Source organism: Rissa tridactyla, chromosome 11 (genome assembly GCF_028500815.1).
Source record: "Rissa tridactyla isolate bRisTri1 chromosome 11, bRisTri1.patW.cur.20221130, whole genome shotgun sequence".
Classification (NCBI taxonomy): domain Eukaryota; kingdom Metazoa; phylum Chordata; class Aves; order Charadriiformes; family Laridae; genus Rissa; species Rissa tridactyla.
Genome location: NC_071476.1, coordinates 4,953,678 through 5,242,035, shown reverse-complemented (window position 1 = coordinate 5,242,035; position 288,358 = coordinate 4,953,678). Strand labels below are relative to the sequence as shown.

Here is a 288,358-nt window from a genome sequence, read left to right as displayed (position 1 = left end):
AAAAAATATTCTATTTACACTTCAACCCTCAGCTGCACATCAGAGAGCCTCTCACAAGGTCTGGGGTGCTCCAGCAACTGCAGTCCATCAAATGCATTTAAGAATGCAAAAAAAAAAAAGATAAGAAAAGCTGTGGATGAGGTGCTGGGCTGGGAATTGGGAGGCTTTAGTGCTGCTCCAGCAGAGCCAGAGACCTGCCAGGTGGGGTGGGGAAGCATTACCCCTGCCCCATGCTTCCCTTCCACTCTTTGCTTCATGTGTTTAAGAGCACAAAGCCCTTGGGAAAGCAGCATGTCTGGGAGGCTGTAGGCAGTACAAAGCACTAAGCGGCTACCCTCTCATCGCGAGCTTTTAGGTACCAGTGAAAAATCCACAAGAATAAATTGGCTTAGACAGCAACCCTCTCCTCCTCTTCATCACCGCTAGCCGTGTAGCAAATGTAACCTCAAATCTCCGCAGCACCTTCCCAGACCCAAAAGTCGCCCCGAGCTGCCCTGAGCCCCACGGGAGTGGGCTCTGGCAGAAGGGCTCTGCAGCTGTGCTGAGAAGGTCAACAAGTTCTGACATTTGTTCAAATAAAGGCTCAAATTCATTTGACTGCTGTGGTCTCTTATGGCTTCCTGAAATGGTGTGGGGGGCGATGTACATGTGTGTGCGTGTGTGTCCATGAAAACATGCTGGTAAAAAGCCATATAACATGCTTGCGTTGGGCAGAAGGGGTATTCAGCATAAGTATGTTTCCTCGAGGGGCTGCTGTACTGCGGCCTGCAGAGAGCAAGGGATTGAGACAGAGGAATTTAGGAATTAGGATACGAAATGAAAGATGAAGACAGGATTATGGCAGATGGAAATAAAAGGTAGGCACGTTGAGTCAGATGCTTTATTCCTAAAATCTTCTCCAATATTTTTAAAACAAAGTTAATGAAAATTTTTCCAGCCATAATTCTCTTCAGATCTGTATTTGCTTCTCCCATGAGTTGTAGTGTGCCCCATGGCAGACCTTGTTATTTTTGAGAAATGTGAAGGCAAAGGGATATATTAGGTAGATTAGGAGCACTAAACCTCAAACCTTTACAGGACTTTTTTGTAGCAGAACCTCAGAACATCTGTTTATTTTATCACGTCCAATTGCCATGGAGATGTGAACACCCTGTGTTATTCACAGGAAGATGACATAGCTATTCTTCTGCAAAACAGAAATTGCTTTTTAAGTATTTCCAATCATAAATCAGGAAAACACCCTAAAATCCCCATTCCACCCAATGCCCATAATACCACACCCTATTCTGTCACTTTAAAATAAATGCCTGTGATAACCTTAAACACAATTTGGACATGGCCTGCACTGAGAACGTCAGCAGGACAGCTTGTTTTCGGACCTCTGTTGCTGACACAGCCTTTCTCGGAGTAATGCAAGGATTTGCATGGGCAGCCCGGCTGCAGGAGCAATGCTCATCCTGGCAGAAAGCATTTCTCTACCTGAAATTCAGGTATTGACTGTTTGCGGTGAATATGCCAGAGTGACCCACCAGACCATGACTCTTCTCGGACAACCTGTCTGGGAGACAATTAATGCATTTTAAGGAAGACCATTATGATTTCTCTCCAAGCAGAAAGCTGCTAATGGAACAAAATACATGCCACAAAACATGAACAAAATATGAGCCACTGTCTAGGCTGTACCCTGCATTAAATCTTTCAAGTCTGTCACCAACTGGTTATTTTAGCAATAATGTCATGTTAAATGCCAGACAGGGATTTCAGCCCTGAAATGCAGTCAGTGAGCAACCCCAGCACAGACCTACACGTGCGCTGCTGTCCTGTGATTTCATTTTCCTTTTCCATCTATCTAACAGCATCTCTCTGCATTTTCCCTCTGCCCTGCTGGCAGGAATACTGGTTCCTCTGACACCTGTACGTGTAGTCACCAACAAGCCTGGAAACCCTGCTGACAGGTGTACTCTGCGTTCTCCACTGGATTTATATGTATAGGAGCATGAGAGGTGAAAGAAAGAAAACTGAGACACCATTAGCAAGTGACAGATAAACCCTCAGATCATAAACTATTGGCTTTGTCCATTTGGGAATGTAGCTCCTTCAAAATACATGGAAATTTGGCTAGAGATTGCAACCTCTTCTTCAGAAACCTCCTTTTTCTGGTTTCCTTTTGTACCTCATTCTCCATTATCTCAGCATGAGTTTTTCCTACTTGCATTATCTAAATAAGTGGATGTCCCATTTTTATTTAAAAGCAACAAAACCATGCATCTCTTAGTATGTCATTAAGGTATGAGATGATGTTGACTGAGGTACCACCAGTGGTGGCTGCACACACAACAGCGTCCCAGGGAACACCGACATACTGCTCTGAAGTGGCTTTGCCAGCTTTAGTGGGGAACGTATCACTGCTGGGTCCCCCGATCTATTTGGATAATTAGAACTCAACTGTATTGGGAATTAATTCAATGCCTCCGGCTTTTGCAACGTTACAAGGACAATTGCCAGGCACAAGGTTTTCCTTTATAAAACGTAGCTTTAGGCTCATAATCCCAGCCTGATATTTCACCCTCCAGCTATTTCCCACATTGTACGATTTAAGTAGGCTTTCAATTAACTTTTATTATGGATCGGATGCCACCTGCAGATACAAATACAAACAGGCAAAATGGAAGGTTGCTCAGAGGCTAGAGAAAAATCTCACATTTTATCACTTGTTTAAATCCTGCCAGCCTGATAGAGGATGGAGGCTGTCGCTGCTGGCTCTGGAGGAGGTGATGTTTAGTTTTCTGTGCATCCACCATTTTGCACATCTTCCAGAAGCACCAGCACTGCTGACTTCTATAGTACTATCGGACACAAAAGGGATCATCCTACAGACGAGTGACTTGTTTAATGGAAGAAGACTACAAGCATGTCTGATTGTTCATTCTAAAGACATTTTAATAAATAACATTGAATCTCTTTCGGATTATTTTTCTGCAGGATCTTAGCAAGCATTGACCTTCTTGTGCTGTGCTCCTTTCCCGTACGTGTTGGTGCGTCAGAGGGAACTCCACTCTCCTACACTTTCACACCATTGGGAGAGCAACTGTTAAAGTCTAAAATGATGGGCTAATATTATCAGCATAAAGCCACACATTGCAGAAATTCCAGCTGATATGACATGAAGTTGACTTATCTCACTGCAGTTTCCACTGGGAAGACTGCAGTGAGATACAGAGGGGGTTGCACAGCATTAGCTCTTCCTCTGGCAGATTCGTCCAGGGGCATTGCCAGCTGAGCTCATTACAGCCTTCAGTGGTGATGCAGAAGAAGAATTGCGTAAGTCCATGAGATAACTTATCTATTCTCCTGGGAGGGAGAGCAGGAAGGTTTTAGAGGCAATGGAGTATTTTCTAGTGGAGTTCAAACAGTGGCTCACAAATTTTTAACACTGTATAGACTATTAAGTGGTTTGGAAGTTGTAAATGTCTGTATTCTCTTTTGCAATCTACATATGCAAAAATTGTATAATTAGGGAATCACTGAGTTAAAAAGCATTGAAGCCCATCTCTCTGTGCCTTAACTGCAGGTTACCACCACAATGCAACAAAAGACGTGGATTTTAGCCCCTGCCTGCAGCTATGCCAAGTAACCCACCGTGAAAAGACGATTGCAGTTAAATGAGGGATCTGTGCATGAGGGAGTGTTTATGGTCAATCCCAATGGGATTCTTAAAGTAGAGAAATACCTTAATTACACCAGAACTACTTGCACACGCAAGGTTTCAAGCTATTTATAACATAGTTGAGCCTTTATGCCTGTTACATTCTGACAGAGACTGCAGGAGAGCATCAAGCAATTTGCCTTCAAGACAAATGTGTGGACAATTTTCATGCCTTGGCTTTGCTTTCCAAGATTCTCAAGAAACAGGAGAAAGAAGATGGGCCCTCAGGGTCAGTGTGAAGGGGCAGCTCAGTCTTCCCAAGCCCTGCACCGCTCTGGCCAGGCTGCTTTTGGTGCAGGAACCAGCCACCCTGGGACATCTCCAGGGCCACCAAGGGTCCTTCACCCATTCATGTCCACAGGGACCTGTATGAGGCTTTGCCTCATACAGAAATGGGTTTGCAGGTGAGAGGGGCTGCCTGACAACCTCTAGTGGCACAGCTGGGTCCCTGCAGAGCTTTGCTCAGTTTATTCGCAAATTTAATCCAGCAAAATTTGTCCTTCTTGGCTCTCAAAGTTTTGTGCACAAGCAGATTTGGTGCCTGGGCATCCCTGCCCCCGCTCCGCGGGTAAGTCAGCATCTTGCAGGGATGCATGCAGCATGGGGCAGGGAGGTGACGGCTGTCAGATAATCCGTTTACCTGTCTTAGGGTCACTTGCATTTGCCGCTGCATGCACGTGTACGGTTTGCTTATAAACAGTGTATTCAGGCCCAGCAGTCACAATTAGGATCAAATCAGGATCCTGCTGTGCTAAGGGGTGTGTTTGTCTGGAGAGCTCCAAATTTATAAATTATGAGAGCCGGGAGGATGGATAGCATATAATAATGTTTTTAAAACATCCAGCATTTATGGGGTGTTTTTTTCCTCAATTAATACTAACTCTCCTTCTTTGGCTTTTTGCTAGACAACCACTAGCTAGTCAGTTAAGCAACACCACAGCAAAAATAAAAATCAGAATAGGATCTGAGGGTAAGGAGTCCTGGTCTTCTGAGCGAAGCCAGGGCAGGGGCTCAAGAGTCAGGAGAGAGGCAGGGGAAGGAGCTGCCACGTTGATGGAAATCGCTTTCAGAGCAGGTACGGTGCAGAGGAGAGGATGGCGACAGAAGAGGGAGGTGCTGGTTTACAAAAGCTCTGGCAGATGGGTACGCAAGTGCATGAATCAAAACACCTCCAAAGATTTATTAAGACCCTAAGGAAAGACTGTTATCTGAAAAGTAGGTATTTACCCCCAAATCATCTTACTTTCAAATGAGACGGAAACAAAGAGTTTAGGAATTACTATTAAGTAATAAAATGCTTGTAACAGGGTCATAAAAGTCACCCAGTTTCCCTACAAAGGCAGCTGTGATAACAGAGTTGCTTTTCCTTTCCATTTCTTATAAGCGACTGAATGACTGTAGAAAATCAAGTGCCCTGTGTAATGCTCCACTCCGTGGCTGGCACAGTCGAGCTGAACTTTTAAAGGAGCGTAATGTCCTCTGTGGGGAAGCTCTGCAGTGCCTCACCGCGAGTGGAGCCAAACCGCAGGGCACGCCAGCCGTCTTCCTGCTGGTGATGGTCATTGGGAACGACTCCAGTATGCTCAGGACACTGCAGGAAATATCACACCTGGCATCTATCCTGTGCCGCTTTGCAACAGTCATAGGCCACCTGATTTCTAAGAGGCAAACAGTGCAAATAGTTTTACATCATTTCTTTTTAAATTGCTTGTTGTCTGATTCAGCTTCTCCACTGTCTTGTAGGTGCTTGGAAGTGAGGTGTAGTCCCTTGGAGTTACTCTAGCTAACTCGAGGAGTGGTGCCAAAGAGACACAGCACGTTACAGTGCCCTTTCTAATATTGTAAAGCACACAAGGACCACCTGTAACAGTGCTATCACCGTTTCAATCAATTGAAATGATGCTATAAGGGCAGCTATCAATTAGAGGGAAGAAACAGGTTTATATGAGCAAAGGCGAAACCAATGACAACTTTGAGCTGGAATTCAGTGCAGGTCTTTGTTCAAACAAGACCACTACCACTCCTGGGAGCACCCAGCCCTCCTGTTTTCTGGGTGCAGTTATGTCTACTGAGGCTCAGATATCTTTATGCCACAGCTGGCAGCTGGACTAGAGCATATGGGCTGATGCAGAAATCTCCTGATGCATTCTGTGGTTTGGGTTACAAAGCAAGCAAAAATGACAATTGCTTAGTTCCCCATAACGTTTTCAAATCAACTTTCTATGTATTACTAAGCTGCATATGAGGCAACCGATAAGTTCTGACTGGGAAAGGCTGGGATTTGTGTGTTCAGCTGTTACTAGTGATGTAGGAAGGAAAACGTCTGCATCAATTCAGTCTCCTCTGTGAGCAACAGCGTAGATCAGACACTCCGGAGCAGGCAAAACTTGTATTAAAAATCTGAGGATTAGGTCATACCTTACACAACCTTTTTTATCTTTTAGTGCATTTAAAAATACGAAGCAATCCTTTCAATCATTAATCTTTCAGGAAAAAAAAAACAAATCCAAAATGAAAAGCAACTCTTTTATATCTGCCTATACTGGTAATCAGTTAGAGCTAAAACCAGAAATGCCTTTTTTTTTAACAACTTGGTTATATGGAACATATATGGAACACCACTTCTCCTGTGCATAGCAGTACGGCAATTGAAAAACAAAGGTCTTTTATGGACAGGCTACGGGCCCTTCAAAATACTGTCAAATATTTCTCCTGCCAAATGAGAACAATTTTACACCACATAATATAGTGTAATACTATATTAATACAAACACACCCTATGACGCATCAAGTAATACTGCGTCATTAACAAAGTTACTGGAATCGATGCTTGAATAATTAATTTCTTTTTAAAATACGCTCTTTTACCCTGCATTATCTGCTTTTTTAATCTGACCTGAAGATGGGGTCTGGTAAATCTCATTTGAATTCAGCCAGCCCAGCACTAAAAAGGACTTTCTTTTTTAGAAGCACTTGAACATTTCCATTAAATCACATTTTTTCTTTCCTAGAGGCCTTTATAACCACAAAAAGCACTCCAACACCTAATTTTAAGTACACAAGCAGTTTCAATGAGATCAATGAAATTATTCACATCCATTGCATAAGCACTGAAATGCTTTGTACGGCCACGACAAGTAGCTACAAAGTAAGTATGAAGCAGACCCTTTGATCTGAACCTACACATCCTCACACTTGGAGAAAGCAAGATTGAGGCTGCAGTCTGGTTTTCAGTGACAACTGACAGAATTCCTGAAATCTCCCATCAAAAAAGGGTATTTTTGCAGCTTGACTCCATTACTGCTGGGGTCTGGAGCAGATCTCCCCTCTGCATTCCTGCATGCTAATTGCCTCCGTTCCCCCTTGACATCTGCAGCCTGAGCTGCCCCTCCTTTGCTTCCAACTCTTTCATGCTGTTGAGCCAGAAGGTTACTTCACCTGCTGCATTATATTATGATTCTCTTCATTCAGTTCTGCAGGGGTGAGATACAGTTTGCAGCAGGGCCAGTTGTGTTCCTTAGTGGCTGTACAAGCCTCCAGAGATGTACAGTAGAAAAATGCACAAAATAAAATCCCCCAAACCATTCTGACCTCCACAAGCACCACCTAAGCATCACACATGATGATGAAAATTTTTTTAAATGAAAGCTATTTAATATGAGAAAAAACACAGACATGGCCTGAATCTGTTCTCTGGCTGAGAAGCTTTTTTTCTAACACAACAAGACTTACAGGATCTGGCCTCTGTAGGGGAACTGGCAACAGAATCCTCTCGGAAAGGAAAACCTTTTCCTTCTGGCTAGACCATATTAACCCCACAAATATATAGTAAAAGCTCTAAATACATTTTCAGTTTGCCCTTGTTCAGATCCACTTGGGAACACAGCAGATTTACCTTAAGTTAAACATTTTTCAGCTGAAACCTGCAGACATCGAAGGTCAGTTGATGGATTCTTATCAGGTTTACTGGAGTTTTCCATGGGAGTCTCCCAGTGAGGTACTGCATCTCCACCATATAGGGTGGAGTTGCTCTGATTACTAAAGTTCTCCTTTACCCCCATCTATATCTAATAGCAGGACACTGTATGTGAAATATTGGCTGCCTTGGCCAACAGCCAGAGACCTGAACCCGGGACATCCCCAGCAAAAAGATGGAGGAGCTGATGTACAACTTTGCTAAGCAAGTGAAGGAGACAACCTTTAACGTGCTCACCCATCAGTAATGATATGATAATGCTCTTTGCCAAAATTATGCGAAGCATCCCTTTAGTCTCTAGGCATGCACACTTTCTCACTTTGGCTAGAAAATAATGTCAAATGGCAGTCAAGGGAGACGGTGAATTATTGCACAATGGGAACCACCAGAGAGAGGAGTCAAATGGCAGAGCTTCCCAAATCAGAGAAAAACATATGAGCTCAGCTGGACTTTCAGACTGATGTGCCTCTGTTCCTGAATGAGGCCCTGTGACTTGTCTCTCAGCAATTTTTTTTAAATTATTTTTAAAAAAGACATAGCTTAGAAACAAAATCATTTACACCACTATGCACAACCAGAAAGATTGTCCCAGTCCCAGCTTCATGCTAGTGCTTATTCACAACCCAGGTTCTTCTGCTGTGAGCCATAAAAGACGCTTTTCAAGGGAAGGGATTTGTTTTGTAGGCCCTGGTCCAGCCCCCAATGCCATCAGCACCAAGCATGAGAAGATGGCGGGGAGATTCAGGATTTAGGTCCTGTTTACAGAGCTGGGCACCATCCTGCACATCCACGTCCCTTCTGCAATTAATACCATGTTCCTTGTTGTACTGAAATTAAATGAGAAAGAGCTGACCAGCCTGTCGGGGACATCTCTATTAGAGTGAGCCATCTGCACTCCTACAATGGGTGGTTCCTCCCACGTCACCACAGTGAAGGTTACTGGCAGGACACCCAGTCTACGTTAGGACTTGTTCCCAGAGCTTTCCTATCATCCTGTCCTGAAGGGAATTTTACTTACAAGCACTGATATTTCTGCAAGCACCACCCTTCAGAAGCAGAATGTTGCAATTACACGTCAGAATCTGGCTAAATTTGACAAGTAACTTCATATCAGGTGCTACTTCTACATTCACTTACTTGAAAACAAATAAGCCCTCACTAGCAACCCCCCTTTCCTCCAGTTAAAATGTCTTTCACAGGATGGCTTACTCGTTAGTCTTTTTTTTTCCTGTAAACTTTACAAAAAATAACTTAGAAACATGCAACCTCATTGAGGAACCATTCCTGCTATTAACATTTACCGTGTGATTTACCAGCTGACCGGGACAGAAAATTAATATCTACTTTTATGGAAAAGTTAGGGTTTGGCTCAACTACAACTCTGGAAAACAGGACGACTGCAGTTATAATTCATCTTCTAGATTATCCAGATGAGAATTAGTGAGGTTTTACTGGTAAAAGTTTAATGAAAGAAAAGGTAATATTACCACATATTGTAATAAGCACCTGCCTGAGACAGGTTTGCACTGAAAAACAGACGACACAGTGACTAGAGAGTAACGAGAACTAATTTAAACTACACAGAACAAACTTCCGGGAAATTTGGAAGTCTGGCCAGTTTCTTGGTGAATTGTTACTTTTTCTACATTTAAGTTGGGAACACGATCCCAGCCTGCTGCTGCAGAAGAAAAGTTCTGGCTTGTCAGAATCAAGACATAGAAACCTCAAACACAATTGAATTACAGTAGGCTCATAGTTCAATCCTGAAAAAATCTAACCAGTTCAGAATAAGCAGAGCTAAGTTGGATCACGTATTCTTGTGACAGCATCCATTTCCTATAGCATAAAATGCTGGCATTTCTGCTCTCCCAACTATAAATAGATACATAAAAATATAATAGATTGGATGTATAATGTTTGTTACATGACCAGCCACACCTGAAAATACATGCCATGTAGGAAGGTTAAGCCTCCTGGTACACGTCAGCTGTGCTCTGGCCCAGGTCTGATGAGGAGAGAACTCAGTCATTATCCCAGTGGTCAAACTGCAGATGTGGTTGTCCAGATGTGGGCGCTTTTAAGGGCAGCCTGAAAGCAATTATAAACCCAGTCAAATGAGAAACCTGAGGTTAGATCACCTTGATTTCATTTAAGACATTTCATTGAAGCTCTGCTTTTCAGGCCAGAGCAGACTGTCATAACATGTAAGTTAATTATGAAAGTCCAGTTACTAAACAAAAAAACCCAAACAAGTTTGCACCTTTATTGGAGCTCACATATGTCCAAAGTGAGCAGTAAACGAAGTGTCCGTACTAAATACATCACGGGATGAATGTATTATAGGCATAGGAATGAACTGGGCTGAATGCTTCAAAACTGCGCCTGCATCTTTGTCCAGTCCCATGCAGACATTCTCACCAGGCCAATACAAAGCACCACCTTATCACAAAACTTACAGGAATATTTGTTCGAAATAATTTGCGTTGCTCCCGTTGATGTACGGCTCGTAGGGAAGAGGGCTCTGTACCTTTTTCCTGCCGGCTGGAGGACAGACTCAACCAAGTGGCCAGCCCCTGTCTGTCTGAAGCACTCCCCTGGCTATCGGCACAGCTCTCGGGGAGGATTTTGGGCTGGAAGAGATGGTTTCCTTCCAGCAGCACTGCTGGCTGAAACCAGTTTAATTTGGTGTTTCCGTGCTGGTACACACACTGTTGGAGCTCGCTGCTTTTCCCAGCCTGGTGTCCTGCTTGCTCAGCACGACCTGCGTGCTTCCACAGCAAAATTATCCCTCACGGAATTACGGAGTCAAGCCAAGACAAGCTCTTTCAGTAACAGGGCAAAGGAGCTCACAGAGAATTGTCTCTAGAAATGTCAGGGTGGAAGGGGAGGGCTTTAGCTTTCGTGGAAAACCAGCACAACTTGGAAGCCAGCCAGGCACTCATCCCCTCTGGAAGCGATCTTCCCGCCCCCTGCCCCTTTTTATAAAATGAGACAAAGCTTTGCAAAGCCTAATTCTTTAAAAAAAATAAAAAATAATGAAATGAACGTGTGCTACCACCTGCTGTCCATTGTTTGGAAGAGCAGCCTCCTCAGCAGGGTCTGGCCTGACGGTCTCCACAGCTGGAGGCCTGGTGTCCGGCTCCACACAGCTCCAGCCTGTGCAGGGACAGCCTCAGGGACAGGGAACCCTCAAGAGAAAGGGGTCGAGATTTTGTTGAATTTGTGAGTATGTTCAATAAAGAGCGACATCCAGGACAGAATTAGGAGACAAGGTTGAAGGGAAGGTCAGAAAGGTGCCCAGGGTGGGGCAGTTTCATGCGAGTGTCAGCTCCATGGACACACGTGGAGGTACCAAGATGGAGAAAGCAGCAAGGGCAGCTCCACAGACCCAGTCCTGGCCTCTCCTGGGGCCTGCCATCACCTACCGGCACTGACGGCCTGCTGCTCTTACAGACAGACATTAGGGCAAACAACAGCCAAAGTTTCACCAAATAAGTATGGGTTTAAATAAACACATTTCTGTACAGGTCACTTCACTTCCACACATCCCCACCAGGTCTTCGACTCCAAACTAGCAACGTGGATCTAACGCAATAAATCACCTCAGGTTGGCAAGAATAACAGCCCAGAGCTCGCAAATACAAAGAATGTATTTAATCTTTTTCCGTTGCTGTGGTGAGCAAACAGAGCGCGCCGGGCACATTAGGCAGCAAAGGTCCGGGCTCTTCTTGTGTTAATGTATTACCCGTAATTATTTGTAAAATAAAATGGAGACGAGTGGAGTGGACTTAACCATTCACTGCAGCCAAAGGACTACCAGAAATCCAGGAATCATTATCCTCCCAAAGTCTTGACAAATACATAAACAAAGGAGAAAAAAAAGATCTGGTTCCAATTGTTGTAACCAGAATCACATATGTCCTGAACCCATAGTTACATGTGAGATCTTCCAGGAGAAAAAGAATGGAAAAAACTCCTGGACGCATCAAAAATCCACCTTTATCCTCCTCAGCCTGTGCGGAGACTTTTGTGTTTGCAAGGGCCCTGGTCGTCAAAGTTACACATCTCAAAGTCTTTACATCTGCTTCTTTTGTAACATGTCACCGGTGCCGCTGGTCCATGGTGCCTCTCATCCAACACCCTCAAAACACCTCTACAAGTAATTAATCAAGGACACGGTTTTACAAAAGTTAAACAAAACTAATCCCTCACATACAAAGTTATATAGCTGAGCAGCAAACTTCAAACAGCAACTCAGTGCAGAACATGTTATGGATTTGTCTCAAACATCCGACGTGCTCATCTGTGCTGGCAGAGATTACATGTTGAATGTTTATGATCAAGAACCTGGGAAGGATGTTACCTTTTCCAAGCACATGTATGAAAATAAAGTGTGGCTAAATTTAATTAATAAATTGATCAGGTGTAATATTTTGATCAACTGCAACAGAAGATCTGATTGCAGCAGAGGTTTCATCGGTAACCTCCCTGGCCTTCCCAGGCCTGTTGCAGTTTGCTCTGAAAGCAAACCGCTAGGTTGGTTTGGAAGTGATCATTTCTATAAACACAATTATCCCAGTTTAATCTGAAACCATTTCTGTTCAGCCAACTGCAGGAGCAGTAACTACCAAGGAATAACAAGGCCAATCCAGCACCAGTGTGAAGTAGAAAGGCAAAAGCTACTCAGAGAAAAAGCAAAAAGGGGAATAAGGTAATGGCAATCCAGGCTTTGCAAATATATTTCAAGGGCTCTTCTCTTACTTTCTTTCTGCTGTAAAGAGAAGAAAGAAACAATCTACAGTGAAATAAAAATGAGCAAAGGAAGAAAATAACGTGTGCTAAAACCATTTTTTTTCAAAACCTCAATGGCGTTTCTCTTCACAGCACTCCACATCTCTCCGTAGGCCTGAGCCAGCGAGTGGATGCTGGGTTACTTCACTCATAGCATGAACTCGTACTCCTTGCTATTCTCAATCTGTCACATTCAACAATCACATGCGAAAATGACTCAAGCTGCCAGTTGTCTGCGTGTTGTGCTCGTTGAGCATTTGCCAGTTCCTCAGGAGCAGGCTTGATATTGAAAGCCACACTTTTGGAAACGTGATTTAGCCTGAGGCTGCTGCATTAGGCTCAAACATTTTTGATTTCTATCCTACAAATTTTTGTCCTTTTTTTAATCTTGCGGCCCAACATTTCTGGACACAGAGGAAACAATGGCAGGTCAGATCAGTGGCTCGTTAAACCTGGCATTTCACCCCAACTGAAGGCATTTGTTCAAAGTGCCTAATATTTTGGAAGGAATGGAAGAACCCTTAATGCACCACACCAATCACCAGCCATAAACGTTGGACAAATTTTCTTTCTGTCACCTGCAGCGATCACCTGAGAAGCAGGCAATGATTTTCATCTTTTTCCGAGCAAACATCCTTTCGTTGTGCAGCCTTTGAGCCAGCATGGCTGAGCCAGCCCCCTCCCCTTTGCAGCAGTGAATACCCTGCGTCCGTTCAGCTCACCGAGTTCTCCCCGTGCTTGGAAACAAACCTCTCCCAGGTTCATACTCTTAGCTCCAGTGCCTGCCTTCAAAAAGAAATTACAGTGCCGAGGATGCATTCTGTAGCCTCTTCTGACTATAGGGGCAGCCTATGGTGAGCAGCTCACAGACATTTACAATATATGTCCATGCTTATTTAGGTTAATCCCACCCCAGGGTGTCCCAGAGCAACAGACTCAGCTCTGCAGCAGGGAAGTGATCTAACATGTAGCTCCAGGAGAAGCTGCTGGGTTTTAGTATTTAATTATTTTGGCTGTGTTGGTGTTTCGCCCAATACTATGTTGTCCCCCCTCCCTCCAAACCTGGTGTCCTAAGGAAAGTATTTTGTTGATTCAGAGAATAGGGAAATTTCCACACTTAACTAATAGCTAAATTTATTCATTCATTTTGTATTTTTTAACTACCAATAAAAAAAGGAATATTAGCACCTATAATAGCCTCATGATTAAAGTGTACTGTATAAATTCAGTGGAGGGTTTTCTTCCTGCGCTAGAGACTGTCCTTAGCCAAAATTCTTCAAATAAATAATGATCTCCTATACAAAACATTCAGCAATGAGGACATTTAATATCTTGGAAATGTATAACAGGTAGCAAAAGGAAGACTATGTACAACTGTAATTGGAAATTGTATGAGGTCATTTACTGTTATGTAAGTACAATTCGTGCCTAAGGTTTGATGCAAGAAATAAGAAAATTACAGAGACTGATTCTAAAAGCTTCATGCAACCATTTTATTGTTATTCAAAGTAATTAAACTGAGTTACTAATTTACAAAAAGTAAACAATAAATCACTCATTCTGGCTCACAAATATCAAAAGTAAGGTCATGGGAATGATAAACAAAGTTTGCAACGTCTTCCAATAACGTAGCAAATGGACTTTACATTCAAGAAGCCTCCATAACTTCCCCCAATTACACAGATAGCTGATAGCTGTCTGAAAGCATACGGTTTGTGTAAAGACTGCATATACCATATGCACATATCACTTCACTTGCCACTGAAACAGTTGTGTCATGGGTGGAATGTGGCAACTCTACCCACACACAGTAATGTGATACAACAGATGAAGATAGTGGAAAGCCGTGAAACTGCATGGAGAAATTTAAGTAGATTGAGTCCATCTCTACTTCAATGGGAATTAGATCAGGCCCCAAATGAGAATTTATGCATGACAGCTGGATTAACATATATACTTCCTCAAAGATAGTACCTTTATAAGCTGAAGAGTTCCATAGTGTCACACTGGAGCATTAGTTCATTTTTTATTAAGAGAGAAACCATCATTTTGTAATTCATGGTAATTTCCTCCAGGACATAGGTCTCCTTAGTTATCTCTTTTGTGTCTTGATCCTACTTCATTTGCAAGGTATGAGACTGCAGCAGGGACAGCTTAGTGTATATTTGAGTTATAGCCCCCGTATATTCTGGTTCATGAGTAGGAAACCGTGCAAGCGTAAGAGACCCAATTAAGTTAAAAGTTCAGCAGTCTTCCATTTCAGTGAACTATCAGGCATCAAATGATTACAGTATTATTGCATTTTTTTACACATGAAAAACTGCACGCTGTGGTTTTTTTTAAAGCCATGCCCAAGCGGCAGTATCCTGCCTGTCTGATCCGCGCTGTGAAATCCTGGCTCTCCTGAAGGCTGGAGCTTCCGAGCCGTCGTACGAACCTACATCAGCCATGCAGTGCCACGGCAGGGGGAAGCTTTACAACGCAGGAGCACAGATGGGATCAGCTTGCAAGTAAATATGTTTCTGTTGCTAGAGAAAAGCGTAGAGAGCAACAATGAATAAAGATGAAAAATAAGACGCTGACAGAAGAACGGAAAAATCCCCCCAAAAGGGTACAAAGAGAAGAGGATACGGTAGAAAGGACCAAAAACCTGGATGGGTAGTTTGGGCAGCTGGCTTTCCACTAATGAGAATCCTTACATCTTACATCAATAATGCCATTATTTGGCATTTAACCTCTCAGTTGTGACTCCATAACTGGGCATTCAAGTATTTCATAGCAATTTTCACTATTCACTCACAGACATAAAAGCTCTTCCCATGAAAGGCAAAGCCTTGAGCTCCTTTTGCGGTGCTTTGAATGCAGCCAGGAGCTCTGCCCGTGTAATGAATGCATGCAGGTCGTACCTTTTACTTTTTCTTCCGTATCATTAACTTAGTTTTAATACGAAAAGAAGGTCATCTTCTTGGAGAAATGTAGCCAAGAGTTGGAGAGGTGATTCTAGAGACAAAAATTTCTAAGAATCAGCCTGCATTTAAAAAATGACAATGAGGAAAACAACATCATGATTCATAATTCCACCTTCTTAACAGTGTTCAGCTTTTAATATTTGATTAGGACAAGTAAGAATTATGGTATTCTTAGATCTATTACTTCACAACTACAGTATAGCACAAATGCACACACTAGAAAATATTAATGATTAAATGCTCCATAGACCTGCAAGCTTGTGGTAGAGAACAAGTTTCAACACACATTTTGAACTGTTACAATCCTGAAAACAGATCAAATATCTAAATAATTACAACAGTCATCTAAACATGGCATACAAGCACCTAAGGTGGTAGCAGCGTTAAGTAGTAGGCAAAAAGGAGTTAAAAATTCTTCTCCCACTATGGCAGTCTTCATACTAAATGCAGGTATTTCTAGGAAGCAAGCTTTTGATAAGCTTTTGAATATTTTGATAATATCCAACTTCAAGTACTTAGACCATTTTTGTATAACAATGCATACTAAAGTAACACTAAGGCTTCAAAGCCCTCACCTACAAATTGTGCCATCCCAGGATTAAAATTCCTTAATTCAGCTCTGTTGTGGATATGCATAAGGGGAGTTTTCAATTATCTTTTTACATACAAGTCTTTTGGAAACTAGTGAACTTCATTCCATGCAGAGGAAAGCAGGAATATTAATTGCCTCAATGCTTTTTGTATGGGGCTTTCACTGTAGTTTTAATGCTCAATAAACATCAAAGATTTATCTTTACTATCCAACTGTGACAGAAGATGCTCTTACATTCACCCAGTAGATGGAGAACAGGCCATAAAACACAAGGCTGAAGTCATTAAGCATGCAATGATTTCAGATGTGCAATATGAGTGCTCCTAGTCCTCATTTTTCAGAGTACCTGTCATTTTAGGAATACCCCATGTTCAGAGCAGTGGTCCCACTGATCTCCATAGCCATGGAAGCTATCCTGCAGTTCGGATCCCTCTCTCTCTACCTGGACAGATTGGAAATGTTGACCATAATTGAACTCTGCCCTCCAGTCTGGGATCCCTCTCCTCCTCCCAGTTACTCCCATCTTTCCTCCTCATTATCTCCCCTGTTTTGCCATAACCCTGCTCTCCTCCCCTGCTTCATTTCTTGCCTCCAGTTGCATTGGGTTTTTTTCACATTTCCTGGGCACAGAAAGCGGGGGAGTGGAGAGCACTGAGCCTTGCCGTGTTCGCCTCTTCTGCAGCCCCAGACATGAGAGCTTTCACAAGCCACGTACCTGCTCTCTCTCCGGATGGGGCGATGTCTCTTCAGCTCACCCATCACATATGAGCCGTGCAGCATGAAGGAGACATCTTTTACGACAAAGAATTTAGAAGTCAAACAAGCCTCTACTGTACAACTCTATATAGATATTTCCAAAGAGCACAGCTTCACCAAATTTGGTGATTTAAACGAAGCAAAAAGCACCACAGCTCAGCCAAAAAGGCAACTCTCTACCACAAGTTTCACATCCCTCTGTCAGTGCATGGAGGCAACAGGACCTCAAACAAGCTGTGAGCGCTGGTGAGATGGACCGAGTCCCCAAGTCCTCCCAGGTGCCCTCCCCAGCTCCGGCCTGGGATGCCGGCATGAAAAGGGGAGAGGGCAGCGGTGCTACGAGTTTCTAAATTACTCACAACAAATACTTCTGGCTCCAGGTATAAGGTCAGGAAGGTTGTTTAGCATTCACCTTCGTTTTGTGGGACACATGGTTGTGTGTCACAAGCAAGGTTTGGCCCAACTGGAGCCTTATTCCACAGCACAAACAGGTATTTCTGTTTTAGGGCTAAGGAATGAAAACTTAAGCTCAGAGTATGGTAAATTTAACATTGTGTTTTAAAAAGTGACTAATTTCTGCTCTAATCTAATTGTCTTTCACGGCAGTACTGTCCCAAACTCAGGACAACGACACTCCGTGCCACATGGCAGCTCCTGAGACGTATGGAAACTGCCATGGGCAGGTAAAAGATTAATGGAAAAGGCTCTTTTTTGATTGATGAATCTGTGACCTTGAGCAACAAGAGCGCTTGCACCAAGTATATCTGCCATGCGAGACAGACAAAATGAGAGAGGCTCATATTACACTCTCAGATCTCATTAAGCACCCAGACCAGAAACACCGATACTGGCACTGGCCATCTGCTCTGCTGTTTGCCTGGTTACAGGTCTGATAACACTTACAGGGAGCAAAAGTTAATCATACGTACAGATGAGCCGCAGCACTTCTGCACAGGAAATTCAGTGGAGCATAACAGTTTCTAAAAAAAACCCACCCACATACCTGTTTTTACTTCGTTCTGTTGTTTCAAACCACACAGGCAAGCTGGCAGTTCAAAGAAAAATTGTTGACATAAAAGGCCATAACATTAGATTCTTCAAATATTGTTGCTGTTTTTATAAATAACCTGCAAAGTTATCAGAAAGTTAATTAACTTGAAACGTGCCAAATTGCTGGGATCTCCTGTAAGTTTATGGAAGGGGCAACAACACAGAATTATTTTTTAATTGCTTTTAAATTATTTCCTCTAATGTTTATCTCAGTTATTTGAGAATCACTAGTATTTTCTGCCATTTGTGCTCCACTTGCAGCGAAGGCCCTCACCAGCAGACCTTTCCAAGTCTACCGTAATATTACCCCAGCACTCATCCCCGAGGAATGAAGTTTCCCTGCAAGCATTTTTCGAGACTTGCGATCAGCTGAATTTTCTTTGCTGAGCAGCAATTTTTGGAAAATCCTGCAACGTATTCAAAGACTTTCCTACTGCTTTTGGAGAATTGGCTCTGAGCGAAATGATATAGTCTATTGAGGCCATATCTGACCTAGAAAGTATTAACTGAAGAATGTGCGGGACAGCTGGTTATCGGAAAGAACAGACCCGCAGCACAGGGGAATGACATGCAGAGCTACTCGAGTTCGTTCTGAATGACTGTCAGCCCTCCAGAGCCAGCCAAGCCTGGGAAGCAGATACAGAGCTTCTGCCAGAGCCGTGCCGCATCCCATATCGGAGCGAGCTCAGATATCTCTAGCACAGGACTGCGCCATGCGGCGAGGAGATAGTTTATCATCCAAGAGCATTTCAGATACGCCATATGACAAGGTTGAACAGAAATCTGAAGTATAGTAGGATTATTTCCAACAAAGTGCCAAAGGGCTCAGCCTTTCAATGGAGGATGTTCTGTGATCGGCTTTGGTACACAGCGTGCCATGTTTTTCAAAGCACTGGTCTTGATGGTCACTGTTGTCGGTGTTCCTCAGAAGCACGACCAGGTACCATCCTGTTTTAAATCATGTTCAGTTACCGTGAGGGTGGTGAGCCCCTGGCCCAGGTTGCCCAGAGAAGCTGTGGCTGCCCCATCCCTGGAGGGGTTCAAGGCCAGGCTGGACGGGGCTTGGAGCAACCTGGGCTGGTGGGAGGTGTCCCTGCCCAGGGCAGGGGGGTGGGACTGGATGATATTTAAGGTCCCTTCCAACTCTAACCATTCTGTGATTCTACAATTCCATGAAAAGAGAATGTCTTGTTGCACAAGGTCAGTGCCATTTATGTCCAGCTACACATCCAGTTATACCTAAAGAGATGAGCCTTCAATTCTTTTTCAGCTTTCCCAGTTCAGGAATCAGGTTGTGTATCTGGGATAACGTCTTTTTCTTTACTATTCCTTTTGATGAAGTGGTACGTACCAAGCACACGTTTGCCGCCACATCACCACTGTTTGAACATTTTAACTCTCCGAAAATCAGAGGAAGTTATTCATTTGGAAGTCATTATTTACAATTTTGGCCAGTAACACACCACGGATGGCACTTCTCCACCATCACCACACCTAGCAACTCTCGTCTTACTGTAAAGTCTTGTTGCACAGGGGCAGTAATAACAACACTTTATAAGATTGTCCCTTATTTTCCCAAATATCTTGGGGATGCGTCCATTAATTGGTTCAAGGGACAAAACAATGTGAACCGTAACCCGAGTTTCACAAAGGTGCTGATGGCCATGCTGGTGGCCATTCCACCGTAAACGCTGTTTGTGCAAATGTCACAGCAAAGGATCCGGGGCACTATTTTGCTATTAAGTACTAAAAGATACCCTCTTCCCTAAAAAAGCGTTCAGCGCACCATCCACATTTCGCCCGAGCGCATCCTCTGCCAGTTTGAGCTCCCGATTCGGAGTTCTGCAGGAGAATTTAAAGTTTTGGTTTGGGTTTTTTTGTGATTTTGTTGTTTTTTTTTTTCAAAAAAGAGTGACTGTTTTAATCAGGCTCACCAGCCACTATTTTAACTAGCCGTCCCGCGCTCCTGCTAGAAACCGGTTCCCCCCCCCCCCCCGCGACGCCCCATTTCCACGGGGGTTTTTTTGCGATGCGGCTGACACCGTCACCCGCTTCTCCGCCTTCCCCCCCGCGATTCCTACGGGGACACCCCAAAACCCAGCTCCAAACGCCATTTACCACCCACACGGCCCCTCTGTTCCCCCCACCCCAGGGTAGCCCTGAGGTCGCCGCGGCCTCCTGCCCAGGCCGCCCGCACTCCGCGCACGCTCCGCGGCCGCGGAGCGTGCGCGGAGTGCGGGCGGCCTGGGCAGGAGGGGCGGAGGGAAAGGAGGAGGAGGAGGAGGAGAAGGAGGAGGAGGAGGGCCGGCCCGCCCGCAGCCGCCGCCGCCGCCAGCGCCGCCATGATGCTTGTTTGCTTTCAATGAGTGTGAGGAGGAGGAGGCGGGGGGGAGCCGCTCTCCCGTCCGGCCCGCGGCAGGAAACAAAGAGCCAGGCAGGCGGCGGAGCGAGGGCGGCGGGGGGACGGGGATGCTGCAGCCACAGGTAGGGGCGGGGGGAGGGGAAATTTGGGGAAGGGGGGGTTTCTCTCATTTTGGGGGGGGGGGTGGTGGGGAGGGAAGCAGTACTTACGCCGGGGGGGGTGTACCGCTGTGTGTGTGTGTGGGAGCTTCCCTCAGAGTTTGGGGGTGTCATGGAGGGGGGGGGACAGGCCGCACCGTGTGGTTTGGGGGTGTCATGGGGGAAGGGGGGACAGGCCCCTCTTGGCGTGAGGTGGCTCCGCGGGGGGGGGGGGGAAGAAGCGCTGGGCCCCGGGCGGTTGTTGCTGCGGGGACGCCCCCGGGAGGAGGCTCCGCGGCCCCGGGGAAGGAGGCGGGGGGGGGGGGGGGGAAATGTCTGGTATGAAGGCGGGGAAAAGGGGGGCTCCGCCGCCGGAGGCCGGTAAACACCCACCCGGTGTGCGGGAGGGAGCCGGGCCGGGCGGCGCCGCGCAAGGAGCCCGGGCGCATTTGCATCGGGAAGGCAATTAAGCGAAATTAGTATAATGGCATCTGGAAGCCTGAAGTTGTTTTTTTTGTTGTTGTTGGTTGGGGGGGTGGGTGGGTGTTGTTTTTTTATTTTTTTTTTTTTTATTCGCTGTGCAGTTGAGTTTAAAATAATTAAACAAAGGCAGAGGGAAATGACATCAATCTGGTAATTGCCCGTCCAGCCTCAGCGCACGGCTTCCCCCCCTCCCAGCGCCGTCGCCTCCCCGGAGGCCGCCGTGCCTGCCGGGGCGCGTACCGAGGGCCGGCAGCGCTGCCTGTCAGCGGAGCGCCCCTCTGGGGCCGCCGGGACCCGCCCGCCCCGCTGCGCTGCGCTCCGCCCCGCCGGCAGCCGCGGCCTCGCCGGGGCCCGGAGCGGCCCTGGCTCGTTCCGGCGGAGGGAAACGGCGAGACCGGAGCGGGGGAGTGATTGGCAGCCCCGGCGGCCAATAGGAGGGCGCGGGGGGGCGGGCCGCGCGCCGGCACGTGAGGCCGGGGGCCAGGCGCATGCAGGGATAAACAGAGGGGAATTGGGGCGGGCGGGCCCCGGGGGGGCAGAGAAACTGCGGTGCGGACAGCAATTACTCTCTAATTGAGCTGATTAGGAAGGGATTTTTTTAGTTGCGCGTGTTGGTCTCGGGCAGGTGTAGAGGGACTGAGCACCTGAGCTGGGTGCAGGACGTGGCCTGGAGGAGAGGGGGGTGGTAGCTCCTGGACAGCACGGTCTGCCATCGTCCCTGCAGGGCAGCTTCCCTCGTTTACAGTTCTATAGAGAATTTTAAACCTGGGATCATCCAAGGCTTTAGAAAAGCACATATCTATACACCTGTCTCTGTCTTGATATGCAAGTATATTGTGAACACGTATTTTATCAGCAGTTTTTCCACAAACATTAAAAATTCATATGAAACCTACTTTGCTTTGTGTAATACAAGATACATCTTCAGAACAAATACAGTAATACTTTGTGTAATGCAAGAAATATATTCAGAACAAATACAGTAAAACAGGGGGTTTGTTGTGTTTTACTTTAATACAGATATCTGTGTTTCCACAAATGCGTAGAAAATTGTATTACTGGAAATATAACTTCACAGGCGGGTATTTGCTTTGTAACCAGAGTTGCAGATCTGCTGGTTTTTTCGTTTGATTTCTGGGGCTTATTTTCTTAATCTAGATTTCACCACAATGGGTAACTAATTCAAAATTCAAGGGATTAAGAAATACCTGTGGTATTTGTCTGGCTTAAATACAAAGATGTGCAAGCGTTGACTGGTAATTGTATTGTATCTCGCATTTTTTTTCATTCTAGAGCAGGTCTCGTAATTGGGAATTTATCAACATTTCCACTGGGGTAATTTTACAGGATTATCCGCCCTCTGTTCTTCCTGTTGGTTCATCTGGACTCTGTGGAGTTTGCTGCTAGCAATGAAGCCTTCTGTGGGGGTTTATTCATGCTATTACTGAAGTGCAGCCCTTCGCATTTGGATTAACTCTTTGTTCACTTTTCACCTGAATCGCTTGGATCAGTCCATTTATAAAAAGGATACTACCATGCATCTCTTTTCTGTTTGCATTTTGAAGTTGAACTCTGAATACAGTCTTGATGTGTTCAGGCTGTTCACTTTGCTTGAATTTTAGAGGAAGAACTGAAATATAAAGATAGATGAGACTGTAATACTGCATGGGCAGGTAAATACTTTTGACATTTTATATATGAAGACTTGAAAACATGCTACGAAGGGTCACAAATTGAATAAGTGTGGTACCTTTCAAGGTAAAAATCTTTAGGGTCAGGCTGTACTAGATATTAGGAAGACGTTCTTCTAAGCAAGTGCAGTGTTCGTGATGGAAAACACTGTTTTTAAGATGGGGTAGAGCACTCCCAAGATTGAGCAAACTAAAAATTGTTTCCCAACTGACAACTATTTTTTAAAGCATGGCAGTGTACATAAAAATGGTCCTGTTAATCAGTCATCAGAAAGCTAAGTATTTTTGTTTCTAGCACAGTATATCTTATTATTTGGGTCACCACTGTGCACAGGCAGCTGGCTGGTGAACCAGAATTCCGCCGTCCAGTTGTGCAGCACCTGCTGCAGAGGCCCTGGTTCTGTTCGTTAACAGAATATTGAGGTTTAAAATTATTCTCTTGTTTTGTCATGCAGTTTTGGCTGTACACATGTATATGTGCAGTCCGTAACATTACATCCCTGGCCCAAGTGGGGCCACGTTAAGTGAGGATTATGCATAGAGTGTATCTTTATCAGTGAAGATGCCTTCGGAATTGACAGAATATACAAGAATGGTCACTTATTTCCATAGGACTTTTTGCTAGGAGAAATGTCTAGTGCTAAAAGGCTTCAGTTGTGTCTGGTGAGCTTGAAAAAATACCACTGACCTTAAAACCCCCCAAGAATAATCTTAACAGACACTACTTCTAGAGTTTAGTCCTACGTGCATGAGATGGAGGTTGACCCTTGCCCTGTTGCATACAATATATCTGGTTTGTTTTTTTTTTTTCTGTTTGTATATTGGGATTTTTGCACGCCTTCTGGTGCCACAATACTTTACTGGTACATTATTGAATCCAGTCTAAATTTAGACTTATTCATGGTGTAATTTTGAAAGCTGTATACATGAATTGCTCAAACTGAGTCACTGCAGGGTTTCATCTGTTTTGTATTCCCTCTTCAGTGTTGGTGCTTCACACTTGGAAGTGTGATTATTGTACAATATCCTGCAAGATTATTAGCATTGTATTAAGTGACATAATTTATGCTCCTGCATTGAAATTGGGTCGTAGAAGTCCACTCAGCAGGGAAGCTTGGCATAAGCTTGGGGACCTGCACTCACAGATTCTACATTGAGCAATTTCTGCAGTTGAAGTCTTTACGAGTTTACAAATGCTTAGGCAGGTCCTGTAGAAAAAGCTGTTTAAATGCTTAACATGTACTTTTGAGCTACTAATTACACTTCCAAGATGGTGCTCATTTGGAAAAAAAAAAAAATTGGCAACAACTCAGATTTTCTCTTTTGTAAGCCTGCAACACGAATCCTTTTGTTAATGCCTCAGAGGGCTTTTTTTAAGTGAAGGAATCAAGGAGGGACTAGGAGCAGAAAATATATACATGGTTGTTTACTTTTGAAGTAAAATACTTGCTGTTAGGCTTCTTATTTATGCTATAATGGAGCTCTGCAGGAATATTTATTTTTTTTTAGCCTGGGAAAGCCATTAGGTGTGTTATTGAGGCTGCCATCAAGATGTTGTGATCAGAGCCCAGGTATTTTGATGGCTCTCTTGAGCGTTTTAGTTCACGTTCCTGATATGCAACATATGAAACCTTTGTTTTGCAAGTTAAGCGGCTTCCTACATTAAGCCTCTCCTAAAGATATTGTACCATTTTACAATACCAGTATCTCCAAGGCCTCCTTCAGCTCTTAGAGCTCCCTACTTTCCTTAGCAAGGCAGCAGTTTCACTCTGAAGACTGGGAGTTTCTAGAACATGCTGAAGAAATCTGCATGATAGTTCATGTCGTTAGGGTACGACATCTTGCCATAGTTAGGAGAAGTAGTAGTATATACCATAATTTGGTATCTGTATATCACAAATAACCTGTGCAGCCTTACTGCCTGAGCTATTTTGGAGTACATTGATGAGTGAGACGTGGATGCTGCAAGTTGATCTGACTTAAATGGTGCTCCACAAAAGTGTCTCTCTGCATACGTAAGTTCACAGAGTGGGAATCTTTAAGCACTGATTGCGCTTCACAGACAGATCCTTTCATGTGCTTTTTGGAACAAAAACCACGTTGAAGTGACACCTACAAAGACAGGACGGCTTGAAACTAAACTAAAACACAGATAAGTTTGAGTGTGGTCTGATGTGTATCACCTGTCAGAACAAGGAGGTGGCATCATAATGGCTAAACAATAAAAAGTATTATGATGTTTTATGCCCAACTTTGACCATTATCACTTCTTAATATTCTTCTGAAGAAGTTTTAGCAGTTGTCCACCCAACTGACAAGCTTTGCCTGACAAAGCAAAGGTCCTGTGGACTCGGATAGAGGAGTTTCAGTGCTGCCTTAATCACAATCGATCTATAAATAGAGAAGTATTTTCAGGGATGAGAGTTCTTAGGAACAAGTTATCTGTGTGAGGAATAATTAAAACTAGAAAGGACTCCTGGCTTTGCTGAGCATGAAAGATCCACCTCTGGAGGTTTGAGAACCATTTTTACAATAATTATTGGTGATGGCATAGGTGCTTTCTGTGTAGGGAGCAGTAGGCTTGATCACCCCGTGGTTTCTTCTGGTGTAGTATGTCAGGACATTTCTCCGGTGGCAGAACTTGGAAAGCTGGTATATTGGTTGCTTATTAACTCCACATAATCTACGTCAGTACAACTGTCTGAATAATGCTGAAAACCAACCAGTGTCGCGGCTGGAGTGGTGGTACTTTTTTTTTTTTTAAACCACCAGCAATAAACCCCAATTTCTTACCTGGGTATCATTGTTGGTTTTCAGCAGTGTCTCACAAACAGCTGCACCAACACGACAGAGGGGGATGATGAAGTGGAATATGAGGACAGGAAAGAAATTTCAAGCTGGCTTTGCTGTGCAAGAGCGTGGCTGTGGAACAACATTCTCAGGCTTGTTGGTTGAATTTGAAGTAAAAACATTCTATGAATAGTCTAGTTGCTTCTATCAGGATGTGGCTAGATGGGTAGAGCGTGAGCTGTGTGAACGAGTTTAGTAACATCCTGAACTTCAGTTAGTTTAGCAACTCTAATATTAACAAGCATTTAAACATCTAGAAATTGGTTTTTCTAGGAAAGCAAAGATTTTTGGATGTGGATACTGACATCTCTTGTCAAGCTCTCCTTCAGCTCTATAGCAGGAATGCTGAAAATGAGCTCATGTCCAGACTTTGTTTAAAATAGCTAGGTTGTCTTTTATGTTCTACTGCAAGGCTAAGAAAGAGAAGAAAGTTTTGTGCGATGACTTTACGTTTTTACCCACAACAACAGAAGAGTGATAATTATTCTGCAGATGCATAAAGGAAGATGTGGTAAGGGACATTGTATGTGGTAGTATTTAGAATAGCTTACCGAGTTAGACAAAGATAAGAAATGATGCAGTAGTTACTGTAAACAAGAATTAGTGTCCCATATATTGTGAAGACTCATAACTAAATTGCCAAATGCGATCATCTGGACACAACCAGTGGAGTAAGAGATGGTATTGTGTTAATATTTTGGAGTGTAAGACCATTCTCATTAGCTTTCTGAAGACGTTTGTAGGTGAAGCTTTTAAGCCTTGATCTTACCGACTATTTGCATTTTTAAAACTTGAAGCTAAATGTTTTAAGATGGAACTCTTCCTTTTAAAGTTGATCTTTTCGGTTCCATCTTATTTGTACAGTATATAATTATGTAATGCAACTAAATTCTTAGAGTAATTAGTGAACCTGACTGATCTTTTAATGTATTGACATTTCAGACTACACTAAAATAGAAAATACAGAAGTCTGCATGTTGTATAGAACTCATTAGGCAGCCAAAGTGTTTCTAGGGATACCAGTTAAAGGTCAGCCTTTGCTTTGCAATTTGGTTCTGCGTTAATGTTTGTTTTGCATACAGCAGCCTTCTACTATAGGCATAATTACATACGATTGCTGATAATTAAGAACTATGCTAATCATCTGGACTACATCTATGCTACACGGAGAACATTTGAATGTAGTATTTCTAATCATTAGATGTTGTGCAGGGTAAAGGGTGTGAATTTGAGTTCTTTATCACGAGCCAGATAAAACAGATCTATCTTTTAGGTCTGTCTAAGAGATGGAGGAGTCCAGGACCTCTGTGCTGAATTGTGCCTCTTGTATTCTGACCATTTTGGAGTTCTCTTTTCAACCCAAACAGGTCTTTATAGCAACTGAACATGGAAGTGAAAATTGCTTCTTTGCCTTAGTGAAACTATGGTAAATAAGTCTTTCAGGCCTTCCAAGGTTTAGAGGGTTACATGTACATTCAACATTAAAGTGTGGGGCTGCAGGTTGCTCATTTGATAGGAAATTGTGATTGTGAGTGGAGGGGCGGCAGGTTGGGCAGGAGGAGGAGTGGAGGTTTGGAAAATGGCAACCTCCCTACCCCCACCACACACCTTGTAACCAGCCCGTTTGTATTTCCAAGAACAAGTAGTTAAGAAGGACAAAGAAACCTTAATTAAATTTTAAATACCTGCAGATCAAAACTTAATAATATGGTTGTCTTAAAAACACAGACTGACTGATTTTTGGACTTAAAATGTGAAGCCTGATCTAGTCCTATGTATAGCTCTGTAGTCTAATCAAGTCTTCCTGATTTGAAATCAGCAAATATATCCTTTAACGTTTGTGGCGCAGTTGATCTGAACCAGGATTCTTTGCTTTTCTTGAGTTTTGGGAGGTTTATGTCTCGTTTTAGTCAGTTTTGGCAAGATTAAGGGTTTTACAGAACTTTTACAGCTTTATAGATTTTTTTTGAAAGAATATTAAAGCATTTGTCATCTTCTGAGTTTCCTGTAGTAGAACTTACATATGCAAAAATCAAATAACTCATCTGAGTTAGTCATATTCCAGATATACTCACATGAACTAATGAGTATTGACTTAATTGGTATCTCATATATATTATTACCTAGTTGTGATGCATGTTCCCATCCCACTGCATTATCTAAGCCTGGAAAAGAGGAAGGGTAACTTGTGGTTTTGTATTGGCAGTCGTGTAAAATTCTAGTTTTAGAAGTCCTCAAAATATGATGAAGCAGCATTACTTCCCTGATGAAGCCGTTAAATCTTAATATGCTAAGAGCCACTAAAATGTGGTCCTACCAAGTGAAAAAGCACTTGGAACGAGCCAGTTGGCTTTGTGTTGACTCAACAGCATTTTTATTTTTTTAATTTAGATTATTCCAACATTATGCTATAAATTGGGTTAAAGGGATCTCGACAGTTTCCCACGTTATGGTTGAGTCCCTTGGGGGTGGGGAGTGTTTCAGGAGCCATTCCTGGGCTGCTCTGGTTCTGCCTGTGCACACAGCTGCTCCGTGCCATCCCTCCCTGCACTAGCTAAAAGGAAATTCTTAATTCACAGCATGTATTCTGAAAAATTCAGGTGTTACCCTTTAGCTTGTTTCCCAATCAGATTTTTCTGAGTCTTATTTTTTCAATACTATATACTTACTGTAAAAAAGAAAATTACTTGAACAGCATTTTTAAAATAAAATGCCAAGAGTGTTTGCACTAGTCAACAAATAATAGGTGTTTACACAACAGACTTGATATTTACCTAAAAGTAGCATACTAGTAGGAAAAAAAAAATCTTCCTTTACTTGCAACGCTGATGTTTTCTTTGTGTATATTTCAATAGGGCAATCTTGTTCACTCCTACAAAGTTAAATGTATGGTTGTATTTCAATAGCTGGGCAAGTCTTCAAACTTCTGTTTATTCAGCATCAAAATATTTGTAGTTTTAGTATGGATTCCTCTAATTTGAGGAAGCTTTAATTCCTTCAAAATTTTTTCTTTCAGGTAGTGGCTTGCGCCTGCATTTCTGAACTTCGATTTATCCACTTGCACAGTTGTGTGTTGTAGCAAAATATAACCAGAAGCTATATTTCATAGCAGGGTGCACGTATCCTTCCATATTATGGTGTATACCTGCTAATACTTGGGAAAACCAGAACTGTGGGTGTATGTTAACATTTATTTTTAAAAAGCCAAAGTTCCAATTTAGTCTATTCCAAATATAACACTGATAGAAATAAGACTGCCATGAAATTTAGAAAGCTTTGTAGGGCCAGCTGGGATGCATTGCGTACTTGCTTCCTTTCCTCATGGCAGTATCTTGCCTATGAATATTTTTTCCATCATTTCTCAGTATTAAGATCACTATCTAGTTTGTTCCCTGTGCGTGGTGTAGGCTGAGGATAAATACAGCCATTGACTCAGTTCGTCAAGTGTGTAAATTCTGCAGGGACTGACCTTTATCATAAGCCTGTTTGAAGCTTCTGGTGCTTTTCTGTGAAAAGACAGATGTTGCACCGTGTCATCCCAGGGACAGTGTCCGTTTATGCAGGGCTGTTGCTTCATTTGCCTGTATTTCAAGCTGAAATGTAATTAAGTTCCCGTAGAAATTTGTAACTTGCTGAATAAAGTGCCACCAGCGACAGGAAGGTGAAAGCAGTAACCTTGATTCATTTTGGAAAAGCATTTGTTTAAAGAATGGGTAGCGAGTCTTTGAAGTGTGAACGCGCAAGTCTAAGTTCTATAGTAAAAACTGAAGTACAACACGATGAAATTAGTATGAAATTACCTTAAAGAATTTTTTCCAAGGCATAGTAATCTTTTAGGTGTATTCCTGTTCCCTTTGAAGAGGGTCACTGTTAGCAATTTCTGTTCATTCTAATAAAGCCTAACAGTAGCCATTAACCCTTTAAATGCAAGTCAGCATTTCTGATTAGCCTATACATTGCTAGAACTGCTACAACTTTAAGTTATCTAAAAGGCAGCGTACTTTGCCTTCAGTTAGGATTTCAGACTTTGCTCAGTGTTACTATTTAACTGATGCATGGGTGAGGGCAGTTGGAAGCAAGATTTTGCTTCCTGCTCTGGGAGGGGAGATTTCAGGTAGATGTGGCTGGAGAGACAATTCTGCTGTTGTCCTGATTCCAGGGCCGTAAACAGCTGTGCTGCAAATCCACACATACATCACTGCTGTACAGGAATAATAATACAGGAAGCTCAGCTTCCTCAAGTTTTTAATTTTTTTTCCTCCTTCCCCTTGGCTTTTGGGCAGTTTAATTCTCCTAACCAGCTCCTTTTGTTACCAGACAGAAGTCAGCACTGGTGCAGGAGCGGAGTGGAAATACACAGTCCTGGGGAGGAAGGAACTGCAGCAGGACCAGCTTCGTTCCGCTTCATGCCTGTAAAACCACAGTGCAAGTGGCTGGGGGCAGGGGGTGGGGGGGAGGCAAGGAGGATCCTAAATTAACTGCGAATTCAAGATGCATCAGTCAATTTGAGAAACACTTCTATTTGTGGGGAAGGTCATTGAAACCCATTTTGAAATGAAACTTTGGATTGCATACAAGAGAGTTTCAAGGGTAAAGGCACAAGGTTACGAATGAATGGTCTGGGATGAGCTTCCAGTATTAGGGTTTGGAGAGAGAAAGAAGTGTCACCTGTATGTGGTATCATTTTCTTAGGAAACCTTTGAGCAACTTAATAGTTTATAATTAATAGGAGATTGTGTTCTATCCTGCTGTCTTTCTGCAGTGCAAGAGTCGTTTATTTGGTAACTAGTACTGTACTGCATCAATAAATTGAAAATTACTTAAACTACCTTGTTACTTTATTATATCTAGATTTGTATAGCTTATTCACTGTTTTTAATTAAAGTAGCAAAAAGTTTGAGTAGTTCTGCACTTGATCAGGTGTGGCACTGCTTTGTTTACCTCCCCCTCCTGGCTGTCTTCTAATCTACATCAGTTTATTTGTGATAAGTAATACCAAGTAAAGCAGGTGAGGAAAAAAAAAAGAGTCAAAAGAAGTCATCAACATGTGTCAAGAAGTTTCAGAAGGGGAGTTGTAATGCTTCAGCAAAGTCACCTTGAGGTATTTCTAAAGGCACTCACATATTTGTAAATGGGATTTGTGGATGCTGCTTAGTAAGTATTGAAATAGTTATTTCAGAATAGATGATTAGTTCAGCTAAAGCTGTATCTGAACATTAACCCACGCTGCTCTCACTTGTTCCTTGTTTTCTATGAAGTTTTAGTATCCATTTTTTCTTTGCCTAATATAAATTTTGATATAGAAGAAGCTGATGCTTCTAGGAGAGTTTTTATAGCAAATCTGATATCTATGTTTATATTAAAGTTAATACTATAAAGGATTGATGGTAAGCTTGGCCTGCAGGAGTTGTCTAATATATTTAGTTTTAAAATAGAGTTAACTTATCTGTGGTATTATAGAAAGCTTCTCAGGAAATGAGGAACTGATGTTTTTTTCTGTTGGTAGGTTTTGTTGGTTTTTGGTTTTTTTTTTTTTTTTTAAAAACAAACCTTAACTGCTTGCTCTCAAGAAAATGGCTCACCTAGCTATTTTGATTAAGTAATTCTCCCCACCATCTTCCAATTTCATAAAAATGGCAGAAGGGAAGGACAGGAAAAAAAAGTCACTGGCTTTCCTGTCCCTCAAAGCAGGTTCCCCACACTGTCATCTCTGCATTTCAGAGGTGTTAGTTATTGGTAGTTTACATAGTCACCTGGAACATTAATTACCTCATAGCCCAGCTTCCACCTTCTAGACACCTATAGCCTAGGGGACTTACCATTTGAAACGTCTTGTTGGGGCAATGGGCCAAACTCTCTTCATTCTTCTCCAGCTGGCAGCGTAGGTAAAGCATGTTGGCCTTCAGGTACCTCCTTTTCTTTTAGGCCACCAGCTCCTCCTGCTATCGTGCCCTGAGTGGTGCTGGGCTATAAGTGCTCCTTGGGAGCGGAGGAGCAGCTGTTTCACAGTGCAGGGCTGCTGGTAATCATGGTGTCCTTTGTCTAGGACAGTTCTCTGGAACATCACCCAGCCTGGGCTCCCCACCTGGCCGCACTCATTGCTTTAACCTGCGGAGACAGGCAGCACTTGGTCCAGGTGCACCTCAACCTGGGAGCATTTGGTGTTGTCTCCAGTGCTCCTGAGTAAAGCCAGAGCCAGTGCTCCATCATCTACCAGCTTTGTCAGCCCTTCTTCTAACAGGTTGCCCTCACTTGACCTTACAACCTTCAGGTTTTTTCTCTTTACGATCCTCACTGTCCTCACCCTGCACCTTTCCCTGAAGGGGCTTGTGTGCCACTGCTCTCTCTTGCCCTGGCCTTTCCCTCAGTGCAAACATGGGCTTCAAACTGTCTCTACGCTGCAGACTCGAGAGCTAATTCCCTGTGTCAGACCCTTTGCGCCCTTGACCTCGTCGGCCTGGTTTAGCCCAGTTTTTTTGGGGTAAGAGGTGTAAATTCTGTATTGGGACCAAGTGCCCCAGGGTGGGAATGGGCAGCCAGGCTCCTCTTGAAATCTCAAGTTCTTCTGTTTTTACAACTATTTAAATAACAATTTTAACAACCTGGTAGTAGTTAAAAATTTCATTTGCATTCAAATGTATTTAAATGCCCTCTTCATTAAATTTATATTGTCTGGGGTGTCTTCTGGGCATCCGTGGTCATATCTTTGTTCATAAAGATTTTTCTCCTTTACCAACTACCTTGCTGCACGTGGTGATGGCCTGATGGTCAGTGGGGCTTTCCACCATCTGTGTTGGTGTAACTGAAAATTACAGGTGGTGTACGCTCGTTTGAAAATGATCGGCATGATAGCTTAAAGCTGCAGTTATTAATGGCTTTAAGGTTATTCAACACCATTTTACGGCTTTTACTTAAAATTGCTTTAGCCTGACAAAACTACATCACTTAATCCGATGTTTGCCTCTGCTGTTATGGTTAACTGTAGCATCTCAGCAGGCTCTAAATTTGGGTTTGGGGAAGTGGAGAAAGGAGGCGAGGCAATGATTTGTAGAAGAGACTGATTTTCTTGAACTACTCCGTTCTGTGAAATTGTGAAATGCGGTTCCAGGTATTGCGCTTGTGTTCTATGATGTCCTGTGAAATACGACCCAAATTTAGCCTTGCCGTCAGCTCCTGGGAAATCTTGAGCTGTGTGTGATGGATAGAGATGGGCTAACGCTTGGTGTGATGGTGTCCTTGGTGTTCTGGTTCGATGTCTGTGATGCTGTCGGTCAGCAGCAGCTCCTTCAGCCAGGAGGCTCAAGAGCGTTTGCTGCTTTTTTTTGCTCCTGTTAATCCTAAACAACAGAGAATCGTCCACTGTGAAATGCAGCAGTGAGAAAGGGAAAAACCATCAGAGGCAAGAACTTTAACAAGAGGGAGAGTAGTGCCATGGATGGACTGGGAGCGCGGGGTCACTGGGATCCGGTTTTAAAACCTCTGATTCTTAAATCTCTAATTGTTTTAACACACATTAACAAAACCCACTGAGAAAAGTGTGTCATCCTCCTCTGGTAGTGAGGAGCGATACGCTGCTGGTACGGGCAAGGCTGTTAATTAGTGCGTGTGATCGAATGTGCTCTGGGGAACGTTCGTGTGTTTGTACTGAATGAAATTTCCATCTCTAGTATACCTGCTTCATTTCTAGAAAAATGGAACATATTTGTTAATTCAGGGAGCCGCAGGAAGAGAAAGCATCAAATGACTGAGGAAGGCAAATGTTTCCTGACAAACTGGAGCGTTCCTACGTGGCATTGGTCTTTGTGAATTATATATAATTACATATAGCACTTTCAGAAGAGATGCTCTATACATCACTTTGCTGTATATTATTGCACTAGTTGCATAGTTATTGTAGGGAGAAGTTATGCTTTTACCTTTCCGGGGGTTATAATCCAGTTTTATCTCCTTTAATTAGCTTAGTTTGAAGAAGAAAGTGTTACACTTGGTGATTCCAGTACCCTGGGCACTCAAGCGCCTTCATTCTTCAAGGAGCTCCACCCAGCTGCTATTTATAATCTCATCCTTTTACCCACAATTCACTTTTTAAAGGGGAATTTCTTTTCACTGCAGAAATCTGTTTTTGGCCAGTAGTGGGAGTGGGAAAGGGAAGGAGGAGTGTGAATTAGTAAAAGAGCTGTTGGCTTAAAGTAAGCGTGTGGTGCCTAAAAGCTTTATTTTAATTAAGATGCATAATTAACTGAAAGTTAAGGGGGGGGGGGAATGTTGTTTTTTTTAACGTGTGGAGTAAATGTTTTCCAGTAAATACAATAAACAGATAATAAGTCTAGTTGAAAGTCTCATTTACTACCAGGGATTCCTTGTTTATTCCCTATATAATTACAACACTTTTCTGATGTATTCACTTTGTCTAGCATAAGAAAAAATTAGAAAGCCTTAAAAGACCTGGTAGGTAGGTATGCTCATGATTTTGACCAGTGTAGCTTCTTCATGGAGTGTTTTTGGCTAATATTATAGTACTGTTGTAATGTATTCCATTTCATAATTGCATAATATTGCTTGTAATCTGTTTGTAAATGTGATTTGAGCCAGCATTGTTTAATTTCTCTGTTTCATATAAATAATTGTATAGATTGTTGTTTGTGCCTTTCTGTATGTGTTTTGGATGTGGCAGCTTAAGATGGCAAAATCTTTGCTATGAAAGCTCTTAGATATATGTAGGGCAATGCAAAACCTTTAATCTTATTTGTGATAAATGCGATTTATATTGGAAGTCCTGTATAGCTTGAAAACATGGGGCTAATTTGTAAATTAATATAGTATTGATTTATTTATTTAAAATCTATGTAAGCTGGTTTTCCTCTTAAACTGACTATAAACCAGGTGTATTTCTCCTGGGGCAGAGGAGAGCTGGCTCATGGTGCAGGGAGGGTTATGGTGGCACCAGAGTATGGAGGCAATGCCTTTTTTTTTTTTTTTTTTCTATCCATTCTCCTCTTTGCAGTGCAACAGAACAAGTACGTTGTGTACAGGAAAGCTGGGAGGAGGGTTTATTTGGAGAGGAAGGCGTTGTTTTGAAGAGGAATTTTTGCCACTTGTCTCTTACGGTCTATGATGGGGTATGGTAAAAAGAGATAAGGAATTAAAAAATGTTATTTGTAAAGTTATCAGGAATGACCTGAAAGAAACTGAGAGAAATGGACTTAAATTTCAGTGTTAAACACCTGGCTGAAGAAAGTGATAGAAATGTCTACCTTGGGTACAATGTTTTCAGATTGAAGAGAGTGGAATGAGGCTTGGATTAAAAGCTGTAGTTTTGCAGCCTTTAAAGAACTGAGGATCTTTTTGAAACCTTAATTCTCCTCTTGGATGCTGAATTGTGTGAAGAGTTGAGAATTGCAGTAAACCTGGAACTGATAGGTAGTCAAGGTTATTAGCAAGTGCTTTCTTTATAGTTTGTACGAGGGAGAATCAGGTGGTGGTGATCATCGCTTTTTGGAGTGTCACTGTTGAAGAACCAAGAGCCTGCAGTAGGATGGATTCATTTGAAGGACACAGTGGCATACCCATGAAAGGCGGCAGGACACAACGTTTGCGTCAGTTTACAGATTTTGTTAAATTATTGGGTGGGGGTTAGGCCATCGTCTGCCATTTTAGGAGCATCAGGCATCTGTGGTGTTCTATTTTATAGCAGTCTTTCCCACTCAGTGAAGTTTGTAAATGGGCACGCATTATCTTAATGTGAAGTTTTGAAAAGTATTTAGAGCAAACATCCAATATGAAATTTAACTGAAATGGAAATTACCTTTTAAAGAATTCTCAGTATATAATATCTTAATTAATTATTTTTCTTTCTTGTCTCAACAGGAATGCCCAAGGAAAAGTACGATCCACCTGATCCACGGAGGATGTACACAATTATGTCCTCAGAGGAAGCAGCCAACGGAAAGAAATCACACTGGGCAGAGTTGGAAATAAGTGGTAAGAAACTGAGGAGTGGTCCTGAGTGATGAACTCTCATTTGTCAAGAGGATGAAGCTGGGGACGACACATAGACACATGCTGTTACTTTAAGTAATGTCACAACAGCGTTGTATTGGTCCATGACAGTACAGTTTCCATCGAAGCAGATGTTTTCAGTTTAAAAGCAGTTTTAAGTCTTTGCTCTGTTCTTGAGATTTTAAAAAAAATTATGAACAAGATGGAAAAAGTTCCTCCAAGAACTGTGCTAGCTTTGAGCTAGCACAGTTTGACTTTTGGATGTTTTCCTGAAAAGAAGATAATACTCAGAATCCATAAACATGAATTCCAGCTGGTGTGGGACACCACTCTCTCTTGATTTGTGGAGTAAATTCTGATTTTCCTACATAAGGTGTGTTTACAAGGAAATTCAAGCAGATATTTTAAGAACTTAAAAATTATTTTGTGATGATGTAAATTTAGGCTGAAATTTTGCTTAAATATGGAGGTTCTTGAAGAGACGGCAAAAATGGCTATGTGGTATTTCTCAATGACTGTCCAGTAGAGAAATGTAGGGAAGGAGGGGTACAAAGAGAGTTCTTTGAATTGTAAAAAGTCTTTCCATCCAGATCATTGAATCTGTGTCTTGCTTCAAGTGCCACGTGCCTTAACGTGTGAATAGCATTCTTTACTTGAAGGTTACAGATGCAGAAACCTAGTGAAATGCTGCTCCAGGAATCGGCGTTATACATCAGCATTAGGCTTGGATGTCCACTTGGACATCTGCTGTCTCGGCATAAGGAGATGCATTAAGTGATGGCTCTTTGCTTTCATGCCTGGTAATCTCGCTACAGGCTGATTCCAGCTGAGACAGGTGCAGGTAGTGGGGAGGATGGATCAGTGATGTTGACTGGAAATCCTTTCAGCTACAAGGGTTTCTTTGATCAGTCACCTGTTTGCATTGTCTGTGGGGAAAGAGGTGTTAATTCAATTTTAAAAATGCAAAGAACTACTGATTTGCCCTTAAAACCTTTCAAAAGATTTCTTAATGAGCACTACAGTAGCATGAATCCTTTAAGAACTGTATGAGTTTGCCTTGCAAAATAAAATGGGACAATATTTTTGTTTTGTTGATGTTCACGCTGTCTTTTCCTTGCAAAATACTCGGTCATCTAATACAGAAAGCCACAAATGTTTGAACTGCTCTCATTTAAATCACTGAGCTTTTCCACTGCGGGCTTTTTTATGCTGCTCACTTTCTTATAGCTCACTGGAAATGAAACCTGTATTAAACCTTTTGTTACCAGGGGCTGAATCCCAGGTACACACGTGTATCAGCGGAGCTTTCCCCAGGCACTAAATATGACTTCTTTTATTTTGAAGAAAATCATTTAAGGAAAGGAATTATAATGTGTATATGTTGGTATAATATTAGACTGTTCTTAATATTGGTGAGTCATGATGGGTTTTCAAAGTCTGTCGCAAGTAACTTTTGGCCTTGGACAAACTGGTGTTGGTGCTCTCCTTCTAACGCTTTTAGAAGTGCAGTGAGGTGACTTCTGTAGATAAAAAAGGAGCTATTCCTGGGGGGGGGGGGGGGGGGGCGAGGAAATATCTTGGCGAGAAGAAATGTTTTGAAACCTCCTGATGATATCTCACATTCCTTGCATGCGGCGATGTAAAAATCTTGATTCTGTCACACAAATCCATGTTTCCACCCTTCAGTTTATACAAAAATCATGCCGTTTTTTTTAAATATCTGGCAATAGTTTATGCAGCTTTTAGTTGAATGCCAGATGGAAATCCATGTTCTCAACTAAGCTTTTTAGTCACCCTAAATATAGTGCTTCTATCTGTTCTTGGCTGGATTAATGCCATAGAATAAAGATTTTTTGGTTTGAAAGATGTTGTACAGAAATAAGGGGCAAACCAAAGAAGCATCTTTCATCTCAAACATAAACTATAATTGAAAAAAAAACTGTTTCTTATAGCTCTGCTAATTATTGAATTAATGGTCAGTTAGTAAATATGTCTTGTTTTTTATGAAACTCGAGGAAGACAGGTGTTTAAACCTGAGGTATGGGTTGGAAAAAAACAACCTAAGCATCCCTGGCAACACCTTACATTCTGTTATGCATTGCTGAATTTTTTTGATCTGTAGAACTGGTGATTAATGGATTTTTCATTGAATAAAATAGTAATAATAAAAAACACAACAAAACCCAAAGCTGTCCCTCAAGTCGTCCCCCCCCACCCCATACATACTTAGAAAATGTATACTTATTACTAAACCTGTATGTTTTAAATGTTCTATTTTCCTTTGTACCTTCCTTCCACAGGGAAAGTGAGAAGCTTGAGTTCGTCATTGTGGACGCTGACCCATTTGACAGCTTTGCATCTCAGTGACAATTCCTTATCCCGTATTCCTTCAGACATTGCCAAGCTTCACAATCTGGTATATCTGGACCTGTCCTCTAATAAAATTCGCAGTTTACCAGCAGAGCTCGGAAACATGGTGTCACTCAGGTACGTAAATTTTAACAGGAGTTTAAATTGTTATCTTATTATCTTTGTAGCAACAGTTTAAATTTCAGCATGATTTTTATGTTCTAGTAAATGAAAAGCATAAATAAATTCCCCTTTCCTCACTTCTTTTTATCCGTCTCCCTGAATACTTGGTATAGTCTGTGCAGCTATAGCCATGCTGGCTTTTCTGTGATCTCCTGTTCTGATGCGTGGCTGTACAGAATGAGCTTCAAAACTGCTTGGTTTGATAGCAGTCACCCACTTTATATTTTTCCAGGTCGGGTTTCCTCTCTTACGCGTGTCTTCCCAGACTCTTACAAATCTTTATGTGGTGTTTTTCTCTAAGAAATACTGATACACAAAAAATTGCTTTTAATACATAGGTAGGGAAAAGGTCATATTAAACATTCATAATCACGCTAACTACAATTTTTTCCTCTTTATTCTTCATAAGAATTATTGCTAAGAATATTACTAATTCTGTTTATTTTGTAACAACTGCAACTTGTCTAGTATCATCTCCTTCCCACCTCTGCTGTCATGTAACTGTATTCCTGTGCAAACTGGGGAGAAAATGTTCTCACACACCTTTTTTTCCCCTCAATTTTACAATGCCAAGATGTGTATGGAATGATACTTCGTTTTGGAAGTGAAACATGGATAGTGATGCCTATTTAGATTATAATTAAGGCTGCAGCATTTCACTTTATAAAAACACTGCCATGTTTATATAAATGATATAAACCATTTATATATTTACAGGCAACGTTCTTTTGCCTTTTACCCAAAGGAAGAGCCTTATCTTGGTTTAATAGACAGTTACCAGTAATTGTCTTCATTGCTTTTAATTTTGAAGACATTTATGGACAGCTTTCTCAAATCCAGAAAACAGTGAGTCTACAAGTGATGAGAGTGCTACTAGAAGTAAAGAAGAAGACAGTAGGGAAACGGACTGCCAGCACAGCTTTAATGAAACTGGAAGCAAAGCAAGTTTGCACATAGAAATATCAGTCATTGCATTTTCTTCTACTTTAGAAAAGTCCATTCTGTTAGGGAGGATTAAACTAGCTGATTAAAATTGGTCCTAAAAGCTCAAATTCCAAAGCAGTTAAGTCTCAACCTTGGAGGCTGAGCAAAGGGACCTTGCTTTTTAGAGCGGAATTGGTAGCTCTGTATTGTAGTGTGTTGTTTTCAGCTGTGGAGTAGTAACACAAAGCTTTCTTTAGAACAGACTATTTGAATTGAAGGCAGTTATTAGTAAGAGGTTTCTTCCCTCCTTTATGCACTCTTCAGGTATTGTGAGTTGGCAATCCTTAATTTACTGGAACATTCTCAAATTCATCTTTGCACTTCATTAATGTCCCTTCATTTTCATCAGTCTCTTTCCTTTTAAAATATTGCTGTAAACTTAATGCTCGTGACATGGAGTTAGCTTAGCACGGTGTAGTCATCATAGTGTCAAAAGATGTTTTACCTTCTTCCCAGCACTTTTCCCAGTTTATTCAGGCTGATCCTATGAAGCTTCAGCTCTTCCAAGTCTGACGTCTCTTCTGAGTAGAGAAGGCTAAATCTTGTGAATGTGAAATGTGTAGGATCACACTAGTTTTCCGTTTGTGACCTGCACATAACGCTTGAGTCCAGATCTCTAGATGTGGAAAGCTAGTGTATTAATCCACTGTACGTTCTCTGTCCCCAGTAATTGCAGCTGATCCCTCATTTCTTTTCACTGGGGTGAAAGTGAAGAAAAACCCGTAAGCGCATCCTACGTGATAGCGCTCCGTAGGTCTCAGCTGCGATGGAGTTTTAGGTTTCAGGCTGGCTGTTGCTGCAGACACTTCTCAGAGCTTTTGGGAAGTTGTTCAAACTAGCGGTAATTCAACACTGGGCATTGGCAATATCCTGAGCCACAGAAATAATTTGTGCTCTCACACGTGAGAATTGGTACGGGGTCAGCCGGCTCCCACATCTGGAGCTCTGGGTTTGGTCTCTATGGCAAAGCTTGCCCGAGGCTCCTTCATCTGTCTTTTTCCTCCAGGTACTTGAAGAAAGAGGTGCCAGAACAGTAAGATTTCTGATCTTTGTGGAAAGAGGAGTAAAAAAATAAACACTGTAATATGTTATCTTGGAAAGCCCAGCTGTAAACCAGATTCTCTTGATATGCTTGAAAGAACTGGTGGGATTTGCCATGATCCCCTTCGCTGTGTAGAGGGGGTGGGTTCCACGGGGGCAAATATCATTAGAGAAAACAATTCTTTCATCCAAGAGAGAAAGTGTAATGATACCTGAAAAGTGTAATGATACCTACGCCACTGTGCCATTCTTTCAGCTCGGTGTTTCTTTTCGAGAAGAATTTTGTATATCTTTTTGTAATTCATACTTAATATGTATTTTGTCTCTGTGTGTGCGTGTGTTTGAGTACAGCAGGTTTCCCTAACTATAGCTGTCGAATCTTTGAGTTCTTCAATATTGTGGTTTGCTAGTATATTGTTTCTCTTTTAGTTAAACTTTTTGTACTATACTGCTGAAGACATGTGTTGGTCTGTTTTCAGTCCTGTATGATTCTTCTCTGTCTACAGGGAACTACATTTAAATAACAACCTGTTACGAGTTTTACCTTTTGAGCTGGGAAAACTGTTCCAGTTACAGACTTTGGGTCTGAAAGGTATTACTACTTTTTATTGATGTCCGTGCTTGTTTAATGATCATCGCTTCAGAGATGCAATGGCTGTAGACTGCTAGTTCATAAAATGTTACTGAGTAGTAATCCCAGATGTAGCTACTTACTCCATGTAAGTAGAGTTTATAAATATTGTTATTTAGAAAAAGAAAACCAGTTTGGCAAAGCTCTTCACATATGAAAAGGTTTGCTTCTCTGTCTGCAGAGTGGAAGCTTTCCATTGCTTGCACAGGGGTTGGATACAATACTGCTTTAAGAAATAGCCTGCAGTTAACTGCAGGTGTCCAACTCCAACCAAAAAGGGAACACACTTTGTACTGCTGTAGGGTGTTGTGCTGTTTATGCAAGCAGCAATATAAATCTTTTTCCAAATTTTTTTTTTAACTGTATAGATTCTAGCTATAAAATCGCTGACCTCGGGGGAACTTGTATGACAGTATCAGGAGCGCTGAGTGATACAGTACCTCTAAACACTGTTAAGTCTCAAAAGTCTGTTTTTCTCCCTCTTAAAGTCAGATATTACAATGTGCATTGTCCTTGAAAACTTTACAGTCTGCTTATGCGTTTGGCAGATGATAGGCTCTGCTCGGGTGTGACTGGCAAATAAACTGATGGTGGATGTTTCACTCGCGTTGAGCAAAGGGAGCAGAGGTGGCTGCTGTGTTTGGCCTCAGCAGCTCTGATGTGTGTTGTACCAGCTCTTCCCTACTGGCGGATCCAAGGACCGCGCTTGGGGTGGTCAATCAGAAAACAGACGCAGGAGGGAACGTAGTTCACTTCACTAGAGCTGTTCACACATCTCGTGTTTTGTGGGATGGAGGACAGGAGATCTGAAACCTCTCAGTAGTTCGTAGTAGGTGCAGTATCTTTTCTCAGAGATGCCAGCGTTAAACACTGAAATGTAAGTTCAGATGGTTCTGTATATTTTATTCGGTATTTCTGTAAATCTGTTTGCAGGAAATCCACTTACACAGGATATTCTGAACCTTTATCAGGAACCAGATGGGACACGAAGGCTACTGAACTATTTGCTTGATAATTTGGCAGGTACTGCAAAAAGAAGTAAGTGATCATTCTTAAAACATATATTTCTGCTGTGTCAAATAAATGTGATTATCACTTGTTGTATCTCTAAAATGTTCCCGCAGTTTCAACAGAACAACCACCTCCAAGATCTTGGATTATGTTGCAAGAACCAGACCGTACAAGACCAACAGGTACTGTAAGACTTTGCCTTTTTTAAAAAAGTTTTTCTCTTAGAAAAGCTGTGTTTCACTATCTGTTTAAAACTTTTTGATGCTTCAATTAACCAGTCATCTGTGCAGTGCCGACCAGCCAGCTGAAATAGTTCTATCTCAATTGGAACACCTGTTCCAGATTTACCCACCTTTTACTATAAAGTAATTTCTTTTTAATTAATGTCCTCCTCACAGGAATTGAAACTGTTGTCCACAATTAGTCAAGTAGTTGAATTATAACAGGCTTAATTGAACATTTCTTGAAGAATAAAAAAATGGAAGAACATGAGCGTAACTTCCCAAAAATGTAGAATTTTTTCCTCTTAAGTAACCAGTGTATCATCTTTGTCTCAGCACTTTTCTTGCTGTTGGGATTCAGGTCATGTTTAATTGTTTACTCATTTTTTCTGCATGAATTGTCTAAAATATAGCCTCTTCTGTTTACCTGCACACCAAAAATCTTAGTGTATTTCTCAATTATTGCAGTGTCTTCTCTTTCAGGACTGATGTTCGTTACTTTCCCCTATTGATTTATTTTTTTAGAGTGGTTGCTTCAGAGATCGTGATGTTACTGCAGCTTGTCTTTTGCTGTCACCTATTTATTTTCAAAACGCTGGACTTTGACCCCGAATCAGCCCAAGATTGTTGCCTCAATTTGCTAAATCTTCAAACAATTGTCATGAGGTTTTTTTTTCCTGAGTTGCACTCCACATTTGAGAGGAGCTCCCAATGAGCCTCCAAGTATTTCATTATTGTACTGTAAATTCCTTAGCGTTGCTTAAACAAAAAAACCACAACAAAACAAACCCCCAATCCATGCTGCCATTACCTGTCACATTGCCCCAAACTGTCTCATTATCACTCCTGTTCCAAAGGTATACAGAGAGTAGAAGTTTCTTGTCTTTACACATGAATTGTAAGCTTTTTAGAGGTGAAAACATTTGGGGTTTTTACTTTGCCTATACTTTTTCATTGTGGGAAGGGATCCTTACCCTGCCTATGGATCTGTTGCAGTTTGTGGTGGTAATAATTGAGGTAGATTTTAAATAATCTATTTGAAGAGTTTGCAAACCTCTGTATAGCTAGCAAATGTTAAGTGTTCAAATACACTGACCGTGTTTTAGGCTTTTCACAGTTGAGCACCAGTTAGTATAAAGTACCTTTGTCTGCTATTTACTGCATTAACTATATAAATCGGGGGGTTGGGGTTTTTTTTCTGGTTAAATGCTAGAAGACAGCTGCCGTAAGTCGTGTAACTTATCTTCTTAGAAGGACTAACAATTATTTTTTTTAGTATAGATGTATGTGCTGTGTTTTGGTTGAAACAAAGGAAGTGTGAATTGATAAATTTGCAGAAGACAGAAATGAAGAACATAATTGTGTATATATATATATATATATATTTCCTGTTAAATATATCAGCGTGTAAGTAAAATTATTGTTCTGCAGCCTTGTTCTCTGTCATGTGTTACAACGTACTCTGTGATAAATACGCTACCCGGCAGCTGTACGGCTACTGTCCATCTTGGGCATTGAACTGGGAATACAGAAAAAAAGCCATTATGCAGGAAATCCTGAGCTGCAACGCTGACATCATAAGTCTTCAGGTAAAATACATACTATTCTTTCTTTTCCTTTTCTATTCCCTTGTGCCAGTTTCTCCAGATTAAATGTATTTACAGTAAACGGTCTGTTTTCAAAACCTTCTGAAAACAAAAGAAAAAAGAAGTGGTGTTTAGAACGTTATTTGCTGCTTGACATCAAAAGAATGCTTTTCAGCCCACACAGTTGGAATGCGAACCAGCAGCTGCTGATCAAAGAAATGTGTGTGGGGGTGTTTTTGTGCCTGCGTGTGCATGTGGGGCTATAATTGACACATTTTCAAATAAAGGGCTTGAGATAATCATAACTCTGGGGATTACAGAAATTCCTTTATATTTTCTTAAAATAGGGATATTGCTCTCAAATTTGCATTCTCTGAGGTACTTAATTCTTACAATTTTTTCCCTTAAATCTAATTTGGAAGTGATTTACACTTCTGAAGAATCTAAATAATATCAATCTTCTATATTTTGCTAATAGTACATTCACGCTGTGCTGTCTCGTAACTTTATAGGAGGTTGAAACGGAACAGTACTACAGTTTTTTCCTGGTAGAACTGAAAGAACGTGGCTACAATGGATTCTTCAGTCCAAAATCTAGAGCTAGGACAATGTCAGAACAGGAAAGAAAACATGTTGATGGTTGTGCAATATTTTTCAAAACAGAAAAGTAAGTGATGTGTTTTGCAAAGCCTTCTATCATCTCTTGCTCTCTTTCACATCGTTTCTCAGGCCAGTCTATACCTCAAATGGTTCGGCATCAGTCGCTCTTTTTGTAGCCGTTCAGTGTTTCTTTTGCAGCGTTCTTACCATTAGAAAAAATGGTCTGTACAACAGAAGTCATTCTGTGTGTAACTAGCAATAGAAAATTTTACCCTAAAGTTTTGTTTAAGTTGAAATTTGCGGTTGGAGCAATGCAGATTAGGAGATCACTCAATTACACTTCAGTTGTTGAGTGTGCGTGTTCCAACCGTTAGGTGTTAATAATGAAAAATGAAGCAATTGTCTTGTTTTCCTGCCTTTTTTTTTTTTTTGAGTAAAGGAATTGATAATCCTCAAAATTGCTGTAATAAGACCTCAGATGACATTGACTTTTTGGTACATTAGCCTTCTGATAAAGCAAAAGACAAGGCACTTATTATCACTGCTTGCCTGTGGAAAAATAACAAAACCAAACATTATTTAAGAGTTGCAGCACTTACTGATTGTGTCACACTGTGCTGTATGGACATAAGGGTGATAATTTCCCTTCCTCCTCTTCCTTCCATTCCTTTGTGTCCATAAGTAAATGTAGGTGCCAGATTTGATACCTTTTGGTTTAGAAAAATTATTTAGTCCCTCTCTCTTAAACCTGCATCTTTGAACTAGAAACTGGTGCAGAATTAGAAAAAAGCACTCCTTTTCTATAGTTTCTGAATCTCTCTTTCTCTGGAAATAAAATCTTTTAATTGAAACTAAGGTAGTATAAAATATATAAAAATTGCTAGGAAAAATGTGTGCTTTGATTTCAGTTTAGGATTTTGTGAAATTATATGATTGGCTGAGTTTTTCACACCATTAATATGTTTGAGCTTTAATTAAAAGGAGAGTTATCCATAACATTTCTTTTTGTATCTGGCTGCTGGAAAAAAAAATACATATGGTGTTTCTCTTTCAGATTTACTTTGGTTCAAAAACATACTGTTGAGTTTAATCAACTAGCTATGGCAAACTCAGAAGGTTCAGAAGCGATGCTGAACAGAGTTATGACAAAAGACAACATTGGAGTTGCTGTATTGTTAGAACTGCGAAAGGAATTGATAGAAATGTCATGTAAGTCCTATTTAGTTGAATTTTTTAATAGAGTGTATTTTGGAAATGAAAAAAAAAAAGACTTGTTATAGTAAGTCAGAGAAACTAGGTTCTGCAGATGAATAGAACTTTGCACATTGTGTGCTCAGACAAATTTATTTTCAAAGAGGATTTGGGGAAAAGTCATATTGCTTAAATGGTGAGGATTTTTTTTTCCCACTTATACCTTTTTGCTTAAAAAATACAAAGACTTCAGTTTGAGTGACTTTTTTTTGTTTTGTTTTTTTGCTTGAAGTTACATGCAGGTATCAAAGAATCAATTAGTGTTAGTTGTGTGTTTCTGGATCATGTATCTGCATGATTTTAGCTTGTTGTTTTCTTCACTGTCGTGCTTATACAACCTGTTTGTTCTGCCCTGTTCATTCTTAATTTAGCAAATGTAAATTGGCTTTATAGGTATTGCAGTGGGTACATACTCAACCTGTGTTATATTTATCCAAATGGTATTTTATTAATTCAGATTCTAACAAACAAGCCTTTTAAGAAGCACTTCTAGCAAGAGAGGTAATTTATTATGTGGATAACTTAAAATTCAGAGCTCATTGTCTGATAAGATATGAGCAGTGCCTGTTTACCATCACAATCTGAGGAAAACTGGTTTAATTTTTTAGAATGACACTATTTGCCTGTAATTAGGATTATCTGTTTTTTATGTTAATTCACAGTATTCTTAGATACATAAGCATTACCTATAACAAGATAGTCTGTCTGTTAATGGTCTTGAATGCAAAACACAATTATTCCTAGTGCTTTATATCAACTGCAACACTTAGGAGATCTAAGAGGAGTTGTATGACCCTCTTAAATTAAATGGTATTAACCTCCTTCAGATTATACTGGTATTTTATTTTATTTTTTCCTCCCACAAAACATCTTGTTTAAAATTCAGTAATAGTGTGTTCTGTTGTTGACCTTGTAAGGTAAATAATTGATTTTGAATTTTAGCTGGAAAGCCACATCTTGGGATGGAAAAGCAGCTAGTTCTTGTAGCTAATGCACATATGCATTGGGACCCAGATTATTCCGATGTGAAGCTGGTTCAGACTATGATGTTCCTGTCCGAGGTAAAGAACATTATTGATAAAGCTTCTCGTAGTCTCAAACCTGGTGTTTCGGGAGAACTTGGAACCATTCCACTTGTACTGTGTGCAGATCTCAATTCTCTACCAGACTCTGGTAAGAGTTCTATTTTTATTTATTTATTTTTTTATTTTAGACTGTTTCAAGTGTGTAACAATTTAAATTTAAAGATCTGACTTTTCTAAAGGAGTTTTCACCTTAAAGAATATGTTGTTTGGTGTCATAAGCTCTAAAAGTACTAAGAAAATAAGAAAAGGAAGAGAGAAAAGGTAGAACTGTTTGTCTTGAGTGACCTCATTGCCTGTTCATTAGGATAGCTATGTCTGGTCTTTCAGAGGCATTTTCATTGTTACCTTACAATGCAGGAATGGAAAGGAAGAAAATGTCTTCCAAAAATAGCTGGAAACTTGGTATGTTGCTGATAATTGGATTTTCTTAATTTTAAGTGTGAGAAGATAGGTTCTTCTCTTTAAGTTGCCACCGTATAATAATTTCCTGGAGCTCAAATGTTTTAGATCTTCTAAAATTCAGTACATCTCCTGCTGGAAAGGGATTCCTCAGACCTCTTTACTAACATACAACTTTTTTTTTTGACTTGGTGGCAACTTTATAAAGTGCAAGAAAAGAACAGATTCGGTGATTGCCTTCTGAGCCTTCCTGGGGTGCCCACCTGAAGTGCTGAACTCAAGAGCCATCCTTCCTTCTTATTGCTAGTTGTTCAATATAATAATCTCCATTCCTGATACCCGTTCCTTCTGGTCTGTGCTGGGGTTGACAGGAGCCGTTGCTGCTCAGCAGTACCGGAAATCTCATTCTTTTTGATCCCAGAAAGACAAGTATTGCTAGTGGTATTGCAATAGCCAGTTCACGTGTCTGATTGTGTCTTCAGAACAACTAATCGCTTCTTCTACCTTCTGGAACCTTAACACAGCTATTCTGAAATGAAGAGGCACGATCATAGTTTTCCAACACACAAATCCTGTCACTTTGGCCTTGCAGCCTCTTTAAAGTTAACTTTATCTGAAGTGGTGTTACAAAAATTGGCTTTTTTTTTTTTTTCCCAACGTTTTAGCTGAAGAACATTGAAAGCCAAGACTTGAGCATAGAGAGGAGGAGAGGAGAGGAGGAAGCTGCCCACCTGGCAGCTATAGAATTTTACTTCCACTTTTTCCTTCTTCCCCCTCTTATTAATCTTCTCATTTTTTCTAATGAAAGCATGTCTCTCTCTTCTAGGTGACTTTGCTCTTGACACAAATATACATTGTCTTGCAATATTTTAAAATAACTACTGCTGACTGTATAGTATGTGTGTGTTAAGGTTTTGCTTATATAAAGCATAAAGTTGCAGGTATGACTCAAAGTACCTGCACGTTCTTATTTGCTGAAGGCTTGTTAATACCTTCTTGTGTGGATGTGTCTCCTAATAGGTGTTGTTGAGTACTTGAGCACTGGTGGAGTGGAAACAAACCACAAAGATTTTAAGGAACTGAGATACAATGAAAGTCTTACTAACTTCAGCTGTAATGGGAAAAATGGAACAACAAATGGAAGAATTACACATGGTTTCAAGTTGAAGAGTGCCTATGAGAATGGTCTAATGCCTTATACAAATTATACATTTGACTTCAAGGTAAGGACTTGGCTGGTAGTTTGGAAAAGTTTCCCATTTTGAAGTTTAACTAATGGGATTTGCTGTACAAAATTGTTTAACAAAGAAGTTAACCTGTTTGGGTAGCTAACAGTGAATTCACCAAGTTTATATTTAAAACATAGTAAACTAGTGTGCACAACACTTCAGTCTCCTAGAAACCAAATTTTCCTTTTCCTTGTTAGTAATATGTAGTAGATTAGTAATATGTAATAGATTTGTGAGAGTTGGGATGCTGTTAACCCTCCCTGTAAATAGGAAGATTCTGTATTTTAATACTCCGAGCTAAATGAAACAGTACAGCAGGGGCACTTAAGCTGTCAGCTGCAAGGAGATAATCCATGTTGCTACTGGAAAACTCTCAGTGCTCTGTTGCCCAGGGAAGCAAAGATGGTTGTCTTCCTCTTCAAAATCAGAGGAACGTGATTTAAAGCTTTATAGGAGGTTGGAAATTACAACCCACAAAAGCAGAGCAGAAGTGATAGTTTTTCTTTTGTTTTCCTAATCTGTATTGAGCTCCCCATGGGGTATGGGAAGCAGAAGTCTCCTGAGTCGGTGATGTTGTGTGGAGAAGGAACGGTAGCCTTTCCCTTACTTGTAATACTGAGCTCAGCTTTTGTTTGGAACAATAACTTGAGTCAAGAACGTAAACTAATAATCGATTTTTCTTTCTCTTCTTATTTTAGGGTATTATTGACTACATCTTCTATTCTAAACCTCAGCTAAACATACTTGGCATTCTTGGACCTTTGGATCATCATTGGTTAATAGAGAACAATATAAGTGGTTGTCCACATCCACTTATCCCTTCTGACCACTTCTCACTTTTTGCACAACTGGAGCTTTTGCTGCCTTTCCTGCCTCCTGTAAATGGAATCCATCTCCCTGGCAGGAGGTAGTCAGTACATTTTAGAGGGCAACCTCAATTTAACTTGTACAATTGTAAAATCTGAATATAGAGGAGTGAGGTATGGCCAACAGGGATTTTTTTCTTAATAATCTTAATCTTAAATCTAATTATTTGCTAAAGACATAGTAAAAGCCAGGTGCTATCAACAGACACAATTCTGAGCCCAATGTACTTTGTATACTGTTCGACAGCGATCGGTGCATTTGCGCCTTTCTTTAATACGTTACAATTAACCTTCCTGTTTCTTTTATCCAACGTGACATTTTCATGCCTTGAAATAGGGAATTGTTATACAGTATATTCTCTTTGCACAGTTATCTGTAGCACTACTTTTTTGAGGCCAGTAGGAACATCCACAGAACATTCTTCCGTACTTCACTCCTTCCTTTTTCAGACTTGTTTGTAAAGTATAGAATTTGAATTTAGCCTTTATTGATTGTATATGAACAACAGAAAACCTGATTTATGAGATTTTGTACTTTAAAAAAAGAAAAATCAGATTTGGAAAATGATTGTATTGTAAACTAAGGCTAAATTTTTATCTGTTTTCATGTGTTATAAAGGCCAGCTTGTAAAAGAGGTTGTCACAGGTTTTCTCTGCTAATGATTTGCACTGTTAGGGTTTCGTTAGCCCTTTTGTACTACTTTTTATGTTCAATTGAGAACGTTGCTTTTTAAATCCAAACCTATAAGATCTTAATATCTGACAGAGATAACTAAATACGTTCTGTCTATTTCTGATTTAAAAAAAAAAAAAAGCATAGAGTTCTCACAGAACAGATAAGCTAAGCAGTGAATATAAGTAGACCTGTATGGATTGAAAGTTATTGCTGATGTGTATACAGTCAGATATTTTTCTCATCTCTAACTTTTGAAGTAAAATTTAGGGTTACTTGTGTACAGCTTCTTCATTTCTGTTTTAAATACTTGTCCTATCTCCACTGTGCCTGCTTAAATTTGTTCTCAACTAGCACTGCCTGTGCATGCAGAGAGATCCTGTGCATCCTCTTTTATTTTTTTAAATAATGTTAACACTTGTGAAAATTTTATGAAGATACTTTTGTATAAGCTGTGGCATCTTTTTTTCCTTTGTGAAGCATTGAATATCACACTTTTTGAACATGTTCAGGTTATGGGTACACAGTTTCTAGCTTCTAATACCCATGCACTGCTTCTTTCAGTGTCATTGCACAGTGCCGTCTTTCCCACTAAGAATTACTATCATGTGAACTCCCTTTCGTTTAAGTGTGTTCCTCAGTTTCAGAAAGTATAATTCCTTGAAGAAAAAAACCCCAACCCTACATTTTCTATTGATGAAGCAGTGTAAAATAAATGCATTTTCAATACAGGTCCCAAAGACAATTCTTCAGATCATTTTTTTTTTTTTTTAAAGTGACCAAGTCTTATTTTAAAGTGTCAAGCAAGGCTAAAGTCGTAGTGTACCCTCAGTGCCATTTGTGTCATGGAGCCAAGTATGTAACAGCTTACAAATTTAACTTGTCTATTTGTATCCTAAAAGGGAGACTTTATCATCTCCTTAAACTAATACAACTTGAATAATCAATGTAAAAAGAAAAACAAAAAATGGAGCTAGAGAGCTTGGTCTTAAACAGCTTTTGTTTCAGCTGCGGGCAGGGAAGCAAAAGGACACTGAGCATTAAGAGAAAACTTTCTAAATATTGTGAATTTTTATATATAAGAGAGTGGATTGGTAATAATGATTCAAAATTTTATTGAAAAGTAGTCAGCACTTGAGTGTGCTCAAACCGTTCTGTTTGTAAGCTGAAAGTCAAAACTGCAAACAGTTTGGTTATGTAAAATGTACATTTTAAAATTTCAATAGGAGGAATTTTGATCTTGAATCCTTGTCTGGGACCTGATCTCTTGGGGTTATTTTGTTTCGGTTTTAGTTGTGAAAACACCAAACATGTCCAGTTTATAATCAGTACATTGAAATGCTGGTAGTATTGCTGTAGTAGACTTAATGCGTAGTGTTATTTTTTTTCTGTTTGTTTTTTTGGGTTTTTTTGTAAAGTGTGAATAAAAGGTGTTTTACTCATGTTTCCTTAATGATGTCTTGGTAATGTACATCATGACAATTTCCAGTGGTGATGAGCCAATTTAGCTTGTCGAACTGAGCAAACTGTTTTTCTTTTCTGATTATCTGGATTGTGTAATGAGTCCAGAAAGCTTTACAGAAGGGGAAGGGAAGCACTTACTCATTTTGTATTTCTTAGAGGGGGATAATTTACTTTAATAGATGCTGGAGCTTGAGTGCACTTGTTAGATTCTAAAGGTTTGAGCTTTATCCAATACGTGTTCTCCTGTATTGCTTAGTCTTACAAAAATATTTGAATTTATGACAGCATGTTAAAATATGGCCCCTTGTGCTTTTGGAGACACAACTGTTCCTGCTTAGTCACCTTACGGTCTAAGGGTCCATTCAAATAACCGTTTCCTCCAGCTTTTATAGTAGTCCATCAGGTCCCAATTGAAAACCCACTGAATACATTGAAGACACTCCTTTGACTTCACTGGGTTTTAACTGGGCTGCAGCTGTGACTCGGGGGCTAAAGGAAGGAGAAATATTTTGAATATAGGGAAAGATCAGATGGCACCGAAACAGAGCTGAGAGAAACTTTGTCACACAATCTTTCAAAGCAAATATATTCCTGTGTCAAACAAATCTAACTCAAAAGTCTCAATTTCCAGCTATAACATAGAATAAGGCAATAAACTGTGTCTTCACAAAATCAAAATGTTTGCTTCATAGTTTTTAACACAAAATGGTTATTTGCAATATTTTTATTCGAGGTGGTTTTGGGTGTTGCCATAACGTACCTTCAGTGTTCTTGTTGTAAAAGCACATATAGCAAAAGTCACAGAACATCCTTGGGGTTGAAAGGATTTATTTAGGTTAGACCAGGCTTTTTTTCCACTTAAAGTACAGTCAGCCATATCTTGTCTAGTTTTATTTACATTCACCAAGAATTCTGGGTGTCAGAGTGTAAACTGAAATACACCTTTAACTGAAAGAATCGATTAGAGTACAAGACTAATACCACAAGTTACTGCTTTTAACATAACACAAGTAGGGGGGGAAGCATATAAATCGGTGCGTGGTGTAATTATTTTGTCCTTTTAGCAGCTTTAAAAAAAAAAAAAAAAAAAAGGTCAATTTGGCTAGCGTTTGACAAAACTCACTTTAAGCACATTGTGTGTATGCGTCTTTGATGTAACTTCAGCAGATCTCTCAAGTTGTTCTTTTAGAGCAGAGTTAGAAAATAGTTTAAGGTTTGCTTTTCCAACCTCACAAAACCTGTGTGAAAGACAAAATAATTACACCACCATTGGGGGAAAAAAACCCAACTAATTACACTGTAAAACTTTAAAAAATTCAGTTAACCGCTTAAGTAGCAAGCCTTTTTCATCCAGCCGGACACAGTATTTTTTAGTATGTTAACTGCTATTCTTTTCTTTTGGTTGCATAAATTTGTAATACTTAAGTGTCTTGGTATGTTTAAGTAGTGTCTAAAATAGAATATCTTAGTCGTTATTCACAGTACTTCTGTATAATGTGTAATGCACTGGACTAACTCTTGTTTACCATTCATGTAACAAAAACCAGCACATTATCTGCACTAAGCTCAAAGAATGTTGCATTTGTCTATAGGCAGCTCTTCAATAAGATAAATGGGAAACTGAATATGGTCTGATGGTAAACAAGGGCTTTTACTGTTCTCTTCAGTGGAACTTTCTTCTTGGTCAAATTTTAACTAGTTAGTATTATATTTATATACAGGGTCTTCTTTTTCTTTACCAATGTATTTTCCTACTCATAGCTGACCAATAAATCCAATATCTGTTTCAAACCTTCTTGAAGTCTAATTCATATTTTAACTTAATTCCTAAAGGTTTTTCCTGGAGAGTGGCACGTGCAGCTGGAGTGAGCGAAGTGTGTTAGGGGTAAAATGGATGGATGTAAGAAACTGGAGAATCCCAGAAAGACTTCCCTGTGCTTATCGTAACTTTCTAGATCTGCAGATTCAAAAGCTACTTGAATCGCTTGGGTTTGGATTGCGAAGTGAAGACCTGGTTAGTAATGCCTCCAGAGTTTTGTGGAACACCTGCTTCCAAACCTACCCGCGTCTCAACCCGACGTCTTCATGTCTGGCCATCTTCTGACCTTCCCAAGGCAGTCAGTCAGATCAGTCGTGCAGGTTCCATGGGTTTTGTCTGTGTCCAGTAGACCTGGCTCGTTCCTTCCTCTTCCCTCCCCACCCCAGAAAGCCCAGAGTAGACTTGGAGTCTGGCAGTGGGAAAGGGATTCAAAGGTTCCATTAATTTACCATAGAAGGGGAGCAAAGTTAAGATTTCTTTTATCTTCTTTTTTTAGGAATGAGATTCTGCTAACTCTTGTCCTTAGTTTATTATAATATCATGTTCTTTCTGGGGGGGTTCTTCTATATCAGAGTGTGTAACAATGCAGACGCTTATATGATGTTCCCATTGCTAGCAGCAGAAAACATAAAACATCTGAGCAGGCTTGCTGTGTAAAGCACTGAAGCACAAGACATCTCACTGGCACCCCCGTGTCTCTTCAGAGCTCGCCTTCAGTGTGTTGGCACCGCTTTGCTTTGAAATAAACGATCTAGTTCAGTGTTTCTGTGAATACCACACACCCCGGAGTGTTCAGCTTGTTTGTAGTTTTAAAATTTGCTGCCTTGAAGCAGCTGTAAGTCCCCAACGGAGTGATGAGTCCATTGCAGGCTTCAGCAATGATTTCTCTGTGGTTCCGTCTCAGGTGTGAGATGTTCATCTCTGCCATCACATCTGCGGTCTTGCCACTAGATGGTGCGTGGAACACAGGCTTCGTGTGCAGCGTTAGACTGAACGTATTTGAGAGTGTCCTCCAGAAAGTGGATCTTGCAGAATTATTCTCAAGAGTATTTGTGGGAATTCAGGCCCAGGAACGAACCTTATCCAGTGGCAGCAGCTGGTTTGGTAATGTCCATGCCAATTAAATATTGGCTTTAGAAATCCAGCTATCGCGATGGGAATAAAATTATCTACTTGGTCCTCAATGGTAAAATCATTCTAGGGCCTTTGCTAGCTGCATTTAATCTACTTAATGTTATGTTTTAAGATGAGTACAGTTGCCACGTGGTTCCAAATTAGGAGGTTTGAGCTCCTAAGTAGTATCTGCTAACATGGTGTGCAAGTATTGAGATATCTGTCTGTAGAGAAACTGTGCCAAAATTCATGGAGAGCCTGGAGTCCTCTCCAGAGAGACTATATGGAAAACAGCGTCTCTTGCTCAAAGACAAAGATGTGAGTTGAGCTTGTGCCCCATGGTCCTAAGCCAGGTAGGATAAAATTTGTCTTTCGTTAACTTGCAGTAAAATAACTACAGCTATTTTAATATAATCAGATACAAAATCGCTCTGGCCAGTTACCGTTACAAGTTACTGTTCCTTCATACCCCTGTGTCCAGTGGCTCTTGGGTGATAGTACGAAGTTGGTTTGTGCCTTAGGGGGTGGGAATGTCCCAAATCGGTGCAGGCGACTTTGGTATTTCTTTTGTGCTGACATGGGTAGAGAAGAGGAGCCTTAAAACATCGGGAATTGAGTCCGAAGAGAGAGAGGGAAGGAGGAGAAACCAAGAAAAAAGGTAAGTGGAAAGGGCAAGATGATGCAAGGTTCATCAGGTGACCTTTGGGGAGAAGCTGTACTTCGTTAAAGGGGAGAATTCTGGTTACTTTCTTGCTTTTCATCTTCCCCTTGTAACCCAGAGGCACTAATTGTTCGCTCTCTAAATGTTCACTCACTCTGTTTGCATGGAAAGCAGTAAAGCTAATTAAGCTACAGGGACCTTTGGTGCATTTGAATATTTTCTTATTCCAAAGTAAGCCTAGTATCCTCACAGATTATCAATTTTTAAAAGATAGGAAGGTGCGTTCTGGTTAAATCTTCCTGGCATGTGAGTGGACAGTATTAATTTATTTTAAAAATGCTAAATGTTTATTGTAAAAAAAATATACATTAGAGAAAATAAAACCATATATACACTCCTGCTGGATTTTAATGACCACAAAGATTTAAGCTTCAGTTTATTGTTCATAGCACACTTTTTTTTTTTTTTCTAGTCAGGTTAGTTTAGTTTTTCTATTTATTTTTTCCTAGTTTTTTCTATTTCAAGGCACAGACTGCTCCCTTTGGGTGCCAGTAGTGAATTAATGGCAGGTTTCCACTGCGGCTAACGGTATTGATAGCTCTTCAGAGGGCGGATTTATTGATTTTATTTTCCTTCTTCCTTTTCAAAAAACAGCATACCAGTTAAAATATTGTCTGCTTTTTGGCCTGAAGACCTGAACCATGCTATGTGCTGGTTTTGCTGACCCTGGCAGCAAGACGCCACCAAGACGGAGATTAGATGGGGGAAAGCCTAGAGATGCTGAAGCAGTTCTTTTAACCACCTCCTCCCCTCCCGTCGCTCCCGGTTACAGCCCTGGGGAGGAGAGCATTGGGAATGGCATGGAGGTTGCTCTCGTGAGGGTGAAGGGAAGCATCCTGCTCTCATCCCACACTCTCCTCAGCGTGGGGTGAAGGGAAGCATCCTGCCTGACGCCGCGTCTGGCACTGTGGCGGTCCCCGGGACGGGGCTGTTTCTTCTAACACGTCAGTCACTTTTCTTGTTTAGCTATTCTCTGCGGTTTTCGGGGCTCTGTGGGGACACGAGCCAGGCTCCAGTGGGACGTGAGAGCGCTTCAGTCAGCGTTGTTGGTGGCGTTGGGGTGCTTCAAACCCAGCTCTTGTTAGACCTGGGGACTCACGCGGGTGGTGGGACACGTGTGCTGCCATCCGTGGAAGAGCTGCTGCTGAAACCTCAGCAATACGAATTACAGGTTACCATGCAAAGGAAGCAAACGGAGATATTAAATATCTGTCTTGGTTCACACCTCTGAAGATTGAGCTTCCTTTGTCTCGGTGTGGTCGTGAGTTTTCCAGTGAACAGTAGCAACTCTATTCAATAAGAAATCAGAAATCTAGGTGCGTTGCCTGGTGGGAGTGGAGTGAGACAAACGTGCTTATCCTTCAACGTGCGTTTTGAGTTTCAGTTTCTCAGTTCATGAGTGTGTTCTTTCCCTTTGCAGTGTTTTTTCAGTGCAGCTGAAGGTTTAGACTTCCTCAGCTGCTCCCTGAGAGGCTGTACCCCTGTATTAGCGTGGGCTACTCCTGCAAGCACTCGCGCACGTTAAACTAGCAGCATTTCTGGTCTACGTTTAGGTAACAGACTACAGGAAGCGCTGGGATCACTCTGGGTAACAATTTCTCCCTTAGGTGGAATCCTTCATCCAGGGAGCAGTGAGGGAGGAGGGAGATGAACAAAAGGTAGAAATTTGGGTCTTGGCCCAAGACGGCCAACAGGAAATTTTCTATTAATTCCACTGGGCTTTCACTGGGAAAAAGTGATATTCCAGGAGTACGAAAGATGAAGTTACCACGTGTGCATGCAGAACAGAGTGGCTTCCCTGGGATCTATCCTAACCCACCGAACCCCCGCAGGCGGGGAGGGCGAGGGTCTGACCTGCAGCACCAAACACAGGGATTCGCGGTCCAGTGAGCTGGGTCCGTCCTGAGTCTTCGGTATGGCTGTACAGTTCAATTAAGCTTTCACATCTGACAGTGTGAAAACTCCGGTTTCATCTAGTTACATCATCTTCAGTAGGGATCCAGCCTTGTCGCTACATTTGTCTTTGTATTACTCATGTCCTGTAGGAACTATTGAAATGAATAAAGAGAGAGAACCCACCCAGCGCTGCAGCACGTGCTCCTCATTTGCCACTGCAATTCTTTGCTGCTATGAAAAATCTGGTTCTATATAATTATCTTTTCTTACAGGCTTGGGTGATCTTACAAATCCTCTGTCTTGCCCCGAGGAAGAATGACTCCCATTCTACAGAATGCAAGAATAACTCCAAAAGCCAGTAACCTGCTGAAGGTCCTGGGTGTCTGGACTGCGCAGCGGATGGTGCCTGCGGTCCCCAGCTCAGGCTCCTCGGCCGTTTCTGCTCCCTCGTGTCCTGCAGGTGACCGTCACCTCCCGGGAGCTGAAGCGTGCGGGGGGAGCATGACGAGGTGCAATTGCTCCACATTCGGGTAGATCGAAGGGTATGAGAAGGGCAGGTGTCCGTGTCCTGCCTGGAGTACCTCTCATGGCAGGTTGAGCAATGTGCCTTCCCTCTGTCAGGTGGGTTGGTCCCTCCTCTGTCCCCAGCGGGAGAAATGTGTGCGGTCTGGCACTTTCATGGTGATTTTAAAAACACTCTAAGATTCAGAAAGTAGTGGCTCTTGAAATATGTCTGCAAAGGCCCTGAGCCGTAACGATCCGTAAGTGCTGTCTGTTGTAAGTACAATGGAGCTGAAATAGCTCGGGAGCTCGTACGGATCGGGATGTAAGTGCTTGTACCAGGAGCAGTAAACTCCTACAGTCCAACTGTTTAATTATGGTCCAAGCAAGAAACGCTTCTCTAGAAAGAGAAAAAAAAAAAAAAAGATACTTGTGAAAAACCACCGTGTAAATGTAGCCCTTGATACTGTTAATGAGAAAGAAAAGGATTCTAATAAATCCTAATTAGAGAGTTCTGTCTGATAGCCGGGCCCTCGCGGCCCTGCCGTGTCTGGGAGTCTGAGAAAGTTGTCACAGATCGCATTAAGCGTTGCTATTCCTGGAAGAGCAGGCAATAAGGGAAACAGAAAATGCAATACCATTTTGCAAACCCAGTTTGAGCTTCAATTTGAAGCGAAATTGCTAGAATCAACCAAACGGCATTGGATGCAACAGAATTTGGTGGGGAGGTTTGAGGAGGGTTTGTTTCCTTGGCAATTTGGGCAGCAGTTGTTTTCATCCTTATTTTCCAATACCAAAATTTCGAAGGCAATGGGCATCCCAAATTTCTGCCAAGCCTGATGGGATGATATTTAAAAGTTGACATGTTTTCCTTTCTATCCCGTATCATTTCCAACGGACTGTAAGAAGAAGGTTTTGTCTTTGGCCGCAGAATCCAAAGATTTCCGCTGCTGGACTGAGATTACCGGTAACATTCTGCTGCCAGTGTTAAGTTTAGCGAGACATTTCTCTCTGAATCCTTTTGTTGAAGACAGGGAAATTTAATCAAGTGAACAGATGAGCCTGGAGTGGGTTTTACTGCCCTTGCTGTCACAGGCGGTGCTCCGTGCCTTCTGGTATATTGAGCCAGGAGCATTTTTACCGTGTCAGAAAAATGTGCAAAGACTACATAGATTTTTGTCAGCGTCTTTCTAATGAAAAAGAAAATTTTGGAAAAGATCTTACTGAGCGCCTCAGCTGCCAGCTACGACCTCCATGGGAACTACCTCCAGGAGCTGCCTCCGTGGAGCAGTTCGTGTGTATTTGCCCACCTGAAGAGCGACGTCCGTGTTTCACTGGGGTTCTTGCTTTGCTTACCCGCGGCAAGACCCAATTTCTTCTCCTCTCTGCAGTGCTAGAATCCACTGCCCCCCGACACTTCCCTGCCATGCTGCCAGTGTTGGCTTTTGGATTCAGCTATCACCCCTGCATGTTTTTCTGGTTGATGCTATCCTATTCTTATATAATTAATTTGGTTAATTATGCTTAGAAAAGGGTTTAAAGGGTGGAGACCCAACGAGCTCTCATGTGCAGCCAGTTTATTGTGCAGCTCATTCTCTTCCTGATAAACGATTTGATCTGAAGCACAGAGGCAGCAGAGAAGTTAAAACGTTCATTTCCTATCTTTAAAATTACAAGAGGAGGGTCTCACCACACGCCGTGGCATGGACCGGCGTGCCATTCCCGCCTGGATGCAGTCCTGAGTAATGTCCTCTGGGCAATCCTGCTTGAGCAGGGGAGTTGGACTAGATGATCTCTAGAGGCCCCTTCCAACTCTGAAATTCTGTGATTCCGTGATCCGTGATTCCGTGACCAGTCTCGGAATTCAATTCTCGGGGACCTCCTAGAGCAGGCGATGCTTTATTTATTGTTCTAAGGAAAGAGAAGAGACTTTGCAATAGACCCTGCTATTTGCTTGTTGCTATAAAAAGATTGGGAAGGGGAGGTTGGGAGGAATGTGTTTTAAATCCAGCTGGTACCAGCTCAGCCCTTCAGGGAAGCACAACACTTAATTTCTCTTGTATTTCTTTGACCCAGTTAGCATTGCACAAACGCTCCTGATCACAGGACTGTCTAATCCTCTCTTGAATCCTGCTAAATTTCATCTTGTTGACATCCTGCAGCAATTAATTCCAGGAGCTGACCCTGCACAGCACGAAGGCCTGATGCTTTCTCCCGGAATCCTCTACTTTTAATTTTCCACCCATGCACCCTTGTCCCAACAAACCGGTTTTGAGCGGAGGCAGCGTTGAGTGTGTGCACAGCAACCGGCGTCCGAGGAGCAGGTTGTGCTGCCGACCCTCGCGGGGGACACCTGCACGTCTGCCGAGCAGCTGGGATGTCGCGGCACCTCGGCCACGCTGCCTGTCCTCTCGTAGCACCTCGCGGAAGCGGGACGGGGGTGTTTCAGGGGGTGCTGGGGCTGAGCTGGGTCTGGGCGCAGCAGCAGAGCCCCAGCTGCAGCTTCTCCAGCTCGGCCCTACCTGCTCTGCCCGCGCAGGAGACGAAACTTGTTTTGCCATCACTGCCAAACTGCTGCTAATTGCAGCGTCAGCTGCTCGGACATCCTTGAACTGGGGTCCTGAGTACGGTCTTTCTGGATTCAAAACTGGGAATGATCAAAGCTGTGCTTGTAGTTGCTTGCCCTAAAGACCGGGAATATTTCTGACTATGAGCGCTGGCTGGGCTCTGCGCGAGGACCACGCTCAGGTTCCTTTGCTCTTCGTGCAGGTCAGCCTTAATCTGAAGGACCCGGCTAATCTCGCTAATGACGTTTGAATGGCTCATAGGCTCAGCAAGTCGGGGACAGCCGCTCTCCGTGCGTCTGTACAGCACCCGGCTGAACAGGACCCGGTGGGCAGTTGGCTTTCCTAACCCATAAAAGCCATCTGCCAGCAAACGTCACAACATTTGCTGTGCAGTTTGGTGCTTCTCTAGCGTGAGCTGAGGGGGAGCGTGACGAGCATCGCGAGCAAAGTTGGTATTTCTCGTGTAATTGCTTTGGAGTCTGGACACTCAAGACGTGGCATCTCCCTTTTCTGAAGCTGAGCCAGGTAAGCTCCAGCCGATGCTCCATCGAGTGTGCTGGAAAGATATAAGTCTTGCAGCCCGGCACCGCTGGTCTCCTGCACAACACCGCTTTCTCTCCTGCACATTTGTGACCAAGGGAAAAATAACGGAACGTTCAGCTAAACTCAACTGACTTTTAGTTGTCATATTCCACCATCAGATGAGATGTGGCAGGCTCCCTGCCGGCTGCTTCTGCTTTCACCTCGCGTGACCGCAGAACCGAGACTTGCTGATGGCGGAGGGGAAAAGTCGCTGCAAGTTGTGTGAAGTGCAGGTGGATAAAACGTGGTTAACACACGGTTTTTGCCAAGCTCCCAGCAGGCTGAGGGGCTTTCAGCTAGATTAATTCAAAAGCAAAGACAAGAAATGGTTGACAAAATGCCAACACACGCACACAAATAAATAAACTAATAATTTGATTTCCCTCATTGGCTGCTATTAGAAATCTGTGCTTTAAATGCAGCAGAAAATTATTCCTGTTACAAGCCCATCCCAAAGCACTTAGAGGTTCCCTTTGATTTTAAATGGCATTTGGTCAAACATTATGTAGCAACTAAATGGTATTCCAAAAATGCCCAGTTTTCCTACAGCTCCTCACAACAGTCCTCGGAATCGTTGCCTCCAGGAGCATTAATTCCAGGAAGGCTGCGATTACCAGGAACATTATCTCTGTATTTACACAACATGTATTTTGCATCAGCTCTAGCTCGTGCCAGGCAAATTAAGTTATGCTTGAGAATCCCAGAGCACGGAAAAAGGCCACGAGCCCAAGATGTGGTGCTTCAGGACTCAGCTCCGCTGTCAACTGTGGCCCACATAAGTGATGCCACCCACAAAAACACATGTGGACTCTGGTGAGCGAGGCAGAGCGCGGTGCTCGAATGATCTGGCTCTTCAAATACAAGCAGAAAAGCTTTCAGCCGTCATTTCAGATTGCTCTTCTGCCTGTGGTTACAGCTGCAAATGCAAAGTACTTTGCCATTAATCACGTTGCTGATGGGACATACGAGGTTTTCATTCAAAGCTGAGGGATTCCTGCTTAGTCACTAAATGCAGTTTAACTTCATTGTGCACCATTTATCATTACTTTCCACCTAGGAAGGCTCAAAGTTAATTAAAATATGCCCTCAACAAGCAATTAGGCCCAATTGCAGGCACTTCAGGGCATGGCAAAAGCCTGATGCACCATCCACGAAGCCTCTGCTTTAAGCCCCTGAGTTCTGCCGGGGGCTTGGGTCTGATCCCCGTAAATTAGGCACCATGTTTTCCCTTGGAGCTTTTAGAGTTGGATTTTTTTTTTGTTAAAACATAAATAGTTGCTTTTATCCTAACTTCAGGCTCACATTTAAAGACCCTTTTTTAGAAACTGGTTTTGCCAACCTCACTCGGCACCTCCTGCATCTCCCAGTTCTTGTGCAGCCCGTCAATCTGCCCCAGCTCCTCTCTGGGCGTTTGTTCCCTCACCGAGAGCGACCCGCTCGTCACCTACCCCTGTCCGTAATCACGCTGCTGGCTCGTATTTTAGCTTCTGCTCAACATCTGTCTTCCCGGCCGTGGGTGCTGGCCCAGAGGCCCCTCCTGCGGTGGGTGGGGGTCTCCATGTGCTGCGGCTGCTGCAGGAGTTTCTCAGCTGCTTCTGCATCGTACAGGTCTAATCATCAGAAACCATTAACGAGGCTCACGGAGCTTTTTCTTCCTCACCTTTGATTTGACCTGATCGGTATCTTTGCTGCTTAAAAGACAAGCATTTGAGGGAAGAGTGGGACAGTTCTGTTTCTACCTCGCCGTCTCTGGTTTGTAAATTCTGGTCGTGATTTTCCGTATCCAACTGCATTTGCTGTTTGCAGCAGTAAAAGGCTGCATGATCATGCAAGCAAAATTGCACGTTAGCCCTTGGATTGCTTGTGAACCGGTTGCGAAGGCTGAGACTGAAAGCTGCGGGTGGGATTTGGATACCAATTCCCCATTCAAATTAATCCAAATCCCTTCGGCAGTTCTGGTGATCTCAATAAATGAGGTTTTTCTGCCAGTGACTTCAAATGCAGAGGCTGCCATGAGATTGGCCATGGAAGCAGCATGGCTTTTATCTCACTCCGTGACCTAAATTCCTAGATAAGGTATTCTTTATTGTCTGGGAGCCCTTCGGAGCAGGCCATGACTTCTGCAGGTTTATCCCAACTGCTGATTTCTCAACCACTCTTTTGTATAGAGGAAAAGAGAGGGAGCGCTTCCCAGTGGCCCCAGGTGTGCATCCATGGGGCAGTACGGACACTAAAGCAGGGAACAGGGAGGAAAGGGCTGTATGTATGTATGTATGTATGTATGTGACATGCCATGTCACCGCGTCCAACGCATCCCGTTTATTTCCCTCTGGTAGGACTGCAGGCTCCCTCGGCAGCTCTCGGTCGCCTTCTGGGGACCCGCGGGGCTGTTGCAGCAGCCGACGCTGGCAGCAGCGGGGCGAGGGGCTGCCCCACACACCGGCTCCTTGCCCAGCCCGCCCAGAGCGTCCGCGGGAGATGGATGGTGTTACACAGCTGCAAAACTGCCTTATCCCGGGAGCTGTTGCAGCAGTTAATTGCCCAGCGACTTCACAGGGGCTGACGTGCTCGTTCCCAACAAAGGTGATGGTGGAGAAGGGGAGGGCTGTGCTTTTCAAGATAGGATTTATCGAGTCTGGGGCCAGACTCTTTTCAGTGGTGCCCAGTGACAGGACAAGGGGCAACAGACACAAACTGGAACACGGGGAATTTCATCCTAACGTGAGGAAAAACTTCTTTACTTTGGGGGTGGCAGAGCCCTGGCACAGGCTGCCCAGAGAGGTGGGGGAGTCTCCGACTCTGGAGACATTCCAAACCCGCCTGGAGGCGTTCCTGTGCCACCTGCTCTGGGTGACCCTGCTCTGGCAGGGGGTTGGACCGGATCATCTCCAGAGCTCCCTTCCGACCCTGGCCATTCTGTGATTCTGTGATTGCCTGGGTCCTGGGCACAGAAGGCCTGACCCTGGCAAGGCAGAAAAGCTTTGCAAGGCATCGGATGTGTGGGGAAAGGGCCTGGGAGCTGGCTCTGTTGGTGGCCTGGTGGGATGAGAAGGTGTTTGGGTGGCAAGTCATAAGCTCATGTGCTGTGGACCAGCCCTGCACTGAGAATAGTCACCTGTGGTTCTGCAGTAACGGAAACAGCAGCTTGATGTAACGGTTTTATTTGTTTTCTCTGTCAAAAGCAGTGATACATGCAGTTGGCACAAGACTTGCTAGGCATTAGTGTCATAAACATTCACACAGAGAGAAACTAAAACGTCAGTAGGGCAATGAGGACAAGCATCATTGAATCCCGGCGTTAACCTGAGAAGGAAGGGAAAGATGCGGAGGCAGAGCAGGCCGGCACCTCCCTGATCCAGCTCTCTCCATCGGCTCTGACAAATGCTGGAGCCGCCTTCACTTTTGTTCTTGCCACGGGGTTAGTTCAAAAACGAAGACGAGAAGCAGTTCAGCTCCACAGCGCTAATGAGTTTCAACAGGAGAAGAAATATTTGAGGTAAGAGATGTGGGAATGAGAAGCTTGAATATGCTCACCTTTTGATCCTCGGGCGTATTTACACTCGTGTTGGTACTGAGCAGAAGTTGCCTTCTGATTTAGTCTGCTTGAGGGTGGTTGAGAAATCGCTTGCAAGCCTTTGTATAATTGCAGCTTTCCGGTGGTATTTCCCACCTTAACTGCGGTTGAACAAACAGCCTGGTCCCTCTGCTCTCCTCTGTGCCAAAAAGATGTATTTCCAGTAGTAGTAGTAATAATCATGCTAGTATTGCTTTGCAGTTTTCTCACCTCCTTCTCTTGTCTGGCTACGGAGAGTGCCGTAGTGCGGTACCAAACGCGGGTGCGCGCGGCCGTCCTGCCTGCAGCAGACGCTTCTCTGGGTGGAGATGTCTCCGCGCAGCAGCGAGGGATGGCCGTGGCCACGTGCTCACCGCACCACGCTGGGACCGCGCAGCAGCGCGGGAATGCTTCTCTTCCTACGGGCACCCCGCGCAGCACTAACATCAGCTGCATTGGCTCATACGTGTGGTGTGCTGGGGGGTTGTAACATGCACGTGTGGGTTTTTCACGTTGCGGTCTCACAGCAGCAGGCGAAGCCCAGACAGCAGCGTTAGCACGGCCAGGTAGGCGAGAACACAGAAGCACAGATATGAAGGGAAACCCAGAAATGATTGTTTTACGTTCGGGTCCCGTGAAGGCCAGCCCGGCGTCCCCAGGCTGTCCCTCAGCCGAAGGTGCTCTCCGCGTGGTGCCGCTGAGCCTGCGGAGCCCCCGCGAGCTCCTGGGGCTCCCACACTCCCGCAGCACACGCTGGGGGTGCCCATGGTGCACGGCCCGGCTGCTGCGGGGGCGTCGGGGCAGAGACCAGCGCGATACTGGGGTTTTTTAGAGGTGGCATCGCAGGTTGTTACAGCTCCAGGAGAGCCGCAGCGCTGGCGCCTGGCTCTCCTCCTGCCAAGGGTGAATCAAGGAGTGACGGTAACAGGGTTGTGCCAGCGTAAGCAAGAGGAAACCCCCCACCTGGAGGAGTTTTGATATTCTCGATGTTGCCCTCTAGCAAATCCTCATAAAAGACGACTTATATTTTTTTAAAGATATTTCTTTGCGGTACTGCACTAACAGGTGACGTACCCAGGGTCATTCTGGTGTTGACGGTGATCTATAGTGGGTCTCCTAGTGAACGTATGTGTCACAGAGAGCACACGCAGGATTGTCCAAGCATCGGTCAAAATGTTCCTTTCAGAATAACTTTACCCAGGTGTGGGCGACGTCTGGCTGTTTGGCATTTGCCGGAAAACACCAGTAGTCTGATGTTCCCGCAGATCTCTTCTCCTCCAGAGCAGATGGGGTTTATATTCTCTGCTTTTCTCCGTGCTCAGGGCAGTTCTGGGCAATAGGTGGGGGGAGATGCTTTATGAGCTGTTGCCTTTCCAGAATGAGAATCAGTTGCTGTTTCCTTAGTGGATGAGACTCTGAATTGTGCCTTTGCCCACTGACGGGGGATATGATGGGTCGCTAAAGTCTGCCCGACTTGCATGCACATTCAAGCCATGTTTTCTGTGTAAGGACTCCAGGGAGAGCTTCTAGTTATTTCTTGTGAATAAAATTATTCTGAGCAGCTACTTCTTCACACTTCAGCAATGGCTGGGAGCAAACAAGCTTTTACCTTTGCTTCTTTCCAGATGCATCTGTGCTCTGAAATCCAGTTATGGATCACGGCTTTTTTAGCTACCTGGAAGCACTCAGAGTATCTCTGCTTAGTGGGGACACCCCCCGTTGCATTTTTGTCACATTGAGGAGTTTCTCTCCCTTCTTTTTCATTGGTGCCTGCTGTATTGAACAAACAACTCTGCTTCCTTACAGAGCAGCACAAGACTGGGTTTCCCAGCAGCTTCCCTCTGGCTGAGCACGGCGAAGGCTCCTCACCAGCGATGAACACGGAGCCGTCTTCTTTCTGACTCGGGTTACTCGCTAAAACTGCTCCCTCCTCTCTTCTGGGACACCTCAGCTCCAAGCAGACCGCTTCTTTCTGCACTGGTCTTGGGGAGGGAAGTCTTGGAAAACTGAACACTCGCGGCGAGTTGGGGTTCCCTGTGGCTTTGTCTTTCATGGTTGGGGGATGAAGTTCACTGTTGGGGGAGGAAGAGCTGCACTGGGAGTAACCAGTGCTGGAGCTTTTACCGTACAAAGAAGCCTTGGAGGAGCAGAGCTTTCCTGCGTGGGTGTAAATCTGTGCCAGGGGGTCCTCTCTGGACCAGAAGTTGGCTTCCGCGGGGGTGACTTTTCTCAGCGGCACCACATTTGAGATGAAATTGGTCAATTTACATTTTGACATTTCCTGCTGTGAAGGGGACCATGACCTGTCATCAAGGGTCTTCGGGGTTTTTCTGTCCTGAACCTTACGGATGCTTTCAGGAAGGCCCGGGAAGGTGGGTCTGGCGAGGTGGCAGATGGATTGAGCGTAGTCATCACTGGAGTACATGTCTGGGCTGGCTGCAGTGCTTCCAGTGCGCTTTGGGTTGCTGGTTGAATCTTCCATCGCTTCCTCATGGGTTTCCCGTATGGTTGGGAGAGGCTTTGAAAGATTCAGTCTTATCCGGGGTGCCATGGCTGCAAAGAACAGACCAGACATGATCAGCATGTGAAAGTCAGGTAAAGAAATTCAGGGCTTGTTTCTGTGGAGTCCGTGCTACCTCAGCCACCTCGTGTTTTCTTCTGGCAAACAGTGGTGTTTAGAGCAACTGCATTTTTAAAGTTTGCTGGCGGTACTTGTATATCCATGGCTTCATACCCATGCATACAAAAGAAGCCAAGTGATTAAGTGCAGTAGAAAATTAAAGGTTCGTTAAAGAGATCAGCAGCGGCGCTCCCTTCTGAAGCAGCGCAGGGGGCCGGCAGCTGCAGCAGCGTGGTGCAGGGACGCTGGCTTGTCTCACTGTCCGGCTGTACCAGCAAGGGACAAACTACTCTCCTTACTCAATACCCCCCCGCGGGTTTGTTCGCTGTAACAGGGCTCTGACTTCACGTAGTGTCCGAACAGGCGAGAGCTGATCTCAGCAGGAGAGGAGCTGACCTGCCCCCATGGGGACCGTCACTGAAATAGTGACGTTACAGCTGATCTCTCCTAGAAGCCGTAGGTGACAGTGTACAAACGTGTTCATTTTTGTCTCTGCCAGTGGTTCACAAACGTAGTTATGGAGTGGTAGAGCCTTCCCTAAATGCTTACATAGAGTCAAAGGGATTTAATTCATGTCCCTTATATTCAAATAGCTATCCTCAGCTCTTTTTAGGATGGATTTCCATCAAATTTCTCCCACTAATCAAGTAAACCTTTTTGTACAAATATTTCCTGTTACTGTGTTTGCAAACTGGACTGATATTTTTTTTTTCCCCTCTCCAAATACTCTCCCCTGTGCTTTGCTTATCTCCCCTTCTGGCAGAAAGGACCACATAGTCTGGATCCATTTTTATTTTTTTTTTACTATCCCCCTCCAATGGAATTTGTACGTGAATAATCTGCTGACACAATATAGCTTTGTTGTGTGACTAAACACGAAAGTGCTTTGCTGGCTATTTTAATGCCTTGCTTGTCATTGCTGGAGATAAATCTGGCTTTGTTGAACCTCCCTGCAAAGCTGCAGCTCCCGTTCGGAGCACCACGAGCAGCTCGCGCCGAGCCCGGGGCAGAGCTCGGGGGTGCCCATCCCTCCGCAGCCACTGCTGGCTTTTACTGGTTTCCATCTCAGGTGCTATCAGTAAAGTCAGCCAAGCTGGGATTTGCTGGGCTGAGAGCAGGACGTGCTTGTTTTAAAGCTTCTGGCCTTTTTATTTCCTTTTTTTTTATCCTGTCTGCTCCTTTCTTCTCATTTTTTTAAGCATTAGGGCTTGCTCCTCCGCCTTCCTTCCCGCCCCTTGCCCAAGCTTGGCTCAGTCACCCGCCTGTCCTGCCCCGGCGTCGAGGGGGCAGCCGGATGCTTCAGATAATGTCGTGTTAACTTATGATAGCGCTAATCGTTAACTAAGTCCTGTTAACGTGCCCTTCCTCCGGAAGGAAATTAAATTACCTATTTACAATAAAACTCTTCCGATGAGGTGGCTCGGTGCCAGCCCGGACGCCATCCCCTTCACCGAGGTCACCTTCCCACCCACCATCCTGCCGGCATGCAGACAGCGGGACCCCCCCAGCCCCGCGGCCTCCCCTCCTGGCCACGCCTGGAGCATCCTGCACCCATCCTGGCTCCTTCCCAGCAATATTTGGGAGGCAGCCCGCCTCCAGACCCCAGCTTTGGCGACGGCCTCCCCTTACCTGCGCTGCTGCCGGGTGCGGAGGGACGGGCGGCCTTCAGCTCCCGCGTCTCTCCCTCTCCCCGTTTTCAGGGCAGAATATGTGCTGTCTAAAACTAACCCGAGCATCAGGCTCCCTGCCTACAGTCAGCTGATTCCGCTGCCTGTTTTGTTGCTGTTGCTAAATATAGCCCGCTGGCTGCCTGCCCTGCCGAGAGCCCGCATCTGGCCAACGCCGCGCGGCATCGGCACAGCGAACGGGCACCGGGGAGGCAGGGCCACCCTGTCCCCAACGGGACGGTCACACCAAATCCCTGCCGCTCCGCTGCCTTCTTGTATTTCCCCCCGTGTGAAAGGTGAGCGCGGTGCCGGGGTCGTGCCGCAGGAGGGGCTGCCGGCACTCTGAGCTGGGGGGGGGTGTGAAAAGATAGGACATAGTACCGTCATATTTCATTGCTGAACGGTGAATCCTTGCATTTTGAGCTGCTTTTGCTCCTTCTCTGCCTCATTTCACAAGCAAAAATCACGCTGCTTTGGCAGGTTTGCCCAAGAGGGCGGGGGGGTGCTTGCAGCATCCTAATCACCGCTCGCCTCCCTCCCCGCTCCCAGTGTTGTGCCGAGCTGTGCACCCAGAGATGTGGTGGCACCGGCAGCCCTGTCCCCCCTCTGGCTCCCGGCTCCAACGCCCCTCTCCCCGCGGCCCCCGGCATCGCCCCGCTGTGTCTCGCTGAGCCGGCGCCCGCCGAGCCAGACCACGGCAGTGCGTGACGGCAAACTGCTTCGCCAGGAGGAGCGGGCGACCTCCCGGGTCTCTGGGCAGCAGGGATTTGTCTTTGTTTTCTGGTTTATTAACACGCTGCAAACTGATTGCAATCCCAGGACAACCCCAGTATCCCTCTCCTGCAGCATCACGTTGGGTGGGGAGGTGAGTTGTTGTTTTGCAGCAGAACCTCCCTTCTGCTTTTATTTCCCAGCTCTGACCTCAGAGGGAGCCCCGATGGCTGCTGTTCGTTAGCGGGGAATAGCCACGCTGCCCAACACCCCTGGGTGACCAGGGACAGGAGCGTGACTGCCCTTCTGAACCTTGCTGCTCCCCATACGACTCTCCTGAGCTGCTTGGAGGGATGGAAAGAAAAGCAGAAATCCTAGATTAAAAATCACCGCTTTTGTTTTAGCACAAATATTCTCAGTGTTGCCAGCGTTCAGGCTGGAATTGGCTCTGGCTGCTGATCTGGTCCCCCAAGCCCACATTCATCATCCAAGCTCTCTCTTTATCTCCAGCGGAAAGAAATAAGCAGCTCAAAAGACTTGTGCATCCCTTCAGGAGACGGTTCAAAGCAGAGATTATTTGCTTTCTGGAGACATCCATTGCTTGGCATTTAAATATAAAAGGTGTGCAAGCTTAAGCTGTTTGTCTGGACTTCTGATGCCAAACAGATGAATGTAGCTCAACCTTCACGCATTGACTTTGCTAACAGCCATGACCAGCTGGGATCACGCAGTAGTAACAACTTACAGCTTAGATTTCTCCTTCTTGCTTGCAGGCACCATAATTACCGTTAAATGGAGGAAAAAAAAACACCTTAGACCCCAGATACTGTAAGCAGCTGCAGTACAAAGCTTGGGAAGCCATTTCATGAGGAAACTCACTGATCTGGCAAAAAAATTCCACATGCGAAGATGTGCATGGATACATTCTCTTTATAAAGCTCTTTGAGGTCGTTCCCTTCTCCTGGAAATTCCCTCCTCCCGGCTGGAGACGTCTCCTCAACAGCCGCATGGTCTGACGGAGCAAGTAGAACCGTGGCCGTGCAAGGTGCCAGGCTGGCCATGGCCACCCCCTCTGCGATGGCAGCGGAATTAGGAAAACATCATCTCCAGGGCAATTTCAGGCCGGGGTTGGGTTATCAGATGTCTAACAAGGTCGGGGCCTCTCCTAAAGCTTTTCCATATCGTCACCCCTCTGCATGGTTTTGGGGGTGTCACGGCAGCCTCCCCTGGGAGGACGGGGCTGCCGAGACCTTGCACCCGCCCGAGAACTTCTGAAGTGATCAAGGTCCTCACCAAATGTGGTCAGGTAAGATGTTTCTTTATGAAACTACACTAAAAATCTGGGTTTGCAATAAAAATCCCTCCTATCTATTGAAATTAGTTTCTTTTAGAAGTTTGGTGTTGCTGTAGGAAAATCACATTTACTCGAATCGCTGTTATTGGAATTACTCAGTAATTACCCAGTATAACTTATTTGTTTTCTATCATCTTTTTTACATTGTTGATGATATGAAGATTAAAATATAAATTTAAAAATACCAGATACAGCTTAAAAAGTAGCTATCATTAACCAAATATAAATTACAGGAATACCTCTTTTTTTTCCTTTATCTCAACCACAGTTCAGTTTCCTCCTTCCTCAAGCGGCTGCTCAAAACACGTTAATTAAAAAAGAAGATGCACCTTTGAGCGCTGGTTTGTCTCTTCACAAAACTGCCGTAGGTTTCTTCCCAGCCCTTCTGAGGATGGCTCTGGTGAAACCATCCCGGTCTCCTGTACTTATACTCCCCCGAGAGCGCGGTGAATCAGCATTCCTGAGTGCGTGAGAACCGTAACCAAATGGGATTAATGGCAAAAGAAAACAGCAGCAGCAGCGCCCGAGCTGCCAAGGAACACACGAGTTATTAATTCTGCAAGGCTTGGTTGATCTAAACACTGCAGAGTTAATTTTTTGTTGCTTTTTTTGTTTGTTTGTTTGTTTGCTAGCTTTTTTTTTCCGTGCTTCCAGTTTTGGGCAAGCCTTGTGTTCAAACGGCTGAGCAGAGTTGCACAAGTGCAACAGGCAGCTCTCCTTTGGGCATTTTTGAAGCTGGTCGATGCTGGGATAAACAAACCAATTAATCTTTGGGAGCCTTAAATGAATACCGCAGTCAACTCCCATTTTGAGTATTCTCAGGAAAAACACTCTTAATGCCAAATGGGGGCTGTGGGACGGCGGCAGCGCTGCTGCCGAAAGCCACCGTCCACCTGATGGGGCACGAGCACCACCAGGGCTGCTTCATAAATAACTTCTGCTTTGGAATATTGCAAGGAATATTTATGTGGGGGGAGTGGGAGGGGAGGGAATCATCTCATGCTTTCCAGAGTAATGAATCTGTACAGGAAAGGTAAAAGAGTAACAGCCCCTCCAGCCCGGTTTGGCAAAGCCATACCCCCGCGGGAGCCGGGGAGCCGCTGGCCCCACTGCCTGGATGGGGTCCGACGCGGTGGCACCGATGTGACAGCTCAGTGATGCCACGCTGCTGCTCTACTTGTGCCTGCGGTGACACAGCCGAGCCCTGGGCACCGGGGCACGGGCATCACTGCCTGGGCTGCAGCAGCAAAGTCCCAGTTTGAAAGAAATCCCAGTTTTGGAGCTCCCGCACTGGGAGGCCGTGCCTGCTGCCAAAACCGGGTCAAAAAGACACTAAACAGAAGGTCCTTTCCCTTCACTTTGTGATTACAAGGTCTCCAAAGGGACATTTAGGGTGCCAATTTCAAGCATTCCCAGTAACCAGTAGAACTGTAAATTCACTTTTTTTATAACTTTCTTTTTCTTTTTATCAAGCAGTTTTTGGCCTGGTTGGAAGTTCTCTGCCTCTGCCCCTCTCTGCCCTCTGCTCCTCCTGGAGCAGCCGCAGCGCCCAAAGGCGCCGGCATCCCAAAGGGACGGCCACCAGCCCACGCACATGGTCCTGCCACACTCCTGCCACCAGAAACAAGGCTTTTTGGGTAAACTAGCAAGTATTGTGACTGGCGCATGATTGGAAAATGCTGCCACATTGTTCCCATGCTGCAACACAGTACCTAAACCCATGTCAGAGCGTGCCAGGAAGGGAGCGGCGTTACTGCCAGGCTTTGCCGTAGCGTCGGCTCTTGCTGGGGACGGATACGGGGTTAGCGTGACCCTGAGCCTCTCCACGCCTCGGTGCAGCGAGCTGCTTCTCTCCAGCATGTTTGTCATTAAAAGTTTGGGAAAGGAAAACAGTTTGACCCAATTTCTGCCAGATTCCAGATGATTGGTGTCGTGTCCTCCAACTACATCCCCCAGCCCGCTAACCTCCAGTGTATTACAGCAAGCAGCCGCTCCGGTACGCAGTGAAGATATTCCCGTGAAACATTAATGAGCTGTTTTCCTATTAACTAGACGGGGCTGGGTTAGAAATGTCGCACCCACAGCTGTTGCCTTGACGGCAGCTCACATGGTAACTGGCTTTCCTGCGAGAGACGTCCCGGTTGCTGTGCAGGCTGCGTTACTGCCGCCCGTCGCCGATTAGCACAAGGCTGGTGTGCAGGAGCTGAGCTCTGCGGCCGGCTGGGAACACTGGTGGAGACCTCCGGGGAGGCTCGGAGTGATTTAGGCACTCAGTTTCCTTGGGATTTCAATTAAGCTTGGAGAATGACTCCAGGGAGCCTTTGCTGGGAGTTTCTAGGCCCTGCTGGTGTCAGGGGTCTGCAGCCTGGCTCTCGTCGTCGCCGGCTCCTGCGGCCGGCAGAGCTTGGTGCTGCGTGGGCTTTATTTTTAAAGTACTTTGGAGTCTCAGAACGTGCAAATGGTGGAGGCTGCTCGCTGGTGACTTCCCGTGGGAATTCAGCCCAGGATATTTATTTGAAATAATATAAATATTTTCATATTTATATATGAATTTATATATGAATTTATATATATATTGATATTTTCATATTTATATTATTACTCTTCTGCACAAAGTTACATTGTACCTTTTTATGCCTGCGTTTTTCCATACATCATTTTAAACTACAGAAATGCACATCCAGACTCCGACCAAACACCTGACCCTCCCAAAGGGCCAGAGCGCTGGTGCAGTTTTTCCCGTGTGGATGCCCCAGGGAGAGGTTGGGAAGCCGAGCGCTGCCCGCTGTGGCGGGGCTGGCTGAGGACACTGTGCTGCCGTTGTTGAGAGCTTTCTCCTGCCCGGGGTCCGTGAAAACCCCCCTCCCGCCGGCAGCCCGGGGTGCTGGGTCACTCTCAGCGCTCCCTGATGCCGGAGCCCGGGAGGGTGGCCCTGGGGACGCTGGCGGTGGCCGGGAAATCTGTACCAAGCGAAGCAGCGAGTCGTGCAAATGCTGTTACCTATTACAAGTAACAACCTCTTTCCTGCCGGCCAGGCCTCGCAGAGGAATTGTACGTCACTTGTGTAGCTCCTTTCCAATCCCCTCTGGCCGTGCTGGCAGGGGGAAGGGGGTTAAACGCGCCGAGATCCTGATCCACCGCTCCTTGTGCTGAAAACAAACCCAGACAGACCATGGTCGGAGCACAAACACGCCGTGCAGAGGAGCGGGTGCCTGCTCAGCTCCCGGGAAAGCCGCGTTTGCTTCCCTCTGCTCTGAAGAGCTCAATTGCACAGAAGTCCGGCTTTCCTTTTTCATGGGATCTCCATCCTTTAAATACAGAGATCGATTTCCTTTTGGAAGCTGTCCCGGTCAGTCCTGGAGACCCCCAGTACAGCTCACAAAGGACACAACAATCCGAATAAACCTGCCGTAAATGACTTCTGTAGCATGGGAGATTGTTTGATCACAAACAACTGCAGAAACATCCCAGTTATTTGCAAACAGAAAAAGGACCCCGTTTTGCTGAATAAATGATTTATTACAAACTGCTCAGCATTTGGCTGCTAATCCGAGCTGCCGGCTCACCCAAGGCAGGCTCATCTTCCCACAGCTGTTGCATTTCTTTAATAAAAGAGCTTTGCCTGATTAAAAAAATTGCAAGACCGGTTTAGGATAACCATCAGTGGAGAACCCTGCAACGTTACTGTCCTCTAAACTCTCTGTTATCAGCTGGGCTGTGTCTAGGACCCCTAAGCGATAGCACACCCAGAAAATAACTTAATTCTTGAGCTGTTTTCTGTGGTTTGGGTGGAGGGGCTGACCATGGCTCTGTTTCTCCACTGCTGCTGTCTGTGTTTCTCTCCCGCAGGCTTCATGCTTGTTCTTCAGCCCCGGGCTGCTGGTAAGGCAGGGACGGCAGTACAACAGCATCTTCCAGCACATCACACTGTGGTGGGGACCGAGCTGAGTGGGTTTTACTCCATCTGGCCCTTCCGGCCGCCCCGGGACGCAGAGAGCCCTCGTCACCAGACGGAGGGATCTTTCCACCCTGGTACCAAAGTCCAGGCTGTTTCATAACCGTACTTCTTGTACCCTGCCACCATCTAGTGGTAACTCAGCTGGAAACTCTGCGTCCGGAGACGCGAAGCAGCCTGAGCAGGTCCTCCATCGCCCGCCTGGCGGGAACCCAAGCTCTGCTCAGGGGTAGCATGGACACGATCTGCAATTTCGTCGTCTAAGGCCGGTGGGAGCACTGCTGATGAAGCATAAAACCCCACAGATTAACTATGATGAGGTTTCTCCCACAGGTGTCATCCTGCCCTGCTGCTGGCTGTAAGGAGTTTTTAGAAGTGCGCTTGCACTTGATGTGGTTCTGTGGCTCCATCACTTGGGTCCCTGCTCGGCTTTGGAAAGCTGCGGAGGAGGGAAGGATTGTGGAAGGGTGGTGGGGTGGGATGGTGGGGGAGCGCAGGAGAGCAATGTGTGCGTACACACACACACACACGCAGAGCTCCAGGCATTCAGCCCCCGGGAGGGCTCTGCACCATTTGTTGCCCCCGTGAGCAAAGCCAAGTGCTGAGCCCGCAGCCCCCGGGCAAGTGGCTGGAAATCACCCTGCGCCCTCCCTGCTGTGCGAAGGGGTGCTCGGATTGGCACGGCACTTTGGAGGAGCTACCTTCTGCCTGGTGTATTTGAAAATAGCCCAAGAAACTACTTTCCTGGCCCACAATTGCTTTTTTTTTTTTTTTTTTTTTGATTTTTCAGAGAGCACTCAGCAGAGCCAACCGTGAGATTCCCCAGCTGTTTGCTCGTTTCTGCACCAGCAAGTTGTGAGTCCTTCTCCCAAGACCTGGATATTTGCTCAGGGAGGCTCTGGTTTACCAGCACAGGATCCTTGCTCGGCCCACGCTACTTCTCACTGGTGTTAGTGGGATTGCAAGCGGATTTGGGCGGGTTCTGCTGGGAAACTCCATCCCTAGCCCGTTCCTCCTGTCTTTGCTGAACCAGCTGCCCCCGGGTAATCCTGCAGCACCGGTGACTGCCCAGGAGCAAGGGATCCCCTTGCACAGGAGGAAGGCGAGTATGCACACACATAAATTAACCCATGCCGTATGTCAAAAAGCTGATCCCCCACAATGCCCAACACCAGCCCCTGGCAGTCTCAGCAGTGCACTGGCCCATTTGATTTCTTCCCAGGGCCAGAGCTGTGGTTCCCATGAAGACAGAGGGGGTCTCCCCTCAACAGCTCTTCCGGATGGGGTCCTCAGGCACAGAAGAATGAGGTTGCAAATGTTGAGACCCCTTTGGCAGCGCGATGCATGCGTTTCGCATTTAGCTTACAGCTTGCTGCCAGCGTATCACATGTGGTGGGTTTGCTTTTGGGAGGGGAAGTGTGGAGCCAGGCACGGCTTCGTGTTCAGGAACAGGCAAAACACCAGCGTTTGGTGTTTGTGGATGCTGCAGAAGTAGGATACTGTACAGACATTGTCTATGCAAACAAGACGGAGCGGTCTCCTTGCAGATTCTGTCTTTTAGGATAATGTTTTCTTTCCTTCCACTGCCAGAGAGCTCCTGCTTTGATGCTCACACTGCACTCCCCTGGGTAAATGAATCCCAGCTAGTGATGTGCTCGGTGGTGTTTAACCTCCTGTGATCCGGCACGCTCTGCAGTGCCAGGCTTCCCAGAAGGAATTTGTTATCTGCAATGAGCCCAGAGCTGGGCCACTCGATTCTGGGGGCACAAACATAATGCCTTCAACTGGATCAGGCCCCTGGAGCAAGCCCTCACAGTGCTGTTCCCAAAGCACAGCTTCCCAGGCTCATCCAGCCCCACGGCAGGTACCTGCTTCCATCTTCAAGCACGCTTGGAGAAAGAGGTGTTAAGCTGTCATGGGCTTTCTGAAGCAGTGACAGTCCTCCAGCAGGCCCCAGGGGATGACCGCAATATTTCCCCTTAGAGATAAGGTAAATTTTTAAGTTAAAAAAATTCTGCCGCGTCCCTTTGCATTTGGCATCACTCCCAGGCCAGGGAAATGGTGCTCAGGAGCTTTGACACCAGGAGCAGCCAGAGCCACCCCGCAGGGCTGTGTGTCTGTCTGCCGTCCCACATGGGCACCAGTCATTGCCCGCGTCTGAAGAATAGAGTGAAAGGGCTAAAAAGCTGATGTAGACCAGGAGGGGAAGAGATGGCTCCTGTAATTGTCATCTTTAGGCATTTCAGACAGAGAGAGGAAGACCAGGGGGCGAGGAGGGATGAGCCCACTGTGGGTGTTTCTCGTGTCTGGGTCTGGATGCGAGACCCCTTCCCACGGCCACTCTAAAAATCTCCAAATCTTTGGGTTGGGAAAGCAAAAGCCAATTCAATATAACCCTCGTCACAGCTGTAAATCAGATACTGCACGAATTGTCACAGTAAATGAAACCCAGGTCTTGGCTGCTCCGCGGTTTTATCAGGGCATTTAAGTAAGTAAATGTCTTTTCCATATTGAAAATGCTGAGGTGGTTCGTTAACTGATTAAAGAACATGTTGGACTTGAATGCACTGCGTGGTGCTAACTGAATAATCAAGCTAAGCGGGGACCTTTCAAATCCTCAAGCAACAAAATTCAATTAGATGGGAGAGATTCAATTATGCTTTAAAGGGAACCTGGCTACAAGCACGCAAGATACGGCAGGAAAATGTATGCAATATAATTTCATGGAAAAGAGCAATTACTTTATCAATAAGACACGCAAAGTGAAATTTGCTCATCAGTCCTGAATAGAAGCCCAAGTAACGGAGCCTTTTAAGGAGACGATACACGGACCAGGATGGATTTCAGCCGAATGTAAAGGCTGAGAGCCTCAGGCAGGTTTAAATGATTTTGATTGATTTCTGTGCAGTTATCAACTGAGGTTTTGGTCCAGTGACTTCATGATATTTGGCCTTGGATAACGGATGTTGTAAGAAGGATATAGGACTTTGGCAGTAAGTGTATCCCAATCCCTCTTCATTAAGATAAAGTTTTAGAAATTCAATTGGTTTTGAGCCTGAAGATGCTGATTCTATCTCCCCCAGCATCTCTGCATAACGTTACGTCAATGAAAAAAGCACAGGGAAAAGTCAAACACTTTGCAAAAGAACACAGACATTTGAATTTAATAAATTATAAAATTAAAGATTCTAATTTGTATATACATTTTTAATATACAAGAAACGGCTATTTATTGCAATTTCTGTTAAGGCATATGTAAGTGAATGGAAGTTGCATATAGATACTCAGATGAACATAGCTAATACTGTGCATTGTAGGTGAGTAAATAAGACATTAAATGCATTACGTAATAAAATAAAACATAAGACCCTTTGAGTACTGGTAAAGCACCATTTCTAGAATTCTCAAAATATCTGAAAGCATTCTATGGAGATGTTGTGAGACTCTAAATATTGAATGGATATATGAATATAAAAAGTGATGCATTCATACTAGATTACAGATTTTTTTAAAGGAATGTTGGTGAAAAAAATGGCAGTAGACTGGAGCCAAAGGAACCGGAATTGGTTTGGGATCTCTTTTTTTTTTTCATGAGGGGCTGTCACTTGGATTTTAAGTTTAGACCAAGAGAAAAAAATGACAATTTAGAAAGCTGTGTACTTGCATGGTTAGATCACAAAATGCATTGCTTAATGGGAGCACATTGCTTTAGCTCTCACATCTCTGAGACGGTCTCTGCAGGAATGTATTTACTTATAAATCTGTTTTCGTTTCTAAGGATTAGGTTACATTAAACTACCACTCTCTGCTCATTATGTCTCAAAATGCAGGACTTGAGCAACAGCAAAATGGTTACAGAAGACACACTACGATGATGCTCTTGCCCACTTACAGCATTGTAGAAAAGAGGAAAGAGTTGTCAGAGTTCAACCAGCCAAAAAATGACCAAAATTTCAACTGCATGACAAGGAACGAATCTCAGCTGAGAGCAAAACCCCATCTATTGCCTTGGGCTGCTTTATCAACAGAGCTCTGCTCTGTGTTTTCCTGTAGAAGTGAGGTACGTGTTCTTAGGAAACCACCATCATGGGGAACTGCTAAAAAAAATACCATCCGAAAAACTCATGCCAGCTTGAAAAGAAGGTACCTTTCCTGAAGAGACTTTTTCTTTTTCCCCTCATACAGCAAGACTGTAAAGAGAAGGCAGGTGGTGGCTCTGCTCCATAAGGAGATGGACCAGTCTCTATCCATCCGTGTCTCACTGTCTTGAGCAACCTAGACTGAAGCTGAAACATTCCAGTGTTCCCCAAATAACAGCTAGAGAAACAGTCAGTAGAAGTAAAACCATCGAGAAATAAATTAAATTAAATCTCCCAAAAGGTGAGACTTAGAAGGGAGCAAGCCCTTCCTAAATGCGGATGCCACTAGGCATCACATCGGGTCCCTAATGAACACCAGACCTAGCGTAGCACCACACCAGCCTTCTGGGAGGCTGCTCCTGCTCCAAAGGGCAGCAGAAGTTTCCACCTTATCTGGAAAAATGCTTTTGGTTTGTTTGATTGCAAACTGACTTACTCTGGAGAAAGAACAAAGTGGTCAAGTTTCTGAACTTTGAAGCAGCTTTCCAAGTTCAGCCAGGGTGTCCATGCCGCGTGTGAGCGAGCGAACCCCTGCGATTGACCTTGCCCGGCCTAAAGCAGCCCTGTCCGCTGGGAGACGCAGCTGGAAACACTCCGCACAGAACTGCCCAGTCCTTTTTAAACATTGAGTCTCCGCACTGGAACAGAACTGTCCTCCTGCTGTTTGCAGAAAGGTCACTTGAAGCTGCATCAAATAAATTCCTGCCCCACCTGCCCGTGGGGCACGACTGAGAAGTTCTTTGGACAGAAGAGGTTATTCGTAAGATGGCATTTGAGCCTTGGGCACTTCCTCCTGTGGCACTTCTTCGCATTCCCTGGTTGACTAAGCCTATTCCGGATGTTAAGGAAGAACAGAAGCTGTTAGATGGGTTATCTCAGGCTTCTGGAGGTCAGAGAAATGGGTCTCCACAGAGTCCCAGAGAGTAAGACTGGTACCATTCAGGTGGCAAACTTCTACCTCCCCACCTGCATAACGTCAAGCTCCAACCCCTCTCCACCCTTGGGTTTGTGAGGGCTTTTCCTAAGTTTACCGTATGCTTGGATGTGCTTTTAGGCTATGAAAAAGCTGGGGGTTGTGGCTTATTTTTATTGTCCACAGAGCTAAAAGCAGGATAGTAACTTGAAGGGGAAAAGATGAGTTTTACACCAACCACATCTGGGTAAAGGAAATGTGGAAGGCAAGAAATACTCACTATGTCTACAGGCTGGGAGCCCGGCTACAGCTTGTGTCTCCCATGGCACAGCAGCCGGAATGATGTTGATTTAGACACGTCTTCCTTGCTTATAAATAGCACGGTGGTTTGCGTTTTTTTTTCCCTTCAGAGCTCACTACTACTTTGTTCTGTCTTTGCTCTGTGACCTGACCCTACGCTGTTACTAAAACTTGTCCTGTATTAGGGCAGCCACAAATCCCTCAGCAAAAGGCTCCTGGGGCCAGCGCCGGGCTCGTCCGTGCATCGTGGCTCTGTAACTGCAGCAGGCCACGGAGCGGGGCTGGGGCAAGTGAAGGCTACCATGCGGGCAACTAAAGCCAAGCAACCTTCGACTGCAGGAAAATGCTCGGTCTCTCACAAGTTAAAGACTGAGGTGAGACTCCTGCCGCTGCCCCAGCCAACTGCTGCTCAGCGTTGCCAAACCATGGAGCTTTGGTTTTACTTTTCAAAACCAGATTACTTTGCTGCTTGCGCTGGCCGCGGCTTTCACATCTGCAGCCACGTCTGCTTGGCCCAGGAGATGTTTCCTTGTGCTCTGGATTTTTACCAGGCCCGTTATGCTGCTCGGTCTTCACAGTCTTCAGTGTAACTCCCACCCCGTACCATCTGAGCTGGTCCTAAACACTCACCCAAGTGTATCACCTTCGTCTTCTGCAAAAAGGGATGCTTGATGCCATGACACCAGCTGAAAACATTCCTCCTCTGCTTTGGCTAGCATCTCCATAAAGTATTTTTCTTAAACCAGGTCTTGTTCTTCCAAGACTTGTGGCCACGGTTCAGGCCAGAACAGTTCAACATCTCAGTGCTCCTGCAGGCTCTCGCCTCCTTTCCAGCAGGACCAGCTTGTTCTGAAGAGGACACCGGGCAGCTCGCTCAGCCATGGTGCTCGAGGGCAGAAGGCAGGGTCGCAGGAAGCCACGTGTGGTTCACCTTGCAATACCTCTGAAGCTCTTTGCCAGCAGCCAGGCCACAAAACAGCTTACACACTGCTGGAAACTCAGCACATTTCCAATAATTAGGTGACTGTACATACAGGCTTATGGCTGGCGCTGCTTCAAACTAAGACCAGCTCAGGCTGGAGGATGAGATCTTATTCTCGGACTGGAAAATCTGAACTAGGAGCCATCAGACCTACCTAGTGGTAAAAGGAGGATTTCAGGGAAGCTCTGGGCTCTGCAGGAGGTTTACCAGCAAAGACGAAACAAATGGAAGAGTCCGAGCCAGGAGACAGGAGAAAAACTGCTCAGATGCCACCCACAGCAGGAACCAGTGCAGGCCGTCTCTGCGGTGTTAGACCCAAGCTGAACTCATCGTCTGATCTCCAACCAGGAACTCAAAATGACCTATGAAAACCATGATGACCCTGAGGGGAAAGGAAGTACTCAAAGGGTTGTCAGGTCACACCTCCTAAACTTTCTAGCAGACCTGGTACTGCGAGTACCCCTGTGTGTGTGTGGATGGAAGGGCAATTGTTCACTTCTGCACCAATAAAGCTGTCCTAAGGAAAGGAAAATCATACAAAATTATTTCCTCTGAAATAACCTCATCTTATGGGAGAAAGAAAAACCCCACGTTTTCTCAACAAAGCACCAAAGAAAAGACAACAAGAATCCAGTCATCTTTAAGTTAAACAGTATGTGGGTAGAAAAAAAATCAGACCAATAAAAAAAGCACCAACCAACAAAGATCACTGAGGCTGTTGTATGACAGGAACTTAAAGGCTATAAAAAATATGGATAATTGTAAACAGAAAGACTAGGATGTTGTCAGTCCAAGTTGGCCGGATCTACCCTACTAAATGTCTTGCATGTATTCAAAAGTTTCGGAGAATCTTTTGAAACTGTTTATGGAAATATGTAAACTACTGTTTGCCTTTTTTTTTTTAATTTACACATAAATATGTGGCTACAGAATTTGCTCTATATTTTCTTACGCAGTCCCGGTTAAGAAAGCTATGAAAGCACATGCCTGGCTGTGACCGCAGGGGCAGCTCTGCTAAAGTCAGCTAAACTTTGTCTGGCACATCCTTAAGTACCTTCCTGAACCGGGGGCTGAGAAAGTGCCCGGCTTTATGCAACGCACACAGAAGCATCACAGGATTGGTGACCGCCTGCTTGTCAGCGTTAAAAGGATTTATTATGTCTTGGGACCTGTTTTCCTCCATCCTAAGTGTAACTCCCATTACTATTCCCAAGCAGTTTTACACAGGCATAGAAGACTTAAAAGAGCCCATAAACAAGAAACCTGCTCACCTGGCCTAGGTATTACGGTTTGACTGGATTCAGTGAAACGCGGTAATGATATTGCACTAATACTCTACCGTACCCTGTAAACCTAGCCCTCAAAGTGTTCAGATTAGCACTTATGAAACAATCTGTCATTTCCATTTATAGTAGGCTTTAGAATTTGGCATCTCTGCCATAGCACCGCTTTGATTTTTCCCCATTTTTAGTCTCTATGACATGGGCAATATTATGATGTTGGTAACATCTCTATAAGAGAAAAACGTTGTTTGTGCCATATTTCCATTTTAGTTTATTTTCCTAAGAGTCTCTTTTTTTCTTTTCTCAGCAATCAGCTCCTGAATTCTTTGATTCCTTGTCCTTTCATAAGGTATCCTCCTCCGTGTAATGATGTTGTGCTGCGATACTTCGTTATCCAGCCCGTCGATTTTATAGGGAACATCCACCGCATTGACTTCTGGGTGCTCCTCAGTTGCATTGGAAGGAGGTGCCCGTGCTTTGGGAACAAGAGGAGGGCTGGTGGCAGACTGCGTGGTGGACACTCCCACGGGAGGGCTGAGGGTTGTCAGGAGCTCCTCCTCAATGACATTATTCTTATTTACGTTAGAACCAGTTACATTGCCGTCCTCTGTTATGTTGCTGTACATATTACAGGACTTGCAACACAGCTTATTGTAACCGGGAATCGAGCAGTAACGGGAGAGAACCTCCATGCGGCAAAACATTGACTTGTCTCCTTGACAATGATCTTCTGAAAGAGAAAAAGGGAACAGATAAATAAAGAGCATCATCACATTAATCAGAAAAAGAAACACAGCTGAAGCTTTGGCAGCGGGCAGAGGGTTTTGGTATTTCAAGTGGGATGGGAAACTGGCAAATGAGCCTTCTATAAGCAGAAGCAGGCTTAATATTAATCCTAAAACTCGACTCACTTCAAGGGATGCAAAAGCTGATCTGAACTCTTTGTACCAGCCCCATCCATGCTATAGACCACAACACTAATTTTTGGCTTCACATTCTGCAAGTACTACCCTGAAGACTGCAGCCACGGCGACGTGCGTTCCTGCCACGCTTCGAGTTCAAAACACACCAATAGTGCCGTCTTGCTGCTAAAGCTACATTAAGCCCCCAGAAAGTCATCAAGGTTTATACTGAGAAACCTTTCCCCCCTCCCCTCACTCCTTTTAATGTTTTTCTGCAATCTAACAGTGACTAACCATGGTCAGGGTAATTTATATTTATCTGAACTGTCTCAAGAAGTCAAGTCTTATTTCTATGTGTACCGTGCAACTCTCAGAATTAATCCAGCTCCCACGGGAGTGATTTTTTTCGCCAGGTACCTCTATTCTGAAAACACCAGCATTGCCTGAGCATGTCCCTTGCTCGAGAGAAAAGTTGTGCATTTAGCACAAGGCTTTTCTCCTCTTCCTAAAAGGAAGCTGATATTTTCAGGACAACAAACTCCAGTGCGATGGAACCAAACCAGTTCACTAACAACTGGGAGACCCAGTAACAAGTCCTGATTTTTGTGTCACTGACTGGAAAACTGTAATAAAAGAGACAGAACACTAACTGATAGGTTTTAAGTTGTCGATAGCTGTTATGACAATCTGCACTATAATACAGGTGTTAGGGCAGATCCTGATCTTGCTGAAATACGGGTGGCAAAATGTAGGCTAAGGGGTTAAAGGGGAGCCGGTCAAACTGTTTTACTGCCTGAGAAACATTAACAGACGTTCAGAGATTACTCAAGCCCTTGTGATTTCTGCCCAGAGGAGGTAGAGGACCGCATGAATTGGCAGCGGATGGATGGTGATGGGCTAGCAAGCTTGGAGAGAGGGCTACCTGTCCTCCGTCCTACAGACACGCTCTACAGCTCCTGTGCCTCCAGGCTGAAGTGATGGAGCCAGGAACTACTGGGAACTGCAGTGAAGGAGAAATCCCAACACGCAGCCCATGCTGAAAGAAAGAGGAGTCAGAGGGCTCGCAGGAGAGGAGAGGGCTGAGGAGAAAGGCAGCCTGGCCAACGCTTGGCATAGTTGTTAACAAAATATTTCCTCTGTGACCAGAGTGCTGAGACAGAGATGAAATCAGTTCTGCCTCTCTCCCTGCTCTTACTACATCTCCACCTACTCTTACGGTAAAGGATGAGTAACTCCAATTACTCGCCTTTATTCAGCGGGTACCCGATGGCAGACAGCGCGCTCCAGTCAGCGTGTTACTGGAGCTCATCCTGCCAGCAACACTGACTTACCCTGTCAGCAACCTCACAGCAAAGTAGAGAACCAGAGCAGAGTCAGAGATATCAAGTGAACGCAGAGAGTGTAGGTGTCGCCTCTTCACTCATCCTCAGTTAACAAAATAGGGCATTATAGGTGTTTAATTGGCAAACATATCAGTCTAAAATAAACTAGTAACCGCTGCTGCTGCTACAAAGTACTAGTGCTGGCTGAGGAAGGTGGGAACACCTTCCTTGCATTGTATTTATGCCCCGATTTGTTGCATTTGCTGCAGAAAAGCAAAATTCTGGTTCCTACTTTCAAATTTGTCAATTCATTTTCATATTTTTCAAATGCTGAACTGAGATGCTGCTGGAAAAACAGAACAACTCCTTCCTCCCTCAGGAACCTAAGAATAGTACCTTGGTTTTGGAGACGTTTTCAAACCAGTCTTAAAGAGCTGGAATTGTTCATACCTGCACGCACAACTCTGTACAAAGAACTGCACGTGCCTGTAGAGCTTTATAGACATTTTACATACCAGGCAGAGTCCCCTCTGAACATTTTGCCTTGTGTTGCATGACCTTAATGCAAACTTCTCCAAACGGCTTGCAAAATAAAAGCCAAAAGATGTAACATTTAAATGTAGTTTAAACAAGGCAGATCTGTTCTTGTCTTTGTAAGAATCACTAAAAGCACCTTTAGAAAAATGCCTTTTTTTCCCCCTATCAAAAATATGTAATGTCAAGCTTAAAAATACATGAAAATAAAACTGCATTATGTAATATGTTTAGTGACATCTGATAAGTTATATAAATAAACTCTCTAACTTACGAATGTCGGAATGAAATTTTTATCCTCTATCCAAACCAAAATATCCAGATTTACTGAACTTTTATTTATTTTTACTTGCAGTATGCATGACAGACTGGAAGTATATCTTCAAAACATCAGTAAGAAAAAAATAAATCAGTTTCACAGTCACTTTGGTACACAGTAGTCTCATAAAAAAATATTGAAAAGCAAACTGAATTGGCACATCTTTAATATTATGTTAAATACATACAAAACACTAATAAAATATCCCTGATAAACCAAAGTGCATATAGACATAGTGCACAATGCCCAGATACCTTATTGCACCATTCTCTATAGCCACCCATCTCTTGAAACATCACTAAACATTGTCTATTTAAAGGTAACAGTCATGAATATATTTATACAGTTAAACACCAATTATTTTACATAACAGTATTCAGTGCCAGATACGTGTCTTTGCTTTTTCACCTTGTCATGTAAATTGTTAACATGTTTCAGGAAATTATCATATTAACAGCAAAATTTAAATATGTGATCACATGATAATGACAAGTTTGAAGTGCTACACTGTTGAAGACCCAAAGATTCAAAAATGCCACTTTTCCAAAGAATATGATCAATGCAATAAGGTAGTAATTTGCTCCAAGACTGCGGTTTTAAAGATGACACACTTCTACTATTGGTACTGACTGTCACAAACTTGTGAACTCCAAATCTCCAACACAAACACCGAAGGTGAAGCAAGAGTGCCAGTCAAATTTCAGTAGGTTAGGTCACAATCCTGTCTTGATGAAGATATGGATATGCACTGTGCAAATTAACCTCGGATTAAATTTACTGCCTTCTAATAGTTATCATTCAAGTAAAAACACTCCATATGAAGAATAACTCAAGGTACCAGTGTACTGTTTATATTTAAAGCTGGATCTGGTAAATTAATGCCATTTACATTTCAACATTAAGGCATTTTTCTAAAATTCTTCTTCTAAGCAAAAAAAAAAGCAATAAAAATTGAGGTAATTCTGTAGTAATTCACACTGTTATGTTTGCCAGTTGACACATCTATAGAGCACACACACACACGCACACATACAACCGTACCAGTCAAGTCAGACATGCACATGGTGAAAAAAGACCAAAGATGTAATGAGTATAAACAGCTCCGTGCTGAGCAGCTGGAGACATCGTAGTCGATGAAAACATCCCATTGCCTCCGCCAGGTTAAGAAAAACACCACCAGGCAACCTTCAACATGGACCTCGCCCGTTCTGCTTCGGTTTTGTTTCTAAAGTCAACGTACGCAAAACTGGCAAAAATTGTGCAACGGGAAAAAGGAATGCAGCTTTTCACAAGTAAAAAAAAAAAATATTTCAAACCACCGCCAGGAGTTTGGCGAGAGCGGATGGCATCGTAGCAGCACGGAAAGTACCAACAGAAATTGAGTTTTCTGCTTCCCGGTGAGCCCTCCACGGGTTGCAAACATAAATGTGAGGGTCAGGAATAAAAAATGAGCAGCAAGGGTGAGTAAAGCAATGGCACCGCAAAGGAAAATGGAACGAAAAAATTCTTTCACTCATCAGACTACCCTGTCAGCGAACTGAAACTAGAGAGTTAATGAGATTTAGGGTTTTCAGATAAAGGAGAACTTTAGCACTACAAGGTGTCATTATTGTGATGTGATCACATTCACAATAAGTTCTCAGTTTTGCTATCAAACTGAACATCATGAACCAGTAAGAGCCTTTTTTCACCATCACCAAGCAACAAGCAAACCCATCCCAGCTCCCGTTCAGAGGACTGCAACATACCATGGAGATCCAACTTCACACACCCAACACTTCAAGACCCCCACCACCAGTGCTACGCAAGCTCCAGAGAAGAAAGACACCGAGCACCAAGTGCCTGGTGCGAAAAAAAGATTCAGCCCAAGATTTAAACTTGGCGAAGTCAAGGGAACTTTCCGCATAGAGAGAAGAAGAGAGCAAAAGGCAAAGTCCACATTCGATGTGGCATGCATTTAAGGGCAAAGGCAGAGTTATAAATGGGTCTTTTACTTGAAGATATTTTCTGGATGGGGTAGTCTGGATCGGGTCTTGACAGCCATTGTATCATGTAGGTTTTCTTTGAAGGATCAGAAACGTTTCCTTGAATAGAGGGAAAAAAAAGATGTAACACCACATACATTAGCAGCGAGTAGTTGACTTGTCAGAAGGTGATAAGCTAAAAGAGTGAGTGGGCTTCGATGGCGAAGGAGCCCAGGAAAGGATTATGACCAGGCTGTGTAGTTTTGGGCAAATTTGTGCCTCGTACTTGACAGCCCACCCTGAAGACAGCCTGAAGGCCAATTTTCCAGCAGTATTTCTCACAGCAGCATTAAGTATCTCCTAAGATACATCCCGTCTAGTTTAGTTATACTGACTCTTTAAAATGTTTGCATTGGAGACCAAAATTGACAGCTTGGTTCTAATTAATTAGGAATCAAAAGCTACCCTGAGAAATACATCAGGAATAAAAGAAACATATGAACTACTGAATAATACGAATATGTAAAATGATCTCACAAGTATCATTTGCAAACAGCTGAAAAGGTAACAAGGATAAAGGCATTAGTGTCCTGGATTAACTAGGGACAAATTTATTATAGCTTAAAAAAATTGCGTTAGATAACCCCTGAAGATAACTTGTGCTTGACAGAACGGAAAAGAAGCCTGGGACTGTCGCTGGAGGTGGGGAAAGCAAATAAGCATCTTCATACACCATGCTCTTCACTAGCCACAACCCACCAGCCTCCTGCCAAGCCCAGCACGTCTCAGGGGCGCACGGCCGGACTCTGGCAGTGCTTTTCACCCAGAGGAGTTGTCATCTGCTGGCCAGATCCAGCCATCGCCGCTCTGCTGAGGTCTGCCCCAGCCTCTCACGCTGTCCTGGGGCAAGTGGTGCTCCCCAGCGCGAGAAGAGAACAACCACGTGCCCAAGAAGCCCACCAGCCACACAACAGCTCTACATTTGGAAAGTCTGCTCAAAACCAGGGCCATGGAGAACTGCCACCCCAGGCAGACGTAGCAGACAAGTATGAATTCAATGACGGCATTTCAAATAAATGCAATCAATATGATTTTTTTTTCAGCAAATAATATATGCTAGAGAAGACGAGCACTTACTTGGACACGGAGGTAGTCTGCAAATCCTTACAGTCTCTGGTTTATTTTCCTTACAAAGGCCAATAGCGTTGTCCCTGGTCCGGCAGAGGACCGGGCGATCCTGCGTGCCGTTGCCACAGCTGACAGAGCACTGAAAGGAGATACACCAGTTAGACCCCCAGTCACTCTTTGGAAAAAATGGATTAGAAATTATTTTTCAAATCTTAAACCACTGCCCTTGATTCAAGCCGACATGGTACCTCATTTGAACCACCACAATACCTACAGTAACTAAGTCAGAGGGAGCACCACTGCTTTTTGTGATATACGAATTGTGAAACACTCCGAGAAAGAGCTTATGATCTGAGCAGTAAAGAAACAATTGCAAATGCGAGGCATTTATTCATAGCGTGCACCGGGGAGGGCGTTGCTCGTGACACCTATTCAACCTATTCAGTCAGGATAAAAACTGGTTGTGCTTATTTGCACGGCACGGTTCCAAAATGAAATGTTGTACCTCCAAATGCAGCCACGTTCTTTTAAACAATTTAACGGAGAAATGCTGGGATGAACTGTAAGGATCCCCTGTATCAAAATTATAAGAACAATTCTATGTTGCAATATTCTACTCACATTTCCTGCCTTTTGATGACTGCAAAGGTTTGCAAAAATGAATACATGGAGCTTCCTACTGCTCTATCAAACACTTTAGCAAGGAGCAGTCTGTGCATGGTGGCAGTGCATTTCTTCTCACACAGCGAGTTAGCCAAAGAGCCAGGGACGGAAAGCACAAAATGCCCAGCCCCCGCCACTTGTTATGGGAGTGACCGAATCCTGCTTTGCCCATAGCAATGGCAAACAAAAAGGGTTCATGAATAGGTGCCCTGTATTTCCATAGTAAACTAGGTGAAAATCTTTGTCCTTTGGCTTACGGAGTGAACCTTAGGAGACTGAGCAACTAAATCTGATGAGGGCTTTTACACGGAAGATGCTCGCACCTTTGAATGTCTGTGAGTGTTGGTGCCTAACTTCCTTAGGTGCCCTTAATCACAATGGCTGAAGACTTTAAAGTCTTCTTTACTTGAAAGAAAAGAAAATAGTGATAAAAGAATTAATTGCCCTTCTCTCAAGCTTAAGTCAACAGGCCGATGATTGTGAGCAGAATAAAGAGCAGGTAGAATTCAGCTTTCCTGATGCTGCCGCCTTAGATGGGTGGCTCACGGGGTGTGGATCATCCGGCATCACTGCGTGATGGCTTTACTGGCTGTTTCACTACCACCATCTCTCCATCGAACTCACTTTCTGTGGCATCAGTAGCAGTGGAAGCAATACACCCTCTGTGTAGTTTATCGTGTCAATGCATTTGAATAGAAAGCACAGAACAAATTTTCTCCCCTGCATTATAAGAAATTAGTTGCTTGAGTTCTCCAGAAAGAGACTGACCTGTGACCAGGGTCCTATTCTCCACTGCGCTGGGCAAAGCTCCCGGTTGCAAGGCCTCCTGCCTTCTGGACGGTCGTTGTTGCAGTACTTGGTATGAACAGACCGATTGGTGTTATCGTGTAGGGGTTGGATACATCGGACAGATCGCACTTGATATCCTGTTTTCCCACAACTTTTGCTGCAAGGTTCCCATTCTCCTGTAACCCATCTGGGGTAGTGAAAAGAGAAAAAGTTGAGTAAAATGTTCTCTCTCCTAAATTAGGTGAGTTCTGACTGTCTGTTGAAGTGTAACTCTTAAACAAAGGTTTAACAGGATGTTAATACTAGTTCTGATACGGAAAATGAAGAAGATATGAAAAAACATAAGCAGTTATTGATGAGGGTTATTTGACCATGTCCCTGAAAAATCAGTAATAAGGCCTATCTCTTTAAAAATGTCTCTTTTTCACTATCTCTGAAATAAGTATTATTCTTACTTTGCTTCATTTGATTTTAAGCTGGTTCTTCAGAGACTGCACATAAAAATACGGTACCTTTTATGTCAAAAGCAGCAACCTAAAGGCAGCTGAGGTTCCCATGTCTTGGCGCATGAGCTGTGCCTTGTCTCATAACGTGGGGAGACCTGAGCATGCACCAGCGATCCCCAGAGCTGGTTCCCACAGGAGTGAATCAAAACCATCTGGGCTAGAAATGCAGCTCCAGTCTGGCCCATATCTGGATACTTTGTGGACCACATGCCTGGCCATGCTAGACGCCATCTGCTGAAGCACCGGGAAACCCAGCTACAGCATCAGCGCTGTCTGTGCTGAGCTCAGGCAAATCGGGGTCCTCAGCATCATAAATGTTTGGTTTTGGGGAAAGCGACACCCCACTGGCAATCAGAAGGTCTGAGTTCATGATGCGTAAATCAGTTTGGCCACTGAAAAATGAAACCTAGGGCTTGCAATGTGGCGTAGTTGAGAACTTCACTGATCATCCAAACTGGCTCAAGAATTACAGCTACAAATTGTAAGGAACTTGTAAGGAGAAGAGCAACGAGGACAGACAGGACCAAAAGAAATTTATGTAGACTGCTGAAAGCTTGGTTATAATCAAGTAAGTGAAGATAGACAGCAGTCTATAAATATTTACAGAATGCACAGATCTGCAAGAAGGAACTATTGTTCAATATAAACAGTATTATGGGATAAACTTTAATAAAAAATATATATAGTCTGAAGAAATATCCTGAGTTTGAAGCAATTGTCCTAAAGTACATACTCATAAAACTCAACAAACTCATAAAATCCTTGGTTTAGAGATAGTCAAGAAATAGCATGGGCACAAGGCAATGCACTAAATGCTCGAGTTAAACAAAAAGTAAAGTGGCAATTTCACCCAACTTTCTCTTTGTAGCCTATTGGAATTACACAGCTGTGGAGGAAGGCGAGTGCTGTGGAGCACAAAGCCATGAATCCCAAGGTGATTTCTGAGACAACGACGATTTTTTTTCCAGCAGTGAAGAAGTAGCATATTAGTGTAGTGGGTGTCACAGAGATTCATAAAATCTCTTAAATAATTGCCTCTCCTCTGTACAAGTGCAAAACGCTCCGACGCCATTCTACGGAAACAGAGGTGACTGAAACATTCAGGAATCCAAGTACAATTTAGGATCCTATTGAGTTTTTGTGGTACCTGGCTCCAATTATATTTGCAGCTGAAAGAAGAATACAGTCCTTTCCAGAGAGCCTGAGATACAGTTAGGTCATTACTTCAGTCTTCCAATAAATAAATGTTAAACCCTGACCCATGCTGAGTTTATGGGGCACAGTTTCTTGGCTTTTCTCTCTTTCAAATCTTTTTTGTAAGGAAGTTAGGAAATATTGTGTGGTATGTTCTACTTATTTGCTGTGCTTCCTGGAATCTAGACTTGGTCCCCAGAGGTAAAAGTTGGGATCAACATACTCCTCCTTGCAGTAGCAACACGAGGAATATATGAGTCCCACATGTGGCAGAAGTAACCTGCTGCCAGTCAAAAAAAGCACCTGTAAAATGTGAATTTAAATATTTATAACATTTGACTGGATAGCAAAGATGAAGGTACAACAGGCATACCATGTGCTACGAGGGCAGCCAGAGAAATCTAACAGGTCAAATATTTTTCCTGGTGTTTAAATGTCCAAAAATTCGCTGTGAACTTTAGGAAGACTTGTATTTGAGAGGCTGTATGACATTGTGCTTATGTAGCACTCTGTAAATTTGTTCTTACACGGTTAATTCACACTGTGTAAAGTCAACTGGTTTAAATTGAATTTATGTCTATTTTTTATTACCTCAAGATGGCCTGAACACAAATGTCTGGATCAAGACAGCGCTACTTTTCTAATCCAACTTATTTCAGAAGTAATAGGAACCAGCAGTTCTAGAAACAGTATTTCCACAAGGAGAATATAGCATCGCATTCCTCACAGTCCTGCATCCCTGTAACGATGCATGGAAGTGAAGCTTAAGTCTCCTTCTTTCAGGTGACCAGTGCTAGGTGGGTGGAACGCCTGCCGCAGCTGCCGCCCAGCAGCGCTGGTGGGAGCGATGCTTACATGGGCTGGGAGCACTCCTGGAGGTTGCACACCCTGCGAATGGGCTTAGGCTTTTGGATCAACTCGCAGTAACTCCGATGAACCATCTTGTGGTCCGTCTTCCTCCGGCAGCCGTATTTTGTGAATTGGTAGCCTGAAGAAAGACACTCCTCTTATTTTCAGTACCGGTAGATCTTACACAGGACTCAGATTTCAAACAAACTGCACATACACTGTCAAAGCCTGCATTTGGAACTACAGGTGAACACGCTACAAATGGAATTGCAACCGAATAAACACTTACTCATGTAGATTTAGCACCCAGAATTGCTCACCCCCTTTATGTTTCACTACAGGCTATCATGAGAAAAACAACATCATCTAGCATTTAAAAAACGTTCCGCAAACCGGCACAGCCACACTCCAGCGCTGCAACCTGACCACCAGCCTGGTGAACAGCACCAGGGTCCACATGTGGGCTGCCGTGGTTTGGGCTGGGGAAGGCCCACATCACAGGATGCCGCGTGGCACCTGGAGGTTTGGGACCCTCGCAGCTTGGAGACCCTCAACCAGATCTTGCACATTTGTACAATTTTTCAGTTTCATAAACATACATCAGAAAGGAGCCACCCCAGATCTGCCCCCCAAACCATTTAAGTCAGATTTTAAACTCTAGTCGCTATTTATTTGTCTAATTCTTAACTTAAATAAAACCCTCCCCTACTCCTGGTCTCCCTAACGTCTTGCGGCAATGAATTCCACACGTGGTGTTCATTCTTTCAGTTTTCTCTTCATCAATTTTGAATGCTCTGGGGTTTTGTTTTTACCTCCTCCACAAGGTTTTGAACATTGGGACCATTTCTTCAAAGCCCATTCATATGACACCGAGTCCTCTTCCAGAACATTATTGTTATCAACATTCAAGGAATCTTCATGGATCATGTACTTGTAAGTCAAAGATATCTTGGCACCACCGTGAGGAATCACCTAGTAAGCAAAACAGATGTAGGGAAGAAAGATATGAAAGACTGATATCAGAAGCTATGTGAGATGACATGAAATAGCAATCATCGTGGCTCAGATATAAAAACATCCCCAGAGGGATTTAAACCTTTTAGTTGCACTCAACACATTTTTTTTTTTCCCCGATGAAAAAGTATCTCTATCCTTATGACACAGACTTTCTAAACTGCATATTAAGAAAGACTGTTGTTGATTTAGACTGATTTTTCTTGCCAGCATTGGACTGACTTCACGATACTAAATTTTTTCCATATCCCATCATAAAGGAAGGAAATGTTGTACTAAAATGAAAATGGATAGTTCCACTGAAAGACAAGGCAAATTCAAATCCACAGATAACTGAAAGCAGTGAAGAAAACTGCTTACATTTCTGATAAAACACAAATACTCTTCTGTGAAGCTTGTTACTTAATCCTGACAGAAATATAAACTATTTAGAAAGAGTTTTTGCTATCACACTGCACTAAGACAAATGTAAGAAAACAAAAGTCAATGTGAATAAAATGCAAAATATTTGTCCTTTGAAAAATAATATTTATTCCTCCTTTGACCTTCAGCTGGTGTAGATCAACACACTACAGCTGCCTTCAGAGGGATTACAAATCAACCTACCTGTACTCGTTGTAGCCTATCGTTTGCTGGTTCACAATGAAAAAATGTAGTGGGGTGGGTTTGGGAAGTGCAGAACTGGCTGCGCCCTGGCAAAGCGAGCCTGGGAACGCAAGAATCCTGCATCTGCCTTTGCGGGATACGTTTTCAAAACGTGGACTGGAGGAGGAGCTATTAGATCTATCTGATACAAACTATTTTGACCTTGTTTTAACTAATGCTCACATGTCAGATATGATAAGTAAGCCGGAGTCTTTACACAGTGGCCATTTGCTTGGCCATCCTCAGGAAACAATGAGGAGAGATGGTTGCTTAACACGTAACCCTGAGTTACAACAACTCTTGCACAGAGCAATGAATTAGGAGAAAGGAATTACAATACATCTTCTATTGTCTTATAATTGAAGCAGATGTCTTCTTGTAACTCACAAGAGGAATCTAAAATATTTTATAGCACATTATGGCTCTGTACCCCTGACATTGTGTTCTGTGGAAAATGGTTTTCATTTGACTTACCAGAATAACTATTCCATTACGCAGTGGCCCCATGGTCTGCACGGTTTCTCTATCATCGTCATTCCGATATTCCCACTCCACACCCATGTCAATAAATACTTTAGAGTCTGGCACATAGTTGTCTTCGCTTAGAATGAATTTCCCCGTTTCACGATTTTTAATTGCTAGGAACAAGACAAGAAAAGTGAATATGAGAGGTTCGCTTCTCATCTCGAGTTTTGTTCTGCTCTTATCCCGGTGGAGGAAGCAGAAAAGGCCAGTGTGCATTTCCCCTCTGCTCCCTCAAAGGTTTGGAAAGACTTTTTTAGGTGTTTCACTGAGCTGCCAGCGCTTTCCTGCTCAGATCCAGAAACATCAATCGCCTTTTTTTTTTTTTCTTTTTCATAGCCTGCCTTGCCAGAGAAATGAGGCCAGCGCGACTGCACCGCGTGCGTCCGTCTGCTGCTCCCGACTAACAACTTCTGAATCCACTGGCCAAATCTGAGCCAATTTGACAGCCAGCGGGGGTCCCATGGCTGCTCAGCTCTTTGACATGTTGTAAGGCAGCTCGGGGGGCTGTTACTGCTCCATGAGAGAAAGGCTACTGGGCTAACCCCCGGCGGGTCCCCGCAGCGAGAGCGAGACGCTAGACACTGTATTAATTCTCCTGCTCAGATCCAGCCCTGACACCGACACAGCCCTGCTTAAGCTCCCGTTGCTTTGCAGGCGCCTGCCATCGCACACAGCGCCTGATTCCTCTGGTTCAGGTATCATCAGTGCCCCGTCCTTCACCTGCAGAGACTTCAGCCACCTTTGTATCAGGACTCTTGGTTTTCTTCCGAGATGGAAAATTTGCTCTCCTCGTTAGAAGAAGCAGGGACAGTTTGTTTTTTACCACCAGATTTTAACTCCCTTCTCTCTCTAGCAACCACCTGAGCATCCTCCTCAGCACTGGCCTCGACAGAGCAAGGTGTTCATGACCCCGTGTATCCCTTACCCCACACCGAAAGAAGAACCTTGTCTGAATGGGCGAGCGATCGCTCTCCTGATCCCCCAGGGCCGGGCTGCGCTGAGCAGCAAGGGAAGCGTTTGCTGGTGAGAAGTTGGGATGACTCACGATACAATTAGCAGGCCATTCGCCATGAATCTACTTCCAATTAATAACAGCCTTCTAGCCACCGCTTCGCATTGATTACAGGGCACTGCGAGGAGCGGATTTCAATTACTTTCTAAGCTGCGGGATCGATCGGGCAGCCTTGCGTCAATAGCGTTAGCAACAGGGCAGAATCCGAAACGGATCTGGATGTAGCTGGGAAATGACTGAGCACGGGAAGCACATTACGAGAGATGCACGTGAAGATAACGCATTGCACCCCATAATGCAATTCAGCTCCTCTTCCAGCAGCTTTCACACGAGCACATGCCAATGCAGGGATCTTCTGGCTGGGACACCGGGGAATACAGCACAGGGAAATCAAATTGCCAAACAAGTTTCCTAATTTAACATACTTAAGGGAGGTACGTGGTGTGGGAGGCTAATGGGTAAACAAATGCATAAACACATTGTCAGGCTCCAGAGACAAAAATAGACGGCAGAAAAAAATATTCCAACTGAAAATTTTCCTACGTGTTACATACTTACCAAGATTATGACTGGTGGCGTCTGTTTCCTGTATAAGTAAATGTCTTGCACCAACAGGAATTTCAAACATCTTAATGTGCCCTTTAGTGTAGTATTTGAAAAGATAGTAAGTGGTTAGTATGCACAAACAGGAACAGCCTGTCTCAGGTTTTTAGATAAATCTTATTTTCTAAAAGCTGGGTGTATTACAGTAAACTGAACCTAATCCAGCATGATTCCCATCCCTATTTCTGTGCCACGCGATGGAAAAGAACAGGACAAAGGGCTTTGGGTCATCAGAAAAATGCCTTAAGTATCATGAACAGACTTTGCTTCAGACTAAAATGGGCTTGGAGTGCCATACGCACCCACGGACCTCCTGTCTGACAGTGAGCGATGGTGACATATTATTGCAGCACTCCAGTGGCTCGGGCAGAGCAGCTGCCTGACACCAGCAGCACAAATAAGCCCACAGCTCTCCAACAAGGAGCACTGAAGTCCTCCTCTAGGCATGCACAGGCCCTGAGATCCGCAAACTTAACTGGCCACTGGACAAAAGCCTTATTTTCAAATTCTAGACACATCTCAAAGTAAAGTCCGGAGAGTTTACTGGAATTAGCAATGCTGTAAATGATTTGTGATTGCTCTGGTACTTTCCATGAAACAGAAGAGATGAAACAAAAATACCCTGAATTCCCCAGAACAAACACTGAAGGCACCGACCTTGTTTCTTCGGTACTCTTGAAAATGTTCCTTTCACCACTTTGCAGTGGGAATTATCTCCTCCACAAACACCACACTTATCTTCCTGCTTCGTGGAACCTATGACCCTGTCGCACCCAACTTTCTGTGGACAAAAGAGAAAAACAGTCATTCTTCTTTATCCACGCTTCAAGTCAAATGAGCCTTCGCCTCAGATATCGAACCCCAGGCTTCTGCTTCAGCAAAGAAGTGAAAAGTGTAGTTTTTTCCTGGAAGATCAACATCTAAGCAGATTTTAATACTTCCAGTTCCGATAATAGCTGTCAATCAGGTGATTATATTTTTATATTATGTTTCACAGTGGTCCTCTTACTGAAGGAGAGCAGCATGGTTAAGGAAAAGCTCTTAAGCCTCAGCTTATCTTAAAGCAGATGCTTAAATTCCAGGAGAATCAAGGCATCTGTGTGAGGATAAGCACCTCCACCAGTGCTTCGCTAAGTCAGAGCCTCTAATTCCATTGAAAGATGACCTGCGGCAGATCCCAACTTAGAGGAACTGTCATTGATTTTTTAAAAATAGCATGATCAAATACAGAGAGAATGCACATCAGCGATATCTTAACACCACTTTCCTTGAAAGCTGCTGCATATTCCTCTTTCATTGTACATTCCACCCCCACTAAACCTCAGCAGGAAAAGCTTTCGTTGAAAGCTAATTGTAATAGTTCATCTTAAAATACCGCATTAAATATTACTTGTGTAGGTAGGCGCTGTTGGAATTGAGTCACATGCAATGTGATGGCAACTGTGAATATCACACATAATATTGTGACAATAATCTTAATGAAATCTCCTTATTGCCCGGAGCGTTATTATGCTTACTTAAATAGTCATTCTTGGAGAGAAACACTCAAGCTACCATTTTAAGTGTTTTCACAATAATAAACTCTGAAACAAGCCACCAAAAGCTTACCAAGCAGTCTCCCCGCACGCAGATGCTGTAAGCATCTTTGTAGGAGCAGCGGGTCCCATCGTGTACCATTCTTTTCATGTACACCACATCCCCCGTTTCCTTTGATTCGCAATACAGGTGGCACCTTTCCTTAGCTGAAAAATAAAATAACCCAAATTGTGCATGTTCAGCTCTAACAGTAGTTGCTGACTTTGTGAACGGGACTTTCAATAGTGTTAGCAATCTCTTCTTCCTTGCATACATCACAGAACACAATACGGTACCCCATAAATCATCGATGCTTATCCCCTTTCAAAGGCTGCGTGATCCTTTGGAAACTGCTGAATCATAAAGCAGCTATGTGTCATCATTAGCAGACAGTCTCAAAAAGAACAGATCATTTACTTTGATGGGAGGGCCTCTATTTAATCCTTTGTCGGATGCTGCAATCTGGCAGAGGTTTCCGCAATCTGCTACACGACTCCCTGGGTGAGAGGCAGGTTTCTGCACCAGGCTCTCCCGCACTGCACTTAAATCTGAACAACGCAGAAGTCTTTCTGACATTAAAAGCAGCTGTTCGACACTCAGTATCCAAAATGCCTTCAGAGACAGCTGGGCCCTACCGTTTCCTCCTAAATATGAAGTTCATTCTCCTTCATTGTTGTACTTGTATTTATGATAGTTTAAATCATTAAACAAGGTGAGATGTCAAAGAGATTCAGAAAAAAATATTTTTTTACTACTAACACAGGCACAAAGAGCCAGACAAGCATAGCTCTTTCTCCTAATCTGTTCCGAAGAGCTAAGAACAAAAAAATAAAACTGAAATGACTAGTCAGTGGCTGAATAAAGTGTATTTCATTTTACCCATATCTCTTGCTGTCCCCAGCCCCATAATAGGATTCACTATGCTTTCCTTGGCAGTGAAGAGCAGATGGCCTTTCTGTTAGACGAAACAAATAAAGATTCCGCTATTTTAACATGATTAAAAGTTGGGACACTTTTCCCACCATTTAAAACAATAACGATCTTTCTATTATTGCAGTTCAATTAAGATAAATCTTCACAGGCCCTCTGCGTTCTTGCCCCGTACAGTTCCATGGCCTCTGCCCTCTTTTAATAAAGTCCTCGTTATTGCTGTTGATGTCCTCATGGCCACTGGGTATTGGTACATCAGAGACCTTTGTTACTGCTCCCGAACAACGCGGGGATGTCATGCTAAAAATGTAAGGTCTAGACTATTAAAACAGGTACTTCACTTTTTCTGTGCGGATTCTTAATAGGGTGCTGTTAAGATCATGGGACTCACAGACCTAATGTATTTGCATATATTAGAAACATTAAACTCTGCACAAGGCATAGACGTGTACACACACACACACACTCCCCGGTACGTACCCACACCCGCCCCGCACATGCCATACATTCACTGCACGCGATTAAATGAGCATATCAGAAGGTCTGACCGAGTGCCAACAACTCTGTACAGGGCTTTATTTTAGAGAGGGTCCTCTTCCCATTGCCCCATGGGAACTGTAAATGTGCAGGCGCCGTTAAATTGGACCCTGTTAATTGCAAAGAATTATTTTCTTTCTATTCACTGCTGTTGGGCACAGTAGAGGTGCAGGAGCGTGGACATGCCCATGTCCGTTCCCTGCTTCCCATGCATTTCCTTCTCATTTAACTGCGGCTGGCAGCTAACAGCCAATGTCACCCTACACTGCCCTGGCAGACGCATGGCACCAGGGTACGTGAGCCCAGCGGCTGGGAGATGGGGTGCCCAGGGGGCTTGGAGCAGGAGAGAGGGGCACGACGTGACACCCAGGTCCTCAAGCACACGCTGGGTGTACCCCAGCTCGGCGGCTTTCCTCTGGCCACGGGATGAGATGCTCCTCCCCGTCGCCGTCGCACACACAGTGTGTCAGACACGTCCAGCTGAGCTGTGCATCAAGTGTATGGATTTGTGTCACTGTGGAGCCGTGACTGCGTTATCGGCACAAACTATGTCACTGATATGCCTTATCTTTACAAAAAGGGGTTTTTACATACATTAGAGTCCAAGCACAAGCCACCCTCTGGCTTTGTTCTCACACAAAAGCTGTTCCCTCTAATAACCCTGCACAGGTTAATGTCGCCCTCACAAAGGGGGCTGCAGTTACACCAGAGTTACACAGGAAAGCGGCGGTGCCCAGCGAGCAGTGCTCAGACATCAGCGAGCTGGTTTCTGACCCAGAAGCCATTGACTCTAATAGAAAAACATCTGATTAGTTTCAGTGGTCTTTGCAGCAGACTGCTCCAAAGGCTAAAACAGAAGCAAGGGTCCTGCGGGCCACAGCGTTTGTCCCCTCTCCCTGTGCCAGCAAAGCTATTTCATGAAATGAAGCCGTGAGGCTGTGTCCGCACCTCTGAAAATCCCAGATTGCACAAGATGACATGAAAAGAATGAGGGAACCCTGAGAACTGTTTGGGAAGAAAGTCAGGCAAATTAATTACACGGAATTTGCTATTAACTTCTGGCAGAGTATCCTCTTGCTGGAATGCAAAACGGGTCACCCAAAGTGACCCTTCCCTCCCAGAGATGGGTGCCTGGCTGAGGACAGCTCGGGTGCCCGGTACCTGCCCCTCGCCGGGCCAACCCTGCCCTGAAGGACTCGTCATTCAAACAAAGTGACCAGGTGTGAAAACGGCAAGCAGCCTGCGCTCCTCGTCAACCAAGTTGAGAATCGATGCGCTCCGCCTTTTTGTTTGTTAAAACCCCTTCTCGGCATGCTTTCATGCAATAGCGCGGCAAGAGCCTTCACGGCCCAAATCAACCACCTGCACTTTCGTTGCCAGTTAAGCAGAGGCGTTAACAGGAAAAGGAACGTTTTTGTCCTAAGAAACGACCTCTGCTGAGATGCTGGGACATCCGACTGACCGTGCTGGTTCAGACCCAGCACCCGTCCAACCCAACACCTGCCTCCGACAGCGCCAGCAGCGTTTGCAGGAAGATGTAAGAACAAACCTGATACTTTTCTCAGAATATTCCTCAAGTTTCTCGTAAACTGCAGCTTGGGGACTTCCTAAGTTATGGATGGAGCTTGGTGTTTAAGAGCTCTTAATGGATCATAGAACTTTCAAGAATTTCTCTAAATCACTTTTAAAACTTTTTGGCATCCACAGCTTCCTGTGGCATTGAATTCCAGTTTAATTATACGCTGTATAGAAAAGTACTTCCTCTTATTTGTTTTAAATCTGCCACCTGATCATTTTATTTGATGTTCCCAGGCTTGTGTTATGAGAAACAGTGAATAATCATTCCATGTTCAGTGTCTTCATCCCACTCACAATTCTGTAACCCTATCTTTTCAATCTAAACCGTCACTTTTTTAGGGTGAAAAGTCCTTGTTTATGTAAACTCTCATTCAGAAATCACTGCTTATGTTTACTTTATTCAAGCCTTTCTGAGTTCAACCGTGGGTTTTTTAGCACTGGGGGCAACAGTGAGATGGGCATAACCTGAGCTACACTGGCGGAGTATTTCAAACACAGAGGCACCACGCAGAGGCAGATCAGCGCTCTCCGTCCCTCTCTTGACAGTCACTGACCTGACGTTTTCCTAAAGCAATCCCCAACTCCCACACCGTTCTCTTCAGAGCCCACCTTCTGTACAGACCCATACACACTTACCATTTTTTATCCCCATATCCGTTATTGGCATTTATCAACATCAAACTTCATTAGCCACATTCAGTCACCTAGTGTCACGAGGTCCTTCTGCAGCTCTCACTGTGGGCCTTCTTATTTTAATCAGACGCAGTAATTTTGTCACCTCGTTCACTCCCTTTGCCAGCTCACTGCCATGCGTGCTCAGCAGCACCCACGTTCCCAGAACCCGTCCTTGTGGGACACACATCCCCATGCAAAACCATTCCCTTTTATCTCACGATAACTCGGTTTAAGAGCAGTTACCAAGGCACAGGGTCCAAAGCTTTTTGAAAATCCAAGTACATTATATGAATTGGATCACTCACACACTGATACCGATCCTTCCAAACAACTCGTAACAGGTTGGTGAGACATCATAGTTTTACCCCTCTTTATATAACTTTTACTAGGATTTGCAACTGATTTTACTTTACATAGGAAAAAGGGTCCTCTCACCATCGACATGTTCATAGGGGAGCCAGTGGTGTTTCGTGTTCTGGTACTCGAAGTACGGATCCCACTGCCGGCACTGCTCCTCTCTGAAATCTTCAAAGTCCTTAGGACAGTCCTGAGTGTTGCACAGCTGGAACTCGTAGCTCGGCCCCACGCACGTGCGGCCTCCGTTGGCGGGACTGCGGGGAGGAGAGAAACCTGGGGTCAGTTTTGCCATTAATGCATGAATCAAGCATTTATCAAATCCTTCATTCCCAGTCACGTCAGTAGGCATTTGACAACACCGGGGATGTATTTCTGGTATGGAAAATATGCATTTCCTTTTAAAACCTGCTGTTATTATTTAGCTCTTAAAAAGCAATTTCTGCAAGTAGAGCCTCAAACCACTTGATAAAGGCAAGAAAAGCCATTTTCTTGGTGCAGGCCAGGAAAGGCAAGCACAAGCAGATGAAGCAGCTCATTCACATTCAACTCCTCCGGCTGCATCCCCCCTCAGATGTCCATCAGCTCACTGTTGGATGCGGCAACACACAGCTCAGGAGCCGTAGCGGGTTTGCACCCTCTTCCAGGAGCACAGAAAACATTTTAAATAGTACATTAGGCCTTTGCGATGTGAAAACAGACTTTACAACTGAAACTGTGCCCACAGCTACAAAGGTCTCTTTCATGTTGCCAGTGTAATAAAGGCTGAAATGAGAACTGGTAAATTTTTTCTTAACAGAACAATTTCCACCAGAAGATGCTGCTTCATAAAACTTGAGGGTTTTTTCTTAATCAATGATAAGATGATTTTTAACACTAGTCAAGTTCAATCACTTCATCAGCAAAAACTGAGAAAGTCAATGTTAAAAATATTCTGTCTGGTAAAATCATTTAATTCTGACAATTGTTTCAGTTCTTGCTGTTAGGATCTTGACATTTTATGATATCGCAATAAGACAGCAATAATTATATCTTTCATATCATTTGTACATACCAACCTATATTAGATATATTATACTCCCAGTGTTACTGAAATTCAGTCATTCTACATTACCTAGACGAGCCATATATAAGTTATCGAAGCAAAGCAATTCAATATTACTAAAATTAACTTTGTGGAAGGTTCTGATCGCTGGAGCTTTGTTCCAACTTGGAATGAAACAGTTGGAAAATATATTAAGACCTTTTTCTTGAAATATCAAAAAAGGATGGATTAAACAAAAAATTTAAAAAGGTATATATGACTTTAAAAAAAATAATCCAGGAAACAATTGCCATTATTTTCATACTCACATATTAAAATAAGATATAAATAGGGCCCTGAACTTTTATTTATGCTTTATGCAACAGTGTAAGAGCACTTTCAAGATCCTTGTAACTGCATAACCAGCTTAACGGATGGATAAACTGAGAAATAAAGATGACTCATGACTTGCTAAGGGCCAACATATACGATGGTCAGATTCAACAAGCACAACTCAATATCTTTTACTGTATTACTGCACTAGTAACATAGCAAGGGTTCCCACCATTCGTTTGCTCCAGAAGAACACATGGGTGTACGTATACTTACTGCGGATTGTCACACTGCCGCGTCCTGTACTTCACCCCGGTGCCACAGGTGCGAGAACAAGAGCCAAACTTACTCCATGCCCCCCAGTGTCCGTCCTGCTTCAGGATGTCTGGTGTCAGCCAGATGCAGTGACCTTTAAAGCAATGCTAAAAGAGAAAAATCAGACGTCAAAACGATTAGATGATTAAATTATATCATATGAGAACCTGTGGTACAACAGATTTCACTTTAGGCAGAGATTCTGGATTTATTTTCACCAGGAGAAAGTAGTGAGATTCACTGTCACATCGTGCCCGTGATCCCAAACTCACTCAAATTTTATGAACTTACATGTTAAATATGCACATAAACGCTCGCGGGATTCAAGCCTACCAAGTTCGTTAAACTGGTCTCAGCATTACGTGCCCTCACCACGTGCCTGCAGCGGTGATTTCAACACAACTAAATCCTGGAAGCTAAAGGCAGAATTCTGCCTCTGCCCCTGCACGGAGCCACTTCAGGCAGCCCTGGCGAGAGCTGCCGCCCCAGCACCGTCCTTCCTGGCAGCTCTGAACTCAGCACACACATTCCTGCAATAAATGTGATCAGTGAAGTGGCACGAAATTAAAGCCAGCTGGCATTTTAGACGTTATTGCTATTAAATGAAGAATTTTTGCAGCCTCCCTGGAAATCTCGTGGTAAAACTGACCAACATACCAGAGAGCAGCCCTGGACAGTCCCACTTCTGCGCAATTAATCACGCCCTACTAGGCTTCCTCTTTTCTTTTTATCTGATTTTTAATATAGTCATTCCACAGAGGTTGAAACACATAATTTGCTACATTCCCCAAACCTATAAGGTATTTACACACTTTTTAAAGGGCCTTCATAGCTTCAGAACTGATAGTCTCTACTGTCTCCCCTCATTAAAGAAACCCGCCAATGCCTTTCCACCAATTTCTTCACTCCCTAATCAAGGCATTTTTTTTCTTAGCTGAAGCCAGGATGAATTTTTCTTAAGGATCACAGGTTCTGTCCCTTCCTGGTACTATTTCTGCTCTCATACAAGCCTACTGATGGAAATGCGGGTGCTGGAAAATATTTCCAGCCCAACAAACGACTTTGCATTAGACTGTCGCAGTTTCTCTGCGGGAATGGTTACTGTCGGGATAAGAGCTCTGGCTCAGGAGTACAGATGGCTGTAACAACAAGTGCAATCAGTCACTCACTTTCCTTAACATTCAAGTCAACAACAACATTTCACACAGCTTAACAAGCCCTGGAACACAGGAATTTGGCAGGCGGCACAAGCCGAGCATATGGCTAACTGCATGCTGCCAGCAAAAACAAAATCAGAAGATATATAACAGGAGAGCGTTCTTAAGCACAGAGCGATTAGTGATCTGGAAGACAAATTTAAAAGTGATGGCTAATCATTAATAATGCTGAATTTAAAGAGAGAATTATTAGTAAAACGGTGACAAGACACAGCTTACTGATTCGCTAATCTGCTCAATGACCGGCTCTTTATTCATGCAATTTATTTTGGTGCTGATTTGGTTGGACAAGGAGTAGAAGACAGAGTAGAAATTAGGTTTCAACTATTCGTTCTTTCTCATGGCTTCAAATATTCACAGTCAAAACCTATGAAATAGATGAGTTACCACAAAGCCAATTATACCAATCCTGCTCCGGAGCTGTAATGGGCAGATTTTTCGTAGCTGTTTGACAGAACAAGAGATAATTCAGCAAAGCATGAAAGAAATGCAAAATGCTAATACGTCCTTTGCTTTCTTTGGTTTTGAAGCTCAGTGCTGTACCCTTCAGGGACTGCTTACTTATGGCTTTGGAGAGGTTTGTTTGAGCGAACAGTTGGAGTCGTGGGGCCCCGTGCGGCAATGGGACCATTCGGAGATGCAGGGGAAGCTGGCAGTGCATCAGCTTGTCAATACAAATTTCATCTGGGCTTGGAAGCAGATGAGATGTGACAGCTCCTGATCTGTTCTTGCTTCAACATCCTTTTATCAGGGTTCTGCATCCCTCAGGTGTCAGTTCCACAGCAATCACTGAATCCGTTTCAAGAGCCACGTAGCGTATGTCCATTATGTGATGATCCAGGATCCAGCGCCTGGACTCCACGGAGGAGAGGGAGAGACAGGTGATGTTGTGTTTTCCAGTCTCTTTTCCCTGCTTTAGCCATGAACAGGGGGACGTGGGTTTGAAACAAAACACTAATAAACCACCTATTTGACACTGTGACTGGTCCCTGAACGGGAAGGCAAACATGGAGAAGTGTTACCGACTTTGCTGCGTAAAGGAAAGAGCAGCACTGATTTTTACTGGAGAGGGTGGTCGTACGCCGATTGTCAGGAAGCTGAGGCAGAGCCATTAGGAGACAAGCATTTGTGTAAAATGAGTCATCCCCAGCTTTGCCTTTTTGTTTGTGGATTAAAAGAAAGGAGCCTACATGAAACAAAATGATTCACAACCGAGTCTTACTCTGCGCAGACCCATGCAAGAAAACCCGTGAGAAGGTAAAACCAGAGATGGAACAATCTCCAGTGTAATAAAGGAAGCTAGAGCCAACCCTTCCTATTGCTACTACATTAACTACATAATGAGGTGGAAAAGAGCCAATTTCAGCCACTATTCGCTTCATGAACAGGGGGTTCCATTTAAAGAGTGAAGCATATTAAAGCTTTTTTTTTTTCCCCCTGTAATGAGAAAAAAAAGCCCTGGGTAAATGCAAATCGTTTTCTTAGTGGAAGACAAGAAGATGCCTTCTTGCAGTCTTGCCTATTCTTCTGGCAAACAGGACAGTCCAAAACAAGTGCAATTTCCAGGAGAGGAAGCCTAAATCTCTTGCAGTAAAACATTCCACTGCTGTTTTCAGCAGTTCTTTGAAACAACTGCTGCGGACGCCAAAAAAAGAGGCAGTGTGTTCCTGTGGGCTTAGCACATCTGCAAGTTAATTTTTCAAGAAAAGATTTGCAGATCTTCCGTGGGTACGATCTCCACCTATTTTATATCAGGCAGCAACTGGCAACTCTGCTATCTCCTCGCTTGACACCCCCGTTATCTGCCAGCAGCCCCTCGCGCTGCACCACGGCTGGTGGCCCCCAGCTCTCCCTGCTCTCCGGAGATCCTACCAGGAGAGGGTTACTTATTTATTTGTATTTCCCATCACACGCAGCCTGGCCCGCTCTGCTCCATCTGTTTGAGAATAATTAGTTGCAAGGGATAAACTGAAAGCTCTAACACAGAAGTCTACCCTGAGCCAGTAAAAGTTTCTTCAGTGGAGAATCAAGCATTCTCCCTGTTTCTGTGGTGACTAACACAGCATACACTTACCCATCTGTCTCCTGTCTCCCAGAGAAGCTGAGGTCAGCTTTCTCAGTGGGAAATTATCTGGATTGCTTTGAGTACACATTAGTGTTTTCAGAAACCTTTTTTCTCAGTCCATTTTCCTTCTCAATAATATCTATTTATTTCAATATTTAATCATTCCCTTCCTTTCCTGACAGACTAAAAGATCATTCCAAGTTTGACTCGGATCATGTCATTAGCACGGTGCAGGCAAAGAGAAGACCTGCTAGGTTTGTGCTGGATCCCCGGCACACAATCCGAACCCAAGAGCAACATCAGCTGGGTTGGCAGGGGCAGGCACCGGGCTCTCACCTCTCTCCAAGAGAAGAAAGAGAGGAGGCTCAGGTGGAGCCAACCTTCGTGTTAGTCACTGCAGCAAGCAGATGGACCCAAGCACGCAACCTCCTTGCGTGAATGACACTGGTTTTATTTCTATCCTGCGGAGAGCAGTTATCTACTTCAGCCAACATAAATGTCTCCCCAGAAGAGTAATAGTTTAAAAAATCGGAACAACAAAACCTGATGATATGTTTCTGAAGGTTGCCCGGCTTCAGAAGCCTGAGGCTGAGGGTGGAGCTGACAGAACTGTACACAAGTAAATAGATTATCAGATGAAAGCACATGCGTTTTTTAACCCACAGAATGTCATCCAGAGTTAAGCTTCACACAGTTGTGCCCCGTCTGCATGGTTTACTACAGCAATTTATGGAGCGTCTTTGACTTCACGTTAAGACTCCGACCCTCCACGTGCTTAACTTTACACGCTGGAGTTATTTCATGCAAGTTAATGTGACCATTCAGACACGGAAGTAATTCCAATCAAAACTGACAGAATCTTCCCTCTTGCTGTTGAAAACTCAATCTAGTTTAAAAAAATCAGGCTGGGAGCAATATAAAATATTCTGTTTCCTTTAGGATTCTATAAAAATAGTAGTTTTCTTCTCTGGCTGGGAAGCTCCAAGAGAATATTTTATTTTTCTATCCCTAAACCCAGCAAATGATTAGTTTGCTGCCAATTAACATAATCGTTGTTCAATGTCTCCATTTACACAAGGAGACTTACTAAAAAGTTTTTGAAATGGCAGAACCTCACTCTTTTGGCAGCTTATTTCAAATAACCACATGCACAGAAGAGCCTACATATATTCACATATATTTACTTAAATATACATCTATGTGTCTACATACATGCATACATACACACATGTAGACAGAACTAGGAAGTCTAACCTTCCTTCCTTTTCTAAGGGCCAGTGCGTAGGTCCAAGACACAACCTGGGCAAGCAGAGACACGGCCCCTACCAGCGTCCTCACTGGAAATGTGCTACGGATCTCGTGTCTCCCATGGGTGTCCTTGCCCCTCGATCGTCAGGTCGGGAGGAGGCAGCTGGAGAGGATTCCCCTCAATCGCATCTGTTCAGTTTGGGAAGGCGAAGAGCCCCGTTATCCGTTACCTGAACACCAGGCTTAGGTGAGAACATCTACGCGCCATACGCCGTGTTAGTCTCCCGAACATCACTTTCATTTCTGGCACTCGGTCCCCTCAGCTGCTGCAAAGCCAGGATGTTTCTTTGACACATCAGCAGTGTTGTGATTGGTTTGAGCTTAAAATAGGCCCTGGGAATTAGTGGTATGAAATCATGAAAACTGCAAGTCTCTAAAGTGGGAAACAAATGGATCTTTTTGAATCAACATCTTTAATTGCTTCTGTTTCTATTCTTTCCTTTTCCGGCGTTATTCCAAAGAAAACAGTGGATCGAGTCTGAAGTTACTTTCCTCTTCCTCATGAGTATCATGGGAGATGTATCTTAAAGGAAGCTGCCACACTGCAACTGCGTCCCAGCTTTGGGCAATATATGCATTTTACAGTCCCCGCCCTTTCAGGTGAGAGTGAAGAGAGCGAACAGGGAAAGGACAAATCAAAGGCAGGGATGAAAAGGAAAGGAACAGATGGAAAAGGACTGATTTAATGTGCCTGTATTAAAAACACCGACAACTAATAAACACACTGGTCAAATGCTGAACTCAGATACACAAAATCAGTTGTATAACCTTCATAACTCGTGCGACTTTTTAAAAAAAAATGTTTAGCTCAGACTGCCGAGCCTTATCTAACGAAATGGTTTTCATTTTATATCATTTTCTCGGGTTCTCCTGGAAGGTTGCAATGAGTTTATTTATCAAAAAACTGGGACAGCTCCTCTGGGAATAAAACAGTCATAGTCCTATCATCTACCGAAGCTTCAGAAAGTGCACATAGTCTCTTGCATCTCTACTGAACTAAAAAACCTGGCTGTCTGCACAGTTCGCTGAAGCCTTGGATCCCAAGTTCCAGTCCAGAGAAAATTTTTACAGCTGAGTTGCATAATATCCTGACAAACTGTTTATAATGGAAGCACTGACAGATGCTTAACTGTATGGTTACAAGTTCTTTTTTTCTTCTCTTCTCATTTCTGTTCAAATACTAATATGAATGAATGGCTTGGGGGAAGAGGGTGATGCAATAAAATGGAATATAACTATATTATTCTAGGGGTTTCATTAATATTTCTAATGCAAAAATCAAGACAGAAAAATGAATCCAAAGAAACTGTCCAAGGTTTTGGATTGTAATTTAAAAATAGATATATTTTTAAACAAGAAACAAAGCTGTTATAACAGGAATAATCTAAAGAAGAGAAAACCAGAAGGGAGTGGTTCATATAGAGCATGACTTGCTAGGGAATTAATTTAACATTACATTATGTTTTTCATAAAAAAGACATTTAAAACCGTAACAGCAGCTGCTAATACGGTTCATTTATCACATAAATGATGTCATCCATTGGGTTTTACAAAACATCTTTCCAAGTAGCGACACCTTCCTCTCCCCCTCAGTCACTGCATCCAAAGCCCAGGGAAGCCAGACTTTTTCAGGAGACTTCAAAGGACCTGGAGTTCAGACCCACTATGAGCACAGCGTGACCTCCACAGAAGGATGACTGAGACCCGGAGCAGGTCCAGCATGGTGGCTGAGGGGTCGGAGCTGTCTGAGCCCTTGCCAGCTCGCACCTTCCCTCTACGGTCCTTCGTGCCTCCCTTGAATCTCATCAAGTCAGCAAATCCACCTCCGCAAATCTGCCCTTCTCTCTGCTGTGATGTTGGCTCTCTCTAGCTGGAACTTGACTCCCACATCCATCCTTTCCCTTGGGGCAGCCACAGCGGCCTTGGCTTGGCTGTCATCTCCAGGACCTCACTGCTCTCTGCACCTCCAGTGCCAGGGAACCCAGTCAGCATCATCAGTACAACGTCACTGATACAAACACAACCCCCCTGCCCTCACACAAGTCACGGGCAAATGGAAATTGCCCCGCTCTGTCACAAAGACTTGCCAAGAAGCACAGGACAATCTGCAGATACTTCCATGACTTGCATAAGTATGGGGTTTGATGGTGACAGAGCTGCCATGGAGGACACCAGCCCTGGCCGCTGCCTCCTCCCCTCACGTTGCTCAGCAGCCTTACTTGCCTTTATGAGTTTGCTCCACATCTTACCGGAATTCAAGTCCTTCAGATAGGTTCTTCTCCTGTTCCCCTTGATTTTAAGGGGAACACCCCCAACTGCACACAAACACACGTGAACACATGTGAGCATGCGCGTACAAGCAGCACCCGCTCTCACCTTTCCCGGTGCACACATGGTCCCGTCCAGCGGAGGCCCTTTCTTTGTTTTGCAGAAGTAGGGGTTCTCAGGGTGGCTACACCACAGCTGCTTGCAGGGATCAAATGTACGGAACTGAAACACACGGGAAAATCAGAATGGACGACGCTTCAAGAGAGCTCCCACTGGAAACTGCAATAGAAGATGCAGCACGGTGGGGTTTTTCCTTTCCTGGCTGTAAAATGCAAGCTGTTATCAACTGATTTCTGAGGAACACCATGGTGTCTGTGGATTGAGCATATCTGAGCTTTCATGCAAAACCATCAGTGACTCTGAAGTGAGATCCCACCTGCATTCGACAGAATAAGGTTGTGTGAAAATAGTTTTACACTAGTGACTAAAGGCAGACTGGGCACAGCTCCTGCGGAGGGTAAGACACACACTGCCTTTTCTTACAGCTTCTCCAAATGGTGCTGCTTAATTTGGCAAACAAACCAAAAAAATCCTTGAGCGTTCATGGGAGAAGGAAAGTTGCTGCTCAGACTGTAGCTCAGCTGTGGCAACCACCTCCTCAGGAGGATGGAAATTTGAACTCAGGACCCTGATCCAATGAACAAATGGGCATTTTACCTACAATGCAAGAGCTTGTACAGGAGAGGATGAGAACCACCCACCACACAATATACTAAAACACGATGCCCGGACATGCTTTTGGATATTCTGAACAAAGAAGACTAGAAAGCCTCTGTCTCCCAGGGTCTGGAGAACAGCTCTGAGAAAAGACCCTCTTTGGCTGGGACATTCTTCTAAGGCAGCATCAGTGGGAATTGCGTCAAGACAATACTACAGCTGATGCTTTAAAGGTTCTCATCCATTATCTAGAGACACCACTCGGCACACATATTCCTGCAGATGGGAATCAAAGCAGAAATGCTATGTGCTAGCAGCTGCCACACCAGCTGAAAACATTTCTTTCCATTTAATATCTTGTCCTACTTGAGGAGCCGGAGGTAGGAGACACAGCCCTGCTGCAGAAGACTCTGCTTTCTGAGGCCAATCCACTGAGAACTGCATGAATCTTGCCTTGCTTTAAATTTAGTCTTTGTCTCTTGTTTTCCTGGTACGAGAATGCCAACCATGTCACCAAGAGTCCTTGCGAGTTGCTCTACTTGCTGTCTCGGTTATTTTCTCATGCTAGGCCTCAAAACACATCACACTTTCCATAAAATTGGATCATAAAAGCACACTGCCCTGTGTTAGCACTACAAGATGTGCCACCAAATTCATCTCCTTCACATCTGGGTGTGAGTTTTGTAGCAAAATAACTAGCTGCCAGCAATAGGAGGCTCAATAATGCAGCAAGCTTGTTTGCTTGAAGTATACAGCTATTTATGAAATTACAGAATAATTACTTCTGTAACTGCAGCTTGAAAAATAAGACAGAGATACTTAAAATAACATATTTGTCAACATTCAGTTGTTATTCCTTGCTTACAGCTAAGTGGCACAACATCTTTCCTTCCTCTACTCTGTCCCTATTAAGGACATTTCAGAGACACTTACAACACTCCTAGATGAGAAATAGCAGAAGCCAAACTTAAGTACTCACAGCTGTGCACATCATGTAGCCCAAACCAAAATCAAAACGGCACTGCTCATTCATGGAGTAGTGAATTCCTGGCAGCTGGGGAAGGGAAGGCCAGTCGTGTTCGAAGGGATCATCACGCAGACAATCATAGGAACTGCAACAGGCAAAAATTACAGTAACAGATGGGGCTGTGAGACTCGCACAGTGTTTGTGGTTTCAGTGCCTTTTTGTTCCAAACAAAACAGAGCCTACGATTTCTCAGACGCTGGTTGTGATAGAGCAGCTAATATTGCAATTATGCTCACACTAACTTTATCACGTTGTATCCACCTTTAATGGATTCTATATATATTTTTTCTGAAGCATTGTAATTTCCATTTGGCTTGCAGGTAAATTCCTATCAGTCTCCAGGCTCCCTATGTGAAAGGAATCAAAGGAAGAATCCACATGAGACGAAGAAGAAAAGAAAGTTTAATTAATTTTCCATTTGTGGAATTTCTTGCTGCCTGCAACTGCCTTTCAAGTGAAGTTTTAGAAGCAGAAGCCAGGGTAACCATCCGAGGTCACCGCTAAGCTTGCCGTTTTCCTGTGTCCTTGCTGAGAAGCAGCAACTCGTTTACGACCACGTGTCCTTATTAAACGCTGAGGTCTGTTCCCTCTGTTTCTCCTGATAGCTCTCAGCTCCATCCATGATTTGTACAAAGTTTCCTTTCCGCGTGATGAACGCGGGAGTTTCCTCTCTTGTCCTAAGTCGTGAGGACAACCTGTAACCCACTCGAATCATGCCTGACTGAGCTGCGTGGAGAACAGGGGAGTGATGCTACCATCACTGAATGGTTAACACGGGATAACCACTGGTTAATTCGCCCGACCAACACGACCAACAGCATCTCTGAAATGTCTCCGAGTTACTTAACAGACATGAGGACACCATACCCGAGTCTATTCTGGCAATCATTCAGGTTGCCTTGAAGATACCAAGAGCTGAAGGCAGAGTTTTGAGGTTAGATTTACTTCAAAGCAAACCATCATTCTGCTTTGTTACGAGATGCTTAAAAATAGCTGTATTTTAAAGAATGTAAAGCAGCCCTCTATGCCAGATGATTTTTATTTAATGGCTAAAGCTCTAAAGCATCTTGCTAATTGAAACAATCGCACTTCCCTCGTGGTATTTTTATTCCTTATTGCCATACCTAAGATACTTAAGATAAGAAAAATATTGACAAAAAGACTGACTCATGTTTACTTCACGTATTTTGTTGCATTTTTTCCTACTTATTTTCAGTTTTTGCTAGGTATTCTAGTAGTTTCCTCATATTTTTCTGCACAACTTGCACATAACAACAAGGGGAAGATTTTTTTTCTAGAAGGAGCAAAACCATGGCCATAAACATCAAAATTTGTCAGGGAACTCCAGCGTGGGTCTAGTGCCCAATGTGGCAGGTTCAAAGGGAAGGCAAGCGCCATGGATGAAGCTGTTCAAATAGCTTTTGCATACAGGGTACTTAAAGGAAAAGTAACAAGTGGAAAATTAATTCTAGATCCATGCTCTTTTTTTAGTTATCTATTAAAGTCAAGGAAAGCCCTGAGTACTTACAAGGGCAGAATTTCCTCTTAAGGCAACACCGTCTTATAATTGACAGGTATCATAAGCAACAAATGGCCCTTGAAGCCAAATTTGGTACCTATAAGACAGACAGCACGCTGCTGGGTGGCACAGGCGCTCCCCCAGCTAGAGGTTACATTAGGGAGGGAGGAAAGTCAGCGATGAGATCAGTGTCTTCTCATAACCCCTGAGAGGACAGCATATATACTATAAATGTCCAGAAAACGGAGAGATGCAAATTAAATGAACTGAGAACAATTCAAAATGGACTGAAATCAAACTAATTGAGTACTTGCATTATTATTTGCAATTGAAGGGAGAGCATCTCATTCTAAATAGGACGGGGAGGATTCTTTGATTTATTCAACCCCGTTTGAGTAACTAACAAAAGGAGAAAGAACAAATGCTAGATGCAGAATTGTTCTTACGTGCTCCCTAATCAAAGGGGAGAGGCTGCTTTACAGCTACTCACTGGAGATATCGATTCAGCTCTTGCTGGCTGCAACGAGACCAGTGGAAGCGATGAAACGCGGCTTGCACGAGGGGGGCCATGATGCTCCCCAGGCGGACTTCGTCCCCACATCTGTTCCCTTGGCCGTCGTGCTCCATGCCTAAACTGCCCCGCACAGGAGAGAGCCAGCACAGTTACATCACAGGTGAACTCTAAGTGCCCAAGTGCTTCCACATCCCAAACGTCACCAGTGGTTGAGTGCAACAAGGTTCTTCTAGCCCATGACCCTTGTCCACATGAGCAAAGTCATGAGAAATAAGACAGGGCGACACTGAAGCTAAAGAGCTAGTCTGTAGTAGCTCCCACATAGAAGCATTGACCCTTGAGAGTATTTTCATGTGATTAGCTTAATCCACTTTCAAAACAGACTAAAAATGCCTTCTTTGGACTTCTGTGCACATCCACGTTTGTGAATAATTACGGCTAAATGAATTAATTTCCGGATTAAGGATCTAGACGCCCCTCCAGGAGTATTAACAGAAATTTATTCATACTCCAATCGAGCTATTCAGGAGTTTATCTAACTTAAAAAAAAAAAAAAAAAAAAAAAAAAAATCACACTTTAGCTTAATTTGCAGTTGTAGACAATTCGTTTGCATGGAAAAAAAAGAAGCCACACTGCAAGCTAGTTTAGACTGGCTGCTGCTATTGCCCAGTAGCAATCCCGCATTGTTCAAACGTGAAAAAGCCTGGAAAGTGTTGGGTGATTTCTAGAAAATTACTCCAAGTTACACATATTTTTAAATTTCTTTTTGGCTTTATTATGAATATATTTTCTCCTTCCCTTTGTTAGGATCTTATATTGCATTTTTTAATGAGCACTGTTTGACTAACATGGGCGATATCTGTCCATAATTTAAACCAAATTAACAGATGGGGGCTGAATATGATTTGAGGGATTGGAAACATTCTTCAGTGGTATCTCTTTTAAGACTCACCGTGTACTCTTTTTAATCATAATTCAAAAATTCTGGAATCAAGTATCATCTGGGTATCAATTCTATGTCCCTGCCTAATTAAGACACATTTACAGTGAGATTCAATAAACTTGGGCAATTTTTTTCATTTAAAGCACTTAATAATTTCTGATACAACAAAGAGAAAAGGGCCTGCAGGCTTTCTTAGGGAAAACAGAATAGATTGAAACTCTTCAGAAAAAGCCTTCTGGGAACTGTTGTTCTACCAAAGAGAAAATGGGAATCAGTGGGTGTTCTCTGAGAACAGGGGAACCAAAATGCGCTGGGAGAAACCAAAGCTTTGACAACTGCTGCCTGGGCATTGGTTCTAATCACATCATTAAGCAAAATGATTGCATTTTTTATACGAAATATTTAGAACACTTGTAACCTCAGTGCTCGGCACCCTGTTTCGATACACTATTGTATCCTTTACCAGCAGTAACATATACAGACAATGTGCTTATTTAATACGGATTGTTTTCAAGGATCATGTATCCCACTGACTCAATTAATTCATATTTCATCATTATGAGTGCTTTACATTTCCACCAAGAGACTATAACACATCATTCAATCTACTCTCACAGCAGCTCTGGAAGGTGTTTTGGTATTAGTTCCATTTTCCATTTGAAAATACCAAAATATAAAGCTGACTTAAGATCATAAAGAAGGCCTTGAGAGAGCTGAGATCTGAAGCCAGGGCTGACCCTGAATATTGTTTCTTAACAGAAATTGCATCTTTCCAATATCATTGGTATTTGTCGGTAGCAAAGACATTATTAGGTAGAACGCGGCACGTCCACAGTTCTACTCACACATGTCCAGTTTCATGAGCCACCACAAATGCAGATGAAAAACCATCTTCATGGTTGAGAGTGCAGCTTCGAACAGGATGACACATTCCAGTGACTGGAGCGTAGCCTGTGAGAAATACCGTGTGTTCCAGAAAATGAGCGAGTATGGAAAGGCAGTGCGGTGAGAAGCTCTAGGACAAGCATCTGTTTGCTGTTGTGACACAAATATAGTCAAAGAGGTCCTCTCAAGAGACCTCTGCCCCCCAATATTTAATAATCTGCTCCCTCATCTACAAAACAGATGAAACCAGCCTGTTGAACAAATTAAAACTATATTCCTGGCTCACCAAGAAACCGTTGTCACCTCTAGGACCATCCTGCAATTGCCTTCTCCAAACGCATGAGGCAAAGGGGAAAAGGACACCACACGCTGCTGTGTTACAGCTCACGAGCAGCTCGGTGCAGTTACAGCCCTCGGGAAAGGCGCGAGCAAAGCCCCAGCCCTGTGCTGACAACCCGGATCTGGCCCACCCAAAAGGAACGGGAGAGCTCTGAGGTTTATCGCCTCCAGTGAACAAACCCGATCTCACAGGAGGCAGAGCCCTGAGAAAAAGGAAAAAGTGGACAGGACTTGGCCCTGCTGTTCCAGACCTCTCCGTAACAATATTTCTTGGCAATCCTGCTGGAACACGGCAACAGCTTTGGAGACTTTCTAAACACACAATCTATTCTTTAATCTTTGGGCACTTTTCAGGACTGTTTATATAGGGATCCCATTCGCTTGGCTTCAGGAAGAGCAAAGAAATGATCCAATACATTATCCCACCAGTAAGAAAAGATAAAATAATAAATGAAACAGTTACAACCGAAAAGGTTTGTATGCAGAGCTCCTGGGGAAAGAAAAGGTTGACCAAAACTAAGCAAAAGATAAACAATGAAACTTTGCATAACTAGCCTTGCTAAGTGATAAACGCAAATGCTGCTCAGAAGCCTCGACATTTACAAAACAAAACCTGATGAACATCTTACCTTGCATGCCGGATGGACCAAAATCCTGCCTTGTGAGGAAGATAGCATGGTCATGATACTCTGCATGCCCAGTGTCAGGTTTCTGTTGCAAGTAGGCCCAGCGACACACGTTCTCCAGACTTTGCGAAGGGTTCCCAATCTCTATCAGACTCATAGACTGTATATACACAAGTAAAAAAGACACCAATAGTTATTGATTAAAAACATCGCTGTTTTTGTTTCCCAACTTGTTCAGGCACTTGAACAAGCATTCCATGTCCATTAAAAGTCTGTTCTTAATAAAGAGACAATTACACTTCAGAAACAAATTTTACTGGATCAAGAAAGTAAGAAAATAGCTAAAGTTCGCAGTTAGATTAAATGCGATTTCCGCATTTAATGAAATCTAAGATATAACAAAAGAAAAATAAAAAGATGTAACAGAAGAAAAATAAAAAGATGGGTATTTTAATGGCAAAACTGATAGTGTATCGGGCACTCTGTGTTATTATTTCTATGCCACCCCGGCACCAACCTGCAGCATCACTTGCAGCTAGATACAGTTTCCGATGGAGACCACGTCCCTCTTGGGACTCAGCGGCTGTTGGCCGTGGAGGCTGACCCAGCGTGGGGAAGGGTAATGCCTCGTGGCCAAGGGAAACAAACAGCAACAACGGCAGACGGCCAGCACTCAGCCCTGGTTCATCAGCCACTTTTGCCATGAAACCGAGCTGTTGGGGCTGTTTTGTCAGACTATTTAGCACTACTGGATGTTTCAAGTGTAAAAACTAAGAAACTAAGTGTACTTTTTTCAGCTGTGTACTCTCAGAAATGGACTTTCCCAATGACTGTCTCTTAAAGTGCATTTTCTTTATCCCATTCTATATCTGAAGATCATTCAGAAGGTAGCACACGTAACTTCCCACTCTCCCCATAAACCGCACATTACAGGGGTGGTGCACCTACACTGCTTAGCCGACTCTAATGAGCCAACGTGTGTTAGGTGCGGTGCAAAGGATAATTCTCTTGAACAAGAAAGAGAAGAGATTTTAAAATCCAACTACTATATTTATCTTTTTTTGAAATAGCGCTTTCTTAAGAATTCCCAGCTAATTCTACTTAATACTGTGCATTGCTCAGACTTAGGAAACCTTATCGTATGTGGGATGCTATAAAATGTATGACTAATTGACCCATCCCAGGCCTTCCAGGATTTGTAAGAACTACATATGTGAACCCTGGCTTTTCGTTTGCAAAAACTATATTACCATGACGACACTGTAATCATAACACAAACCACTACAATTTAGATGCTATACTGTACTGTAAGCATTTGTCATTCCAAAATACTTAATGTACAGCAAAACCTAGCCTGGGCCAAAAATAAGAGAGAAGTAATATAGTTTGTGTTTAAACACAGATGTATTTGACATGTCCCCTAATTGAGTGCATGATGGAGTACACAGAGTATTGACTATATGAAAAAGAAAATCCTCAAAGGGTTGTGGAAGAACAACTGGAATTGATAAAAGAAAAGTCTGCCAAACTGAGGTCTGATTTTGGCAAAACTGGGATATTACAATTCTGCAAATGTTCAGAAAAACAAATTAATAAACCAAATAGAGGCACAGTTTGGATTCTGATACCACTGTGGAATGAAAAAGTTGTAATATAATCCCACGCTGGAGCATACTGCTTCCAGCCATAATTCCCTTAGAAACTGAACTAATAAGTGTATTTAAATGGTGGGACAGTTGTGGTGCCTTTATTGCATCTTTGTATATTTACAAGAACAGACTTAAACAAACTCTGAGTGACTATTACAGGGTAAAAACCTGGCTCTTCAAGCAAAAATACTGTTCAGTTAAGCATGGTTTGACCATTCTTGAGGTCTTTAGTAACATCGATCAGTGGTAAAACAAAAACAAACAAGCAAACAAACAAAACCCCTATTTTTATCATCTCCACCTCGTTCCCATTTCTCCAAAGCTTCACAGGACAAATCAATCCCTTCGCGGAGCTCAGTGAGAAATCTTACTGGCTGATTCAAAAAGCGAAGAACATTGTAAAATGAAGTTGAAAAATCTCAAGTCGTGTATCGTTTGCTAACAGACATCCTCCTGAACATTCTACCAAATGACAATCATCACTTTTTAAAAGGAGAACCAACTGGCTAGTGTGAAGCATTGAGGGGTTTTTTGCATCCATCACACTGGAGAAAATTAAGAAATCCCTTTGGCATAAGAAGGGAAACTGAGAACACACAAGACTAGAAAACATGTTTCAACTGACGGACTGATTTCTTTCCCAATGACACAATTTTACATCAAAAACGTGGCACTTGTAAAATTGCGCCTTACTGCTCTTTCAGTTGGGAAACGAAGCATCCAGTAGGACATCAATTATGTTAAGTGTCCGTGTGCTACAGATATAAATAGCAAGTCGAGGTCCTGTGTTGGTGAGGAGGATTTCCAAAGAGTAAGAGGAAAAACTCAGTCTACCTACTGAGTACTCAAAGTCCACTGAGCACTCAAATCATCTGGCCACTAATTCCTTGTCTTTCTTCACTGTAACATAGCAGTCTGAAAAGAGAAACGCACTGGATTCCTAGCAAATTTTCACCTGAATTCCCACTTCCTGAAATTTGTCAAAGACTTTCAAATCAGAAAGGCTCCAACAGTACTAGTAGTGAATACCGCATGGCCAGGAAACCACGGACCTGGGGTCCGAGACAATTTCAGCGTGCTACGCAATTGCACTGGTTCAGACCAAAGAATGACATAAGCCACAGCCCTCTCCTGAGAGTAGACAATGGGACGCCCAGGGAAGGGAATTAGGGGAGTGCAAGTATAGAGTAGTATTTGCCTCCAAATAACCTCCAAGGCTCCAGTTGTCTTTGGATTAGAGATTTCCTGAGCCAGACATATCTTTATACTGCATTTTTGTTCACTTTTTCAGCTGCTTCACCTTTAAAGATAAACGTTGCTGTCCTGCAAGAAGGGAGCTTAGGAAATCGTGGGACCAGGCAGAGCTTGTTACTAGACGGGGCAGATGTAATATGTTTTGGAAGGATGTTGTCCAAAAATTTACTCTTGTAGAGATATCAGATAACACTTGACAATATTTTCTGTTGGAAGTCAACGGGGAGCTTTCATCAGACTCAGAAAAGCCCAGCCCCTTATTAAATGGACAAAGCGAAAGGAGAAAGAGGAAAAGAAATTAACTGTGTACAGTAATAAGGACTATAAGAAAAGATAAAATCCCTCTTTGTCAGATTGCAAACAGAGAAAGTTTGGGGGTTAGCAGGCTGCATACGGAGAAGAGGTATAGGTGTTACTGTTGGCCAGCAAAGGGCCCACACTGCCAGGAACATGCAGGTCCTGCAGCTGGCTGGGAGCTGAGACCTGGCTGGGAGTGACCTCTTTCCAAACAGGACAGCAGGCCTGTGGAGAGCATTACTCAGCTGATCAGCAGGAAAACAGCCAATGGAAAGAGAAACTTTCCTTCTCACAGCAAGAAAAGCAAAAAATCTGCGGGCATTTCAGAGAACTGCTGATGGAAACAGATGGAGATGCTGGCCAAGAAGTGGAAAGGCCTCTGCTGGGAGAACTTCCCCCATGTGAGGAGACACCCCAGAGGGTTACGAGGACAGTCTGCCCTAGAGAACCAGCCACAATCCTTGCTCTGGGAAACTCAACATCCATTAATGTCTTCCATTTTCCTTCTTTTTTTGATTTTGCCTTCATTTCTTCTCTACTCTCTTCCTTCTTAGATGGAAGCAGAAGAAAAAACTAAACAAAAATAGAAGACAACTGAGTTGCAACTACCATTCATACAAAGAGGCAAAGCAGGGCAGTAAGAAATGGTTGAAAGTCTTTACTACGTAGATTCAGAGGCCTTCAAGCCTTCTTTCTGGCCTGTCTTGTCTTTTGGGAAGTTACCAGTGTGACGTTCTGTTCTCTGTTACGAACACTCTGAAGAACAAGTCATTTATGAAGTCAACTGGAAGGTCCTTCAAATACTTGTGGAGATTGCTCGGAAAGTATGAAATGTTTCAAACTTTTTTTCTTTAACTGTTTTAAATACAAAGTTATCTTAGAAGAAAACTGCAAATTTTGTCTATAGTCTACCCAAACTTTTAAAGAAAGTTCAAGCTGCCAGTACACGTGAAAGACACACTGGTATCACACGTAGAATGGCAGCTTTCCTTAACCAACTGTTTTATTTGTCTGCCACTTGGCATAACTGGGTACAATTTTGCAGTAGCATTGATGAGCAGGTACTCGATGCTAAGAACACAAGAAATTTAGGCTGGTCAGAAGCTTGCAGGAAAAAGACCTTTCCTAACTCATCCATTAGGTGGTGCTCCAAGAGTACCAACGGAGAAGGCTTTGCTGCTCTTCAGTAGCTCCAGAAGGAGCAGAAATATGCTTAACTTGATAGCCTACAAACTATGGTAGCAAAAGTTGGACCACAGCAGCGCACACATTCAGGAAACAATTTAACATATGACTTTCCCTTCTTGAATGTGTAAAGTTTCTGCAAAACGCACTGTTTACATTGCTTCTACTTGGCACTTCTGTTGTTCATTGTTTATTGGATTAGATCATCTATATTCTTCTCTCATTCCGAACAAGGCAAGCAAAAAGTAAATACATACAATTATTGAGTGTCCATGGTAACTAAACTAACAAAAACAGCTCATTCAGCAAACTGTCATTTTGCATTCAAAGGATTTGTAAAGCCTTCTTATGGCAGCAGTTTGTAAACATTTTTCAGTCTCTAGATCTGTATAAATGTAAGCAGATCAGGAATACAAAGTACTGTTTATGCTATCAGCCAGCTCTACACTCTCCAAGGTCCCAACAAAACACACTCGGAAATTATAAGCTATGAGTCTAATACAATAAATCAAGCAATTCAACAATTTACCCATATAAAAAATAAGAGGGACAATAACTCCTTTCATCTTTATCGCAGCCCTGAACATATGAAAACAGTGCGAAAATATGAACAGCAGCCAAACTGCTATCTAATACGTAGGTCCTGGCCTTGCAACTCTGTCTGGGCAGAATTGGTTACTGGAGATGGCCAAAAGCTGGGGTGAAGAATTCCATCTGCAGACATGTTTGTATAGCACCCTGCAAGATCAGGGCTTCATTCCTGCTGATGCTCTCAGGTCTTCTACATCTGCCAATGTCATCGGAAAACTAAGATAATCAACTCACATTAGTGACCTTCTAAGCTTAGGGGGATCTCGTCAATGTATATAAACACCCGTTGGGTGGGGAGTAAAGACAATTGAGACAGCTTCTTCTCAGTGGTATCAAGAGAACGGCCAAGCGGCAATGGGCACAAACTGAAATATAAGAAATTCCATCTAAATGCAAGAAAAAAACCTGTTAAGAATGTCACTGTAGTTCTACCATAAGAGTGACCAAACATTGGGAAAGGTTGCCCAGAGATGCTGTGGAGTCTCTTTCTTTGGAGATACTTAAAACCCAGCTGGACAAGGTTCCGAGCAACCTGCTCTAGGTGACCATGCTTTGAGCAGGGGGGTTGGACTAGATTGATGCCCTGAGGTCCCTTCCAAGCACAGCTATTCTGTGACCCTAATGTACAGCTAAGGACCCCCTTGCCTTATCAGGCACTACTGCTCTCAGCCAGAGTCTTTGCCTTTTCCCAGGACAAGCAGAAATGAGTGGAGCACTCATCCCTTTCCCTCCAAACAGGGTCAACAGCAAAATGGTAAGGATGGACATCAGGTTTAACGGGTAAACCTGGCTTGTCTTTCCACCTCAGCTGTGTCACCTGTGCTACCCTCTGGGAAACAGAGAGAGGAACCTTGCTCAGACTGAACCACCACTTTCCAGCCACTGAACCGAGAACATCTTCCCTGCTTGCATCAAGCTTAGACATGAAAAGGTCGGATGGCAGAGATAGAGAGAGCACCATTTTATGAAAAGATCGAAGGTAAAATCTTGTCCCAGATGAAGACAGCAGGAGCTCTGCTAACATCTCAGACATACACACAATTGAAAAATTCTTCTCAGTTGACCAGTCCTGTCCTATGAGACTGTAGGCATCCACCTCATACTACCTTCTTCCTGAACTTAAGGCCATTTGGGTTTTCTTCCCACCCCTAATCTTTTTGAAAGGATCTCTGCCTTGGGGGTGAGGTTCCTCTTTCAATTTGACCAAGTTAACACATGGCCAGAGCACAACTATTTGTTCTGGGGCCAACATAGGTTTATAGCCAATATGGGTTTTCTCTCCCTACTGGTTGCCATCCCAGATGCGTACAACGCAGACACAGCAATCCGCAGCCTATCCCACCCTGTTCCAGTATGAATATGGGTGACTCGAGCTGCGTATGTTGCTCCAAAGGAGAATTCAAGGGTGTCCTGCACTGTCACATTCACATTTCCCGAGAAATAACCCTCAAAAATCCTCAGGTGGCTGCACTTATTGAAACCCCTGCAGTTCCTGCAGAAGTCTTTTTGACTTTTTTTTTTTTCATTAATAACTGTCTTAATTACACCCACCCCAGCTAACGTGTGCGCTTCTCTCTGCCGCTGTGCAAGGGCAGCTCATCCGCACACAAAGTCACCATTGTCGATGGACAGAGCGTGGGGCTGGAGCCAGGAATTTATGAGGTCTTATCCCCGGCCTGCCAGTGGCCTTCCGTGTGGCCTTGGAAAATAACACTTAACGTCTTTGTTTTTTTAGCTGTAAAATGGGAATAAAAATCTTTATTCATCCACCTCAAAGAGGCGATGAGAGGATTTTATGCAGTGCTCAGGATTTAAATGTTTCCAAACAAATTTTATAATAACCAGTCAGGGTTTTTGAATCCATTCTCAGCTCATCTCTTGCCACCTCCTCTGCACTTGGTGATAGTGGTTGCTTTGCTTATTCCCCTGAGCTAGCTGGATTACAGAGCTGTTACAACCGAAATAGGTCTAAATGGAATAATTTGCCCAAACGTTGAATTATATTCATCGCAAATGTATCTGCAGTTTCCAAAATTTAGAACCAATCTTCCTACTACTGAAGGCAAAAAAGCAGAAGTGAGCCAGCTCATCTTTTTCCCATTTAAAGACAAATGCACCGCACGTACACTGTTTACTTATTTGCAGTATCCCTCGTGACTTTGGGAGTTAATGTAAAGAAAATGCAGAGAAATGCTTGATAGCTTCCGAAGCCACCACAGATATGGAGCAGCCTTTGCAGGACGCATTTTTCTATCCTATTGATGGAACTGGTAAGTGAGTGGGCAGCAGCCAGGCATGGTCAAAGCCTTCACATCAGCCCCTCTGGTACGTCAGATGGAGTTGTTCTTTCGTTTGAAGGACTAAGGGAAAAGTGAGGAGTCAGGAAAGGGCTGGTAGCTTCAGCACACCTCCCCCAGCCACAGCACAGCCAGACATTGCCCTCCCCGCGAACACACCAGCCAGCCTCCGGTTCAGAGCTGGTAACTTACACGACGTGTTAATTCAGTAAAAACATGTCAGATCTTTTGAATTTGCCCCTGAAGTAATTTCAACATGTGATCACCGAGGAACATCTTCCATTTTTTTTATCTTACCAGGGCAATTAATGCAATTACTGAAATTATGGAAACTTTTGAATGTACAGTTGCCTGTGTTTGAAAATATTAAAAAATAAGTACATTTCAAGGAATGGAGTAGCTTCAAGCAAGAATCACTGGAAAGCTGGTTGCTATGCAACTCAAGTATTGTCCATATTACTCTTATCAACAGATGACATATTGTATAAAATAATATAATCCTCTTTCAAAAAAACCCACAATACAGTAGAGGGCTGTTCAGGGGTGGAGAATTGGCAATAGCTCAGAGTGCTGTCATAAACCTGACACTGATGGTACATACTTCATCAATTACGGAACCATAATGTAATTATTATGATTATTTAAATGGCACCCTTGATAATATATATAAATTGCCTACAAAGAAACAAACGGATCTGAAGAGATCAGCTACATGCTTTCAAAAGAAATGCTGACTCAAACAAGACTTGGAGAATATTTTCATACTGTGAAGCCAACCAGGCTGCTTCATTCATGCACTGCCTTAGCTTGAGCATGCGCCCTTCCTTTTATTATGTACTTTGAATATATATTCCTAAAAATTCTTAGTGCTGGTGCGTTTTAGTGGGATAGTAAAATATTGAAGGATTTGTTCTAATTCCTCAGAACAAGTCCAGAAAGTAAGAGCTATACACCTTCTCTCTCTGCTTTTCTACTGCTAAATAATCCCAACCCTCTGAAGAGAAACCTCCTCACCTTCTACTCCCTGGCACCAGTCCTCTGATCAGGGGCTTTAGAAAGATGAACATAAAAAAATGTATTCTTACGCAGCCAGGGCCTCCACACCATCAGGTGGAGCAGCTCTGAAATTGTATCTTTTACATTAATTTTACTTTTTTCAGAAATCCATAAATTGCCAAATAAAGATTCTTAAGATGAAGATTCTATTGTCTGCCATCAGAAAACCAGCAGAATTTATCAGAGTTCAGACTGGTGCAGATTTATAGAGCTAAAGATGACACACATAACAATTACAAAATACTTATGAAATAAGGACAGCAACGAAGTGACTAGCCCATGTGCTAATTCTGCTGGCTTCTACCACTACTGCAATATCAGATTTTTATGAGAATTATTAGTCAATCTGCAATCCCTCAAATTGCTGTCGTTACAGCAATCAGAAGGATATTTCATTTATTTTGTAATGGAATGTTAACTACACACACCGCGAACTTTCGATCACAAAATGGCAAATGTGACCTTTTTTACCTTTTATTTTAGGTCGCACATGTGATAAAGCTTATCCAAAACTACGCCACCTACATCGCTGCAGGAGGAGCAGAGATCGATCAGTGTTTAGTTCTCAGACGGGGAAGCTCCAATAGAACAATTTATCCCAAATCCAGGTAACTGGTCTCCAGCAGAGTCCAGACTGAAACTCGGAGCTCCTTCATCTGCACCAGGGATGAAAATCTTTAGCTGGTGCCAAGGAGGGTAAACGGGTCAATGCCAGTGGAGCTTCACCACTGACGCCGTCTGTGCTGGCTCTTCCCTGACCGCATTTCAGCAACTCGCATGCACACACACAGGGTCCTCCGGAACCCAGGTTTATTCCACGAACATGCAAATGCCAGCAACTCCAATCACCGAAAAAGGGACATTCAGTTTTAACACTCTGCTTTGAGCAGCTGGGCACGCTGCTGTACTGGAGAGCACTAAAATTGCATGCCCTTAACCAAAGCATTTATCAACATACTTGAAACACCCTGCTCCTGTTTCCACGGAATTTGATGTTGATTTGGCAAAAATAAGACACAGGTACTCAGTAGTTCAATACTTTTGAAAACCATTTAGCATCTCATTCCTCTTTACCCGAGTTTTGCCTGCAGTTGTGGTTTTGCCCTTACATGGAAACAGCAAGGCAAGACGGGGTATTCTTAATTACAGATCTGATCTGCAGAGCTCTTGCCTTCTGGCCCCTACTCCACAGAATTCGCACTTAACATTAAGCACATGTGCAGTCCCACTAATGTTAAGCACAGGTTTAAATGAGTCCTAGGAATGAGGCTGTAGCCCTCTTGCAGAACTGTTACACACAGTTCTACCACATCACCTCGTGTTTTCTTTAGGAACCAAAATGTTCACTACATTTCACGGATTATTCCAAACAAATCTGAAAAGGTAGACTGCCAGAGCTAAGCAGCAACTTAAAATGACACGGGGAAAACCCAGAAGAAATCAAAATTCTTTGAAATGTGAAGTTCAAACACATACAAACATAGAAGTTCTTTATATTCATAGACTGGTAAGGACAATGTATGAATTAAAATACAAAACCAATACATGTCACCAGTAACTACATTGTTCATAAAAGACTGAAGTTCAGAGATATTGATATCCTCCATTTCAATTAACCTTTGCTTACCTTGCCGTAGCTCAGCAGGATTATCCTCACCAAGACAACGTTAATGTGAGCACCCAGGGACTCATCATGATAAATTTCATTAACCTGGAAAAGAGTTCAGCGCTTTAACCATGATGCTGGCAACAAGTAACTATGAGAGCAGTGACACAGCAGTACCTTTTATGCACTGTCATTAAGCCAAAGATCACTTTGTGATCATATATTAAATGGGGAAAATTCCACTGATGTGAGAGGGAAAGTTTTCTTTTCTAAACTCCGCTGTAGCCTCCCAACAGGTCATAAATCAGGAAATCATTTAAAATCAGAGACTTCACATTAACAGGTATTTAAGTGCCAGCCTAAATGGATTTCTAAATATCATGGTGCACCTACACGATGCAGCTGAACTGACCCAACAGCCACTGCTGCTAAGAAGGAAGACTCCCAGCTCCTCCCTACCCCATCCCAGCTGTGTGTGCCCGCTGGAGCCCCGAGCACAGAAATCCAAGCAAAATCCTGAATAGCTCTGTGGGCAAGACCATGCCTAGGGAAGGGACGAGCGAGCAGAGGGAGAGGACCTCTCTCCTGAGAGCCATCTGCTGGATGAGCTCAGCTGCACCCTGTAACTCTCCCATCTGGGACCCATCACATCACACTCTGACGAGGGGATACACCTCCCTCCAAAAGCCCGGTCGGCCACATGGGCTGGCCTTATTGTGTGTCAAGACTAATCAACGTTAAAATTTGCGAGCAGAACAAAAGCTACAAAACGCCAGCAAATTAAAAACTGTCTTCTTTTTTATACCAGAGCTACATAACTGAACATGCACACAGGGACATCACCCTAGGAGCACTGAAAAGAAAACTGTAAATATTTAGAATAGATAATGAAATGTGGATGTATAAAGATTACTTAATAAACACTGCTACAAGCAAGCTAGGCTAATATTAACTGTTCAAAGAGGCTGATTCAGATGGCATCATCTTCGGTGATGAAGACTGCATGAGACCCAGGCAAATGGCAGGGGTTTAGCTTTACAAATGAGAAGAGGCAGATGAGATTCCCTGCAAGGCGAGTGTCTTTCCTAAAACCTCCTCCCCTTGGTAAAGGTTGCACCAAACTGGACTGCTTTGCTGGCTGGACCTAAATTTAATTTATTCCTGCAAAACAGATTAATTACTACAAGCTAATAAGTAACTTTCAGACAACCTTTCATTAGAAACACAGTAAATAATGTCCTGTTTCTTCAATCAGCCCCAGTTTTAATGGCCCATCTTTTATCTCTGTAAAAATCATTAAAACTAAATACAACAGTGTAGGTTTTGCTAAGCAATCCCCATTGCCATTTTAAAGTGAATTTTAATTCATTTTATCAGTATTTTTGGAAAGAAGAGCCTCATTTCATGCCTGGTAAAAGTCCAAGTGTTCGAAAGTCCCGAGCGTCCTGCGCCGATGGTAAGGAGATGGCGAGGCTGAACCGCGGCTCCAGGAGCGGACTCACACCCTGCAGGGCATCCGCCCGGGCACCTGGGGAACGTGCTGGGGGATGCTCGGGATCCAGGCTTGTTACCGGTTGATGATCAGCTCCTTGGCTGGCTGATGGTGGGCGAGGAGCCCCGGGCTACGACTGGCTTCAGGGGCCGCTGTTTTCATTGCAGCGTAAAGTAGCTGATCTGTTCAGATCTGCTTGGTAAACAATACCTCTGGAAATCAGATCGTTTATTTGCATATCTAAATAAGACTTTAGAAGACTAACTTTATATTCCTGCATTGAAAAAATCTTCTACTTTGAGGACCATTACTGAATACAGATTATATAAGAGGTAAGGTATAAACATGCATTTTGCTTTACAAAAATTCTTTCTTTTCTGGAAAAAGACCCTATGTGTTGTCAAGGGAGGCAAGGATATTAACGTGCCTCACTCTGTGTAGTGGGAAGAGAGCACACGCATCAAGGATACGAGGCTGAAATACACTGTAAATTACCTATACATGAAATGAGTACTGAACAAAACCTCCTGTGTATAGAGGAGACAGTAAACACAGCATGTAAATAAGTATTTAATTAGTTCATAAAGCATAATCCAAATTGCTGCACACCGCTCTCTCATTAACTTCCAGAATTTAACCTAAGCCTCTCTCTAACAATAGTTGAGCAGCAGAACAACTGTATCGCTCTTGCGTGCCAAAATGAAACTTGGCTTGAAACCGTTGACGGAACAGAGCTGAAACACTGTTTGACTGTTCATGCAAATGACATCTAACAAACAAACTGTGAATGAACAGAAGAGCACAAGCACTGTACAGAGCTGCCTGGCTCTCCTGGGATACCGGATTTTCTGCAAGACAGTGGGTCAATTCAAAGCTCCGGGTCTTGGTTTCATTAATAAGGATGAGTCCAACCCCTCGTCACACAGCGGCTGAATTGAACCCTCTGCGCCTTTCTCCAAGCTAAACCGTGGCTTTACTAGTAGTGTCTCACTGCACGTAGATAATACGCTGAAATAGATGCTTTTCTTTTTTTTCAGCATGGTCTAAATTACACCTATTTGTTTCAGGAAGTTATTAAAGAAATGAGATCCAAGCAACTGAATGTTGTGCTCTCCAGCATTCGTGAAAAGCGCTCACACTGAAAGGCCTCCGCAGTCCCTAGCTCAGAGTCTCGAAATTTCCACCTGCCATTTCAACAGGAAAGTTGAGAGATAAGCTAATGCAGTTCATACAGGGCACAAAATGACCAACCAGCCTGCGGAATCAGAAAGCTCCAGGCTCTCATCCAACACAACTGCTGAATTAGGTGACGAAATGTTTGTTTCAAAGCACAGATAATCAGACAACGGATATATACGTTCAGAGGTCTGTGTAATAAATACACATCGGTGTGAGAATGATTACACAGTACTTTTACAGCACTGCATCTCCATGTACTTCAGGAGGACATCCTGGTTCCTATCAACACAATTAAACATCAGAGTGGATCTCCTGTTTGTTCCTAGTTCAGTAAGTCTAAAATTACGTTGCTGCGCAGGAAGAGAGAGTGCACAAAGACCATCCCAAAATCACAGCTCCTGCACTGAAGGCAGTGAGGATTTTGCATTAAATCTTGTTAGATGTCCTGCAGTGAATCAGCGTTCACAGAAGGTGATGAAGAAGCTGGGTAAATCTCAAGGAATTCAAAGCATGGTGAAATGCTGTAAAGAGACTTTCATCAAGCTATTGTAGTTCACAAACTATTTTGGGATAACTTTGGTTTATTTTTCTGGGATATTTCAATCAAAGCAAAACATCCATTTCTATTTAAAGTTTCTGTTTAGAAATGAGGGTGGCACAGATCGGTGCTACATAAGAAAAACAAAGACTTTCTTTCTTTCTTTCTTCTGTCCCTCTCTGCTTATTTTATAATTCTGCCCTGAGCGAGTTTGAAGTCAGCACAGTAAGCACGTAGAATACATCAAAAAACTTCAATTAAAGACGAGCTAAGCATCTGTGAGATGCATCGTGCTTTGTAAAAGAAGCACTGCAAAGTTGCTATTATTGAGCAAAGCGGGGCCCGATCCTAAAAGGGAATTTTGAAAACTGCTGTAACACAAATAGTAATAAACAGCCTGCAGTTTCGCTGGTTTTGGTGCAGAGCAGCTTCCCTGCTGATGTAGCTGGTTGGATTTATAGGGAAAGTCAGGTGGTTCCCTCAATCTCTAACTGAACCAACACGCAACAGGAGAAAGAATAATCTGCATATTTTGGCAAGTCATTGGCAACCTCATTCATGCAGTTTGAAGGAGTTCCCAGCTTGCAAAGTTTGGTAGTATCTGCTATGCAAAAGACAGCCCACTTCATCACAAGGCGGCTCCGTCCTGCTGAACCATAAATCAGCTGAGCTCGTCCCAAGGCTCATCCTCTGCGGCTCCGTGCACGGCACCGTACGCTTGGGTAAGCACCACTTCCTCGGGCTCCCTGGGCACGCATCCCTGACGGACATCTCATAGTTTCAACCCCTGGCTACCATCAACCTCAAACGGATCTGACCCAGCTACCGCGGCCATCAGAGGGCTTATCTAACTATCTGGAGAGGGCACAATACAAGACGCAGTTTACACATCTGGCTTTTCAGCCACCACAAATTGCTGATCCATCCAACCCAATTAGGCTGCTCTTTAATCACCCAACGTCCTTATGTAGCTACTGTTGCAGAAACTACCGATGGCTACATGCTCTCAGGCAGAGCGGGGACCACGGGCGGATCTCTGCCAGAGCGACAGCGGAGGAGCTGGAGAGCATCAGCGCCTTCCCCGTGGGATGGCAGAGCTCCTGGCAAGCCATTGTTTGAGCCCAGCCTGAGATGCAGCTCATTCATCAGATCATAATTATCTGCAGCAAAGCCTCGGTGCCTGGTGGGCATCCAGTGATTGTCTATTTCTGTAAGAAACGGCTGGTTTGAATTACAGAATAGGAACCAGAAATGTCATGGTGGATACTGAGCACAAACTTTTGTAATCTGACCCTCCCAAAAGCACTCCCCTCTCACTTTATTTTTCTGTGTTCCCACTTCAAACGCCACTATCCTCTTCGATTTTCATCACCTCCTTTATGCTTTTGAAGATCCCAAACTAACATTTCTAACATTCCCAAAGCTTCATCCTAATCCCACAGGAATAACACTACATCTATTCCTCGGGTGGATAAACTATGGTCACATAGAAAGTCATCAGGCGAAATCCAGGGCTCCCAGTCTCCCTTTCTAGTCCTTACAAGGCATTTCCTCATTTCCTCAGAGAGGAACTCTTTTTTTCTGAAATCTTTGTTGAGCATCACAAGGAAAAAAGAATAATGAAAGCACACAACACACATGAAACTTAAAGGTCAAACTGTGATCTCAGATTTGGAAAACATCTATCATTCTGCTCAAAACCACAGGCAACAGGCAGTTTTAGAAGAGCCTGGCAATGTTCATTATGAAATGGAGAAAAGGATCTGGCATTTTGTATACAAATACGAGGCCGAGTCCTGATTTACCTTCCCTGGTGCGAGAGTCAGTAGATGTTACCAAGTCCAAGTTAGCTGCTTCTGATCAAAATGAAAAACATTCCCCAGAGCAGATGTGTTGGCAAGGCACTAGGTAGCTTCATGTTACGGGTCTCTATCTCATCTTTGACTGTAACGTTGGCTTTAGAAAGGTCATAGACTTTGTTTTCTGACTTCATGACTAATTTATTTTCCTTAGTTCCTCCCTCAGGCTCCTGGAACTCCTCATTCTTGCCCACAAACCACTGCTCTGAGAAGTTTATCTAAACACTATAAATTGCCTTTGCACCAAAAGACTTAGTATTTGTTTGAATTACTGTCTCAAGATCACTTTAATGAAACCAACTATAGTATCATAAAATAAATAAGCAGATTCATTTATTATGCTAATACAGGAGACAGGGGTGTGGTGTCAATGGAATAAATATGGTGACCTCTTCAAATCTATGTGGTTTGGTTAAGAAAAGCATCCAACATTGGAAAGCTGATACTAATTACCCGTACTCCATCACACAAACCACACTGTCACGACTCAAAAGTCCCTGACTGCAACCTTTATGGCTAAAGTTCACGTTGGTATTTGGAGTAAAGGAAAAAATCTATCTTTTAACAGTAATTACACTGTACCTCAAGGATGGTACCAACACCTGTGTGACACTCTGTGCTATGTCCAGAGCAGCAAGGCACATTCCAGTCAGCAATAATGATAACGCTCGCCTAATTGACACTGGAAATAATACCCCTGTGAAAATGAAGAAAACCTGGAAGAGTTCAGAGAGGGCATTTCCTGCGGGATCTCCTGAATGCCCAACCACAACTTCCACTGTAGTGTGGCAATCAAGATAATGAACAAAAATAATCTCCTGAGGCCTCGTCAGAATCTGTTGCTCTCACTAGTCACAGCTACTGGTTTATAATGAACAGTCTAAACATAGAGTTAACTCACATACATAGATTTAAATTTTGAAACAAGCTGTAATTCAACTATTGACAGCTGAAGTTCCTCAGACGAATAGAGCCGGACTTGCATTTGTTATTTGTGGAACTTCTTACAGCTAGTTCACATCTGAAGAGTACACATTGAAATAAACTGATTTGAAATAATGAGTATTGATGCTTATGAATTATTTCATTTTTTTAAATCCAGTCAATTCTATATTACTGAAATATCCTTTCCGTCTACAAACATGCTTTTTAGTTTAAAAAGCATGCTTCTGAATACAAGGTGCACCGTTACTTCAAAGTATTCAATCATCACTTTCTTTTTAACAGCTTGTATTAGACATGCTTTCAGGTTTCCGTCCACCTGCCAGTTAGAAACCGATGGCATTTCTGCCCTTTCTCTCATTAGGGACTGGCTGTTCTGTACCTGCAAATCTTCATCCCTCATCAGCCAGAGCTACGAAAGCAGAAATCTCATCTATAACAGTAGTATCATGTACATCCTATTAAAGAGGATGGATAACATATTCAAAAGTGCCTCAGGGCCACAATTTCAAAGACATGTGTAGCGCTGAAAGATGCAGGTGAAAGACTCCAGGGACTTTCCAAAGCCCCCAGCTGCATAACTCCCATTGATTTCAGTTATTCAAATGAAAAGTTGTTTAATGTATTTGTTCCGGAGCTGAAGTTTCACTTACAAGTCTGGGAGAGACATAATCCCATGGGCTCATTTTTAAAACTGATTCTCACTGATTTCAAAGGCATGTAAATGACTAAATACTCAGATAAGTCTAGTCCAAAGTGAGGTATAAATCCTACTGAGGGTCTACCTCCCTTTGCAGTAATGGCAGTTAGGCACCTATCTACTTTGAGGAGATGGGTTTTAGCATCGCAAACATTTTGGCCGTATATAATCATAGATAATCATAGAATCTTCATGGTTGGAAAGGACCTTTGAGATCATTGAGACCAACCATACACACACACACAAAAACCAACCAACCAAAAAAAAAACAACCTACAATCTCTGCCACTAGAGCATGCCCTGAAGTGCCACATCTAGACGTTTCTTAAATACTTCTAGGGACGGTGACTCAACCCCCTCCCTGGGCAGGCTGTTCCAGTGCCTGACCACTCTTGCAGTAAAGTAATTCTTCCTAATATCTACTCTAAACCTCCCCTGCCACAACTTCAGACCGTTTCCTCTGGTCCTGTCATTATTTACTTGGGAGAAGAGGCCAACACCCACCTTTCTCCAACCTCCTTTCAGGTAGTTGTAGAGGGCAAGGAGGTCTTCCCTCAGCCTCCTCTTCTCCAAGCTAAACATGCCCAGCTCCTCCAGCCTCTCCTCACATGCCCTGGTCTCCAGAGCCCTCACCAGCCTGGTCGCTCTCCTCTGGACACGCTCCAGCACCTCAATGTCCCTCTTGTACAGAGGGGCCCAGAACTGGACACAGCAGTCGAGGTGAGGCCTCACCAGCGCCGAGTACAGAGGCACCATCACTTCCCCATTCCTGCTGGCCATGCTATTCCTGATACAAGCCAGAATGCTGTTGGCCTTCTTGGCCAATATCCATTACACAGATGTAACAGAGGCTCATCCTTAAATACTGCAATATCACATCTATTACCGCAAAGGAATGGAAACAAAATCAAAGACTTTTGCCCCTGAAAGTTGTCCAAAAATCAAAAAATGTACATACTTTGTAAGCAAATTCTTCCAAAAAATATACAAGGATGACAACTGCCAGGATTAGAAGATGAGGTAGTCGAGGAACTAAGGAATAGTGTGGAGGAAGAAAGACAAAAGATACAAGAAAAAGCTAAAACAGGGGCCTCACTGGGAAAAAAACCCACAATTTGAAGAGGAGCATGAAAGTTGAAGACTTAAAGTCAAGACAGATAGAGACAATAAATTCAAAACCATTTGCAACTGAGCTTATTTCATGAGACTTTGCTATTTTGAACGGCCAAAATATTCTAAGTTCACATATTCTATCTCTGCCTGTTTAGGAAGTCTGCTTTGAAAGATACCCATCCTGGACGTCACCCTAAACACAGGACTGTAGAGGCTGAAATGTTCACCAATCAATACTTCAGGGCCAGCCAGGTAAAGGTACTGGCGAGTCCCAGGTCTGCTGCTCTTCCACAGCCAACAGCAAATGTCCTGCTTAGTCCTGAAAACTATTTTAAAGCGGGTTATGAAACTATCAGAGAATTTCAGCCCCAGGGCTGGCTACCACCAACACCCACTTTAGCTCACTAACGCCCGTTCAGCACCCTGCTCCTCCTCCCGTAGCATCCTGTAGTGAAATCCTTTTGTTTCCCAAGGAACAAGATAATTCTCCAACGCCACTTCTAGCCTCGTGTTTTTCTAATACTTGTATGAGCAAATAAAATCCCTGGGATTTTTAGCCACCTTCTTGCTGAAATTAAATTACCTTCCATGTTCTCGAGTAAACTACAGAGCTGCAAGCTACCGCCCAAATATCTCTCCTCTGTTGCAATGCTCCTGCATGCTATAAATACAAAGTTAATTTGTGCAATGTGTGGGCTCACGCTTGGAAATGCAGAGGGCTGTGCAAGCTAATATCCTTCCCAGGAAAAAACACAGCATGACGTACGAAAGAAAATGGTGCGTGCAAGAGGCAGCCGAGAGTCTCTAAAGCGAAAACAATGGCGTTTTTTCCAAAGATGGGCTGAATGTCCCGATGGTGCCGAGCAGAGAAAAGAGGGGATGTCAAGAGAAAGCAGAGTTTTTGTATGAGGAAATAACTGGAGGATGAAAAGGGGGTGGCAAGAGGCCGAGCTCACTGCGGTGAAACGGCTGGCGTACAGTCAGGCGATACGTGGCTGCAGCCCAAAGTGTTAAAAATCCTCTGGCGTCTATCACCATTCGTTTGGGACTGACTTCATTTCCAAACTTTGGGATAAATACTAGCACAGCCATTCAAGATAGCCAGGACACCCGGCCCCTGTTCTTTCTCACTTTATGGCTTTTAGGTGTGGACTCTAACACATCGCTTAAGCGGCACGAAACAGATTGACTAAGTCATTGCACTGGGCTTGAAAAAAATACATTGTTTTGATTGGGTTGGTGGTAGGGTTCCACCCAGGATCCCTGGGAAAAGTTAATTAAGGATAACTGCGCGGGGCATCACACACAGCGAAATCAAGCAAAGCGGGGAGAAGCAGCCGCACTGGGAGTTGCGCCTGGGAAAGTGATTCCATGCCTCCAGGACACGGGACGTAAGGCAGGATTCACCTGGGATTTATATCATTTTTGAAACCACAGAAATTCAACTGTTTGATCACCCTCTCATCTCCAGTAAATACTTCCACTATTTTATTTACTTACTATGCATTCTTTGATTTTATGCTTACTACCTTGTATGAAGCTAATTGATTTTATGCTTACTGCCTTGTCACTATACAAAGCTAATTGACTGCATCCATAAAACCAGCAGGGTACACAACACAATCTGATGGTTATGGTAGGATCTTCCACCAGATTTAAAAAGAGAGCTGGAATTTTTTGTAGCTGTCTTCTTTTTCAGCTACCCTTGGACCTACACATCTCATTAGAAACATACTGTCTACACGTGACCCATAACAACTAGAGACCCCAAGGCTTTTTATTTTGGGCCCATTTTCTACCAAAAAAAAAAAAAAAGAAGGTAGAAGAGAGGACAATGGGGGAGTCACTGTGTGCATTTCAGCAAAGGAGACCAAAGCACTGGTCTACACAGAAATTCACCTTGCATCCATCCAGCAATGAGGGCAAGAGCTGGAGGAGCTGCCAACTGGAATTACACTGCCGAGGGGAAGGGGAAGGAGTTCTGCATTGTGATGTCCCTCAACACAATGCAGGTCGCCAGCACCGCCTGGTATCTGCAGTAACAAACCGCTCTTGCCTCTCTATACTGGAGCAACACTTAGACAGCTGGAAACAGACCTGGTTACCAGCACCCATCCCTCTGCTAAAATACACTCTAGCAACCAGCCGTGTTTTGAAGAAGGAAAGAAAAGGACAACACTGATGACTGCCAAAGACTACCCAGAGCCTCCTCAAGAGGCCCTGTGGATTTCAAAAAGCTCCTCAGACCTTGGACACAAGGCAAGGGACACATCCTTGGTCCCCAAAAGAGATGTTTCCACCTCAGATCTCCCAACAGAACAACTACTGCCTATGCCACGAGCTGCTACAGCCCTGTGGGTACGCTTACACAGGCTGCACTTTCTAAACCACTTGCAGAGACAGCATGTTTAAGAGTCGTCATTTCTTACAATTTGTGTGTTGGATGGTTTGCTAAAATTAGGAAAAACTATATTCCAGAGCTGGAACATTTATGGCTTCTTTACCATTACTGTATATTTTAATTCTTAAAAATAGATTTAAGTGACATGATAAGTAGAGAGTCCAGTTTAATCTGTTTCAGCCTGTTTGCCACATTCCTGGTTTGGCCCGTTTGGCTTGGTAAGTTAGAGATGTAGAAAACCATCTGTTTCACTGTAGACTTTAAGCCTCAGAGGAAACAAACCACACAAATAAATGAAATTCACTATGTCCCTTCTGTTAGAATCTCTGTATTTACAGCCATCAGAGCAGACACTAAATATCCTATCACTCTAATGTTAGTGCAGATTTTTAACTATTTACAATACTGTTATAAAAAGTCAGTGCAACTGAATTTATATCACACCAGGGATTTTTTTAAATTGTATTCCACCTCTCATTTAAAGTGAAAAACAGTGACATTCTACACATTGTTAAAGGAATGTAATAAAGAAAGAAAAAAACAAGCTTCATAATTAAAAAGATATATCTTGGCAAAAATACATCCCAGGCAAATGTACATAATAGCCTGGATTTCTGTCCATGTACCTGCCTTTACGGTTTGTAACGCCAAGAAGTCAGCTACAGACACTCATCCTCTTGACATGACTGTAAACTTCAGCAGTCATACTCTATTTGTCAAAAACAGAGCAGACCTACAGGTTTTTACTCAACAATATTTCACTTAGAACATACACTCACTGAACCTGAAGTTTTTACCGAAGTGCGTTTTATTGTGAAAAGAGTTCTAATCCTGATGAGAATGAGAAGGAAGAAAGTCATCCCCAAATGAGTTGCCTGGGAAGGGGGCTACCCCTCACTTCCTTTTTCTGGCCAGAAGAATAAAACGTATTTTGATTTTGATCTATAATAGAGATGATTTTTCAAAACTTGATCCTTTTCCCACAAAATAGAGTCTTTGCTTACTGACCGGGGTACTAGAGGGCTGCTGTGTCTGCTGCGCTGACATTTAGAAAGTAGAAATGGTTCTTTCACATATAATATTCTCTAGTGTTTCCTTTCATCACTACCACACTATACAGTCTGTGGCACCGACAATGGTTCTGAAGATTAAATATTTGACTAAGGAAACCTAAAGATGTCACTCATGGAGTAAATACTAAATCAATGTAACAAAGTTCAGTGATGTGCTGCAAAACATTTTACTGCAGGCTGAACAAGGAGTAGGCAGGTGGCCTGGGACCTAAAGTGGTTGTTGAAGAATCAAAGAATTTAACTGAGTAATTTTAAAAATGTATAAGCCAATTGAAGTTTCTAATAGAACCTTATTTGAAGACAGTTCTCCAAACCATGCTCTTCAGCAGGGAGCTTAGGTTAAGGGAATATGCATCTGAAATGTAATGACTTCCAAGAACCTAAGCGCCTGACCCTGTGCCCCCAGCCACCAAAGCACATAAGGAGGACTTTGAACATTTCAAGAGTCCCACAGTCAGCTTCTTCCTCGGCCACTTTTTCTTCTTTTCCTTCTCCCCTTTCAGCTTTTCTGAAAGTGGCCTGGATTTTCCTCCTAGAATTATTTTATCCCCTGCCATGAGAAAAATCTGTTATGTCTTATTCAAATGGCTACAGCAACCTACATTCGCTGTCCCTTCAGTGCCTTCCCACAGCGCCGTTAGCGGGGTTGTACTCACAATGTTCATCAGGGTCAGCAGGTACTTCTGAACATGTTCTTTCCCATGGAATTGAACAACTGAGTCATCAACCCCCAGAAGGACTTCAATGTTGTAATCATCGTCCGTCGCATGCCTTCGATAGCGCTGCCTCGATCTATGCACCTGGTCTTCAATAAAGCTCAACACGCTGTCGAGACTATCCAGATTAGTGAGGTTAGCCGCTGAAATCAAACAGACAAATGAGTTACCAACCAAGAGAGGTTCAGGCTTGGGTCTCAGCTAAGCTGGTATAAATTTGAAGTAGCAGCATTTGTTATGTTCCGTGTGTTATATAACAGCATTACTTTCACTTAATGTCAATTAAAAATGACCTAAATGAGAGAGAAATCTGACCCAAAAGATTTTCGCTTTGCAAACTAAAAGCAATACTTTCTACAAAGTAATATTGTGTAATAATGGCAAGGCCAAAAGGATAGCAAGTCATACCAATGTCTTGAGAAGAATGGAGATGTTCACCATAAAAATACTTGTTGCTTAAAAGTACTTGTAACAAAAATGCACCATTCAGGGGTCCTGTGCTACCAAGGACATCCTCCATTTCAGAACCACAATTAAAGACAGACATCACACTTCAAGATCTGATCTTACTGCCCACAGAATCCTATTTCAAGGCAAGCGCGGTTGCTAGTACAGCCTTTTTCTGTCCAGGCAGGTAGTAACAAACCAGTCCCTCCCGCTTCAACACATTAGCTCCTTTCCTAGATACATGTAATTCAACAGTGACAACATGGATCCTCTTTATCATTACAGCTCAGGAACATGTTTTAGATGAGAAATCAATTAATTTATAGCTACGTTCACAATTTTTTAAACAGCTTTTCATCCTTCATTCTCAATTTGTCATGTCACTTTGCATTGTTGTATGTCAAAGACCAACCCATCAGGCACCATATAGCCAATTTTATTACTAACGATTTCTAATAGTCCCTGAGATATGAAAAGCACGTTCTCTGACAGGACAGGATACAGTTAATGCGGCACCTACGTGCTAATAATTAACATGAAAATATGGAATCTTGACATTTCACCCTATAGAATAACAATGATTAGCATTAATATCATTATTGTCATTTGCATTACAAGAGCCCTGGAAGCCCCAACGAGAACCTCTTGATTTCAGAGAATGTCAGGAAAAGACTTGCTCAGAGGGGTGACGAAAGGCAGCCAGAGCACCGTGGATTGATTAAAGGCTCCCAGTGCTTAGTTCAGAGAAACATAATAGGAAGCGAAGGGAGGAAGCTAAAGCCATCACCTTCAAAGAAGAAATAAGAAACAACTCTTGGAAATGTTACAAAAGTGGATTTTCCATCTTCACTTATTGAAGTTTTCACATCAAAACTGGCTGCTTGGGAAGGGATGAATGAGTCACCAGATCACTGGGCTCATTACAAGAACATCTGTGCTCTTGCCTTGAGACCGCTGCCCAGGGCTGCCACTTGAGCAGGTCCCAGACAATGTGCAGCCCAAGCAGAGTCCCCCCCACAGATCCTCACCATGGTGACAACAACGTACCAACCTGTACAGCCTCCAGCTGCCAGGAGGGACACACACCCGATGTCCCTGGTCCCCACCGCCGCGTTCCTTACTGCCCTGTGCTTCAGACTGTGCCTTGTGCATGCAATGCCCAAGCTGGTGAGATGCTTGTCTCTGTGCCTCCTAGAAGAGACCTCCAGTCAAAGGACAGTCCCTGAAAGACATTTGCCTGGGCAGCTTTTTACCATTTCTCCACCAAGCTCCAGGGGCATGCTTGTCATGAGACCCACAGCTGCAGGCCACCACGCTGTGCCGGCAGAGCTCCCCTCGCCCACCAGACAGGCAGAAGGCCCCACAAGGTGGTCCTACATCCCCATGGAGCCATAACATCCTTCTCCTGGGAGGGCAGCATTTAATGCAGCTAATAAGCACAACCACCATCTTCTTATTGTCAGCCTCAAGGCTCCCAGCAGCTTCTGCTCCTGGGGCCGCAAGTTTTTAAAATTAATCTGGTCAGAATCCATGATTCAGCATGAAAATTCACTCTTCACGCAGAGCCCAGCTGTCACTCCCGGGTTTACTGTGGAGGGAAAACAGGTCTGGTCTTGCAGTGATGGAGACAGCTCTTTATCAGGGATCAAATCCTTCCAGGCAGCCAGCTCCAGCCCTACCTCATGTTTTGCTCCATGGGGAAAACTTCAGTGTTAATCCTTGCTGGTGCCCAGAATTAACTACCTAGCTACCACAGCGGTCTCAGGAGATTCGTTATGGGATCGTGGGGCAACCATACGCTCATGATCCATAAGGCAAATCACGGTTACTGTAAAATTTGAACATAAATCTTAAAAGACTAGGCTGGCAGGGGCTGCAGGTCGTGTCCTCTCTCTGCTGTTCCCAAAACACTACAGTAATCAGCAGCCAGACAAAGCTATCAGACCTGCTACTGCAGACCAGCGGTGCTGGGCAGGCAGGGAGAGCCTGAGCCCCGCGTTGCGGCTGCAGACGGGCAGCGCTGCTGCCTGGGGGTGCTGTTATTTTGGTGGACTTTGGTTGGCTGTCAAGGTATCTACAGCTTTTGTGCTTTCATTTCTTTCCCTTATGTGTCAAAGTCAAACTAACTCCTTGTGCGGCATCTTTATTCCTGCTGTGAGTAAATCAGCCAGAGGCAAAATGTGACCCTACCATCCTGCATTTACCATCCTGCGGTGAGAACCGCCTGTCCTCCCTCTTTGCTCCTCACTTCATCACTGTCACACTATAGCCCTTACAGTCCTGCCAGCTCCTGAGCAAAGTTATCAGGAGGTTCCCTAGGAGTCATCTCGCTGCCAGTGGCTGCCAACCAACTACTTCAAAGTTTGCTTGGAGCATAAAAAATCCCCATACTCACATTTACCTTCACGCCTCGAGTGTCACCCCCTCAAGACAACGTGCCCGGTGGGCACTGGTACCTCTGAGGCACCGACCCGATGTGCTTCCCAGCAGAGAACGAGCTGCACCGGCTCCAGCTGGCGCTGGGATCATCCCAAGACCAGCAGCACAGCTCGAAACACTTATAACAGTAGCTGCAAGATTTTTGATTCATATCCCAACTTCCCACCAAGCGTCCTTTCCCGGGAGGCTCTCCGGGGACAGGCAGGGATGCCTCCACACACGGCCTGACCGCACATCACACAGACTCCTCCGGCGCTGCTCTGCCTCTGTCTCTTGGATGATGACTTGTTGGATTTGGGGGCCCATGCTGTGCTACACCCATGTTGGATTTGCTCCTCAGTAAGAGTTCTATCCAAATCAAATTAGTACCTGTATCTTACCGCAGTGGAAGTGAAACAAAGTGATCTATAGCAAATGAGAAACTTGTCATGTTCTGGCATCTCAGCTTTCCTCAGTTAACATCAGTAACTTTGCTGTATCATTGTACTGCTAACAATATACTAGAAAAGCTCAAGACAAAACCACAAAGAACTAAATAAGACACCAAGCTCCTCCTTCACATTTTCCCCGTTACCTTCCTTTTGATCACCCCTGCGCTTTGCACAGTAACATCCCAAAAGGCGTCTCAAACTGCACTGTGTTTTACTACATCATCCCAAGACCTCTCCATCAGATGTTTATTTTCAGCAACTTTTGCCAAATCAGTGCATCAGCCACTAATTACTGGTGCCAACTTTGTTCTCCATCTCCCAAGAGCAGACACTTGGCATTTGCAGGGGCTAACAATAGCCTGTGTTGAAACCAGCTCCTTGCTCCCGCTAGGAAAAATTCACATTTGTGAAAATTAACCACTGAGAGACAAGGCTGTACTTTTCTCTCGTGCTGCTCGTACAGAATAAATCAAAAGGACAGCAGCACTGTAACAGTTCATCCAAAAATCCCTCAAAAAAACCTTTATTCTAAAGCCAGCTAAAATCCCATTGATATTTCAGTGATTTTCTCCTAACGCTGCAGACCGTCTTTCAGTGAAGGAATAAAAAGTGCCCAAGTTGTTGATAGAAGGAAAACCTGTGCTTGTGGCTTAAGTAGAAAATCAGGAGCCCGGCAGCCTGGCTTGTGCTCCTGCCTCTCACACAGACCTTCCCGCGGTGCCGGGGATGCAGAAGGCAGCCGAGGGCTGGGCAGCAAAACTGCCGAGGGAAAAGCGTGTGCCCAACCCTGATTGATGCTGCAGCCTGGGGGGTTTTGGGGTGTCCTCCATTTTTGCTTGCAGTTAACGCAGGCGAGTGATCCTAACCGCTCCCAGGCAGCAAAGTCCTAGTCGCTTGCTGACTCAAGAACCAGACAATGTCCCCAGCTGTGACAGCCCCAACGGTGCGTTGACGTACGTAGAGTACATCAAAACCAAAAGAGGAAAGGTCTTTATACCGTGCAGGTGCAAACTGCTTACAGCATTGTATGTCATATAACATCCCCCTGCTCTGCTCCCTTCTCCTGAGCAATGTGCGATATCCCAATCTTCTACCTAAACTGTTCCACTTTTCAATCTGGTATTTTACTTCTTGTATCCGGGCTCTACCCGAGCTCCTGCGTCCACTGGGACGAGAGGTCTGAACACCCCATACTGCAGCCTGGCTCCGACCCTCATCTCCAGGTCAGGGAAAATTCACATTGGCACAAACATCAGGTTTATCTTTGCAAATCTTCAGGGGAATTCTCCATCATTGACAGTTTAGGATGTCTGATACCACCTCATATTCTGGGAATTTTTGCCTTGCTCATTAATCTTTGATATCATGTGCTTTACAGAAACCTAATTACATGACATCTCCTGATTCCGCCTTCCCCGCCGTGGCAGGCAAAGCTCAAACAGCTGCTGTGAGCTGCTGAAGCATGAACACACTGCCTGCCACGAAAACCGCCTCTCCCCGTGTTTTCTGTCACTCCCTTTAGGACATCCACCCGAAGCACGGTTGCTGGCACGTGATCTTCTTTTGTTTTTTCATGACCCCTTTCAAAAAGGCTCAGGGAAACACGGCTGCACCTACAGGTCTTAAAGAGTCCCTTATGAAGCTACTGCACTTTGATAGTACCAGCTTTAGGGTTCCTCCATCTCACAGCAGCAATATTGTCTTCATAAAGCAGGTTCTCATTTTTTACCTCCTCTTTCTGGTAGGGGCAAGGGGACTTTCTGGCGAGCCCAGAGCAGAGACCAGAGATCAGGACAGGCAGGTGGGAGACTGAACTGTGTGACACGTCCACAGCCATCACCCGCGGCTTGTCAGCGCAGCAACTCACAGGAATTTCTTGTCAAATATGAGTGCGCAGCATTCAGACCGGCCAGCCGCCATTTCAAATGCAGCTTGTTTGCTTTTGTGGACACTTCATCTGTCACGGTGGGAGCAGACAAACACCTGAGCCGACTGCTGAGCACCTTCTCCGCAGCCTCACAGGGACGAGCACTTCTGACTATCTGTTTTGCTGCTGATCTCCATTCCTGGGACGCACTCCTGAAGGAATTCCCAGCTTCCCGTTCCTTCACAAGGCTTTCTGCAAGCCACCAGCTTTTTTGTTGGTGGGGTTTTTTGTTTTTGCTTTTGGTTTGTTTTTTTTTTTTAATTTTTAACCCCGGTGACTCAGACCGAACACCAGCGAAGCACAGCTGGAGCCCGTGCTGTTGCGGTGGCAAGCGTATCTGGGCGTGCAGCTCTGGGACACCCAGCCCTGCTCAGCTGCAATGCAGCTGGTGGCAATGCCACCAGGAGCCTGGGACTCGCGATCCCAGCATCGGCGTGAGCCCATCCATCACTTGGTGCTGCAGACGCAGGAGGACCAGGCTGTGTGGTAGGGAAGCAGGAGGAGGCAGGGTGGGCTCGCTTTAGCTCTCGGCTTCCCGCTGCTCGAGTGCATCTGCACCTCTGGAAAAGTACCAAACGCCCTCGACAGCTTGACAAAGAACTGCTCTTTTGGGAATTGCACTTTAAATCACAAGTCATCTTTCTGTAATGCTCCCTGCCACTTGCATGCTGTAGGCTTCTGTCATGTCTATCCTCTGTGATCAACTGACCCCCCAATTAGCCCCCAATTAGCCTGTTCGTGTATTCTACCAAAATCCTCATTTGTCTTCCATGGTAAGTTGAAGACCAGGCCTTGGAGGTTGGAGGCAACAATGAACAGTCAACAAATGTTGCTGTTTATCCCCCGGCAATTTTCTCTCCCATTTTTAAGTTCCTCAGTTTGGGGTTTTGTTTTTCATTCCAGTTGCACATAATCGTGATGTGTTTTGTCCATTTGCTAATCAATAGTTTCTCTGATTTTTTTTTAATTTTTTCAATTTTTTTCTGTTTGTTTTACAGCCCTGCTCACCTTCCTCATTGCTTTCTGTTTTGTTTTCCAGATGTCCTCTACTTGTCTTTCTTCTCCCTCTTAACCACCCTGCTCAGCTACACAGGTCTTTCATAATTTATAAATCCCTTTCCCATACTACAGTCTGCATTTGGACCCTTCTGCTATAGATCATTCATAGGAAAACTGGGTAAATCCAGCAAGGTAAATTAAAATGGAAGAGAGCTGCTGTGAGGTGAAAGCAAATTGAAAATGGTCTAAACAAGGGAAGCAAATCACAGACAGTGCACTGGGTATGTATGTGATACAAAGTTAGCCCTGGTTAAAAAGCATCCCCAGGAGGACATTGCCTCAACGCAATTTTAAATTAGAACTCAGTTTTCACAGGATTCGTGTGATTTCTTGAATCACAGGTTAACGCAGCGGCTGCTACTTGGTAAATCCTTAACCACGAGCAATTATCGCAGCAGAACTCTCTTCGGGTGTGTGTTCAAATTCTTCCCCTTCCACTTTTTTATATAAATCAAAAGCAAGACCAAACTAGTAGTCTACAGACCAGGCACGTACCAGGCACTTCACCGAGGTTATGAATCCTCGCCCTGCCCTTATCTGCAAAGAGGCCGTAATTTAAAAGGAAACTTTTGGGCCGCATGCCTTACTAACCATATCATCTCGTTACGAGCTCCCCGCCTCTTAATTTATGGTAATGCCGTTTCTAGCCAAATCATGCTTTAACACGGAGCCTGCTCCACCTTTCATCTGTCCGGGGGAAGTTTGCCACGGGTGTCAGGGTAAGCTGGGGTGGGATCTCAAAAACAGGACTCAAACTCCAGGTGCTGGAAGGCCAGCAGAGGTGGCAGCTGAACTCCTGCTGGAACGATCTGGTCGTGGCACTTGAAAGCAGGAGGAGTTCAAAGTATTTAACAGTATTTCAAACAGTGTATATTTGGGCCTTCATAAAGCAGTTCTTGTAAACGTCTTGGGGCAGGAGACTTTTCCCATGTTTGCAGAATGAATGCACATTCCTGCAAACACACAGGCACAATCACCGCTCCCTTCCTTTCTTGTCACCTACATAACAGCACAGTGACTTTAAATCTCAGGACGTGCTCAAGTGCCTGCCTGAGTCAGAGTTATAAAGAATAACGAAGCTGAAACCTACCAAAGTGGCAAAATAGAGGAGAACTTTCAAAACTGGAAAAAAAAAAAAAAGTCTTTTCCGAAGGATAAACCAATTAGCGCAGTGACAATGGCCAGGTGGACGCCGTGGCAAACAGCCAGGTGAGAGGCACTAAAAATAACCACAGCGAGATGTTGCCAAGGAGATATTTTCTGGCATGTCACAACAAAGAGAAAAGGTATTACAATACTAAAAAGAAAAGTTGAAAACTAAATTGATCTCATCAGGGCCACAGCCACACAATGAATAACATAAAGATGAGAGATAATTGCACTGTTAAAAGATTAAGTGAGAGCAAAGTAATAGAATACCCCGGGCTAAAATATTATTTTTTTCTGCAAAATAGTGAAACTTATTGTGTTACAATTCTAACTTTCATATTACAACATAATAGTCAAAAAGGGGAAATGAAAGGAATGGCAAACCAGCCAGGCAAACCAATCTGGGTGACCTGGTTGAAACGAAGCTCTTTGAGAACTGAATATAAAGTTTTTCCAACAGCAAAACTTATCCTTTGGAAAATTTTCAGCTATCAACTGTACTAATGGCAACACAGGTTTCACAATTTAGCACCAAATAACGAATGACCAAGATGTTTCTAACTCAGTGCTTAAAAGTAAGCTCAAACGGGGGCAAACAAAGCTACTCTGTAGAAAATTAATTCGTGGGCCAAGCTCTAAATTTCACTGGCTTAATTGATTGCATCTGGGAAACGCTTATCTTGCAAATACTTTGGCAAGTCACTGTAAACTGGCCCGTACTGCAGAGCCTGTGACTTGCAAAACATGTTGCCTGATTTACTACATCCCACCCGTTTAGAGAGGCCCCGGCTGCCCCGGGAATCGAGCCCCGTCCCTTGCAAGCCCTCCAGCGCACGCAGGCTTTGCTTGACGTGACTCATGTAGAGCTACAAAGGGAGCTCAACGTTCTCAATCTCATTTGCAGCTAATGCATAATTAATTGAACTGCAGAGGTCAGCCATGGCTCCACGGAGCTGTACGAGCCCCAGAGATCCCACCTGAAGTCCCAAACCCGAGCCTTCTCGCTTCCCTTTGAGCAAAGGATCAGGATCTGACCTACAACTTACTTTCCCCGACCAGGCTTTAACGAAGTGTTTATGGGTTATTTGAGCCCAAGTCTGCCACCGAGACACTCGAAAGTCCAATCCGTATTCCAAGCATGATTAAATTACAGCAAATTAGCACATTAAGTAAGCTGCCTAGCTGACCCCCTGGCTTTGTAGGTGACATGTCTAACAGTCCCACTTGCATTTTTAACAGAATGAAGTGCCAAACCGTGGTACAGGACCTGACTAACAACAGGTTACAGGGGATGGCAGTTGTCTTTCCATAAGCCAACCATTCTGCAAGAAGGGGAAATTAAGTTTAATTACAGTTTAACAAACAAACAATAAAAAACACACAGGTGGAAAAAAAAAAAAGAGTCAAATTCCTAGCCAGGGCAGGGGGGATGAGGAGAGGGAGAAAAGACAAAGAAATACATACAATAACCACGCATCATTGGAAAGACTACTGAAAAATAACGGCTGACACAAATATGCGTCTTTCCAATGCTTTTTAGTCATAACTACAGAAAAACAAATCTTGCCTTTTGGAAATGTTTCAAAGTGGAATTATTCCATCCTTTTAAAAGGAGAGCTCTTTGTCAAGTATAAAGTCTCACAAAGTTGTGAATGATCCAATTAAATGTTTTCAATGTCAAGTATAATGAACATAGTATAAATCTCACCAGTGTAAATAATGTATCACACAAATGACAATGCAAACAGCTCCTGTTCTTCTATACAATCATAATGATCTTTTAATTAGACAAAGTAAATGATCTGCTTGTTTCACCTTGTAAAGAAAAGCACAGGAAGAAAGTTTTCCAAATTCTAAGGTGAAAAATATGTGCACCTTGAACTCTCTAAGTTCAACCAACTTCTTGTACATCTCAGAATGCCAGAAATCAGCAGTCAGTGAGGAAAAAAAGAAAAGGTTAATTTGAGTTCCTCAAGAAGAAAACATCATCTGGGCAGTCTGAGCAATGGCACTGCGATGTAGGATGCCTTGGCTGCGTACACTTGCCGGATTTCAATCAGAGCAAGAAGGAGTTATAATTTCACCTATGTTTTGAAAATATCCTTATTGCTAAATCTGCTTGGGCTTTCTGCAATAACAAAACCAGCTGCAATTGATTAGAGACTGTAAGAAAGACAAAGCTAACTTGGAGGACACAGGAATTTCTTAAACTTCAAAATGACAGTAAAAAACCCTGAAAGAGAGCACCAGTCTCTGCTCCAGTGAAAGCACACGAGGTTTATTCCCAAGGCGTTTCAAAATCAAGGGCAAAGGCTTCTTTTGCCATTTGTACAAGAGCTCTGAATCTGTCAAGCCCTACAAAAGGCAAACTGCCCGACGCTGCCCTTCCTACTGTGGTGTGTGGGTGGGAGCCAGGGTCCCAACCACAGCGGCTGAGAAGAGATGCTTCCGAAATGCAGCCCTTCTCGTGAGCAGGTACCAGGGATGGAGAGAGGGGGGAGGAAGGGAGGGAGGAAAGAAGCTGGATGGATGCATGGATGCCAAAACCCTCTGGGGAGAAGGCAAATCAAGAGGCAGAGGTTGGAACACGAAGAGGAAAGTGAAAGAGGTCGGGCTTCCTGCTGCAGTTCCCCGCTGCCCCTGGGAAGGTGAAGCCAGGGCTTACTCCCACCGGAGCGCGGAGAACGGCAGCCCCCGAACAGCCTCCCAGCTCCCGGCAGCGCAGGGACGAGAGCCCAGGTTTGCAGGGCAACCCACCTCCCCAGCGCACGCGGGCAGGGCGTTAACGTTTCTTTTTCAAGATAAATCTAGCATTAATATCTGTGCACTTCAAAGGGATTAGAGGCAGGTCATCATGCAGTTGTTTAGTTTTCTGGCAGGTCCAAGATATTTTTAATGCCTTTGGGGTCAAATGGAACTTGAATACTGAGAATTTTTTAAAGTGAAGAAACAAACAAATCATTTCAGTTCATCTAAAAATCACACTTTACTCATTTGATATGAAATCAAGCACTGCAAGTCTCAATTCAGAGACTTGTTTAAAAATATAAGAGATTTCAAGGGAAAGAATGGAAATGGTTTGTTTCAAACACACTGCCATGAAATCCTTCAACATTTTCAGGGTTTTTCTTTCTTTATCTGCGTGAAGTTCAGTGAAAATTCAGTATCTTTTATCACCAATAAAAAATGTCATCCAACTCAACTGCAAGTGCCAGGCACAAAAAGACTTTCCATTTGCCTCTTTCCACCACCTATCCCTCTTCCCCCAAAGGAACAATCATCATGTCAGGACCTCTGTATTTTTGTCAGGTTGTTCACATATTATTGATAAGCAAGCTGTACTCAGTGCGGTCTGACTTGTCCTTCAGACTGGCTTCCAGCCTAGTCAAACTGAGGTGGTTTGTCTATTAAACGGGCTGTAGCCAGTAGGATGTAACGCTCCTTGGCAGGCGACAGAGAACTCTCCTATAGGGACAGATCAGAGCCACTGCACCTCAAAACAAAAGCCTTTCAAGAATTATGTAGCAAGGAATTTACCTCCTGAATCAAAGACGGTATCATCTTTCTTTGTGTCAATAAAGCTTAAAGTGGTCAGAAATCGCATTTGTATTCACTTTGCAGAGTATTATAAAATTGCTTTAGTGTTAATGACTACTCTGCTCTTACTACAGAGAATGAAATCAGACTTTGGAAAACGAATGCACAATGTCCAGTAAGAAGGGCCGGGGAGCCTTGAACATATATATATGTACACATATATAGGTACACACGTGTAATAATTGCTAAAACGAAAGAAATCTGTATTTTAACAAGGTACAATGGGTGTTGGAGAGTTGGCGGACAACTCACTTGTTAGCTACATTTCTATGAGAAATGTTTTTAAAAGGAGTCAAACATTGGAAAACTATCACAAACAACAGCAAATTGAGATATTAAATTTTTAAAAGGTCAGTTAAATGATCTTTACATGGTGTTAACCCAAACTGATGCTAAAAAGGCCGAACAAGTCAGTGGCTGCTAGAGAAACAGGAGAAGCTGTTAAGGGCAAAACCAGACAGTTGCTCCAAAGCTTCAAGTAGTTTCTGCCTCCTGAACTGGAACAGTGTATAAAGACCATTTAGCCTCTAACCTGTTATTTTTGCAGAGTAAATGGCAAATGCCAAAGCCAACACCAAAAAACCCCTTTCAAATTGCCTTACAATGCAGTTGCTAGAGGAATCAAGAAGTTAACTGAGAGCTCTGCTGACACAAGTAGTAAAGGCTACCAGGAAGTAACACGTTCCATCTAAAACTGGTAAAAACAGAGTCACTCAAGATCTAAGTTTCTGCAATGAGTTAGGGGTTTTATTCAAATATAGGACTCGGATTAGTTGAAGTCTATATGTTTCTACCTAGTTAAGAATTGGCTAATCAAGCTTCTCCTAGTTTACTTGATTCTAAAACAGTCTGTGATCAGTTAAAGAATGACCACAGGAAGAGAGGGAACGAATACAAAAACCTTCCACAAATCATCAGTTGTAACACCATAGGTATAGTTACCATAGTTATAGTTGTAACTATAGTTAGAGTTACCAAAAGGTAAAAAGCTGTCCACAAATACATCTATCTTCTTTATTCTCCCAAACCCCTAAATGTTTAGATAAAAATACTGATCATACAAACACTGAAAATACTAATTATTAATGCGTACCGTGCTAACAGAAGTAGTAACACGGTCCCTTCATCTGAAGTCGGAACAGACTATCTTCTTTCAGTTCTTGCTGAGCAAGAGAATATTACTCCTTCAGTTGTTCAATAGAGAAATTCTTTATATTTTCCCATTAGCCCAAAAAGAAGAGAAGTCTACAAAGCTAAACAGCAGAGCCAAACACTAACTGAACTCACTTTAAATAAATAAAGTAATATCTTCTAGCACGGGACAAGCAAGGCTGGAGGAAAAATAATATCTTTTGGTAGCTGAAGAAGGCACGCTTTGGCTGTCAGGGTCTCTTCAACAGGCTATTGTATAGCTTCCTACCTGTCTCCTCAGCCACACAAGTACCAAAAATGCCGTCTGCTTCAGTCCAGCTATAGTGCCTGTTCACGCAGATCTGAGGCCATAAATCAGTGCTGAAAATTAATGTTTTGGAAAGTCAGACATAACAGCATTTACTTGGCCAACAACAGTTCTATTGAATTATGCAACAAGAAAGACACAAAAGTACCACAGTCAATTAAGGCTCCGCTTGGCTTCGGTGCCCTGGAAGCCCCCACAAGTCCCAAACAATTATTTTGGACTTGCGAGACTCTTCATGATCTGCAGTGTGGGAGCTGGACATGTATTTGTTGAAGCTGATACTAATCAATACCCATCACTTCCTCACTGGCTTCAACTTTATTAGAAAAATGATATCAACAGCTGCTACCATCCCACTGAGCTTCGAAAGAAAGCAGAAGGCTGGTGGTATCTAGGTGCTCTCATTGCCTGGTTCTCCAGTTTATCTTCACCTGAGCTCCAGGCTGCTTTCAGTGCAAAGTTTTCCATTTACCTTTCCCATACTTCTCTTTTAGGATCAGAGAATTTTAATTTATTACTTTTTCACTCTTTCCAATCTATTTCTGGCTAATCTTCTTGAAAATTTCTGAAGCATCCAGAAAGGTTTCTTACATTCTGGTTTCAGTCCAAGGTGCGTTAGTCTGAAATACTGCAGTGCAGCTGGGCAACTCTGACGTTTTGCTGAATAACTGGTTCACCAAAAACAAGTTTTGATTGTTTTGAAATGATTTCCAAATTGAAGTGCAGGCTTTTTGAGGGGTAAAAAAAAAATAATAATAAAATAATGGAGCAAGGACTCGTGTTTCATTTCAGTGAACATATACTCCACAATATGAAAGTGCCCAACCATCTCAGGCTACAGCAAGGAGGTGAGGAGGACATGCAACCATGCAAGCACCCAGGGGTGTTCATCTTCAGACAGCAGAAGCCATCTCTAGCTTGTAATGTTGCAAAGATAGTCCCTGCCTTAGTTCTACGAAGTATAAAGTGCATTAAAGGGGTTAGTTGACAGAAAAAGCAGAAGAGCAGGGTGAAAAGGAGGGCTGCACCTTGCCAAAGGCTTGGTACCTCTTGGAGTTCACCACAACCAGGCAACACGAGGGAGATCCCCAGCCCTCCAGCCTGAGAGCTTGGGGTTTTTTTGCAGAGGCTGTCTAGCTTTAAGCTATTACCTACTTCTTGACCTAAAAGGCCGTCTGAATGGGAGATTGTTATCCAAGTCTTTAGCAGCATTTCTCAGCCTCGCTAAAAATCAGGAAATACTGATTCTGAGCAGACAGCTGCACCGTGGGGGGGAAAAAACCTCAACAAAAATACCCTGTACAGTGAAAAAAAAAAAATCACAATATGAAAAGAAGGGAAGCAAAGCAGCCGGCAAAGGGAAAAACCTTTTAGAGGTGAAACCACAAAGCAGGGGTGTCAAACCGCAGTATGAAATTAGTGCAGCAACCATTATACATTGCATGAGTTTCAGCTGCCTCTTCTGCCTGAGCTGTAGCTGTGGGCTCTGCACTGGGGGTTTTGTTTGGGGGGATAAATATTTTCAGATAATTCCACTAAAATTATGTTTAAAAAACTCATCTGGAAAGCCAAGCAATGCCCTGGGAGACAAAAAAGAACATCGGTATTTGGATCACCTAACGTATGAGGAAAGTCAGCAAAGAACAAAATGTCTGAAGCATTAACCTGCCAGGGTTATTTCTAAACGTCACAAATTTCAGGTCCATTTGAAGTCTCACAACAGAGAAACTAAGGCAACTGATTGAACTTCCTTCTGAAAAGATTAAAAAAGAAATCCTATAGAGTACAGCATGCGGTCTTGCAGGTATGTCCTGAATTCACCCAGGAGAACGATGCCTGTTGCAGAAACCCTCTGTTGCCATTAATCAAGGCAAAGAGAGGGCAAAAAAATGTACTTTCTCGTCCAGCTGCAAGTGCAGCTCTTCTCTCTTTGTTTCCCAGTCTTCCAGGCCTGGATCTAGCTCAATCTAGACATTACCTACAGCTATCTATCTCATCAAGGCCAAAAACATGCCCGGTGGCCTGTAAGCAATATCTTGCCCCACTGGTATGAGCAGCTTAACTTCAACAGAGCCGCGTTTCCACCTTCCACTTGTGACTCAGAATAACCTCCAGAAAACCAACACCCTTCTCCAAAGACAAGTGATGGCAAAACCCCAACAGGTTCTGTCGATAACCATCTGGGCAAGGAAAAGGTTCACGCCAAAACGCGTGTGTGTGAGGGGGAAGAGGGGTGGTTTGGGCTTGGGGAGAAGAGTTGCTCTGCTTGGCAGATACATGTAGAATATGACGGTGGAGCCACAGGGCTGGGGGAAGAGAGATTTTATGTGCTGCCAAGTGCTGGACCTCTGATGGAAATGCCAGTGAAGAACTGCAAGAAAAGAGGCAAAAAAGATGCGCTGATGGCACAAAAGTGTAGGGGTCTGAAATAACATATTTGGGAAGAACAGAGGAATGAACAGAGAGAAAGAAGCAAGTGACAAAGAAGCAGCGCCCAGCTCCTGGGGTGGGGGCTGTTGACCACCGGTGGTTTTACACTCTCCTGCACAGCAGCTCATCTGTTGCAGGCTCTGGGTAACGCAGGGTAGAGCTGACCGAACATCTGCTAGGGATGAAAATTTCCTTTAGGAATCCTAAGCAGCCAGTGGATCGGCAGGTAATTGTAAAGGAAGGAGCAGCGTTACCCCTTTGCCCCTGAAGCGGGTGCCCCCGGCTGCTGGTTCTGCCACTGTCTGAAGCCTCACTGCTGCTCCCGACAGGGGCGAGCACAGCAGGAGCATCTCTGCAAAGGGGCAGGATCACAGATGGTGACACAAATGCCTTAGAAGACTGATGAAAAATGCTGAGGAGGGAGACGGCCACAAGAGACAAGCATGGTGGCAAGCATCAGGCTGCCAAACAGAACCATTTAGTGTATGCGGGGTTATTAAGCTTGGCTGGCACCAGCACAGCCTTCCTCGTTCCCCTGCCTTCCCGAGACACATTATCTTGGAATAACGTGCGCATACAGTAATACCAACTCACAGCTTATGGAGTTTCCCCAGATTTACTGCTCCCTGGGGAAGCGGGGGGCCAAGACAGGAGTACAAGACCCCAGCTGGCATGCTCCGCTTCCCAGCGCTTTCCCTTGGCACCCCGGGATGAAAGGGAAAGACGCCGGGAAGAGCCGCACAGGGATTGAGCTTGTCCCAGGGCAGCTAAGGCAGGGCTGCAGCCTGTAAATTCTGCAGGGCAGGGAGCATCCCCAGCTCGGTGCTGGCACCGCGTTATCACGAGGTGCTTCCAGTCCAGGCTGGGCGTTAGGTATAACCATCATGTAAGCAGCTGGTAGCAACAAGCCTTTTGTTCCCCGGAGCCAACCGCTTCCTCAAACTTCTGTAAATCTCTGCCTCCTAACATGAAGTTAGCACGGCTCTGTAATTACGGAGGTAGCATAAGGAGCAGACAAGCTGAATTAGGCTTCCGATTGCATGTCTAATTTATGTACAACTGCAGCAATTACAGATGCAAATTAAATAACTGTGCAGAAAATGGGTTTTATTAGCCATAACTAAAACCCAATAAAACTCAGTAGCTCATGCACATCTCTGCACCGAATGCGCCTCTTTGGAATGCCAATTAGAAATGTGAGAAACGACTGGGATTTTCTATTTCCTAATCTGAATCTGAAAAAAGAAAAAAAAGATAAACTGTCAGAGCACATGTCTTTCTTCCACAACAAGACAAACAGGAGCTCTAATTGCCAATTTCAGAGCAACGCATTGTTTTACAGACAGCAGTTCTATGCAGCTTTTAAACACATTATTTATACTCAGTCTTTCATACCTGACGTGGCTGAGAAAAGTCTCATCTAATAAAACCATATGCTAAATGTAACTCAGCTTCTGAAGAGGCCCTCTCTGACTGCCTGGCAGGTTGGGATTTAAAAGTTTAAACTCAAAGCTGAGGAACACTCTGCTTAACTTTGCAGCCCTTCTGAGATCTGGGAAGTTGGGGGCTTCTTAGCATCACGTCAGCTGGGCCCGGGGCTGTGAAAAGCCTCTCTGGATGTTTTAATGCTGTCATTCAGACTTAGCACGAGTGCTGCCATGTCTAAGGAGCCAGCACTAACCTGTCAATTTGTTTAAAAGCAATACAAAAAAATGTTCCCATTAAATCAAGGTTAATCCCTCCTGCATAGTTCTTATACAATTCCCTGCTATGTGTGTTTAAACCTACTCCATTTATATGTAGCACAAACACCTGGGTAAAAAGTTTATATATACCACGGTGTGTCTACGCTGTCTGTTCACTTCATTCTGTGTTTTCCAAGGGAGAGGGGATTTTCCTGTCTGGTGCGTTACACACACGTGAGTTAATCGCTCTGGCTCAGACCGGGAGTGACTGTCACCCCTCAGCATGGGAAGCCCGGTGTGTTCCCGTCCAGCCACCTAGAGAGAGCAGGTCAGGGCATACCCCTGTTGCACAGCATAGAGACAAGCCAGCGTTTCCAGCCACAGTATAGAGAATTCCCACTATACATCACACATCCCTCCTTCCCCACCCAGCTGCAGGCAGAGGCTTAGGAAGGGCTCCGTGTACGTCCCCGGCAGGGTGGGATTGTCCAGGTCCCTTCCCCAGAGCGCTCTGGTAGCCACCAAGCAGGGCCAGCCCCTGGACACCAGGACGAGAGAGAAACACCCAGCTTCTCGCATGGGGCAGGCAGCAGACGCCCGAAGGGGAGCAGGCAGCGTGCCACTGTTAGTGAGTCCCCTTGTCTCCAGGCTCCCTCCATCGTGGCTTCCACCGGTGCCCTCTTCTCCCACTGATGTCCACAGATGGTCTGCACCTCCTCAGCTGTCCCACTTCATGGTGCCTTACTTCCAATAGAGCACCCTCCCCAGCACACACAGTAATACAGGTGGGAGTCAGTGCTTAAGTTTAGCAGGATCATTCCTATTCCTACGCCGCTTCCCAATGGACCTGGTCCTGCGTGGGGTGCCCTCCCTGCCACCGCCCTGCGCTTCTCCTGCCAGGCCACAGCATGGACACTCATTCTGAATGCAGAAACCTCCTTCAAAATTTAAACATACCACATCCAGTGACTTCCCCTTATCTCTTGTGGCAGTTATATCCTCAAACAACTCCAACAAATTACTTAAGCATGACCTCCCTTGCCTGAATGTCTGCCAGGTAGTCTTAATTAAACTGTGCATTCCCATATACACTCTCCACAACACCCTGAGGAGAGGTTTCCAAGATTTCCTCATTTTGTGTATTCCCTTGGATCATCTATCATTAAACAGCAATAATGATAAGCAAAATGAAAAAGACAAGAATAGTTCTGTATCTGCAGAAAAATAGCATACACAAAATAAATAACTAGAAATCAGTTATTAGACCGGCCACCGTGCCTCTCCCCAGAGATCCTGAGATGCTGAGCACTTCACTACAGCTACTGAAGTAAAAGATTTTCAAACATCCTGGTGATGAACATGGAGTAAAATCCAAAGAAAATGCATTCAGAACAGGTCTTATCATAAGAAGGAAAATCTAAGTTGCTAAATGGAAGAAGGACCAGAAATATTGATTTTGCTTACGATTTAAATAATAGGAGCACTTACATGGAATCATTTTCAGCTTTCATAACTAAGAGACTCCTATCAAAGGCATTCTCATTTGATAATTAGCTTTTTACACTGCAGTTCTTGATTCGGATGTTCCAGAGTCTACAAAAAGCTTTAAAAAAACCATCCCTCAATGTGTCCACTCCCATTCCCAAACTGGTCCTCTCCTCTTTAATCGATGTCAAATCTCCTGCCAGGCTGAGCGGGTGCAGGAGAGTCCTGCAGCCACCAACCGCAGCCAGGTCCACAAAGGCAGCGGGGCAGGCAGCGCTCAGATGCCTCAGTACTCGAAGGGAACACCTTCTCTTGGAGGCGAACTGCTCTGGAAATGGCGGTTTTGTAGCACTGGGAACAGCCAAAGGGCAGGGACTGAACCTCCAAAGCTCCAGCTGACAGTGGCATCAGTGGGGCTGTAACACAACAGCCGCAGCATCCTTGGCCCCAGGAGCTGGCCGCAGAGCGTGTGACATCCGCAGAAGCTGAGCAAGGTAATGTAAGGCGCAGGTTTAGTTAATCCTGTCAAAAAACAATTTAAGGAGATTTAGGATTTACACTGATCCCATGCCTGATTTAAAAAGGTATTTTAAATCATGCCTTTGTTTCCAGCTGTATTTTGCAGCTGACCTATTTCTGTTCATAATTAACACTGGGGTTTTGTTTTACTCCAGGACCAAGATACGTACGGTAAAATGATCTGGGTTGCATTTGGACTGATGCAACAAGATTGTTACCTAAATTCTGAGTACGAGACTCTGTTGTTGCTGATGAGGGAGCAGGAGAGAAATCAACTTCATTTTGTGATCCAAGCTCGACTTTACATAGCTCAGCACTCAAAGAAATGCTCTATTTCTAACAGCGCAATGGAATCTGGCAGCATTTCCACAGGAATGCATATGGAAGTCCACAATGTCATCTCTGCAAAGTCATTTTTCAGCAGAGAAGTACCCGCACAACTGAACCACGCCATCAAAACATTCCTCCATTGCAACCTAGCCCAGGGAAAGCTAGGCAAATAAAAACCCAGCTGGTCACACCAACGCTACCTCATTCATGTAACACAGGAGTAGCTGAAGATAAAAAAAAAAAGCTTTTAATTAAAACTAATGTTTTAATAATTCAAGAAAATACCTACTCTTACGTCTGCTGCTGGTGGTTGGTTGGCTGAGGACACCAATGTGGGGCAAAGGGTTAGGATGTTGGGGAAGGAGACGAGAGGCAAATAATGGGAAACTGGGAGGAGGAGAGTTATACACATGGCCAAACTTTGCCTCCTTAAAACAGATTAAAAAATCAGGGGATGCTATTTTATAGAGCAATGGATCTAATAAGAGGGTAGTTATAGTCATTCACGGTGGTCTAGAGGACAGGAAACTCTATGTGAGAGACATGAATTACAGCACAGTAAATGCATGGGTACATCCATTCTGGATTTGGACCTTGTACGTGCAACTGGTGTGAAACCACAGACAAGACTCGGTATTGACATCCGTGGTTTGTGGGCAGCACTTCCATTACACAGGCAGGATACAGACTCACTGCAGCCAGAAGAGTTACTGAGATCGTCTAGCTAGAAGACATTAATTTTCTTACATTGCATACACTGCATCTATGTTAAAAATTAATGAAGACTCGGGTACAGCTATCAATAAAGACGGACAAAAGTGAATACCATGTGCAAGAGGTTTCTGTGCACCTGAGGGAAAGGGTCACGTCCAGTCTCGCAAGCAGAATACCACACACAGTCACTCTGCTGGTGCAGCATCCCCAAAAGCCAGTGCAGCACCAGATGCCATCGATCCGTGCCAGGTTACGCAAGGTCTAGAGCACACTTCCTACAGAAACTTGCCAAAACAGAAACCCTTTTAGTACTTAACTTGAGATTTTGTTACGATTCACCTAATCTGGCTTCTTAAAGTACATTTACAAAAGCAAAAAGGATCAATAATTCCACCATGAAATTGAATTACTTTGCATAAGTAATTTGGGACAATACATTAAGCAAATGAATGAATAATCCTTGAAATCTACATACAGTAGGACAACAGCTTTAATAGCAAATCTCTGCTGGAAGGAAAACCGACAATTCAGACTCCCTCGATCTATGAGGTAACTTAGAAAACCAGAAAACAATCAGTTTCATACTGGAAGCAAATGGATTAGCTTTAAAAGACACCAGCGTATCAATTTATAGCTATTACAATTCTTTTGACAACATAAATTTCTATTTCAGCAGCAAGAGTAGGTGAAGCTTTAAGCACAAAGAGCTCATTGATTCAATATGTCTGTACAGTTTAATTCTGAAAAATCGATCACTGTGCATTTCCTCCAACGCTTTTTTTTTTGTAGCATCCTCCTAAACAATCTATTATTACTGCTTATTGCTAAAATAGAAACGGTGATTCCACCACTCTCAGCCCTACTAAATCATTATTTAATGCTGCACGCTGCCCTCCTTATATAAAGGGATAGATTGGTTTATTATGAAGAACGTTATTACTAAACATTTCTCAGTTGTGTTTACAGTTGGTGGCTATTATTTTAAGAATTCTCTGTTTTCTTTGAATAGATTTCCCGTGCCCCACCTATGTTGTGTCGAGCTCTTGGAATCACCTCCGAGGGAAAGGGTCACTTTTGGCTTATGAAGTATCCCCAGGCAAAAGCCAGAAGCTATAAACATGAATTTTTCATTATATTAATTGTCCTAGTTTAACTATGCAACATGACTCTTCAAGATAACCGACACAGAATTTTAATTGTGTGTGAAATATTCAGTCTTTATAAGCCCCTTTCCTAACCTTTTTTATACCGGAGGGAGCTTCTGCCAACAAACACTGCCTCTTAGCTCATGTTCAACTTTCTTTGTAATTCACTTTCCTGACCTTTTATTTTGACATTTTCACCTCATATATTAATTTCTGCCTGCACTGAATACTGCAGCATTATAATTACTTACATATAAACCTTTCATCACATCTTTCTTTGGACTTTGTTAGAAGATGCTGTATATCAAATAACAGCAAATTTCCCATTAATCAGCTGGCCTTTGAGAAGAACAGGCTGCCAGCAGCCGGGAGATGATCACACCTAGAGCCTCTGCGCCGCCGAGCATGGGTCGGGGAGCCTCCTGCTTTGAGAGAGCGACACGGGGCACCCAAAAGAGAGAAACCAGCCTGCCCAGACCTCCCACGGCGCCTGTGGACGTGTCCCCAGCCTTGCCCTCGCCCAGCGTTAGGGCAGCAATAAATTAAGCAGGACACCAGGCACCCTCCCCGCACACCCCAGGAGCCCCACCGTCCCGACAAGAGTTGCCTTCCTCATCCTGTTCTCTGCATTAATGGATATTATGGGTAATTTAAACCACGTTTTCCAGTGAGTTTATTACCCATATCAAGAAAAAACCCACATAAATCACGCAGGGTTTATTGTATATTTTTATCTGCAGCGTATTCACACACAATCTATTCAAATGGGTAATTTGCTGTGACACACTGAAGCAGCCACATTCAAGAAATGTTTTTCTCACCTGGTTTCCACGCGAGAAACAAGGAACAGAAACTGCACAAGGCACAGTTCAGGCGATCAGCTCTAGTAAGCTGGTGTCCATTGGACCTGACACCTCCTAAAACCAGCCCAGCGATCCACGGGAGGCTCTGCCACAGTAAGGCGTCGTTCAGCAAACAGCGCTTTGTGCGTCCCCGTATGCATCAAACCGCCACGCCAGGGTCTGACCTGCCTCACCCGGCCAGAGGAGACCTGTCCCGTTGGTAGCAAGCACCCGGTGCGGCAGCTCTTCTCCATGGTATTTCTGATTCTTCGGGATAGAGATGAAAGCCTCCTGCCAACTGCCCAGGTGACTGCAATATCCCACAGTGATTTCCATACACCAGCGTGGATTTCAGCCCTCCTCTGCCGTGCTGGCTCCTCTTCTCACAGCACAGCGATGTTTAAAATAGCACCTTTCCAGGGACAGGCAGGTGCCGGGATGACAACCCACAGCAAGCAAGAGAGAGACTTAATTTCTCAAAGTCCCAGCCTAACTTCTTTCTAGTCCTGTTCCATAAGATATCATAAAAAGCATTTAAATTTTTCCACAGCAGCTGCCTTCAGAAATTCTCTTGGATGCGACTGCTCTAAATACAATTCCAGCCTTTTTGGGTTTCTAATCTTTTAGTTGCACTGAAGGAATTGTAGGACCTTCACAGCTGTCACAAATTTTTGATACCTAGACAGAAGAGATTTTCAAATAGCGCGTGCAATCAGCACAGATGTTCTTGCACTGTTCTTCCAGCTCCCATTCGGCCAAAGCCTTAGTTCTGTTATTTACCATGGAGACTAGTGAAAAACTAACCCAAATATGGGGGTGCATTGAAGTAACCTTGTCAGTAGTTCTGAGAAGTGGGGCTCGGCGGAGCAAGAGAGACAGGAAAACACACCAAAGCCATTTCAAATACCGTCCAGTGCGAGCTGCGGTCACACCGAAACTATGCGTCAGTGGAAAATATCCACAATTCTGTTACCCATCCTTTTATTTTACTAGCTAATAAAGATATAACCCAATTGTTTGCAGGCCGACACAGCTGAGTATTCTTCATGTAGAGATGTAAGTCATTATCTAGTATCCTGAACATTAAACAGACTGAGATTCTGGAGAGATGCTTGACATGCAGGATAGAACTGCAGAACAGAGAAAAAGAAAGATGCGACAGCTGATTATGTACACGCTGCCATACATTAAATATATTTTCTGGACTAGAAAATTACGTAGGAACATCACAAAGATGCTCATGGGCTGCTCAGCCTTTCTGGTTCCCATAAGGCATTTCCTATTTCTCTTCCTTCCTCTTGTCAAGGTCCTTTCTTGTGCCCAGTTTAGTGCTTGTCCTTAAACAAAATCTCCGCTCCAAAATCTACAAGCACATTTTCAACTCCTGACACTAATAAGAGATTTTCCCACTAACTTAGAGAGCCACAGTTTCATCCTAATCTTTGCAAAATAACCAAAATGCAACTAAGAACATAAGCATTGCTAAGCAGACATCGTCTGTGCCAGAGATAATCCTGTCGCTGAGAGGACTGTGAGATTTATCCCGTATTTTCACTTTCCAAGACCACCAGAATAGTGTTTTGTTAGTACACTTGGAGATATCATTAGCTGAACCGACATGCTATTTTATTGGTCTCAAATTCAAAAGACAACTCAGCTCAAAACTCCAACCACGATCTTTGCTTCTAACTTGCTAGGAAGAAGTGGAGAGCTTACAGTCAATGTCCCACTATTTTTTAAATACCATTTCAAATCTCTCTCAGCAGATTATTTCAAAGCTTGATTCCAGCTCACCGCAGAGCGATGCTCTTGTGGAACTCCTGGTAATGGGAAAAGAGCAAGGAACACAATGGCTATTTATCAGAGCACATTGTAGGAGAGAACTTTGTGCCCATAAAAGCACAGCTGGGCCCCTTGGGTCTGTCCAGACACCAGCGCTGCTATTTAATCGCTGAAAGCTGGAGGAACATTCAGAATCCTGGAATGCAAGTCAGTAAATTAAACAAGTGAAGCTTCTCTCTTCTTTAACCATTAAAAGGAACTTTCAGCAGAATTCTGAAACCCAGGCAATATGGATGCTTTATTCCCAGCACAAGGAAATGGAAACAAACCTTCCCAGGCTTGGCAAAGGGTGAATGACTGACTCGTTTCGGGGTTTGCTGCGTGCCTTCAGTGCATACCTGCACGGCCTGGGGGACATTGCAGAAGTCACGGCTGCCATTCCACAGGCCGAGCCAAGTCTGGCACTCGGAGTGAAGCTCCAGCCATCTTCATATGAAGGATACACTACGTCATGCCCAAAGTTAGAAAACTTCATCTCTAAGAATAGCATCCTGCCCTGAGAACATAGAAGCAAATCTATTTTTTCACTTACGACTTTAAATTAATCAAAAATTGGCCCTCCAAGACGCTTGGCACCACATACCGCACCAGATACTTGCTCTTTCTGACTGAACAATTGAGCTGTTCTCTTCGGCCTTGCCACTTACCCAGAACTCGCATCTTGAGCCATTTTTTATTACTTTGTTTAATAAATACAAAGGGACATTTTCCTGTGTTATTCTTCATAGACAAAAGCCTCCTCATATAACAACTAAAGCAAATACTTCTAATCACGCCGATCTGCTTTATACAGCACTTTGACACAGACTGATCAGCAGCACTATGGATATCATCAGCGCCGCTGCTGCTGCTGCGGGGAATTCCAAGATAAACCCAAATCCTTAGGAAAGGCTCCATTCCCCTACAGCTATACAGGACAGGTCTTAAGATCCACAAATGATATCCTGTCACTAGCCCGACACTTTGCCACTTGGCATAACAGGACACTTTCAGATACCCAGAGAGCGGATGCTCAGCAGGACGCCAGGCTTGCTTTGAAGAGCTCTCCCCCTCGTGTTGCTCGTGGTGGGAATCGGAGCAGCAGTTCCAAGGAAAAGGGCAGGTGGCACCTCACAATAGAAATCTCTGCTGTCTTTTCCAAGTGCTGTTCCAAGGGAAAAATACGTGGTTTATGCTTCCTTTACATTTCCGTGTCTTCACTCACTTGGATTTCTTTGAGTTTAATCTCATTACCAGATATACCTAATTTTTGTTACTCCTAATTTAGGGATAATTGCACCACCCCTAAAATATATTATCTTTTTAGATTACTCCCAATTGTAACTTCAATATACATAGTCATTTTCGGCAATATGTTCTTACCAATCAAAAATTACTCTGATTCTTTTCTACCAAAGTTGGGAGTACCTGAAGTCTGTTATGTTGGTGCTAGAGAAAACCAAGGTTAAACTCCTCTAAGCTGAAATGCAGAAAGATGCTGTCTGCGGGGCTAATGAGACACAATTTAAACCCAGGAATATATCCTGTGCTATCCCAACCCCATATATTAACTGAAAGTTGGCTCGGTAACAGCATAAGCATTTTGTTTTGTTTAGTGTCGGAATGGCCTGCAGTTAAGTGCAGTAACAGAGATTGTATTCTGCACAGAGGGTAATGAGCCCTGGGAGAGGCATACACACAGCCATCGCCATAAAGCAAAACTGTCTGCGCGAAAGTTTGTTAATCTCTGCTATGAGACATTTCCATTAAAACATGTTTCATAAAGCCACAGGTTCGTTCTGCCAAAACCAGGCAGCTAGACCGACTCGTCAGCAAGCAGAGCCGTGGAAGACCTCAGTCTCCGTTTAACGAGCATTTCAACAAAACTCGCATTTACCCAAAGACCAACAGCAAATCTTGTCCTGCACCGTTTCCCAAGCCAGATACCTGCATCCAAACCTATGCGCTCATAGACTTTTCTCTAGTTTGCTATAGAAGCAGGGGGTAAATCCTTCTAAGGCCTGAATGCTCGTGGCTCAATTAGAAAGAGCACTCTAAAAGCAACTGACTTTTATATTCACCATAATATTCAACAAGATCCTTAACACTGACTTTACAGTAAGAGATAGTATAAATTCAAGAGACTGAATTAAGATAAGGAATAAACAAGACAGAAGAGAAGGCTAAAGTCATTTATTACAAACACATAAAAGAAGTATCACTACAACTTCTAGAAATGATAGATTACTTTTTTTTTTTCAACAGGCCCCTAAGGTCAGTCGATTTGAATGACTTTGGAAAAAGGGAACACGTTAAGTCTGAAGCTGAAAATCCACCGCAGAGAACGTCTAGACAGCAAGTCTTAAATCTCACTCCTAAATCAACCGAGCTGCAGCTCAGCTGTCCCTGCCATGTCGTCATGCCGGGTGAGAGACAAGTCTCGGCGAGGAGGAGTCCCCAAACACCGCCCCAAAGATGAGCTCTGAGCACCTGGGGCTCTGCCCCGAGGGCAGGTGACGGCCCGTCCCTCCCTGCAGCAGAGATGCTCTCTATAAACGGTACCATCCGGGGGTGGGATTTTTTAAAGGAGTCAGTAATGTTCTGCCTGAGCTTCCAGGTGGATTTAACAAGCACATCTGCAGCAGCGAAAGCAAAAGCAGCGGTCAACTTTTTAATCTACAGATGTCAAAATACTTACCAAAAAAGATTATATCGTTACACCATGGTACAGAGAGAGAAAATGCGGCCCTGGGAGGGCAGGTGACCAAATGGAGAGCAAATGTCCCAGCCCAGGGCCACCACAACTTCCCCACCTCCATCACTGCACGTTCTCTGGAGGTGCCCACTAGCTATTCTCCACCTTTAGTAACAGCAGATCTTCCAGCTGTTACTCGTTTCAGGTATAATCTGAAAGCAGCCTAAGACAACTCAACAACATCAAATGTTTAGTGTCTGTTTTTCCCCACGGAAAAGAATATAAAACTCCTTTTACTAATTTCTAATTCCACTGGCTTCGCAGACCTCCTTCAGACTTGGATACAGAGTTGTGTTGTATTTTGTACACCAGAGGGTAAAAGCTGTAAATTGTATCACTTTGGGTGCTGTCTTCTTCAAAGGTGATTTATCAGACCCAGCTCACCGTGAGGAATATTATGCAGGGGAAGAAGAGTGATAAATGCCATTAACGACTGGCCTGAGAACACGCAGGACGAAACAGTGGGATAACGAATCGTGCGGGCCTCCTTCCTCCTGGTCATGGCTTTAGACCATTAGACAAAGATATTGTTTTATGCTACAACAGGTTCAGACCTCCTCCATTCTTTTGTTTAATCCATGAAAAATAGATTTAGCAGAGAAACAGACATGCAGGAACTCAAAAACAACAGAGAAGCTTTACCTTTTTCCTCCTGTTTCTTTTTTTTTTTTTTTAATTTCATCCTTTCATTCATTCCTTCGCTTGTTCTTCCTCCTCTCCCCTCTCAAACACATCCTTTTTTTGTTGTTGGGTTTTTTCCCCCCAGATAAAGGCAGAAAGAAGTCTGATGTGAAGTCATCATGACTGAGCCTTAATCTTTGCTAGTCCTTGGTTTGACTCTCTCTAATTTCAGAAAAGATCCCGAAGCTAATAAACAATTAAACCACAGAGGAAAGCCACCTGGAAGATGTATTGCAGATGGAATTAAACAGCGATTATTTTTAATTTTTTTTGGCTAAGCAGCCAGAAAATGCAAAAATATTCTGAGCCGTCTGACGGCTTTGGGATTCATGGGGTGAGATTCATGAATGTGGGAGCAACTGTATGCAAATATCAATAATTTCACATAGGTGTTCCAGTGAGGAGGAAAATATATAAATAATAAGAAACAATCTTAAAGAATAAATGGGGATAAGGGGTGCTGCAGAAAACGAAATGTCAGAGAATGTCGCAGGCAGAGGGTAGGTATGGGAATAACAGATCCAGAGCAAATCTGCTGGAGATGTTAAGAGCTGGCAAAAGATCAAAGCGATAAGAAGCAGGAATGGAAATAACCTTTAATTTTGTGCCTATAAGAGGACGTGAAAAAAAAGGTTGCAGCAAAGGCCAGCCAAGGTAACATGGAAAGGGGCCTAGTCATGCGCTGGGAGCTCTGCTCCTCGCAGTCCAAATCTAAGGCTTTTGTCCTACTTTAGAAAGCACTCCGCTAAAAACATAGCCCAGAAAACCTCTGAAACAAAGCTGAAATACTTTGGGTTGTTTTTTTTTAGTAAACCAAGGCGTTAATCGGAGTTTTCTAACTCTTCAGACATCCCAGCTCTGCGAAGATGCGTTTTTACTCCTCTTCCAGATATGGAGGGAAGCCTGTTCCGCTGTCCATAAGGAGCGCTATTTATGGCACCATGTTTAATTAGGTGACACAGTCAAATGGCCAAAACCTGCCTTTCCTCCCAGCACCCTGCTCCACCTCTGAAGACGTTGAGAAAGCAGTTACTCACCAGACACCAGCTCCCCCCTGTTACTGAGAAGCTGTACGCAGCCCCAGCTGACCACTATTTGCTTACTAAGAAGACATGCAATGGGTAAATTATCTGTTCATTTGAAATCTGGTCATTATTGCTTTGCTACAGAGCAGGTACAAACCTGCCCAGGTCCTACAGCCCAAGTCCCCTTCTTGGAGTGCACACAAGCTCAGCCAAACCCTTATCTACCTGTCTTCAAAGCGCAGGAATGCAGCTTGGCTGGAGCACAGGCAAATGCTGACCTTCTCTAAACTTGAGCTGAGATTTTCCTGAATTCAGAAGAGTGTATGGAGCTGACACAGAATATAATCTCTGATCCAAACGTGTTTCTGTCTTTGAAACACCTGCTTCTACCTTCCTCATCCCCATCCAAAAGTGCTAAATCACTGCCAGGGAAGGGATGAGGATTTTACAGCTTGGTCCTAATCTGTAAAACCCAGAAAAATCTTAACTTTACTGGAGTATCAAATCCACTTTTGCAGAGCTTGAGATGCTTCAAAAAACTTGGCTAAAACCTGGAGAATTGCTGAGCTTTTGAGCAGTATCCGAACTGAACCACAGAGAAAAACTGAGGTTCGTTCATCACTAATTAAGGGCTTAACTGACATTACCAATGCTTAGCATATGTTCTTCCCTATTAGCTTCCAAGAACAACAACAGGCCCGCAAGATTATTTTGAGCTTGAGTTGAAATAAGGTCAACCATACCTTAGGCCAACAAAGTTTTCCAGAAGGAACAAACACTTTGTTTACTCTGAAGTCAATTCTAAGGCACAAAGTGTTAACCCAACTTCAGCACACACGGCCACTCATCAGCCCCATTTCCAGCAAACTGAATTCAGCTTTATTCTTACTCCTTCACTTCAGCAATTTCAATTTGCTTATATAAATCTGAATGGTGATAAAAGATATTATAATAATGCCCATTCCGTTCCATGAGCACGTTTTTTCAAGTTGCAAAGTTTTTCCACAAGATTCTGTATGCTATTCTGCTGGTTATAACAGGGCTGATATCCTGGGTGCCTGCACGATGTTTTCTCTAATGCACAGAGATGCAATACACAACACGCAATGCAATATAAGCAATATATATTTGTGATAGGAACTACCTACACTGAGCCCTGTCAAAGACCTCAAAAAGGCTAAAATGGGGCTCTGTGTAGCACCGAACTTGCTCCACAGGAAAAAGTTAATCCTAAAGTGGATTTCTTGCCATATTACGGTCTAAAACTACACAGTGCTCACCAACATCCTTATCTGTAGGCACATACGGAGTTCCAGAGAACTTGCTATGATGCTTTTATATCTAAAGGTTTATACGGTCAGAGGCTCAGATGTCATTATTCATGAGCAAATAACATTTCAGAACTGCAAGGCCCTATGGAAAATGTCAAATGCAGTTAATCTCATTTTCACGTAAGTTTTTATCATCATTTCATCGACATAATTTAATGTTATTGTTTGTTATACAGGGAAAAAAAATATCACTCCTATTTTTAAATTGGAAAACTCAGATAATAAAACAGCATATTTATTTCTTAAGTTTTAAAAATCAATCTGGTTCCTACTCAAGCCAGCAGAAAATTTCATTGATTCCAATGGGAAATAGGTCAGGCTTTCAAATACAGGCCAAAAAAGTAAGGTTTCCTACAGATGTAGAACAAGTATATCACAGAAAGGCCTAAAGCCATCAGGTGCCAGCTCTCCTGCAAAGACTGGGTGGTGGCATGGGGTGGGATAGAAGGTTCAGGATCATCCATCTGGCTCAGGATCACCCGGCTCCAGTGCAAGGGAAAGGGCTCGGACGCTTTTGTAACGCAGCCCAGATTTGGTAGATGCACCTGAACTGAAAGAAAGCGAAAATCTTGTAATTTTCTTCAGGCATCAAAAATTTCGTCACTGAAAGGCGCTGCCATTTATGTAGTAATGTCCTGCCACGCACCAGTTCAATACGCTTACGGCTGAAATCCTGCCAGCCCTCCCCACCACCGCTCTGGTCTCTTTTGCTAGAAAACCAGTATCGCTGGCATAAATAAACGGTTGGCACCAGGCAGACTTCCATCCACTGTGAAAAGGCCAGACACATCCCAGATTATTTTTAGTGCATATTTAGGGCCCATTCAGCCTTGATTTATGCCTCCTTTTAATTCAGAGAGTTAAGAATAGCATAAAGTTACAGTACTTTACTTTAAAACTCATTTAGGAAACATCTAAATGGAAAACCTAATGACCTTCCACAGTGACCCAAGACAGATTTCAGTGTGATTACTAACAGAAATGAAAATTCATTTTCTTGTGATAAAGAACAGTTGGCCTCATCATGATTTAGTCTTAAACCAGTTATATTTATAGCCTTGCTGGTGTTTTATGCCATGTCTGGCAAAACAGTTTTATCTATCAAAATCCAAACACACCCTCAGCAGGTAGGATCTTCTCAGGCAACAGGTGCTTTTTGGTGACTGAAACGTCTTCCGTAAGCCTGAGTTCTCCAGCCAGCATGGCTCAGCAGTTTTTGCAAAAGAGGCCTTTGCAAAAACATGAAAAATTGAAATTTAGCAGCTACCTTCAAAAATGTAGGCCACCTGTTGCATTCAGTGGAAAAATAAGCAGGATGCTTGTTCTCAAATCTTCAAGCAAGCCAAACTGGCTACGAAATATGATTTCCCTTCCACAGATTGCCAAAGACAACTGTCTGGTGTAAGAGATGCTCAGTTTTGAAGCTGCTCCTGTGAGGAAAGACTATGAGCTAAAATCAGCTTAAGGGGACTCAACCGCAAGTACATCCCAGGACACAGTCCCTCGTGAGATAGAAAGATGCGCTGCTACATTGCTCTGCCCGAATTCAGATTCGAAGAGGCATTCGGCATTATTTCAGGGGTTGAAGGGAGAAAGAGGGGTAAAAAAGTTTGTTAAAAGTGATGCAGCTTGGCATTTTGTGGTGGCAGAACTAGAAAACGCAGGATCAGTGTAAACACCGATAAAGCTTCAGATACTGTAATGAAATTCAAAATTGTGGCTGTCCACGCCAGTGTTTGCAGTCTGAGCAAGACTTCAGGAGCCCTGTGCTCTGGGGCTGTCCCATAGCACCACGGGGGAACACTAGTTGGACTCCATCATCTTGAAGGTCTTTTCCTACCTGAGTGATTCTACGGTTCTATGGTTATTCTACAGGAAGCTTGCGTTTGCAGCTCGGCACGTTTTATGTATAGGAGATGTAGGATGTCAAGTTGAAGAGCAGTGTATGCAGCCAAAAATGTCCTGCAGCTCATCAGTGCCGGAAAGATCAAGTACAGAACCGCTTCTTCTGTCGAGGCATAAGAAAGTTTTCATTCCCATCAAACATATTTCAAAGCAATTCCGATGTAGAACAGGAAAACAAATCTCCACGTTGTACTCTTTAGTGAGGAAGGTGGGGAAAGATTAGAAGAATTCAGATTTAGTCCTTGAATGGCAACCATCACGCTAAAAAGTTAGCAGCCACAAGTGGCCACAATGAAGGGAGCTAAAGCAGTCATTTATCTCTTCTCCTGGTAGTCAGTTTGTGCATTTACCTCTCTCTGAAGAGGTTCTCTTTACTTTATATATCCATATATATATATATGTCTATCTATATATATATCTGTGTGTCCAGGAAAGAGTCTTTCACCCATCCAGTGTAACAAATGCCAACAACCTAAAAATCTGCCACTGGAGACTTTACCCATCTCCCAGAAACTGTAATTGCTTTCTTGGTATCGGGAACGCACTGAAACTCTGTAACCTACATTCCGAGCTGTCAAATCTTGCAACATACTAATATTCACAAAACCGAACGTACCTCTTTTCTCTCCATACAACATACACTATTTTCACTAATTAAACTATAGAAAATAGAGGCATTTCAACTGTCTTTTCATTTCTTAGACACATGTTGCTTTACTTGAAGAAAGTATTTTTAACCTCCAAAAAATAGATTAACTTTAGGAATACAACTGCAAAAGCAGGTTGGCAAATTTACATGATGGCATACAGACAAGACCGTTATTAAAAATGGCATTTCTAGCAACGAACCTAAAAATGTTTAATATTAAATTTTGTTTCCACATATCGACAGGAAACAAAGCCATACTGCCCTCCCATACTGCCAAACCTCCTCCTGCCATTTGCATGATGCAAGTCAAAATACTTCACTGAAATTCAGGGCAAAACAAGTAAGCAGAACACTACTGCTTAGCTGGAGGCCTGAATGGACTTAGGTTATTGTCTCCCTGAGTTCGTGCACACAGGGAAGGACTCTGGTGATCTACCAACATGCAATCCATTTTCCAAACTAGGGGCCTGATGGCCTCAGAAATCCACCACATCTGCCTAAAGCTGAGGTTAAGCAGAGAGAAAAATAAAGCCAATTAAACAAATTTCTGGCAAAATGAAACAGAAGGTAAGGACTTAGCTAGCTGCTGCCGCTCGTTGACTGGATGTTTCACCAGGACGCACACAAGAGAACAGATCTATACATTAATGGGGTGGCATTGCAGGTGAGCTATGTTTTGTGGGGGTCTTTAAAAGCAACCTGGTGCCAGAGCCTCCTCATTTCACCTTCAACTAACGGTTGCACACAGCGTAACTGGATACACAAGCAATACTCACCCGTTAGCATTTTAATAGCTCTTTACGGGTAAATATGACAAGCATTTAAATATGACACGGATTTAGGAAGCTGCCCTCTTGGCTGTGTAAGCTTTCATAATTCAGCAATATTAGCTGTCGGGAATAAGAAAGAGAAGCTGCAGGTTTAACTCAGAAAATGAGATGGGGTGGTTCGTCTTTATTCCTTTCTGGACACTACTGAGTTCTGTTTGACTTCTCTGTCTTTTCAGTAATAATCAACGGCCTTTGCTCAGTAGTTCCAGAAAATTGGCCTTTGGGTTGAAAACCTGCACCAACTTCATGCACACACCCCAGTGAGAAACCCTTTATATATCTTCCTCTTTGCGTATTTGTTGCGCAGCCCATGCCTAAGGACCATCCACCCAGGACTTCCAGTAGGAAGGTCACGTCACTCATGTACAATTTATGAAACCTTACCTTTCCTAAGCTCCTTTCCATCCTGGAACCTGTTGTATGAAAGGTTTGTCCTATAAAACCTCTACGTAGATATAGCAGAATTTCCCTGACGTGCCCAGCTCCACGGTTGTTATTATCCTTACAACAGTCCCTACATCTCTCGCACACCTTCGCCTGCAGACAACCCAAACTAGGTCACTATCCTTGCAGTGAGTCATCCTGCCTAACTTTAGCATCTGATGCAGCTAGCTGTTCAGGAATCTACTCACCTTAGACCCTATAAATAGTCAGCAAAGGAAAAAAGGCATCTCCAGACAGTGATTCAGAAAAAGACACCAACCTAGACGCTCTGAGTCGTTTTCCAGAGGAATTTCTCTGTGTCTGCTGACTGCATAAGATGGAAGCCAAGGGACAGGAGGTGGGCGGCTGTGTGTCAGAGCCAGGTACTACGCGGGGTGCCTTAGTAGTATAGGAAAGCAAAAACTGATATTAACCTCCATTTTGAACTCTTGAGAGCAGGCATAGAGGGACCATTTTCTCGTAAAACAAAATTCAAAGAATCCCTATGTAATAACTGTGCTCACATACTTGCACTTCTTCCAGGATCCACGCCACTGGCCGATGCTGCCCCCGCTCCCCGGCTGCTCCAGCGGCTTGGGCTGCGCTGGAGCCTCGCACTGTGCACTATTTCGGGCAAAACAGATCCCACCATCCGCTCCCACAGCCTCAACAGCTTCCCCCACATCAGAGAAGTTCCTCCCAGGCCCTCCCCTACTCCCAAAAGTTCACTTAATGGCATTATTTTCTCGACAAAAAACTAAGCCCATTTCTGCGTAAGCCCTAGACAGCCTGACAGTTGCCCAGCTTTCACAAGCAACATAACAGGAGGTAGAAGGAACTGAAGCTGAGCAGACAATCTCTATCCAGCCCACATTTGCTTTCACTGGATAGATGTTAGTACTTTGCAACTGTTTTCATACACAGGTGACTGGGGGCCTTAACTGGTCTGTGTGGTTGTAGCGTGTTGTATCATGAAAGCAAAATTTGCCCTTTTCAACAAGCTGAGATGCTGGAGTATATTTTCAAAAAACAGAATATTCAGAAAGATTTAATTATCAATTTTTCAAACAGTATCTGTGTTTCTTCTCAGTGATGTTTCCATAATCTCAAGTCCAGCAAATTTTTACAACCGCTGCTGCGTAACCCAACGGACTGAAACACCGGTTAGTTAGCAACGTGCCATTTAGCCAACGACTGTATGGTAACTTGCCTCACTCTGTCCAGCGTAGCAGACATGATTTATTTTTTCAGTACTTTTTCATCACACCACTCAAAATACAGGCCGTGGAGAGCAAGTTCTGTCTTATGGTAAATTCTAGTCTCTGTTAAAATGTCTCAGAAGACAAATATCTGCCCTACCCTGTAGCCGCGATTGTCATCAAAATTTCTAGGACCTTATCAGGGCAAAGAAAAACCTCAATGATTAAATATTTTACTGCATAATCTCTTGATACTGCCTTTTAAAGAACAAAATTTCTTAAAATAAGGGAAATCAGTCAAAGAAGCCTGGACTGGCATTTATTAAATACCACTTACCCATAGCGTAGACACTGATTATTTAAGCCTTCTCCAGCAGTCTGGTGCTCAAGAATACCAATGATTTCACTGAGCTTTGGATTAACTCCCACTGGAAGTATTTCAGGAATCAATCACTGCCCAAGTATCCATCAGAAAAGACCTCAGATGGCTCCAAGTCCAGTAGGAAACAGCAATACGTACAGATTGTCCTTCAACGCTCTCATACAGAAAAATAAAAATCCCATGTTTAAATAGCATTTCTAAAGCAGCAGTGTGAAAGGTTGTCTCAGCTACAAAGGTTGCTTACTGGAAATGCCTTAATTAATGCTTGCGCAACCTTAACCCCGGTCCCCAGTGCTTATCTATAATACAGATTTTAACAAGATGCTCACGTACTCTTTTTTCCACTGAACCCCTGACCACACAAACTATAAGCAGGCGCAGACATGAATCAGAAGAGAGTACTGAATAACTTTCTGTGGAATTTGTTTTATCACGTGTTGCAAAAGATGAGAAGCGTGTTGAGAAGTGTCTAGGGGAGGAATACAAAGTGCCGCGCTGGAGAACTGAACTCCGCTCTGTCGCACACGCCACAAAGGTTTTTCTTTGCATTTACTGCGAAGTATGTGCTCTTCGTTTAGCAGCCATCTGGCTTGAAACATCAGCCTTTATGATTTTCAAAAGCCTCAAGTCCTTCTATCTGCAACTGGGCATTACAGTTGCTCAGTGTGTTTTGAATGTTTAAATTGCGTTAAAAAAGGTGCCTCAAATGGGTCAGCCAGAACGCGAGGGAAGTTCAAGCTCTAACCACTGGTTACTCAGGTCCCTCCTCTGCAAGATGGGGAAAAAACGCTCTCTTCTCGCGGAGGGCTAGGAAAACAGATGCATTAAGGACTGTGAAATGTTCAGGCAGAGCAGTGATTAGCATCAGGGAAAAACCCTGGAGGAAACTCAGTCATCAGAGCAGGGTCTGACAAAGGATCAGGAAGGGAGGCATGAAGGGACACCTGAAGGGACACCCTGGACTGCAAAAAGAAAACAAAACGCTGAGCAGATGCTCTCCTGGAGAGCCTTGTTTACTCTTCATCACGTAGGACTCAACAGCATTGCCAACAGCCAGTCTGGCTGAAGTCTCCAGTGTAACTTGGCCCTGGCAGGCACCTGACACAAAAAACTTCAGCCCAAACCAGTAAAGTCTGGCAAATTTTTAGCAAAATTAAATGAGAGTTCAATAATAGGAAGCATCATGTAAACTCGGTGATAGCTGATACTACCCACTCTGCTTACAACTCTGCTATCTCTCAAGATAAACCGCCAGCTTCAAACTGCCCACACAGAGATTCATTGAGACGCCCGGAGGAAAGTACCACGCTGCTTTGTTCAGGGGAAAGTGTGAAATTTATCATATGCTTTTTTTTTTTTTTTGCTTTCGCTTTTCCCCTTACTTCAGACTGACAAGTGCAAATTAGAATTTCACACCCAGCCTCAAGCAGGGAGCATAAAATTCTGATTTGGGGGATTTAGGTAGATTTCTCCAGGATTACACGGACGGCAGCTCTCCAAGCCAGCGCCACCGAGCCTGCCCTGCCCTGCCTGCCCTGCTCTCCGGCAAAAACTTCTTGGTGCAAGTGTTTAACAAGGAGAAAAGGTAGGTGTCGCACTAATAGCGTTATTGCACATTCATATTTCTATTTTTGATAATAATAATAAATATTGATACTGCAAAGTACCCTCAGATCAACTGAACTACATGAACAGATGGCTGGTTCTCAATGTCAGGGCATTGGGCCGCTTACGGGGTACTCACAGATAACCAGAAGGTATTTACATTGAGACATATAAAACTTAATACATGGATAGTATTGAACAGAGATTTTTCTTGGGCTGCTTCTAGAAACGATAAAGGATTTGTTATTTTGGACCATTTTTTAGATATTCCCTATCCTTAGAAGCCTATTGCTATGTCCTCTCTCTCTGGAGGCCCCACTAATCTACTCCATGCTCTGGGAACAGCCGAGGACAGCAGAACTATTGCGGAGATGCTGACCTTGATCCCATGGCACGGTTATTCCATGCCAACCTCAAGAACACTTCTGGCGTTGCTAAAGATGAGCCATGGAAAAGCGTAACAGGAGACAGAAACAAAAATGATTGAGAAATTTTGGTACTGTGAGGTACCGAGCAACTTCATCTCCTTTGTTACCCTCTGCCCCTGTTCCCTTCGCCCTCCGAGACCTCTGGAGATGCACAGTGAACATCGCATCCCTGCGTGCCTCCTATTTCCCTCACAATTTTGTCGGACAATTCACTGGTCCTTGAGAAGTCCTGCCTATTGTTATGACCCAGTGTCACTTCAGGACCAACAAAAAGGAGCAAATGAGGGAATAGCTTAACAAAATTCATGAGATGATACACTTTTACATGCCAGAAGCATCCCGTAACACTCAACCAAATGGGGGCCCCTGGGAAAGTTCCCAGTAATCTCAGAGGAGCCACAGCTTCACTCGGGTTTGACTGTCCCAAATTCACTACTATCTGTTGGACAGAAGCCTACATTTGGCACTGCAGCACTTCTGATCATCAATTTTTGACTTTCCAATTATTTTATTAAGCAAAAAAGTCATTTCCAAAGTACTTGGGTGAGTAACATTAATGCTTGGAACTTCGCATCGATCCAGTGTTATCCCCATCGCCAAACGACTGCAACACGGCAGTGCTGGATGAGAGAACACGTGTGGATGTTAGCAAGTGCCTCTCACTTCTGGATTTTTCATTACCTTGAACGGTGGAGCTCCATTTTTATAACGTTAAATTCCCACCAGTTCCTGCTGACATTCACGATTTAACTGGCAAGGACAGCAGCAAACTGCTGAGCAATCCATTTAAAGAAATAGGTTGGATATATTAGCTAGGAATTTTCTGGCACCAGTTCTTACGTTTTGGTTAGTGTATACCGCAGCACAGACATTCAATGATCTGTTTTCCTCTTTGCAGAGAACAACATTCTCCCCATTTTTTGAGACAATCTAGCACATGGAAAATAAAGAGGTGGGACTAGAGTCAACTCTCAGTTGCGCTGGTAGGTATTTAGTGTAAGCTCAATGAAGTCAATGGTTTTGGAGAGTTTTGCACCATCACCAGTGTAACCGAGAGAAGGTATTGACTCAGTAACTCTTAAAAAGCCTTTGTATGACACAGACCTAGGAACTAAACACCTGCATTATTAAGGTTTTTGGTTTTGATTACATTTGATCAACTCTGAAATCTTTTTTAAGTCAAAGTCAGGATGTGATGCCATTCCAAGACCACACAGCCACAACACTTCTGGAAAAGTATTCCTTAAAGAAAATATGTCAGGACCCAATGTCAGGGCAGCGCTGCAGGATTAACAGCGTCCTCCGCGTTTGAATATTGCTTTGTCCCATTTCTGAATCTCTAAAAAGCCAGCCCTGCTCAGTCAGGATGTTTTGATCACTGAGACTTATTCGGGAATACAAACGTATGAATAAGAGTCATTCCTCCTTCCAAACACCACCAAACCACAGCAGAACATGAACTCTGCTCAAGGACACACATTTACTCAGCCGATGACTATGTTGCCAAGCTGCCTACCCAGTTGCCTTATTTTTCTTTCTTAAGAACGTGGAAATCTTTGTTCACTTAAAGGCATCCTTCTGGCTTATTGTCCTACATCACTCACTCACCTTCTGGGTGATGGTTATCAGTCCAAGCAACAGTGTGGGCCCTGGGACAAAGGTACCGTATCCCACGCAGAATTTGTCTTCCCGCAGAACTAAGTTACACAACGACACGAGCAAGGTTGCATCATTTTAACTGCAGGAGGTTACATTAGTACGATTTTTGTATTTACATAAAGATGCAGAAAAAAAAATAATCATCTACAGGAACTAAAAAGTACATCTTGATTGATAGATGGCTGAGACAACCTGATAACAGCTTATGTGTCTAGAAAACACTGGCACATGGAAGGGAAGGAATTTTTTTTAAGAAGAAAGTGGGGGAGGGTTAGCTACAAAGGATAGATTGTGAAAAATTATTAAACCTAGACCCAAGAAAACATTTTTAAGCAGTGAGATCATTTAGACTACAATGTAGGCTCCAACTGCAAATTGTCGAATTTCCTTCTCTGGAATTCTTTTAAATAAGTCTGAACAATGCACAGGAGGGAGTGGTGGTCCAGGGCTCGGGCTGCGCTGAAGGACCAAAGAGATTGTTTCCATAATAGACGGAGGATACGGATACTGCTACGCAACTAACCTCAAAGATCATTTGGCTTCTGAATCATAAAGGACGATAAACATCTCGCAGTCTAACCACATTTCTAAGGTTTTGCTTACACTGAAAAATCATCCATCAGATGGTACGCAGAGCAGCGCGAGGCAGAGGGACAGATGCGAAGAGAGAGGAATCATTTGTAACCGTCGCAAAGCGTCCCTCCACGGGGAATCCTGCGTTTCTCGTGGTTACACAGAAATTATTAAGTATATTTCCTGCCTGCTTGGTCAGAGGGAGTGAACATGCAGAATGGAAATTAACAGCCTCTCAAGATGAGTAAAATTTGAGAATAGCAACAGTCAAGAAACAGACTGGAAATACCAAGTCAAAACAAGACTTTCATTTTAATTCAGCAAACCAGTATCAAACACTCAAAGCTAGAAGAAAAACACAGCCAAAACCAACTAATAGCAAGGAAAATGCCTTCAACCAACGGCCTGACTGAATGCTCCTCCACGCTCAGGTAGAGAAAGGCTGGTATGTATGAGTCTGTCCAGTCAAGAACTTAGAGCCTTCGTGATAAATCATTTGCACCAAATTTTCAACTTCGTTTTTAATTTTTTTCCTTCAGCTAATTATGCATTACTTGGAAAATTCAAACTACATTTCACTCCTGCTTTGATAAGAATGGTTATAAAATCAAAATAGGCTCTGATTTTGGCCAAAATTTATTGTATTTTTTCCAGAGGGGGAAAAAAAAAAGAACAAAACCAGAAACAGAAAAAAAAGAAGCTATACCTTTGTGGGTGGCCTCCTGCAAAACTGGCAAAAGAAACCCACTGCTTTCCAGTTTCACTTCTATATTCAGGCATGCTTGCATAACTTTTGCATTTGGAATGGATCTTTCATATTTCAGGGGAAGATGGTTCTAGTAAGAAAAAAATTCTTTACCCAATAACAAGTTCCTTTTGTATTCTTCATTTTTAGTTTAGCAAAGAAAGCTTCATCTTGTTCAATAACACAATCCAAAAACCACTGAAACTTGATTCTTATCAAACACAACCCTAACAAAGCTCTTGAGAACAGTACATCCTCGAGACTGAGGTTTTGACAGTAGTTTGTTCATCCAGGTTTCCTCCTACTTCTGCTCGTTATCTTCCCAGAAATTTTGCCCAGGTGGAATTAGAGAACACTGTCTGTTTGTCTCACATTTCTAGATGTCCAGATGTCTGACCAAGCTACTGGTGTTTTGGACCACTCCACCATGGAAGAGCACTGGTCATGAAGTAACTAACTCCAGAAGTGCAATAAATCTAGTGCAGCTGCAATGTACCGGCACAAGTGAGCCACACACGTACCCAGTATTTTGCTGTCTCACACGTGCAGAGCGTGCCCTAAAACTTCCTGAGCACACGCAGCAAGCAGGACGCAACTCGTATGCACCGGGTTTACAGTGTGTAGCTGGACCAGCGGTGCAGGACGTGCACACCGGGTCCCCCACATCTTGCATATGAAGTCCCACACAATTCGGACACTGCACGTTCACTCTGGTCAAAGAACACACAGATCCTCGTTTGGAAAACCCTGGACAGAATGGTGACACTGGGGGTCTAACAGGTTTGTCCAAGTCCTATTAAAATGTCTGAAAAATCAGGTGACACTGAAATTCTTTATGAAACTTGATGATTTAGCCATAAGGATCTATACTTCTTGCAAGATACAGCTAAATCAGCAAAGAACAACACTTCAGGTTGGAAGGCAGATTGGAAGAATTGAGTTTTTTAACACTGCTTAATTAAGCTATGCTGCTTTTCGCACCAGGACTGCCAGCAGAAGGCAAAACATATTGCAAGCATACAGTTCTCTCTACAACCAGACACTAAATGGCACTCCTTCTTCGCTTCCTCACTCTGCTACGTGCCGTTCCACCTTGCCTACCAACCATCCTGGCAGGGAACCATCGTGCACTGAGAGTGCACCAGGGCTGCTCTTCCCCAGGAATAAGGTGAGCTGTGCTGCTGTCCCCAACCATCTGCCCAGGAGCCAACAGAGTCCCGCAGCAGGGACGGGGCACTGTGTGTCTATACGCTGAGCAGGACAGTTTTCTCCTGGCAAAGGGCAAGAGCACCGAGCAATGAAAGCACCTGCAGCAGCCGTGTGTGTCTTTAGAGCCCCCTGCAAAGGGAGAGCAGATCCCCGCCTGGATTTGCACAGCAGCCCCCTCTTCCAGCCCAAGCTCAGCACTTCCAAGGGAAGGAAATTCACCCTGAGCTCTTGGCAGCATTTCTGAAACATCCTGTTAATCACTTTGCGGTTTCTAAGAGCAAAAAGTGAAATGAAATGAAGGCCAAGGGCTTACCCTGACTTTGTCATTAAGGGGATTGTGAGGGGGAAAACCAAGTGCAGAGCAGCTGACGGGTATACAGAGGTCAGAGCAGGAGCTTCAAAGTGTGGAGGTGCCTTATTGATTCTCCCTTCAGATCCTGAAACCAACAAAATTCCCTTCTTGACATCCTTTCTATAAAGACTGAAGACAGTAATTTCTCCTAGGTACCTACAGAACTTGAAATTTGTTTTGAAAAACTTAAGCTGTTTACATTTATCACGAAGGAAGCGAGACAGGTATTTGCACGTGACAATGATCTCTGGAAGAATGGGGAGAGATCAATACCGCAAGATGCTTTTGATGTTAGAGCGCAGGGTTTCAATCCTCTTCAGCTCTAACAGAACTGAGAGCTGCTTTACTTGGATTTAATGGCTATTTTAAGGTTTGGGGAGCAAGGATTGTCTTTTGGTTTTGTGTTTTGAGCCAAATTTGTCCATGAGTGACAAATTCTCCTAACTATGAACACAATGATATCAAATTCTTACAACAATTTTACTATAAATTGGAAGAAAATGAGAGTAGCAAAGGCCTCATGCAACATGACATCTTGCTATAAAGTGGTCAAAATACTGAGGGAGTATGACTGGTTCCTTGAAAAAAATGTCGATGAGAAGCCTAAAAGATACTGGGATATCTGGGAAAGATGGAAATCACCAAGACATCACCTGGAGACCTAAATTAGTCTTGGCTAATTGGCTAGAAGTGGCTCAGCCGCATGAGAGAAAAAGAGAACTGGAAGAACAAACCAGTAACAACAGAGCTGAGGAGTAAAAATTTTAGACTTCTTACAGTTACACTGGAGAAGTTGAAATAGTTTTGGTGAACTGAAGAAACACACAGAAAAACAGCCCAATGCCAATTCAATTGATTATTGAAATTCATTGAGCAGTTTTCAGAAAATTGGAGCAGAGGGATGAGAGGAAGGTACTGCTACATGAACACAAAGCAGCGATTTTTGGAAAGTACTATGGGAAAAGAAGGCACTACGTATGTCCTGCAAATTGGATTAAAATCTAAGTATGAATGGAATAATGAGATTGAGCACAGTGAAGTGCATGTCCCAAAAGAGGGCTGTACAAAGAAAATTCAGAAAATTATTTAATCAGAAAGCACCAGAAGGAACGAAGGTGCGATTATTACTGACAGAGCTTAACAAAATTACATCCCAGCTCTGAATGCATCTGTAACAAACACGGGAGGAAGGCGTACCTGAGCAGGTGATAGGAAAGAAGACTGCGCTCGTTAAAAAGGAAAAGGGGCAGCTTGCTCTGAAAGCCCAAGACATGTAACTCGGTCACTTATGATCTGGAAGCTTCCTATCAATCTGATTCATTAAAGACAAACTGGTTGAACTGGTTGAAACTAATGATGTGTTTCTTGAGATGAGGAAGGGTATCGACAAAGCGTAAGTGGGCGGGGAGGGAAATCATCTCACGGTGGCCCAGCTGCCAAAGGCAGAAAAAGACTCTGCCTGAAAGCTGAGCAAATTACGTGAATGTATAAAACATTCTCATAAGCCTGTGTGCTACGCAATGGAAGCACATCTGTTGCAACTGTAATGTCTGTAAAATAGCACATAAAAGTGTACAATCTATGCACGGAATACAGCAGCAAAACTCTAAGACAAATAAGAATACTTTTCACGGGGCTCTGATAATTCTTCATGAACAATGAGAGATGTTGCTGTCTGCCAACTGACATAAAAGACGTGCCAGGTAGTGAGGAACCATGTGTGTGGTTTCGTCAGGAATACACAGGTCCATTCCAACCCGTCCAGAGATACACTCCATTGTTAACAATACACAGGTCGCATTCTCAATTCTTAACACAGCTTCAAGTTACCAATTAGTTTCATTGTGTTCAAATGAATCTCGAAGTAAATCATGAAACCCAGAAGGTACAAAATGAAGCAAAATAGAAGCAGAAAAGACACTTTGCAATTCAGGCAAATTCAGCCACACAGTTTCCCACAGCCTTGCACTGGGTCTGGTCCCGCTAAACTCACTGGGAACTTTTCCATTAAAATCGGTGTGAACAGGATCAAGTGCATGGCTTGGCTGAACCCTATCCACTTGCCAACCAGTAATTTATTATTACAAAAGCAGTTCCCAGAAAATGCATTCGTATAAGGTCTGTGAGAATTAGCTATCACATAACATGCGCTGCCTACGGGGATTTTGAAAGAGACACTGTAATTTATTTGGTGGGAGCACCGTTCCATCTCACATTGCAAAGACTCCGAGCTCTCCTTTAAAAACTTCAAAAAAATTGAAAAGAAATAATCTCAAGGAAGAAATGTGGCCTTTTAGCTAAGGGATTCTTTCTCCCAGAGATTCTTGGAAATGCCCCCGCCATCACTTCAGAGACAATCAGGCTTTCCAGTTGTCTGACCTGAGACCCATAAGGACTGTAAATCCTACTGGCGCAATCAATCTTCTCTGCTGCAAATCTTCAGAGCTTAGACGCACCAGTTTTCTTGCAAGGAACGCTCTGCCCTTTGCCCGTGCTTTCCACCAGGGTTTCAACAGCACAGAGAATCATTTAATTCTCTTCAGGATGTCTGATAAGAGGGTCCCAAAAGGAACAGCTGGAAATCAGTTATTAGGGACCAGTAAACACCTCCACATAGATCTAAGGCTTAACTAATTTAGGCCGTGCACCTTCCCGCCCACATCCTACCATCATGGCCAACAGCAAGTGTAACAGTAGCATGAAGGCAGCCAGGTGAGGCTCTCCAAGTCCGTTAGCACCTCTAATAAAAGCGTAATAGGAGTTGCTACAACATTTTTCACAATCATCCCACTTCTATCACACATCCAGCTACAAGTACAAACCACATCCACAGCCAAAAAATAGCAGAAACTAACCCCTCAGGGCTGTTACTTGACGTTACTCACTGTCAGTGGAGTATTACACAAAACTTCCACTTAACTTTCAGCCCCGACTTTATTCCGAAGCTTGAGTTTTCTTACCTGCATTTTGTTGCTAAGCTCTCGTCCGTACATCTTGCAGCAGACCGATAGATTTTGCCTGTCTTCCAAAAATATTCTGCTTCAGTAATTTATGACCTGCAGGTCAATACCTGACACACTACAATGGGTTGCCATGGAAATGTCAATACCATCCGCTTCTCTGCACACATGTAATTGGGATATCTAAGAAAAATACCTGGAAATTTAGAAATTATATTCAAGTCATCTTACGTTGACTCAAAATCAGATTTTCCCCCTTTGTAATATTTTACACTGGAGATTGAGTAGCATTTTAGGGCTGCCTAGGACATTTAATACCCCTAGCTAGAGCCTTTGGGCTGCCTTTTTCTAACCGTTTCGTAGTTTAACAAGTCTCCAGAGACTCTGCTTAAAGAAAAACAAAGCAAAAAATACTTCAGCTTGCAAGTAGAATATAAAGCTAAAATATATGATTTTCAGCCTGCTCTTTAGTCAGCTTTCTTAACAGGGACAGGGAAAAGGCGGAGTTGAACTGGCTGGAAGAATGGCCAGCGAGCCTGTGAACAAGGATTCATGCCCAGATTTAATCTACGGCTTTAGACAATACATCATTTTAAGCTCAGATCCCTGAGAGAACTGATTCCCCAATCCCCATGAAATCCATTTTTTGATGTATTGAAAAAAAAAAAATCTGCTTTAAAAGCCACTGAACAAATATATTCAAGGCCCAAATATCTAGGGTTTGGCAGACCCAACTTCAACATGAATAAATGGGTACGAAAGCACTGAGATGCAGAAAAGACCTCTGTAGAATGGGGGCCCTATTTCACAGGGAGAAAGATATGAATGACTGCGATATGTTCACTACTATAAAAAACAGCGTCTCTCTAAAAAAGGAAAACCCTAGAAAGAAAGAAACCCAGTAGGACGAAGGAACTCTGAACACTATGATATAGTGAAGCTCAATTAGACAAACAGAATTGCTGCCCCCTCAGCAGCACAAAACACAGCTCACAAGATACAATCCTCGGTGCCTGTTAATTTCATATATATTAATAGTCAGCCAAGGGTGACTTCTCATGTCATTATTTAGTTACTGCTGCTACCAGCCATACCAGATGCTGTCCTACCAAGTGACCTGGGTTCGCTAACTTATGGAAGGATGACATTTCCAAAACGTCACCGCTTCCCACATCCAACGACCCATTCGAAACGCCACATCACTTTAAACCACACCGCCAATTTGTTCCAAAAAAAGAAAAAAAGAGATCAGACCGAGAAAACAAAACAATGGCTGATATTTCTTTAAAAGTTGAAAAACAAATCCCTATGCCTCCAAGGTAAACTTTCTCTGCCGACTTCCCTGCTAAGTGCGCGAGGTGGTTTTTGACAGGAGGCGCAGGGATGGGCGTTTCGCAGGCAGCTGCTTCAGGCATAAAACATTTCTCAGCGTCTCTCACCATTCGCAGTCAGCAAGCACTTTCAACAACTGTTATATGCCTCCACGTGTACAACAGGAAAAACGATCTCCTTGACATGGCCACAAAGTGCACAGATACCCGACAAGATTATAAGTTTAAAAAAATTCACACAGGTGGCAGTTCATGGAAACCACCATTAGGCTTTTCTTTTCAGGTTACTTTTAGAATTATGTCCCCTTTGCGACTCATTCTTTGGATGAAAGAATCCTTCCTAAAACGTTCTGTAAATAATACCCCTATTTTTAAAAAGCTACACTTATTGAAGCAATGTTAAAATTAGAATTACCAGCAAGAAAACCCAAAAGCCATGTCTCTTTTAAAACTGACAGTCTTTAGTGGCCAAACCCTGCAAAATGGAGCAAAGCCCAAGGAAATGAATTTTGTTCCAAGGACAACTGTCTGAAGCCCAGCAGCGCTAAAGAAAGTGATCCTTAGCACGGCGAGGCTCCTGCAGCCTGACAGCCTCCACGCGGGCCAGCAGCGAGGCACTGCGGAGGCTGAGCCGCCAAGGACCACAGCTCCCAACTCCTCCCCAACGCTTGGTCCTTCGGGATTTCTGGACGCCTTTCCTCGCACATCCATCAGGCAATATTGCAAAGGCCTGCTGAGAAACCTTCTCTGAAGAACTACCTACCTGTGGAACCATCAGCTCTGGAGTTTAAATAAAACCAATCTCTAACCCCTTCACCATCCAGATTGTGATTAATAATTTTTCCCCTTGAAAGCACTAGACATTGCCGGGCAGGCGAGCCGTGCCAGATGGTCCGAGCACACACAGAGAGCTGGAACAAGTAAAGGACTGCACAAAAACTCACAGATAAAAGGAAGAGAAAAGATGCATACCAGGCTTTTAATCAAAGAACCTGCTGAAAAATAAAGCACACGGTGTTTAACCCATTAACAAGCACAGAAGTTCCAAGAGCTGTGCAACATCACACAGGAAAAGAACCTCTTGGTCTGCAAGAGACTGCGCCCTTTGCCACGGGAATGGGACAAGTGGACAAGGGAACCAGGTGCCACTCCCTGTGAAGGTCTCTTTGAAGACACACAGCCAGAAGAGGACAGGGTCTCCATGGGCATTGACCAAAAAAATGCAATGATTTAGTTGCCTGCGTTGGCATTTTTTGGCCACGCAATAGCCTCCAGCTGATGAGTGCATCCCTTTCAGCAAAGTGGCTCATACGGCAACAGCTGGCAGAGGGACTGTGTGGCCGGCAAGAGAGAGAAGGACTAGTCTGTCATTAGCACAGAGCTAGACTGGTTTAAACTAATTACTAAACCATTCCCTTGTCTTCTTGTGATAGTAGAGTTTCAGCGATAAAGCATCAGGATGCAGGTCTGTGCAGGCAGCGTTGCAGGTCTGAACTGGGCGAGAGCATCACGCCACGTCTGGGACGTGACAGTAAGCCACTGAAGCGGAGAGCGGCTCCCGCTCACGTGTGGGCCCTTAACAGAAATGGTTCAAATCCACGAAGGCACCTCTATATTAACAACATAATGATTGTTTGGCTTAACAGTACATCATGGTCCAGGTCAGTCCTGCAGATAGAACATTTAAAATCTAATTTGCAAACATTAGGTAACGCAGCTTCTGAGGTTTGTATTCAAATGAGCAAAGACAATTAAATTCAAACTACTACCAGCAAACACGCAAGTGAAATATTGTGCCCACACACAGTTTGGGACAAAATATTTTGAAAAGTAATTATAAATCAATCATTTGTAACATGATCATTTAGAAAAATCAGAGTTTGAGCTCATAGTTTGCAGTAATATAGTTTCTGCTACTGCCTTAGACTTATCCTACTGTTTCAAAACAGTGTTTCTGCTTTACAGAAAAGCACAAATTTTCAAGAAGAAATTAATTTACTACGGTGCCAAAGTGCAGATTCAAAGCAATTGAAATCAGGAATTTTACTGGCTTTTTCCTGGGCTGAGATCCTCTTACCCTTTATAATTTCAGGAAAGCACAGGGGAAAGGAGGCGCGCACTCGCCGAAATGAAAGTTCGCACTGCTGTTGCTTATTTTTCAAGTGAAAGTTATTCTTACCTAAAAAGTCCAGGCAGCCCCAAGCATTGCTTAGGGAATTCACAACACAGAGAACACAAATAAATAAGCAAGAGTTACAAAACGTCTAAGGAAATTATTACCCAACACAGGCTCTAGCTGTAAACCAAGGCTCTGTAGACCAGGCACCTAATTCATACCAACCACCGGGTTACTACAGGTGTCCTCCCCAGCCTCCCACCGAGCCGAACACATGCTTTGCTAAAGCACGAGCGTCAACGAAGCACGTGTTTCCCTGCCCATCACTGCACGCACCAGAGGAAGAATCAGGCCCAAAGAGCTGCATCCCCCTCTCGCCCTGTCTACAAAAGGCAGGTGAAATGCTCTGTGTCCTCTCCGTCTGGCCAGCTCACCCAGCAGGGAGCAGAAGCAAGTAAGTGCTGGTTGTCTGCACTGCTGCGTCCCACCGGGCCGCGTGGGACTGTGATTGCAACGGGAAAGGGAGCGGGACAAGCAGTCGTGGTGATACTGGGAGATGGGGTTTGGGCAGTGGGAAGAACAGCCTTTAAAGGTAGCGGTGCATAATGCAGTGATTAAATGCGCGATATCATGCATAACCTACCATACACACGCTGAGCTAAAGAAAACAGCTCAGGCATTAGCGACCTGGGCTTTCGCGTTGGACATGCCCAATGACGCCTGCCTACGCAGCACCAGCTCTGAGGCACTGAAATACTCTCCCTTTAACTGGCGTTGAGCTGATGAGCAACACCACATTTGCTTGTAGGGACATGCCTGGTGCCCAGTAGCCACCATTAATTAAATTAGTGCAGAGAAAGACCAAGCGATCTGTTTCTCATTCATCAGGTGGGTCTCGCACTGCTATAGAGGCAGTGACCCTCCCCATGCCTCTTCTGCAAGCACCGAGACACCAGCAGCGCACAGCATCGCTTTGGTGGCCAGCCACCAAGGAGCAGATTTCACACAGCTGACAACAGTCAGAACCAGCTAGAATACTTTTTTAATCCTTGGACCACTTCACAGGGCCTCACATGTGGCTCTTCTGTTGCAAGAAATGACAGAAATTTAGATGTTTGAGGGATATCCATCTCCCTTGCAACTCTGGGCTTGCCCATTGCTTTCATTTGAGGATGCCTGGAGCTTTTCGCCTGATCAAACCACTTCATCATCATTATCATGGACAGCAGACAAAATTTATGCCGCGTTTAGTCAGAAAACATTTTAAACAGAAGATGTTTATCGGCATTTTCTACTAGAGCTTATTTTAGTGACGCATACCAGATGCTATTTTGCGTATTGTTATTAAACACAGAGTTTGAATCCCATGGTACAAAACAGCAAACACTACATGCTACCCATATTTTTGAATTCTCAGTTCCAGAATCCATTTCCTAAACAGAGATATGGGTTGCAGAACACTTTCAGTTTGTCAGGACAGAATACTAAGGTCTTTCTGTGAACAAGTTTCTCCCCCTTTGTGCCTGGCAGAGACACCAGAACCCGCTGGATCGTTGCCATCCTCTCTCTTTCTCAGCAGGTTGGACAACATGAACACAGCTTGTAAATAAACAAACCCCAATAGGATGACACTTCGGGGAAAAACTCACCAGTAAATGTGAAATTGCAGAAAGCGTGTGGGTGTGCACATACATTTTCATAAGCAAAAACTCTTCGCACGCCTGTGGGCGGCTGCGCACACTCACACACGCAAGCGCTCGCATGGGCTCCCGAGGCAAGGGCTGACTTAGGAACTTCTGCTCTGATGAACTCCGCTCTTACACCCGGCTGTTACCAGCAAGAAACAGGATCAGCTTTCAAGAAAAACAAGGTTTATGTTACTGTTGTCCAAACGGCAAATATTTTGCTCTGTCTTTCCTCCCAGGAGACTGAGAGGCTAAACTAAGGATTGTGAGATCAATGGGTGTTATAAGAAATAATAAAAACGAACCTTAATGAAATCTGTTGCAAAATGTTTTGTCTCTATAAACGTGTCTATAAACAAACAAGTGTTGACCAAATGTAAACATAAACAAACAAGTGATTAATCAAGCTTAGTTTCACACACCCCTAGTGCTGAACTAATTGACATAAAAATGTGAAAAATAAAACGAGCACTTTCCCCACGCTTTCATCAGCGCTCCTCGCAAAAATTTTGCAGGAGTATTTGTATGAGAACTGGAAACGGTTGTTTTATAGACCAATATCGTCTTTATTATCATTTTGGTATATTTAGCTACATTTGGTAATGTTCAACTCCAGCTGTAAGCTGTTCACAGCAATCACTTAGGAGAGCCTTATCATAGTGTCTGCATTTAGTAGAGAGGCTAAAATGGACTCATCAGTCAAGAATTAAATTAATTTTATTTTTACCTTAGCTAATGATACAAGCAAATCAGTGATATTTAAACAAGCACAAATAATCAAGTTGTTCACCTTTAATTCAGGCGTATCTGAATGGAAGTAACTAACTTGCTCCGGTAACTTGCCTCATAGGCACCAAAACAGGAATCCACCTCCATTCAGAATAAAAAACATTTGGCCTAAGGTACGTATCCGAACCCCGCTGAAATCAATTTGACTTAAGTACATGCACTGAAGTGTCTCCTCAAAGTCTACATGGATCTCAAACTAATGAGAATGGCGGGGACAAATACAGAGACTGAGCTTCTTAACATAATATTATTATGTTTCTGTATTCCACATTCGGCGAGAGTTTATTAAAGGAAGGACCGCGGTTCTGTGGCGCGGATGGGAGAGGGAGAGGACAGCTCAGCATCAGGAATTGGACGCGGAGCCGGCCCGTGCAGCAGCTCTCGGCTCCAGCCTCTCCCTGCTCCGCCGTGCAGCACCTGCATCCAGCTCTGCGTCGCTCCCTGCTGCCCCACCAATTTTACTTATCTACAAGAGGATTTCTTTTCCTAGCGAAACAAAACAGGGCCGCAGCGACTACAGCATTAGATGTCATGATAAATAATAATGAGAAAGTATTTGATGCACGTTCAACCATTCCAAAAGCGATTTTTAGCATCTGGGAAAAGCAGATATTTAATTAAGAGCAAAAATCCTTTGAAGCTGCAATATACCTTCCAAAGCACTCAAAAATTCAGAAAAGCCCACTGTAAAAGTAGCCCACACAGCTATACTGTGGTCTCGGTACGCATATGCAACACCACACATCTTTAGTTACATGAGTACTTCCCTTCCCCCCACCTCCCGAAAAAACACAGCAAAATTACTAGTATTCAAAAAAAAAAAAAAAAAAAAATCTATTATCTTCATTATAATTTTATTTCCAGGCAAAAGAAAACTGACTGTCCCAGAAGCACAGGACAGGCTGACAGTTTACCTGAGACTATTCTGTGGCCCCACTAAGGCCACCCGCTGGGGAGTTCTTTGGTAGAGAATTCCGTCAACTCTAGAGAAACGAGGCCATTCCTTGCATTTCACACCAAGCATACGTAAGAGCATCACCTTAGCATTCACCTAATCACCCCAGATGATTTATTGCACTGTTATAAAAACAGAAACCTTTAGATTTATCCTGAAGTTTCATATTAAAATTGCTGCAGAGTCTTATTTGCCTGCGCTAGCGAAGAACTGCTTCACCAGCTGCGCCTACGGCTGGGAAGGGTGACATCCAATGGCCAAAAACCACTCTCCAGAGACTTATTTTTTCATAAGTGCATAACCTTGCTTCTTATTCAAAAGTTGAATTGCAACTGAATTCTCAATCTTTCTCTTCCCAGAAAAGCCCCATGAATCTGCAATGTGAAATTCAGAGAAAAGCCAAGACAGGAGAAAGACAGATGTATTTATCATGCACAGATGATGTAGGAAGGAGACAAAAAATATTGCCATCAGTGCCTTACTGACTGCAAAATAAGGGAACGGTAATTAATCAGCAGGAGTACAGGCTGAGAGGAAATATTGATTGAATTTGGAGAAACTTCAGTTTCCTGAAGGAACTGTTCCCCTGCAAAGGTAACCAGGAAAGTTTCTGTAAATTAGAATGGCAACCAGCCAGCCTGCAGCCAAGCTGAGTGTCGTTTCAGGCAATCCAGAAAAATATACACCAGATGCACATTGGTTTCTAAAAAGTAATTTAAATACATTAGTAAATCAATGGCATCGACAGTTTGATGGGCTATGATGGAGGAGTCGTCTTCTGAAATGCCATCTTTAAAACCTGCAAAGCTCTGGCAACTGAATTGTTACAACTTTATTATATTTTTAACTTTTTCGTCTTTTCCAACAGCTTCTGGTGCTTTGTTATTTCAGTTTAAATCAACATGAATTTCTACCCTGCTAAATTGGCCCCCAGCCCCTCGGGACTGCCGAACATCTCATCAGTGTGAGGAGGAGAAAGGCTTTTGTTCTTTTGCACCACGGAGGGGCAGGAGATGCCAGCGACAGCAGCTCTGCTCTGATGAGGTTTGTGTGTCTGTCAGAAAGGAGCGGGTTGCCTCTGTGGAGTAGAAGCAACAACTTATTTCAGTCCTTTTTCCTGACTAGTATGTGTTTATGGCCGGGGGATGTTAGCCACGCGCGACGTACAAAAAAGGAAACAGTAGTAGACATTAAAAAACTATAAAGGACATTTTTCACCCTAAAAAGGTACATTCCAGGGTCACACAAACCGTTCATATCGTTCAGCGTAAGCCACCACCCCCCTGCAGGTCTGACCATGAACAAACCCAAGTATTGCTATGGGAAGGGGTCACAAGTCTCCGGCGGAGGCTGAGAGTCTCTCCATCCCATCAGCCCAGTGTATGTTCATGATGGGACCTGTGTCAGGCTGGGTTTGGCCATTTCAAGAGATTTAATTAGCAGTTAAAGAAACAACAGTGTGCCCGGTTTAGGCACACTTGGAGAGTTACCTTGCTGCCTTCTAATAAACTGTTCTTGGCTAAGGTCATCTTTCATCAGTACAGTAAATAAACCTGTCAACTAAAGTTGAGTTTCTGTTTCTCATCAGTCAAGCAATACAATAAAACTTAGAGCAGCGTATTTAGACAATGATTTTGAGCAAGAAGGCAAACCTTAAGGAAGTTTTAGTATAATCATTTCCTCTCAGTTGATCAACATAACAGACGCAGTAATTTAGCTGGGGAAATGTGATATAAAGCTTACAAGCCTGATAATCAGATTGTCTTTAGAGACAAAAATGAAGCTGGTTTTCCAGACCTCACCATAACCATTTATTAAATACCTACCTTCTCTTCACTTAACATCTAAAGAACATTTAAGCAAAAATCCATCCGTTTCAAGGAAAAAAACAACCTCCTCTAGCTTGCCTATTTAATTCTAGTTCTATCGTGTAGGAAGTTTTACTGCTGTCAAGCAATATTTCTCATCTTTTTGAGAAGGAATTCAACTGGAAATATTAAAATATTTTCAACACGCTGCTTGTTTTTATCTAGAGGAAGATAAATTATTATATGCATGCAAGTAGTAAAAGCAGTTGCCAGAAAAAATAGAGTTTATTCCCACCATACCTGCAATACATCAACCACTACATGAAAATATTTCTCTTTCCAAAACAATCAGCCTAATTTGTAGTGAGCTCACACAGACTTTCACTCTGCTGCAGATTATTACTTGCCTAAAATACGATGTTTACGTTTTTCCAGTACATTAACAAATAGTATTGTTTGAGAGGGGAAAAACAGGTAGAAATACCCTTTACTCTGTGATTCTCGCAAACACCACATAATCCTACACCAGTCAAAACACAATGATTCAGGCTGCCAAAACAAGTATTTGCTTTTCCCAATATTCTGATAGCGTGTTACGTAAAGGCAAAAGCAAACTTGGTACGGTCTGAAATCAGGCTACAGCTCTGCCACTCGTTTCACACCCGTCCTCTCCCAGCATAGCCCACTTCTTAAAACCCAGCATGTCAGCAGAGCCTTCATAAAAGAAGACGCATACCTTCCTCTCTCCGGGGCTTAGGAGGCTGTGGGTTTTGTTTGTTCATATTTTTGAAACAGATGGAATGAAATCTCAATTTCCCTTCCTATAATATAAAAGATAGATAATAGCGTATGGATAATGCTAGAAAAACCCTGCTGTCAGGTCCACCTCACCATATCTATTAGCACAATCTACAATTTCCTTCCACGGTTGGGGAAATATCATTTTTTTTCTTTATGCGTGAATCCACCCTCACAACCAGTCGATGGATCTTCCATTAGTCCTAGTTGTCTTCTGGGGAAGATCAACTGTCCCTCAGCTTCAGGGATCTCTCTCCTGCTGTCCTGCAGTTCCCTGCTGCAGCTCTCTGCCTGGGCAGCCACGGGAGCTTGCACGTTGACTCAGGGTACTGAGTCCAACAAACCACCATCCAGAATCGCTACATTTAGACCATGTCCCCGTATCGATTCATTACCGGAATAACTAAAGTTAGACGAAGTTTTCCCCCAAAGCCTCCAATAAATGACTAAATGAAACCACCCGCTCAGGCAGCATGTTGGGCATGAAGAGCTCTTCACTTCTGCATGGAGAGAGGAGGCGTGAAGAACCCCCTGAGCACCACACAGGCCAATGACCTACACCACAGGAGGTCCCCTGCCGCCCAGTTGGGATCTTCTGCTCCACAGACCCAGCCGCACTTCTGCAAACAAGAACCTGGAGAGATTTCCCTAAGAGCAGAATCCTAACAGACCCACCGACCGTGAAGTACATCCCAAAGCTCTTGCACCACAAAATGTCCAGCGTGACCACTGCCCAGCACAAGCTCCAGGTCCTTGAAACAACGACTGACCCACCCAGCTCCAAGTTCTTGGAGTTTTCAATTCCTTTACCTCCTGTTTCACCGGGGAGAGAACAGCTTGTCCTATTTCTTGTGAAAAGAGTGCCAAAGATAGGAATATTTATAAGGAATTCATATCTATCTATCCAAACCCAAACATTCAAAAATCATGACTCACAATCCCCTCCCAAATCATGGGATTAAATTAACATATCACGGGATTTTGAAAGATGTTGTCTTAAAAATTATGGAATACCATATATTTTCTGTTACTCATTACTTCAAGATATTTACACAGTCAGAACCCATGAAGTTTTTATCAACAGTTAAAATAGCCAGAAGCTCACCTAGGGAAAAAAAAAAAAAAAAAGTCATCACATATTCATAAGATTCCTGGAGGCTGGACCTTTAAAAATAGTCCAAGTGTTACAATTCATCACATGTAAATTTATGGGACTTGGCAACAATGCAGTTGTCTCCAGGGATGGTGGAAGAGGAGGAGTGCTCTTGGTTAACCTCTTTTTTTTTTTAAAATAGATACTGCATGCTGAAAGTGCCCTACTAAGTATTTCCTAAATAAGTCCATTGATTAATTTAGAGCACTATGGAAACACGCAGCACAGAATGCTTATCAACGCCCAGTCACTAAATATTTTGACGTTTGTTAACCAAAACTAGATGCATTCTGGAAAAAGACAAACTGGAAAATAAAATTACAGTTTTTGAAAGCTTGTCCGTTCCACGCCCGTTGCCTAGAGCAAATCAGAAGTGGGAAGCCAGGTTTAATAAAAAGTAAATGAGAACAGACCGGTTTTGTAGTGGCCGTTGTTAAAGGCAAAGAGAATTTCATGGGGAAAAAACCCATATAGTTCATTGGAGGTTTTTTCCCAAAATAAAAACTAATCTTTAATCAATTTTCCAACTCAAAAGATGGCGGATGAAAGGAAAGATTACCATTCTTAGTATTTTTTCCTTATTTTAAAATTTGAAATATGAAAACTCACGACTATTCCTACCTATCACCAACACCAGCTGTTCCGGACACGATGAGTGCTATGTCTCAGCCCGGCCTGCGTGAGTTCAGCCTTGCTTTTGCTTTTTTAATCCCACAGCACTGGCTGATGGCTATTATCACTTTGTGCTTCTGTACTAGAGCCCACAAACCTCAGTCTTTACGTGAGCACACAGCGCAGGTGAGGTGACACAGCGGCAGACGTCTGGTGGCATCTCACACCACACGCAGCTTTGCTGCAGCCCCGCCATCAGCTCCACGAGAAGCCACGCAGCACGGCGCTGCGTTTCAGAGCGGTGGTTTCAGAGCCTGCCGTCAGAGCCTTCCTCCAGCAGGTACCGCATGCCAGTAACTGGAGCTGATCTACAATTTATGCTTTTCTGTGTACCAGACTCCTACTCCTGAGGAATATTTACCATCCAAAACCAAAAATACTGCCATAAGGTGTGAATAAAATCAAGTCTCTTTTGTTTAAGAAGCAACACGGTGACTGGCTGATATTTCCCAACACTGCAATAATTTTATAAACATCTACTAACAGAGCAACTTCCATCCTGTGAGGCTGGGATTGTGGCACTGGGATTGTGACTCCTGCGTCCCCCAGCTCTGCTCCAGAATGGGTACAAGGGCAACTAGAAGAGCCCAATACAGCACTGTATCACTCACAAAATTCATGGGTCATTTTGATGGCCAAAGTGGAAAAATAAGTTAGTTGAATGCTATTGCTTGCTTCCTTTTTTCTCCCCATTCCAACTTGAACACTGAGAAATTTATATTATTCACTTGGTCCTAATTTCAGTGACCCATCTCTGTGACTATCTGTTCCCCCAGGTGGTTTCTGGGCATCATTATATGCAAGAGTGATGGTATACTTTTACAACAGGTACCATATTCTTTGTCTTTTGAAAATGATTAAGGGAGCACAGTGGTGAGATTAGAATCGTTGCGGAGATTTCTACAGAGGACAAGCTAACACACAGTTTTATGCTTAAAAACGTATTTTATAGCAGTAAGACAATACTAGGGTATGTGCTGCAAATAAGTCTGCAGTTTGGTACACGCATTTGGAATAAAAATCGAGCGATTTTGTTGTTTCCACTCAAACGACCCAGTTAATCTCAGTGTTAACATCAGCTGTCAAAACATCCACTTACCAGATTTGCATCCCTTATTTATTCAGCAAAAAAGGTGCAATATCCGAGCAGTTACCAGAGAAAATACTACATAGAACAGGTGTTTATGTTTAGCTCCTGTTATTCCATCACCGTCTATCACATACTTAGTACGTTAGATTCCGTACTTGGAAACACATAAATAAATCAATCAATTTTGTGTTCATATCTGAAAATACCATTCTTTCCCTATTGGAATTAAATCCAGTCCAGTGAAGACACCATCGGTGAGAAGCCTGTGTACCGTGTCAGCCTCGGTGTCCTTGGTGCAGCCTTCCAACACAGCCTTTGCAATGCCAGCACTGCTACCTGTCCCCGCTGCTCCCTCCACCGTCCCCTGCTCTGATCCAGGGACACAGTGGAACACACGACTTTATGCTGGCTATCTCCGGAGCCAAGGAAACTCTTTAAAGCATACACAGTTCCACCACCCTGGAGATGGTTTTGGCTGCTCCAGTGGTTGCCTACCCCATGCAAAGTGTTCAACTCCTTCCCTACCTCTTCATCCACAGAGGGAGAAGAACGCATTTCCATTTTCAAGGATAAAAAAGCCAGAGACAGCAGATCGCACTGGCTCCGTGCCTTCAGATACACTTTATACATCAGCTGACGTTAACATCTCTGCCTTACCTTTATACAGGGTATCCGCATTCTCAATAGGAAGCTGCTTTTTGGCAGCTGCTCTGCGATAGACCACGTGCGTCCTGCCTCCTCCCTCCTCCTCCTCCTGGGCCCCCTTCTCCAGAGGTTCAATGAAGAACTCGTCCTTGTCTGTGCGAATCATGCCAGCCTGCAGCGACAGGGCAGAGATCGAACATTTTGCGTTACTGCACATACAGCAGACGTTGTGAGTAAACAGTTACAATATGCTTAAGCACACTTTAGTGCTCTCTAGAGAGCAATTAGGATGCAGAGAGGAAACCAGGTGAATTCTTTATTAGAGCAAAACGAAGCATCATTTCCCCAACTTGACAAGAAAGGACAAAAGGTACAACCCTGAACCAAAAGGACTTCTCCTGAAACCACAGGAGCACAGCATGGGTGTAAAAATCTGTCTAGGAAATACACTCTCCATTAGAAACAAGCTACAATGGACGTACTATGACCTTAGCTACCTGTCAGCTCCAGACCACTCCAGTGTTTACCATCTCTGCTAAATAAAAGGATCAGTTCAGTGCCATAAGCTGGTCCTGATGTGCAGTTCAACAGTCAAAAACTGTAGAGTCATCCTTTCTGTTCAGAAGCAAGATGGAAAAGTACTACCTCTTACATGCAGGCAAGGCAGATTTGTTATTATTTCCCTCTTGACACAAAGGGTTCCACTGACAAAATACTCTTTCAAGAATTAGCCACAACTGGTTTAGAAAAGGTGTCAGTAGTGCACTGCCAAGAGATAAAAACTTATTCAGACGGGACCAGATACCCTGGTATGAAAAAAAGAGACATTTGCACTTCTACAGAGCACCTCAAAGGAACATCGCCCAAGCGATTCTCCCTGTGTTCAGGGGAAACCCCCAGAAAGTTTAAAAACTTTAAACAAAAAAGTCTTTTCATGAGTTCATGCAGGTGAAACAACCCGGGCACCTGGATTGCCTGCATTTGTCTCCTCTTGCAGTCCTGCCCTACTGCAGAAGGTCACAGCAGCCAGGAGCTGGCTCGCAGAGATGGCTGGCTTGAAACAATTTTTCTGCATATGTTTGCACATCTGTGTTTGAGAACTTAAACTAATGAATTCTTAGCTTGCAAACAGTAAGTCTTACTATTAAAGTGAAAGAAATTGTTTAGGTTATTATCGAGAGAAGTCCCAGATCTGATCTTCAGAATCTCCTTCATCATGCGCTTTCCCACTCTGCCAACTGATGACCCCAGAGTCACCAGACTTTCAGACTGGGCACAGGAGAATATTTTGACACCATGACACACTTCGTCTCGCTATCTGAGCTTCTGGGAGCCTAAATCCTCTGCTGGGTGAAGCCCTACCTCAAGTTCCCAGAAGAACCAGTTTGTCCCCTTTGAACCAAGTATCCGCACTTGAAACAAGTATCGTCTAAACACTCGTATCATATCCCAGCACTAAAGTTCTCATACAACGCCTATTTTTCTTCTACAAGCAGCAAACTATGTTCCTACTGCTATAAATACAGTATGTTCTTTGGTTCCCTCCTTGGAAAAATGTCAGGTTCATTTGTCATGTCTTAACTTACATTGGGCAAGATTTCCAGTCCCAGATTTCATATATATAATGTATACAAAAACAGATTGAAGGGGAAGGATTAAAGAAGCAAAATTATATCGAGGCAATTTAAACTGATGCCATCCTGCCTCTACAGAGGAAACTGAATTTGAAATCCTGTCCTGTTTCTTCTTATCTAATTTAGATTCTACATCAGACACAAAAAAGGTGAGACAGGCTCAGCAGCTCAAGGAAGCTAAGACAACCAAGAAAATAAGTGCCGAACCCAGAGAGACAGTAACTGATCTTTTACTGTAAAAAGGAATGCATGAAAAATTCAGAATTGATGTTATTCTCCGTTTAATGTATATTTTAATTGTATACACACATGCTTCTTCTGGATATTAAATATTATATCCAGAAATCTTAAAGTCTTTTTATGAGAAATGCGCAACTAAAGATCAAGAGGGAACAAGCATTTGCACGCTCGACCACACAGAATACGATGCACACGCCATACATACGCCCAGGAGAAACACACAGAGAGCCTGACTGTCACGTGAAGAAAACATGATTTTGCCTTTTGCAAGTAAGCTATATGGTGGCACACGTGTTCATATGTATTTCTAGATTGATTAAACCCACCGTTAACTAAGCTAGTGCCAGATCTTAGTTTAAAATGCAGCCCATACTTCAGGATCCTGGGGAAAACGCCGCGGGACGCAGCTGGGGTACTGACGGGAGTTCGGAGGAATTTAGATCTTCTAAGAAAATTAACAGGGAGGCAACATCTACAATCAGTAGCTGAACTGATTAGACGGCAGAGCAACTTTTATAGGTGAGCTTTAGCTTCCAGGGCATGGTGGCCTTTTGGAAAACAAAACATCTGTTCAGAGTGAAGTCTCCTCCCTGAGGAGATGAAGGCAACACCCTGGGACAGACTGTAAGACTAAACCAAAGAGATATTTGAGTGCTGGTTCCCCAGACATAAAAAATAACAACAGTGGTCAAACGCTGATGTTTCCTGCAGATCCTTGTGCCTGGTGCTGACCCTTTTGCACGCAGGGGGATTCACGGGGCACTGAATACTGCCAAATAGCTGGCCATCCACCAGGGGCTCTTCCTTCACACTCTGCTTCTCTGATAGACACGACACCACCCTGTACATCCCCATGGCAGTATCCTCCCTAATCCTGCTGGAGCGTAGAAAGGAAGGAATTTAACCTTCAAACATGGCCGAACACTTCTTTTTTCATTTTAATCTTGGACTAAAATAACTTTGCCTCTTACACTGGAATTTCTCTTTTTCTTTAGTCTTGAGAAACCTATCAATCGTTTTTGGTCAGAAGTATTAGGAATGAATTAGTGTGCATTTGAGTAGTAAAAGAATTATATATGTTTATATATTGTATATCCTACACAGCCTTTGAATTAGCCAACATATTATCATGAAGTAAAGTAAGAAAATATGGCTGTTTAAGATTTTAAGAAGAAAATTCATTTAGACTGCAAGCCAGAGTCCTACAGCAATCCACAGTTCAAGCCATCTGCCTAATAATATACCCATAGTTATAAATGATTCATTAAGAAATACGTGGGGCTCCTGAATGTCTCCACCACACATTTCCTTGCTGCTTTGAGCAAGGCATTTAACCTCTTTACTTCCATTTCTCCACCTCTGAACCAGCATAACAGCCTTGCAGGATAATTACAAGGGCTGATTTGTTATTTTTTTTGCCAAGTGCTTTGAACATGAAAAGCTCAAGATGAATTGCCTAATGCATTTTTTCTGATAGTACTCAGAACACCCTCAAAAAGCCACCATGAAAGTGAGATCACTTTTAGTCATCAACCGAACCCCAGCGTTGCACCCAGCCAAGCAAGCACCGCTCCGGCAGCACGGGTTTGCCCATGCCCTTCACCACCACTCCTGTTCTTATCCATGGATGCCATCACCCTTGTGCGAGCTTGGCATGCCACGACAACTGTTAGACAACCACCGAGTTTATGATGACAACAGAGAGCGTTAAGTTGCTGCAATTTCCTGGAGAATGCCTCTGGATGACTAAATCATAAATACTGCCTTGTTTGAGCAAATCTGCCCCTTCCCTTCAACACAGCTTAGACCAGAAGGACTTCAGAGAATCCTTGACATCCTCTGGACATTTACTCCAGGGGATGTGAAAGCAGAAATAAGACTTTCAATTATCAGTGTCGTGGTTCCCCAAGTTCTGAACAGAGGAACAGTAGTTGCTTTCAGGAAATAAGAGCTTAAAGGTAATGGCTCACAACAGTGGTTTTTCTGTCCTATACTGCCTATTGCCCATCCTGGGACCGTCCAGCAGTTACGGATCAGCTGTGACCCCCCTACCTGCAGTCACACACGTGCTGTGTAATTGAGCATCTGCCATGGAAAGCACTTCCAATTCTAGAAAAAATGCTGAGCTAACCGTTACCTCTTCCCCTCCTCTTCTGGGACTCTTAACTTGAAACCAAAGTGAACACGGGAATATTGCTAAATAACAATGGCAGCAGCAACCATGTCCTGTGACTAATAAAAATATAAATTAATTGAAAAAGTGTTTGCCTTCGGAATGCACCAAACTGTAGCAAAGAGCCTATAATATCCCACTGTAATGTCCCACGGGGGACATCCCCAGGCCTTCCTTCCAAGGGTTTTTAGATCCCAGCTGCAAATTACTCAAGTCAAGCATTGCTTAGCACTCATTAATATGCATTAAAGACTAGAGCAGAAGACACTTAATCAAAAGGAAACTGCAGTTCAGAGAATCAAAACCTCTGCTAAGGCTTGCTAGATGGTTATTTAGATGTGAAAGCCACACAGGAAAAAAATTCACAAGGAAGGCAGAGAGTGACTGTCCTGTCTAATTAAGACAAGAATTACATCGATAAGTTATAAATGAGTCCATTGCAATACACAGGGCTGGGGTTTAGAGCTCCACTAATCTCTTTTGGGGGTAATGGGGCTCCTGCGCATTCCTGAAGACCTGCTCCCAAGGCTTGCAAGGACCACAGGATCTACAGATACCAGCAATGGCAGTGGCCACATGGACCCTTCTCCAGCACTTAAGCTTTACAAGGCAAGTCCACTCCACCATCAGGTCACCATCTCCACTTAGGGCTTTCTGCCCAAGGTAATTACACTGGTCCCATCCCACCATGGAGACCCCCTCTCTAGCCCAGGAGACCTGCCAACAGCGTGCCACCACACCACAGAGCTCAGCTGAAAAGCAGATCTCTTCTCCAGTCTCCTCAACATCCCCAACTCCTCTCGCATTTCTAAAGGCATTCTTTAAAAGTCTAATTTGACAGAAAAACTGCCTGACATATTTAGATCTACAAAAAACTCCAGGTTTTAGAGCGTTAGCTCCTGTGGATAATTAAATGTCTCGCTGGCTCTGCACTTGGTGAGCAACTTAATTGTCTCCTCATTCCCATTCCCATCGCAGCTCCCTGTTCTAGGCTGTAATGAAGTAACCCTTCTAGCTGCTGCTTCAGGACTCCAGAGCCTCAGCCCATCCTGTAACCGCAAATTTAATTAATGTTCATTTTCTTCCTCATTAGTACAGCTTTACGAAGTTTCTTATTGCCATATAAAGGCAGATTTACTTCCCAGTCTCCAAGCACGTGATACAGATAGGAAGCTAAAATTAAGCGTGAACAAACCTGAAATTAATATAAAAAAAAATAAATCTGTCTTAGTTAATTAAATCAGTAAACTAGAAAACCAGAGTGTTTCAGAAACTCATAGAAACAGTATTTCTGTAAATAGAGAGCACTATTTTTTTTGAGGGTTTGATTCTGAAAAAGGTAACCAGCCATGCAATGTACCTGTGCGTGAGCAAAAACTAAATACAGTCCTGAATTTCAGGGATTTTCTTGTGACCAAAGGGAGGTTCAAACTACCTGGCATTTAAGCCCAGTGCCTGGGTTGGGAGCCTGCACACCCTGCAATGTCAATGAAGCCTCCAGAGGGGAATTTGCAATCTGGGATCCTCCCAACAATCAATTTTGCAGAGAAACAGAGAGAGGATATTTACATTTCACTGAATCCTTGCCAAAAATACTCTGTAGATGACTTGAAAGAGAAAATATTTATGTTTGTAGGATAGCATATTGGACAAGGTCTTATTCTATTTTTATATCAATGTGCTTGTACGCTAAATACACGACTGCTATACGTTGGACCAAGCCTAGCACTAGTATTGGGCAGTGAATTTGAAAGCAAATTCCAATAGCTATTTTTATTTATGATCCTGCTCTAGGTCTTAGAACAACAGGAACATGTTTTTTCTAAAGAGCCACAGACGTGTCCTCCCAACACTGAAGTCAAGTATGGAAATATTATCGGTTCAATTACATTAGAATGGACCTGATGCACCGGGAGCTCTGACGACTGGAGCGAGGTCACCCAGAAGGTCTGCGGCAGAAGTAAGGACATTACACAGACTTTCCAAACTCCCCCCTGCCCACATGGGATCTCTCAACGTTTTCAGTTCTGCAATGTATTCATTCCCAATCCCGCAGTACATTGATTCAGGAACAGATGTGCTCTGTGGTTTATTTCCATTTAGCTTCATTCATATAGATAACAATGCAAAAAAAGAAACAAAAAAAAGGCTTCTTATGTCATACATGCCTCGAAGTACTGAAGCACTGCAGAGGAAGAGTTGTGCAGTGCTGCAAATTCATCTTTCTTTACAGTGAATGGAGGTATTGAAGGAGTTGTAGCAAACATTTGGAACACGCTGCCGTTTATTGTGGTGTGTGTGCTGCTGCCCTAAAGCCACGCTGATTTACTCAGTCTCAGGCTGGATGGGGAAGGGGAGAGAAGGAATGTTTTTAACTGAGCATATATATTTTTATTACTGTTAGTCTAAAGGAGTGCTTTTCAGCTTTTTTTCAAGCCAGTCTGCAATTAAGTTGCTTTATTTTCACATATCCTCAAAAAATCAAGGGGGGAGATAATTATGTATCCACATAGGAATTGCACAGACAGACTGACAGAGAGGCAGAGCCTGCTGGGAAACCCTGTGAAAGCTGCATCTAACTTCGGGCCCCTATTTATCCTCTGCAGAATGGGCATAAGGTCACATTTTAATGCGCTTTGAGATCGACTAATGAAAAGCACCATATAAGAGCTATTCGTACCAAGAGTCCTTTCATGATAGGCTGCTTTCGCGCAGTCCTTGTAGCTCAAGGGAGGATGGGTATCCACCCATTCATGCATCTATACGCTTCCACTGCTACCAAAAATAAAATTTTGTCCCTGGAGCCCAGTTTAGTCACTCCACAATTGCAGGTGTGATTAGTATTAGCAGTGGGACAAATCTGGAGCCGATATAACCTGAAGTTAAGAAAACTGCATTAGTTTATAGCAGATGAGAATCTGGACCCAAATCTTCCATTCGTATGGCATTGATAGAATTCATTTTAGAAACTCAGAAGGGTTTTCTGTGGTTTTTAAGAGACACAATAGTAAGACAGACTGTGTCTCATTCTCACTGAACCATCAAGAAAACAGGCACAATTAAAGTGATTTCACAAAGCAATGCCAGCAGATTTCAAGACAAGCGTCCTGGCCACAGTGCCTGGCTTTTACCAGCGGACAATGCTAAAAACATTGCTTCCAACTTCTCTGCCTTTACAAGAAAATTACCAGATTCTCACCTCTGTCACTCAGTGCCTGCCTAGGGCCAGCAGTGCAGGAGACGAGGCCAGGACCCTGAGCATCGCTTCCCTTCAGGAAATCTCCTGCCTCCGTCCCCCACAACCTGCTCCATCCTAGCAGCCGCTCACCTCTGAATCCTGGTATATCACAGAGGTAAAGCTCATTTTCAAAAGGTTTAGGTAATACACAAAAACATGGCTTTCTGCAAAATGAGTATCTGCAGCAAATACAGAGTACAGCCTGCAAAAGCGTAACAGAGACTTGGGAGCAGGTAAATTCAGAGCAGGATCCCCTGCAGCTGCTCTACAGGGAAACAGCATCGCACCTTCGCCAGGTTGGTTTCCACCTTTCGGGTGCCTCCGCCCCCAACAGCGGGAACCTCATTTCCAAAGAATTCACCTGCAAGAGCTGTTACAACTCTGTAGCTTTTTAAACAGCGACAAGCAGCTCTTTTAGCTAAAATAATGCTTAAGCAAGAACATTTTGGAAAGTCTCTAGGCTTGATGTCCACAGGTATGTGTAATTCCAAGTGGGAAAGAGGTGAATTATTAAATAGCTGTTAAGAATGAAAATGATAAATGCGGCAGATCTTGCAGACTCGGGGGACTGTAAACTTGATTGCTGTTGTTGCAAGCAGGGAATAGTAATTGCAGTTCCCTGCAACAGAGTTTCTCAATTTTAATCTTTCAGGGAGGAAAACCATGAATATCAAGTCCATGAATTTGCTAACAGCAAGATCCAAAAGGATTAACTTTCCCAATTTTAACACAGGGAACCATTTGAAACGAAGCATTTCTGAGGTCACTTTGACAAAATGCATAGTTGAGTCCTACCCTCAGCAATAAAAATGAACTGACATTCTGCAAGAAAACAAAAGCAGTTCGACTGGAAAGCTCTTCAGCTCAAACTCTCACAAAATGAGATAGTTGCTACACAAGTTTCTTTTCAAAAATGTATTTGCTTAAGGCACAAATCACCACCCACTGAAGTCAACGGGTGTCACATTCATAAATCTCAAGGCCAGGATTCATAAATGGATTCATAAATATTAAAGCAGTTTAGTCTGACCTTCTATATAAGACAGGCCAAAGACTTTCACCAAAGCATTGCTGCAGACTCCCAAAAACAGTCTTCATCCTGAATTCAGTAGAGCTGGATCAGATCCATTAACAGTAGGAAACAGAGTCTAGGTCTTTGCTCCGGTAAACAAGATAAAAGGATCCAGACCACAAACTGGAGAAAAAGGTTTACTATATTAAAAAAAGTTTAATATATTAAGTTCATGTGAGTTGAAACTTAGCATTTAAAGTAGTTTAAAGTTATGTTATAGAAATCCTGAATCTTCCCTTTAGAAGAACGTCACTGCAGCAACATTTCCTACTCCAAAGGAGTGCGTGAGCTGCAGAATGCAAGCTGCAGGGCAGCCGGAGCCAGCTCTGGCCTGGGCCATTCCCATCGCCTCCTCCTCCTCCTCCGCTGTGCTCTACCACCCCTTCTCGCACAGCAGCCCCAGCGCCCACCCAAGCACCCAGTGAGCAGGCTCAGGAAGCTGACACCGAAATCACCATCCTAGAAAGACGTGCACCGTGGCAGAACCAGGACTCCCTGGTCCGCAGCTCCTGACAATAGCTTCTCCAGTGAAAGCAAGACCCCCAGCAGGCAAAAATTCCCACCCGGGAGAGAGCATCTCACACCCACTTCACACTGTTCCATGCAACAGCTCAAACCCCAAATCTGGCCACAGGTCCAGGGATGACCAATGCAGTTACTCATCAGACTAATGCGTCCTTCTCAGCTAAATGCGTTTTGCTTAAACTGGATGCCCATAAGAGTGAGGGGAAACAAAAGCACCGAAATTTTGCTACAGCTGGGTCTTGTTTTCCTTTCCACGTCCTACAGACAGGCTTATTTTAACCTTCCTTCTCTTATGCTGTGTTGGAGGAATGAACCTGGAAGGGGTTATCCAAATGAGAGCATGAAAAACTAATGAGAGATGAGCTTTCAATTTCATACTGCACTCAGTTGTAGGCTCCCAGTACAAGATGTCAACAAAGTGCAAGATTCAGTACAGAAACTAAAATAATTAATCCCTGGAGGAACAGGCTTATTAAGAAGGATTAAATCAAAGAATTAATGTGCACTATTTGTCTATATGACAAAGAGGAAGGGAGGCATATGATAACTCTCCAAGATTTGAAAGCATAGAGAGAACAAGAATTGCTGATGAGAAAAGCTTGGACATACTAGGAAACAAACAAAAAAAAGAAACTCTGATAGAAATTTTAGCCTGAAATGTTATAGGCAGTCTTATGCAGCTTAAAAAAAAAAAAAAAAAGAAACTCAACAGCTTGTCCTTAAAAATCTTTAAATTAACATTCCTTATTCTTCACACTGCACTAGTACCTACCGTTCAAGGAACAAGGTTTAGACATTGCACAAGAACAAATACATCTTAGCATTCTTAGCGAGTCCAGCGAAGGGCAACCAAGATGATTATGGGACTGGAGCATCTCCCTTATGAGGAAAGGCTGAAAGAGCTGGGACTCTTTAGCCTGGAGAAGAGAAGGTTGAGGGGGGACCTGATTAATGTTTACAAGTATCTAAAGGGTGGGTTTAAGGAGGACGGAGCCAGGCTCTTTTCAATGGTTCCCAGCGACAGGACAAGGGGCAATGGGCACAAGCTAGAACATAGGAAGTTCCGTTCAAATACACGGAAAAACTTCTTTACGGTGAGGGTGACAGAGCACTGGAACAGGCTGCCCAGGGAGGTTGTGGAGTCCCCTTCTCTGGAGACTTTCAAGACCCGCCTGGATGCAGCCCTGAGGGATGTGCTTTAGGCAATCCTGGTCTAGCAGGGGAGTTGGACTAGATGATCTCTAGAGGTCCCTTCCAACTCTGAAGATTCCGTGATTAGCAGACTTCTGCACAAGAAGAAATAAAGAACATCAGCTGGGCCCAAACCAGGCTCAGGGAACTCGGCAGTCGCTGGTGATCTGTGTCCTTGGAAAAGCAAAATCAAGCACGAGCCTGGTCTCTTCTGCGAGCCCCTTCCTTGAGCACAGGGAGCCCAGCCTGTTCCAAGGCTCTGTCCTGACCGAGCCAGCAAAGCAAAGGGGAGTTTCAGGGCCGTTGGAGCTCGGTTGTAGCTGGAAAGAAGCTGGAGGCTCTCCATCCCTAACTTCATGGGCCAGCCACAAAAATAGAAACCAGACAGACCACCCAGAGACACCTGAAGCAACCTCCTCACTGCTACAAGTGAAATGAAGCGCAGTCTCCTATACATGAATACTGCTCCTTCAGGGCAATGTATACACGTCCATATGGCAATCTGACTGTTAGAGCAAAGGTGGCAGATCTCACAGCAAGTCTAAAGGGCCTCTTAAGAAGCACTGGGGAGGAGCTGCTGCTCGTGGTCATTGTGGGCATAAGGACAGAGGTTCTGGATGTCAGCCAGGAGTTTCATCACAGCATTGTTTTAATGTTCCCAGCCTGATGAAAGGACAAGTCAGAGAGACAATGCGTGGCTGAGGAAATGAGCTGTGGATTCGGTGGGTATGGAAAAAGGAGTTTGGATCACTAGGCACTGGGAAAAACTCTGGAAGGGGTAAAATCCGTACAGGAGAGATCAGCTTCTCCCACAACACCACTGTATTGTGTACTGGAAAGGCTGTAAAGAGTACTTTAAATAAAAGGAGAGGAGCGTACAGAAGGGCAAGTCTGATGTGTACTGATAAGAGCATATCAGACACTCAGTGAAAAGAAGACAGCAGGAAAGGAAGCACATGGGAACACCAGCCTGCCAGTGGAGAAGACAGCCCAGAATTAACTCAGATTAACCATTTAACCATGACAAAGAAGAATCCGGAATCCCTCTAGACTAAGTTTCTAGATGTGTATAGGAAAAGAACAGTATAAGGCGATACTGTCAATTGCTTGACCAGGAAGACAACAGCAACCGAGATGCACTGAGGGGGAACAGAAGCGCTACAAGGGCAGGAACCCATAGTTGATGTCCTGGCAAGAGCAGCAAAACCTGTAATATTTCCCCCGTGGTGTTTACTTCTAGAAAGGATGACTATGTGAGAATAAAGAACCTTGTTAAAGAAGAATTAAATGGGCACCTAAAAGAGAACCTCCTTATTGCAGGTAGCATTGAACTATTTAAAGACAGTGTATTGAAGGCCCAGAGTTAAGTGTATACCATCCACCAAACAAGTTCAGAAAGAGCAATTGAAAGTCAGCATCGCTAAACAGCAAGGCAAGGGAGGGTTATTGGAAGCATACAGGCATTCTTCAAGGGGAAGAAAAAAAAAAAGTCCAAATTAGGAAAAATGAGAGGGTCATAAACTGGCAAATAAATGGTAAAGTCACAACAAGGAAAACTTGCAAAAAGCATAAAAACTAATCATAAAAGCTTTCTAAAACATATCAGGAGCTGAATACTCATCAGGGTATCTGTAAGGCCAACAGACTACCCAGGTATAAAGGGGCACTCAGAGACAGTACCATAACAGCAAAATTAAATGAGGTTCTTCAAAACCTGCTCACCTTCAAGAACCTGGAGGAAGCCCTGATGTAGGAGCTCTCCCCACCTAAGGCTGAACTGAAGGATCTGCCTCAAACTGAAAAATCAGAAGAGGAGGTTATAGAATAAAATCTACAGTAAAGAAATTACAGGACTTCATTCTGACAAAACTAAGAAATCAAACAGTCTAGCTACTGCCTGTGTTATGGTTTGCTGAAAACTGCTTCGGAACCAGAGGACTGAGTGCAAATGAAAATGCAAAGCCAGGTTCTAAGAAGAGCTCCTAAAGAGAACTTGGGTACAAAGACCAATAAGCCTGACAGACGATGGGGGTACGGCTTCACACAGCACACATTTCTGTTTCGGAAGCCCCTGCCACAGGAAGTGTCTACTAAGAAAACAGAAGGTTACTAATGCTAACACACCAAAGACAACCACTCACTACTGGCCAATTTTGAAGACAAGATAAGGACTTACATGGACGTCTGTCCAACACCGTATGGCTCATATGACTTTGTCTTTCCCTCATCTTGATCACCTCCAGTTTTTTAAAATTGTTTGCTGTTTGTGCTTTTCCTGATATTTTTCTCCTCCGCTCCCTCCAAGGCTGCAGCTACTAATAAAACAATTTAATATTGCCTGAATTGAAGAACAAGAATGTTCCCTCTGCCTGTTCCTCAGCCTATGGCTCCAGTAACCATAAACTTTTCACCAAACTCCAAGCAGCACAAAAGAACTTAAAATGCTCACGTGCACACGCAAAACTCTAAAGGATGCAACCACAGCTAGCTAATAACTGTTAAAACACAAAAAATTCGCAAGCATTGAAGGTGGGCTGTTAATAACATTGTATTTTGGAAAACAAAAGGCACCTTTACTCTTATGCAAAAGTTAAAAGAAAAGTGCCCATTTTTCAAAAAAACAGAAATGAAGCTTGCTGGACAGAACATACACTAAGTCAAATGGAGCCTTTGAAGGATGCACTCCCTAAAAATAAGAGTGTGGGAAAAAATGCAAAGAAAAAAAGCATAAATCACCCTGTAAATCTTTCAGGACTACTAGAAATCAAATTATATACCACATGTCAGCAGGCTAGTACATTCACACCAACGGAGCTGGGTTAGGGCCACCGTCACCACACATTCTGGGGAGTTTACAAGTGGCATGTGTTTATTTGGACAATACTATTACCACAAAAGACATTAAGGAAGTTCTTCAGGAGGCGGTTTCCATACTTTACATGTCTTCTATAAAACGATGTGGCTTTCTTATTTAACACTGCCTGTAAATCTCATGAGATTGCTTTAGAATTAAACAGACATTATTAAGTTAGACTACCAGGCAGAGAGGGAAAAAAAAAAAACATTTGATGCACTTGAGCCGACAGCAATGCTTACAAACTTCTCAAAGTCAGTTGTCCAAATCTAGTTGCAAGAACTACAAGCCAGCAATCTGTATCAGAGGAAATATTATTGTAAGAATGCCAGTTATCTCTCCTTATAAATGCAAAAGAAATTATCAGATAATCTATATCAGCTCCACCACCCAAACCAAAGTCAGGTATTGCAACCACCTCATTAGGTCCTGCCTAGAGGAGGAGCAAATGTCTAGCACAGGGCAAAACACAGCTGCTCTGCGTTTCCTGAGGGCACCCAGAATGCTGATGAGGATCCCTGTGGGTGACATGGGGGCATCGAGGGCTTGACAGTGAAACATCCCTCATCCAGAAAACAGAGGTCCCAATCAACTCATGTGCACCCCAGACCAGATGGATGAACACACTGGTGGTAAGACACAGCCATATGAGCAGTGAGCCACTGAGCTTCACGATGAACTTCCAACATTTCTGAAAAATTACAAAGGAGGTCGACAAAATAGCACCGTCAGGAGCCCAGGAGACACAATTCAGGAAGATCAGGGAACGAACACACAGGAAACTGTCAAATGGAAGCTAACTGACAAAAAACTACAATGCTTTGGCAGGAGCATTTAACCAACATACACAACTTAAAAAGTCCTAAATTAGCTACTTCCAACTCAGGTAAGGGACGAATGATTACCGCAAAAGTTCAATGAAGATTTCCTCTCATTCTACAGTCAAAGTCAACCAGCACCGAAAAAAAAAAAAAGGATGTTTAAATATGGGATAAAAAAAGACAAGCCAGATGGCATTATTATTCTGTTACACAAGTCAGTGGCATAGCTGCATTGAAAACACTGGATTCAGGATGCCTGTAAATACAACCAAATTGAAATGTTTCCAAAGAAGTTGAATGGGAATGGCCAGGACCTCAAAACCACTCTCATTTCAGCAGGGAAACTGAAGACATCGAATGTTTGTTTTAATATGAATGAGAAAGACAGGGGGGAAGAATTAATGGTGCAATAATGAATACCTGGAAGTCATCTCTTCATTTCACAATAAAGAGTAGAGAGCATCAATTAAACTAAAACATGATTTCCCCTGCCTCCCTCTGCCTAAAACAAATCACAGAGTAACTCCATGGTTTTCACTCTCCAGCTGACATCTTATAGCAAATTAAAGACCGTTAATACAAACAGTGAGGAGCCTCAGAAGCTCCAGGGTGCCCCATAAAGAACAGAAGCAGGTCTGGACTTCTTGGTCTTGGACTCCTGCCAGACAAAAAGACTTTATCAAATGAAAATGCCCAGAGGATCCTAAAGAGAAAATTCTCTTTTAGTTTATTTGTTTAACTAGTGATATTACTTCATATTTACGGGTTCAGTTTGTGCTGGTAGCTTTTTGTTTTTACAAGTCTATATTCCAGCTGACCCTCGTTTCACAGTACTTACACCTACTGTGACAGTTTTACAACCTGTTGTAGCTGCCCCACGCAACACAGCCAAAGCCAAGCTGTTCTTTTGGTAACACCATCAGGTTTCATAGCTCTCCTTCAACAGGTTTCAAATTCTATTTAGGTACCTCATCTCTATGGTAACTGCCAACCCTACAGAGCCTCACAGCACTGTGCCGGAGGAAAGCAATCCCCCATCCCTCGCTGGGGAAAAGGGATGCAGGAAAACTGGATGACTTGCCCAAGGACATGAAGGAACTCTGTGGCAGAGACAGGAAACCAGTTGTCGTGAAGGCCAACTCCAGAGCATGAACCACAAGATACCTTTTCCTCTCCTACCAGCAAAACGTGACGCTCCTGCAGCTCTCAGCACCTCAGTCACTTCCGACCATAGCGCGGTTCTCAGTTTGCGATGCAGGAGCCTTAAGGGATACGTCACTACACGCTCCGTCCCTTTGCGACTCTGCTGCAAAGAGTTGGACAACGACCAACTCTCTCTTCCAGCTGCTTGCCCCCAGCACGGCCACCAGCCCCAGCCGGTCACTGCAGTGCAATGAGGAACTTAACGCCATTAGACTTTCATGGGATTCATCTGAACTCTGGGGAAGCAGGAATTTCACAAAGCTATAAAGGTTGTTTTAAAAAGTTTTCCAGATTTTATCATTTTTCACACAGTCTGCAATTCTCCTTCCTGGCTTTTGAAAAACGACACACAGCTGTGCCTTGGATCACAGCTGTGCCTTTTGGCAGCAGGCAGAGGAGGCCCGATGCTCGGCCAGGGTAGCCAGTGTCACCCCGAGCCGCTCGGCGTTTCTCATCAGCGAGGAGGGACCAGTCCCCTCACCGGCACGGCAGGGTGCAGCATTGCGGGCTCCTGCTGTATCACGGCATTTCTTAACTATTAAATACCAATTGGGATCTGCTCTGAGTAGAATCAATGTGAAAAAATGAACACACGCATGAAAGGCAATGGGGAAGAGAAGGAGAAAAATCTAATGAGTGCTGGATTTCACCTCATTTTACGGCAGTTTTCCTTCTTGTATTTTCTACTTCAAGTTTTTGTTTTGTTATTTTTGGTCTGTTCTGGTGTTATCCAGGCTCCTCCCAATTCCCAGCATCTTATTTTCACATCCATCTTTTCCCCAGATTCTGAACATATTTTCTGCCTTTTCCAAAGAGCTCACTGGGTTTCATGTAGCTGCAGAACAGATGGCACAACACTGAGATTTGCTTTAGTAAACGGACAAATGCGATCGCTTTGTTCTTCTCCCCTCGCGTCTGCGCTCAGCAGAGTCTGTCTCTGCGAGCCAGGCGGCCAAGGACGGCAATGCAGCGATGCTGCGGCTATCAGCCAGCAGCAGGGCAGGACCACGCGCTCCCTGAATCTCCCGGAGCCGAACCGGCACTTGGGCAGCATGGGTGGGCACAGACGCAGCATCTACCAGTCGGCCGCAGGAGAACCAAACACAAACGGCCACCTTCCCCCCAGGTCGAGAGGAATAACAAGCCTTGGGAACGCATTAAAACGCAAGGGGAAGTAGGGAGAATGAGGAGCACAAAAGAACAAGATACATTGACTCTCCCAGAAGGGCCTGAGGACAAGTACTGTCATTTTTAGCCATATTTCAACCTCTTAAGCGGCCTCCCATCAGTCAGAATTACAGCATGTGGAAGGAACCTGTTCCGTCTTGGAAAGCCAGAGGCCACTTAAGTTTCATGACAGAAGACTGTGATCAGACCCAGCTTCTTGCCCAGAGTACGGAGCAGTGAGAATTAACCCCTCTCCTGCCAAGTGCTCTCCTGTGGTGGCAGACACACGTAGCAAGTCATCCCTGAAAGGTTTGACTGGTGATGGATGAAACCATCAGTCGCTTCTTTGAAAATCCAGGTATGGCTAGGTCCCATCATGCCGATATTATATAGAGGACTCCACTTATTCTTCGAGTGGTCTCTCATGTGCCCACGAAGCACAAACATGTAGGGCCCATAGTGGCATCCCCAGGTCTCAGTTAGGTGCCCAGAAGAAATCTGGACTGAAGTGCCTCATGAGAGAGATGATGATGAGTTCATGTCTCCAACTGATCACATCAGCAACCAAATGTGCTTGAAAGAGGTCTGGGCTATGAGAATATTTGAAGTCACCCCTGTTTGGTCTTCCAAAAAAGGCTTAAGTGGCAATCCTTCTAGCCCTGAGATGCGATGCTCACCTTCCTCTTACTCTGGGCTATCAGCCTTCCCTCCTTCTCCACAAAATCACCAGCCCATTTCAGAGGGTCCAAAGGGAAGTACTTCAGCCCACTCTGATTCATTAAAGAATTTTCAGATACCCATTTCTGGTTTCCATTTGGGCTAATACCCATTTAGAAATATCATAAATTACTATGAGAAGGAGATGTCATTTTTCAACCCATGGGGATAATTGCAGAGGAGGAAGAGAGGAAGTACAAGGAAGGTTAATTAGCCCTGAGGTCTTGCTTTGTGAAAAAAAACATAGCATGTGAAGAGAGGGATTATTAAAACACCTGTGTGCTCCCAGAGCTCAGACTCCTCCTGATTTTACATTGGGCTTGTGATCCTCGACAAACAACATTTGGGATGTCTTTGCTTTATCAGCCAACATTAATACAGACAACATTTTAAACGTACTAACGCGTCCTTGGGTATAAATGCATCAATATGTTCATGGGAACCAAATGATTTTAGCATGAACCAACTCTTTCATCCACTCACTAACTTCTACATTCACAAGCGTGCTGTATTTGTAAAACTGGTCACTACAGGTAACGACACTTAACCACAACTCTGACGGAAACAATCTTTGGTAGCTACTTCCTACCTTGGGCAAAGAGGAGGAAGAAAAGAGAGCAGAGTAGCAAAGGTCAACATTTTTCTATCCATTTTTTTTTTTTAAAGGGTTTTCTTACAGAGTGTCTGCTGAATTTTTATAGTTTATTGGAGGAAAAGAAAAAGTCAGTCTAGTTCAGTATCGCAGGAGTTGAAAACTTTTTTTTTTATTTGACTCTCTCCAAGTCCCTTTATGTATCTCTCAAGAGTGAACAAACTTTTGCTTTTTCCCACATCTTGCAGAGATTTTTTAAAATTAGCATAATGCTTTAAAATTAATTGCATTTTTAAAATAAGAATAACTTCAGCTTTCTTGCAGGCAGCTGAAGTGAAATCACATGATTATGCAAACCACAACCAATATTTTGGTGCCAAAAATACAGCTCAGCAGAGAAATGTATAAATACCGGCCAAAGCTTGGAAAATAAGGGTTACAGAAGTAGATAACAGAACTCTCCTTTCAGCAGCTATTCAAATTTCCTTCCTTTTTAACTTCCTTGGAAAGGAATCAATTAAGAAACAAACATTTCTTCAGTCTCTGCACCATCCTTTTTTATTGCTTTTGTCTCATGGGGGGAAACTAAATCACACCTTAAAAATTCTCCTAACGTTTCCGTTCAGAAAGCAAAGTCACTCGCTATGGACAGAGCTCTCCGTGCTCGGCTCCTGTGTCCGAACAGTCACGGGGCTATAAATGCAAAACCTCAAGGACTACAAAATTCAGGGAGCAGCAATTGGTCTCGGGGACTCTGTTCTTCTCCGAGACTTGCATGTGAGTGCAGCAATCAAGACACTTGGCACAAGTGAAAGATGTGTGCAAACAGAGGGTTTTCCAATTTTACAAGTGATTCATAGGGGAAAAATTGCTGAAAGATCCATTTACTTTCAAATTCCTTTTTGCACTCTGCCAAGGTAAACTTGGGCATTTGTACGTTTCTGTTCAGTGCTTGTACAAATTTTATAGAGGACTAAAATTAACATACAGGTACTCTTAACTACACCTCATTAAAAAAAGAGCTGAAATACAATTAAATATTTGTATTCATAAAAAAGTAAGTAAACTTGCTTTTCAGACCTGGACCTAATCTTTCCTCGGTGAAGCACGCATGCAAAGAGCAGCCAGATATCTGGCATGTGCATCTACTTCTACATCAACAGCCAAGGCCCGGTATGAGGAGGCCCCTGTGAATTTAATGGGAAAAAAAATAGATCATTAAATTAGAATATCAGTACCACAGACCAACTTTGCAAATACACATACAGATCAGCACGGACCATGTGATCACACTACCTGATGTGATTACAGTGTTTTTTTAAAAGCATTTGATTCATACGGAAAACACGTGGATAGAGAAGCCTAGAAAGAGACTCCCCCATCTGCCCCCTCTTCCTCCAGTAACTCCCGTCTCACTCGCTAGTCATGCTAAGCCTGCGACACTTCTTAGCGAGGAAAGGATTAATCATACTCTTAATCCTTGCTGGAAATGCCTAAGCCAGAATAGCCAACATTCTTGATATCAAGACACGTGGCTGTAACAAAGACTTTGGACACTGTGCTTAACAAGGCACATCCCTTCATGCAGCACACACCTACGGGTGCCCCTTCGCATTCTGCTACTGCACAAAAGAAGATGAGTGAGTCAATTGGCTGAATTTTTTCCATTTGCTCTCCACTGATCTGTTTTGCATCTTTTTAGTTGAGCAATACAGATAAGATCTAGGTCTTTTAGAGTGAGCTAATGCTCGTTAATAATACACATAGGTTTATTGGAATTTGTTCTTCCTCTTTCCTTTGACCCAAGCGTAAGGAACTGTGCGCTGAAAAAAGATATAGATATTGGTATTTTTGTCTTTTTGTGCATTTCAGACAGCCCAATATGCCTCCCCTACACACCCTGTTTAAGGATGTGTAATGTCGAATCCAAACAGGTTATGTTCCTCTCATCTATTATTAACCACGAATCTTCTGTACAGATTTGAGTATATATGTTTACTCTGTGAAAACCTACGTATTGCAATCTACAGTTAAGAGCAATATTAGACACCTACATAAACAGAGAAAAAGCAGGAAGAATTGTGCAAAGGAAATGAGCAAATGCTAAATAGGTCCTATTATATTGCTCTGACTGTTGCAGTGGAAAAGGGAGAATAAATATTGAACATGCAGTATTATTATTTACTTTTGCTGAAGTAGCTGAGGAGTAAAAAGTTAGGCATGGCATAAACATGCAACCCATAAATTGCTTATGATCAAACTACAACCCTGCACGCAAGGACTAGATAGAAAAAACAAATCAGGAGTGGGGTAAACATCAAGCAATCAGAAAGAATTATGAGCTGCGATACACAGCAGCTGCAGAACTGGAGCTGGCCCCACTCAAGTCTAGTTACTGGGGTGCACGTGGCCAAGACGGCATCGCTCAGCTACGCGCTGCTACGCGGCGCAGGACACCGCAGCTGCCTCCTGCCTGCTGAAGTTTGCATATAGAATCATTGAATCATTATGTTGGAAAAAGGCCTTTAAGATCACCGAGTCCAACCGTAATACGCACGATCCAGGGCACAGAGCCCCGGAGGCTCACTCCATATGGGTGGCACATGTCAGGCTGAGGGCACAACCATGCAAGAAATGATGAAAAAGCAACACGGGTTACAACAGATTGCCGGTTATCAATTCAAATGAGACAAACGATCCCTGTGGGCAATGCTATTTCAAGAAGTGTCTACCTGGCAGGGGAGCAGCTGAGTCCGGGAGCGTGGGCTGCCAGGCGGTGCTTTCCTGAAGTTGTACTTTCAGTGAGCATCCAAAACCATAAAATATAGTTGGGGTAAATTACACACATTTCTTGACGTTCTTACGGGATTTTAAAATTGCATTTATAATGACAACTTGATCAGTGAGACAGACTAGAAAGAGAGGCAACAAAACAGGGTGTTTCATAAGGTCAGCATCGCTTCCCAGCTTGCGGGAGTCCCCAGCCTCTGCACAGGGTAATAAAGAGCGCGCAGCCAGAGCGATTACAGCCAGCAAACCTGGCGTAGGCAAGATGCAGCACCTTGTCAAATAAGCAGCAGTGCCCATGTCTAATGCCTTTAATTTTGTATATTGCAATCTGGTGCTTTAATAAAGCAAAAGAAAGATTGGAGTAATTTCTACAGATCAGTGTGCTTGGAAGTATTACATTGGCTTCCAGTTTTGAAAAAGTGCAAAGATGCATGGTTCTCATTAGCTGACGAGTTTTGTGAAAATTACAGAAAAGATATTTGAAGGTAACCGATTCTTGCTACTGTGCAATCGAGTCAACATCATTTAAAAAAAAAAAAGGCAAAACAAAACACACAAAAAACACCAAACAACCCACAAATCAGCAATCTATTTATACAAAATTTGATAATCTCTGTGCCTGACATGGACTTGTTCCAACCCATTATCAGGAACAGGGAAACAAAGAAAAAAAAGTCAGTTTTCCTCTTCATTCACTCACCCCGCAAACTGAGGCCTGAAAGAAGTCAACATTAGAGTCTGGTAACGTTGCCACGATGGAGACGGCCTTTGTATATTGGTTACTATGCAAATCAGAAGTTAAGTTTCAGAGTAGGTAGTAATAATTTCACAGTTTAGATTCGTTAATGAAATCACTTCATCTGCCTTCTAATGAAATAATGTTTTGGCAGAATAGCTGGCCAGAACAGGAAATCCTGGCAAATATTATTGCAATATTCTCGTACGCTCATGAATCATAATACTCTGGAATATTAGTCAACTGTTTGAACAAATCAAAAATCAGTAAGTTCTGATCATCTAATCACAAAATGGAAAAATAAATCCTGGAATTTCTGTGTCCAGTGTAACAGCTGAGCTTCTGAACATCAACAGTTCACAACAAATTGCTTGTGAATGAGCTACAAAGTAAGGATTGCTGACAGAAACTATTTGGTGCATAATTTTAATTAACAACTAATTTCAAGCAAGTCATGCTTTATTCCCAGGCAATTCACAAATAGAAAAAGGTGACATTCATAAAATAAATTACTCTTTATGAATTATTCACCCAGTTCTAATGTCTTTTTCAGAATTTCCAATCTGTTCACTAAACCCTACTGTGAAAAGTTCAATACCATATTCATTAAAATAAACTTAACGTAACTGAACCCTGAAGGAAAGCATACAAGGATCGGTCATTACAACCAACTGTTCTGCATCTGAAATTCCTGTTATACACAAGTGCAGAACGCGTTCTCTTACCTGTGGTATAAAAGACATATCAACACCAGGAGTACAAGTGCTATCCTTCAAAGGAACGGAAGATACCTGGGCATGACCTACTGACCTACTTCAAGACAATCACCAGCAGACTTAAAAGACACGGCTCTCTCCTGACAGCGGCTGGCTGTCGTAAATCTCACAATGAAGCCCTGATCACAGACCTTTTCCCTCGCCATGTGAAAGAACAAGCCTAAGGTAAGGTGAGTCACAGGCTCAGGGAGTAACCTTTCCCCGTCCTGACCTCCCCTCACACTAAGCCACCACCTTGGTCTGGCCTCCGACAAGAGCAGGAAGGAGGTGGACAGGCTCCTGGAACAGCAGCTCCCTCGCTCCGCACTGCCAGGATGCAATCATAGACCCTCCAGTGATTCATGAACGTAAAACCTACGATGGAGGCAAGCACACCGACCATACTCACTGACCTTTGCTTGGGGAAAGCAGCACAGTGATGAATGAAGAGGAACTGGAGCTGCAGCTATCTGTATTACTCACCATGGAGAGTTCGCTTCTCCCCCATTAGTAAATATGAAAATATGTAGTTTTATTGGCAGCCAAATAGCCAGGCTGTGGTCCTCGGAGGATAATCTGGCAGTCATTTCTGCAAAGTTTCTGCATTTGGTTTGATATTAAGTTAAATAAGATGCCTCAGATCTCTCTCATAACAGTCATCTGGTGTGTTATCTGCTATGTATATTAGGAGGGCTGTTTTCCCGAAACCTAATGTATCATTGTAACTAGCATATGTCAGGGAATTGCAAATCAGCACATTACAGAGCATCGGCGTAGTCCCAGCCCTGAGAACAAAATACAGTACCGTACCAGAGGACAGGACCGTACGTCAGCAGAGAAGCTTCTGCTCCGCTGGGACGCTGAGTGCGTGCTGTTCTGGGCACACTGGGATCCCTAATGTCAGGCAACACGGAAGGAAGGAGACCCACAATGCAAATCTAATATTTAGAGTCTTTCCCAGAATCTCATCCAGATTGTCAATGGTTTGTTGGTAGTTCAAGGAAACTCGTGGAAGTATATACAAGCAAGAAAAAAAAAAAAAAACACAATTCTGTATTACCTGAGAATAAACAAGAGGGCGCAGGACAGGTAGTGATGTACCTCAGAGAGGCTTCTGTCCCTCCAGGTCACCGGAATGGAGGGGAAAGCCTGTGCTCGTAGAGGAGAGACGAGTGACGTTGCTACGCTCTGTGATGGAGAAACAGAGGAGGGGAGAGCAGAGAGGAATGGTGGCTCTTTGAAAGGCTGGAAAGGGGCTCCCCATCCACTTCCTGAGAAATATGGCAGCATAAACAAATTACCTCTGTCCTCAATTAAGTAAAATAGTTTTCAATACCTGAGTTCTCTATCTCAAAAAAGTTGCTGTTTCTCATTTTTCAAGGAAAATCTAAACTTTACATAGACATTTTGGAGCAAATTTAGAGTTTGCTCTGCGAAAAAGTATTTTATGAAGAAGGAGAATTGACCAAAAACTTACATCTAACCCTAAGAGATCTAGAGCTGTGTTTCCTCTGCTACATCACCACCCCGACCCTACGCAGCCCCAGCCTCCAGTCTGCATCCATTAAAAATGACTAACATGCTGGAGGAGTAATCTGATGAGTCAAAATTCTGGACAGTGACCTCTCAGGGCAGCATTGTATGGCCTGAACGCAGCACGCACTCTGACCTACCAACAGTTTATGCACCTCTTGAACAAGGACAAGCTGCAGAGGCAGATAAAGGAGCAGAAGAAAAACAGGCCCCACATGTTGACCTGGTCCCTGCCGCTCTGTCCACTCCAAGCAAGCCTAACACTCCGGAAAACATTTTCCTTGGAGTCTCAGCAGACCTGCAAAAATGACCATGTAAAGGCAAGAACATCATTTAAAGTTCCTTCCTTCAAAGTTTCTTCAGTTGTACCGAGCAACAGGACAAGTGGCAATGGGCACGAACTGGAACACAGGAAATTCCATCTCAAATTGGGGAAAAACTTCTTTCCTTTGAGGGTGGCAGAGCCCTGGCACAGGCTGCCCAGAGAGGTGGTGGAGTCTCCGTCTCTGGAGACATTCCAAACCCGCCTGGACACGTTCCTGTGCCACCTGCTCTGGGTGACCCTGCTCTGGCAGGGGGTGGGACTAGATGATCTCCAGAGCTCCCTTCCAACCCCCACCATTCTGTGATTCTGTGATTCCTCACCACATAGATGCCTGTAATTATTTTTATTATTCTTACTTTTTTTAAAGGAGAGGGAGAGAGAACCAAGCCCATTGTACTGTTCTCTGCGATAGTTATTGTCTGGGTGCAGCAACACAACACATCCAGCAAGAACGACCCGCGGCAAGTGAACATTCACGCACAGTTCAACAGCTGCACATTGTTTTAAAGATGAACAGAAACAGACAAAATACATTTTGTGTTATTTTAATATCTACATATATAAATATATCTAGTAGGTAAAGGAAATCGAAATTCAAAGTGCTAGCAGACTGCCAAAAGCAAAAAAACGTGGTATTGCTGTTGGCGCCAAAAAAAAGGTTTGTCTACCTTCTTCCAGGAACTTTAAAAGATAGTGACGGAAAGCAAAAGCAGAGGAGGAAAAAAAAATAAAAATAAGACAATTACCATGTAAATTGAAACCACACATGGGATCCCATATGCGTATCACACACTCCAGCTCATGGGATGTACTGGCCCTGCAACTCACAACTTCAGGCCGATACTCCCTACTGTCACCGTTCTCTCTCTAACACACATCTGCTCCGGGCATTATTACACTCTACAGCTTATTTGTTCCCATAGAGACAGAGGGAAAGACCATCTGTAAGTAACAGACAACCATTATTGACAATACAACACGAGTTTCCCCGGAAAGCTTCACACATCTGAGATGAAGTTCTCTCCTCTCCAGGAATGAGTTTTGTGCTACCTGAAGGAGCTGGTGGGGAAGGCTTCTGTCCCAGAGGAGCCTCTCACTTGTCATCGCAAGAGCAGAGAGGCGAGAGGCTGATGTGACCCCATTCACAGCCATTAGCCACATTTGAGCTAATCCACAGCATTTTTCGTAAACCAGATTATTTAGAAATAAGTAAAATTGTGTGTTCTGATTTGTGATTGAGCCATGCCTCTTTCTCACAGGTTAACCGTGCTCTGAGCCTCAACAACCCAACAGAAGGGAGACAGGGGATGCTGGGCAGCGTGGAGGTGTCGCAAGAGTACCACTCCACTGCACCATTTAGACACTGCCATAACCGGTATAAAAACAGGACTGTGGGCACCAACCATGAAAGGAGATCTCAAAATATGTGTAAGGGGAAAATGTATGTGAAAGATGTTTCAGGTGCACGGAGTAGTTTGGAAAAAAGTCAGAGCTTAGAAGGCTTCCTACCAGGTAAGGAGGCATCACAATCCAAAGCGAGAAGGGTGCGCAGAATAAGCAGAGGTAAATGCATCAAATAGTGCCACAAAGTTGATGCACATAAATGAAAGGAATATGCTCATCTGGAACAGGCATTTGTTCATCATAACTTAATCCTACCCAGAGGATGAACACACAGCAGCTACACCCACGTTACCGCCAGACAAGGCCACTCCGACAGAGGCTCGATACGTTCTAGCTAAGCCCCAGTAACTTCACGATTTTAATGAGTTTAGATCAAATTTTTCGGTTCTTTAAATAAACAACCCTCAAGCATTGTTAAAGAAATCTTAAGGCTCCTACACCAAGTAAATAAATCATCATATTTCAGGGCAAAAAGCAACCACTCAGGGCTTCAAATTGGGATGACTATGCCTGCTATTAATCTTCGTGTACCTACAACTGGGACATTTGGCTTTGGCCATTTTGGGGGCAGAAAAACTGACTAACGGGAAAACAGATGGTAACTGGTATGATAAAGTACTTATTCCTGACACACTGAAACGACACATTTGCATTTACATACAGTGCAACCCAGCTCCCCCTGCAACCCGCAGAAACGCAGTACAATCAGGGCTCCTGCTCCACAGCTGTGTTTCCTCAAGGAAGAGAAGGATCAAGAATGCGAACACGCAGAATTCCTCTTGGTAAAGAGGCAACAAAAACAAGATTGTACAGTCTGTGAATTCAGACTGATAATCTAAGTTTTTGCCACCACTTCTCCTCTCATTGCACCACCAAAATTAAATGAACCTGTAACAAGTTATAAATTGGCCTTTGGAAAACCAGGATTTGTTTTCTTTAAACGCACAGAGCTGTACCATCCTGCAACACGTGAAATCTGCAGCCTTTGCACTTTAAGGGACATTAATTCAAATGAATACAGTACCATACCACTACCATATATTACACTTTGTTTTTACAGATGTACATAGTTTTCAAATTGAAAGATAAAATAATGCAAACGTAGGCAGAAGAATTAGGCATGCAGGCAATGTCAATGTACAGGTATGAAATATAAAGTAGGACTGGTGTGCTGACAGGACTTTGCTATTCTCTAGGGAAAACACATTGTAAGAGGGTAAAGTGTGCGGCTTGAGAACATCTGAATGGCTGAACACAGTTTCCTGTTTACATAAATTAATAGAAGATTAGTCTTTTCCAAGGTTTGAGTTCAGCAAGTGACGTGTAAATTCCATGTGACTCACAAATCCTTTGCATATGACCCAAGAGCGCACGATTTTCCATCCCGGATCACAACTTGGGTCCAGCATTTTCCCGTAATGGCGATTTCTGGGAAGAGGGATAGAAACTCTAAGACACTGCAATCTTTTTTTCAATCCATCCTTCTACAGACATGTGGGACTGGTCTGCCTTGGGAACTTTGTTTTGCAGGAACAAGCCTGGGAAAAATGCAGACCAGATGGAAATATATAGCTATTACGAACCATCCTAAGAAACACACAGTATCTTCTCAGTCTGAGGTCAATGTCCCCACAATATATAGAGCTTGGTATTTCTCCTGCAGAATGGCAAAATACCTTACCCATCCGCTTCCCAATGTAGGGATTAGAATGAAAATGGGAGGACTCCTCCACAGACGGCAAATAGTCTATGTTGCAACCACAAGACAGTATGAAAGATAGGAAGCAACCTCTTACCATATTGGGAATTGCACCTAGGGTCTATTCCTTTAGGAAAATACTGATATCCACCTCCACTTAATTTTCAAGCCTCATGCATGCCATGAAAAACAAGTAAGATTAGAAAAGCCTCATCGCTTCATTTTCCACTGAGACCAAGCGCTACTTATTACAAAGAGGGACTCTTTGATGATTGCCCCACTGCCAGAGTGGAAAAGGCACCCTCCCAGCAAGGACGGGCATCACACTCGCTATACGCTAATTGGAGGAATCGTCTGCTGGCTGTTTTAACTGGCCTTGCAACGTCTTCGCACACAGTCCAAACACTCCTCGCGGGAAAGCTGGCAAAAGCCCCAGAGAATTACAAAATGATGAATTTTGCTTGGACAAGAGAGATTGCCAGAGTTAATTATGAACCATTATTTAGACATATTGGTAAGGAAGACATAACAATCCTCAATACTCAGACTTATTATCAGGCCTGCCAGATTCATGCCTCTGGGTACAACACTGCACGTAGACCAAGAAATTTCTTCAGAAATTGGCACTGATGAAATTTTATGAATAAGCAAAACATCCCATTAGCAAGGGGTCTGTGAACATCCATTAGTCATAGCAGCCATAAAAGCATGGGATGGAGCAGCCTACATAGTCACTTCTTGCCCTGTCCCAATGACATGGATCGTGAGAAACAGATTTTCAGCCACAAAAAGACCCAAGAATGTTGATAGCTTGGGAATAAGCTAAAATTTTGCACTATTAACTAGAGGGATTGGGAAAATTATTCTGCACACTGCCAAAGACATTAAACCAAATTTAATTTCCCATCTTGGGCTTTTTTGCGTCTTCTCAACTTCTTGCAAATCAGTCATTATGCCAAGAAAATATCTTAAAAATATCACAACGAACACAAACCCCATACTGCTAAAGCAAATGGTGAGTTAGAAAAAGAAAACATTTTCTCCCATGTCTGAAAAGCTTTGATGTCAACAACAGAAGATGGGAGAAGTAGTATAATAAGAAACTGAGAAAGGTTAATGCATGGAGAGCGATGGGATATTTGGACAATATAATACAGGAAAGCTACTGAGCACTGCATTAACAGCAACGCTCCCAGCCACTCCTAACAGCAATAATGGAGAGTGTTGATGGGACTGGGGAGAAATATGCTATTTTTTTCATACTACATGATGAGTAAGATCAAAGGCCTGTGCTTACTGGGCCAGAGACAAACACAGAGTTTGCAGGTCTGTCTGTCTAAACAGAGGATGCTAGAGAAAGATATGACAGCAGTGTCCATGAGCCTACTTACTGCGTGCAAAGCCTCAGGGGTCCCCAGTCCCAATAATACAAGAACAAATATTCTCAGTACCCTGAAACTCCAAGATAAAAGCTCGATATCCTGTTTCCAAAGGTGTCCTAAACTGCTTCTTAAGAAACTATGTAAGAGTAAGGCAAGCAAGTAGCGATGTTCTCCAGAATATACCTCCGACTTCAATCAAAGTGCTGGTCAAGGATTTCCTGAAGCAGCGCGGGTGACTGGATACTTCCCAGCCCTTAATCAGTTTTTCTTCCATGGGTCTTTGATAACTTTTTGAACTCACGCAACACTTTTGCATTCACAGTATCACTCAGCAAAGAGTTCTGAGGCTTTATTGTGCTCTGCGTCGGCTACCTTGTGTTTGTCTGAAACAGCTTTCTCTAAGTTTTATTTGATATTCCTTAGCTGTTATATAGGAAGAGACACGGGATAATGATTACCTATTTACCTTCCCCTGATCACTCATGATTTTATAGACCTCAATATCTCCATATCTCTTTCCACCTCCCCTCCTCTGGAATTGCGTTGCCCTTTGCAGCATTCCTTAACTGCCCTAAAAGGAGACAGGTACGTGCCCATCCTCATCCCACTCCCAGGGTCCACGAACACAGTTTCACTTAGTTCCCCTACTGACGTACAAACATCCGACCTTCCAGAGGCCGGGATGAGGAAGAGTTCTGTGGAAATGCTACATAATCATCGCTGTGACTCACTAGCCGTTCCCCTCTACACGCTAAGTTCCGGAATAGCACTGCATTTCCCAGCTTTGTTTCACATCATTTGGTATTACACATCATGCCTCCTGCAAACTCACTGCACAGACCCCATCTACTTGTTTAGTCTCAATTCAAGGTTAAGCTCCAATGCGAATACAAGATTTGCAAGTTATAATTCAAGATGACAGAACACTATAGTTGATGAAAAGTGACAGACAGCAAAATTAGTGGTTTATCCTACACAACCACAGTCTCTTCTATCCCAGTGAAGTCTTTTTTCTACCACTATAAAGTTCAAGCAATTCATGCTTAGAGGAAAGAACTCATTTCACAATTTTATCACTGTTGTTATGATACCAGCAGGGGTTTCTTTTAAAGCCTACTCTGGCAGGAGCATAGCTCCCTGTGATTCTCTCCCTGCATTTAAAACAAAACAGCTCTAGCTGTTGTGGTTGCAAAGAAATGTTTGAACTTTAACGCAATCTTAGAAGCTCAGAGGAGGCGGCAGATATAAACCCAAACATGATGAGAAATTAAACAACAAATCTGAGGATTTTTAACCAAATCTCATTTTCTGAGCAATTGGATTTAGCGCATGAAACCTCCCTCTACACTCTGCAGATTGTCTGTCTGCTTCCTAGCGCTGTGCCTACAGCTCAGGCAGGCTAAGGTTAAGACAGGCTTCTTGGGTATTCCTTTCGCCATCAAACTCAGCTCAGGCTTATCGGGGCAGGGGGGCTTGGGAAGAGGGAGGCTGCAGTTACAGGTCGTTTGGGAACATTGCAGCCTTTCCATCAAGCTCTTGCTGCCTCAGCAATCTGTTACCAATACACAACGCAGTTATTTTAAAGCTAGTGCATGTAGTCTACACTAGCTGCGATCATACCTTTGACTCGAGGGCAATACACCTAAACTGAGTTCAGGAGCACTGCAGCTTGGATTTAGCAGCTCAGAGCTTCCCTCCGCTGCTTTCAGTGGTTCAGAGTACAACCAAAGCATCTTTTTCATTCTGTACATCGAACCAAGTTACAAAATAAATTCGCATGTACTCTGAAATTCATGTTGTAGTTTGTATCCAGCTTCCATGTACTCATGCCTATTTATATGAAATTGTTCAAAATTTTAAGCCTTTACATAAGATGGGAACCTAGACGTGGTAAGAGCCGCTCTAGGAAATTGGTATTCACTTACTGTTTGTTTACATTTGATTCATGACTTCTTTTCAAAGGCTTCTCTGAATTGCTATTAATAGCTTTTATATTGTTGAAAACAATGTTTTGAAAATGTTGAAAACACACAGATCATTTTACAAATAATACAAAGAACATTCTCTGTCCTGAAAACCTAATCATGGACTGAGTTAAGATGGACTCAGATTTCACAACCACCTTCTCAATTTGAGAATCTGAATGGCAATATGCATTCATTTGAACAAAATGGCTTAGAAGTCAGCTAAATACACATTTAGCTGAATCAAGCAGGCATTTATCTGACAAGCTTGACATGTACAAAAGTTATTTACTGCAAAGGAAAAAAAAAAATGAGTTTGAAGATTAAAGGCTTCCAACATCCAGTGTTATAAAACTGATCCACAGTTATTCTCGGCAAGATCAGCGGCACATTCACCAGCTACGTTTCGCGCCCAGCTCTGGGAATTGACCCTACCCATCTCCATTAATTTGTTTTTGTCTTATGACTTGGCAAACTGTTAGCCTGCTGCTTACTTCCACGAGCACTTACACGCTTCCCCTAGTACCACATTCAGGCCTCGGTGGTTTTCAGCCATGTCTGGACACATTCACAAACGCTACGGGGAAATCTCCTCAGATGCTTCAAGGTAGCTCTCTGAGGAAATATGCCAGCCATGAGACAGCAATTATTATTTTTTTTATTTATTTTTTTTTTAAATACAGATCACATTACGTTGCTCCCACATTGCTTATTTTAATTGTCTCCCTTCTCCAGATACACTGGGACTTGGCAGAAGACAACGCTGCCCAGCTCCTATTCTCACACCAGGCTTTTACATTCTATATGTTCCACTAGAAACAAAGGTTTGCGGTGGGGTTTTTTTTCTCATTTTAAACATCATGTGTTTGAACACACATCAGTGCCCTCTCACTGACGAGACAGCCTAGACTCAGGAAAGCCGTGATGGAACCACAGGCTACAACCAGCTCTTTAAGCTGTGCAGAAAATTTGCATTCCACCTGCAGCTCGCCACGGAAAGCCACAAAATGTTCAACAGTTAAGACTGTATTAAAAAACAAACAAACAAACACAAAAAAAAAAAAAAAAACAAAAAAACAAACACAACTCTTTATGAAGCCTTTCCACTCTTTGATGGAGACTGTTTTATTTTTTGTAATATATCATAAAGAAAGTCTTTAGGTATACATACTTACAGGCAGGATGTTGAAATAACAGCTGGATTGGCAGCTGACCATAACTTCTCCAGGAAAAAAAACCTGACTGACAATCATTAAAGCAAGTGAGCCGATGAGTGGACGCTGCTGGCCAGAGAGACATTAAATGCAATTTCCACAAATTGTTCAAATTTGGTTCTTCATAAAGTAAGGTCACAGACAGTACACCACCATCCTTGGTTGAGTCCTGTGGTTGCTGGAGAATCACGTGTGCTTCTAAACGTACAGGGGAATGGGACCTCAGCTGAAGAGACCACTTTCAAGGAACCAGGACTACCAAACCCCTTGAACTGAATATAAAAATACTGTCCTTTATATAAGGAAAAGATCCTCAGTTTGACATACTATGCCCAAACTCATCCCATCACAGACTCTTGAATAGTATAAAAGACCATGTCGTACAACACACATTCAGTCAAACAGATTTCATTTGGAAAGCCCCCAGCAGACAAGGGGGGCATTCAGCATTTCCCGGCTGCTCTCTGCATCCACTCCCAGAGCCCAGAGTTCACATGAAGGTGTTCCTATGGGATGTCAAGGGGAAATTGGTATTTGGAAAGGGAAGTCTACTCTCCAATTTTACCACTTTAAAGCCTGTTTGGTCCTTCTAAAGGAGAACGTCATGTTCGTGGAGGTGCTGGATAGGAGAGGATAAGGAAAGGAATATCTTTTCCTGAAGACTTTCTGGTGTGGCTTTCCAAATGTACCAGAGGAAGAGAAGTTCTCCCATCCGTCTTCCCCAAATGTCAGCACTGACATGCCTACGGGTTACTGCTTTGGTTTAAGTGTCAGCGTATCATCATCCAGAAGCTCTTAGGAGCTGCAGTCAAAGCAATCTGGACATCTGTCCAGAGTGGCCAGATATGACGTGATCCCTGACAGTTTCTATTCATTTACATGAAAGTCTGTAAGTAAAAACCCATATGCATGTGCCTTAAGAACCATCCAAAAACCCGAGACAGGCAGTACCCCGTTTATCTGGAGAACCTGACAACAGTTCCTGACATGCAACCCTGGACCTTCTAATCTAGCCAATTTGTAAAACTACAGGAATTCATTCCAATGCTACACAGCAAGCACGCTCCAGCAGAACAAGCAATTCCAACGAGCAAAGGACTGTGGAAAGCACAGAATACTTAGTGTTTGGCGAAGGCTGAGGCGGTTATTAATTTTTGGTTTACCATTATTATCAATGTATTTTCCGATGCACGCATCTAACAAATTTACAGGGAAACAAGGGGTCAGATGGCACAGAAATAATCTACCTGCTCATATGTTTGTGGGTTTTAGTATCTTCGGGAACCTCTTTAAAACAGGTTACAGATCCCAAGGGACAATGGACTGCAGAGAGAAGATGACTTTTGCAGTGCATTCACAAAACCACACCATTCTTCTAGACGCAGAGCTCAGCTCTTAATTACCCTGCAGCTCTGTTCTATCTGCTCTAAGTGGCTTTCATACCGACACCACCTACTAGTATTTAAAAAAAAAAAAAGCAACCCATGTTTTCTAGGTCTCATTTATGGGATAGATCCAAGTACGAAATCGTTACTTTCTCCCACCATTAAGTCAGGTTTTGCTGCTTAACACACCACTATTTCTGAGGAGTTCAAATTTTATAAGGAAATCTTAGGCTTAAAACAGGACCTACCAGAATCCCAGATCCACAAATCCCCGATCTTGAAGGCAATCAGAATCCTAAATCGGCCTGGATTCTCACCTTGAGCTCACAATGTAAATGTAAACACTTAATATTCAAAGCAGATAGCTTCCTCTACCTCATTAAATAGTTAAACAACATATTATGGTGGGACGTTTTGTGTATTGTCCATCACAGCAAACAAATGAGAACCTGGGGGGAAAAAATCCTACCACATCCCAAATATTTGCCGGCAGGCTGAGAAGTGCCACTGTCCATCAATGGGCTGGTCAAAAGCACAGCTCTGGGACACTTGGCAGGTCACTGCGTCAGGGAGAAACTCCTGCTGCCGGGTCGAGCGAGGAGCAGAGCTGAGCCCGGGGTACGTTTGGCAGCCCTGTGGTGGGAGCACCCCCTGGAGATCACGTTGAAGGAGCTCTTCTCTAACCCTTACTGACTATTCAAATTGCAGCGGTATTTTGAGGAACTGAGCATCACCCAGAGTGCTTGCTCCTCCTGTTCCCCATGGGACCAGGATCCAATACAGAAGGAGCCTAATAGACTCCCAGACCTGAAATCAATTCCTAATTATAGAAGTATTTGAAATCTATTGTCTTTTTAATTGTAAGCATCTATACATTTACTTTCCTAGTTTTATCAGAAGCCTCACAGGATCAAGTTTCAGTTCCTGTCTTTAAACATACATGATCATATTCACGGACTGAGCTTTTATGAAAAATTTAAATAAAGAAGCAAACTTTTAGCCCTCACAACATGTAAACAATGTGAAAATACACAGAAAAGGTATGCTCAGGGCCAAGAAGCTAAAAGAGAATTTGGATAACTAAAAAAATCATTTTTAATTATTCTTTTTTTCCTCCCACATGATCCTGTAATTGTGGGGTGGGGGAGCAGGACTGAGCCAGAATGCTTTAAGTTGGCTTTACCGCAGCACACGTCCCGGAGGACTGTAACACGGCACACGAGAGCAGCAGCCGTGGTGCTCGGCCCAAGAGCTGTCTGGATCAAAGGTTACAGAACATATCACGAGGCCACATAAGCATTTGTACTTTGACATGCAGGACCTCTCCTACACCAGATTCTGCCCAAATTCTCTGCAAAATAACTCTTAACAGTAATGATATCTATAAAATGTATTCATAATGCAATGATACGGCAGGGGTTTGAGTACTTCAAAGGGATTAGTGACTTTAACACTGTGCCAGAAAAGCAGAGTAATCTTAGTCTTTCCATTTGTTTTGCAATCAAATAATGACTGTTAAAGCGTATTTTTTTTCCTTTATGCTTTGCTTGAGTACTGGAATATCTTATGTACACGAAATTGGCTCCTGTCTATGATCCCTGTTACCCTATGCAAACTGCATACTTTAAAAGAATATTTAATTATAGGCCAATAATACCAGCATGCCACAATGAGCTTATTTCACAACATCCATTTGCGTTGCAATTTAGATCAGTTATTTTTCACACCCGCTTGGTGACGAGGTTATGACACAAAGAACCCATCAAATACACTTGCCGAGGCACAACAAACTGCAAACAGCAAGAAGAACATTAAATATCCTGGTTATAGTGCCAAGTATATATGTTTAATGGAGCTTAAATGCAAAGTATTGTGTCTCCCGCATTCTTCCCCATAAAGTTTGGTAAGTGTCAGGAGCAGCTTGCTCGTCTGGAAGTGAAACATGCATTTTTCTATGGCAGCTTATCTTAAATTCAAGCTTTCAACTTTAAGGGGTAAATAGTATGAGGATTTAAGAACAAATCTCAGTGAAACACATGGAAGATTTACTACAGACTATTTGAAAAAGTAAGAGGAAAGAAGCATTCTGACAGCAAATTATTTAGGTCACTAGGATAATTCACTGTATATGCCCTAGAATTTACAATGCCACTCTCTTACTATACTATATGTATACATTAACAAGTATATTATACTTCTACACCATAGTTCTGACACATGTACTTCACACACACTTCTATAGTCAATAAACATCTTTATACTAACACAACAACATTTACTTTTCCCCCTCTCAGTGTGACGGCTTCTCAGGAAGGCTGTCCCTTAGTCTCATCCTAAATCTGAAAATAAATTATCACACCCTTCATTTTATATATCGCTTTTGCTGAGCTGGAACAGTTGTGTATGTTACACAGCCAGCCTCTGGTGATTTTTTAATGTTGTTTTGTTAGCCCTTGAGAGTTTCTTGGCTAGCATTTCAGAGACGGTGGAAAGCCTATATACTATTTTATAAACCATTTTGATAACACTGAGAAATGCAAGCTTGGGCCACAGTTAAGGAGTAGCGAGAATGCCACATCGCATTGCTCCATTTCAAGAATATTTTATTTTTTAAAACTGAGACGTACTGGAAATGCCTGTTTGCAACAGCCAGCGGGTCAGGTCCTGACCAGATCTCAGCACACCTCTGACAGAAAGACGCATCTGACAGCTTTCGTTCTAAGACTAAAATAGCAGTAAATGATCCAGACTCTGAAATTTACAATATACAACAAAGATTTTCAATGGACTTGCTGTCCCAGAGGGACATAAACCAAAAATCAGTTGGTAAGTGAAATTAGATCATGGAAAAGAGCTGAAAAGACGCAGTTTCTGTGGCACACCGCGCTCGGTCTCGTAGCTGATAGAAAGTGTACCTTGACATATACTCTACCAGGTCACACACGGATTTGATCTGGAGTTCGCATATGACCAACCAGACGCCTCTTCACGGAGGCACAGCCACAGGATCACCCTCACCAGCCAAACCAAACCGAGCGTACTGCGAACAGAGCTAAGGATTACCTGGAAAGCCTGTGCTGGCTATAAAAGCCAAGACAACCAACCTTAGGCACAACTGCGCTTCTAAAACTGGATGACTAATTCAAAGTCACACCCTGCCATGAATCTGCTCACCAGATCCAAATCCCATCAGCCACACTAGTGACATCCCCCCTGGTCTCAACAGGGTTAAATCAGCCTAAGAGACGACATATTTTCCTGTGTTTTTAAGGGCCAGCAACCTTCTCTCTTTTTTGCCATGTCATTTCTAGTACTGATGAATGAAACCCCAACCATTTCAAACCACTCTGTAAAATTAGCTACATAACCCTTCCACAAAGAAAAGGGCAAACACCCTCCAGAGTTTTTAATTCTCCTCATTCCTCCCACCTGCTGACCACCCAAAACACTCTCACTCCTCAGTACCACTTCCATCTTATCCAAGTGAATTTTAAGACCAATGGTTTTCATCACATCTTTACCTTGACATAGAGCAAACAAGAGAGCCGTGTCACAGTGCCACCTGAAAAGGCATTTTACTGTTAATATGAGAATATTGGAGAACTAACGTACTCCCCTCTGCCTCCCAGTCCCCTTTTGAATCAGCTCCACACGACTCCAGCAGAGAGAGACCATCTGCAGGAAGACAAGAAATTTTGTTCCATATTTTTTCCATTAACATCCCTGGGATTTCAGATGGCTTCACACTTCCTAAAATCAGATCCAATGTCAACATTCATACCTATGGAGACTAAGGAAATACCTCTGGCTTGCTCCATGCTACTCAGGTGTTGTGCTGAGAGGCGAGCGATCCACTTAAAAGTCACAAACGGGGGTGATAACCCTTCAGGAGCTCTACCAACAGTTGTGACTGCTGTTAAAACAGTACATACGTGCTGGTAAACTAGCTCCAAAAAAGAAGTTGATCAGAAAAATTACTTACTAAATGCTCCACAAAAATGTATTATCATTTTCAGCTGTTTTCCAAAAGCTCTGGTAATGAACAAATGAACTACAAAAGATTTGTATCTCCCCCTTCTTTTGCACTTAAATTTGTTAATTATCCCCAGCCCAAGAGGCAGCTTCCTAATTAAGAAGTAATTCTCTTGGCTTGAAAGGACACCAGCCAGTAATTATTACTGCATGTTGATTTTCATTCTCTGCAGCTTTCCATGATGTTTGTCAACACTTCCTTTGCCTTTGGATATTTTTTCTTTGCCATTTTCTTGATGGTGAGTTACCTGTAAGGAGAACGGATGCCACTTTTATTTAATCTTCTCTTTCTGTTAGACTGCTGCAATGCACAGAGTCTGCAAAAGCAACACAGGGCTGGAAGTAGCAGGTTTCAGTTACTGCAGTTTCTGAATGAGCAGGAAGCTCGTAATGACTTGTGGCTTCACGTCTACGAGACAGAACTCTATCCTCAAACTCGCCAGGCTTCCTAAACAGACACGAGATCGTAAAATGGGCCTTTAGGCTCTTTATGTTCATGTAACAATTTCACTACCACAGCAGAGTTACTGCCCATTTTCATTAGTGCGTGGCAGGGAGTCGTACCTTCTAATGTCTTCATCCTAAAATACTGAAGACCATTTTCAGATTAAAATTGTTTAAGAAAAATATATGTGTCACGAAGTGAATCTCAGTAGAATTATTCCATTTGCTTCAGAAATTTACAGTTAGAAAAATTATTGTCAAAATTAAATCCCATGCCATTTGTAATCTCCACTATCAAAACACGCTTTTGATCGTAGAACCTGGCAGAACCACTAGGGAGACTTCTACGCTTGGTGAATATTCTGTTTAGAGGGCAACGTAGTGTAACTGCAACACAAAACTCTGGCTTTGTCCTAGACCTGCCACTGACCCTTCTATGTAATTGCCACAGATTGCTGGTTTGTGAAATGGAGATCACAAAAGGGACAACCTCGCACGGGTGCTGCAAGGAAAGGGATCATGTACCACGACCGCCTGCACCGGCAGCGGAAGGCACACAGCAGCTCAGGAGGTTTCGTCCATTCTGTGTTCTTAAAAAATGTGATTTATGTAAAGGTCTTTAAGATCCTTAAATAAAAAACATTATTTAATTGAAGCTCTTTTTATAGGGCATTTTTCATCAGTTCCCTATGGGGCATAAAGAGAAGGAAATAATTTTTGGAAACATGAATAAGAATATAATCTGACTAATGTTCTCACTATTTTAACTTTATCCAAGGTTTACCTTGTTCAAAGCAGACCGATAAAATATGTATTCTATTGCAGTGGAAAAGTGTAGGCGTACAAAATAAACCGTAATGACAAAGTTAAGTTCTAAAAAAACACCCAACCAAACCCAAGATGGATATATCTGCAGCCTACCACTACTCCAGGTGCCACTACCAACCCATCCACTAGCCTTTCCTAAAATCAATAGTTTTCAGTGAAGTTCCATCACAGTAAGCTGAGCTACGCAGAGAAGTTAAAATTTAGAGAAAGTGGTAAACATTGTCCTTCTGCTGCTTTCCTATAAAAGCCAGGGCCAGCTTCAGTTTTGGCTAATCCAGTTTCAGAAGTTCTTGCAGTTTACAGGGAAACTTCCTCTGCGCAGAGCAAAGCCGAGCTCCGTGCGTCACGCTGAAGGACGACACCAAACCCAAGAGTACATTCTGTGCAGTGCGAGTAATCTGCATGGTCTGGATGTCAGCGCCGTGATATGCAGTATTTGGCTGTAACAGCGGCTATTTCAAAATTCAGAAGCGAGGAAAAATGTCTTGATATTAAAGCCTTAGCAGGTAAAATAAAATAGGTAATGCTGGAGGTTGTGAAATCTCAGTTTGTGATTCATACAGAGAGATTAAGTTCTGACAATTGGATTATAAATAAGCATAAGAAAAAAGCATAGTTTTGGGGGCTTGGGGTTTTTTTTGCTTTTGGGGGAGGATCAAAGGAGGAGGAACTGGGATGAGAAACTGCCTGTAAATCTCAGTGCAACCAGAAAGAAAAAAAGAAACCCACAAAGAAAGCCAAGAAACAAATGGATAACTGGAGAGCGAAGAATCCCTCCCTCTTTCATCATCCTCTCCTAAGTTTCAGGCAGACTTTCTCTGAAATTGTAGGCTGGGAGCAGTGAAGAAAGAGATGGTGCGTTTGCAATCATGATGGAAGCAACAGAATACATCAAAACAGCTCAAGGCACAAATGCATTAGCTGGGACAGCAAGCCCACTGCCTAAGCCTACTACCACAACTCTCTGCCTTAGCCTAACTTAGTCTCTTAACGGGCTTTCAGTTCCCGTGTTCCTCCCACGCTCATGGGTCTCCCTTTTTTTTTTTTTTTTATACGTATCTGCAGGGTATGAAATACACTTAAGAAGCAAATGGTGCTCATCTGCTCGTGGCTTTGACAGCAGGAGGCATCATCAGCACAGAAGAGGTAGACCTTGCCTCTAGGAGCCAAAAGGCAAAATATACCAAGAGGAGAGGAAATTCCTGCACCGATCTCCAGCCATGCTCTGCTGCGGGTGCATCCCGTGCCGTCACCGAGCTGGGGCTCTCCTGCTCCTTCTGCTAATAGCACAGATGCTCCATGCGACCCCAGGCAATGGGAGGGACGTGGATTTGGCAGTGCCTTACTGTGGTCTTTTTAATATCGTTTATTTAAAGCCTTTCTGAAATCTCCTTTCAAACTACAGCAGAGCAAGAGACGGGTAATTAAAAATAAAAGGAAGTTTTCATCTGTTTCATCATGATCAAAGGAGAAGGTAAAGGAGCGTGTGAGTCCTGAGGGACCCATGTTCCCCACTGCTGCACACTCAGCTATTGTCATAAAACACGGATCTGTGTTTTATTCAGGCAGTTTTGCTTAACAGGATATTCTAAGATGCAACATCTCATTTTCATGAGGGGCCTCAGGGGACAGAGTAAAAACACCCATCCTGACCAAGTAAAGAGCATTTAAATATCAAAGTAAAAGGAAAAAAAAGGTAGAGCAGAAAGCTTTGTCCAGCTATGGAGACTAATGAACGATGACCCAGGTTCATTTACCATCAGCAAACTGAACTTTCTTAGTGTAAGCAGGGCTTGGGATAAATTGGGACATTTATTCCAGATGACAGGACTAGAGTAAACAAGTAGATGCTTTTTAATTTCCCCTTTTACTTAGGGGGCCATAAAAATACAATGGCAAAGAGACTGCACAGGGGAAGACATAGATGATTTAGATTAGCACAAGAAATATAACATTGCCATCTGAGCAAAGGTTTGCCTTAAGAAACAAAAAGGAGCATTTTAAGTCCAGAAAGGTTCATCCTTAGAGAAAAGGACAAAGACTTTTACCTGAACATTACCCTTGTACACGTCCCTGCTCCTCTCTCTTTTCTGCCGGCATGCTGGTGTCCTGAGCACCCCTCACCTTCCCCTCTTCACAAAAGTGGCGATGTTTTGAAATTCTCTCGCATATTGTGAGGAAAACAAAACAATCACCATCACCCCTAGTTAAACTAGAACTGGAACGCTCAATTGTGTGTGGGTAAGGTTGGCTCTTTGAATCCCTATTTCAGCACTTGAAAATGACCCAATTTCAAAAGCTAGCTGAATACCCAACTGTCTTTCGTTCCCTTGAAACTGTGGAGCTGGATTAGCCATGACATTGACTGCAGTTACCTGTATCATCAGCCCCAGGAGATTACAGCCCTGAAGTCACCTCTGAAGCAGCACTTCTAACTCAAAGGCAATTAAAGAAGAGATTAAGAATACCTTCGATACTTCATCCCTGAGTAAAATAACACCATTCTGTCTCAAGCAGCAACGCATACCCCAAGCAAAACCAGTTATCAGTATGCTACGTGTGAGTACATCTGCTAAGTAGGACCACCAGGATATCACAGAAAGCTCTGTCCCACCATCATTTAAGAAGGAAATCAAGCAACGCAGTGACGTGTAGGTAACAAGGACTTTACACAGAGCATCAAGTTGTGCTATCGATAGGAATTGTTTCCCTTAGTACAGGTAACACCTTGTTTAGTACATGGATCTCGTGAGTTATATCATTCTTTCATAAAATTTTAGCTTTTTATTGCTGTTGTTTAAGGCTTAGAAATCAAAGTTTTTCCAAAACCTTTCCCTAACTCAGAAAAAAGCCAAAAGCCGTAGGAGTCTACTGTATACTACACTTCCCTTGCAGCTATCTCCTTTGAAGGCTTTTTTAATTACAAAAGGAAAATGGCTTTTGGAAGGCACAGGAGTGGTTCAGCAAATTACTGCCTGGAGCACAGCATAAAACCGATGTCGACAAGGGGGCACGTTCAGAATTTTGGTCACAAAGGTCAGAAATACCAACTGTAATGAAAGATGGTTTGATTTCAAAGTGCCAAGTGACAGCTGTGGTCCAGACCTTTTAGTCAGATGTGCAGGAAGACAGACTCCAAAAGAGGAGAAACTGGTGCATGCACATCTGGTAGAACAGCATCCAGTAATTTACTATGGGCATAATAGGCCCTTAGATTTTAAGGCAATATAATTGGACATGTTTGGCCATAGTTTTAAAAGGCAGCTTTCAAGACATACAAAAAAAGAGGTATCATACATATGAAACCTCTATATAAGTAAAGAAATTCACTGTCTTGTTTTTGGATCTGGTCCAAAGCCTGGAGATGACTGTGGAAAGCCTCCCTTGACATCTGTGATCAAGGTCTGTAGAGCTGCAGTACAGTGAGAGAGAAGGACGGGAACTCTGCGTGGAGCAATCTTTCAGATACACAGATTTAAATTTCATTTTTCATATGGGAGGAGGGGGAAGAGCTCTATCACTCCGGAAGAACTTGAGCCAAAGATAAATACTATTATTAAGACTAATACTAATGCGTATGATTGGTCCTGCAAAATTCTAGTCATCAGAAAAAATAAGGGAAAAAAGACAGTGGAGAGTCTGGAACTTTACAGTATAACTTTTGCTTTTCAGATGTATTTTTTTCTGATCGTTTCTCATGATGACCAGATGTATGAAGAACCTCTGATAAATGCAAAGTGTTTTTTTCAAATTAAAAGTAATGGTTTTGTTCTGGATCCAACTCAGCATACATTTTGTGTTAAGAAATGCTGCCAAATTTCATAACTTAATTTGAAAAAATTATCTTTTTCCTTAGTGTACAAATTGCTACATTCCAAGCACATCCTACACAGCATGGCCAAATTAACATAGTCTAATAAAGCTTAGCAGATACCGTTCTCACTTGTCCTGGTAAGTCAGTATGACAAGGATGAATGTTGCCTATGATGCTATTAGAAATTCTTAGAAATGAAGGTACAAAACAGGGACATGAATAACCCAATGTAAGTAAACTCAACGGTATAGGACACGTCTGCTTATCTTCAAAATCATATTCTTAGCCACCATTCTTTAACGTCAGATCCTGTTGTCCAACAGATCATTTGTAATTTTGGCCTTTTAATTGCAAGCTCGTCTCTTTTGCATGTTAAGCCCGTACTATTTCAGGGAGTTCTGCTCCAGTCTTTCCTCATCCTAGTTTACACGCTTGCATAATGAAAACTTATTAAAGATTACAATCTGCTGTAAAAAGCCTTCTTCTGCCTGGAACTACAGAGAGAACTGAACTAAGGCTGGCATCATTTCAGCAGTAAGTCAGACTATTTCCAGCAAGGCAAACTAAATAATTTTCTGTCCTAATTACTTTGGATAATCTTGAATTTAGCCTTATGCCATCTCTCTATGTAGTATTTAGCCATGAACCAGAGACTTGCTAATGCACCCTGACCTGCTTAATTGGAAGCTGAATCATAATTGATATCAAAACAGATATCAGAGGAAAACGTTAGCCAGTTCACCAAACTTCCCATCCCTTCCCATGCCTGAAAAAACTTCAGCTGACTCATTAAGAAATTACTTCAAGAAATGAGATATGGAAGAGCAGAGACGTCCTAATTAACAGAACAGGAAACACATAATCAGGGGGAGAACCATTCTGTGTAGTAGTGGGTGCACTGTCAGATTTTTTTTAAGTAATGAGGCAGAGGTGGTGTTAATACTCATGTTTCCCTGCGTTGATGGTACAGTTTTACCAACACCGCATCCGACTGTGAGTTTAAATGAACCTGCCCAACAGTCAAGCCTTAGTAACCTGCCTACCAAAGGTAGATCAGTTTAAAAAAACTTTCAAAATCACCTCTTAATCTCGTCTCTTGCGATTATAACCTCCTCTTGTCTGTTTCAAGATCTTTTTTAAAAAATATTTTTGCTCCATCGCAGAAGGATGTATTTGAACCAGAAATAGGCCAAGACGAAAACATTTCTTCCAAGTCCTTAACAATTCAGGTGGGGCGCCCATCCAAATCTGCTTTGGAAGCAAGTCAGATCCAAAGCTTGAGAAAAACTGTTTTCTTGTTCCAGTTCAAATACGGACAAAATCTCAAAATCTCTCTTGAGACAATGAACATACGCCTCAGATGAAACACGATTAAAAATGCTGTTCTCCCTTCACCTTTTGCTTTAATTCTGTGTAGACGGACCCACCTTGCCCTGTTGCAGCATCACACCCAGCTCTGCTGTTAGTCCACGTGACTGAAGCAAAGCGATCTCCTTTTGCCAGCTGCAGACTTTCCACCACTTTCTGCTGTTCCAAACCAGATTTAACACTTTAACGAAATATGGTTTAGTCCGTTCCGTTTCCAAAGTAGATTCCCACAGATTAATACACATAGATTTATGAATCAACACATAGGAGATTTAACTTCCCTTAGCCCTCTCTTTCTGTAACTGCTCTCCATATTCACAGCTACAGGATGGAGTTACTTCCAAATCCATTAATTAACACTTTAATCCATCCCACAGGAAACTATCAGAGGATTCTTTTTCTGTAAAACCCTGTTGGTAAGGAAGGCTGATCTACACTTACCGCATGTTTAAAATGACCAGCTTTTCGTCCTCCCTTACCCCTTATTCTTTTTCACTTCCACTTCATAGTTTTCAAAAAAAACCCAAAAAAATAAAAAAAAAAAGGGGGGAAATCTGACTTGCACTGGGTTTCTTAGAGGGTGACCACCATTCTCACACCACCAGCTGTCTCAGAGCGTAAGCAGCCCAGATCGCACAGACACCTCCCTGCGTCCCGCAGCGAACCCCTCCAACACAACCGAGCCAGGGTCTGGGAACAGGACGGGTAAAGAGACCCAGACCAAAGTTATTCTTCACCCAAATGTACGCGTTGTACTCCGAGCCACTGGTAAGAAACTTGTTATTTGGGTGGTAATGACTTCCTTCTTTAATGTTATAGGGAAAGCGGGTTAGCCCAATTCCTTAGAAGCTTAAGAGTTCAGCATAGCATATAAGAAACACTTTTTTTCCTACAACAATCTGCTCTTTGGCACAGCCTCAGAATACTTTACTGCCACGTCTTACTTTGAAATGGGAGCATGCCAAGAATGAGATAAGTGCAGACATCCATGACTGGGAAACACAAGTAAAAGGCCTTCTCCAGAGCCAATTACAGCCTTCAGCAGACAAGCGCTTCAAAAAAAGAAAAAAAAAATCCTCAAAACTAAACAAACAAAGCAAAAGCAACAGTAAATTTGTCTCTCTGTATTCGAGTAGAAACACAGCATGTATTTCTTTAGATTAGAAGGCTCTCCTTTTTTTTTTTAAATTGAAATCTCCAAAATATCCAGCCAAATTGAAATAAAGCCTTTGTTTCTTCAGAACTTGAGTCTGACTTCTCAAAAAATAAATGAATGCCTATATTATTACACTGAAGAAGAGATCATTCTTTATCTGCTATTACCCATTCAATGAATGGAAACCTAGATTACAGCAGAGACTTGCCATGAGATATAACTGCTTTAGTGGCCAGATTTGTCTCCCACCAGCTCCATTTAGTTTTTGCCTTCCTTAGAAGTCTGATAGCATTTTATCACGTAGTTTTAACGACAGTTTTTCCACTACTAAATGTTGTAATCCAGATGAGGCAAAAATGCCAATGTGATTACAGTCTTCATTTGAGACCATACAGTTTGGCATATTTCCTTTTGGAAAAGGAAGAGTTAACTTATGTCAATTAGGCAAAACATGGTATGAATACTTTATAAACCATCAGGAGAGAAGAAAAATTGAGTGAGATTAAATAAGCCAGAGCAAGTAATTGACTATTTAGATTCAGCTTCATACACACTTAAGACTATCAAGGGTGCCAGACCGATCCATTCTGCATCCACCATTCTTGCCCGGCTAGAAAAATCTGGGCACGTAAAGCCAGGAGCTTGCCAAGAAAAGCCAAAAGAACGGTGGAGGCCAAAAGGTAAACTGCAAAAGGGACTTCTTTTGATAATACAGGACCATTTTGAACCTCCAGGGAAGACCTCAGAGAAGCAAGCAGAGGAATGTCCACATAACAGAAAGACAACACCAAGGTACCAAGTCGCCTAAATAAAACTGCAACTGAAAACAGCTCTGAAATCTCTAATCTCAAGGAAGTTCAAAAGTGAACATGTTTCAACCAAGTCGATCTTAATGAAACTGAAAATTACCTTCAAACAGCACTAGAAATGTACTTTAGCTCCTCTCCAATTGCCTGACCAGTTCACGTTGCCTCATGCAAGAATTCTGGCCACTTCAAAGTCCTCGGCTCCACATTCCCTTCTCTGCTAGAACAGTGATGCTCATCACTGCTATTGCACAGGGGAGACATGATTTTTTTTAAAAGCATTAAAACAACTCCAAAGCATTTTGAAAGAGACTGGAAACAAATTCAGAAGAGGACATTGAAGTCCAGCACACCTCCGCTTCCTCAGGAGTCTACAACACGGATCCAACAAAATCCAACAACTCACAGCTCAGAAATTCAGCTGTGTGGGGTTACGTACTCAGAAGTGTTTACATACCAACGGTATGTAAGAGGCAGTTAGCAGGATATGCGCAGCGCCCCCTCCCCCAGTGAGTTGGATAATTTAAACTCATCGAAGGTCACAGCTCACTTGCACGTGGAATTTTCAGTTTTCCCTCAGCGCCATGTATAACGTTTTTAGTTCCCTATTTACTGAAATTTGCACTTTGGACTGGATTATGGAGAGGGTAGGTATATATGGAGTACTTCAGAAAAGCCACTGTAGCCTTTGGTATCAGGGGAAGTTTCACAACCTTATTTTTCTGAGAATGTTGTTTTGGGTCTCAGACACTTTATTAGGCTGGCTACAGGCGCGACTACAGGAGATTTTGCAGTTTGTGTCATACAAGAGATCAATCATCGGTGTCATAAAAGTTCTTGGTGATATTAACCACAAAAGGCAGAGGACCATGGCAGTATTTTTGTGAACATGTGCAAAAATATTCATCACTGACAATTTAAACTACTGAGTTAACTTCAGCTGATCACCATGAACACAACAGGAGAAGCTGACGCTCCCCAGACCCCTCTCAGCTGCTGTACCATTCGCACAGCGGTGGTGAAGTGGCAGGAGCACCGAGGAGAGAGGGAGAATTCAAAAAATGATTGAATGGGTTTTGTTGAAAGTTTCCACACAGAGGAGAATTTACCTTTGGCCTGAGACCAGGAATGACAAACTCTCAGTCCAAGAAGAATGCTTTGGCCAAGGCTGCGTACAGCTTGAAAAGGGGGCTTCTCGTGACAGCCCGAGTACTGTGGTTAGTCTGGCATCTGCTATCACATGTTTTACATTTTCCTTTCTTAATGATATTATGCTCCCTGTAAGTACTGAAAGTAAGAAAGATTTACTTATTTTACCCGTTTTTCCCATATGCTCTAGAGGTGCATTAGCACCATTTGCCAATTTGGTCCATTTTTTAAGTATTTTGGGGATTTTGAATGTACAATAATTTAAACTTTTCAGCCCAAATTTCAATTAATCCATATTTTATGTTCCACTTCTGTGAGCTCCACCAAAAGGATCAACTGTCTTTTGCAAAAGGTGGTACTTGGACTATCTTGAAAATACAATATGATGTTACAAGTATAGTGAAATATAATGATATATACAGACTGCTCCAGGAAACCTCTCTTTTCCAGTAGTTTCCATAAATCTTAACCCAGAAACTAAAAAGATTATTTTTTTCCAAAGAAAAGAGCAATATGTACTTGGTAAGGTAACTATGCAGAGGATTAAAGAACAGGATGCATGCAAATACATTGCTGAATTGGAGCTTTTATGCTCTCTTAAGCCCTTCTCGGTCTCTCTTAACGTGAAATTATTCTGATAGCATTCTCTAAAAACCAATTGACTAGTAGTGACCCAAGGCAACCACAAATACAAAAAGAAAAACATGAACCCAAGACTTGATAAAAATAAAATTATCGCTATATTCACTTTCATCTGGTGGTTTTTAATTGCACTGGCCCAAATAATTGAGCAATTCTCAATTTCAGAATTGATGCAACCGCTGTTTTATGTAAGCAAAATAATGCTGAACTCCGGCAGGCTAACCTCTTTTGAGCCAGCACTGCATTGCCACTTCAGCTGATTTTCTACAGGTGGGAAAAGGAGAGATGCTTTACCTACCTCTTCGCCAGGCAGCTGATATCTACCGTCTGGGGAAAGTTAAAAGAGAGAGATAAAACACTGTTACTGCGGAAGGAGGATGTATATGCAGCATTTGGAGCACTTGCCCTTTGTGACCTAGTAATTCCCTCTCCAACGCCCCCAACTTTACCCTCTCTTCCCGTGGGGAGGCTGAACTGAAGCCTCACAAGGAACTGCCATGCTGCGCTGCCTGTCGGGAAGAAGGAACGTGGGGAATCACAGCTCGTCAGCCGCTCAGAGGGTGACAGTACCAGCAAGAAAGAAGGGTAACAGACACACAATAACAGACACAGATGCTGGGACCTACAAGTTCTTTGGAAGAGGCAGCCTGATTTCCTTCACTCAGAAGCAGTGAATGTAGTGGGTAGCTCTATGTTTAGTTTGGGACTTAATACGCAGAAGAGGCATAAACGAAATAAGATGAGTCAAAGAAGGGGCAAACACCTTAGAAGAGTTCATGTAAGGACAACTCTGGAGAATAGACAACGCTCCTTACAAACCAGGGGCAAAAAAAGGAAATACTGAAACTCGTTAATTCCCTCAGCCCCAATGGAACAGAACTTTTCCCGGTCCTCCAAAGAGGATTTGAGGGTGGTATTTATGGGATTACACCTCAGTGAGCAACAGATGCAGAAAACTAACAGAAGAGAGCAATATGTGTATTTACACACCTAGAATTTCAAGAGAACCAGCTGTATTTTGAAAAGAGGGAAAGGTCGCTCCCTTGTCTAAAACTGGATTTAAGGAACACAGAAAATAGAAAACTTTGTATTATTTGTATTAAATGTTTGGTTGGTTCAGAAGCAAAGTAGAAATTCTTTATCTGAAAATTAGCGTCTGCAAAGTGACCAGAAGGCTTTTCTTGTTTCCAAAAAGAGACTTTTTATATGAATTATCTCATTTCCTGATTAGCAAACTAAAAGTATGAAATTATTTTCCCCCTGGCTATATCCCAGCTGGATCAAAGCACTGGCGCAAGAACATACTGTACCAGTTTAATTATTGAGAAAGTCCAGGAGAAATTCAAGCATTTACTTCTCATCTCTCCTGATAAAGATACCAAGCCAAGAATGTAAACATAGGGCTGGATATGTAAGATATGGCCAGATATTTGCCCAGATAGCTATATACCCATTTTCTGTTGTACTGTTACTCCTTCAGCACAAACAGTACCTGCTCTGCTTTTGGAGCAGAGTCCATGTCCAGTCCTAGATGACAGCTCACCAAAGTTCATGACGCCATCACTTCTCTTCCCAGGTCTCATGGGGAAAGGTTTGTCCCATACCTGGAAATACCTCTAATGAGGACCGGAGGGCTACAGCTCAAACGGGAATTGTGTGTGCATGTGGGCCAGCTCATGGCACAGGGACACCCTGTAAGGAGTGGTGTAGGGGTGGGGGGCTTGAGCACAATTCCTAATAGTTAAACATCACTGCGACATCTGTTTTCAGTAAATACAGAGAAAAGAATCCACACTTGCATCTTGTGGATACGCAGGGACGCCCATGAAAGGAGTCTCCTGCTCCAAGCCATAATGTCACAAATCAAAACAAAACAACCCGTTATCCTGGTTTTATTTTAATGGGGAGATATACCATTGGAGTAAGGGTTTAAGGCCATGACAAGTACTTCTGGGTAAATCAGCTCTCTCCTATGTAATCACATGATAGATAAATCCAAATACACAGTGACAATCAGAATAGGAGAGCAGTATTCCTCTCTGTTGGAACAAATAGAGCTATCCTTCAGGAAGGTATCTGTATAAATACTACAATAAGTGAGAACCGATTACTATCTTCCAAAGAGCAATGTTAAGATAGGCTTTAAAAAGAGATCAATAGGCGTTTTTTTATTAGTCACATTTTTGGCAGCTTGCCCATATCTGCAAATATATATTTTAGAAGCTCAAATCAGCAGCCAAACCAAGCCATACAGAAAAAAGGAAGACAGTAAAAGCACATCTCATAGAATTATATTAGTGCTCCCTCCTACCTACAAGAGAAAGTTTTACAATTATGCCAAACTAATTCCTCTTTACTGCTCACTGGAATACCGTCCCTTCTGTTCCCTCCTGGCCGACTTGGTGTTTTCCGTTCCCCTTCCTCATTCTTTGATTTCATAAATGTTTTGCAAATACATTGTCAGTTGGATTAGACTGCACTTAACCTGAAAAGGGGTCACCATTCACTGGGTTTAAAATACAAAGCAACAGAGCAGCAGAGAGAGATCTGGTGTACATCGCTGTCCAAAGCCTGTGTGCGCCCATGCTCAAGAACGACTCTGCTGAAGATGGAACAGCTTTGAGAAGCAGGTACACCTGAGAAAAGTTAGGGAGACAGCCCAAAGACACACAGTGCAGAGAATCAGACACAGAACCCACAAACAGCCGTAGGAAAAAAAATAGACTTTGAGTTAGTTGTTGGGTGAACGAGGCTCTGAGCTGGGAGCAGGAATCTGTGTCCCATGGCTTGGTTTATTTTGAGTTCAGTGAAACAGGACTTCTTGCATTCTTTGTAAACGAGCAGGAGGTATGAAGAATACATGACTCCATCACCTTTCCCTAACTTCATCTGTCTGCAAGTACCCAGTTTTTGGCAAATCTCACTGAGGTCCAAAGAGGTAGCAGTACGCGTAAATACTTTATAGTTTAAAATGTCATATGTTGATGCTGACAAGTTCAAGACACGAGAAGAGGTTGCTATGGAAACACACGCTGTATAGCCTCGAACATAAGGCAACATTTTACATTAAAAAAAAAAAAAAACTTGGACCAACAGTTACCAAATTAGGTTTTGGGTGGGGAAAAATTAGTTTGTCATTTGTTCTCAAACAGAAATTTTTTCATTTAGAAACAATGAAGCTAAATGTGATGAAAGCTTTTACATTGTATTTTGTATTTTTTCCCTCACCTCACAACAAGAAGTAATTTTATATGGAAAGACTTTCTTTTGCAGTCCATATACAGCAAATCCATCTCTGCCTTCCCGTGTGCTGGAGTCTCCATCTAATTTTCCTTTTATAATTAATGAAATCACTTTAATAGACGGTCATGTTCTTTGAAGAGTTAATCCTGTAACTCTTCTCTAACCTTACTTACCTGTGTACCCACACTGGCCAACAGAACTAATATAGGAATAGAATTGATCAGAAACGTGCAGAAGTGCATCCTTGAACAGTCAAGCAGCTCTTAGTTGCTTTATAAGCCCCCTTCTATAACCTGTCACTGTTGCAAGGTGACACCTGCCCTTCTGGTATCGCTGCGCAGTGGCATCCTTCAATGACAATCTCTTCTGCTTCATTCCCCTGCCCTCTCAACAAACACAAGAACAATTTTTAATTCCCCAAACAACAGTTTCCCTCTGCAGGCTCCATCAAAAGCCTGATTTTAAGACACAATTCCCCCCCACTCATTTCCTGAAGAGAAAAAAATTCTTTCCAATTAATCTTTCTCACATAGAACACGTAGTCAGAAGAATTTTTTTTCTGGAAACTTTCTATTAGGTAATGACTGGATTCGAAAGGGAAGATTTAAAAAAAAAGGGGAAAAGGGGTTCTACTTCTGCCACTTTATTTTTGGAAGCACAGAAGAAAGTTTGAGTTGTTAAGCCTGAGACTGACTCCTTCATCCTTTCCTATTTTGAGTATTCTAGGAAATTTCATTTTACTAGAGCATTTATTTGTTATGGAGTTTTCGTTATCACAGAAGTGACAAAGCTACAAATCTACAATTCAACTTAAGTATCTACAATCTGCAGCCGATGCGACCTTCGTGATTTTTTCAAACAGGAGGTCAAGATATGCTTACAAACACAGAAGACGGCATCACGGTATCATTGTATCATTATCCACATTTTTCTTGATAACTGTAATAAAAATCTAAAACAAATTGCAGACAGTATTTCTTCATAAATACCTGAGCAGCAAAGGTGGGGAAAACCTCTTTTTTGCTAATGAAGTTTAAGAGAGAAGATGTTCAGTAGACACCAGCAAGCCTGAAGACAAACATCTGAAATGGAAATAACCTTGTGACCTGGCGTGAGAGCGCTACCCTTCATCAGAAATGCATCAGCAGGCAAACAATGCCGGAAAGATGTTTTTACAAAATTTCTCATTTAGGGTTGTATTTTCAAAGATGCCTAAAGAGAACTGACATCCAAACACAGATGGGCAGCTCGTCTCCTCAAAACTTCAGCTTACGTGGTTACAGTTGAATTCCAGCATGTCCAACTGGTTTAAAATGCAGTGTTTTTCCAATCATCCCACTGTCATAAGGAAACTCCTGTAAATGCTTTTTGTGAGTGCTGACCTCAGTGTCTCCACGGTGCTGTAGGCTACTGAATTCAAGGGCTACTGCTGCCACCCAGGCAAAATGGGTCACAGCAAAGGGAGCGAGGAACAGCATTTCTGAGTTTTAAATGTCAGGTCATTTTTGCATCCATCCAGCAGTGCATATAAATTCATTTATTACTGTATTTCTAATCTGCTTGTACATGATTGATTCTGTGTCTAGTTCCATAATAGCCCTTTGTAAAATTTCTTTTTTTGTCGAATGTATCCCATTTTTTATGTAGCCCTTCCAGGTGTGTACTATATGAACTTTTCCCCTTACCTTCTACCTACAGCATCAGTAGCACTGAAAAATTGTTTCTCTTTTCTTTGGAATCTAGAAACTCCCTGTTCCTGAAAAACCTTACAAGAATATTCAAGCAAAGCAAGTGTAAATTATTAGCACCTGACTTCAGTATTGTTTAAAGGCTATCTTTTTCTTCTGACAAACCTCACTCCACATGTTTTTCTTACTATTACCTTCATTGAATAAATGTGTCTACGGAAACTTGTAAATAGGCAGGACAAATGTAGAGGATTTTTTTAAATTTAGTTCTCTCAAAAATCCACAGTTGTTTCTATTTCAAAAGGACTGAGGCAGAGAAATATGGAAAAGCTCATCTGTGAAGATATTGAGACTTTGGCTGAAGTTCACTCAACTTCACAGGGTTCATCACAACAGTATTTGGCTCTCCTCTCTTCTGTTTTCTTCACTGCTAATGGATACTTTACTATTTAATTAGTGCAGCATGATCCAAATCCCATCAAAGTCAATAAAACTCTTTTCATTTGTGCTAATGGCTTTGGACCAACTCCTGAATTAGTACCAGAATCAAATAAAACACCCTTAGGAAAAGAATAGATACACCAAGCTTACACTTTAAAGTACAATCTCAAAACCTTTCTAAGGTTTTTACTCGCTTTAGAGTAAATCTCATTATTGAACATCTCATAAAAACAGCTGGACAGCCCTTTTTTGTCAGTGTGATTCAAGTGTCAGAAGGAATCTAAATGCACGCACCACTTCTCTGTGAAAAACCTTCCCAAGATTAGGACAGCAAAAGGTTACATCTTCCTGAAGCTATTCCTGTGGCTCCCACAGTGTGCGAGTATCTGAGGGTTCACCCTGTGGGAAGATAAATTTGGCAATACAACTGTGTTTAAAAGGTCCTGCCCCCAGACATTTGTTATTTCTCTGGCAATGCCTTAGTTGTGCCAACACAGCTATCTGTCGTGCTGCTCTGAAGAAAACTCCACCAACGTGATTAACCCATTAAGGCTGTTCGGCCAGACACCATCCAGACCTGACCAAGTGACATTAAGACGGTCAATGCCCAACTGAAGAAAGCTCTTTCCAGCAGAGCAGTCAGTATTATATGTAACATGGCTGAACTTCCATAGCCACTTTAATCAAATTAGCAGGAGAGCTGGAGCACCAGCTATTTTTATCGTAGAGAGGAGGCTTTCTGCTCTTAGACTATATCCTAGTCGCTGCAGAAATTAATGAACCACAAAGCAAGCAAAATGATACTATGCAAACAGAGATATTAAACTTTCTTCTGATACTTTTGACCTCTTTTGGCAATACCAAAGCCACTGCATCATTTCTTGCATAGCAGCGTGCTTTAATTGACTAGCACATTAAACATCAAAGGTTTTTGCGAAGTTTGACCACGGAAATCACATTCAGAAATCACATCCCACCAGTGCTGACTCAGCGGCAGAGCCACATAATACTTCTTCAAATTCCCAAAAGCCCAAACAAAAGAACCAACCCTTTGCTGTTGGTTTGGATGGGTTTTTTATTTCACACTAGTCAAGCCTGGCAGCACAGCAGGCTGGGAGACAACTTTCCTTGAGAATAGCTTTTGCAGAATGTTAATAGAGAAGGAAGAAAATTCAGGATGAGGATGAGAGTTGCTTCTGGGCTGGAGGTGTGAACCCTTCTTGTGGAATCCATCACAGCAGCTCTGGAGGGGACTGTCCTCTGGCACATGGGACGTGTTGGTGGTGTGCGCACGTAGCTCCAGCTCTCTGCTCCCATCTGCCCAGTGCCTCTGGGCAGCCCTGACTCACCTTATACCGTCACGTGTACTGGTTTGTCAGATGCAAGAAGTTCACTTTGCTCTCAAATGGAGTTCCAGCCCTGCCCTGCAGACTAGCACTGAGGATAAATGGGGACATCACTTCTTGCTTCATTTACCCTTCTGGAGGTACTTGTTAAAGGACAATATTCACTGAACAAGGGTTTTGTTGTGAACAGCCAAGAAATACAGTGTTTTCTGCTCGTTCCTGCTGCACGGGCTACTCATAAGCTATTCTCAGCACATCAGCACTCCAGTGCCAGGGCTCAGCGTCTTGCCCTGTTGACACTTATCAGATGTCTCTAACTGCTCTTTCCTTTGACCTTTTTTCTGACCCATCCCTTCCTCTCCCCCAAATCACGCACAAAGATGGTCATCTCACTGCTCCGAACACTATGCTCCTCCACAGGAACCACAGTGCATTTTTCTCCAGTGAAGGAAGTATTTCCAGCTTGTGACAAGGAGAGCGGTACTGCGCAGCAGCCCAGCAGCAGCCTGTGGGGAGGTAGACTTTGAAACAATTTGAGTAGCTTTGGAATTCAAACACGTTAACTGTGGTGGAGCACATTAACCGCCTCTTGGCAGCAATTTCAAAGATGGCCATTTGCTCCACATTCCTCCGCAAAGGAGCAATGCTGTCCCTGGCTCTGTGAAGGCGAGGAGTGAGAACTTAGAGGCTCGACTATCACCTAGAACCAGCATCAGGGAGGACATCATCACAAGGAGAAAGCTGCCACCACACAGACTAGAAAACACAAGTATTATGTCCATGCTGCCCTCTGGCACTGCCTAAGTGCTTTCATGTTTCAAGACGCACCAAAAATTATGAATAGTATATTGGACAACCTGTGCAGTACTCATCACAGACTAAGTCTGTTCCCAGATTCAACTGTGTTGTTCTCTGTAGCTGTCCTCTGATGCTGTGGCCAAATGCAGCAGATAAAGTAGTCCAGGAAGAAAAAAAAATCTATTTATTAGGGACTAAGTCAGGTTCTTAGTGATATAATCAATACCTGAAGGGTTTGGAGCAAAGGTAGTTGCCTGCCCATTTTTGTCTCTCTGCTTTACCCCCACTTTACAAGGCTGGGAAACACGGACAGGGCCAACTTGCATAGATGCTAAAGGAGCCTATGGAGACCAACTAGTGACTAGCAACAGGACTCTATATCAAACTTCAGGCAACCTGTGCTCCTCCTATGGCCAGTGCCAGTCGTGATGGCTATTCTTCTGATCAGGATGACAGAATGCCCCCAGCAACATTCACTAGGTAGCTCACCAAAAGATGAAGTCTAACAGAACTTTGTTTAGTGCTTTTTCAAAAGGCTGGACAAAGGGCTGTCAAGGTAGCACGGAGCCAAATAGGCTGCTTTATGACGAGATGCTCAGTGTGTGTCTCTGTCACTGTGTTCTGCTCCCTCATAACACTGCAGCATCCCAGAGAAACTGTAAGGTCACTTCTACTAATTAGAAGTAGTCAAAAGTGCAACTCCACTGAAGCATCTTAATGCAATTTCAAAACTTCTGTGAGTTTCCAGCTTGGTAAAACGTTCCAGCACTTTCTAATCCATGTTCAGTTGCCCTCTTTGAGTGCTAACAACTCCTCCATAAAGCAGCCTACAGAAGATCAGAACTTCCTCAGAGGAGACAAGGGTCAGTCTATCTTCATCGTTCTTTCAAAGGATACTTTAAAGCACCTCATGATTTGTCACCGATAGCATACAGGTCACTAAGCAGCCTCTACATATGAGGGTCTGCCTGTGACTCTGCCTTTTTTAGTTAAGAATGTGATGTCCTAACAACAAAATAAAATTTAAACTTAAGGATTTAGTAGACTCCTTGCAAATGTTGACATTGTATTAAGTCAAAGCAATGGACTCAGTGGCACGGAAGAGATATATAGCAGATTAAATTTGACCTGATAGGTCTCTGACGTCAGTGAAAAGTGGTCTTAATATACACAAATATAAAATGAAAAGAGACAAAAACAACAGTTTCCCACAGTGGTATAGGTAGAACATACTGTAGGACTTGCAAACAGTGAATCAGTATTCCAAAATTATACCCTTGGTTTAAACACTGCATGGAGTTCATTCTGGAAGTGCACTATAAAACGTTAGGAGGCACAAAATGTAGGCACAAACATTTCTTAAATCCACAAGTCAAAGCAAACACCTCCTTTAGTCACCCCAAAGGAACACAAAATTGCCAGAAGCAGCTAAACTCTTCAAAAATGTAAGTATATCCATCACGGATGAATTTCACATGACTAACAACGTATTTATTCAATAGTTTTTCCACTGGTGTCATGATTTCTACAGGCTTGCATGATAACATGAAAATGTCACAAAAATTACATCAGAATGGTAATGCAGAGATGGGAAGCCATGAGGCCTTCAGTGAGCCCATGCTTTTGAGTGAGAACAAACAGCAATCACAGCTGTGTCTTTAACCCATCTGCCCATTCATGACCAAGGACTCTGAGAACCTTCAAAGACGCTGGGATCCCCAGTCTCCTCTTCCAAAGCATTTTGTGATTTCCAAGTATGTAAACAAATCCTGAATACAAAATCTCATGTTAATAGTGCTTAACGCGTCCACAGATCTTGTGTGTCCTGCTGCCTCCCAAGAACGAGTGCATCTCTTTGCAAACCATGGTAGCTGCAATCCAGACTGTTGGAGGAGGGCATGTCACCAGAAGGGTGTGAAAACATCTAATTATATAAGGCCAGGTCCTCAGCTAATGCAAAGTGACAGAGCTCCCAGAAATCCATGGAGACATGACGATGCAGATTAGCAGAGGTTCGGCTCATTATAATTGAATAGACCCAACTTCTAATTTTCCCATCTAGTGACAGATTGTTGGAATCCTGACCACCAGAATATCAGAGGGCAACAGGGAGTTGAAAGGAGATTGCATTAGAGAAAGCAAACTCCAGTTTTATGATCCAGGAGTTTCAATTAGCTGTTGCTGAGTTATCAGAAAAGTCTGATGTTGAACAGATGTGCAATTAGAGGTTTTCTGATGTTGCTCTCTCTCATGAGTTGTGTTTTTTTGGTTGGGAGGGTGGATTTGACATTTTGGGGTTTCTTTGCAAGTGATGCTAGTTTTATTGATCTCAGATAGGCAGAAAAAGCTCTTCCCACCATTCCACCTCCAGCAGCGCAGAAGTGAAGAGGGGCAACCTCTGTAAGCAGGGAATCGTTCTCCTTTCTGGCCCCATCTTCATAGGAATAAAGAGACAGCAGAGCTGTCAGAACGAGCCTGCAAATTCAAGGCAGCTGGAATTGCCTCATCCTCCTGGCATGGACAAGAGGAGGGTTTCTCCTGATCCCTCCCCCTCACTTAATGCATCACCTCTTCTGTGGTGGGGATGTGGCGTGAGGCAGAAGGGGAAGAAGGTTTAGCAGAGCTATTTCAGTTTCAGAAGCATGCAGTTCTGTCCTGTTCCATCCAGCATACTGGATATAAACAGCAATGGGAAAAGCTCTGCTTGAGCCTCTTGTACTCACCTCCCTCACCACCACCACCGCACCAGGGGACAGAGAAAAAGGTGAAAGACAAGGTTATGACGTGGAATATTCCAAGGCATGCTTTTTGTCCCAGATCCTTTGATAATCAACCTGCCCATACAAAGCCAAATGAAGCCCGTGAAACTAAACATGCTCACTTCAACAGCTTTGGAACAAATCCAAAGATCAGCTACTTGCCATGGGACCTCCCAGGTCTTTATGCAAAATGATGCTGAACCATGACATAAAAATTGACATGGATCTATTTTTTGTGTATAATTCTCTGTTTAGATAAATGCAAGACTATACTACATTTTCACAGGTTCAGCATTTTTATCCTATTTTATAAGATGCGTATGATTATTGTTGGCCTTAATTTGACTGCAGAGAACTAACAGCTTTATTTTCATAGTAAATTCATTATCCTTTCCTACTGAGGAGTTTAAATTAATTAAAAACATCTTGTAAATTGTCTTGTCTTTCTTTGCTTGTCTATTACTTATCCAGTCTGAGCTTCATATTCCTCTTTCAGAGTGGTAAACCATCCTTTGATTAATCACATTTTTACACTTACTGCTTATGTCAGCCTTAATGTGCCGTAACTTTGCAAGTAAATGTAATGTTGACAGACACCTCTAGCATTTATTTGGGGATTACTGATGAATGGTGGATCTGCCATTTTCACAACGAAACCTAAAACTACTAGGAAACTCTGATTTCAAGCTTTGTTATAAATCTGAAATCAATCCAAATTCATCCCTAAAAGTTCTTCATCCCTAAAAGTTCTTCATCCCTAAACTCTTTATTGGTATTGAACTGAGGTGGTATATAATTTGTGCTTCTGGGTTTTGGGGTATTTTTTTGTTCCCAATAGGTAGAAGATTATGACCTTAGGTATGTTCACACTATTCTACAGGGAGGTGTTTTGAAAAGTTTCAAAGCCATATTTTTATCTAGCTATTACTTACTTTGTTTAAGTATATGAAAATTTTGAGAGATTTTCAACCTTGCAAGCTTCAAAGCCTGCCAGCTTCCAGTATAACTCCTGTCACGTGAGAGAGTGTTGGCACGTGAAAGACTCTTGGCCCAGCTCAGCTGTCTTCATCATCAGGTAGTGATTTATTTCTCAAAGACTGTTTTTTAAATACATTCTGGTTTGAAGAATGCTTTCCAAACAACATCTCTCACATTCCTTCCACAGCTCCTCTGCTTAGGGCAAGAAAAAAGCCAAGCAATTTTAACACTCTGAAGAATCAAAAAGTATATTCTTCTGCATATGAGTTGGATGAACATGATTTACCCAAAAGCCATGATTTTAAACAAATAAAACCACTATTAAAACAGTAACCACAGCCTGTGCTGCCACCTATCCTTAGTTAATCTCTACATTTTCTGCAGGCTCTTTTTCCACTTCCAGACCACGCGCTCTGTCCTGCAAACAGATCTGCCCTTCAACTGATGTAATGGCCACGGGCACTGGCCGTTGTTCAAGCCTTGGGAACCACACACTTGACCACGGGAGAGCATGCACAATGCATCCGCTTAGAGCAGGTATTGGATGTTTGTACTGTCTTCTGCACATCAGGGGAAATATCCGCAAAATTAGCAAGTCTTTGGAGTAAAATCTGTGCTTTCCCCTCTTCCCTTTTAAATTCTATCATCATTTTACTGTATTTGTATTCAAATGTAAATGATTTATTACTATGTTTAGCTCTCAAAATGTTTTGACTCCCAAGAAAATAAGCCTTTTCTTTCCTGTTGGACTTGCCATATGATTTTGACTTTCTCCATCCTATACAGTATGATATTCATTATATCATGACAAAAAGCACATGTTTGGAAGCGCAACTTGAAAAAGAAACTCCTCCTACAGGCCAAAGAGTAGCACTGAACGTGCAGTCCCCGTGCTTCTGGGTGTGCAGTGTGAAGGTGCCTTTGCATGGCTTTGCCTAAGGGAGCTAATACATGCCCAGAGCTCCACTGGCCATGCTGGAAGCCCAGCAGCCCACAGGGCACGGAGGGAGGGACTCCCCAGCAACAGAGGGAAGGAGGCACAAGAGGAGGTTGAGAGATCGACACTCGGGGCTCCTGTAGAAACATGCTGTATTGGATAGAAAATTCAATCATTCCTGCCATTTCATGGACTGCTTCTTGCAAGCAACGGGGTAGAAGAAAAGAGGTCAGGAAGAGCTGCTGGCCAGCCTGCTAGTTAGCCATGCAGGTTCTTCTCTACACATGTCAACTTTATTATTCTTACAGGGGTAGTAAATCAGAAAACACATTAATAAAGGCTTAAAGACTCAGGGCCTACATCAAGATGTGGCAGTGTGCCGTCCTAAAACCTCAGAAAGTTATTTTGCTTTTATGCCTTTTAAAGACCGGTTTAAATGTTGACCATATGCTAGGTATTTCCCTTCTAGTTTTCTTGCTTCAAAAGTCTCATAGAAATAGCTCACCATCCTTAAAAGGCAATATCAGCAGCCACCTATTGTCACCTAGTGAAGAGAAATAACTTACATGCATTAAATTAGCTTTATCTAGTTGCAGGTAGAAGGAGCTCTTCTTATCCACAAAGATACCAATGATGTTCAGCAACTCTTTCTCATTACAGGATTAGTACGTTTCATGCTTCATTTCAGTGGAAAATAGATTGCAATCTGTCCCCTGAGGTCCACCAGGCTAGAGGTTAAATGCTGGGAAAAAGTGGTCTGACAATAATGAAATTCAAACACAGAGGTGGCAACTAAAGGAAAAGTTAAAGGGAATGACAGTAGGAAGGAAGTTAAAGTGGCTTTATTTATAGCTCACCACATCAAAAGAAAAGTGATAATACTGTACTTTACAGGTGTAAGAGTCAGAAAGTACCTCTGACCCTGGACAATTTCAACCTCTGAATTCTCCATGGAGAGATGCACAAGTGAAGAATTAATTGTATTTACTTATTTTGAAGATAAAGGTCACAAGTGCAGCAATAAAGAGGCAAAACATTAAATTTGATATAAACCAATATAAAGGGAGTAAGAAAGAATATAAACCTGAAGGGAATGCTGATAAACTATAACACACTTAGGATACCAAGAGCAAAGAGTTACAGCAAGTTGTGCAAAAGGGACTTCAATTTTAGCAAGGCAAAGTTTTGAAAAACAAACAGATTAGTACAGTCCTACAAGGGACATGAAGAAAAAAAAAAAAATGAAAAAAAAAAGGCAAGTATATAAATTAGTGGTCAGGGCGGGTTCTCTCTGTGGCACCAGAGAGGCTAAAATGATATTGAAGTTACCGTGTTCAGTGACTGAATCTCCCCAACTTGAGGGGCAGCCAGCCCACGTAACACATGCCAGAGGACAAACTCTCTCAGAAGTACACGCAAGACAGGAGAGATCTCCCTCTAGCTTTGTTTTTATCATCCATCAACTTGCCTTTCCCTTCCAACTGCTTCTCCCACCCTCACTTCCACCATCACAATGACTCTTCTCCTCCCCACTGCAGCAAACTCCTCTCCTTTCTCTGATCCCGTAGCACTCCCCTCCAATGGAGGTGGAATTTTACTGCAAAGTACCAAAAAAACAAGCAGAGCTACAAAGTAGAAAGCCATCATCCACAGAGCAGAACAATCTGTTTGTCCAAAGCTGCAGTTCCAGCTTCCAGTGCTCAAAGGCACAAGTCAAGCTCCCTTAAATAGACCCATTTCTAAATCATGAGAACACGGATGTGGTTTTACAATACAGTCTATCTGTTACCAGAGGAGCAATCTCACTCTCCCCGTGCCCAGCTGAGGGCATTCCCACTTTCATCCCTCTGCCTATACAAATGTACAACTCACCCCACAGAGAAACAGTTCAAGCAGCTAAACTGGGAGGGCAGCAATTCACTGGTTTGGCCACTCACCCACTGGGTTAACTATGGTGGAGGAAGATGAGCAGGGGAGGAACGGGGGCACAGCACAGGGAGCAGCCAGGGGAACAGGATGACCCCTCTCAGCAGCAATGAGATCCTAAGAGAGAGACTCACCTGTACTGTAAAATGACACCTTCCAAACAACATACTTGGTATGATTTTCACTGGCCTGGTAATTTTTGAGACTTCAAGAAACAAAACTTATATTTCTTTGTCATTTCCTTGAGGGGAAGTCTTACTTAAAAACACTTACTTTAAACAGAAAACAGTTACTTAGAAGAAAAAGTAAAAAACATAATGCTGAGATTCACACTTAGTGACTCCAGGAACTCCAGATTTGAAGAAAGTACCAGACATTCTGAGACCTGGGAATAACTCAGAAGATCTATAGCAGAGACTGTGATTTAGATATGAGAAAGCAACGTGCTCTTCAGCACTTGAGAGGACACTCTTCTTTTCAATGTTACAGTTTAATGGAACGGTGCTGAAAATAGCGTGTGAAATGTGGGCCTTTCATTTTGCAGACTATTAAAACTGGGAACCTGCTGTGTCAAGACTCTGCAAACAAAGATGAATTTAAAACACACACAGATAAAGGGGCTAAAGAAAGCAGATGTGATGTGTTAAAGAACTTAGTGAAACTTTGGAAGAAGGAAAGCAATAAGGGGAGAGGGTGATCTGAAAAAGAGGGTGTGCACATCAGAGCTGTTCATGGGGAAGCAAATGCAAGGTTGTGCAACCCCCTACAAGAGACTGAAGATCTGCTCCCTGATTCTCTGTTTTAATCAGACCCAGTATGAGAAATGTCCTAGTGTGCAATTAAGTAGTGGCATGACCTGCTTACAAAGCAACAGTCACCATTAATAAGAAGTGCTCAGAAGTAGGTCAGATAAAATACTAGTCTGATTTGTGGAGGAAAGGTCCTGCTCTGTGCAACAGCTAGAATTCTGGTTGATCCAAAAAAATATTTTCCTATCTTTTGTAGCAAAAGGTAAACATGTAGTTAACTCAAAATGTGGGAATGTCTTGCCACTTGAAGGAGTCTGTGCTGTTAAATTCTCAGAGAATACACCTTTCCGCACCATGAGGAAGCACTGAGCTGGTAGCTAAGTAAGCTAATAGCATTCTTCAAGGGACACACCTTTGGAAGCTGAAGAGCGACAGACTTCTCAAAATAGATGTTCTGCTTACCCCAGAAAGTAATTATGACCTTATCAAAATTAGTTACTATATTTAGATCTTTCAAGATGGAAAGTAGAAGGAGCCATTAGGCACATTTTCTTGGATGTACATGGTTTAATATTCTGGTTAGACAATTAGTCAAAGAGAACAGTACAGCTGAGATACTACCACAATGAGGACAATGCAACACAAGGTCAAATAGGACATAAGGAAATACCTATCTTTTATCCAAAGGCCTACAACATACCATGAAGATACCAGTTTTGATTGCCTGAGGATATTCTGTCCAGATGGTGTCGACTGTATGATGTAGGAAATTATTTTGTTCTCAGATAAAATATAGGTGAGATGATCCATGCACAGAAGATGCAAAGAAAAAAAATAGTACTTACTGATGACAGAGTCTCTTTTAAGGACAGCAAAATGAGGATAATTTACTCCAGTTAGAGGCTGAATCATAGTATTTACACTCTCTGTGTTTCAGAAGATAACATTTAAAAGGGAAAGTCTCTGCAATTTACACAGCAGAAGGGGCTGTCCAACTAGGCTAGTTTGGCCAGGGCCATGAACAGAGAAACCCAGAGGATGGGTTATGAAGCAAAGTCTCTGTCCTGTGAAAATATATAGATATGCTTGAGTGTTAGGCACCAAAATAGCTCCACTGCTTTCTGTCAGGCAATGCAGGTCTTTTATATCATATGCGTGGATGTGGATGTGCAGCTAGGCTCTGACTGTGCTAAAATTTACATACATGCTTGGCTTAAGCATGCAGAGACCCCAGATGAATTCAAAAGACCATGTGGGTTAATGGAGATCCCACTTTACTCATCTGCAGAGGAAGAGCTGCTGTTTTCTTAAAGAGAATGGCTTTTAAATTTTGTTCTATACTGTCACAGGAATTACTTGCATTTCTCCTGCCACTGTGTTATAGTTCTACTTGTCCAAAAAGAAAAAAGCCCACAGTGGTTTTTGCCATAACACAAAAAACAGATGGCAACTTTGATTTATTTTTAATTTAAAAAGAAAATGCTCCCAAATGAAGAGATTATATATGCCAAATTTTAATCCACTAAAAATTAATGCAACCCAATCATAATGTAAATGCTAAGAACTTAGAATACAAAAAACCCCAAAGAATTACTGGAATTATTTGTAGCAGGCATCTGTTTTAACTGTCAGGCACTTGACCTGACCAGACTGTGAAGACAATATTGTGCTACCTTGAGTTCTGCTTTTTTGCTACATCACAAACTAGTGCAATCCAAAAAACAGATAAAACAGAAACAGAACTAAATTGTAAATCCATATGAAAGCAGGAGATGGATATCTAAAAGGAAAAATAACACAGTTATATAAGCATGTTTGTCTTCTCCTGGTGTATTCATTGTGAGCAGATCCTTCACCCTCTCAGCCAGGTAAATTACACCATCCACCTCAGGTGAGTTAGATTCAACTTCAGCTCTGTGGCCAGTTCCAAGAAAGCATCTCTGTCAGGAAGGCGTTTAAGAACATAACCCTAAAACTCACTGAGTTCAAAGAGCTCAAGCTCATGCTCGAAGTGAGGCAGGATTACACTGAGCAAGGATACATTTCACAAAGTGTTTAAACGTCTTCAGGAATGCAGGGAACGTGGTAGGAGGGAAGAGGGACATTCCTCCATGAAAGAGAATGGTGGGCATTTCACATGGTGAGTCTGAATTGCTCTCAGGAAACGCCATTGACTGAATCTGGAACCTGGGTTCCTACATTTACATTTACATCTACACGAAGTGCCTAAAATCAGATTACATGAATACTTCTCTGCAAATTAAAGACTGCAGAAAATAAAAATATTTCACTACGATTTTAAAACAGTGAGGAAAATAATAATAATACAAATAATGTATAACAAAGCCTTGGGACAACTGACAGACGTGCACTTACATTAATAGTAGTCAAAGCACCAGTCAATCCCCGAAGATTCATGACTGGCTGGTAAAGTGAATGTATCACCATAAACCCACCCAGGCCAGCCCAGTACTACAGCTCCTCTTAGCATTGGGCACCAGTCTAAAAAGCATTGCTGGCTTCCCAAGCATTTCTAGAAGAAATAGCGTCTGGGCAAGCAGCCAGCCACCAGGCTTCTCTCAAACAGTTTGCGAGGGTTATTCCAGCATACAGTAAAGACTGAAATGTTGTAGAGCAAACGCTGCCTATTTCATCATATAAGAAGAAACACTTATGTCCATTACACTAGTAAGGTGACTATGGCTTGGTACCCCAAGACATGTAATGCTTACAGTTCCATCAGAAAATATACAACCATAAATGTCCTGAACAGCCAACTTTATGTCCACTTCTAATAGCTTCCCATTTTAATGACAATATAGTGAAATTTTTGGACAGCTGATATTTTAACCTTTAAAAAAGGATTACACTAATGAAGCAGAGCTAAGACATCATGTTGTGTTATTGAAACTGATGTTCCTCTATTTGCTTCAGTGGGTGCTAGATCATACGGACTATTCAACCTGAAGCCATGATCCTCAGCCTTTTGGGATCCTGTCAATAAGTCTAATTCTGCACTGCAGCCTAATTTCATCATGTGCTTATTATCCGTACCAGATGTGGTGTTTGTATTGTGTTTCTCCTGTATCTGTGTTTAAGTACACATTCTAGCCCACAGACTACAACTGTTATGAGGAGACTGGGAGAGAGTTTTTGTCTCTAAAGTTCCACAACCAAATACTGCCATCCTGTCAACCTGAAGAAGACATTTTTGGCACATCAGCCTCAAGCACTGCAGAAATATTTATTAAAATAAGAAATCCAGATACATAAAGAGTTCTTCTACAATAGCAGGTTCATCTGCTGGGGTGAAGAAAGGGAGTTCCCATAGTTAGGCAATAATATAGAAAGACTGCCATAATTCTAATTCTTTATTGGTTTATGGCATTTTTACAGCTTCTGAGCACTTCTCCTTCACAACTAACCCTTGGAGAGGACAGCCAGCTCCCCCATCCTCCAGCTGTGTCTACAAGTAAGGATCTGGCCAAGGACCAAGAATGTACTCAACGTGCAGTATCTTCCACAAGAGACTGCAGGCCATGGACAGCTGATCGTGTTGGTTCTGCTCACACAGTGGAAAATTAGCTTGAATGCTATCATGCCAACCCAGACGATACCAAGTTGTCCAGAGTGGTTTTAACTTAAGTGGGAAAGCTTTCACAAAACTTTTTTTTAATATGGTAAAAATCACATCCATAATTCAGAGAGCTGTTAAAAAAACCTATTGATTAGCTTTAACTTTCCAATGATTTGTAAAGATCCACTTCAGCTCTGAAAACACACCTAGATTGCATACTTCAGAAATTCTCTTCCTCTGTCTCTGATTTGATTTTTAGATCAATAAAACTAATTTTGTCACTGACTTTGCTACAGAAAACTGGGAGGACCCAAATTAACCGTGTATCTCCTCAGTCAGGGCAGCAAATAATTCTGTATATGCATTCACTGTACCTTTTCGGTTTTTATAATTATTGCAGATTAAAAACCTTCATCATTTATAGTACAGTTCAAAAATCTGTTTGCAGATCTACCATTTTCATGTAAATCCCTTCCAGTAACTTCTCATTTTGGCAATACCAACACCACCAGACTGACTCTTCTCAGACAATAATTGGAAAATAAGACAAAGTTGGCAGGAAAGTGCAAACCGAAAGGGATGTTCAGAGGAAATAACATCAGAAGTTGGCAAGGTGGCAGATGCATTCACTGACTTGAACCAGATTCAGTCAACAAAAGTTTGCAATGTAAAGAACAAACTACGAAACTTCAATTCAAACATTATTTCAACCCTAATGTCTGGATGCAAAAGCTGGAAGCCCACCAGAAGCATAGACAGATGTCAAACCACCTTCAAAAGCAAGCACTTCAAGAAAATACTAGGAATTAAATGAAGCAAGTTTATAACAAACAACTCTAACACCTGTCAGTTGACAAGTCAGTTGTCAGACAGATCCACCATCCCTATCTCCAGAGTAATCTAGAAAAAGAGGTGGAAATACTTGCAATATGTTAGGAACAGTGGCCGTGGCATGTATATTGTTAGGCAACTGAAAGAAAATCCATGATACCACTGACTTTCTCCACTGAAGTAAACTAGGTGTGACGAAAAAATGGACATAGAATACCAGCTGAGAATAGCCTTGTCCATGTCTTCATTGACATATGAAGTAACAATAAACCTGAGAATAACATACAGCCCAGTGGTCTCTAAGAACGTCTTGCTAGCAATACATTGCTCCAGAGACACTTCAATACTCCTTGCAAACGCAAGAATAAAAAGGTAAACCAAGACAGTTAAGTGCAGTATTCATTTCAGTGGGTCAGTTGCCCATTATTCCTTTCCACGGACCAATGGCTTTTGGGGAACCACTTCATTTCTTGCAGTTTGTGTAATTCTATTGGTATCTGTTTTAAACTCTCGCCCTACAAGAAAGAAAGAAAGAAACTGAGATGGAGGGAATGGGTAGAGATGGAACATAGTACCCACGGGATCGGAGTTCAATTTGTTGTTCCACAACAGATTTACTGCACAATCTCAGGCAAATCATTACAGAGAGATGCTTAAAGGTATTGAGGTAATGCTTCCTGCAGGAAGGCTTCAGTGACCTGGGCAAAAGTAAACATGGTCCCGGCCCTGCAACACTTACAATATAGATACGCACTGGGGGAAACAGTAAGTCATTTCCAAATGTATTAGCAGAATCACAGAAGTTGTAGTGCCATGCAAAAACCAGCATGACATCCAGATTAGAACATGGCAGCTCCCGTGCTAGACCAATTCTCTGGCTTCTTCTAAAGAAGAATGCTGGAAAGAAGCAAGCACACAGGTTGTGGACACAGATTGAAAACTAAAATTCTTTTGGTAGCTTTCTGGATTCTAGCCATTTATGAGTGCCCTTGGATTGAGGCCTGGCTTCATTCCTTTGTGTTTGAGAAGTTACTTGCAAATGCAAAAAGAGCAGCATTTTATAAACACTTTGTCATTTATACATGCAACATGAGGCCTTCAACCTTCAGTGTCTGATCCATACTTTGGCTTTAACTCCTGCTGTATTTTATCATACCTCTCTTCTCCAATATAAGTAGTCCACACTTTGGCTGACACTGGGAGGAAGAAGCAACAAGCTCCCCCACTGCTCTTACAGTCAACACCCGAGCTGACGAGAAGAGCACAGGGCAAGCAGCAGCCATCAACAGGATCTTCCTCCACCTTTCAGCACAAAGAAACAAGGAAGAAGAGCTTTGGCTCCACCCCAGTTCTGCAATGCCCAGAGCAAGTAAATTTTGCCTTACACAAAATGATCTGTGCTAGGTACGGGGAGAGCCAAGTATTCCTGCATCCCCACCAGAGGCAGGCCTGCAGGCTCATACTCTGCTTTCTGAATTGCTCTTTTTGCTGGTGTTCCTCTTGCCCTCAGACAGCTGCCCACATCAAACAACTGCAACATTAAAACCTGCTTCTCAAAAGAGGAACGCACATGGCTACGAGAAACCACAGGAAAGGAAAGAGTAATGGGAAAAGTATTTGATTCCTTTCCATTCTCAGATAGCCAACATACTATCTCCATACATGCTATCTTCTTGGCACAGCAAACGAACAACTTTCTATGATTAAATAAACAGAAATACAACAGACTTATACTAGCTTTTTATGCAGAGAACAGAATACATTAAAATTAAGTAATCTCAAAATTATGAATTCTAAAGGGTATAGCAAAAAAATATTGGCTGGATAAACTGTTCATTATCAAAACTATATAAACAAATTGCTGTGCAGTAATTACTGTTCAAATGATACTATGACAGTTTAGGATGTCAGGGACAAACAGTTATTATTTGATTGCTGAACATGCACTCCAGAACAGAAAGCTGCAGCAAGTTTTAAAACACACAGCCTTGCAAAATGTATCACAGACAGCTGTTTTGCTTGTAAAACTCAAACTCTTTTGCGACTTTCCATCAATCACTTGATTAGGCAATGAAGCTCACCAAATGAAAGATCCGTGAAAGCCTCTGAATAAATTAAAATTTTCCAGGGCAAAACTAGATTTTACCTATCATATTTGTAGCCAGGGCAGTTCAGCCCATTATTTGGGATTAACCCTTCTAAAATTTCCCTTTGCAGACGGGAAGTGAAAAGTGGAAGAGGATGCTGAGAACATGCCATTTCATCCTCTGTTTCAGTGTCAGACACCTCAAGCAACTTGAGGTGTCAAATCAACATATCAACATAAATCCTGGCTTCAGCTGCTCCGTTCCAGAGTAGCTACCACAGAGCATGTGCTCAAACTTCTAGTGCCACTGTCTGTAAAGAAGCGCCTGGTGCAGCGCAGCTATTCCCACACAAGGGAACATTAGTTAATTTGCATTCACAGTTACCATATGAGGTGTGAGTTTCTGACAGTCCACACATTTTATATTTAAAGACTGTAGGAAATTAATGTAATTATCTTTGATATAATAACAAAAGTAACTTACCAGGCCATCGCAATTGCTGATTGCAACTGAAGCATTTGGCAAATCAGTGATATCCCCAACATAGAGGCAATTCCCATAGAGAGGTTCAACGTGAGTTTCATCAGAGTCCTCTTGCCATTCAACTGTTGCTCCAGGGGCCACGAGCCTGGAGTTTGGCCGCAACCTGAAGTGAAACTCTCTTCCAAAAACAGTGACATTGTAAAATATTTGCTCATTTGCTGCTTCATGCTGCAAGCCCTCTGCGGCTCTCCTGAATCGTGCTTTTGGTGGTCCAGACACCAAGTGGGATAGGAACCTGCCCTCTGAATCAGTGCTGGTGGGGATGACAAGGCTGTACTCCTCTATATTCCTCAGAATTGGATCTTTACAGGGAGAAAGCAAGAGAGGAGAGAGATACTAGAACTAAACACATCCTGATGCCGCGGGATTTTTATTCCATTATTCATTAGCACAGCAGACACTTACATAAGGCAGATGGACACTGCACTCTGTACAGGCACTTCATTCACGGGCATGAAGTGTGCAGAGTTCATTGAAACTTGCCTTTTGCTCTCAAAACACCAGACGGCAGCGTGAGCCTCCCCACCCAGCAGGGACCCCGCATTTCTGCCCATGCAGCAGGGTCCCGCTACCCTTTGCCCACACAGCCGGGACCCTACACCCCAGCCCACCGGTCAGTGCCCGGGGTTGCCTCGTGGACTTTGAGGCTACCCGGGTGGCCAGCAATGATGAGAGGGCGCTGATCCACTTCGGGACTGCTCGGAGGGGCTCGGGTACGGGCTTGATGTGCAGGTGGGAAGCCTGCAAGGGAAAGGCTCGTCCCTCAAACTATCCCCGGTGCGGTGGGGATGAGTCGAGTGGTGATGGGGACGCCACGGGCAGCGACCGGCAGCGGTGTCAGCGGGAGCCCCGGGAGTTTAGGACGGTGGCGATGGCCGAGGCAGGAGGAAGAAGGAGGCAGACGAGCTGCCATGTGCTTCATCCCGCACGGGGAACTCCAGGCAACAAGCCCTGCCCGGCGGGGCTCGCCCCCTCCGTGGGGCAGGCAGCGGGCAGCCGCGGGGCTGCGGGCACCGGCGCAGCGCTGGTGACAGCGTCCCTTCCCCGCCGGCGGCGCGGGTGCCCCTGTCCCCGTCCCCGCCTGCCGCTTGGAGGAAACAACTGGAAACCCGGCAAAAGTAGCCGCAGAAGAAGTTCACGGGGAGCGGAAAGCCGCGGGGCGAGGAGCCGCGACTTCAGACGGGCGGGCTGCAAGGCACCGGCGGCGAGGCAAAGCGAGCAGCCCAAAGACGGCGCGGCGGCCGCGGCGTCTCGGCGGAGACCTACCTCTGTCCCCGGGGCGCCGCAGGGCGCCGGCGGGCAGGGAGAGCGCGCAGCAGAGCAGGACGCAGGCGATGCCCGCGGGAGGGTCCATCGCGGCGGCCCCGGCCCGACGCGGGAGCCGGCGCCCGGGCTGCCCGCAGCCGGCCGAGCGCCGCGCCGCCCGCAGCCGGGGCGGGCCAGGCGGCAGCCCCGCTCCGCGCCTCTCCGCGCCTCTCCGCGCCGCTCAGCGCTGCCCCGCGCCCCGCCGCCCGCGCATTCGCCCAGCCGCAGCCGCAGCGGCAGTGGCGGCCGCGCTCCCGGCTCGCAGCGAAGCAGAGACACCAGGAGGCGGCGGGGGTATAATACTGGAAACACAGGGCGTGCAGGAGTGAAGTCAGGCTGATTGACAGAGGCGCTGCCACACGGCGCAGCCGGGCCGAGGGGAGCGGGGACTGCCCGCCCCGAGCACCGCGCCGGCCCCGCCGCCGGGCTTCCCCGGCCGGGACCCCCCCGCTGCCGGGGGCGCGCCGGGACGGGCCCTGGGAGCGGGGGTGGGAGTTGGCCAAAAGCGGCTTGCAGCAAAAAGAAACACACTCGCACGCTCACACACACACACCCCCGCCGGGCTCGGACCCCCCGGGGCGCTGGGGCAGTGCCCCGCCATCGCGGCCCGCCGGCTCCAGCCGGTGAATTCACGTGGAAACCGGCGGTCAGAGAAAACCAGAGCCAGACTCCGCAAACTTAAGGCACCTCGGCATGAGTTGCACTGGAGTCTTGGGTTCCCGTTGAAAGCAAGGATCCAAATGGAAAAAGTGCCACCAACACAGGCAAACCGTGATCAGAGATCCTCATCTGATCGAACAAAATACTCTGAAGCGGCCATTTCACAGGGAAAATTGTTTGGACTATTTGCTAATAAGACTTAAATTATTTGCTGCAAAGCCATCTTATATTAAATATCTGCAAATGGAGAGATAGACCCTGAAAGCATTCAGGAAAACTATAAATACGATATAGAAGAAGATTTTTTTAAAATAATTAAATAATCGAGAGTGGCCTTTAGGGGAAAAAAAACAAGTTATATTTGTTTCCATATGGCCAGGATAAATGCCATACTGCTTATTCCTTACAGATAATGTATATATTTACTCAGCTGTTACATTATCAGGATCATTTGCTGTTTTCACCACTTTACTCTTTAACCTTGGAGAATCCAGCAAGCCCTTCTCTCGCTGTCCTCACCAGTCCACGGCCTGACCTACCGCAGCCCAGCTCCCACTCTATCTGCATGTATTATGCCCCTCTGGAAATTTGCATGCAATGGCTTCCTGCAGGAAGCTGGTCCTCTGCCAAGGAATTTTCCTGGGTATCCTTAACTATTCTTGTTCCTGTATGACTACGGGTCCAATTATTATCTTCCACCCCTATATTATGGACATAAGTGAAGGGTATAGAAGAAAAATACCAGCTAACTAGTACTGCAGGTTTTACAGACCCCAGGCCTGATCAGTTATGGCAGTACATGATTCTCTGCTTGCTTCGTTTGTTGTTCTGGTTTGGTTTTCACATTTTTTTTAGGCTAAGGATAAAAAGGGAAAGATTATTCTGCATAATGGAGTAGATCAATTTGGACATTACATTCAGACATCCCTTTACTTATCTTTTTACATGACCTCTGCTTGGGATTGCTGTCTGCACCGGCCTTCTCCCAGTTCTTCCTTTTGGTTTGTTTGTCTGTTGGCTCAGTTTTTGTTTTGTTTTGTTTGTGAGTCCATATTGAGCAGCTTCTCTTACTTAAAATCTCATATACTTTCATCAGTACGCAGCTGGTAAAGTTCCAACTTCATTTTTATTGGACTTGTATTTTAAGCTGATGATGTGGCTTTTTTATGTTCCATCCGTCCCATCCTGCTCAAATTGAAATAACTTCTGCTCATAAACTTGAAAAGGAGAGGGGCTGGCCCTATATTTGAAATCAAAGTTCTTATTCGTATATGATGCATCCAGAAAAAAAAAAGGAGACAGAGTATATTATAGAAATATAAAACAACCCAGCCAATAGCTCTACTAATTAAGATGGATTTTTATTCCTGAAAAAATTGGAGGTTAGAAAATATGCTTTAACATGGATAACAGCCGTACTGCAGAATAATGATATAAACAAAAAGAATCAGCAACTGCCTTCATGTAGAAGTTTATTTCTATACAGGAACCGAATTCTATGTGCACATGTTATTATCTTATCACCTGGGGCCAAGACCCAAAAGCTCCATGGGCTCCAGGGGTTGGTGGAGCTGTCTTACAACTTTCTTTAAAATTTTCTCTTAAACAAAACCAAACTGAGAACAAGTGTCAAACAATGAATGGAGCCAGATCTGCAGTTGGTAAAAACTGTGCTTCCACTGAACTCGCTGGAATAAATCCTGATCCCCCACTGAAGTCACTGAGAGTTTTGCCATTGACTTCAACAGAGCCAAGATTTTCTGCAATATATTCATGATGCCAATTTAGACCGATTGAGGATGCGCCACATGGTGCAGCAAAGGGCCCATTATCCTTCCAGAGAAAAAATGGATCCATGTTTGACCCTGAGGAGATGGTCCAAAGCATGCCAACCCCCACAGAGCCTGAATGAGTGAAATTCAAGAAGAGAAGTTTTTACATCCCTGCCCTTACATCACTATAGCAGAGAAATTCAGAGCAATACCCTCCTCAAAACTAGTTCTTCCCCATTTCCTAAACTATTTGCCCAGGATTCTTGACACGGGCGGCCAAGGTCACTGCCTCGGTTTCTGTGGTAGGGCCTTGCTATGGCTGTCTCCAGAAGGATGCTTCAAGTTTCTTTTAGAATGAACTAGAAAAACTCAATGTGAAATGTATGTACTGCTGCATTACTCATAGTCCACAAACCTCTGAATTAATTGGTGTGAATGAAGTCGGGTCATGTTTATTTTACTGGAATGAAGGGAGGAGGACTTGATACTGCAACTGTGCTCTGATAGTTTGATCTGAGGGTATGCCAATGCTGCTGCCAAACATGACTACAATCACACAGATGTTTGCCTTTGCTGGAGACGGGCATACAGAAAGGAGAAAATTATGCTCTGTGTCCTGAACGAATACCCAGCCTGAAGAAAAGGTGTTCTAGCAGCTTATGCTGAAATACCTAAAGTAGCTTTAAAGAAGCTAGCTGAGCTATGAACAGCACTGTAACTGAACTGATATGGAGTTCAGCACAGACTGCCTGAGTATTTGCTTGGATTTACAGATCTTCTTGTCCGCTCCAAGTTTGTGCTATCAGTTCCTGTTCTAGCTAGGGTACATCTGTGTAAACTGCAGTCAGAACTTCCCTGCGGAGATGTTCTCTCAACATTTAATTTTGCTTAGTAAAATGAAAAGATCCTAAGCTTAAATCACCAACTAGTGCTACGGAAGCGTTCAAAATACATAGAACTGCACATTGCAATGAGAAACCTTGTATCTGAGTCTTCTAAGATCTCTCGCTGTTTTCAAGGGAAAATCAGTCTTTTCCCTATGTCAGTTGGGCTGTGAGGGGAGATGCTGGACTGCAGCACTGTGCCTTCTCCCAAGGGTACGCCATCACCTGAGCAGGTAACTACAGTCTGCTTACAGCCCTCATGATCCAAAGCGGTCCAAGCCCTTAAGTGAGAGGCTCCCCAGAAAGGAGAGTTCTCATTTCTGACCTTCTTATTGGGAACACAATACTTTTCTGCAAAAAGACTGTATGTTGCCTGCATTATGTTCCTTATGCAGATCATTGTCTTTGCTTTCACCCCTTACTGGTATGCATACTTTCTTGCTATGCAACATTATAAAGTTTAATAAAAAAGAGGAAAAATTAAAATAGCATGCCAGTTAATTTCCTCCACACTTGACATTTCCAGGCTCTGTATTGTTTGAACCCTTTTGCCATTACATGGCAGTATTATATACTACCTAGAAAAAATGCATGTATTTAATGCTAATTTTGAAGCCCCTCCCTTCTTCCTGGGCTCAACTTCGCTCCTGATTTTCTTTACCTCCTTCCCCAGTGGTGCAGGGGATGGGGGTTGCGGTCAGTTCATCACACGTTTTCTCTGCCACTCCTTCCTCCTCACACTCTTCCCCTGCTCCAGGATGGGGTCCCTCCCACAGGAGACAGTCCTCCATAAACTTCTCCAACGTGAGTCCTTCCTATGGGCTGCAGTTCTTCACAAACTGCCCCAGCATGGGTCACTTCCACAGGGTGCAGTCCTTCAGGAACAGACTGCTCCAGTGTGGCCCCCCCACAGGGTCACAATTCCTGTCAGCAAACCTGCTCCAGCATGGGCTCCTCTCTCCATGGGTCCACAGGTCCTGCCAGGAGCCTACTCCAGCACAGGCTTCCCACAGGGTCACAGCCTCCTTCAGGCATCCATCTGTTCTGGCGTGGGGTCCTCCACGAGCTGCAGGTGGATACTTGCTCCACTGGGGACCTCCATGGGCTGCAGGGGAATCTCTGCTCTGGCGCCTGAAGCACCTCCTTCTTCACTGACCTTGGTGTCTGCAGAGTTATTGCTGTCACATATTCTCACTGCTTTCTTCAGCTGCGGTTTCCACTGCGCAGTTTTTTCGCCCTTAAATATGTTATCCCAGAGGCACTACCACCATCACTGATATGCTCGGCTTTGGCCAGCAGTGGGTCCATCTTGGCACCAGCTGGCTTTGGCTCTATCAGACATGGGGGAAGCTTCTAGCAGCAGCTTCTCACAGAAGCCACCCCTGTAGCCCCCCCACTACCAAAACCTTGCCACGCAAACCCAATACACCCGAGCACAGTAATGAAACAATCCATCACACAAAAAACAGACCAATGTAACAATTAATAAATTACCAAATTATCAAGTTCTTTTTAATAATTTCAGTTCCGCTCTTTAATTAAAAAATAAAGTGCCAAAGAAATATTCTAAGAAAATTGAAGTGACAAGAAACTAAATGAAAGCAGTAATACCCAGGCTGGTCACTTTGATTCCTGGAGTAACAAATGAGGTAATATTACAAAAAATATGTACATATTTAACTGGTAACTAAGAAAATCCTGCCTACAACAGGAGAGCTACTGGTTGCCTGTATAAAAGGGGGGCATCACCTCTGTCTGCTCATCCTGAGATTTCTGAGAACCAACTCCTTGGCCCTTGCCAGATGCGTTCAGACTGCCCAGGCAGGCAGGTCCTGAGAAGACCGTGTGATTCTGCGGAGACAGGAGCAGCACAGGACATGCCCCAGAACTTCAGGGGCTTCAGGAACTTTATTGACAAAAACTGAAGCAGTTATACAGTAGTTTTGAAGCCTGTCACTGTTGGACTACAGGACTTAACTTTCACTTTAACTGTCTAAGATTCAAGTGCACAGTCTTCCAAGACGGAACGGAGCAGACGGCATTCTTCCCAGCCTCGCTCCATGTGTCAGTGCTACCCAGGTAGGATACCTGCAGCCTGGGTAGTAAAAGGATCAGGCTGTCAGCAAACCGCACAGGCCAAGAGATTCATCTGCCAGATGCTGGCCACACAGGGACCAGCTGTGGACACCTTCTTGGATCATTGATAGCACAGGTTCAAATTCCTTCTGCACTGGCCCAAAGCTCCTACCTGAGCACAGGCTTGCAGCTGAACTGTATGCACACGCGAGTTTGCACTCAGGGAAGGAAGTAACAGAACTGTGGAGATGGATCCAAGTTTCCTTCACCTTCTTCTGTATTTGGTTCAGCCACTTTGTCTTGACTTTATGGCCCACAGTAAATGTTCCGTTTTAATTCCCCTTTACGTTTTCTCTGTTAGCATAGCACATAAAATTTCATTGTTACCACTTCTTTCACTAACCATCTGTATTTAACTGCTAGAATAATTGTCTTTTGATAAATAGTACAATCCCTCCCCTACGTTTTCACCTTGATTCCTTCTATGCAGATTTATTGCCTTGCTATTAATATTCCAGCCATGTGATTTATTCCAGCATGTTCCCGGAATACTTGCCTTCCCTATATAAATATTTGAATGATCTTAATTTCAACTAATTAGTCCTGGGACATTTGATTTCCCTCTTGAAGAACTCTCATTTGTTACTAACCAGTTCCTTTCCGGTTTATGAGATATCTATTTTGACGGGAGAAAATAGAGTCACTGAACGAACCAAACACTTTTTCAATACTGTTCTACCCTTCTTCGTATTGTTCATGTCAGTTTGGTGCCAAAATAACTCTTCTAGGTCTGAAATCTCAGAAACATCAAATGCACAGGCAGTGGTGATAAAGCATTCCTATCCTGCCTGTCAACATGCTGCAGTCCTTACAGAAAGACAGACCTTATTTAACATCTTGTTATGCTACAAATTTGGGCGAGTCACCAAGTCTCTGGGAGAGAGAACAAAAGTTAGATGGCTCTAAAATCTGTCACCTTCTGGAACACTACTTTTACTGTCACTTTACCTATAAAGGAAGCTTAGGGCAACTGGGCCCCAATCAAGGGTTTGGGTTTTTTTTCCCCCAGTGCAAATCTAGCTGTACATAATTTTTTCTGAAAAACACTTAGCAAGTTTGGCCGAAATATTTTGGCTTTGTGTGCCATGACTTTTTAAAAAGAGAAGAATCAACATCTTCCAGAAGAAACATTTCTGGAAGAAAAACATGTTTCTAGTCAACATACTAATTTATTGTTGAGAAACAATTTTGATGGAGCAGTTTCAACCAGCCATACTTAAAAATTCTTCTGCTAGAAAGAAAGCGTCTCAGAAGCATTTCAGCCATGCAGATTTCTTCACCCTCCAGAAAAACCACACTACTAATTTTTACTTATTCACCCACTGCTGACAACATTAATCGGTTGTTCAGTCTAGGCATTGTTTTAGTGAGTAAGGATATACATAAAGAATCAATATTAAGAAATAAAGCAAAAGTATTCATTGAAACTACTAGAAAATGCCTCTGAAATATTGATTTATAAATCTAATTGAGTACAGACAAAAGGCAGGTTTTTCCCGAAAATGTTAAGAAACATGAGAAATTTTTAAAATTAAGACTTATCAAGATCTTCAGATTCAATTCTCTCTTCAAATAAAACAAGTTCTACTTCCCAGTAGCCTGTTTCACAGCTGCAGCTCTGATAATTGGACATCTTAGTAATTTATATCTTCACTAAAAACAAATACCCATTTTAAAATAGACTGGGAGATTTTCCAGCCTCAGAATCATTATATGTATATTTGTATTGAAGTAATGCCTAGAAGGCCCAGTGGAGACTGAGGTCTATTGAGTTAGTAAGACAGTGAAGAAAGTGACCTGCCCAAGTACAAAGTTCAACACAGCAGTTCAGTGAAACAAGTAGAAAAATAAGGATTTCCATCCCCAAATCCTGACAGGTGATATAATCTTTCAAAAAGTCATCCCTGCAATCCTTATCTATTACTTGTAGACACACTTTTCAAATAGTATTTATTCTTTACATTTACAAACAATTTATCTGAATAATTATTTCCTTTAACAACAGAAGTCTCAAGCTATTTCCCTTCTTCCTTCTCACCGCCTACACTACCACCTCGAGAGATGCCTTGCATTTGCAACTTAGCCTTTTCTTTTTTTTTTTCCCCTTAATCATGCTTTCTGGAAGCCATAAAGCTGAAAGGGAGAAAACCGTAAATAATTGCATTTTCAGAGAAGAATTTAAGCTTTAAGCAGTGGCAGAAATACTGAGTTCATATGCTAGCACCACGCTTGATCAGAGAAGTCCCTACAAATTAAGTTAAGGAAAATTTACTACTATCCCGCATCCTATATTTTAAGAGGTTTTTCATCAGTCACAGAAATGATATAATTTCTGTAGCTGCCATTAAAGTATAGAAGTAACACAGAAGGAAAAGCACAGCAGATTACTGGGATCCTGTCCAGTACGGAATATCTGCAGCCTCAAGTCAAACAAGCTCAGAAGGTTCATGGAATTTGACTCAGTGAGAACTGCCAACTCAGGGGGAAGGTCACAATCACAGAGCCTAAAAGATAGAGGAAAATGCTTCTCAGGCAGTCAGGAGATGCAGAACTTTTGGGACTGTGCCTTTTCCACCTTACAAAATGAGATTTTTGTTGAACTTGTGAATTGTGGATTTCCTTTAGCCCCAGCCTCCAAGCCTGCCAAGTTATGCGACACTGCTCTACCTAATCCTTCACTCTTTCAGATGAAGGAATGAGGGCAGGGATTCTTTAGGAATATTTGAAAGCAAGCCTCTTGCATCATTTGCCACTAAGAAAAACTCAAGGACTAGGACTAGAATAATTCCTATTCACCTTTGCAGTGCAGAAATTGAATCCCATCCTTGCCTTCTTTTTAACCCCAGACCAGAACTTGAGTGTGAGCTGGCACTACTAGAATGCACTATAAATTTTGTCACAGTAGCATCAAAGGAAAAGAGCATGGAAAATCTCTAGGAAGCCCAGGCCTATTATTGAAACACACATGGTAAAACAACCGAATGTTTCTGGCTGTTCTTCAGCTTATTCTTCAAATGACATGTTAGGGTCTAGTCTGTAATGTGAACAGCTCTAACTTGGGTAGGAACACTGTATGTTAGTCTTATAAACAAATGAAACCTGGGTTATACAAAAATTTGTTGCAGCTTAAGGAAGTCCAGTTTAGTGGAAATAATAAAGCAAGTTCACAGAAAGGGAAATTTAAGGAAACACATTCAGAAAGCATAATAAGAAACAACTTTCACCTGAAAATTCAAAGCTGGAATTGGCTTTGGAAAGCTGGCTTGGTGCAGCAAATGCAAATCACGCGTTAGGCATTTCAGTGCCCCAGGGGAACAAAGGGAAAATCTGGATGTTTCTAATGACCTTCTTCATTTCACAAATGTAATAAAATCACTTTCAAACAGATATCTAATGTTTAGCAAATTTATAGCTGGTTTTTGCTCCACTTTCAACCAATGGCTGACAAGTAGACTGCAGCGCTCAGTCCATGACCTGAAAGCTTGTTAGCAGCCTTCCTTGTTCTTTGGTTCTTTGTATTGATTTCAGAGTATCACAGGGAGTATCTTATGATTGTTCCTGTCCTTTATAGACATATAAATCAAGAGTAAATTCACTGAACTCAGAGCTGTGACCCTCATGTGAAATGGATGTTAATACAATCAGAATCACCTACTGGCAACACGTTTTTGAATTATTTCAGCCTGCTGTGCTTACAGTGTCCCAGCCTGTAACATGTAGTTTTTGACAATTATTTAAAGTGCATTTCATAGTCAGACAGCAAAGAAACCCTAAACACAGAAGCAGGTGAAAAACATGAAGTATGTCTACTAAATGCGATACCCTACAGTTTATTGCCTCAGCCATCATGTGTGTAATCCGGGGGTTTGGGACTGCTTGGGTATCAAAATAGTTAACCAACTGCAGTGTGTTATTTTATCAATCTGTTTTCGTGCTCGCAGTAATGATGTGATACTACATAAGGGATACTGTACCAATGATCAAAGTGCAAATGTTTTGCTTCCCTGACAACCTTTTCTACCTATAATAACTTCTGGCTTCTGTATTCTTTAGGCAGTGCTATACATGAATTACTGAACTTCTAAAATGGTCCATGTATCTTGTCTATGTCAAAGACGAATACTTTAAAAGCAGGAACAACTCTAATTTCTGATCTGTCTTAAGTTCAGAAGTGCGAGGCCTGTTCATTTCTCCAAAGCACTTCTGAAAACAGCATGGCAGACCTGCAGGACTCCCTGCAGCTTTCTCCAGCTAGAAGGCATGTTTTGGTTGAGTGAACAGAGCCATCAGCCACCAGAAATAGCTGCGCCTTTCACTTTGCATATTTGCTTCTAGCATTCCTGTTTACAAATGTTGAAGATGATTGTTGCACACAGTTCTGCTAGGGCACTGCCCGAGTATTAAGATGTTCAAACTCTTACAATGAAACAGTAGGTAAAATGACATCTGCCTCTTAATTACAACTGATGCAATTCTTGATAGAACATGTCTACATAATGTTTTACAGTTTAATAAAACTGTGTAAAATATCCATCATCATTAGATGGTATATTACAAAAGGATTTAAACAGGACTAAATTACAAATAATCTCTCTACACTGAGCTTTGGGCAAGTTCTGTAGAGACTGAGAACACAACTTCCATTAAATCGAGTGCAGAATAACAGATCTCCTGCCTAAACATGGTTGGTCTGTCATTGCTGGTCAGACTGAATACGCCAAAATAGGCCTGTGCATCAGTCAGACTCTATCAGTTCTGTAGACTCCAGGCTTCTGGCCCTCTCTGGAAACATTCCATTCACTACAGAAGAGAATTAAGTTGTTTTTAAATCAAACCTACACAGGCTCGTAATCCATCAGGCAACTTCACTGCATATACACATCTGCATAATCCTCCTGAAGTTGCATAACTCTCCAGCTGTCCTCATAAGAGGGATTTCATCCTGTGCCTGGCAGGTTTTGCAAGAAGTACACGTTCTGTAGAATATGCGTGTACCAATGTGCGTGAGACTGGGGAGGATTCTTAAAACTAATCAGTTTTTAATCTCTCTACCTTTTGTAAAACCTGCCCTCACTGCAGTTGTGTACTCACAAATAGACATCAGCTCCTCTGGTTCTAAAAATGACTCCAGTTAAATATTTTAACAAGAGCTAAATATTCTTCGGAATTGTATCCTCTCTTAGAACATACACTTGAAATATTCTACCGATATCTCATTTTTATCATGTCACTGGCAGGAGTTAAATTAATAATTTAGTATGATGGTAATTATGGGAATTCATATATACATAGAGAGTGCTAAAATGTATGTAGGATCTTGTTAGTTTTCGGTATTATAGCCATTTTCTAATAATGGTAAAGCCCAAATTCTATTTTATTTCACAGAAGTTAATCAAAAGCACAAACTTTCAAAAAACTTCTCCCTAGTTTCTTGCAGTTCAGGGATCTTACAGACCATTCAGGCACTACCACTAGTAGCAATTCTTTTCTTAAACCCAGAGCCATTCTACAGGTAGTCTCTGAATAGTTTTAGATTCCTGACACATTGTCTTAACAAGAAATAATTTTGCTTATAAATGATGCTGATTATAAAGTACAATACATGAAAAGCAAAAGTGGAAACATAGCTGTAGCACAAACCATACACAAATCTGGCTTTGTCCACATGGAAAAAGAATCTCTTCCTAGAGAGCTGCAAATACTATCTCCATGACTTCTTCATTTCCTCACGCTAAGTCGTTACTTAAGAGTTTATTTGCTCCTGGATATACATGTATCAAAAATATGAGGCATTCTGGTTTTGAGAGACAAGGGAAAAACAGCTGCGTTTTAGTGTATTCAAGACTTCTGCAGTATTTCTTCCTCCAATTGGCATTGTGTCACAGCTAGTAGCTGCCATGTTCCATGGGAGAAGAGAGAAAAGCAAATGCTCCTTATGACCAGACTAAGTATTTCTAAAATTCTATCTTTTCCAAGACTACTAAGACAAAGAGTTGCTTGATTCTTTTCCAAGTTTGTTTAGAAATTTCCCTGTTCCAGTGTTAACACTCATCTTGCTTACTGATGGTGTTCCACCTCCCTTCATCTTTTAAATGCAATTTTAGCACAGGCATTGCTATGATATAGTGCAAACTTCAAGCTTCTCATGAACCTCAAATTATCCTATTTTTAGTTGGACATTGCCACAGGAGAGGGAAAGGGAAATAATCTTCAAGACAAAATGCAAATCTGATGGAAACTAAAGGGTGGGCAATACCCGTCAAGATCTTAAAAATTCTGCCCTGAAACTGAAGGGAGGACTGAAGCGCAACCTGAGCTACTGGTGACCAGTGTTACTACATAAACTGATATTCCCATTCCTCTGACCTTTACTAAGGCCTAAACCAAATAGCACTCAAAGCTCTCTGAGGCCATTAAATTACTAGATATGAATTTTGCAGTTCAACCTCTTAGAACTTTAATATCATTACAAGAATATCAGTGTAAGAGAGGATTAATGTGCAGATTCCCTAAAGAAAATGTGCCATTGGTGATTTCAGTGAATTAAGAGCCATGATTATAAGTAATTATTTGAATCACTGTAATGCCAAGCAGATTGAAACAAAACCAGATCACATTATGCTAAATCCTATTAAATACAGTAAATGACTCACTATTTTGTAAACATCTTACTGTTTACATAAAAAAGACATGACAAACATGGTAAGAAAATCACTGTCAGGGAGTAAGGGTATAACTTGCCTACTTTCATACAGCAGGTCAGCTGAAAAATCAAGAATAGAACCCAAATCTCAATGGACCATGTAATCATTACCTCAGAACATAATCTAACATCACCATACTACGTCTGCATTACACTTGGATAAACATTTGTTCACCATTACAAGGTTTGGTAATTTGGTACATCAGAACAGTGGAAGAACATCCAACTTACATTAAACATCTGCATTCAATCCTTAGATATTACTTCATGTTAGATGTTGATCAAACAGGATTTTAAATGATGCAAGAAATGAAAAAGGGAAAACATACACGTCGGATGCTAAATACTTATACACTGAGAAAAGCAAAAAAAATATTGATTCTTGTTTCAAGGTCAACCATGTGCATGGCTTCACTCTAATAGGGCTAGTTACGAAAGAAAAAAGATGGTCCCTGCTGTTATAATCATTAACTGCTGTTTAGACAAACTGCAACTTGTGTCATAATGAAAAGAAACTATTTTGCTTTGGTTTATATTTAAATTATCCCAAAACACCCAAGTATTACCACCTTCTGTACCAATGCTCCTGCATTTTACATGGTGTTTCTCTTCAAAACAAAAGAGAAGTTGAGCTCCATGGACTTGTACGCAGATACTACAGGATCTCTCCCATCATGGATTGATGGGACATGGGATCGACAGGGGATTTCAAGGCAAGGGTTGTCTCCTTCTCAGCACCATCCCCATCTCATTCAACAGGCTTCTGAATCCACAGTTTCAGTCTTCTTCCTAGAAACTCCTTTTAGCCATGCAGTGATTAATATTTTTTCATTCCTGACATGACATTTAAAATTGTTTAAACTGAGGGACCAGAGAGATTGTTATTGTAACCAATCTGCAGATATTGAGACCTCTCACATACACACCGCACGGCTGCTCGGAACATCACAGCAACAGCAGTAATAGAAGGCTGGATAATATTAATGAAAAAACAGCCTGCATATTTATTTTAAAATATGGCATCAAGGGAAATTAACATTGAGCTGAAAGTTCAGCAATCAATTTGGGTTTGAATACAAGATTGTTTGGAGGCTCATCCACTTTTTACTCTGTAAGCTGATCTTGCATCTGCCTGTTTTCTCTTTGCACACGCTGTTACATCTATTGAGGCAAAGATACAGCTCACCGTGAGCAACAGTCTATGATGTGCACTCCTCTCCAAAAGAACGGGAAGAAAATATTGGGTTTTTTTAGATTAAGACAGAGGAGCAGACATTTCCGACTGAGACACAGCAGATGGCTGCCAGAAAATGGTAAAGAATTCAGGAAGATGAAGGGCGAGGCAGCCTGTGGGCTTTGGAAAAGAGACAAGAACCCAAGAGCAAAAAAAGTGCTCTGGATATGTGGGGCAGAAAGGTTTTGAGTGGCAAAAGTGTGTAGGAGTCTGCCTCATGCACTTTGCTGGCATCCTTTTGGTCCTGCTGCAGTAAGCTTCCCATTGCAAATTCAATTCTAAATACAAGTGCTGCACGTCAGCAATAATTTAGCATTCCACATGTGACAAGGAAATGTGTCTAGAAGTGCTCTGCTCTGGCCTTTTTGGCCTTTTTTCAATACAACTGTAACTGGAGCTGTATTTCCTGGGAAAGGTGGCCTTGCTCTGGTACAGCAGTTCTGCAAATACTTTTCTTAATATTGAAAACAGTTAGCATTGGAAGGGTTTAGACAATTCCACAGGAAACCCATCTAGCTGTGGAGCTTAAGAAACATTTTATTAGCGGTACTAACAACCTTTATAATAATAATAGGCAAAGTCAATATTTCCGTTCATTTATGTTCAGAGGTGTTGATACAGATGCTTTCTTTTGCAATATATGTTATTGTAATGATCACATTTCAGAAGGGTGGGAGAGGAATTTCTTCTGTAACTAAAAAAATTTCTGAGATATCCCTGATACAAGCATTTTTAGCTTCTCACTCTAAACTGCTCTGCAATTGCTTATCTGAAGCCTCAAAATAAAATGTAATCAGATGCAGTAGCACAGGACTGCACATAACAGTTCAAAAGTACATTATTTGATCATGGCTGGCGTTCAGTATGTTGTGGTTAGGATGTCTCCCCATTCTGGGGACTTTTTTGGCACTGATTTCTAGGTGTTCATAGCATCTATACAGGGGGCTAGATTTTCAGCATAGCGCACCTCCTGTTTCAGAGTCACAGTGGAATAGCCATGTTTTCTGAAGAGTCCAGCACCCAGACGTTCTCAGCCTTCTCCAAGGCAATGGCAAGCTGCTTTGTAATCCAATTCCTTTTCAGCAAAATACAATAAAGCCAGGCATTGCTGACTGATCACAGCCCCCAAACAATCCCTTCCAGTAAAAACACCCATTCCAAGGATTTGATTGTATGAAAAGCAATTGTTACCTCCTTGATCAATTTGAAAATCTAAGGTAATTATCTCAAAATTAAAGAAGAAATGCTATGAATGCAAAATACAAAATTCAACAGCTTTGTGAGCTGCTTATTAAACAAGTCCCCAAATTGCCATACACCAAGTGCAAAGAAATTGCAGGGGGGAATATTCACCACTTAGTTATGAAAATAAAAAGACATGAGGTTTCACAGTCTTCCTCGTGCCCCAAAAGGTCTCATAAGTATTCACTATTCCATTTAAGGTACTTTTGTACATGTCTTTTGGCACACAGACACAAAGAACACCTTCTATACATCTCCTGAATGTAATATAGTAGCTGAGACGATATCATATGGTCAGTCAGCTCTTTGAAGGCAGCTTGTATGTACTGCATTGATCCTCTTCAAGACCCTTGCACGAGACAGATTAAGGGCAACTCCACAGCATGCCTGCTTTTGCATATTAACTAGAGGAAGTTCTCCTTTAGCTCAAGAGAGATACGCACATGGTTGGAGGATAAGAATAGCCACTTTCACCATCAATTGTGAGCAATGGTACTCAACCAAGCAGTGCTTCTTAAATCTCTGTGTTGTCCATACTACAATATTTACAGAAACAGTTTGTTCACAGAGTCTCTACTGTTTGTTGGAAGCTATTGTTGCAAAAATTACCCTACTGGGAAGGTTTCTAAATACCCTCTACAATACAGATCAACCCACATTACAATCCCAAATCCTATGTTCCTTATTAAAAGCAAGCAGAATATTACTTTCCTCATATTTTCTCACCTGCAAGTGTCTGCTCACAGCCCTCAGAACATTATCGTGAAGCTGATTTACATTCTGCATTAGAAGAAAGAAAGATCCAGGTGATGACTGACTGAAAACAAGCACCCTTGAGACTAATTTTCTTTTCAGTTGCATTTAATTTGTGTACAGTTTCTTCCTTCTGCACTAAAACATTTCATTTTATCTATCAGAAGTGCACTACTGTTAGGAAAGTGAGAGAGGGAACCTAAAACTCAAGTAAAGGTAAAGGATATTGGAGGCTCACAAACAGCAGGAATCAGCTGCTCAGCAAGTCTGTGCTTCATTTTACTGGAGGCTGGTGGAGCAACAGCATGAGACACACAGATCTCACCAACTTCATAGAATAACATGGAGAAAACTTCCACAAAGTCACTCTTGTCCTGCCTCCCACTGTTGTAAGAACACAGTTGGGATCTGGACTCTTGTTTTTATTGGCATCTTGATTAATTCTATAGAGCAATCAAAGTAATTTGTTCCAACTGTTTTTTTCCAAAACAACTCACATTCACTGCCACACCTCTGACAAAAAAACAAATTGTTAACAAATGGCTGAGATCTCAGTCACAATTAGAACACCAGTTGTGAAGCGGAAATAATAATACACAAACACAGCCCCATCCAGTTCTTGCTGGGGTAGGTTATTCCTGCAGAGACATGGAATTGTAACCCAAGGCTATGCAATGACTTTGTTATTTGGCCCAGTGATCTCTCACAAACTAAGTATTACTGCAAAGTAGTGCTGCTGGTATTTATTAGTAACAATGCCCTCTAATAGCTGGTGTGTAGACAGAGTGAGTGGAACCGTACTTTTCCTGAGGAGTTCTACCTTAAAAAACGCAAGCTTTTCTGTTCATTTTAAAGCATATATGACATACAGTAATTGCTTATCTTGATTGCAACATATGGTTACTGGTGAGCACTTCCCAACAGCTGGCATGGTCAACTTGTGGCAAAAGATTTTAAATCAGACATGCCCATGTTTCAAATACTTGTGTGCACTTACTTCTCAAAAGATGTCATTTGCATCATCCACACTGAGGCACAGCCAAGCATCAAACAAAAAGTTTGGGAATAAACACACCGCCTTTCTGACAATATGAGATTAGCTGCCATTCTGCTCACCTACAGAACAGATGTTCAGCTTCCTAGTCACCTAAAAGCATCCTCCAGGAATGCATAATTTAGATCTAGCTGCCTGTATTTAAAGCATTGCGTATGGACAGTGGAATCGTTAACAGATTCAAATAGTTCACAACACACAGGATGGCAATTTTTACTTTTGTATCTATGTGCTCAGTAAAGAAATTGTTGAAAAGTATATTGAACTGCTGATATTTTTAATTACAAGGGATAAAAATAAACGTCAAGAACAATGTATATAATCATAGCGAAAAAAAATATAATCCTGAAATATATGCACTTGATACTGAAAAATACACTGAAAAGACCAGCTATAAATGAATTTTCAAAATTAAATACCTTGCAAGGCTCAGGTGTCCTGGAAAAGGTTATCTTTCAATTCACAAAATTTTTGTCTTGAATTACACAATGACCATGGCAGCTAAACTTTTCTACTGTCCACATGCAATTTTAAAATATAGGGAATTATTCAATATGCAAGATTATAGAAATGTTTATTGTGCTCAATGTTATTATACATTTTATAAATATAGTCTAACTGTAATATGAGACATCAGAATTAATTTATGTAAATTTTAATCTGAGATCAAATATAAGCATAGTAATCTCTCTAGACAATTTCACGTACAAGCAATACCTTACAAAGTCAAACAACATATGCCATTTTAATCACATACGCAAGAGAACCTTCTACCTTCGGTTTCAAAACCCCACGCTTGCCTCACATTCTTTTACCTGAGCAGTTACAATCCTTTATCTTCTCCAGCCACTAGAAACAAAGTCAATTCTAGGTAATAAACACACAAGCAACCCAAACAGCTATGGAATAAGAAACTAGAGATAAAACGTTCTTGTTTTTTTCAGGACTGTCCTGATGCCGATGAAGACTTTCCCATGGGAAATACTGTGTCTCCCATGGCTTCCTGCACTTGAGTTTGGTCAGTTCCTGTCTTTCAACCTTCCTTCCCTTTGCATTGCCCTCATTACCTGGTCATCTGAACACTAATTATATTATTTATTGGGCTGAGAATAGAAATAGATTCTGGAATACCATGATCACCTAACATTAGCTGAGTAAAGCACTTCATGACTGCCCACTTCGTGCTGTTCACCTTTCTGCAGAAGCTACTCTCTCTTGCCTCTTGATCATTTTTGTTGGTTGTCTCTAAATTCCTTTCACATTTCTGCTATTGAGCTGGCCAGAACGGAATATATTATTTACTCCAGATATATTAGCTTGCACTTCTCCAGCTTGAATCTCATTTTCCTTCTTGTGGGTATTTGTGAGCTCTTTAGATCCCTTTTTATTATTTCTCCTTGCTTGCTTATATTTGCAGCACCTGTCAGTTTAGAGCATGATTGCACCATTAGAAAGCAGGGGGGAAGGTGCAGGGCAGGCAATGCCACAGTGCCCTAGGGAAACTCCGAGCAATACTGGGTCTTAAACTTCTGGAAGTTTCCCCATGGCATAGGGGAAGCATTGGGAATAGGCGAAGGGCATACAGTGTTGCTTCAGAGAGACATAGAGTGTCTGTTGCCATCATTTTGTCTGAAGTAGCTGCTGTTGCCCAAGTATGATTTTACCTGGGTATGAGGGGTCTGAAGCCTCTTCATTACCCAGGGAACGCTGCCCAGTGTTGGCATGTGCCCGTAGCAGGGCTGTGCCTCTGCAGCCTTCCACTGCCTCCTCTCTGGGCAGCACTGAACTACCACACAGTTCATTGAAAGCAAGATTCAAGTACACTGCTTCTTGGGGTTTTTTGGCTTCGTAGACATTAAAACATTGTAGGACACTTAGGACTCAAAAAATTGGAAGAGCCTGTAAGTTCGATATTGATATTCTGAATTCCAGTGCTATTTAACTCTGAAATAGAAGCACAGGGATTAAAATTTTGGGAGATTATGTTCACACTGAGTACAGACATTCCTTTCACTTTGTGAATTTTTAACTTTTATGTGGAGCCTGATGTTCATTTTTTCCATGACATTTTACATAGAATTAACTATTCTCCTCATGTCTTTTTATTTCCCATGGCAGATCCCAGGGTGATTAAATTATAATACTGACGGGTACCTCCAGGAAGCACTGAGTTGCTGTACATGTGACTAACTGGGTACTTGATCTAACCGGCTGCAAGCAGCAGCCCACCTGGCAGTGCAGGGATTTTGCCTACCTTTGAGGAAAGTCAGACGGTTTGAAGCATGCACGTTAGCTCTCTCTGAAGAGAGGTGGCTTTTCAGTGAATTCATGACACTGCCTTGAACAAATTTCTTCCCAAAAAATTTACATTTATCCGTTTTATTCAGAATATGATCAGTTGTTTTCTGTATTTTACTAATCTAAACAGGAATATGAATTAGTGAATCGGTTTTCTAATCAATTGTCATTTCAGCTGCCATCTCTTCTGTAATAAAACCTTAGATTTATAAAAAGCAGACTTCAGTGTAGGGATTTGCTGTGAGTAATGCCTGTTAGGAGCTTTTTTTGGAACCATGTAAGCGTGAAGGACAAGACTGCGCCCTGCCCTTTCTCAGCCCCGCAATAAGCAGTCAGGGCCCCTCCCTGACTCGTTACACTGGCAGCAATTACGGTCTGAGTAAATTAGTCAAAGATGTTGGTCCATTGACAACAATAAGCTTAGAATCGGACTATTAAAGAACTGAGGGCTATGTGTAAAATGTCCCCTTTAATGACAAAATAGAGGAAATTATACCATTCCCTTAACAGCAGAGTCCTCATTCAAAAATAGAGCATTTAAGGAATAGCTAAAAAAAGCTTTAATTGTTCGTGTCTGTCTTTTTTCACAGTATGGATAACAGCTTTTATAAATAAATAATCTGACTGATCACTTAACCGAATCACCTACCCTAATTAAAGTACAGTACACGGTACGGCATACCTATACAGAGATGAATAGAGCTCAACTCCTAAAATGATCCATCTGTAATATATTAGAATAAATATCTTAGTCGTGTTAAAAGGGGGTTCCCTGAGGTTTTTCCCATCATTTGTATTCAATAATTTACTATGATAATTATGTTTAGCTTGAAATTAATTGTTCTCTAATCAGTATTCAGATAAAAGAACAGTTACTTAATAAACATGGCCCTTACTTTTAATTGATTTTTAGCCTGAGCTAAAGACTTCATCTCTTTTCCTTTCTGCCTCACTTTTCTTTAGAGATTCAGATAACAACTCACACATTTCCAGTGACCCTTCACTTTATGGCAACTGTCTAACATTAGGCAACTTCAGTAGTATGGATACGCAATATAGGCAACAGATCCTGGAGAGGGCAATTCAGAGCATCCTCACTACCTAACTCTCTTTACAGTATAATTTCCTGATTATATACAGACTCAGAGGTCCTATTGCAGGCAACTGAATTAAATATCTAAATTTGGATGGCACAAGTAGCTTAACCTTAACCTCTTGGTTAGGTTAAATGCATGTCTCTTTGGGGAGACATGCATTTTACCATAGAACTGGGGTCTTCATAAAACCACAAATGCTCAGCAATCCGTGGCTGAAAAAGTATGGCTTAATTCAGAGGAAATATGATGTTGTTTAAGAGAGTCAGGAGAGCTGATTTAAATTCCTGTTCTGCCACAGGCTTCCCTTGTGACCTTAGGCAAGTCACTCAGGGCAAGATTTTTATGGGCATCTGGACATCTGACTCCAGGGGATTTTAACTAAGTAACTTTGCAAATTTAGCCATTGAGCTCTATTCTTTCATTTTCCATTTGCAAAATGTAGCTAGTGTTATTTCCTCTGTCACCTTTTACCTACAAAAGCTTCTAGGTGGAATTCTCTGTTAAAAGACTAATATAAGGCTGAGAGACTACGCACCATGGTAAAAAAATCCACTATTTAAAAATATTCTCTAAAAGATTACGACTTTCTCTAACCCGTTGTATGCAAGTTTTGGGGACAATTCTTCCAATTCCCTGTAGTTGAATAACTGAATTTTCTTCACAAGTATTTGCTGTCTCCATCTGAAAAGGACTAACAGCCATCACTAAAGTAGTTATATACTATTGTTTCAATTCCCAAAATAGAGTGCTAATATTTGCAATTCAAATACTTGCCCATTTAAATTTAAAATTTAGTTTCCAAGATCTGCCAGCTAACCCAACTTGATTCTCCCATAGCTAGGGCAGCTCCAAGCAATGGCACTGCAGCCTGTCTCCTGCTCTCTGACCCCATGTAGCCCTTATCTCCCAGCCATGTCCATGTCCAGGGTCACAGGCCATGGAAGGGGACACAGCACTGAACCTGGCACTGCAGCTTCTATTGGAACACCTTCTCCAAATGGTCTTGCTAGATGGCACAGAAAGGCCATACCACAGCATTACATCCACTCCCATGTCATGTACAATGACATTTCTGATATCCTTCCCTTCACACGGCTCAAGGCTGCACTGTTTCGGAAGCCAAAGCAAAGGAAACTCGGAAGGTTTCCATTAATGCTTGGCTATGCCACTTTGATTCAGTTTCTGCAGGAATTTTGCCAATAAAACACAACGCGAGCCAGATTTCCTCTTGCCATACCTTCTAACGAGCAGATGACTTGTGGATATGTCATTCAGCTGGGTTTTCACCTGGAAGAAAGCAGCACACCGCCTACACTGAACTGACTTGCTACTAGCTTTAATTGGCACATACTTCTTTTTGCATCATTCTGTGCTCATGGGCATGTCTTGGCTGAATCTGATGGAATATATTTTACATGCATTAGCACTTCCAACATACTGAAAGCTTGCAATACATATGCTGGGCATCACTTCAAATATATATGAGCTCATAAGGTTTCATGAATTTTGGACATTAACTTATTTTTATTCTTAATGTATAGAAAGGGAAGGTTTGAAAAAGAGTACCTACACTAGCTAAGCTATGGTCATATTTGTAATACACTAAGGGGATCACAGAAACTCTACATAACAAGTGAAGCTTGAAAACCAGAATGATTTCAAGTAAATGTACGTAAAATGAGTTTTTATTTACTGAGTTATGGGCCCCCAGAAATGGTTTCTAATGTATTTTAGCAAGCTGCTGCATTATGGTGAGCAATACCTTGCCCTTTGAATAGTCCTATTGATTTTCATTCAGAGTAAGGTTGGCAGAATGGGGACTTAGCAGATGGACAGCAATTCCTTTCTTAATTTATATTCTCTGGGTCATGTTTGACAATTATTTTTTTTTTAAAGAAGGATCTGTCTTCTCTCAGAGCAAATGTAAATCTCATCAGTGCATCTGACTTCTTGACTTCTGTTGGAAGATGTTGATCCTACTCAATCAATGGCAAAAGTAACTTGGTTTCCATGAAGCAGGGTTTTGCCCTCATTCTCTGGATATTATTGCCTACTATAGTAATCTTTGGCGTATTTCAGCATCTCTCTGCCCCGGACTTCATTAATGAAATATTTCCTTGTAATAAAACTCTGCAGTATAAAACATAGCATGTTTCCAGGGCATATACCTTCTTTTCCAAGTTCAACTTTTTGGCAGTACACTCCTCACTTTCGTTTTTGTTTTAATCCCAAATCTATTGCTGCTGTGATCCTTGCTTTAAGGATTGCCCTATTATATAGTCAGTTGTACCTCCAGTATTACTTAATGCCATATCTAGAAGTATACTCATCTTTGTCATCTGATGCACATATTAATTTGGGAAGCAATTTTAAACCAGTTTCAGTGCCACATCCTTGATTTCCAGTATTAATTATATAGTTAAATGTGTACCTCTTACATACTAGTATACTATATTTTACATGTTGGCATAAATACTGTCTCAGATCATCTGACCATAGCGATGAGTTACAGCAGCCAGTTTACCCCATACTACCTCCCTATTTCAGAAGACAAAAACCAACAACCTACCTCTTTGACAGCACATGAAGGAAGTTGTGGGATATTTAAATTGCTCTAACATATTCCTTCCCATGTGAAGGTTCTCAGCTCTTTTACTGTAATCTCCACCGCTAAAAAAGGAACTTTTCATTTGCTTTATGTAAGTACTAAAAAAAAAACCCACCAAGTTTCTGTAACGTCCTAGGTCAGTTTGTCCCTTGGAAGATAGTAAAGCTTTTTATCTTTGGAATGGATATCTAAAATTAAAGTTCATCCTTCCTACAGTTCTCTGCTGGTTTTATTCCAAATGTGGCAACAAATGTATTGACTTCTAGGTTTAACATACTCCCTGTAGATACTACATTAGTTGGGGGCATGAGAGGAAAACTCAGCTGGCTCTAACCCAAAAATGTTA

At 43.0% G+C, this 288,358-nt stretch overlaps 3 protein-coding genes across 7 annotated transcripts; 1 reads left to right on the top strand and 2 right to left on the bottom strand.

The window, feature by feature from the left end:
- Positions 1–20,158: 20,158 nt before the first annotated feature.
- CNOT6 (CCR4-NOT transcription complex subunit 6) lies at positions 20,159–52,730 on the top strand. 3 transcript variants are annotated; one of them, XM_054217339.1, is made up of 12 exons: positions 20,159–20,324; positions 35,231–35,344; positions 37,663–37,849; positions 40,426–40,511; positions 41,484–41,588; positions 41,675–41,743; positions 43,214–43,371; positions 43,881–44,035; positions 45,023–45,177; positions 46,162–46,392; positions 47,724–47,926; positions 48,631–52,730. In XM_054217339.1, the coding sequence occupies exons 2-12, from the start codon at positions 35,233–35,235 to the stop codon at positions 48,841–48,843; spliced, it is 1,674 nt and encodes a 557-aa protein (XP_054073314.1). In that variant the 5' UTR covers positions 20,159–20,324; positions 35,231–35,232; the 3' UTR covers positions 48,844–52,730. The 3 variants fall into 3 exon arrangements, with proteins under 3 accessions (XP_054073314.1, XP_054073315.1, XP_054073313.1); XM_054217340.1 differs by lacking the exon at positions 20,159–20,324 and adding an exon at positions 22,125–22,495; XM_054217338.1 differs by lacking the exon at positions 20,159–20,324 and having other exon boundaries at positions 41,484–41,573.
- A 10,565-nt stretch (positions 52,731–63,295) lies between these two features.
- On the bottom strand, positions 63,296–70,493 carry LOC128916374 (uncharacterized). 3 transcript variants are annotated; one of them, XM_054217894.1, is made up of 2 exons: positions 70,369–70,493; positions 63,296–66,240 (listed from the first exon to the last, which is right to left on the bottom strand). In XM_054217894.1, the coding sequence occupies exon 2, from the start codon at positions 66,236–66,238 to the stop codon at positions 65,258–65,260; it is 981 nt and encodes a 326-aa protein (XP_054073869.1). In that variant the 5' UTR covers positions 66,239–66,240; positions 70,369–70,493; the 3' UTR covers positions 63,296–65,257. The 3 variants fall into 3 exon arrangements, with proteins under 3 accessions (XP_054073869.1, XP_054073868.1, XP_054073867.1); XM_054217893.1 differs by having other exon boundaries at positions 70,279–70,414; XM_054217892.1 differs by lacking the exon at positions 70,369–70,493 and adding an exon at positions 67,937–68,548.
- A 6,637-nt stretch (positions 70,494–77,130) lies between these two features.
- ADAMTS2 (ADAM metallopeptidase with thrombospondin type 1 motif 2) lies at positions 77,131–265,666 on the bottom strand. The gene is made up of 22 exons (XM_054217756.1): positions 265,533–265,666; positions 264,207–264,568; positions 195,523–195,682; positions 138,219–138,421; positions 126,287–126,370; positions 116,334–116,490; positions 115,326–115,431; positions 113,513–113,656; positions 111,456–111,588; positions 109,868–109,981; positions 102,863–103,008; positions 101,311–101,486; positions 97,189–97,322; positions 96,238–96,361; positions 95,536–95,616; positions 93,915–94,078; positions 92,594–92,753; positions 91,788–91,920; positions 89,212–89,419; positions 87,790–87,919; positions 86,683–86,772; positions 77,131–82,341 (listed from the first exon to the last, which is right to left on the bottom strand). Exons 1-22 carry the CDS (start codon positions 265,618–265,620, stop codon positions 81,878–81,880), a joined length of 3,561 nt encoding a protein of 1,186 aa, XP_054073731.1. The 5' UTR covers positions 265,621–265,666; the 3' UTR covers positions 77,131–81,877.
- Positions 265,667–288,358: the final 22,692 nt, after the last annotated feature.

Coding starts and splice junctions, on each gene's coding strand:
- CNOT6 (XM_054217339.1), top strand. CDS start 35,233: ATGCCCAAGGAAAAGTACGATCCACCTGATCCACGGAGGATGTACACA. Junction 37,850..40,425: donor GGAAACATGGTGTCACTCAG/GTACGTAAATTT, acceptor CTCTGTCTACAG/GGAACTACATTTAAATAACA. Junction 46,393..47,723: donor CAATTCTCTACCAGACTCTG/GTAAGAGTTCTA, acceptor GTCTCCTAATAG/GTGTTGTTGAGTACTTGAGC.
- LOC128916374 (XM_054217894.1), bottom strand. CDS start 66,238: ATGGCACCCCGGATAAGACTGAATCTTTCAAAGCCTCTCCCAACCATA.
- ADAMTS2 (XM_054217756.1), bottom strand. CDS start 265,620: ATGGACCCTCCCGCGGGCATCGCCTGCGTCCTGCTCTGCTGCGCGCTC. Junction 264,569..265,532: donor GCGGCGCCCCGGGGACAGAG/GTAGGTCTCCGC, acceptor CTCCCTGTAAAG/ATCCAATTCTGAGGAATATA. Junction 138,422..195,522: donor TGCGGATACCCTGTATAAAG/GTAAGGCAGAGA, acceptor GTTTGATTTCAG/CGGCTAACCTCACTAATCTG.